The sequence below is a fragment of the Pipistrellus hanaki genome (assembly GCF_964339955.1).
Source record: "Pipistrellus hanaki genome assembly, chromosome: 1".
NCBI classification, from domain to species: Eukaryota; Metazoa; Chordata; class Mammalia; order Chiroptera; family Vespertilionidae; genus Pipistrellus; species Pipistrellus hanaki.
The window spans coordinates 87,950,976-88,239,333 of NC_140503.1; the positions used below are offsets into that span (position 1 = coordinate 87,950,976).

The 288,358-nt window shown below is 39.5% G+C and overlaps 1 protein-coding gene across 1 annotated transcript; it reads left to right on the forward strand.

Annotated features, from left to right (window-relative positions):
* The first annotated feature begins 44,070 nt into the window (after positions 1-44,070).
* On the forward strand, positions 44,071-232,933 carry ITGA8 (integrin subunit alpha 8). Its single transcript, XM_084875768.1, has 30 exons — positions 44,071-44,510; positions 45,136-45,269; positions 82,405-82,505; positions 85,475-85,598; positions 98,747-98,808; positions 99,833-99,878; positions 102,647-102,772; positions 103,692-103,736; positions 106,054-106,097; positions 107,248-107,304; positions 109,403-109,455; positions 133,030-133,235; positions 136,228-136,419; positions 160,916-160,961; positions 165,093-165,200; positions 170,146-170,201; positions 170,874-171,028; positions 172,281-172,418; positions 172,903-172,970; positions 174,316-174,463; positions 180,075-180,167; positions 185,750-185,829; positions 192,013-192,093; positions 200,947-201,052; positions 203,074-203,232; positions 213,727-213,861; positions 217,379-217,492; positions 219,668-219,769; positions 227,877-227,999; positions 230,111-232,933. The coding sequence occupies exons 1-30, from the start codon at positions 44,302-44,304 to the stop codon at positions 230,195-230,197; spliced, it is 3,198 nt and encodes a 1,065-aa protein (XP_084731894.1). The 5' UTR covers positions 44,071-44,301; the 3' UTR covers positions 230,198-232,933.
* The last annotated feature ends 55,425 nt before the right edge of the window (positions 232,934-288,358 follow it).

The following is a 288,358-nucleotide window of genomic DNA, read 5'->3' on the forward strand; positions in this document are numbered from 1 at the left end:
AACCTAAAAAATAGCAATATTTTCTTACTGTTGCTACGATAACAAACCATCCCAAAACTCCATGGCATAAAACAATTATAAGTTATGTGGCTCACGAGTTAGAACAGAGCACAGTGAGTATGGCCTGTCAGTTTCTAATCTGGAGGCTCAGCTGGAGACTCGAAGTATCTTTACTCATATGAGTGGCATTAGCCAAGATGGACCAGTCAAAAATACTACCTTTTACCGAAACCAGTTTAGCTCAGTGGATAGAGCGTCGGTCTGTGGATTGAAAGGTCCCAGGTTCGATTCTGGTCAAGGGCATGTACTTTGGTTTCAGGCACATCCCCAATAGGGGGTATGCAGGAGGCAACTGGTTGATGTTTCTCTCTCATCGATGTTTCTGGCTCTCTATCCCTCTCTCTTCCTCTCTGTAAAAAATCAATAAAATATATATTTTTTTTAAAAACACACAAAAATAAAAAACAAAAATACTATCTTTCTAAAGGATTTGGTCCACAAACCTAATAGAAATGGACAGAAGAATATAACGATATTTAAGATAATTAAGCTCTCAAACAATTTAACATTTTATGAATGGGCTATGATTTTTAGCAGGTTCCCTAAGTGGGTTTTTGTGATGTCACTTACAATGTTAAAAATTACTGCAATTAAATTTTGAGCTTTCACAGGCAGCAACATATCTTATTCACATTTGTAGTTCTAATAACAGTTTATAGATTAAAATTTGGACTTAATAGTGGTGTGTTGAATTGTTATTTAACATAATACCGATGTGTAATCCATTATAATCTTCACGGAAATTTCATGAATTCATTTTTCTTTTAAACTTCTGGGGTTACAAATTTCCCCAGTTGTCCTCAGTAAATGTAATACCTAGTCCAAATATGATAAGAGGTAACTAGAATAAAAAATCCTATTAAGATTCAACTGACTAGAGTTCCCATACTCAAAAAAAAAAAAAAAAATTAAAAATGAGGATATTGGGTGACCCAAATGCATTTTGATGGATGAAATTTGAAGCAGGGTTGGTTACAAAATTAGGTAAAAACCGTAGGCAATGGGATAGGAAAGACTACTTTAGGAAGAAAGCATCCTCTCTCCTAACATAGAGCCAAACTGTGAGGGCCCAGCTTTGGTTTGGCTGCAGAGGAGTCCTCAGGTTTAAGCAGGAGCAGTGGGACTGGGGTAGGTTCCTGTACTGATGAGTTCAGGCCTGGTACCTAGATATCTAAGAGGAAGCTGTGGAGGGTGTCTTGAGTTTTGGCAGAAAGTGAGGTGAGAGAAGGCCAAATGCAGACAACCTGACTCAATTCTTTTTAAAGGTGTCATACTAGGATGTGAGCATTTAGGTGCCAGAATCAGGCATTCCCAAAAGGTGGGATCCAAGATGGTCAGGAGGGGCTGTCCAGAAGGATAAGTTGAATTCATGTTATATCCCCACTACACAGATGAGAAAAGGGAAACCTAGAGATTAAGGTCCAAGGTCAGACATTGGTAAATGGAAGAGCAGGGACCCAAAGATAAATTTTCAAGTAAAACTTATCTGCCCCTGAGCCTAGGCAAGACTAGACTGTCAAGTAGGAAGTCCTTGGTCTCCAGGACAGGGAGCCAAGCAGATTACTACCCCTTCCTCCTGCAAGCAGTTCCTGGCCGCCTGGACCTAACACAGTCTAATGTTAGTGCTTCTAGCTCAGCTCTGCTGCACTAGTTCACCAGCCACTGTCCACCCTCAATCCACTGTGTAAGAAAGGAAGAGGAAAAAGTGGAGGAGCAGACAGGCTCGCTTGGGTGTTCATCTTCGGAGTGTAATGGTCAGAGAGCATCCCCTCATGTTGGAGTTGGGAGAGGGGATGTGGTCTCCCTTCCATGAACCCGAGTGGGAGAGGCATCAAGAGTCAGTGAGCACCTGCAAGAAAGAAGCACCTCTTAGGACAGCAGACATGGGGACATATCAATGTGCCATTCTGAACAAGAAGGAAGAAAAATGGGAGAAGGGATGAGATGAGTGCAGGCTGGGCTGAGGGACACCCCCCCCAGTGCGTGAATTTGTGCACTGGGCCTCTAGTTAGAGTATAATTGCCAAAAGTATTACAAGAAGGGAAAACTGTGTCAGGGATGGGACACTGGGATAAAGGGAAGTTCCTTCCAAGTGGCATTGCTCATTGTGACTGAGAGTTGGTGTCAGCTAATGGCTGGGAGTTCATCTGGGATTGTATCAGGGTCCTCTTTTCTTAAAAAAAAAAAAAAAAAAAAATATATATATATATATATATATATATATATATATATATATATATATATATATTTTTTTTTTTTTTTTTTTTTTTTTTTTTTTACAGAGAGAAAGAGAGAGGGATATAGAGTTAGAAATATCGATGAGAGAGAAACACCGATTAGCTGCCTCCTGCACGTCCCCTACTGGGGATGTGCCTGCAACCAAGGTACACGTCCTTGACCAGGATTGAACCTGGGACCTTTCTATCCACTGAGCCAAACTGGTTTTAGCAGGGTCCTCTTTCTTTTCTGTGTGACCTCTCCACATAGCTGCTTAGGCTTCTGCACAGAAGCTGGATTCTAAAAGGGGGTACTCCATGAAGACAAGTTCCGAGTTAAATGCAAAGCAAGCCTGCACTCATGTTTTGTCTGCTGATGTTCCACCGGCTAAGGTTAAACACATGGTCAAACTCAGAGGCAATGAGGGCTGCAATTACACCAGAATGTGAGCACCAGGGAGTATGAATCACTGGGGGTGATCAAAGGAACAGCCTATCACAGCCTTCTCAGGACCCATCTGCAACAAATACAGACTGAGCATCCAGCATCTCACATTTGTCACTTGATTTGAGAATGAACTAATTTGGGAGATCATTTCACACAAACCAACTTTGCAAGAGCCTGATTTATACTAGTAAGTGATAATGTCAACAGCTTCATTTTTCTTGGGAAAGCTGCCTATAATAGAATTTGGTACCATACATGTGTAGGCAGCAAGTTCTCTCAAAGGAAAGGATTGACAGGAAACCAAATTGTAGTTCTCTCGGTGAAAAAGAATCAGGAAAAAGGAATCTTTCCATTTTCTTAATTAAATTTATTGGGATGACATTGATTAATAAGATTATGTAGGCTTCAAGTATACAATTCTATGATATATAATCTGTATATTGCATTGTATGTTCACCCAAAGTTAAATAATAATCTGTCATCCTATATTTGGCCTCCTTTATCCCCCTCTCTGGTAACCACTATTCTGTTGTCTGTTTATGAGTTTCAGTTTTATATTGCATATATGAGTGAAATCACATGGTTTTTAGCTTTTAAAATATTATGTTAAGTGAAATAAGTTCAGTCAGAAAAGCTATAAGAGAAATTATTCTTTTTTGTTGTTGTTAATCCTCACTGGAGGGTTATTCCCTCCTCCTCTCCACCCCATTGATTTCTTCAGAGAGAGTGGAAGGAGGCTGGGAAGGTGAGAGAAAATGAGAAAGAGAAACATTAATGTGAGAAAGACATAGCGATTGGTTGCTTCCCATACCAGAGCCAGGGATCGAACCTGCAACCCTGGTACTTGCCCTTGACCTGGAATTGAACCCACAACCCTTTGGTGCACAGGCTGTCACTCTAACCACTGAGCACACTAGCCATGGCAAAACTCTGTTTTCAAAGGATATTTATACTATGCTAACAATACCTAGTGTATTATCAATCTCCGGGTGAAAAAGATTGCATCTCAATCACTTCAAATGGCCACTAGAGCTAACGTGGTGAGTCCCCCGCACAATGCTAGGGTCAGACCTCATCTCTCAAATTCTTTAAAGGCTTAACATGGACTGATGCAATTAATATTTCAGAATTAAATACCACCAGATGACCAAGGTCACATCTTCAACTAGTTTATATTTAAATTAGTGATTTCTGGATGAAATTCAAGGATACAGGTTTCAACAGCAACACACATAAGACCTCACTGTTGATTAGTAACTAACAGCTAGTCAGATTCACTTCTTGATGCTTCTACTTAGCATCAATTGTACATAGCGATATTTCTATACTTGTCAGTCCCTAAAAGGAATGTACCCTTTTGGGGCATAAAATTTGAAAACAAGTGTTTAGAAACATAGTCTGGCATCACTTTCTAGTATGTTAGGAAAACATAGAAAGATCAAAGGTGCAAAATAGACCAATGATGTGGGCCATGACTAAGGAAGAGAAGAAGCAGCTGAAAAATCACAGGGACAAAAGATCAACAGGACTTGATTGGAAGGGTGGACTGGATCTGGGGCACAAAAAGTGGGAGTAAAATAAAGATACTCCTAAATTTTTGTTTAGGTGTTTGAGATATGAAACTAGAGAAAAAAATCATTTAGAACTGGAGGATGAGTTGTTTGAGGGGATGGGTTGAGTTTCAAATATATTCATTTATTCCTCAAATTTTGTTGAGCTTCCACTGTGTGCCAGGCATTGTTTTGAACTCTAGGCATGATGGGAAACAAGAGTAGTTTCTGTCCCCAGGGAGCTTATATTCCATGAGAGAGAGGCAGACTGCAAACATGTAGGCTATTAAGACAACTTCTGACAATAATTCATAAATACTATGAAGCAATAAAACAGGTTTGGCTCAGTGGATAGAGCGTCGGTCTGTGGACTGAAAGGTCCTAGGTTCAATTACGGTCTAGGGCATGTACATTGGTTGCAGGCATGTCCCCAGTAGGGGGTGTGCAGGAGGCAGCTGGTCAATGTTTCTCTCTCATCGATGTTTCTGGCTCTCTATCCCTCTCCCTTTCTCTCTGTAAAAAATTAATAAATATATTTCAAACAAACAAACAACAAAAACAGGAAGTGGGATAGAAAGTGAATGTGAGTTACAGGGAGGGTGGTGACCACATTACCTCAGGAAAACCTGGACCTGGATGTTGACAATGAGCTAGTGAGGGAGCATGTGGGGAAGGCATTCTAGGCAGAGGGAACAGCAGGTGGTACGGCCTTTAGGAGAGAATGGGCTTTAAATGTTTGAAAGTTGGAAATGAGAGAGTGTGGGAATTCCTTTCATGTCCTGCGTGGTTCAGGGTTCCAATTCAGGGTTTGGGTTCTGGAGAAGGCTGCACACAAATGAAAAGAGACTAGAAAAGTATTAATTTGGGGACATTGGGGACCAGGCGGGAGCCCACATCTAGTGGGAGGACTACTATAGCACTCTGGCCTTGCTATCCCTTTTATTGAGACTATGGGATACACCCATAGCCCTTGGGTAGGAGTCTCCAATAACAGAAATTTACATAAGACAATAGAGGTGGAGGCTGCTTCAGCTAACAATGTTTCAACTAAGCAGTGGGCGAACTAGCTCTGACCTTTTAGAGCAGACTGGTGCAATCACTGTGGAGAACAATATGGAGTTTCTTCAAAAAACTGAAAATGGAACTCCCATTTGACCCAGTAATCCCACTCCTAGGAATATATCCCAAGAAACTAGAAACACCAATCAGAAAGGATATGTTCATAGCAGCACAATCTACAATAGCTATTCTATTTCCCCGAAAATAAGACAGGGTCTTATATTAGTTTTTTCTCCCAAAGTTGTGCCACGTCTTATTTTTAGGGGATGTCTTATCTTTCCATGTGCTAGGTCTTATTTTCGGAGGATGTCTTATTTTCGGGGAAACACGGTAGAATTTGGAAACAGCAATGAAGGTTGTTGACAATGATTAGCTTCTGGCAAGTGTGACCTGGTCAGAGATTAGTTTGGGGACAGTCAGCAGAGGTCAGATGATATAGTGTTTTGGGCCCCAGTGAGAAGTTTGGATTTTATTATGATAGTGATAGGGCATCATTGGAAAACGTTAAATAAGAAAGAGATAGCATCTGATTTAAAATATCACTTATTTGCCTTGGCCAGTTTGACTCAGTGGATAGGACTGAAGAGTCCCAGGTTTGATTCCAGTCAAGTTCATGTACCTGGTTACAGGTTCCCTGGTCCTGGTCAGGTGCGTGTAGGAGGCAACCAATCAATGTTTCTCTCTCACATAGATGTTTCTCGCTGTCTCTCCCTCTTCCTTCCACTCTCTCTAAAAATCCATTGAAGAGTGATCTTGGGTGAGGATTAACAAAACAAACAAAAAAATCACTTATTTGCAATATGTAAATGTATGAAATCAACATGTTCTATACCTTACACTTACACAATATTGTGTCAATTATATCTGAATAAGGCTGGGAGGAAAAATCACTCTGGTTTCTCTGTGGAGGTGAGAGGCCAGTTAGGAAGACATTGCAGGATTCCAGGTAAGAAAGGCTGGTCTGGATTAGGGTGCCAGCAGCATAGGAGTTGAGAACTGCCCTATCAGTTGGTTATTTTGATGGAAGACCAGCTGATGGATTCAGGGTGAGATGTCAGGAAAAGGGAGTCATCATGCAATACTAGTACCTACAGACCCTAGAGAAAGACAAGATGAGAGACACTGAGAGGGAAGCAGAGAGAGACACACATGAATTTGAGAGACAGCGAAAGAAGAGATATTCAAGATGTAGTTCCTAGGTATTTAGAAATATATGCTAGAATTTAGGTAAAAGGTTAGGTAGGACTAGAGCTGTAATACTGATACTTATTGGCCTAAATATGATGGTTAAAATCTTCATGCACTCCAGAGACTAAACATAGAGTGGGAATAGCAAGTCCCACCAAAGGGAATATTCTTTAGAAGCTAGCAGGAGGAACAGAAGCCACAGGGCCATTCAGAGAGACAAATGGCAGAGTTGGGAGAGAGCCAAGTGTACTGACGCTGCATGAAGGCAGGTTCTGACTCTTAGATGACTTTGTTCACTAGCACAGGGTCTTAGATGTTGTTCTGTCTAATCTAAGATCCAAGAAGAAGGTTTAAAGGCCTTAATGTTCCAGGAAGAGGAAATCTTAGAAAAGGCCAATTTATTTTTTTTAAAAGTGATTCTTGGCAATCATTGAAAACGAATCAATTAAAACAGCAATGAGCTATGATATGTAACCATATTTTGCTGGAATGCCAAAATGCAATACACTGACAACACAAGATGCTGACCAGATTGTGAAGCAACGGGAACTCTCATTCATGGTTAGTAGGAATGCAAACTGGTTCATCCACTTTGGAAGACAGTTTGAAGCTTCTTACAAAACTAAACACATTCTTATAATCCTTGGTATTAACCTAAAGAAAGCAAAAACTTATGTCCACCCCAAGCCCTGCACATGTAGGTTTATAGCGGCTTTATTCATAATAACCCAAACTTAGAAGCGGCCAAGATGTCTTTTAGTAGGTGAATGGATAAATATTTTGAGAGACATCCAGGCTATAACATATTATTCAGCACTGATAATGGATGAGCTGTTGCCCTGCCGGTATTTCTCAGTGGTTAGAGCATCGGCCCACAAGCATAAGGTTCGCAGATTTAATCCCTGGTCAAGTGTACTTACCTGAGCTGCAGGTTCGATCCCCAGCCTGGTCGGGGCATGTGTGGGAGCAACCAATCTCTCTCACATTGGTATTTCTCTCTCTCTCTCTTTCTCCTCTCCCTCCCTTCCACTCTCTCTAAAATTCAATGGAAAAAATATCCTCAGATAAGCATTAACAAACAAAACAAACAAACAAATAAACAAGCTGTCAAGCCATGAAAAGCCATGGAGAAATCTTAAGTGCACATTACTAAAGCCAATCTGAGAAAGCTATACACTGTGCAATTCCAATTATATGACATTCTGGAAGAGGCAAACTATGGAGACAGTAAAAAGATCAGTGGTTTCCAGGAGTTGGGGGAAGAGATAAATAAATGGAGCACAGAGGGTTGGGGCAGTGAAACTGTTCTGTATGACACTATACTGGTGGATCCATGTCATCATACATTTGTCAAGACTCATATAATGTGTAACACCAAGGGTGAACCCTAATGTGAACTATGGGCTATGGGTGGTTATGATGTGTCAGTATAGGTTCGTCAGTTGTAACAAACATACCACCTTAATGAAAACTATTGACAATGGGGAGGTTGTGCGTGGGGTGGGGAGGGTACATGGGAGATCTCTACTTTCTGCTCAATTTTTCTGTTAACCTAAACCTGCTCTTTTTAGTTTATTAACTTTAAAAAATAGAACCATTAGGGTGGCGTGGCCTAAGTAAAAGGCAAGGGACTCAGAACCGCAGCCCAGCAGTGAGATGAGCATGGCTTGTTGCTTTGTTAGCTGAACTCCGTGCTTCCAGTTTCCCAAACCACAGGGCCTCTTCATCCCCTTTTCTCCCATAACCCTCATCCAGTCCGTGAGCACACACTGTTGGCTGTGCCTTCAAAATATAACGAGAAGCTAATCACCTCACCCCATTTCCATGATCTTCTTCCTAAATTATTGTAATAGCCTCTGGACCAGACCCAGGGCCCCACCTTGTCTCCTCAGGGTTTTTTCAATAGAGAAGCTGAGGGAGCCATTAAAGACAGAGATGAAAGTCAAGCCTCCACAAAGGCTTCCCACCTCACTCAGGACAAGGCCCAAATCCTTTCATGGCCTGAGAGGCCCCATACTGTGCAGCCCCTCTCATCCTCTCCCTCAGCCTCCCCTCTGCTCCTGGCCTTCTTCCCGAGCCCCACCCACACACCTTCCTGTGCTCTGGAGTTCACTGGGGTCGCTTCTTGCCCTTTCTGCCCTCAGTGCTTTTCCCAGGACCCCCACACGGCTCACCCCTCAGTTCCTCTGGTTCTTTACAGAATGCTGTCTCACTGACAACTCAGAAGAGAGCAGACCTCGCTGCCAGATGCCAGCCAGGCGTTCTTCTCCATAGTTCCTTTTCCTAGTTGGTACACTATGTCTTTACTAGTTTTATGTCATTGTTTGTTTTTTCTCACTAGAAAGTAAGCCACAGGAGGACAAGGACTTTTATTTGGCCTGCTGTGTCTGTCTACCACATGTCAGTCACATCTCGTATTTGCTGGATGGGGATTATTGTAAGGTGCATGGGAAAAAGAAATTGGAACGTGAGAGACTGAGGCTACTGGAAGGTCTCTGTCTCTGTTTGGGACGCTACAACAAAGCACCACAGGTTGTGTGGCTTATAAACAACAGCCATTTATTTCTCAGGGTCTGGAGGTGAAGAAGTCCACTATCCAGAGGCTGTCAGATTTGGTGAGTCTGCTCCTGGGTTATAGACAGCCTCTTTGCTCCCACGGTGGAAAGAGCAGGGGAGCCCTTTGGAGTCTCGTTCCTAAGAGCACTAATCCCATTCGTGGTGGCTGCTCCCTCAGGACCCTCATCTCCCAAAGCTCCGCCCTCCCCCTAACACCACCACATTTGAGGATTAAGCTTCAACATATGATTTCAGTGGGACATAAATAGTCAGTCTATAGTAGAGTGTTGCCACATAATTTTAGAACAAATGCATATTGCTCTATTTTATTGATTATTGAAGTTTTGCCACTTTGATTATTCTGCACCAACTGACCAACCTGATATGTGTTTTATATTTTTACTTATATTTTACTTCTAACGCTCATTTGCTTAATGCAGTTTTTATGAACTAAGTTAAGTTTTTGGATGCACGGAGTTGATTATAAACTCCAACAAAGCCTCAATTAGAGGTCTTTTGGTTGGCTGTTTTTGGGTGCCTGTGCTTGAACACTGCAACTGAAGAGAAAAACAAACAACTCTACACAGTCTCAGGGACTTGACCACAACACAATTGTCATGTTTACTAAAACTTGATAAGTGATTCAAACTACATTTATTATTAGTTTACAACCAAAGCAAATTATAAACAGATCAAGCATGTTTTTGGTAAGATGTCAATTGGCTACAACTAAGAAGTTATAACAAGATAAGAACTCACTTGTCTCTTTTCTTAGTGCTTTAAACAAATGTGAAATAATTAAATTACACTTACGGAGCAAACAGATAAAACTAGCTTAAGGCATTTAATGACACCACTAAACAAGGAAGAACATTTACTGCTGCAATTGCATAGTGCGGCTGACATTTCCATTTTTATCTTTAATTGTTATTAACATAATAGTTAAGGATAAAAAAGGAAAACTTGGACTATGCCACTGAGCCACTTGAGAATAGAATTAAAATTCTGCATTTTGTGATACCCTTTAAACTGCAGCTATTTTTTTAAACAGTTTTTTTTTTTTTTTTTTTAACTGTGGTCCTTGTCCTCATCATTTCTCTAAACTTCTCTGTTTAGCCAGAAAATTCGTGGAACCAAGTATTCAGTACTCTCAGTGTGAGAGAACACTAAAAGTTCAAACCCTGTGTTGTGCTTTGTAGCAATAAAACAGACATGAAGCTAAAAATGGTCCATTGCTACTAAGACCTTTACAAGGTGAAATCTCATTGTAGGTCTCCACAGCGTGTCTCTATGAGAGCTGCAAAACATCAACATGTGACCTTGAAATACACAGTATTCCTCCTATTAAACACAGCAAACCACAGTTGAGTGGGGAGAAATCATTCATTACTAAGTTGTTATCTACAGCTCCATTTACTCTCACAATTCCTAAATTAGTATTTGGGTTACTAAAACTTCTCAGCTCATCTGTCCTCATACTCCTATATAATAAAAGCCCAATATGCAAATCAACTGAATAGCAGAACGACCAGTGGGATGACCAATCACTAGGATGCATACTGACCACCAGAGGGCAGACACTCAACGCAGAAGGTCCACAGGCACCAAGCCAGCCAAGGCAGGTGCCAGCAGGCTCCCCCCCCACCCCCCCCCCCCAGCCAATCACACTGCCAGTCGCCCCACAGATTGGCCCTGATCATCGGCCAGCCAGGCCTAGGGACCCTACCCAAGCATGAATTTTGTGCATTGAGCATCTAGTACGTTAGAACTATAATAATTAACATAGTGCTATAAAAACCTAGGGACAGAGAGATGAATGGAACAGAATAGAACATCCAGAAATGAGCCCATATACATACACACACACACACACACACACACACACACACACTCATCACATGTGTTCAATATGTGGTATTTCAAGTCAAAGGAGAAATAATGGATTATTTGTGTGTAAATTTGCATAATTTCAAGAAGATTAATTATATACCTACTTCATTAACCCTGTAATAAAATATATTCTAAATGGGGTTGACAACATAAAAGTACTAGCAAGGCTCCCAGTTCAAGATGGTGACCGAGGAGGGTCCTGAACTCAACTCCTCACACAGATACAATGTACCTGCAATGAAACAGGTAAGAAAGGATGAGTCACAAACTTGCCATAAATCCCACTCCTGACACAGCAAGGTAGCAAATAGGAGAGAACACACCACCCCTAGCTTCATCCATCTTGTCTCAGAGGGTAAGAGCTCCTTTTTTTTTTTTTTTTTTTTTTTTTTTTTTTTTTTTTTTTTTGCAGCTGCATAGTATTCCAGAGTATAAATGTACTTCAGCTTTCTTATCCACTCCTCTGCTGATGGGCAGTTGGGCTGTTTCCAGATCTCAGCTATTGTTCTAGTAAATAATGCTACTAGGCACATAGGGTAAATATATAATTTCGAATTGGTGATTCAGGATTCTTAGGACATATTCTCAGAAGTGGGATAGCTGGGTCAGATGACAGTTCTATTTTTGATTTTTTGAGAAAACTCCATAATGTTTTTCACAGTGGCTGTACCAGTCTGCCTTCCCACCAGCAATGTCCTGGGATTCCCCTTTCTCCTCATCCTTGCCAGCAATTGTTGTTTGTTAATTTATGACCATAGTATTCCATTCAGACAGGTGTAAGATGATACCTTATTGTAGTTTTGTTTGCATTTTTGTATATGTCTATTTGACATCTGTATTTCTGTGATGTCAGTTGTTACTTCGTCTCTTTCATTTCTGATTTTATTTATTTAGGTCCTCTCTCTTTTTCTTTTCTCAATAAGTTTGTCTAAAGGACCATAACTCTTGTTTATGTTTTTAAAGAATAAGCTCTTGATTTCATTGATTTTTTTTTTTTTTGCCTCTATGTCATGTATTTCTGCTCTGATCTTTATTATTTTCTTCCTCCTATTTATTCTGGGCTTTTCTTGTTATTCTCTTTTTATTTCTTTTCGTTGTAGGGTTGGATTATTTATTTGAGCTTTTTCGTGTTTGTTGAGTTAGGCTTGTAATGCTATGGAATTCCCTCCTAGAACTGTTTTTGCTGTGTCTTATAGATTTTGTGTTGTTGTGTGTTCATTTTCATTTGTTTCCAAGAAAATTTTGATTTCTGCTTTGATCTTGTTGGTAATCCATTCATTGTTTAATAACAAGCTATTTAGTCTCTATGTATCTGAATGTTTTTGAGAGTTTTTTTTTTAATTATAGTTGATTTCTAGTTTTATGCCATTGTGATTGGAAAAGATACTTGATATGATTTCAATATTCTTGAATTTTTAGGACATTTTTGTGTCCTAACATGTGGTCAATCTTTAGGAATGTTCTATGTGCACTTGAGAAGAATGTATTTTCTGCTGCTTTGGGATGAAATATTCTGTAAATGTCATTTAAATCCATATGACCTAGTACATCGTTTAAAGCTGCTGTTTCCTGCTGATTCTTTTCTGGAAGATCTATCCAGTGGTGTTGGTGGGCCATTAAAGTCACCTATTATAAATGTTGTTATCAATCTCTCCCGTAAAGTCTTCAAAGAGTTTTTTATATTTAGGTGCTCCTATATTGGGTGCATATATGTTTACCAGAGTTATATCCTCTTGTTGAAGTGATCTTTTTATTATTATGTAGTATCCTTCTTTGTCTCTTGGTATGGCCTTTGTTTTGACATCTATTTTACTAGATATTATTATTGCAACCCCAACATGTTATATTTTTTCTCTATCTCTTCACTTTCGGTTTGTGTGAACCTTTTGTTCTGAGGTGTGTCTTTTGTGGATGGCATATATAAGGGTAATATTTTTCTAATCTATTCAGCTACCCTAGGTCTTTTAAAAATATTTTTATTGATTTCAGAGAGGAATGATGATTTAAAAAGAATCATCAGGATGCAAAGATACTAAAACTAAGGTTTTAAAAGTAGGATACAGTTGTCATAAACAATAGGTTTGTTTATTTGCTTTTTGCAAAATAAATTTAAAAATATTTTTATTGATTTAAGAGAGGAAGAGGGAGAGAGAGATAGAAACATCAGTGATGAGAGAGGATCTTTGGTTGGCTGCCTCCTGCAAATTCCATACTGAGGATCAAATTCATAACCCGGGCATGTGCCCTGACCAGTAATTGAACCATGACCTCCTGGCTCATAGGTTGATGCTCAGCCACTGGACTACACTGGCTGGGCATGTTTAGACCATTTACATTCAATATTATTATTGACAGGAACTTATTTGTTGCTTTTTTTTTTTTTTTTTTTTTAACTATGTTCCTCTCTCTATATATACAATATATTTCTTCTTCTTACAGAACTCCCTTTAATATTTCTTGCAACGTTGGTTTGGTGGAAATGTATTCTTTTAGTCTTTATTTTTCTTTTCTGGGAAGCTCCTTATTTCACCTTCAATTTTTTTAAATGACAGCCTTCTACATAGAGTAGTCTTGGGTTTAGATCATTGCTTTTCATTACTTTGAATACTTTATGCCACTCCCATTTGGCTTGAAGTGTTTCTGTTGAGAAATCAGCCCACATCCTAAGAGGTACTCCCTTGTAGGTAACTATCTGTCTCTCTCTTGCTGCCTTTAAGAGTCTTTCTTTGTATTCAATGTTTGCCATTTTGATTATGATGTGTCTTGGAGTGGGTCCCTTTGGGTTCATCTGGATTAGAATTCTCTGTGCTTCCTGAACTTGTATAACTTTTTCCTTCTCCATGTTAGGGGATGTTTCTGTCATTATTTCTTTAAACAGTTTTGTATTCCTTGAACCCCTCTTCTCTTTCAGGTACTCCTATGATGTGGATATTGTTACATTTCATGTTGTCCCCAAATTTCCTTAAACTATCCTGCATTTTCATTATCTTTTCCTAAAGCTACTCTAATTGGGTGGTTGTTTTTTTTTTTTGTTTTTCTTTTTTTGTTTGTTTGTTTTTACCTTGTCTTTCAAATCACTGATTCTATCTTCTACCACATTCAATCAAGTTTTGATTCCTTTCAGTGTATTCTTGATATCAAATATGTAATTCTTCATTTTTGTCTAATTCTTATTTATGATTTCTTTATTTTTTTGTTTCATGCTGTTATACTTCCAACTAAGTTCTTTGTAATTCTCACTAAGTTCCTTGACCATCATTATAACCATTTCTTTGAACTCTCTATCTGATAAATTGCTTGTCTTCATTTCATTTCTCTCTCTCTCTCTCTCTCTCTCTCTCTCTCTCTCTCTTTAGTTTCCTCTTTTTCTTTCATTTGGGATTTTTCAGTCCTTTTGTAATTATTTCTATGTATTTGATAAAACTGCTATGCCTCCCAGTCTTTGTGGGATGGCCTTATGTATTAAGTATACTGTGGAACCCAGTAGTGCAGTCTCTTTGATCTCCTACCCTTTTGAGTTTTTTTTGGCTCTCCTGTAAATGGGTCTTAATTGTTATTGCCCATTAATGGGTTGGATCTCCTCTCAGAACAAAGCAAAACATAACAAGAAACAAAATAAAAAACAGACATAGGATCCCCACAACAGCACGGAAAGCAACCACAAAAGGAAATGACAGCCTTCCTAGATAGAGTAGATAGAATTAGGAAAGAAGAAATAGATCAAGATAATAGAAGAAAAAAACAAAAACAAAACAAACCAGGAAGATAAGAAAGTGGGAATAAAAAGGAATATGAAAGGGCAGAGGTAAAAGAAAGAAAATAAGAATAAAGAATAGGGGAAGCAAAATGGTATAAAAGAAAAGAGGAAGAAAAAATAGAATGAAAAGGAAAAAAGAGGAGAAAGTAGAAAGACATAAAATAAGAAAAGGAAGAAAGAAGTGAAAGCAGGAGGAAAAAAGAAAAACAAACAAAAAGAAAGAGAAAATTAGAGATATGAAAGAAAAAAAAGAGAAATTAGAGATAAGAAAGAGAAAATTAGAGATATGAAAAAAAAGAGAGACTAAAATAATAAACAAGCAATGAAAAAAGAAAATAATGAAAAACTAGTGAGGTGGAGTTGGTCCCATTGGACAGTTTAATGCCTCTTGGGAGCCCCCTTTGAATCTTGTTCTTCTGTTGACTAAGGCTGATGTTTTTTCTGCTGATTCTGGGCTTCCCAGAAGGTACTTTGGTGCTAGCCACTGTCAAAAACAGTCCTCATTTGGCTCTCAGCAACCAATTCAGAGCTTCAAGAAATTCAGTTTGTGTCTCTCTCCACAGGACTTGGTTGTGTGTGAGAGGTACCCAGCTGCATTCTAAGGCCAGTTTGTTAGCAGCATGGGGCCCAGGATGGGTCAGCAAACTTCCCCAGGTTTCCGGGGCTCTGCCTCTGCCTGCCTTTGCCTACCTGCCAGCTGTCAGTTTTAATTGCTGAAAGGTCTGTTTCTAATCTTTACTTATCTTAACACTTTCAGCCTGATGCCACGGACAGTGCACCAAAAGATTACAGGTTCAAATTGTAGTGCAGTGCACCTACCGGGTGCAGGTTCAATCCCTGGCCCAGGTCGCAGCTACATGCAGAAGACAACCAATCTATGTGTCTCTTTCATATTTCTCTCTCTCTCTCTCTCTCTCTCTCTCTCTCTCTCTCTCTCTCTCTCTCTCTCTCTCTCTCTCTCTCTCTCTCATTCTGAGAGTCAGACTCATAAAATAACCAAATATAGAAGTCCACTACAATCTTCTGTAGAGACTGGCGAGGCTGGTGGGTGTCATCCTTTATCTCTCTTCCCCTCCCTCTCTCTCTGCCCTGCCTGCTCCAGATCGCCAATAGCTACATGACGGAGCTTTTCCAGCTGCCACCAGGGGACACACCCTTGATCACCTGGTTCTGGTGGTCAGCAGAGGTTACTTTCAATAGTCCCACAGGATTGTAACCAAGAAACAGTTCTTAATTCTTTTAGTGAACAGGGAGCAGACAGAAACACCCTTCTCCCAGTCCTTTCCTGGAACAGGTCTTTTGCATGCTTTAAAAACTGCAGCTTCCAATCACCTGCATCCAGGAGCTGACTGACATCCTCCCCTTTGGGGTGCAGAAAGGCTTTGGCCCACCCTCAACCACGGACTCACTAAACCAAAGAAGGTGGCTTGGACGATCACAAAGGTTAGAGAGACAACCAAGACTGGCAGTGCTGAATCATGTTTAATCGCATACAGGAGACCACTCTCTTAAGACTAGGAGAGTTGGCTCTTTAAATTAATGCACAGAGAGCCAAGGAAAATTAAAAATGAAAAAACAGAGGAATATGTTCTAAACAACAACAAAAGGAGTTAACAGTTAAGAAACAGACTTTAATAAAATAAAAATGAGATTTGCTTGATTAAAAATTCAGAGCTCGGGAGAATAATACATGAATAAAGTGAGGACTTCAACAAAGAAATAGAAAACATAAGAAAGTACTGAACAAATTACAGAGCTGAAGAATACAATAACAGAACTTAAATTCACTAAAGGGGTTCAACAGTAGAATAAATAAAGTGAAAAAACGGGATAAACAAACTCAAAGACAGGTCAGTGAGATTCACTCAAATAGAAGAGAGTAAAAAAAAAAAAAGGATTAAAAAAATAGTAAGAGCAGATTAAGGTACTTATGGAACAACATCAAACAGACTGTTATTTGTACGATGGAGGTCACAGAAGCAGGGAGGGGGAGAGAGCAAATTTACCTGAAGAAATAATGGCTGAAACACTCACCTGATCTGGGAATAACAATAACAGACCTCCAAATCCAAGTGCCCAGAATGTTCCATATAAGATGATTCCAAAGAGACAAACACTGATACATACGATAATTAAATGTCAAAAGTTGAAGATAAGAAGAGAATCTTTAAAGCAGAAAGCAACTTGTTCTGTACAAGGGAACATCCATAAAAATATCAGCAGATTTTTTTTTTTTAGCACATTACAGGCCAAAGGGAGTGCCAGTAGATATTCAAAGTGCTCAAAACAACAATCACAGCAACAACAACAAACAAAAAAAAGTACCTGCTGAACCAAAAATACTCTACTCAGACAGAAAATTTATCCTTTAGAATTAAGGCGATCTAAAGAGTTTCCCAGACAAGCAAAACTGAAGGAGTTCATCAGCACTAAACTGGTCTTATAAGAAATTTCCAAGAACCCTTTAAGATGAAACAAAAGAATGCTAATTAGTAACAGGAAAACATGTAAAAAAAGAAGTATAAATTGTTCTAGTAAAGATGAATATAAATTCAGAATACTCTAATATGTTGTCATGGTGACTAAATCACATATAAATCTAGCATGAAGGCTAAAAGACAAAAGTATTAAGAATAATTATAATTACAAAATTGGTAACAGGTAAAAATATATAAAGTGTGACATTAAAACATAAAAATGAGGGAGTCTTACAAATGTAGTTTTAGTATGCATTCTAGATTAAGTTGTCATCAGCTTAAAACTAGGCTGTTATAAATATGAGGTATTTTACATGAGCTGCATGGTAACCATTGCAAATGGGGATGGCTGTGTACATACATACATACATGCATACATACATACATACATACTCAGCAGAGGACCTGGGAGAATGGGCACCAAAGCTTTAACAGGACTTAATTCTCAGAAGGAATCTGTTAGGTTCCTTTTATTTTCTTTGTTATACTTAGTTGTATAATCTAATATTGTTCCATAAGTGTGTGTGTGTGTGTGTGTGTGTGTGTTGATAGAATGATCAGAAAACACACCCATTTATTCCAATTTGACATTTTAAAAAACTTGAATACAGCCTCTAGAACTCTTAATAGCTGTGAAATAGTTTCCAAAATATAGACCGAGTCAAATATTAGCAGACCTCACAATATGAGAAAATCTTCTGGCCCCAGACACAACATGGTATCAATTTACCAGCACGAAGCAAATGTGCCCTGTGCATGTTTTCTGCACTTTAATGCCCTGACAGCAAACATGGAAAACACAATATAAGTGGTTTAATGAAAGGCAAGTTCTGCAGTTATATTAGCATGCAATGTTTTTAGTGCTCAGTAAGAAATGGAGATTGTCCTTGTTTCTGTTCCATTTAATACAATGACATTTGTGATATAATCATTTCAAAGACTATGACTTTGTGTTAAAACTTTGTCATTGGTTGATAGGCTTATGTAATTACATAATGAACTTGATAGCATAAAGATATATTTTGTGATTTGTACTTAAATTCAGTGATTTTATTCCTATTAATTTAATTTACTTAAAATTTGAAGTGTTCTTAAGTTAAATACACGCTTTGAAGTATCTTGGGATGGGGGGAGGAGGCCCCGGGGCCGGGGGATCCAAGAGGCAGGGCAGACAGATGTGGCAGGAAGGCCAAACTGTGGCGCATCCTTTAATGGGACAGGAACAGCTCAGCAATCTACACAGAGGTTCTTGAGCCCCAGTGGGACCATCTCCATTTCCTTATTTAGTATTAGCAAGTTGTTAATAGCTTGACTAAAATCTTTCCAGTTACTGTATTTTTGAATACTTCCACATGAGATTTAGAATGTCTGACTTATTAAGAGTAAAAACAATTTTTTTTTTTTAAACTGGGAAGCACACACAATAGTCTCTGATTCCCTAAGTCAGTTTCTTAGAGCTAAACTAAAACACACACACACACACACACACACACACACACACACACAAACACACACACACATACACATACACACACACACACACACAGAGCTGTGGGCCAGGACCTCATGAAAGCAGAGACGTAACCCTGTACCTCAGCCCGTTTCAGAAACCCAGTGCTTCTGATTTAAACAGCTCACTTGCATTACTAGAGTCAACTTGGCCATAATTCCAGATGCGTCTGAAATCCTGTCTTTTAAATCTAGCACAATTTTCAGCCTGTTATACTTATTGCCTCAGCTCTCTCTATGAGATTTTGTGCTTGTCACTCTTAGCCTGAATTACGGAGCCCAAATCAAGTACCTGGGATAATATTACTGCTGTATAAACTCCGCTCTGGCTTTGCCCAAGACAAAAGGTCTTTTTCAACAATTATACATAATCAAAAGCAAGTTGTGCTTTGGGCTTTACTACTCTCAAAAACAAAACAAAAACAAAAGCCAAGCTGCACCAGAAAATACTCCTCCTATCTGGCCCAAAATGCATCTCTTGCTTGTCGCTGCTTTCTCACTGCCTCACAACCCCCAGACTCCACCACATGCAAAGTGAAAAGGGTTGATTTTTTTTAAGGATTTATGAAAAACTTAACTGTGTCCACTATTTTAAAATTTAGAGGAGCTGTATGAGATGTCCATGGAGTATCCCCTCAGGGAAGATGCAGCCTTACTGTCACAGAAGTGCAGCACAGAGAAAATCATAAGCATTGGCTGGCAGCAAGCAGAGGTCTAGGAACTGGTAGTAGGAAGTTTATAGGGAAAATAAGCAGGCGAGTGAGCAGTCAGCCTGAAAATAGTACCCCAAGTGAAGTGCTTGGGCTCAGGCACACTCAGGGGCCCAGCTGGAGTAACAGATGAGCCACTGAGTGTGGGAAGTTGACATCACTTGAAAAGGGCTGTCACAAAGGCCGCTCATTAACTCACACTGAGCCCCTTTCCACATTCTCCCATAGTCATCTCCTCACCAACCCTCCTGCCTTCTGTTTTATCTCACACTTAGAAACCCAAATCATATTTCCTAACATGCTTTTGTTATGCTCCCCTCACCCACAGAATCTATCACTGGCTTTAAATTGTGTGCTTTCTGACTAATTTTTTTTTGTGTGACATTGGTTAATAAAATTATATAGGTTTCATGTGTACAATTCCACAATATATCATCTATATATTGTATTGTGTGTTTACCATCCCAAGTCAAATCTCCTTGCATCGCCATTTCTCCCTCATTTACCTTCTTCTACCTCCCCCCATACCCTCTTCCCTCTGGCAATCACCATACTGTTGCTGGAGTCCATGAGCCTTTATTTTCTTTGTTTAACCCCTTCACCCTTCTCACCCAAGACCTGCACCCTCTCACAGTCCAGAAGTCTGACGGTTGGAGCGGGCCTAAGCCGGCAGTAGAACCTCCTTAAGCACTGCACTCAACCGCCTTGAACCCAGTTCTGGCAGAATAGTGCTCCCCCTGTGGGAGCACACTGACCACGAGGGGGAAGATCCTACGTGGAGCGTGGGCCCCCGGGTGATCAGTGCCCATCATAGCAACCTGTCATTCCACCATTTGGTCGATTTGCATATTAGCCTTTTATTTTATGGGATTATCCATAAGTAGATTTGCTGGGTCATAAGACAGTTCCATCTTTAATTTTTTGAGATAACTTCATATTGCTTTCCACAGTGACCACACTAGTATGTTTTCCCACCATCAGTGCACAAGGGTTCCCTTTCCTCCACTCCTTGCCAACAACACTTGTTGTTTGTCAATTTGTTGATAATAGCCATTTTGACAGGTGTGAGGTGATATTTCATTATGGTTTTAATTTGTATTTATCTGATGATTAGTGATGTTGGGCATTCTTTTATATGTCTATTGGCCATCTATATGTCCTCTGGAGAAGTGTCTATTCAGATCCTTGGCCCATTTCTTAATTGGATTATTTGTTTTTTTGGTGTTGCGTTTTATAAATTCCTTACAAATTTATGACATTAAGCCCTTATCAGATATATCATTGGTGAATATGTTCTCCCATTCAGTGGGTTTTCTTTTTACTTGTTGATTAGTGTCTTGGTGCATGAATTCATGCACCAGTGGGGTCCCTCAGCCTGCAGGATTGGGCCAAAACCGGCTCTCCAACATCACCCAGGGGTCCTTGATTGCAAGAGGGTGCATCCTCTGGCAGTCCAGGACCCCTCAGGGGATGACTGACAGACAGGTTAGGCCCCCAGTTGGACATCCTTAGTGCTGCCAGGAAGGAAGGGATGGTGCTAACTTAGAAGGGTTTACCCAGGGCAGACCCTAAGGTTCCCTAAAACATTTCTAGGGGAAGGGTTCCCTCACCTACCTCTCTGACCCAGATACTTCCCAGTGGCTAATTTTAATACCATTGGTTACCCAAAACCTATTCCAGCACACACTTAGGTGTCTGAGCTGGAGAAGGGAGGCTGGAGTCTTGGTGTCTTGGTGACCTAAATGAGCATTAATAAAATGCATGTGTGTGAATACCTCGAAGATAAGATTTTCTGTTTCCTTGGCAGGTCAGAAGTTGTGGCTCCAGAAGCTGGCTTGGGCAGGATGTGCATTGTGTCTAGAAGTGAGCCCAAATTCACAAATCTCCCCTGGCTCCCTCCCCCATGGCCTAGTACTAGTTACTGAACTCCTTATATGCATATGCTGATAGCTTCCTTAATCCTGACTTGCTGTTATGGTAACAGTGGTGCCAGGGAAGGCAGGGGACCAGCAGGAACAGAACAATGATTGATATTATAGGGAGTGTTCTGGCCAGTCAGCTATGGTGAGTCATTACAACTGAATTCTCTTGTGAGTACATAGAGCTTTTATTTTATTTTATTTTATTTTATTTTATTTTATTTTATTTTATTTTATTAGCAATAGGTGCTATTCTTGAGTTCTCATTTGAGTATCAATTGATACAATCTATGTTGCTGATAGTCTGTATTCAGTAAACTGTGGAAACTAGACTTGGAAGGTCAAGAACAGTCAACTCTTTGCTCTGACAACAGAATCACCTGTGAAGTTAAAACTACAGGTTGTTGGGTCTCATTATAGATCTACTGAATCATAATACAATACATACATTTTTAGGATTCCACAAGTGATTCTGAGACATAGTCTAGGTCTGTGGTCGGCAAACTGCGGCTCTCGAGCCATATGAGGCTCTTTGGCCCCTTGAAGGTGGCTCTTCCACAAAATATCACGGCCTGGGCAAGTCTATTTTGAAGAAGTGGTGTTAGAAGAAGTTGAAGTTTAAAAAAATTGGCTCTCAAAAGAAATTTCAATCGTTGTACTGTTGATATTTGGCTCTGTTGACTAATGAGTTTGCCAACCACTGGTCTAGGTGATAAACTACTGTTCTGAGACAATGTTCTACAAGTTTGAGGTCCAAAATGATGAGTGAATTCTGCTATCATGTGGTCAGTTAAACTGTGGAGCTGTATGGGGCCAGGTAATCTGGGGAGATGCTTAGATTATCTGAGTAGGCAAAGGTCTTCTTGACAAACAGGGTGACAGTTACTGATTTAGTGATTAGCAAAAGATAAATGTACCTTCACTATAGGGCTGATAGGCAATTACTTCAAAATGCTCAACTTGTTTAAGAAAAAAATGGGTTCCAAATTTTAGCTAAATCAGTCAGTCCACGGACATGTCAACTAGTTGGCAGCATAGCGTCATAGCAGATATAAGGCCACTAACAGTCTTGTTGGATCACATTTAATGTCTTAAATGGATCCAATGGTCAGCTGGGGTGTTGCCACAGCACAAAGTACATGGCTCAGTTCCATGGTTGCTATGTCGAGCCACCCTCCCTCCATGTTCTCTTTTCTGCCTCCAGCTTCTAAGACTGCTTCTTCATTTCAGGGAAGGGTCTCTCTGGTAGTCAGAGCTATAGCATCATGAAGTTTGAGGGGCAATAATTCCCCAAAAAGGGATCTTGGTAGCATAGTTATTTGTTGACCAAGAGTTCTCTAGAGAACAGAACCAATAGGCTGTGTGTGTGTGTGTGTGTGTGTGTGTGTGTGTGTGTGAGAGAGAGAGAGAGAGAGAGAGGAATAATAGAGTGATAGATTATTTTAAAAAGTGGTTCACACAATTGTGGAGACTGTCAAAACTAAAACCTGCAGGGTGGGTAGGCAATTTGGAGACCCCAAATATTTCAGGACAAGTCCAAAGGCTGCTGGCAGAATTTACTGTTGCTGTTTTTTCATCTGTTCAGGCCTTCAACTGATTAGATGAAGCCCACCCACATGGGAGCAAGCTGCTTTACTAACAGTCCACCCATTTAAGTTTTAATCTCATCCAAAATATTATGCTAAGTGAAATAAGTCATATAGATGAAAACAAATACTATATAATTTTGCTTATATAGGGAATCTAGAAAAAAAATAAAAGAACAGACAAAACAGAAACAAACATAGAGATATAGAGAACAAACTGATAGTTGTCAGATGGAAAGGGGATTGGTGGGCTGGGTATTAAAGGTAAAGGGATTAAGAAGTACAAAGAGGCAGTTACAAAATAGTCACAGGAATATGAATTACAGTGTAGAGATTATGGTCAATAATCCTATACAATAAAAGGCTGATATGCAAATTGTCCCCTTGGGAATTTGAACGACTGGGAGTTTGACCACTCAGTATGACGTGTGCTGACCACCAGGGGGTGGCGAGGAACAAAGGAAGGCCCCAGCCAGCAGCTGGCAGCTGAGGGAAGGAAGGCCCCAGACAGTAGCTAGAAGGCCCTGATCAGCCCTAATTGCTGGCCAGATCTAGAGACCATGCATGAATTTCGTGCACCGGGCCTCTAGTACTGTAATAACTATGTATAGTTCAGGTGGGTACTAGACTTATCATTGTGATCACTTTGTAAGTTATATAAATGTCTGATTACTATGTTGAAATGACATAAATATGTCATTTATTTGACATAAATAATGACACCTGAAATAAATATAATATTATGTGTCAACTATAATTAAAAAATATTTTTTTAAAACATGAAAAAGAAAACATCCTAACACATATCCAGAATAATGTTTGAACAAATACTTGGGCAGTACAACCCAGCCAAGCTGACACATAAAACTAACAATCAGTGCTGGGTGGGCATCCTAATCAGCCTAGACCACACATCAGAGAATAGCAGGTATAGGTAGTTAGCAACAGGGTGTCCTCCCCCCAGGTTGTAGATGGGTGGATAAAAGAACTAAGTATGAATGAACCTCAAACCAATAAGAGCACCTGTCGGGACAGGTTATACATTCCTCCTGAAAAATCAGTGTTGAAAAGAATGAGAAAGATCAATAGTTCTATTTGAAGAACATCCTTGAGTCCATTGTATGTTGGTATAAGGTCTTTAATGAGAATAGACAGACATGTGTCATGTTCTCAACTCATTGGAGCAAAGTATTTATAATCTCTTTAGAGTGAGGGGAGGAGTGGAATCTCACGTAGTTCATACCTCATTCTGCTGGGATATTTACTTCTAAATGCTTTGCAGGCTGTATTTCAGGCTTTTATTTTCCATTTGTTTCCCAGAAATCAAATTAAAATATCCCTGGAAAAACTCTTAGTAACGTTAGGATCATGTTCATCTTATGAGTTTCACAGGAGTTCACGCAAATTAGACATCTATCCTATAGAAGAATTTGGCCAAAGAATACTCTTGTGACTCCATTCAGTGTTGTTAAGGTTACCACTGTGTGTTGAAAAGCAATTCATGCATAGCCAGTAAAATCACCACAAAGCCAGAGAAGCCATTGTTACTGCTGCTGAGTGAGCCATTGTGAGGAACTTTATCACACCCCGGAAAATCTGCAGTTAGGGTTCCAAATTTGGGTTAACTCAGTGAACCAAAGCAGCTATGTACAGGACCTATATGAATTGGGCAGGGAATTAGAGCAGGTCTGAGAGAAATGAGGGAACCGGCAGTGTAACAGATCCCTATCCCCTCTCTCTCCAGTAGCTTGCAAACTCCAGAAGAGTCTTCGTCTGAATGTGTCCCCAGAATCTGGCATATATCTACCTGTGCTCAGTGAATTTATGTTAACTGATTGGCTGATCAAAGAAAAATCCAAAGCAATCTTCCTCAAAGTACTGATACATAATCATAGCAGTCAAGAAGGAATGGGGCTCTTTTTGGCTAGTGATTAATTTTTAATTAATTTAGGTATATAATAACCATCATCTCTGCCTGTCTGCTTGCCCCTCTGTAAAACAAGGCTGGGGAATGGCCTTACCACCCATACAATGCCCAGGGACACATTCCATGGGTAAATATGCCAGGGTGGGTAGCACCCAAACTATTAATTCACAACAGCCCCATGGCAGAGGGATAGAAGGTCCTGGAAGATTTTCCAGGCTATTTAATTCTTTGAGGCATAGACTGCCTATCTTATCCTCAGCACCGAACATATTACCTAATATCCATAGAATGTTCTCAGGCAATGCTGAGGCAATGCTTATGTTCATTTTACCATTCTATGGTTCCATTCTTGCCAAGAAGAGAGATTGGAACATGAAGGAAGCCTGTGATGAACAGAAAGCTGGTAAAATGAGCAAATATTATTACAATGGAATACCAGAAAGACTTAAAGGAGTAGCAGACAATATTGACAAAGAGAATAATTCCTGAAGAAAACAACTAGAACATTGAGTAGGTGGAGGTGGTTAGAAGACAAAAGGGAAGAAAGGTAACTAGACCCCAGTGAGTACTTATGCTGCCAGGATGTGGAATAGATGGTGACATATATAAAAATATGGAGATTAAGAAAGCGGGTGTCTAGGGAGAATCAAAGAACATCGGAAGTAGAGTTCCCAGTCTTAAAGAGTTCACACATTATACTCTTTCATTAACAGCAACCTGGACTTCCATTCTTGTAGAGCAGTGAATCTTAACCAGCTTTGAGGACCCCTCTCCCAAGAAAAAAGTTTATAAGATTCATTTCGTTGTAGGTGGGTTTTGTTCATATAGAAAAACTATATAAAAGATGTGTACTTAAGTTTTCATGGAAGAATGAACATGTGTTTCCTGAAATAAAAGGGAACTAAATTAAAATTTAAATCTATACTAATACTAATTAGACCGAGAGACCAGATGTCTTCTGGATCTCATTCTGGATGTCCTTCCTGAAAAAGCCAGGTGCATGGATGGTCTGCAAACTACCCATGGCCTTTCGCCCAGGCCAGCCCCACCCTTCAGCAGGAACCCCCACCCCAATGGGGGTGTGGCTGGCCTGTAAACCTCTGGCCCCACCCCTAGCAGGGACCCCCACTTCAACTGGGGGCATGGCCGGTCTGCAAACTGCCGATAGCCCCTTGCCCAGGCTGGCCCTGTCCCCCAGCAGAGATCCCAATTGGGGGTGTGGCCAGCCTGCAAACCCCATGGGTCCTTGCCCCAGCTGGCCCGCTACCCAGCATGGACCCTCTACCCTGATCCAGGGCCCCCTTCAGGGCAGACCAGCTGCCCCCCACCCATGCACCAGGCCTTTATCCTATATAATTAAAAGGTAATATGAAAATTGACCCTAATAGCAGAATGACCAGAATGACTTGAACAACTTTCAATAAGAAGTCAAATTTTGTTTGCCTTGAATAGAAAGAAAATAAAATGAGGCCTTTGTTACAGTGATATTCATATCAGGGTAATGTTTGACATTTATTCAATTTTGACCTTCCTCTCTGCTGGCCATAAGTGCTGAACATTCCAATACACAAAACTCAGAAGAGGTATTCAGCAATGCCGAAGTTCTAAAGCTCAGAGTTCTAAGAGCCTGGCTGTGTCAAGATTCACTGGAACCGTCCCAGTTATTTGAATTGAATTAATGCCCCCATAATTTCCTTTGTCTATGAAGTTACCTTAAACAAAATCTGATGTTGTCCTCAAAGAGAAGAGGCTTTAAAAAGAAATGAATTACCAGCAGGACTGAGGAGCCATGTACTTTCTCATCCTCGGGCTCTAAATGCTCTCGCCTCCTCTCTCATGCCGCTCAGTCCCATTCCCTTCCATAGGCGAGTCCTTGCCTCTTCCCACCCATCAATAGCCTTCTTCTCACTATACGCATCTCCATGGGACAGTCAAGGAGGACCCCACCCCATGCGTGGCCTGAACCACATCCCCCAGAAGCACATTAATATCGTGGCTAGCTTTTACCGTAACTGTTCCATTATGAGTGCACCATGTGCTGGCCTTTGGACAATTACATTTGTTCCTATCAGAAAATATGTTCCAAGTTCCATACAACCCGTAGAATCTGGTTTCTGGGGCACAATCTGTTCAGATCCCAGCCATTGCTTGCATATGATGCTACACTTGCATGAGTATACTTGATGCTCTATCTACGTACACGAGTTTCTCCCTCATTAGTTTTAATAGAGCAGTGATCCAGATGTATTTTATTCCTATGAGAATATATGGGTTATGTCTGTCCATGTCCCAGTTCTCAGATACAGTATTTAATGATACCTGTATCATTAAGGTAAATCTTCTAACCACTTCTGTTTCCACCACTGCCAGGCAGACTTTTCTTAATATTTTGTTCTAAGAGCAGAGTGGAAAGCTGTCATTTTCTGTACAATTCTACAGAGTCCTCTTGGGCCAATAAAGCTAATAGGGAGGCTGAAAACACCCTGGGATGTCTCGATTACAGAGCTAACTTCCCTCTCCAGACTGATCTTCCCAATTTGGTAAAAGTTGAGCTTTATTGTGCTGCATCTCCACTGACTCTGAATCATCTCTGGCCTGTTGCTCAGAGAACAAGATCTCCACGGAACATTAAATTGGACACGGAGGGAATGTCCTTGGAAGAATACCCGCTTCCCATGCATTTTGAAGTCCTAATCAAATCACTGTTATCTTCGCTCATTATTTAACACAACGAAGCCGTGCTTTTAAATCTAACGTGTGAGTAATTGAACACATAAGCAGCCTGATGTCTAGCCTCTCACTTTGTTATAACCGAGTGGTGTCTCTTGCTCCCACCAAAAACACAAATCATCACAGCAAGCTCTCTGTGTTTGTGATGGCAATCCTCCAAAACAGTGTTGTTTGGCAAAAACAGGAGTGTTTTTAGTAACAGAATCCAAGACACTACATTCTCAAACCAGCCTATCCTGGGCTAATTAACTAACCATCTGTTACATCTGGCCCCAAACTGTTAACTCAGAAACTTGATTATCTTCATGTGTGAAACAGATCTAGGTGAATTCTGTTTTACTGTACCCTACCTTTCTGTCAGATAAGTGAGAAATCCAAATTTATTTGCAAATGTTCTCTGGATGTTTGAAGCCCTCTGGATAACTTACTTTTTTTTTTTTTTTTTTTTTTTCAGTTTCTTATGGAATTTAAAAACAAACAGCAAACAAACACCCAAAATGTACTTAAGCGTTTAGGGTTCATCTACCGAAATATAAGAAGTTACTTGTGTCAAATGGCATGATGTGGGATGAAATGAAAAGAAACTCCAACTCAAAATGATGTAAACAATAAAGCCTACTTCTGGCTCACATCACTGACAAGTCAAGTGGCAAAGCAGATGGCAGGGTGGCTCACTAAGAACTCCAGTCCCTTTTATTTTATTATATTATTTTATTTTATTTCCTCACAAAAAGCATGTGTTTACTGATTTTTAGATAGAGGAAGGAGAGAGAAACATCAATCAGCTGTCTCCCACATGTGCCCCTGCTCCAGGATGGAATCCCCAACCTGGGTATGTGCTGCCTGGGAATCATGCCATCATACCCGCACCGCTTAGTGTAGGGGACAACACTCCGGTGAGCCAAGGGGCCTGGCCAGGGCTTTGGTTCCACTTACTTGTGCTGCTCTCAGTTTATTCTCCCTGATGGCTGCAGCAGCAGTTAGGGTTATGTACGTCCTCTCTCCTAACTGGGCGGACAGAGAGCCCCACCTCTCAGCTCTACTTATACAAACCTGAACCAATCACCGTGGCTGTTAGAATGCCAGACACTGATCTCATCCCTACCAGTCATGTGGCCACAAAGATGGCACAGGCTGTTTGGTTCATGCAAATTAGTACCGACCTGTGGTGGTGGCCACATCCAACCTGAGCCACCTGGATGCTCTGCAATGGGGGAGGGGAGGAAAGAGGGGCAGAGAGGCTCACTGTAGTGGGAAAGAGGTGATAGGTGCTACTTAACTGACTATTGAATGCGACCTGAACTATTTTCCTTAAAAAGGAACTGCTTTTTTCTGTTTAGTATTGCAATAATGAGATGTTACTGATATTGTTTAGAAACAGCATACAATCCCTGGCTGGTGTGCTCAGTGGATAGAACATCGGACTTTCCTCACACACCAAAGGGTCTTGGGTTTGATTCTGGCCAAGGGCAGGTACCTGGGTTGCAGGTTCAATTGTGCGGGTGTGTTTAGGAAGCAACCAATTGATGTGTGATCTCTCTCCCTCTCTCCCTCTCTCCCTCTCTCCCTCTCTCCCTCTCTCCCTCTCTCCCTCTCTCCCTCTCTCCCTCTCTCCCTCTCTCCCTCTCTCCCTCTCTCTCTCTCTTTCCCCTTCTCCTCTTCCTTCCAGAACTCTCTAAAAATCCTCAGATGACGATTAACCAAAAAGCAAACAACAAACAAGCAAACAGCATACATCTTTTTTTTTTTTCTTTTTTTTTTTTAACAGCAGAAAGAGAAAGATAGAATTAGGGTAGTATTTATCTATCCAAAAGAACAATTTTGCCAATATTATAGTGGTTAGGAATCCAAGGATAGGAATCTGATCCTTGGATTTCAATTGTATCTCCATCACTTACCAGCTGCATGACCTCAGTTAGCATCTGCGTCTCAGTAAATGAGGATAACATTAGTGCCACCATCATCAGGACAAAATGAAATCGCACATGCAGATACATCTTGTAGCAGTAATGAGTGCTCTATAGTTGTTACCCATCCGACTGAATGTGGCTTCTCTGTGGACAGGGACCTCGCCTGCCTTATTCCCTGTTGTAACCTCGGTGACTGGCACAGGATAGATGGTTGATAAACACTTGCATGAAGAATGAATGACTCTCCTTTCTCCCATCTCTAACTCCCAAAACCAGAGTAAAGAACAGAAAGAGTTAAGGAAATTAGAGGCCAGTTGCAGCTGGAGCAAGTTCTTGGCTTGGTTGCAGGCCAGCACTAAAATCCAGGAGGAATGGGGATCAGAGTTGTAGATCTACTCTGAGTGCCATTGGAGCAGTGCAGCTGACAGGGTCTGGAATGGAAGACGGAGAAGTGTTTGTTAAATCCCACAGCCTGAGCATTTTTTTTTTTTTTTTGAGCCCAAGAAGCAAAGGATGAAGCTGAATCATCTGGTTCAGTAACATAATCTTAAAATAAAATGAAAAGGCTGGGAGGATCTCTGTGGGAAAAGAGAGAACAAGAATATTCAAAGGGAATAGACAATAGAGGATTTAATCCAAAACATCTAAAAGCAAATCTGTCTTCAGGGATTTTCAGAGATTCTCTATAAAGGGAGAAAGAAATTGGTGACTAAAGAAGAGGATAAAACTGTGGGGATGTTTCAAACATAGGGACTGCACATGCTGTCTTAGCGTATACCTACAGGAAGTCCTCAATCAGGCAGATAGACATGCTCAGTTCTGAGCTGGCCCTCCCCACCCTCCAGCCTTCCTTATCTTCTGGGCTTCTGCCAAGAAGTGGCAGAACATTGACACAAAAATAGGCCCTGCTCAGTGAGAAGAAACCCAACCAAACTAAACTCTCCTCCTAAGATAAAGCTAAGGAATATTCACTTTGGAATATTCAGAGGGACAATACAGAAGAGAAGTTATATGGAAGATTCAACAAATGCACAACTTTGCATTTGTTTTAAAGATGAATTTTTGGAGAGTTTGTTCTAGACCTTTGAAATATGCCATTGGTATTTTAATAGGAATTGCATTGAATCTATAGATTGCTTTAGGTAGTATGGACATTTTAATGATGTTGATTCTACCAGTCCATGAACATGGTATGTTCTTCCATTTGTTTATGTCTTCCTCTATCTCTCTTTTTTTTTTTTAATGTCCTATAGTTTTCCGAGTAAAGGTCCTTAGTTAAGTTTATTCCTAGGTATTTTAATTTTTTTGTTGCAATGGAAATGGGATTGCTTTTTTCATTTCTCTTTCTCTGAGTTCATTATTGGTGTACAAAAAAGCCATAGATTTCTGGGCATTAATTTTGTATCCTGCTACATTGCCAAATTCATTTATTAGGTCGAGTAGTTTTTTGATGGAGTCTAGGGTTTTCTATGATCTGCAAACAAGGACAGCTTTACTTCTTCTTTTCCTATTTGAATGCCTTTTATTTCTTCTTCTTGTTTGATCACTATGGCTAGTACTTCTATGTCAAACAGGAGTGGTGAAAGTAGGCATCCTTGTCTTGTTCCTGTTCTTAGGTGAAATTGATTTAGTTTTTGTGCATTGACAATGATGGTGGCTGTAGGTTTTTCATATAGGGCTTTATGATGTTGAGATATGATCCCTCTAGTCCCACTTTGCTGAGAGTTTTTATCAAGAAAGGGTGTTGGATTTTGTCAAATGCTTTATCTGCATCAATTTATATGATTATTTTTATATATGATAATTTTTGTCTCTCAGTTTGTTTATGTGATGTATCACATTTATTGATTTGCAGATGTTGTATCGTCTTTGAATGGTTGGAATAAATCCCACTTGGTCATGGTATATGATCTTTCTACTGTATTGCTCAGTCCAAATTGCTAGAATTTTGTTGAGGATTTTAGCATATATGTTCATCGAGGAATATTGGCCTGTAGTTCTCTTTTTTTGTGGTGTCTTTATCTGGTTTTGGGATTAGGTTAATGCTGGCTTCATAGAAAGAGATTGGAAGTGTGCCTTCCTCTTGAATCTTTTGGAATAGTTTGAGGAGGATAGATTTAATTATTCTTTGAATGCTTGGTAGAAGTTCCTATAAAGCTATACGGATCAGGGCTTTTGTTTACTGGAAGATTTTTTTATCACTCTTTCAATTTCTTTGGTAGTTATCGGCTTATTCAGGTTTTCTAATTCTTCTTGGTTGAGTTTTGGGAGCTTGGATTTTTCTAAAAACATGTCCATTTCATCTAGGTTGTTCATTTTGTTGGAATAGAGTTGTTCATAGTATTTTTTCATAATTGTTTTTATTTCTCTGGGATTGGTTGTTACTTCACCTCTTTCATTTCTGATTTTATTTGGGTCCTCTGTCTTTGCTTCTTGGTGAGCCTGGCTAGATGTTAATCAGTCTTGTTTATCCTTTCAAAGAACCAGATCTTGGTTTTGTTGATCTTTTGTATTGTGTTTTTTTTTTTGTTTTTTTTTGTTTTGTTTTTTTTGTCTTTATGTCATTTATCTCCATTCCGATCCTTATTATTTCCTTCTTTCTGCTTATGCTGGGCTTTTCATGTTGCTCTTTTTCTAACTCTGAGTTGTAGGTTAGATAATTTATTACTGTTGTTTCTTGTTTTTTGAGGTAGACCTGTAGAGCTATGGACTTGCCTCTCAGGACTGCTTTCACTGTGTCCCATAGATTTTGGATTGTTGTGTTTTCATTGTTGTTTGTTGACATAATGCTTTTTATTTCTTTGTTGATCTCTTTGGCAACCCAGTCATTGTTTAATAGCATGCTACTTAGCCTCCAGGTATTTGATTTTTAAAAAAAATTATTCTTATTGTAGTTGATTTCTAGTTTTATGCTATTGTGATCTGAGAAGATGCTTGATATGATTTTTATCTTCTTGAATTTATAGAGTCTTTGCTGTGACCCAATATATGGTCTATCTTTGAAAATGACCCATGTGGCCAAAACCGATTTGGCTCAGTGGATAGAGCATTGGCCTGTGGACTGAAAGGTCCCAGGTTTGATTCCAGTTAAAGGCATATTCCATTGTTGCAGGTATATCCCCAGTAGGGGGTGTGCAAGAGGTAGCTGATCGATGTTTCTCATTGATGTTTCTAACTCTCTATCTTTCTCTCTTCCTCTCTGTAAAAAATCAATAAAATATATTAAAAAAAGAAAAGAAAATGACCCATGAGAAGAATGTTTATTCTGTGGCTTTGGGGTGAAATGTTCTGAAGATGTTAATTATTTCCATCTTACCTAGTGATTCATTTAGGATTGATGTTTCTTTACTGATTTTTTGTTTAGAGGATTCGTCCAGTGGTGTTAGTGGGGCATTAAAGTCCCCTACTATGACTGTATTGCTGTCATTCTCTCCCTTGATATTCTCTAGAAGATGTTTTATGTATTTGGGTGCTCCTGTATTGGGTGCATATATGTTTACCAGAGTTATATCTTCTTGTTGGATTGTTCTCTTTAGTATTATGAAATGACCTTCATTATTTTTTGTTATGTTCTTTACTTTGAGATCTAATTTATCATATTTAAGTACTGCTACCCCAGATTTTTTTTTCACTTCCATTTGCCTAAAAGACCTTTTTCCATCCTTTCACCATCAGTCTGTGTGTGTCCATTTTTCTGAGGTGGGTTTCCTGCAGACAGCAGAGATATGGTTCATGTTTTCAGCTTCTCTGGCTTGGGGCACTCAATCCATTTACATTTAAAGTTATTATTGATAGTACTAATTTGTCACCATTTTTATTCTTTCTTCGCTTCCTATTTCTTCTTTTTACAGCAGACCCTTCAGCATTTCTTGCGTTGCTGGTTTGGTGGTAATAAACTCCCTTAGTCCTTTTTTTGTCTGTGAAGCTCCTGATTCCCCTCTCAATTTTGATTTATGACCTTTCTGGGTACAGAATTCTTAGATTCAGACCCTTCTTTTGCATAACTTTGTATATTTCATTCCATTCCTTTCAGGCCTGAAGTGTTTTTGTTGAGAAATAGTCTCTAGTCTTATTGGGGGATCCTTTGTGGGTAACTTTCTGTCTCTCTCTGGCTGCTTTTAAGATTCTTACTTTGTCATTGGTATTTGTCAATTTAATTATAATATGCCTGGGCATCGGTTATTTGGGGTTCATTTTGTTTGGGACTCTGGGCTTCTTGGATTTGTGTGAGTTTTTTCTTCCCTACATCAGGGAATTTTTCTGTCATTATTTCTTCAAACAGGTTTTCTATTCTTTGTTCAATTTCCTCTCCTTCTGGCATTCTTATTACACCCTATCTCTGAGTGGCCATGTAAGGACACAAGAAAGTAGCAGTCTGCAAACCAGAGGAGGGTGCCCACCAGAATCCAGCGATAGGGGCACCCTGCCTGATCTTGGAGTTACAGCCTCCAGAAATGTGAGAAATAATTTTTCCCCCCAATAAGCCACCCCATTTTTTTCTTTGGCAGCCTGAATGGACCAAGGCACCTGGCATGTGCATGGGTGGGCAGAATGCTTGCTTCCCATTTTAAGTAAGCCTTTTCCCCAAAGACCAAAGTGGTGCTGCCCCAAACTCTAGCACCTCATGAAAATGTAATGATGATAAAAGCACCCCTGAAAAACATTCTCCCAGCCTCCTTTGGCAATGGACTCAAACATGAGTATTCGGGGAACTGGTTGACCCAATTGTCAGACTCCAAATTCACAAGATGCGTGTTTCCCTCCCGGAAGTTTGCGTTAGTCACTTTGGCCAATAGCTATCTAAAAGCCCATCCTTCCAACACATCAGACATGGGTAGTTTTAGGATTCTGGAGTGAACTGGCCCTAATTTAAATCTGTAAATCATTCAAGATCCTGAGTCAAAGCTCAGGTGCCCCTGGCGTTTTGCCTCTCAAGATTTATTCCCAAATGTCAGGGCCTTGGAAGAGCATAGTTTTCCTCAGTTACCTTTCCTTTAGAGGAAGAAGTGTTTTATTTATCCATATTTTTGTTTAAAGAAGAGCTCTGTTTAAGAGGTTCATTCTAAAAAGAGATCAAGTCAGAGTCTGGTTTTGACTAGTGGGAATTTTCCTTCAGCTAAAATAACTTATGATTGTGCTTGAATGTCAGCCAACCCGGGGCTGCTGGGCAGCACTTTAACTTAAAAGTTGCTAATAAAGTCATGAAGGAAAGTCATAAAAGAGAATTGCAAACAAAATCATCAAAAAGGAAAAAATGATTTTACTATGATGAAATTCACGCTCCCGGGAGCAGAATAGGAAATTCCCAAGCATAAGCTATGTTTAGGATCATTTGATGGATTTTAAATTTCTCTTCCTCTGGTAGGTTTTACTTGCCAGGCTCAACTAATCAGTTATTGTTTATATTGCAGAAAACCTCAGGACTGCTGGCCAAAAGAAAAACCCGAGATCACCGAAATTCTGCAACAGTGGGTAATTGTAACCCACCCCACCATTCTGTTTGATATTATTTCTGTAAATGCTGACTCTAATATGTAGTTTGTAGATAAACAACATCCTATATATAAAGAGGTAATACACTAATTGACTGTCACGCCCTTGCACAAGATGGCCACCCCCATGTAATCACAAGATGGTTGCCACAAGATGGCTGGCAGGGGAGGGCAGTTGTGGGCAATCAAGCCAGCAGGAGAGAGCAGTTAGGGGAAACCAGGTCAGCAGGGGAGGGCAGTTGGGGGTGACCAGGACTGCAGGGGAGGGTAGTTGGGGGCAAACAAGCTGCTGGGGAGGGAGGACAGTTGTGGGAAACCAGGCCAGCAGGGGAGGGCAGTTGTGGGCAATCAAGCCAGCAGGAGAGAGCAGTTAGGGGCAACCAGGTCAGCAGGGAAGGGCAGTTGGGGGAGATCAGGTTGACAGGGGAGCAGTTAGACATCAATCAGGTGCGCATGGGAGTGGTTAGCGGGTGATCAGTCAGGCAGATGAGTGGTTGGGAGCCAGCAGTCCTGGATTGTGAGAGAGCGCTGTCCCATATTGGAGAGAGTGCAGGCTGGGCTGAGGGACACCCCCTCCCTAGTGCACAAATTTCATGCACTGGGCTTCTAGTGTTTGTATAAGAAGCCTAGGAACTATCTTCAGAAGATGCCAACTCCAACCTTCAGTCATCCCAGTTCTGGGAGATTTGCTGACCTTCAACCCTAGAACCAGCACGACTTAGAACCAGGATGATGAAGACCAGGATGATGCACACCAGACCATCACTTGAACAGTTTCAAGATCCTTATCAGAACAGACTGTGCTGGCCTGCATGTAGAGAACGTTTCAACCCCTCCCTTGATCTTGGCTCTGCTTTCCCTCTCCCTCCTTATAAAACTCTCTGCCTGCACCAAAATAGGGAGATGGGCTTTGCAACCCATCTTCTAAGGTGTCCAGCGCTTGAACTAACCACTATTATTTTTCACCAGGATTTGTCTCATGAGTTTGGCATTCGTGGTGACATACAATGAACTTGGGTTCTGGTTACAGTTTGGGCAAGTTAGCCAGGAGCAAGCAGGAGTCCCCTACCCTGCCCCTTCCTGGTAAGACCCTAGACTTTGGAGGGGGTTCCCCAGGCTGCCTGGGCCTGACCTACCCTGCAAGAGAACGTGGGAGACCCTAGCAGCTGCTAAGTGATTTTTCTCGGGGACTGTCCTCTGCTCTCTCTCGGTGCTGGTCTCGTGTGCACAACCAGGAGTCCCTGCCCCACCACTTGGGGCTTTTTGAACCATTTGGAATTCCATGGGCATCAATAGGTGCTGCCTGGTGGTAGGCACAGCTTAGTAACTAAAGAAAACCCAGCTCCCTGTTGTGGGATGTAGTTGGAGTGCTCTTTTGGTTTTGATACTTGGATTTTGAGGTACTGTTTGCTTTTCTTGTTGCCTACATCTGTGGGGTATCTTAATAATTGTGTTCTTGATTTGGGATGTTATTACTTGGGAGGAATTTGCATAGGAATCTTAATGCTATATAGTTACTTGCTCCTTCCTTTTATCTAACTGTTATTTTGTGTGTAACTCTTGACTCTTAAGCATGGTGGTCTTGGCATCAGCACCCAGTGGAAACGTCCTGGGTTATATTCTGGATTATTGGTCCATGTGTGGTTATGAGTCAATGACCAAGAAAAAGATGACCTTTTGTTGTAACATAGCTTGGCCCGCCTGTATGTGCTGGGGTTGGAAGAGCGAGGGCCCCTAAATTGTTCTTTGAACTACTATACTATTTTGTGATTGGAGTTGTCTCTCATGTTGTTATATCATAAGAATTCTACTCAAGAAGATCTAAATTGATGGTTCAAATATAGGAGAAAGGTCTCACACTTCCAGACAATAAAACTCAAAAAGAAAAATGTGAGTAAATAAGTCTTTTAAACACTACAAATCCTACTCCCAGAAGGCCAGGAGCTGTTGTGCTCCCAGGAACAATGGAGAAATTAATTCCACCCCAAACCCTGTGCTGGCTGTGGGAGCTGCAGGGTCAAGGACCCCACCTCAAAGTGAAAAAGGAAAGTGGTATTTTTAAATTAAAGCCACTGGAGGTACAGGAACTGCTTCAGTCCCAGGAACAAGCCCAAGCCTGCTATCCCCAGCCTTATCTCCAGCCTCCTAGGAGTTATCAACATCATTGCTGTTATGCTTCTTTATTTTCTTTTTCCTCTCTTCCCCCCCCCCCACTCCCTATTATGCCTTTTTAGAAATGTGAGCATATGTGTTAATGGAAAAACCTGTTTCTGAAAGTTATGGAATATGTTCATAAATTTGCTAATTTAAAGAACACTAATTACTTATGTTTAATTGTCACTAAAAATTAAGAATTCTAATTACATTGAAAAAAAGTATGTAGTTTTGATAATATGTAGTTGAAAGTAGGTTGTTCTAAAGTTAGTTGTTTCTGAATGAGTTAAAAAGAAGCAAATAAGAGGAGTAGGAACGGTGCGGAAAGATTGTGTAAATCGCAGAGGGTTTGTGCAAGATTTTTTTTGTCATTTGGAGGCAGTTACTGTTTTACTCTGATGCCTTTGCAAAAACTTTACATCCCCAGCAAGATGCACGGAAAGGACATTGACTTACACTGAAATAATGAATTTCTGAGAATAAAATTTCAGTTTATACTTTTAAAATAGATAAAGATCACACCTGTCAGAATGACTATCATTACAAATCAACAAACAACAAGTGCTGGTGAAGCTGTGGAGAAAAAGGAACACTAGTTCACTGCTGGTGGGAATGCAGACTGGTGCAGCCACTGTGGAAAACAGTGAGGAATTATAATCACCCTGCCATTCTTTAGACATTGTTTCTGTAAATCAGGGTTGGGGAACCTTTTTCCTGCTGAGGGCCATTTGGATATTTATAACATAATTCACTGGCCATACAAAATTGTCAACTTAAAAGTTAGAGTGCTGTATTTGTTCAAACATTTCATTAACTCACCCCTAAGGCCTTGACAGGGCCAGACCAAATGATTTTGTGGGCCTTTGTGGCCCATGGGGCCAGATGTTCCCCACCTCTGCTGTAAATGCTGACTCTAATATGTTACTTGTAGATAAACAACATCCTATCTTATAAAAGAGTAATATGCAAATTAACCATCACTCTGCTCAAGCCACACCCACCAGCCATGTTCACTAGCCAATCAGAGTAAGCATGCAAATTAACCCCAACCAAGATGGCTGCAGCCACAGAGGGCAGTTGAGAGGCTTGAGCTTCCATGGCAATAGAGGAAGCCAAGATTTCCACACATCCTGGCCAGCCTAGGCCTCCACTCATGGATACAAAGTTTCAATTATAGAATGTAAACAAATTCAAACAGAAATGGCAGCAGCCATGGAGCAAGCAGGAGGCTTGGCTCTTCTCCAGGCTACAAAGTTACCGTTGTAGATGGTAAATAAATTCCAGATACCAGGGCCTCTGCTTGGGTAGCCAGGGGGCATGGCTGGCCTGCAAACCACCACAGGCCCCTTGCCCAGGCCACCCCATGCCCCAAGGGAACCTTTACCCTGATCCAGAACACCCTTCAGGGAAAACCAGCTGGCCCCCATCCATACACCAGGCCTTTATCCTATCTAATAAAAGAGTAATATGCAGATTGACCATCACTCCAACACACAAGATAGCTGCCCCTATGCTGTCAAAGATCCTGCCCCTATTTGGACACAAGATGGCCAGCAGGGGAGGGCTTATGGGAAGGACCAGGCCTGCAAGGGTAGGCAGTTGAGAAGGACCAGGTCTGCAAGGGAGGGCAGTTGGAGGCGATCAACCCTGTAGGAGAGGGCAGTTAGGGGTGGCCAGGCTGGCAGAGGAGGGAAGCAGGCTGGCAGGGGAGCAGTTAGACATCAATCAGGCTGGCAGCAGAGTGGTTAGGGGGTGATCAGGCTGGCAGGCAGAAGTGGTTAGGAGCAATCAGCAAGGCAGGCAGGTGAGCAATTGGGAGCCAGCAGTCCTGGATTGTGAGAGGGATGTCTGACTGCCCATTTAGACCCAATACCACTGGGTCTAAACAGGAAGTTTAACATCCCTCAAGGGGCCCCAGATTGGAGAGGGTGCAGGCTGGGCTTAGGGACAACCCTCCACCAGGCCTCTAGTGTATGCATAAGAATCCTAGGAACTATCTTCAGAGGATGCAGACTCTGTCCTTCAGTCATCCCAGTTCTGGGAGATTTGCTGACCTTCAACCATAGAATGAGCATGACTTAGAACCAGAGTGATGAAGACTAGGGTGACACACAGGGCCATCACTTGATCAGCTTCAAGATCCTTATCAGAACGGACTGTGCTAGACTGCATGTAGAATACTTTACAACTCCTCCCCTTGATTTCTTTGTTCTGCTTTCCCTCTCCCTCCTTATAAAAACCTCAGCCTACACTGAGGTATTGAGAGGGGCTTTTCAACAAGAGTGCCCCTTCTTCTCAGGTGTCTCACAGGTAAATAAACCACTTTCCCTTTTCTCCAGCACCTGTCTTATGAGTCCAGCTTTTGTAGAGGCAGGCAGTTGAACCTTGGTTTCAGTTACAGTTCCACAAAATACAAGAAGAGATTGAAACACTACCTTTCATTTATGGTGCATTTTTAAAACTGATGAAACCTTAAGAACACATTGTTTTTACATTGGCTTTTTTGGTAAATAGTTTAACATATTGATAATGTGGTTGTATTAATGAAATAATCATGTTGGGATTCATATTTCTTGATTTGAAGGTGATATCACATTTTATCATATAAAGAAATAGACTTAGTCCTGGCCTGTTTAGCTCAATGGATAGAATGTTGGCCTGTGGACTGAAAGGTTTGATTCTGATTAAGAGCATGTACCTCAGTTGCAGGCTCAATCCCTGGCATATTTGGGAAGCAACCAATCGATGTATTTCCCACACATCAATGTTTCTCTCTCTGTCTCTTCAACTCTCTAAAAATCAATGGAAGAATATCCTTGGGTAAATATTAACAACAACAATAACAACAAAAGAAATAGACTTAGACATAGTTAGAAATAAAAATTGGTTGAGTTACAAGTATATTTGGTCTTCTGTTAAAAAGTGGGCACTATTTTTAATTTTTTGAGGAAACTCCGTACTGTTTGAAATCAGAAATACCAATCAAAAATAATATATGCATCCCTATGTTCATATCAATGCAATTTACAATAGCTACGTTTTTGGAAACAAACTAAGTGCCCATCAGCAGATGAGTGGATTAAAAAACTGTGGAACATCTACACAATAGTAAAAAAAAAAAAAATAACTTACCATTTTCAATAGCATGGAGTGACCAGGAGAGCAGAGAAAGCCAGTCAGAAAAAGGTAAGTATCACATGATCTCACTCATATGTGAAATATAATGAATGGCATAAACTGATGAACGAAAATAGATCCAGAGACATAGAAGCATTGAACAGACCATCAAACCTCAGAGGGAAGGCAGAGGAGGGTAGGAGGAGGGTAAGAGATCAAAGAACTTGTACGCACAGAAGCATAACCAATGGGCACAGACAATGGGTGAAGGTCTGGGCTGGGGGTTAGGGTAGGCTGGGAGAGGTCAGTGGGGGTGAGGGGAAGGAAGACATATGTAATACTTTCAACAATAAATAATCATAAAAGAAAAAAGTAAGCACTAATGGTTAAATGCTACAACATCTCTATTTGTAAGTACTTTGTACCTGGCTACAACCCAGAGATCTTCCCCTGCCTGCCCCCCCCCCCCCTCCCCACCACCATTGTGCTCTTTACTTATTTATTTTTGGAAAATTTGGGCCAAATCTGTTCCATTTTTGACTTCAGGGATTTTTTCTTTTCTTTTTAGAGAAGCAACTATGTATACCTTTCCCAGTATTAAACATACACATGTATTCACATGCATGGTAATTCCCAGACTTGCTTTTCTGACAAATAAATCAGTGCTAGTAGATCTTTAAAATGTCAAACTTCTCTTTTAGTGTGAGACCTGGCCACATGTTTCCTTGACAGCACCCCAAATCTCACTGATTGGCATGCTTCCCATGTGTCAGATTGTAAAATGTGCTACCCCGTCCCTGCGGTTATTACAACCCCCCCACCCTCTCCAACCCCCGCGTCCTGGCTTCCGGGGAGATTTACTGCTCTCTCGAAAGCTCCATGTTAGTTTGCTTTCCTTCCACTCTTTGAATGCCAAGGTATAGTATCTCCCCAACATGTATCCTCAGGAAATGCGTTCTAAGATCCCCCCTAGCGGATGTCTGAAAGCACAGATAGGACTGAATTCTATATACTAGTATGCTATGTGTCTTCCTATACATACATAACTTTTCACTTAAATGAAACACTCGTTGGCTTCTCCCTGGCATACCCAAATTGTTAGCATCACAATTCTTACACTTTGGGGCCATGATTAAGTAAAATAGGGGTTACTTGACCACAAACACTACAATATCATGACAGTCAATCTGATAAGCAAGGTGGCTACTAAGTGGCCTGTGGTTCGGGAGTGTCTACAGTGTGGAGGTGCTGTATGAAAGGGTGACTCACATCTTGGGGTGGGGGCCTAGATGGGGCAGGATGGCATAAGATTTCATCACAAGACTCAGAACAACACCCAATTTAAAACTTGAGAATTGTTTATTTCTGGAATTTTCCATTTAATATTTTCAGACCACGGTTTACTGAAGCCACAGAAAGTGAAACTGCGGATAAGGGGGAAACTACTGTACCATCAAACCCTTTTCTAAGCACTCTTGAAAGGGTACACAGCTGCTTTATGCCACTTCTCCTCACCACCCACAGGTACACACAAAGGGTTAGCCCAGAATAACTCACTAACTGTAAAAATATTTATTCTTACTATTATGACTTAAAAGGATATTTTTATAGACCTAATAGCATGAGGAACTGATGTTGGTACCTGACAGTCTTGGGTCCAAATTGTACCATCTACTTGCTCTATGAATATGCATATTACTGTACCTCTGTGAACTGTAATGCCCTCATCTGTAAAGTGGAAAGTGATACTATTAAGAATACAGTATAGGCTTGTGTAAGTCAAGAACAAATACATTTTTTAAAAAAATGTATTTTTATTGATTTCAGTGAGAAAGGGAGAGAGAGAGATAGAAACATCAATGATGAGGGAGAATCATTGATTAGCTGCCACCTGTACTCCCCCTATTGGGGATTGAGCCACAACCTGGGCATGTGCCCCCGACTGGAATCAAACCTGGGACCTTTCAGTCTGCAGGCTGACGCTCTATCTACTGAGCCAAACCAGCTACGGCAAGAACAAGCATATTTTTGAAGAAAGGAACAAGTTTATGTATCCAACTATGTAGCAATAAGTAGAATTTTCTTTTCCTACCGACCTTAGTTTAAATAAAAAGATAAGGATCATGGCAGAAGTATCACAGAACAAGGGAGTAATGAAGGGGATACCCTGGTCATGTGCTGCCCCACACAAACTGAAGCATTGTTTAATATATTGTTACTCTGCCCAGGGAGACGGTACCTGGGCCACGAGCATATCTAGGACTATGCTATTACTTTCTATCTACTTACATGTTCCATTTCTGAGGCTTGCATGTCATAAATGAATTTCTGAATTTCAACATACCAGTGTCAGGAAATGATAACTATGAGTTTATTCCCGAGCCTTTATGTCTTGCACAGCTCTGAACATCCCATGCTAATGCTGCATGTGAATTACTCACTGAAATTTACTACAGGGAATATCACATTTATTAACAATAAAAACTTGACTAGAGAAGCAGACTCTATGTCTCGCACAAATGGACTTTTGAATTGAGAAAAAAGCCTTCTACCATCTCCTCTTAAATCCTTGTCTGGGAAAGGACTATCCAGTTAGGACAGTGGTCAGCAAACTCATTAGTCAACAGAGCCAAATAGCAACAGTACAACAACTGAAATTTCTTTTGAGAGCCAAATTTTTTAAACTTAAACTTCTTCTAACGCCACTTCTTCAAAATAGACTCGCCCAGGCCGTGGTATTTTGTGGAAGAGCCACACTCAAGGAGCCAAAGAGCCACATGTGGCTCGTGAGCCACAGTTTGCCGACCACTGAGTTAGGAAATTATCCAGACCTGGCGACATACCAGGTAATAATATAGCTTATTAGTTTTTACTACTTTTATAGGGACAAGATAAGCATAGACAAATAAAATTCAAATCTGTCTACCACGTGGGTTTTGATCTGAGAGATGAAAGAGTCAGCTTTTCCGTGGGCTCAGAGCGTTTCTGTGGGCAGGCCCCAAATGTGTTCCGCCAGACTGACCACTGCTCTGAGTTGCATCTTATGCTTCCAGAGTCATTGAGGCTCCCACACTCGTAACTCAGATTAAACAAGTCCATCAACGGGCTCACTGTTTACCTCCTGTCCTGCTCTTTCTGCCCCCTCCTCACTGTTTGTTATTCTTCAGAGCCCCCCTGGGCTCTCTTCCACATTCATTCTATACCTTGTACTCTTGCTGAGGGCAAACTGTAAGTTCCAGCATTAAAAACTTTGCCAGTCTTCCTCACACTTACACAGGTCACGAAGATTTGGTACCAGGAAGTTTCACATGCTCGGCATGCCCTAGAAAGTTCTAAATAAAATCTCGAGACTTCCTTTATTTCTTAGTTTCCTCTGCAGTGAGCTGGGGTGGAGTTGGGTGAGAAGATTGTTGGATTTAGATGTTCTCAGTCACAGGCGGGTGGTGGTGGTGGTGGGGGGAACGTATCCACCCTAAGGTTCTTCAGGCTGCAGGGATGATGCAAAGAGGGCGCTTTATCTTGCCTCGTGGTGGGGCACCTTTCCACCTTCTTCCATTTGGGGACAAACTGGAGAAACCCCTCACCCTGCGCGTGGAGCATTCCTTCCGAAAGCAAAGGCTCACACTAACACGTCCAAGACTCAGATCGTCCTTGAGATGCAGCTGTAATAGAAAACCAGGAGCCCAAACAGGCGCCTGGCGCCGGCTGCCAGCGGGGACTGCGAAGGCCCCGGAGTCGCTGGCTCCCGCGCGCAGCCCGCGGACCCGCCGCTAGGGGGCGCCGCGAGCGCGCCCGCCCCGCCCGCCCGCCAGCGGCCGCGGAGGGCAGGAGGCGCTGGGCCAGCCCCCCTGCCGCCGCCTGCGGGCCGGGAGCCGAGGGAGCAGATCGTGGGGGACGCGCGGCGGAGCGCAGGGGCTGTCACCGCCGACGCTCAACCGCGCGCACCGAGCCGGGACGCGGGCATCTGGGGGCTGCCAGCCGCCACCCCGCAGTCTCCCACCTGGGTCCCCTCCCCGGTGCGGTGAGCGGCCGCCGGGGCGGAGGCGATGTCTGCCGGGCGCCGCCGCGGTCCCCGGGGCAGCCGGGCGCAGCCGCTCGCGCCCCGCTGCTGCTGCCTCTGGGCCGCGCTGGGGATGCTGTGGTCCCCCGGCTCCCAGGCGTTCAACTTGGACGAGGACAAGGTAACGGTGTACAGCGGCCCGGAGGGCAGCTACTTCGGATACGCGGTGGACTTCCACCTCCCCGCCGCTCGCACGTAAGTCGCCGGGGCCGGGAGATCGCGCGCGGGTCCGGGGGCCGCGCCTGTCCCGCAGCCCGAGGGGAGGTCCCTCCCGGGGTCCACGGCGTCCCGTCCCGTCCCGTCCCGCCCCGCCACCAGCCTCTTCTCCGCGCGGGGCGCTCTGAACTGAACCTGCCCTGGCGGAGCCACGCCGGGCTTGGGGACTTGCAGGTACAAAGGCGAGCGTGGCACGGCGCGGGGAGCGGGACGCAGACGCGGGCCAGCTAGACCCGGCCACCGGCCACCGCACCGTCTGGTGACGCGGAGCCTCCGGCAGCGCAGTGTCTGGGCGCAAGTGCCGTCTGCTCGCCACCAGCCGCTGGCCCCTGGGCTCTGCTTTTTTAACCGCCCGCTTCCCGTACCTCCCTGTCCACACAGCTCCACTTAGAGCAGCACTGGGACTGTTCGCAGCCTTTTGCAGACCAGGTTCAGGAGCCCGCAGGGTCCCAAAGGGAGCGAAAGTGTGGCCCTGGGCTCCCTCCTGAACACGTTTCTGCCGCCATCCCCACCCCGGCAGCCTCGGTGGGCGTGTGGCCGGAGCCGCAGCTCCTGGGCGCAGGTTCGGGTTGCACAGAGCAGTTTTCCGCGCCCCTTTTCGCAGAGCCAGCGTCTTGGTGGGAGCGCCCAAAGCCAACACCAGCCAGCCAGACATCGTGGAGGGGGGAGCCGTCTATTACTGCCCCTGGCCCGCCGAGGGGGCTGCGCCCTGCAAGCAGATACCTTTCGACACCACCAGTAAGTGATACTAGTCATTCTCCACGGTGGGCCCTGGTTTCCAAGAACCAGAGCCATCCTAGCGTCAACCCCCAGTCTTTTTCCTACTCATCTGGGCCCTCTGATGGGTCTGTGTTGTGGGCTGTGCAGGTTTCTAGGGAAATCAGCTTTTTAAAGCCTGAGCAGGAGGAAACTGCCAGTGACTCCCAGAAAGGGAGCATTATTTCGACCTGGAGTATTTGCATACATCCTCATAACTTCTGTTTTCTCTCCACCCGGAGTTGAGCATTTTCAGGGTGAGTGGATGCTTTGGAGAAGTACAGATAGTTACATCCTAACCTTGATTGTGGAGAGAATTTCGTTACTTCCCAAAGACAGATCTGGGAAAAGACAACCCTTAGCATTTCCAGTACCCAAACTTCTGAGGCAAGACCCAGACATCGCTCCATGTTGCTGTTTAATTCTTTACAGAAAGAAAGAATTTTCTTTCAAAATATTGGACATTGGAGGCAAACTAGTACAGGCAGAGTGTGGATGGATTACATTCATTTCCAAAATCCCTAGACAGATGTTTCTTATTTAATTAAAGGGAAAATACATTTTAAACAATTCAGGCTGGTTATGTTTCCTCTGGTGTTTTCTCTTTGGTTCCTGAGAAAACAATTTAAATGTAATACTTTCAAGAACATTAACACTGCATGTTCTAATTTGTACCTCCAAAACTTTATGAATTCAAAAGATAAATAAGAAAGCAAATATCTTTTCAGAAAAATATGTGAATAGGTCAACTCAGTGTTTTTCAATGAACAATCATTTAAAATACCTTTTGCATCACACAACTATTTTATAACATCATTATTGTTATATTAGGTTGAAAATCCATTTTCACAGAATTTTGGTAAAATTGAATGGGTGGTATTTACCTGCTACCTTAATTAATTTGCATTGTTTATTTTAAAGGAGAAAATAGTTGCAATTCTATGAATGTGGATATCATTTCAAAGGAAAGAAATATTATACAAGAATTACCTTGAGTTATGACCAAGTTAGGAAAATATTTACATTTGTAATGAAACAGTAGGGGACAAACTAGTACAATTGTGGCCATTAAATAAATAGGAAAATAATAAATAAATAGGAAAATAATAAATAAATAGGAAAACAATAAAATGTCAAGAAAAGTTCACTGTTAATTAGAGAAAGAGCAGAGGGTAGATAGCATATTTTGTCCAGATTCTGAAAAACCCCTCTTAATTCTCAAAAGACTTTTGAGATGTCTGATTTTACTTTTAAATGTAGAAGGTTTTTCTTGATAGCCATATGCACTCATCCTATATTCTTAGCAACCATAACCACAGTAACTTGAGGATTCATAAATAGAAGAAAGGTGGGGGGGGGGGGAACCAGGAAGGGAGGTAGATGTTTCTAAAATAATTGAGCAAAAAAGAAAAATTGCAAGTAGAGGCCACAGAACGTTTCTGAGAAGTGAATGGCTCCTGATGGAATGAACATAGCCTGGGGGAGTCTCACTAAAAGATAAGTTAGTGAGAGAAGAAAGTTCCCCTTGTCAGCCATCAGGGGGTACTGTGGGCCCAGGAACCTCGGTTGCTGTTGGGAATGGCCTGAGAACAGAACAGGTGGGGGAAAGGAGTCAGAGGCTCAGGTGTTTACAACTGAGCGGCTGCCAGCACTCCACACATCTTTCTACCACTTTATCCATGCATCCCCCCAGAGGATGGGAGTGCCAGTGGCTGTCATTTGCTGTGAAGCTGTGAAAAAGAGGAAGGGACAGTAGGAGCTAGTAGAGCTATTTCTAGCTTTAGCATCTGTTCTGTGTGTTGGTATGACCTTGGAACCAAAGTTAAAAAGGCAGAACAAAGACATTGCTGGGTCTGGTAGTCAACGTTATCAGATGCATTACGTTTATCGACCACCTGCTAGTAACAGTCACTTATGTATGTTATTTCTAAGGCATAAAAGAAAACAGCCATGTGAAATTCACTGTATGCATAAGGAAACCGACACAAAAAGTGTTAAAATACATGTATGTCGAAGACCACACTATGGTGAGAGTGGATGCAGGGTTGGGAAAGAGGTCTGTGCTCCAAAACCTGCCTGTGCAGCCTGCCTCCCTTCCTCATGGAACTGCACCTGAGGCTCCGCTCACCTTCCCGCCCCCCACACCCTGTCACCCCAACCTTAGCCTCAGAAATATGTATTTAAATCCTATAGAGAAGATCTGAAAGGGAATGAACTTTGGTGGAGGGTTGTGGGAACCAGAGTGTAGAAGCAGCCTTTGTCTTGGTGGGAATAATGGGTTGCATATGCCTCTGGTTTGCTGCAGCTCCTGCCAACAGCCCTGTTAGTGTCCCCCTCATCTGCCTCCTGTCTTCCCTTTGCCCTCCGGCAGCAACAGAGTTTCCCCACAGTGAGGAAGCAAAGCTCTGCTTGACAAAGCTCTGAGTGCTGGACACCCACAAACTCACATTCATGTAATAGTGTGATATTTTAGGTATATATACATATATATTACATATATACACATACAAAATATATATACACACACAAAACACACACATGAATACACACACACACACACACACACACACACACACATATTCCTCTGTAAAGATAGTCGTTACTTTCCCCTGTCTGCTTTTACTATTACATCTGAATTCAGGACATTCTATACTAATTTGACCTTTTAATGACATTGTTTCAACTTGTTCAGGCCCCTTGGGTGTCAACAATTTAGTGTTTGCTGTGGTAACCTACTAAATTCTCTCAGCCTAGACACTAAAGGAGACTGGCCTATATTTAGCCTCTGAATCTGGTTGTGATCTTGAACCTCAGTTTATTTAAGGTCAGATGCCTTTAAAAAAAACTATCTTTTATTTAAATTTTTTTATTAAAAATCACTTTTTTATGTTATCATATAACTTGGATTTTTTTTTTTATTATTTCTCATCATAAATGCAACAACAGAGGAAGCTGGGAATAGACTAGCACTTCAAATGCATGAATACTATTAAAGTCTGTGGTCCTTTCAAGTATGGTAAAGGAAACTCTAGGGAAGCATATGGCGGTGGGGGAGGTGCAAAGTGCAAAGAGTAGACAATTTTCCTGCTCTGTACTAAATCAAGTGGTTCCAAAAAAGCACTTCTCTCATCTCCCTTCTCTCTTCCCCTTACTTCACTAGAATAAAATTCCCCCCATCACCAAGCTGAGTTCTTTCACTTTTGCCTCAGGAACTCTCTAAACCATGCCCTGTCCTAGCTTAAATCATCACATCTGCCAAATTCATGCCTCCCGTTTCTAAGTCTACTCCGAGGTTCATCTCTTCATTTTCCTACATTTTCCAAACCCATGTGTGGATTAAATAAACACTGAGATTACAGCCCTCCGGCTAAAGGGGGGTAGAGAAGCAGAACCACAGACACTTTATCTGAGGAAGGAGGAAAGGGCAAATTGCAACAACAGTAACAAAACATAGTACACAGATACCTACCTGGCTGTTTTAAATGCTCAAATGAAACATTTTGAAGAGAAAGATGAGGCATGTGCTTATTAATGATGATAATCATCACAGCCCTAACAATGGAGAGGCAGTGCAGCTGGGAACCACTCACACAGGGCCCCTCATAAGGAGTGAACAGAAGAGGTGGAGGTGCCACTGAGATTTGGAAGCCACTTGGAAAAGACTACTAGGATTGGCTGGCCTTAATGTAGGGTTAAAATAAAATTGCAATAAATCCACCATCTTAAAATTTGGTTAAGATATTCAAAGCTCTGGAATGGAAAGGTTTTTGTGAGAATTGTTGTTGGGCGTGGAGGCGGGAAGCCTTTGTTTTGGGAGATCTGTTTTATTTTGTGTTGAGCGAGCCCACAATAAGGCGCAGCGCAGAGCATCTGGCGCTGGGACTGGTATAGGGTGTTTTTGATAGTCTTGGGTGTGCCCTTTTTCTCATGTGAGGGTTGGGAAACATATTGGGCACATAAGTCGAGCTTTTCCAACTTCCTCAGAAAGAAATCAGCTTTTGTTCAGGAACAAAGAAAAGAAAAATGTAGGTCAGAGCAAGTCAAGTAAATGGCAGAGGAAATAAAATAAATGTGCCAGAGCTCAGTGAGAACAGAAATCTGGGCTCTGGAAAATTCAATTGAAAATGGAGAGAGAGAGAGAGAGAGAGAGAGAGAGAGAGAGAGAGAGAGAGAGAGAGAGAGAGAGAGAGAGAGAGAGAAGCCAAAAGATAACCTGCTCCTTTTAAGAATGAATAAACCCATGTATTAGGGCAGGAAGCTTACTCTGTAAGGACTGATCCCATTGAGTCATCAGGGGTGGTTAGCAGGATGGCTTACCATTCTAGAAACAATTCAGGATGGCAACCGCCCCTGATAAGCTGTCCTGACAGATGCAGCCCACATCCCCAAACTTCTCCCAGTTGGCTCAGAGTTCCCACGTGACAGAATGAAGTCAAGTCCAGATCTGAAAAGGGAGGCGGCGGTGGTCCCTACATCACATAGCAACCGAGGAAGCAATTAGAAAAAGGAAGTCCTTGAAACTCCAACTAGAAATGGGAAACAGATCTGCTCTACGGCTGGTTGAGTTGTATGAGCGTTAGGCGCCTGTTGCTTAATTTGCAAAATTCTTTCAAGAAGTTGGAAGTCTGTGTGACGGAACAGGCTTCCAGGCTTTTGGCAGGAATGGTCAGTGCTGCTTTCTGGGAGAAATGTAGGAAACTGTCTTGGAATTATTCTGAAAGCAGAAAAATGCACTCTGCCATGTAAGCTGGCCGGTTGAGGTGTGTGCACTCAGACTTCACCTGTGCTGTGTAAAGAACCCTGCAGCTGGTTGTGTGGAGGAGAGTTTGCCAGCGCCTCTAAAAGCTCAGAGTGCCCGGATGGTCACCATGCAGATATGCAAACGTGGATGTTTAAGGAGGGGAGTTGAAAGAATAATTATTGGTCTTATTAAAAGCACTCTCTTAAAAAATTAATTTTCCAAATTCAGTTTAAATACACCTTTACAAAACCATATTTAGTGCCTTGAGATAGGTGTACCTCTACAATGAAATCCTAATATATATATTTAAAATCATTTTAATTTTGGGGTGTGCTATATGGAGACTTGAGCTAGATAAGCAAATTATAATTCACAAATAAGCAGTTTGTACTTAAAACACTCTAGTTTCCACAGTGGTGTTATTCTGCATGGGCGTTCTTCAGTTTGGGAGGAAAGGCAATCAGGCCTGCCAAACTGAGGAACTCTTCCAGATCCATAAGCACTGCTCACAGCGATTCAGTTCCCTTTTAGTAGAATGAAGATGTGGATTACAGAAACTCCTCTTTAGAGGAGTGGGGGGCCGGCGTGGGGACTAGGAAGGAGCAGAACAAGGGTGCCTGGGAGGTGATGGAACTTTCTGTGTCTTGTCTGTGGTGGGTTCCATTGAATGCACTTGCCAAACCCACAGGGGATTTTACTGCATGTAAATGGAAATGAGAAAAAAAAGGCCTTTCAGACAATGCTAGAGAGCTATATATTAGATCTGATGATTAAATGTGGTTTTGTGGCCACTGCTATGAACATGTGGACACTAAAGGAAGGTCTGAGTGATAGTAACGAAGTTTAAGGACATATGCCCTCTGAATGCTCAGGCTACTGCTTAAGAGAGAGCGAATCACTAGGACCTTTAAATAAAGGATATTATATTCAGAATGTGTTTAGTAAGAAAGCTATGAATGAACACATGTTGAGTAAGCATGAATATTTGCAATGAACAGCCACACTTATGTAATTCTCACATCCTTACTGAAATTTAGGCCTGGGACCCCTTGTTGATAGTCATTAAATCAAGAAGATCTAGCTTCAAACACATTATTGTAGTTATCAGAATTAGTACACTTGCACTGCAATAATTTTCTTATTGACATCAGGCCAGTTTTATTGTCCTGTCTGATATTGAACATATGAACACAGATTTGTATGTGACATTGAAAAGCCTCCATAGCAATCTGCCCTGATTTCCAGGACACGGAGATCAGGGAGCAGGGCACACCCACTGCTGTGGGAATAGGCGGACCCAGCCCCATTACACAGTATCTCACCCAGGTGTAGTCGTGGCAAGAAAACTCCCTCAGCCAGACATGGCTCCCTTTCAGATTTCAGTTATCCTCCCCTATGATTTGCCCAGATGTCTCCAACTAAACCACCTTCCTCTTGCCATAATGCTACACCTTATCTTTGTAGCACAACACATCATAGCACAGCTTACTTTTCATATGTGTATTTTGTACACACGTGTTCCCACTCATTCTGGGTCCATGTTCTGGTACCTCTTCACCTCTTAGAACATCTCTCTCTCTCTCTCTCTCTTTCTCTCTCTCTCTCTCTCTCTCTCTCTCTCTCTCTCTCTCTCTCTCTCTCTCTCTCTCTCTCTCTCTCTCTCTTAAATATATATAGTTACTGATTTTAGAAAGAGAGCAAGGGAGAGAGAGGGAGAGGGAGAAATATCAATTGGCTGCCTCCTGCACACTCCTTACTGGGGATCAAGCCTGCAATGTGGGCCTGTGCCCTAATCTAGAATCGAACCAGTGACCTCCCCGTGCATGGGATGATGCTCAATTCTCTGAGCCACACTGGCTGGCCACCACCTAGAACATCTTATTCTCTAGAAATGATTTTCTGGGGCATCAGGCTTTTCTCTTTCTACAATTCTGAGCAGGACATATGTCTCAGAAATGAGTAAAGTTGCTGCAAATCCCTTTTTTTGGTTTATCCTCACCAGAGGGTATTTTTTCCATTGATTTTCAGAGAGAATAGAAAGCAGGGAGTGAGGGAGAGATAGAAAAAGAGAAAGAGAGAGAGAAACATTTATGTGAGAGAGACACATAGATTGGTTGCCTCTCAAACATGCCTTGACAGGCAACCCAGGAGTCAAACCAGAGACCCTTTGGTGCACAGATGACACTCTAACCACTTAGCAACACTGGCCAGGGCTGCAAATCCTTTTTAGAAGAAAGGGGGCATAACACTAAAAAATAATATTTTCAAATATCCTCAGTATAAATAGTCAAGTAAATTATGACATAATCACAAAATTAAGTATTATATAACAATAAAAATTGTCTACCACAAATCAATATAAAATGGGAAAATGCTTTGTTTTATTGCTAAGTGAAAACATAAAATTCAAAATTGTATCTACAATCTTAGAAGAGTATAAGAAGGAATATGCAATGAGAAACTTCTGGGAGATATAGATTATTTTTTTTTCCAAATACATTTCTTTCTTATTTTCCAAACTATTATGCCTAGGGACAGTAATGACAAAAACCATTTTGCAGAAATTTTTTTCATGAAATTATCATGTTCGGTGATGTTATGAAGATTAACAATAAAAGTTTATAATTAAGCCCTTGCTGGTTTGGCTCAATGGATAGAGGTCAGCCTGTGGATTGAAATGTCCCAGGTTCAGTGCCTGCCAAGGGCACATGCCTGGGTTGTGGGCTCAATCCCCAGTAGGGGGTGTGCAAGAGGCAGACAATCAATGATTCTCTCTCAGCATTGATGTTTCTACCTCTCTTTTCTTCTCCCTTCCTCAATAAAATATGTTAATAAAAAAGCTTATAATTAAGGTTTTGTATTGGCTGATGACAGTCTTAGTTGCTCTGTCATGTATAGAAGATTTAGAAATATTTACATAGAGGTACTTAGGTTTCAAACTACAAAAACCTTAAGGTATTTTTAGTAACAATTATATGCTTAAAAATAAGAATATGCAGTGTATCACCTGTGTTCATTATAGATTAAACCAGGAGAGCCCTGGCTAGTGTGGCTCAGTGGTAGAGTGTCCCAGTTCACCAAGGGGTCATAGGTTCAATTCCCAATTAAGGGTTCATACCTGGGTTGTAGGTTCAATCCCCAGCCCCGCCTTCTGGGGAGGCAACCAATTGATGTGTCTCTCTCACATCCATGCTTCTCTCTCTCTCTCTCTCTCTCTCTCTCTCTCTCTCTCTCTCTCTCTCTCTCTCTCCACTCCCGCCCTCCTTCCCTCTCTCCCTCCCTCCCTCCCTCCTTTCCATTCTCTCTAATAATCAGTGGAGAAAATATTCTCGGGAGAGCATTACCAACAGCCACAACAAAAACAATAGAAATATAGATTTGACATGGCAGTTTCTAGAGCCTTTTAGAATAAGAGGGATGTTTGTGAGTAAAACTGCTTCTCAGTGTACCTGAGTATGATAAGCAGGTCAGGGGAAATCAATTCACAAACTTCTTATAATGCAGTCAGTTCACAGAACTTGTAAGAAGAGGCCATTGGCAAAAGTCAGAGTGGCTACAGGTCCAGATAATTCAGAATGTGGATGGCATTTTACAGAGTCAGAATGTCCAGGCAAACCTACGAAGCAGCATGAAATTTTACAATATGATTTGGTGCTTAGTTCGTGATCTGCTTGTGCAATAATCAGGTATTTCTTTTCTTTAAAACATAACATATGTGCCAGTGATGAGTTAAAACATCTATTTAGAGTATTTCTTCTGGGGAACGCCATTCTACTCATTTCCAAGTGAGGTTTGTAAATATTCTGTAGAGCTAAGATATATCTGTTTACATAAGTTAAGAGTATGTCAACATACTTGTCAACAATATTGGTTGGACAGGAAAGAGTGAAAGATGGTGGGGGACATGAAATGACTGGCTGAGTGAAGGCTGCAGCAGCATTTCCCAAGATCTCTTTTATACTGAGCATGAAAAAAAGGTTTCCATGTCAGATAAATTTGGAAATGGCTGCATTCACTCCCTTACTGTGTTAGTCAAGTTTCTCTAGAGGAAGATAACCTATAGAATGTATACAGGGTGGGAAAAAAGTAGGTTTACAGTTGTTCATATGGAAAATAATACAATCCTACATAATAAAAGCATAGTATGCAAATTGTTCCCTTGACCGGGAATTTGTAGGGAGTTTGACCATGGGGCAGGGCCAGCCAGGGGATAGAAGGGAGTACCTGGCCTGCAGCCAGCAGCTGCTAGGGACCCTACCAGTGCACAAATTTCATGCACTGGGTCTCTAGTAAGGAATAAATAATAACACAAGAATAAACTTGTGTATCACGTACTCAAAACTATAAACCTACTTTTACATATAAACTCCTGTGTGTAAAGGAAGGGACTTATTCTAAGGAATTGGCTCACACAACGTTAGAAGCTAAATCCCATGATCTACCATTTGCAAGCAGGAGGCCCAGGAAAGCCAGTGTTATGATTGCATCTGAGTCCAAAGGCCTAAGAACTAGGAGCACTGAGGGCAAGAGAAGATCAGTGTCTCAGATCAGGCAGAGAGGCCAGATTCTTTTTTCCTCCTCCTTTTTGTTCTTCCCAGGCCATCAACAAATCGGATGGTGCCTACCCACTTGGGGAGGGCAAACCACTTTAGTTTGTCCACCAAGTCAACTGCTAATTTCATCTGGAAACACTCCGACAGAAACATCCAGAAATAATGTTTAGTCAAATATCTGCCCACCCCATCATCAGGGATCAAGGTCAAGTGAACACAAAATTGACCATCACACTCTCTATGAGACTTACAATGCATATTTTCCTAGAAAAGGCATTGAGAATTTACAAATGAAAGAAACCCATTGGATACATACAATAGGACATTAATTCTCCTCACATTTATTAGGCCAAGGCATGCCCAGGTATTTCCGAAGTAACAATGGCCCCAAATCTCTGGCTTAAAACAACAAAGGCTTATTGCTTATTCTGTGCTTAATATGAGTTGGTAGGGAGGCTCTGCTAACTTGAATCACCCAAGGACTGGAAAATGAAGGTTTCTATTGACATGTGTTTTCAGGATCACCCTAATGGAAAGGGGATGTGGCAAATTACATGCTGTCTGTTAAAGCTTCCACCAGGAATTGACATTTATTTCTTCTCCTCACCTTGGGTAGTCCAAAGAATGCCTAGAAAGCTATCCATGTCAACTTATTAGAATATCTAACACATTATTTATCCATAACTATAAAAATTGTATCTACAATGTTTAAGAGAATACTAGGGAGGGAATACAATAAAAGAAGTTGTCTTTGAAACTCAATTAAAACAGTTGTTCTTTTATTTGTAATGAACATATTTTGTAAGACATGTGTTTGGGTGATGGTAATAAAGTAGTTCTTTGGGGATACAGTCACAATCCCCACACTTATGGTAGAGAACAGACACGTGACAAGGAAATGGAAGGCTTTCAACGGAAGTGAAGTGAGACTTTTGTATCAGTGCCAATCCTCAACCTGTTCCATCTGGCCCCCTCTCTCTACCACAAATACCGTTGTCTTGGAAGACTGAATGGCCTTCATTCGTTCAGCCAGGCTCCTTGAGAGACTTCCTAGTAAGTCATAATGTCTTTTCCCCTCAAAGCACCAGAGGTTAATTTTAACCCATTTTTACTTATAAAAATGTTATCTAAAGGGAGCAGTGAAGTTGAAAGTAAAGATCAGTATTAGCAAACAGTAAAATTAAATTTCAGTGACTGGAAGAATGTTAGTGACTTTCTACAAGCAAACACTGTCTCAGACGCCGGAAGAATGACCATGAACAGAGCACCGCGCCATACTTTTGTGGGGTTTACAATGAATAGCCAGGGACAAAATGAAAAAAAGTAAGGTAAGCACAAGAGGACAGAGAGTGGTGAGTGTGTTTGTGTGTGTGTGTGTGTGTGTGTACACCTTTATTTTAGATTGAGTGGGATACTAGTTTCCTGTTGCCACTGTGGAAAATTACCACACACTTAGTGGCTTTAAACAACACAATTTGGTTTTCTTACATATTTGGAGGCCAAGTCTAAAACAGGCCCCCCTGAGCAAAAATCAAGGTGTTGGCAGAGCTGTGTTCCTTTCTAGAGACTCTCAGGAAGAATCTGTTTCCTTGCATTTTCCAGCTTCTATGGCTGTCTTCTGTTTTCAAAGCCAGCAATGTCAGCTTAGCCTTTCCCACACTCCCATATCGCTGGTTCTCCTTTTCTGCCTCCTTCTTTCACCTTAAATTATCTTTATTATTACCTTAGGCCTACCCAGACAATATAGCACAATCTCCCCTGTAGAAAAGTGATAGAAAATGAGGCCAGAGAGCCAGATACAGGCAAGATTATAGTACCTTACAGGCCAACGCATGGACTTGGGATTTTATGCCAACAGTGATATGCAGCCAATGATGCTTTTAAGTAGGCAGGTAACATAATTTGAATTGTTTTTTTTAGAAGGATCTGTTTAATAGACTGTAGTCAAGCAAGAGCAGAAGCAAGGAGACCATTGTCCAGTGATAGAGAAGTATGATTTATTATAGGTTGAGAGATAGCAGTTAGAATTGAAAAGTGGTTGGATTTGGGATTTGTTTGAAAGTGCAGTTGGTGAGGTTTCTTTGTGGATCAGAGGAAGAGTATAGAAGAAAGAGGACATTTTGACCGGAGTGACTGGAGGAATGGGATTGAGACAGGAAACAGAAGTGAAGGAGCAAGTCTTGGGGAAGGTCAGGAGCTGAGTCCAGATATGTAAAATTTGAGATGCTTGTTGATATCCAAGTGATGTCATATGGGCAGTCAGATAAATAAATCCAGAGTTCAGGCAAGAAGTTGGAGATTTAAATTGGAAGTTATAAAAATGTAGATAATATTTAAGATCACGACTTAGGGAGTGAGTGTCAATGGAGAGGAGATGAGAAGCAAAAGGAAAAGAGAAGGGAAGAGGAGGAAAGGGAAGATGTAAGATCCAAGTTAAGATTGAGTCATGGAGCAAACTGACATTTAGAGAAATATTGGAGAATTGAAAAGGATGTATAAAAGACATTAAATAGTGAATATTAAATATGATGAAGTAAAGTTAAATGATTATTGAGTTTTGGGGTATGAGAACTTGGAAAAAGGCTACAATGTTAGCAGATAACATATATCTTGTTGGAAATATTTCAGTTTGAGATGCAATGGGAAATCCAAATGGACAGAAAATTTAGCCCAGAATCTTTTATGCTCTATTTCCTGTGGTTCAATTGCATCATGAAATAATTTGCCTCTGCAACTTTACTTATGTGATACACCCTCCTAGAATAACCCTACTTTTTCATCTCGTTTTATCTTTTTCTAAAGTCCCATTTGTCCTTCAAATCCATTCCCAGTTCTGCCCAATAACATGCATTCTTTCCTCATCTGGATTATTTTACATTTCAAATAGGTCTTTAAATAAGTCCTTAATACAGTCCATCCTGTATTATGTTTACTTGTACATGTGCTATCAACTGCAGTATTTTTGAGGCTGTGAAAAGTAGGGATACATTTTTATTTCTATTTACAATTTCTAGGCTGTTTTATACAAATAAAGTATGCCTTACATATATATATATACATATATACATACACACACACACACACACACACACACACACACACATATATATATATATATATATATATATATATATATATATATATCTATAATAATAAAAAAGTAATACGATAATTAGATCAGATGTCCTTCAGGACAAAGCTCGGGTTGTAGGGAAGCCAGCCTGGGTACCTGGTGCCTGCAGGCAGCTGGAGGGAAGCCAGTTTGGGTCCCCAGTACCTGCCAGCAGCTGGAGGGAAGCCAGCAAGGGTCCTGGGTGCCAGAGGGAAGCCAGGGAAGAAAGATCTACTCTTGCATGAATTTTGTGCATTGGGCCTCTAGTGAAATATGTAATCTTAATGGTGGCTAGAAATGTAAGACATATATCTACACTAATAAAAGAGAAACATGCAAATTGACCATCCCTCTGCTACACCCACCAGCCAATCAGAGCAAGCATGCAAATTAACCCAACAAAGAGGGAGGTTAATTTGCATACACAGGCATGGAGTGAAGCTGTGGAGAAGCAAGCAGGGCAACGGAAACAGGAGGGAAGCAGGCAGAAGCAGGCAGAGCAGCAGAGAACCCCTATTCCTCTGGCTGCAGGAAGCCCTATTCTTGCAGGAATCTTCCTGCAGTGGGCCTCTACTATATATATTCCACCGTAATGGTTGCTTAGGCATTTATATATATGCCTAAGCAACCATTACGGTGGTATGACTGGAATGACCAGTTGCTATGATGTGCACTTAGCAGGCAGGCAGGTGAGCAGTTAGGATCAAGGAGACAGGCAGGCGAGTGGTTAGGAGCGAGTGGTCCCAGATTGCTAGAGGGATTTCTGACTGTTGGATGTCCTACTGCAGTTATCGGGCCTAAACCGGCAGGGACTCCCCCCTTCCCATGCATGAATTTCATGGACTGAGCCTCTAGTATTATATAAAAGCTCAGCAACATAGGTACATAGGTGCATGAGTATGTCAGACATAATGTAGAAGATAGATGTGTATGGAAGCATTCAACTTAGGGAAGTGGCCTTAGTATCACACCAAAATTAGCAACTGTGTTGGGAGTCAGAACTGGTACCACAGGTACTGTAAGTTTTAGATTATACTCATTTTTAAGGTTTATATAGTCAAACTTATTTTTTTTCTCTTTTAGCTCAGATTATATCTATCTATATCTATATCTATATCTATATCTATATCTATATCTATATCTATATCTATATCTATATCTATCTATCTATCTATCTATCTATATATATATATATATATACTGACCAGAATAGGATATCAGAGAAATACAAGGTTTTAAAATGCCATATATTCATGGGGTTGCATGAATTACTTTCTAGGCTTTCCCCCCTTTTTTTGTTCCCAGATGGTTTATCAAGCTTGGGAGAAAATATTATGCATAATTGATACACCTTAGATTAAATTATACTATACCAAATGAACCATAGATACTTACAGCCCACAAACATAAACTTTGCCCATTCAGGGCAAACATTTAATAAAGATAGTTCATCTGGAAAGGAAGTTAAGTGAATGTGATGCATATTCACAAAAAATGTGTTGTTTAGAATGAGCTAACAAAAAGGAAGTCAGGCCCTAGCAAAGATGGACAAGCAGAAATTAGGCCTTCTTACTACCTTTTGTGTTCATTCTTTTGAGACATTGTGTCTTGGTCCCTTATTATTAATCCTTCTAAAATCTAATATAGGCTGGGGAAAACTGTATTTGCATGGGAAATAATACAATAATTAGTAAGTAATAATATAAGAATAAACTCTGTTTTTTGTACTCACAACTATAAACCTACTTTTGCTTCACCCTGCATGTATCTATTGTATACTGCATAGATATTATAAAGGATTATCTTCTGGTTGCTATATATAAGTCAAAAGACTATATAATATATTTAAATCAAATTTTCAAGGTAGATTTTACTTCCTTAACATGAGAGCAAAATTAATTTAAGTAAAATGTGCAATAAAGCTAAGGGAAGAATGGTAAAGTAAATTCTGGTAATTTTGAGGAATAATCACACTATGGTCTAGGAAAAGGGAAAGATCTGGAGCATTCAACTGAATATAATTTTCCACCATCACACAAACTAAAGAAAAACTTAGCAGCAAATAGCAAAAGTAGGCAAAGCTATTTTGGCTCATGAACAGGCTACGAGGCCATGGTACAGATCCATAGTGTCTTATCTGAAAATTAATATCCAATTAGCCCTAAATATAAAAAAGGTTTTTGTGAATCATTTGGTATAAAAACTTTCTTGATCTGACCTGATAGAAAGTAGCACATAGTAGCTTTCTTTTTGTATGAATAGTTGTGCATTTTGTTAATGATATATTAATGGTTGTGTGATATTATAGGTGCTTTCTTTATAAAAAAAAAAAATTTAAAAGGACATTAGAAAGAAGTCATACAGCTTAACAAAAGCAAGACAAACAACCCAAATAAAAAATGAGCAGAGGACCTAAATAAACATTTCTCCAAAGCGGACGTACTGATGGCCAAGAGACATATGAAAAAATATTCAAAGTCACTAATAGGTAGAGAAATGTAAATTAAAATGATAATGAGGTACCACCTCACACCTGTCAGAATAGCTACCATAAATAAATCAACAAATGATAAGTGCTAGTGAGGATGTGAAGAAAAGGGAACCTTAATACACTGCTGGTGGGAATGCAGACTGGTATAGCCATTATGGAAAACAGTATGGAGTTTCATCAAAAAACTAAAAATGGAACTGCCATTTGACCCAGTAATCCTACTTCTAGGAATATATCCTAAGAATCTTGAAACACCAATCAGAAATAATATATGCACCCTTATGTTCATAGCAGTGCAATTTATAATAGCTAAGATTTGGAAACAGCCTAAGTGCCCATAAATGCATGAGTGGGTAAAAATGCTGTGGTACATTTATACCATGGAATACTATGCAGAACTAAAAAAGAATCTCTTGCCATTTGAGACAGCATGGAAGGACCTGGGGAGTATTATGCTAAGTGAAATAAGCCAGTCAGAAGAAGACAAGTGTCACAAGATTTCACTTATATGTGGAAGCTAATGAGCAAAATAAACTGATGAACAAACCAGAGCCAGAGACATGGAAGCATGGAACAGACTGAAGAATCTCAGAGGGAAGGGGGGGCCATCAGGAGGAGAAAGAGATTACCCAAAGAACTTATATGCGTAACCCATGGACACAGACAATAGTGCGGTAGATTTGGTGTGTGTGTGTGTATGGTGTTGACAGGGGTCAATGTGGGGGAAAAGGGAACATATGTAACAATGAATATAATCTTTTTTTAAAAGAAGGAGTGTCCAATTAGGTAAAAGAAGTCATGAGGCCAATTAAGAGTCTTGTGAGATGGAGTGAAATGAAGACTGAAATTTAACCATTTGACTTGGCAAAGGAAAGTTCTTAATAAGTGAAGGAAGCAGTCCAGTGGAGAGTGTCAAGAGAAAGGGAGGCCAACAGGAGGCAGCACATCTTACAGCCATTTTCCCCCCAAGGAGTTTTGCTGAGTAGATAGGACCACAGAAATGTAACACCCAAAAGCTATTATAACATGCTTACAGTCTAATAGGAATTATTCAGTTGAGAGGGAAACAGTGATGATTAAAAGAGAAGGGGAATAGGAAGGAAAAAATCCCTAAAAAAATAAAAAAGGATGGGTGGAATTCTTATACAGATGGAGGGATTGGCCTTAGAGGTGAATAAATTCATCCTTAGTAACAAAAGAAGGCAAAGTGAGGAGACAACTCAGAGTAGGTTGGTGCATTTGTTGATAGAACAAAGAAACGATTTTTTATAATTTCTTGCATTTTTTTTCAGTGAAATAAGAAGCAAGATTATCAGCTGAGAGAGAGGAGGCAGAGAAGGTTGGGAGAAGGAGAGCATGTGAATAGTCGCAGTATAAATTGATAAGTAGCAGGATCTCAGGCAGTGCATAGCAACCATGTGAATTATAAGTCTGAATTTATGTGCAGAAGGAATATATTTTGCCTCTCCTCACCATATAGTATGGTCCCGCCTGATTTGGGTGGAATTTAAGATCTCCCAGATTACAGTTCCATCTTGGGTGTTAAACTTCCATAAAAATACATTGCAGACACAGAAAGTTTGAATTCTGAATTTTCTATTTTGTGTAACATTGGGAATGGTGATTTTTCTAACCACAAAATGAACCATTTTGATAGATGATTTGGACCCTTTTTATTGCAACATGGTCTGGCAACAGAGTGAGAACCTGAGGAAAATGCAAGCATACAACAGGAGCTAATGTAAATCCATTTTAAGCACTATTGGGAGGCAAGTTTATAGAACCTTCATCCTGAAACCCAATCATATCCTGTATTTAAAGGCATTGCTTTGAGGTCATATTGAAGAGATTTATGTCATTTAGTCTGCGTCCTGAGCTTCCCATGCTGAGAGGTTTTCGTTACTTCTTCAAGTAAATAAATTATCGGGCACTAAACAGAAGCATGCTGTCCTCCTGCCCATTGGAAGGTGACATATAAGCCATATTGAGATTTCTCATTTCCCCAGCTACATCTATAGCAAGATATTCGATCCCAGGTCATTGTTCCAAGTGTGAGAAAAACCTAGGGATGAGAGATGCTATAAAAATTCAAGAAGCTGAAAGAAAATCACTGTGGCTGGGAATGACAAGAGATGCTGCTGTCAAGGTCAAGGTGGTCTAAACCTGGTTTTAAGAATTCTTTCATTTTAGAAAGAACTCTGGTTTCAGGATAGACAATGCATTTGAAGGTCACAAGCCTGGAGGAAGGGAAATCAGTTAGGAGGCCATGGCAGAAACGGAGGCTTCAAGAAATGGTGGTCACAACCAAGGAAGTGGCAACATGGATGGGTAGAAGTAAATGGACTTGAGAGATCTTTAGAAGGGAGAATAAATAGGCATTGACTTCTGAATGGAATTTGGGACAATAGGATTGGCGATTGTCGAGGATGTGTTCCAACCTACTGGCTTGGTTAATGGGACTGCCATAAAGCAGACACACTCTTTGAACCCACAACATTCAAGTCCAATGGATGAGGAGATTAGTGTCTGCCAGTTGTAACCCAGGGGTGGGTGCTGTGACAGAGAACATGAAGAAGTTTTAGATGTGCAGAAGAAAAGCAGCTGTCCAGGACTAAAGTAGAGGTGTGTGTGGAGGTGCTCTTTGTGTATCAGGGACAGCTTTGCAGAGAGCATATCATTCAAGGTCAGAGCTAAAGAGTGATATATATGTGCATGCGTGAGGGTGAATGTGTGTCTGAGCTTATGCCTGACTTCGGGTGTCTGAGTGTGTGTATGTGTGTGTGAACATATGTCTGTCTCAAGGGTGAGTGAGATGAGAAAGAAAACTTTCTTATCCAGTGTAGATGAGCTACAGTGCCTTGTAGCAGATGAGGTCTAAGTTGATGTCTGAATCTATACAATCAGATTAAAACCAGCTCTGCCTTTCAGATTTTTGTGTCATACTATGGGAGTTCTTGTTTTGTTATGTTTGTTTTGTTTTTAATCTGATCTGTAATAGATGGCTTGTCATTTCCGAGAGATGATTTTTTCATTTCATAAAATTTGCTTCTCTAGAATCAGCATATGAGCAAGCAGAACATCCACCCAAAAACTCACTTGTATCTTAACAACAAAAATCCATAGATATTTCCAGAACAAGCCTTACATACAACCTGTACCAACTTACATATGAAAAATATTTAAAATAATATTTATTATATGATATAGAAAACTCATTCATAGTTATTACTGAGCAAAGATCTGAATAATACTGGTAGGCACAATTTGTTATTAAATACAGGAAGTTGGAAATGTGCTCTCTCTTCTTGGGAAGATGATATAGTTGTGGAAATAATTGGGACAAAATTTATATTCTCATTTATTATTGTAAAATCCTATGTAATAAAAGGCAAATATGCAAATCAACCAAACAGTCTCTATGACACACACTGACCACCAGGGGGCAGATGCTTAATGCAGGAGATGCCCCCTTTTGGTCAGTGCACTCTCACAGGGGGCACACTGCTGTGCTCATGGCTGGGGAGTGCAGTGGCAGTGGGCAGTGGCAGGAGCCTCTCCTGCCTCCACAGTAGCCCTAAGGACCCCTTGGGAGTCCTGGACTACAAGAGGGTGCAGGCCGGGCTGAGGACTGCCTCCCCCAACCCCTGGCCAATGCATGAATGTTGTGCACAAGATCTCTAGTTATTTAATTAAAGTATATATTATTGACTATTGCTATCCCAAAACCATATTTATGAATATTATTATTAGAACTCTAAAACATACATTCAGCTAATTTAATGTTATTAGTTATTTGCTTATATATGGAACCTAACATATAGATAGTGATATGCAAAATTTAAAATAGTGATTATTTTAAATTTAAAATAAAAGTTTCATGATTTTCAGAAATGATCTTGAATCCTCTTAAACTCTAAATGGCTAGATGGTTTTACCAAACTCAACAGTGACTGTGTCCATGGAGTAGGATTCCAGTGGGCATTCACTTACTATCTCATATAATCATTTTTAATATAATTCTTTTTTTAAAAAAATATATTTTATTGATTTTTTCAGAGAGGAGGAGAGAGGGATAGAGAGCTAGAAATGTTGATGAGAGAGAAACATCGACCAGCTGCCTCTTGCACAGCCCCTACAGGGGATGTGCCCGCAACCAATGTACATGCCCTTGACCGGAATCGAACCTGGGACTTTTCAGTCCTCAGACTGACGCTCTACCACTGAGCCAAACCAGTTTCGGCTTTAATATAATTCTTTATCCAAGTTTTTTTTTACTTGTTTGAATTTTTAAAAATGTTTTTATTGATTTTAGAGAGAAATTAAGGGAGAGGGAGAGGAAGAGAGAGAGAAACATCAATGTGAGAGAGAAACATTGAACAATTGCCTCCTGCATGCACCCCAAATGGGGAGTAAACTCACAACCTGGGCATGCACCCCGACCAGGAATTCAACGAGGGACCTTTTGGTGTATGAGACAATGCTCAACCAATGGAGCCACACCAGCAAGGGTTTGTTTGAATTTTTAAAAACAATAATCTGAATGATTTTTAATTTGAAAAGAAAATAGTTTTGGACTCTACATTTTAAAACAGGTTTTTAAGAAAGTGGTTTGGATTAGCTGGGAAACAACTAATGGAATTCCAAGGAAATGGAATTTTACATGAGAACTGTCATATATGAAGTCTGGGAGGAAGACTCAATAAAGAACAGAGAGGAAGTTGCCTAGATGGAAGGAAACGCTATACCTGAAGATCAAATGTGGGGTCTTGAATCTACATTGTGGAGGCAGAGTATTTAGATTTGATCTACTAGGTATTTATTTATGTCTATATATATGTCTCTCTATATAAATTCTTAATTTGCAAATAGACCAAATGGCAGAACAAACGAACAACCGGTTGCTATAACATGTGTTGACCACCAAGGGCACACACATGGAACATGCTGGGCATTGGCAGCAGGTGGCAAAGAGTGGAACATGGCAGGCATTGGCCATGGCGGGATGATGGAGCAGGTGAGCAGGGGCGCCAGACCAAAGCAGGACACTGGTCACTCATTGGGGCGAGCCTCTGGTGGTTACTGAAAATTCTTTGTTCCTGCACACCGGGGATGCCTGGCACTGGTCTTGATTGCTCGCAGCTCGGCACCATCAGTGGGAGTGAGCTGCGGCTGCTGGACTCGATCACCTCTGAGGGCTTCTTCACTTCCCTCTGCTCCTCAGGGGCAATTGAGGCAGCAGCCACTTCTTGCACCTGCTGACAGCACCAGCCTGCTGGCACCCACTGCTGGCACCAGCCCCATTCATTTCACACTGTCAGTGGGTGTGAGTGGGGCCGGTGCTGTCAGCATGTGGGAGTGGTGGGCGGGAGTGGGGCTGCCGGCAGACAGGGGACTGGGTGCCGTGGCAGGAGGGGTCAGGTGGGGGTGTGGAGGATGGGCCAAGACCAGCCCTTGTGCCCAACACAACCTTACGGCTCACAGTTCCTTTCAAGGTGCACAAATTTGTGCACTGGGTTCCTAGTGCCGTGGTCAACAAACTGCAGCTCATGAGCCACATACAGCTCTTTGGCCTCTTGAGTGTGGCTCTTCCACAAAATACCATGGCCTGGGCGAATGTATTTTGAAGAAGTGGCATTAGAAAAAGTTTAAGTTTAAAAAATTTTGGCTCCCAAAAGAAATTTCAATTGTTGTAGTGTTGATATCTGTATTTACCAGAGGCAGGGATTGGGAGTGGGAAGAGGGGGAATTGATGAAGTGGTGAAAAGGTACAGAGTTCCAGTTATAAGATAAATAAATTTTAGGAGGGTAATATACAGCCTGATAACTCTAACACTGCTGTATGGTGTATAAAAAGTTGTTAAGAGAGATACTAAGAGTGTCATCATCAGGAAAATATTTTTTCTCTTATTTTGGTATTGATATGAGATCATGGATGTTAACTAAATTTATAGTGGCAATCATTTTATGATAATATAAGTAAAATAATTATATATATACTGTACATCTTCAATGCGTACAATGCTGTATGTCAATTATATCTCAATAAACTGAAAAATTACATATTTCTGAACATTATATGGAAAAATGAATTTATGGTATTTCCTTAAATACTTGATAATTCACAATAAAATGATCAAGAACATCAAGGCTAGAAGTGTTATTTAATGGTTTTTAGTAGTGGTTTTAGGGTGTTGAGGGTCAGACATTTGGAAGTTTAATATTCTGGGAAACAAAGATCAACTTCTTTTCTTGGTTTTGTTTCTTTTAGACAAGCAGTTCTCCGGTCACAGCTATTTTATTTTGAATTTTAAATGCCAGTATTCCCTATTCTCAGATACAGAGTTTCAATTTAAATGAAACTTTTACAGCATAAGTTGACCATAGAAAGATTATAAACAAAAGTTTAAAGATTTCTTTTCCCGTTTTTTCTGATTAAAAATGTCTGGACAGCTTCTGCCAGGGCTTTGAGAACAGCGCTAAGGAGACACACTTGAAGTGATGTGATGACTGAAGGATATAGGGAAACTTACTGTGTTCCAGTGTGAGGTCGAGGACTTTATAAATAGTTTTCAAAAACCTTTCCGTCTGCCAAAAAGCTTGGTCACCCTGTGTCAGTTTCAGCTTTTCTCTTTTCTCTCCCAGGGTGATCTATCTTCACTTCTTGTAATTCCTCCCATTTTACTGAGCTAAAAGGTTAGAAAGATTTCCTTGCTGCCCATATGTGCACCACATTCTACATTCCCTCACTTCTGCTAGGAAATGAGCATTCCCATGAAAAAAGAACCCAAAGTTAATAGCTTCGTACCCTGTTTGCCCAGAGACCAAAGCTGCCAATTTACCAGAGGTGCCTTCAAAGCCAAGAAATTCAGGATAAGCTGAATCCATTTTATTGCTGCCACCCATCTCCATTTTTCAGGTTGGCCTACAAGTTTTGATTTTATCATAGATTTTTCTCTTTTCAGATCGTAGATGCAATTATACTCCTTGTAAAAACTCAAACAAAACAGAAATATATGAAAAGGAAATTTTATAAACCATTGAAGCATGGACACTCCCTGCCTTCAAGATAACTGTCATTAACAGTATAGTGTCTAGGCATGTGCACACATCCACACACAGAACATTTGATTTCTAAGGAAAAGTGGGATCATATTGAACAATGTCACGAACAAACTTCTGAATGAATAGGTGGGAGCTTGGTTGTTCATTCAATAAACACTTGTGGAGAGCCTGCTGTGGGAGAGGCACTAATCTAGGAATGGGAAAGGCAGAAGTGAAGCAGAGAGTGTTGCTGGATTTGTGTGTATTCTGAAGGGAAGAGATAGGCAATAAGCACACCGACTAAGAAATAAGATAATCTTAAATAGGATAGGTGCTATGAAGGGAAGAAGCATATGCTGTGCTGTATACCTGAAACTAATATAAAAAAGTGTTGAATGCTAAAAAAAAAAGTTGAACAATTTAATGTAATGCCATTGTTGTATAATAAAGCATTTGGCTGAAAGAAATAAAAAGAAAGATGGGAGACTAAATGCCAAAGGCAGGGAAGGTGTCTCTGAGGAAGTGGCATTTGAGCTGAAACCTGAGTTTGAAAATGAAAGGAACCAGAAACCATGGAAAGAGTATTTCAGTCAGTGGGAAGAATAAATTCAAAGAGGAGACAGAAACCCTGAGTGTTCAAGAAGGTCCGTGTTTCTGAAGCTTAATGAGCATAAGAGAGTGGGAGGCAGGCAGGGGCCAGATCATGTTGGGCCCCTTGGGCTGTGTTGGGATATTTTTTTAAAATTTATCTTTATTGTTGAAAGTATTACAGATGTGTGTTGAGAGGTATTATTATAAGAGTGGAATTGGAATTACAACTCTCTGAGAAAAAAAGGTTGATTGTTCAATAAATGATGTTGGGACTATTGGCCTTTCATTTTGAAAGTGAGGTATCTATGCCACATTATATGTAAAATTAATGTTAGATGGACAGCAATCCCCATAAAGAAGTTAAAAGATTAACAAACATTGGGAGAAGATATTGGCAACATGTATGTGGGAAAAATAATCAATACAATATGTTGAATTCTTACTTATTGATAAAACTAATAACTAAACAAGAAGATGAACAAAGGCTGTGAACTAGCAATTAACATAAGAAAAAAGTGTATGGTCCTTAATTAAGCACAAAAAATAATCAGGCCAGGGAGTAGCTTAAGATTAGAAGACTTCTACACACACACACACACACACACACACACACACACACACACACTCAGTCATACTAATAACCAGGGAAATGCAAATGAAAACAGAACAAAATGAGGTACCATTTGATAGTCATCTGGATTGGCAAAAACTTAGAAATCCTACAACAATGAGATGAGGACTCTTCTTGTGCACTGCTAGTACTCACGGAGAGTGCAGCTACTTTGAAGATCAGTTGGCATATATGACAAAATGCATATGATAATTCTTCATGGCCCAGCAATGTTATTGCTAGTCCCCTGTTAGAAGAAAACTTGTGTTTCTATAGATAGAAGGGGATATAAAGGCACATGTTTGTTTTAGTAGAAAAAATAAAAAACCCTAAATGTTCATATGTAAATGGAATGGATAAATAAAATGTAGGTGGCTATTCAGTGAGATACAATTCTATATAGAGGTTAAAAAGAATGAGCTAGATCTATCTATCTATCTATCTATCTATCTATCTATCTATCTATCTATCTATAATATCTATCATCTACCATCTACTTACCTTTCTATTTTATCTACAGAAACATGTATATCTTGCAACAAACATAAAATTAAGTGTCAAATCCACGTATAAACTGCTACATACAAATAGCATAATACCATTTCTTAGGTTACAAAGAACACACAAAAGAATCCTATATAATAAATATGAAATATGCTAATTTTGACTGATTGGTCAACTGTTCGGTTGACCCTTCAACCAGTCACTGTGACGAGCACTGACCACCAAGAGGCAGATGCTCCCACCTGTAGGCTAGTTTGCTGTTGCTTTCCAGCCAATTGGGACTGGGTGAGAGGGCCGGATATGTCCTGAGCCCTCCTGTGGTCTCTTCCCAGCTGGCCCCTCATTGGCCCCAATTGGGACTGGGCAAGATGGCCCTGATCACCTCTGATCACCGGTGAGGCCGAGGAACCCCACCAGTGCACGAATTCGTGCACTGGGCCTCTAGTACTCAATAATAATCAATTGTTGGCAAACTACAACTAAAATCTAATCCACCACCTATTTTTGTATGGCCTATAAGCTAAGAGTAGTTTTTACATTTTTAAATGCATGGAAAACATTTTTAAATGAGTAATATTTAATGACACATGGAAATTATATGAAACTCACATTTCTGTGTTTGCAAATAAAGTTTTCTTTGAACACAGCCAAGCCCTTTCTTCTACATGCTATCTGTGAGCTGTGTTTTTGTTTTGTTTTTTTTTAACAGTGGCATAAGTGAGCTGAGTTAACAAAGACCATAGAGACTGCAAAGCTTAAGACATTTATTACCAATTATTTGCAGAAAAACTTGCAGACCCTTGCTCTATATTGTTCATAGACATTATTTTGTAAATGATCAGAAGTATACACATCTAATTCATGATGGTAGCTATGACTGGAGGAGGAGAAGAGATGATTCAAACTAAGGATAGATGTCAGGGGTTCTGTACTGTTTATAAATGTGAAAAAGCTTAATAATTTTCAATTCTTGTTTGTCATATTAAATCCTTGTACCCTTCCATACTTAAAATTTTTTAATTGAATGTATTGGGGTGACATTGATTAACAAAATGTACATGTTTCAGATATACAATTCTACAATACAACATCTGTATATTGTATTGTGTGTTTACCACCCCAAGTCAAGTGTCCTTCCATCACCTTTTATCTCCCCTTTACCTCCATCTCCCTCCCCACACACCCATTTCCTTCTGGCAATCACCTGTTGTCTGTGTCCATGAATCTTTCTTTTATTTGCTTAATCCCTTCACCCTTTTCACCCAGCCCCAAGGCCTCCTCCCCCACCCCGACAGCTGTCAGTCTGTTCACTGTACCCATGAGTCTGTTTCCACTTTGTTAGTGTATTTTGTTCATTAGATTCTACATACAAGTGAAATCATATGGTACTTGTCTTTCTCTGATTGGCTTATTTCACTTAGCATAATACTCTCCAGGTTCATGAATGCTGACACAAAAGGTAAAATTTCCTTCTTTTGTGGCCAAGTTATATTCCATTGTGTAAATGTACCATTGCTTTTTTTTTTTTTTAATCCACTCATCTACTGATGGGCACTTGAGCTGCTTCCAAATATTGGCTATTGTAAATAATGCTGAAATGAATATAGAGGTGCATATATTCTTTCAAATGAGTCAGGTTTCTTTTGATATATTCTCAGAACTGGGACAACTGAGTCAAATGGCAATTCCATTTTTAATTTTTTGAGGAAACTCCATACTGTTTTCCATAGAATATGCCCCAATCTGCATTTCCACTAGCAGTGGATGAGGGTTTCTTTTTTTTAAAATTTAATTTTTTAAATTAAATTATTATCTGTGTACATATTTTACCATTGCCCCCCCCCCATACATACCCACCCTTCCCAGAGTTTTGTCTCCATTGGTTGTACTTATATGCATATATACAAGTCCTTCGTTGATCTCTTATCTCCCCCAGATCTCCCTCCCCTCCCCAATATAATTTGACAGTCTGCTTGTTGCTTTACTATCTCTATATCTATCTTTTGGTTCACAAGTTTATAATGTTCTTTATTATCGATAAATGAGTGAGGTCATATGGTGTTTCTCTTTCATTGACTGGCTTATTTCACTCAGCATAATGTTCTCCAATTCCATCCAGGTTGCTGCAAATGATGAGAATTCCTTCTTTTTTATGGTAGCATAGTATTCCATTGTGTAGATGTACCATAGTTTTTGGATCCAATCATCTGCTGACGGGCACCTAGGCGGTTTCCAAATTCTAGCTATTGTACATTGTGCTGCTATGAACATAGGGGTGTATATATCCTTTCTGATTGGTGTTTCTAGTTTCTTGGGATATAATCCTAGGAGTGGGATTACTGGGTCAAATGGGAGGGTTTCTTTTTATCCACATCCTCGCCAGCATTTCTAGTTTGTTGATTTGTTGATGGTAGCCATTCTGACAGGTGTGAGGGGTACCTCATTATCAATTTGATTTGCATCTCTTAGATGATTAGTGATATTGAGATTTTTTTTTTCATATGCCTCTAGGCCATCTGTATGTCCACTTTGGACAAGTCCCTATTTAGGTCTTTTGACCATTTTTAAGTTAGATTGTTTATCTTCCTTTTGTTAAGTTGTATGTGTACCCTATACATTTTGAAGATTAATTACTTATTGGATGTATCATTGGTGAATATATTCTCCCGTACAGTGGGCTCTCTTGTTATTTTGATGATGGTTTCTTTTGCTGTGCAGAAGCTTTTTATTTTGATGTAATCCCATTTGTTTATTTTCTCCATTTCCATTGTCCTAGGAAATGTATCAGTAAACATATTGCTATGAGAGATGTCTGAGATTTTTTTTTAATATATATTTTATTGATATTTTATTGATTTTTTTACAGAGAGGAAGAGAGAGGGATAGAGAGCTAGAAACATCGATGAGAGAGAATCATCGATCAGCTGCCTCCTGCACACCCCCTACCGGGGATGTGCCCACAACCAAGGTACATGCCCTTGCCCGGAATCGAACCCGGGACCTTTCAGTCCGCAGGCCGACGCTCTATCCACTGAGCCAAACCGGTCCCGGCGAGATGTCTGAGATTTTGCTGCCAATGGTTTCTTCTAGGATTTTTATGGTTTTTGTGTCTTATTATACATTTAAATCTTTTACCCATTTTGAGTTCATTCTTGTGTGTAGTGGTCTACTTTCATTTTTTTTTGCATGTATCTGTCCAATTTTCCCGTTTATTGAAGAGTCTGTCTTGACTCCATTGTATGCTCTTGCCTTCTTTGTCAAATATTAATTGAGCATAGTGGCTTAGGTTGATTTCTGGGTTTCTGTTTTGTTCCATTGATCTATATTCATATTCTTGTGCCAGCACCAAACTGTTTTGAGTACAGTATACTACAGGCTGCTTTGTAGTATAATTTGATATCTTATATTGTTATCCCTCCAACTTTGTTCTTCTTTCTCAAGATTGCTACAGCTATTCAGAGTCTTCATTTTCTTATCCCATATGGATTTTTTGAGAGTTTGTCTAGGTCTGTGAAATGTGTCATTGGTATTTTAATTGGAATTGAATTGAACCTATAGATTGCTTTGGGTAGTATGGACATTTTAATGATGTTGATTCTACCAGTCCATGAACACAGTATATTCTTCCATTTGTTTATATCTTCCTCTATCTCTTTTTTCAATGTCCTGTAGTTTTCTGAGTACAGGTCTTTTACCTCCTTAGTTAAGTTTATTCCTAGGTATCTTAATTTTTGTTGTTGTAATGATAAATGTGATTTTTTTTTTTTTTTTTTTTTTTTTTTTTTTTTTTTTTTTAGTTTCTCTTTCTGTAAGTTCATTATTGGTGTATAAAAAAGCCATAGATTTCTGGGTGTTAATTTTGTATCCTGGCAAATTGCCAAAGTCATTTATTAGGTCTAGTACTTTTTTGATGGAGTCTTTAGGATTTACTATGTACAATATTATGTCATCTCTAAATAATGACAGTTTTAGTACTTCTTTTCCAATTTGGATGCCTTTTTTCTTCTTCTTGTCTGATCACTATGGCTAGCACTTCCAGTATTGTGTTGAACAGGAGTGGTGAATGTGGGAATCCTTGTCTTATTCCTATTTTTAGGGGAAATGGTTTTATTTTTTGCCCATTGAGTATGATGGTGGCTGTAGGTTTGTCATATAAGGCTTTTAATATGCTGATGTATGACCCCTCTATTGCCATTTTGTTTAGAGTTTTTATCAAGAGAGGGTATTGGATTTTTTCAAATGCTTTTTCTGCATCAATTGATACGATTATGAGATTTTTGTCACTCAGTTTGTTTATGTGAGGTATAGCATTTATTGAATTGCAGATATTGTACCATCCTTGCCTCCCAGAATAAATCTCTCTTGGTCATGGTTATGATCTTTCTAATGTAATGCTGGATCCAATTTGCTATAATTTTGTTGAGGATTTTAGCATCCACATTCATCAGGGATATTGGCCTGTAGTTCTCCTTTGTAGTGTCTTTATCTGGTTTTGGGATTAGGGTAAAACTTGCTTCATAGAAAGAGCTTGGAAGTGTGCCTTCCTCTTGAATTATTTTTGAATAGTCTGAGGAGAATAGGATTTAGTTCTTTTAATGTCTGGTAAAACACCCCTATTAAACTGTCAAAACTAGGGCTTTTGTTTGCTGGAAGTCTTTTGATTACTGTTTCAATTTCATTGGTTGTTATTGGCCTATCCAGGTTTTTATTTTTTATTTTTTTATTCTTCCTGATTGAATTTCAGAAGATTGTATTTTTCTAGTAATATGCCAATTTCATCAAGCTTTTCCGGTTTATTAGAGAGGAGTTTTTCTTAGTTTTTTTTTTTTTTTTTTTTTTTTTTTTTTACAATCCTTTGTATCTGTGGGGGTCAGTTGTTACTTCATCTTTTTCATTTCTGATTTTGTTTATTTGGGTCCTCTCCATTTCTTAGTGAGCCTGGCTAGAGGGTCATCAATCTTATTTATTCTTTCAAAGAACCAGCTTTTGGTTTTATTGATCTTTTGTAGTTTTTTGTCTCTGCGTCATTTATTTCCTCTCTGACCTTTATTATTTCCTTCCTTCTGTCTACTTTGGGCTTTTATTGTTGCTTTCTTTCTAATTCTTTAAGTTATAGGATTAGATAATTTATTATCATCCCCCCCCCCTTTTTTTTTTTTTGAGGTAAGCCTGTAAAACTATGAACTTCCCTCTCAGGTCTGCTTTCACTGTGTCCCATAAATTTTGGATGGTTGTGTTTTCATTGTCATTTGCTTCCAGGATTTTTTTTTTTAATTTCTTCTTTGATCTCTTTGGCAACCCAATCATTGTGTAACAGCATGCTATTAAGCCTCCTAGTGTTTGATTTTTTTTCATTGTAGTTGATTTTTAATTTTATGCCATTGTGATCTGAGAAGATGCTTGATATGATTTTTATCTTTTTGAATTTGAAGAGACTTTGCCTGTGTCCCAATATGTGATCTATCTTTGAAAATGTCCCATGTGCACTTGAGAAGAATGTATATTCTGTAGCTTTGGGTTGAAATGTCCTGATGATGTCAGTTCTATCTGATCTAGTGAGTCATTTAGGATTGCTATTTCTTTGATTATTTTTTGTTTAGACCATTTATTCAGAGGTATCAATGGGTTATTAAAGTCCACTACTATGATTATGTTGTAGTCAATCTCTCTCTTGATATCTTCCAGAGTTTTGTTTTTTTTAAAAATGTATTTGGGTGCTCCTGTATTGGGTGTATATTTGTTTACCAGAGTTCTATCCTTTAATTGAATTGCTCTATTTAGTATTATGAAGTGGCCCTCTTTCTTTCTTGTTATGGCCTTCATTTTGAGGTTTATTTTGTCAGATATAAGTATTGATACTCCAGCTTTTTTATTCCCATTTGCCTGAAAAAATTTTCCATCCCTTCACTATTAGTCTGTGCGAATCTTTTGTTCTGAGGTGGGTCTATTGTATACAGCATATATATGGGTTATCCTTTCTTAACCATTCAGCTACCTATGTCTTTTGATTAGAGCATTTAATCCATTTACATTTAAGGTTATTATTGATGATACTTGTTTGTTGCCATTTTTATTATTTATGCCCATATGCCTTCCTCTTTTACTATTTCTTCTTTCTTCAACACTCCCTTTAGCATTTCTTGCATTGCTGGTTTGGTAGTGGTAAAGTACCTTAGCCTTTTTTGTCTGTGAAGCTCCTGATATCACCTTCAATTTTGAATGATAGCCTTGCTGGATAGAGTATTCTTGGAGTTATTGGGTCGGCAACTAAGTAATTGCGGATTTTTTAAAGAAAAAGACATTTTTTTCATGGAACTAAATAACTTTATTCTGTAATGTATTGCCCATTTTGATCAATGACCTTTTGCCATCTTTCAGGCAGCATCATAATCCCACGTTCAAAAAACTTCTGGTTTTTATTAGCAAAAAACTGAATCAGGTACGATTTGACATCATCATCATTATTGAAATTTTTACCATTCAAGGAGTTTTGTAAAGATCGAAACAAAAAGTAATCAGATGGTGCAAGGTCAGGACTATATGGTAGATGTGGCAAAACATCCCAACCAAGCTCCATTAATTTTTGCCGAGTGACCAAAGATGTGTGTGGCCTTGCATTGTCATGATGGAATACAACACCTTTTCGATTTGTCAATTCGGGCCGCTTTTCTTCAACTGCATTGTTTAATTTCGTTAGTTGTTCAATGTAGACATCAGAATTGATCGTTCGGTTGGGTGGTAAGAGTTCAAAGTAGACAATTCCTTTGTAATCCCACCAAACTGATAACAAAACCTTCTTTTGATGAATATCAGCTTTTGATGTTGTTTGAGTTGGTTCACCTGGCCTGCTCCACGATCTTTTCCGCTTGATATTGTTGTAAACAACCCATTTTTCATCGCCAGTTATCAGTCGTTTTAAAAATGGATCATTTTCATTACGTTTCTTTAGCAAATCGCAGCTGCTAATGCGTTGCGTTAACTGTGATTCTTTCAGTTCGTGAGGAACCCATGTATCGAGTTTTTGAACATAGCCAAGTTGTTTTAAGTGATTTTCAATGCATGTATGTGTTACATGAAGCTTCTCTGCAATCTCACGTGTTGTACTGTGACAGTCTGAATTGATTATTGCTTTGATTAGGGCGTCATCAACTGGACGACCAGAGCGTTTTTCATCTTTGAGTGAAAAATCACCAGAACGAAATTTGGCAAACCAATTTTGACACTGCCGTTCTTTTAAGGCTTCGTCACCATAAACAGCACATAACTTTTTATGAGCTTGCGATGCGTTTTCCCTTTGCGGAAATAAAAAAGCAAAATATGACGAAAATGTTCCTTTTGATTTTCCATTTTTCAACGAACGCCAAACGAAAACTACAAAACAGATCAAAAAACTTTTTTTTTACTGATTAATAGCTGAATAGCCAACTATCAAATAACAAAATGTGTTTTACATTTGTACTACGTCTGCAAACCTAAAAATTCAACTGAAGCCATATATGTGTGAAACCCGCAATTACTTAGCTGCCGACCCAATAGTTCCTTGATTTTCATCACTTTGTATACTTCATGCTCTTCCCTTGTGCCATGATGTGTTTTTGTTGAGAAATTATTCGGTAACCTAATAGAAGATCCCTTGTAGGTCACTTTTTCTCTCTCTCGCAGCTTTTTAAAAAATTTAATAAATCTTTATTGCTCAGATTATTATAATTGTTTCTCCTTTTCCTCCCCATAGCTCCTTTCCACCCAGTTCCCACCCTACCCTCTGCCCTTACTTCCACACACTGTCCTCATCCATAGGTGTAGAATTTTTATCCCTTCTCTTCCTGCACCCCCCACTCCCCTTTTCCCCCTGATAATTATCAATCCACTCCCTTTCTTTGCCCTGATTCTATTATATTCACCAGTTTATTCTGTTCCTCAGATTTTTAATTCACTTGATTTTTAGATTCAGTTGTTGATATATATGTATTTGTTGATCATAATTTTTACCTTTATTTTTTTCTTCTTCTTCTTCCTCTTCTTAAAGAATAGCTTTCAGCATTTCATATAATACTGGTTTGGGCCAAAACCGGTTTGGCTCAGTGGATAGAGCGTCGGCCTGTGGACTGAAAGGTCCCAGGTTCGATTCCGGTCCAGGGCATGTACCTTGGTTGTGGGCACATCCCCAGTAGGGGGTGTGCAAGAGGCAGCTGATTGATGATTCTTTCTCATCAGTGTTTCTAACTCTCTATCCCTCTCTCTTCCTCTCTGTGAAAAATCAATAAAATGTATTAAAAAAAAATACTGGTTTAGTGGTGATGAACTCCTTTAACTTTTTCTTATCTGTGAAGCTCTTTATCCGCCCTTCAGTTCTGAATGATAACTTTTCTGGGTAGAGTAATCTTGGTTGTAGGTTCTTGCTATTCATCACTTTGAATATTTCTTGCCACTCCATTCTGGCCTGCATAGTTTTGGTTGAGAAATCAGCTGATAATTGTATGGGTGCTCCCTTATAGGTAACTGTTTTTCTCTTGCTGCTTGTAAGATTCTCTCTTTGTTTTTTGCCCTTGCATTTTAATTATGATGTGTCTTGGTGTGGTCCTCTTGATTCCTTTTGTTTAGGCTTCTGTGTGCTTCTTGGACTCATAAGTCTATTTCTTTCACCAGGTGGGGGAAGTTTTCTGTCATTATTTCTTCAAATAGGTTTTCAGGATCTTGCTCTCTCTCTTCTTCTGGTACCCCCATAATTCTGATGTTGGTATGCTTGAAGTTGTCCCAGAAGCTTCTTACACTATCTTCAACTTTTTAGATTCTCTTCTCTTCTTGCTTCTCCAGAGGAGTGTCCTTTGCCTCTTTGTATTCCAAATCTTTGACTTGATTCTTGCATTCCCGTAGTCTGCTGTTGGGTCTCTGTATAATATTTTTTATTTCAGTCAGTGTATGTTTAATTTCTAGTTGGTCCTTTTTCATATCCTCGAAGGTCTCATTAAATTTATCAGCCTTTTCTAGGAAATTCTTGAAAAACCTAACAACTGTGGTTTTGAACTCCATATCCAGTCATTTGTTCTCCTCCATTTCTTTCATTTGTGATCTGTTTCCTTATCTCTTCATTTTCGCTGCTTCCCTGAGTTGGTAGGATGGCTTTGTGTGCTTGGTGTCCTATATGGCCTGGTGGGTCAGCCTCCCCAATTACCTGAGGTAGACCCTTTTGGTGAACCCCTTTGTGGACTGTGTACACAGTCTTGTTATAGTTAAGTCTTGATTGTTGTTAGTATCACTGGGAGGAATTGACCTCCAGGCCAATTGGATTTGAGTACCAGCTGTGTCTATGCTGGGATGCCTTCTGTATTGGAGACAGTCTTATAGGACAAGATTTGCAAAATTGCAAAAGCCTCTGTACCCAGCTTGGATGGGGCAGAGTCTCAGGGCTGAGCAGACAGTCTTGGTTTCCCGTCAGCCCTGACTTTGTGCATGTGTCTCAGACCTCTGCCTTCTGTGTTTCCGCCTGACAGTCCAGATTCCCCCTCTAAGAGCGTGGTTCCCCCAGGGGCTTGCCCTGAACTGGGTTTCAGAGCAGTTGGAACTGAGATTCAGTGTAATCAGGAGCTTCTGACACCTTCTGCTAGGGAGAGGATGTGGCAACCTCCACAGTCAGACCTCTCTGCGTGTACTTATGCACGCATGTGCATGCCTCTAGACCCTGCCTGCTGTGGCTGCCCTGAGCCTCCAAGTTTCTGAGTCTCCGTGTGCTTTTCTCTACAGTTCAGACTCCACCCGTATGAGCCTGGGTCTATGGGGTTTCAGCCGGGGCTGGGATTCAGTGCAATCGGAATTGGTGTTCAGTGCAGTCAGGGGCTTCCTTTCCCCTCCCACTAGCCAGGCACTCAGCTGCCCTTCCTCTCTACGTGTGCACATCTCCTCTCTTCAGCGCTTTGTGGCTCCTCTGATCCCTGAGGTTTTCTTCTTTCTAGTTGTAGAATTTCCACTCAGCCAGCTTTCCTGTGTTTTTGGATGATGCCCTTTCAGTCTTTTAGTTGTTTTGAAATTGTTGTGCGAGGTGGCAGTTTAGATGCTTACCTAGGCCACCATCTTGGTTTTCCTTTCTCTTGCAGCTTTTAAGATTCTTTGTCTTTTACGTTTGACAATTTAATTATGTTGTGTCTTGGTGTAGGTCTTTTTGGGTTCATCTTGATTGGGACTCTGCTTGTTGGATTTGTGTGACTTTTTTCTTTCCCAAATTAGGGAAGTTTTCTGTCAGTATTTCTTCAATCAGGTTTTCTATTTTTTGCTCAGCTTCCTCTCCTTCTGGCACCCCTATTATGTGTATTATTTCGTTTTATGTTGTCACAAAGCTCCCTTAGACTCTCCTCCTGATTTTTAATTTTTTCCCCCAGTTGCTGCTCTACTTGGGGTTTTTCTTTATTTTTTTAAAAAAGTATATATTTTATTGATTTTCCACAGAGAGGAAGTCAGAGGGATAGAAAGCTAGAAACGTCAATGAGAGAGAAACATCGACCAGCCGCCTCCTGTACATCCCCTACCAGATGTGCCCGCAACCAATGTACATGCCCTTGACCGGAATCGAACCTGGGACCTTTCAGCCCACAGACCAATGCTCTATCCACTGAGCCAAACCGGCTTCGGCTACTTGAGGTTTTTCTATCTTATCTTCTAACCCGCTGATTCATTCCTCAGCTTATTCTAGTCTACGGTTGAAACCTTCCATTGTTTTCCCTATTGCAGCTATGTCATTCTTCATTTTTTTTTCTTAATTCTTACTCATATATTTCTCAGCTCCTTATAATTCTCATTGAATTGTTAGTAATTCTCATTCAGAGGTTTGAGCATCCTTGTAACTATTACTCTGAATTTTTTATTTTACAAATTATTTACCTCCATTTCATTTAGTTCCTTTCCTGGTGATTCCTCTTCTCTCCTTTCAGGATTGTTTCTTTGTCTCCCATTTTTTTTCTGTCCCTTTGTATTTATTTCTATGTCTTAGATCAAACTGCTACGCCACCCAGATTTTTTGGGGATGGTCCTATGTGGTAGGTACTTTCTGGGACCAGGTGGCATAGTCTCTTAGATTTCCTGAGCTGAGTGCTTGAGTTATTTAGGTTTTACTGATGTTATTTTCCCCTTTGTAGAGGGAGTCTCCTCACAGGTCGTCTGACTAAGTGGCTCACCTCCGACCTCATTATGTAAGCTGTTGTGGATTTGCTCAGGGTCCTAGTTCTCATGGTAAGGGTTGCCTGCAAGGTCCCACTGGTGTGCAAGTCACTGAGGGTCACAGAGCCCACAGTGGGGTGGCATGGAACTCTGTCACTCACTACAGGGTCTGAAGCCGGTGATGAGCACTCTGCAACTCTCTGTGGGGATCCAGGATCCCTCTGCCAGGGTGGTGTGCACTTTGGGATTCACAACGAGGGTCTGGGAGTCTGCATCCTGGCTGGAAGGAGTCCCAGGGCCTACAGCCTGGGTGACACAACTCTGGCTGTGTGGCATGCACTCTGTGACTTACTGCGAAGGTCCCAGAGCATGCAGCTACATTTATGTTTTTGATGTATGTTGCCAAATGGTCCTTCCAAAGTGCTGCATCAAGTTATTATCTTGAAAACAATGAATATTATTATTTGCCAACTAGTTGGTAATAAATGTCAATTGTTTTACTTTGAGGATGAAAATTTCTTTATGAAATAACAGGCTATTTGATTTCTGCTTCCCTGCAATGCATGTTCAGGGCCATAGGTCCAGAAGAAGTTTGTTGCTAAAAAATAACCCCAAATTTATATTTTGAATCAAATTTTACATTTTAACTTTATAATAGCAGAAAAGATGCCTCAAATTCCTAAGGGATTTCTTTCCCTAGCAAAATTAGGCCTGATTTAGAATTGGCTTCTTGTCTTTCCCTGCAATCCATTTTCTTCCTCCCAGCATCCTACTTTCCTTAAATCCTTTTGGGATCTCCTGCAAGTATATTTGAATTTCTGAGGTTCTGGTTTTCTTTACATTTATTTTTAGTAGTTTCAAAAGCCCCTGTTAGCATGTTTGCCCTGGGCTTAGTTTAAGTCACATTGACTATCTTCTGAGGTGTTACTACTTTCATTGCTAAGAACCACCAATCACAAATAATAACACATTATATTTGCATGTCTGTGAGGTCCTTTCCAATTCTTGGACCTAGATTGAGCTTCAAGGTTTCAAATTATATGACTTTTCAGCTTGTATAACACTTTCGTGTTCCTTTATCTCATGTGATCTTTATGACTCTCTGGTCACTTGTGAAAGAGGAAATGGGAAAGGTATTCTCTGCCTCTTTTTATAGCAGAAATAAAAACTCCAAAAGGTTAAATGAATTGACCAGGATCATCCAGTTAATGGCGACAAGACCCTTTGACTCTGAGTTCCACAGTCTTTTAAGATTCCTGATGGAAATAGAAATGTTTATATTTTTAATTTGATCTGTAATCTGTAAGATACCCTAATTCTTTGCCAATTGTGGGCAAGTATTTCCAGAACTTGCATACCATTTTAAAGAAGGAAATTCATGATTTTCTACTAACATGTCAAAATGCAAAATTTAGGTTGAAATTGAGTTTATATGATTTATTCTTTTTTTTTTAAAGTCTGTAATTATATGTAAACTCCATAGAAGGTTAATTGTGTGTATATTTTGGCCTCATTTGATAGGAATTTAAAATTCATTTTGTATTGCATTTGTTATAAAGTCAAGGAAGAAAAGCATACCTAAGGAAATACATACCAATAAGGTATCCTAGTACAGATGTCTTTCAAAATTCATTAGCTTTACTGATGATGCTCTAGTTAGAACCATGCAGTTAGAACCATGTGGGAAATATGTTAGCAGGGTAGAGTAGAAAAATATATCTGCTTTTTATTAAGACTTGAAGTGTGTTATAACTGGGCTGAGTTTCTACCCAGGCAGCCCCCTTCATGCTGACATCTGTAAAGGGTATATAAAACTGTGTTGAGGTGTTATTTTCTGTGGCTGCATGGACACATGTTAATCAGTTAAAAACCAAGTTTTTGGGAGTCTTTCATGTTGATTCTTGCTAACCCATGCTGAGAAAGCCTGTGCTTCCCCTATTAGGGGCATTCCCATGTGTTTCACTATTGGAAAAAAATAGAAATTCTTTAGAGCAGATATAAATGTTTGGTCTTTGATCTGATACAAATAAATGACAATAGTATAGATTGGAGAATGTCAGAATCCGCATCAGATTTATAGTACTATGAAAATATGTTGTAAAATGCTCCCTTTAAGTTAAGTGGTAAAATGTCATGTTCAAATACATCTTTTTATTTGATTGGTAATGTTCTAAATGGAAAGTCAAACTTAGACTTAGTCAAAGAGAAATGCTCCTACCTATAAAAACTATTTTTCAAGTATTTTCAATGGTTGAATTTATTATTACATATTTGAATTGGCTTCCATATTTTACAAGTTATTAATAATTGATGTACTGCTTGCCAGACAACAGAAATATCAGAGTTAATGGAACCAAGGAACCCATAGAGTTTAAATCGAAGCAATGGTTTGGAGCAGCAGTGAAAGCTCACAGAGGGAAAGTGGTGGTGAGTATGAATCGTGGGCTGTGGGGCGGCTCTGGGACGAAGTGTACATGGAAATGCTTTAAAGATCATATTTACAAAAATCCCTTCATGCAAGAACATGTCAGACTTTTAGTGAAAAGCTTATCAACATTTTGAAACAGAAATTGAGTTCTTAATATTCAATAATCTATTTTTCATTTTAAAACCATAGGTAATAAAGCTTTTTTTTTTCCTGAAGATAATTGAGATATTTTCAAAAACAACTAAGGAAGGTAGGAAAATAATAGCTTCACCTTAAAGAGGTACATTTAAGAGCTGATTAAAAATAGACCAGAAAAATAGGTCTATTATTATTAGGATTCATTAAAAGTTAATCTATGGTGTGTCATTGATCCTTTTTATGACTATAGGAAAGTTTTATTTAAAAATATAACTACTGCTGAAGCCAGTTTGGCTCAGTAGATAGAACATCAGCCTGCGGACTGAAGGGTCCTGGGTTCGATTCCAGTCAAAGGCATGTGCTTTGGTTGCAGGCACATCCCCAGTGGGGGGTGTGCAGGCGGCAGCTGATTGATGATTCTCTCTCATCGATGTTTCTAACTCTCTATCCTTCTCTCTTCCTCTCTGTAAAAAAATCAATAAAAAATATTAAAAAATATATAAGTACTACTTATATGGTTCTCTGAGTACATTATTATTTTTTAAAACATAAAATATCTCACTCTCAAATAGATAGCTTTAAACTTTAAAATGCTATGACTTTATGATTCTATTCTCTTATTATTCTGAGCAATGATATATGTCTAAATTATTGAGAAATAAATGAATGCATTAAGCTAATATTAATTTTTTTGCTTTGTTGGAGGACTTTTTAAAACTGTTGGCTTTAATTCCTCACAATAATCAAGCAGTAACTTTGGCTTTTAGGACTTTTTTTAAAAAAAGCTATTTACATCATGATTTAATAAGAATAAGTATATAAAGAAAATGCTTTGCTTTATTTGGTATGTGGTTAACCCCCCAAAAGATTTTGACATAAAACAGGTAACATATAAAATATACATAGCCCTCTCTAGTTACAAACCCAGCTTTTACAATATGCTCACATATTGTATTTGCACTAATATGATTCTCACATTCCAGAATTGGTAAAAAAAAAATTATTATCCGTTAGTGGTGTATGACTTATGTGAATTATTATTGAAAAGCTAGTCTGTCTAATAAACTATTTGAGGTTAAACATGTTTGGTGTTCTGTATTGATTCTTTAAGTCTTAAAAATATCTGTAACGATTTTTGAGCTTTTATTCAATATTTGTAGAAGGCTTCAGAATCACTGAAAAGAAAACCATATGCCATGTTTATAATAAAAGTGGTTAATTATGGGGCATGCTTACATTTTTAAGAAAAATGCATAGGAAATAGGATAATTAGAATTTTTCAAGTTCATTTTTTTTATTTGAGCACTGAAACTTAACAGAATCAAGAATTAAATTCTACTCTACCTGACAATTATTAGAACATCAAATTTTTGCAAATAAAAGTATCATTTTGAAAATTCCAGGTATGAAGTTGTACATATTAAATTTGGGTTGAAGCCCAAATATATCACATCAGTTTATTTAACACTAGAAGCCTGGTGCACGAAAATCATGCACTGGGGGTGTGTGTATATCCCTCAGCCTGGCCTGCACCCTCTTGCAGTTTGGGACCCATCAGGGGATATCCACCTGTTGGCTTAGGCCTGCTCCCTCCAGGGATTGGGCCTAAGCCAGCAGTCAGACATCCCGTCTCATAGTCTGAGGCTCTTGTAGTCTGGGACCCATTGCTCCTTACCGTCAGCCTGCAACAGAGGCAGTATAGGTTCCTGTCTCTGTGGCTGCATTCCCCTAGCCATGAACCCTGCTTCTGGAGATCAGTGCGCGTCACAGCGACTGGTCATTCCGCCGTTTGGTCGATTTGCAATTAAGCTTTTATTTTATAGGATCAGTGTGAAACTGTGCAGATATAAAAAGAATAACATTTTAGAGCTGACAGCAAGCAAGCACTGGAAAGAACTGTCAAGATATTTAAATACCCTATGGTGACAGGGAAGGTGAGGCCAGCTGTCACAGTATAGAATCACATAGGTGAATGCTTGCACTGCTCAAACCTCACCATTCGCACGCACCTTATGTTAAATGTATTAGCCACAGACCCTGTCAGTTCACTCAGAGGGCCCTAAGACAAGGGATCTTAAGAGGATTTCATATATCCTCTTTCACATTTGATATCCTTTCAAATACTATGCTCCTTAGAACCTAAGCTTCTGAAGAAGAACCAGAATGTTCCACACATGAATCATGTTTTCCTTACTGTTGTTTAAATTAATTGTTGGTTTAGCATGAAAAAAAGCCAGTAAATGAAAAATAAAGCCAAGAACACTGTGATTAGAGCTTAGTGTATCCAAAAGAAAGTCATTGCTTTTAAAGGTCATTAGATATACCTTCAATGATAAATTAGGGGAATCCACAAAACAGAGGTTTACAAACTTGTCTGCATCCTTTGATCTGAGGGTAGTTTTATTTAAAGCAACAGACAAAGAACAGAACTTGTTCTCATTTTAAGGCATCACACTGATTAATTCACTGTTTAAATAACCATTTGCTTTTATGTAGATCCAATTTTTAAGAAGTGTGAGTTCTTTGCTTTAATGAAATATTTACTTTTGCCAGGTTATTTTTATTTAACTTAAAGTCCTCTGGGAAAACCGCATTTCTTTCTATATATTTGATTTGCTGCAATTCCATGGTGCATTAATGTTAACAATTGGCTTTGTAAGTTTAATAAACTGTGACTACTGAAGTACTTATTAGCATGCTGGAGGCCAATTAATTCACCTGATAATTAACATAGTTTTTCACAGATTTAGCATATTAATCAACAAGTCAAATCAAATCATAGTACGGGAAACCTATATAAAAAATATTGCTTATCTTTGATGTTCCACAGGCTTGTGCTCCATTATATCACTGGAGAACTCTGAAATCCACACCAGAAAAGGACCCAGTTGGCACTTGCTATGTAGCAATTCAGAATTTCAGTGCATATGCTGAGTACTCCCCTTGTCGGAACAGTAAGTTATTTTTATTCCTTGAAACTGAAATTTAGCTCAAGAGCTTTTCTGTGGTAGACTGTGCAGGTAATGTCAAAGAGAGAGGAAATGAGACGGGGGTAAAGATCACTACGGTCTTACAAGATACCTTGCTGTGATAGGAGGGCCAAGACATGGGATTCTGCTGATCCTCTTCCGTGTTTCAGAGAATTTCTGGGTTTTAGATATTTTGCGGTAGAATTGATTGTATCCTTATCTTAGGCTTAAACTCTCACTTGGTATTCAAAAGTCACACAACAATCTAAGGAATGTTGACTGATCACTTGTTAACCACAAGAATGGTGTGAGTGAATAATATAATAATAATAATATAAATATAAATGGAGCCGCTTTAAAATGGAGCCGGAGCTGCCATCCCAGAGGAACTGCCTTACACATCTATGTATGCCTCAACCCTTTGGAATGTTAAAATGGCAAAATACCCTGTGGACTGGGCCTAGAGCAACATTGTGTCCCAAAGAACTGTTTGCAAAGATAACAAGAAAGCAGATCTTATGACTACCTGACTGATGGCTACTCGACTGAAAATTAAAAACATTGCTTAGAATTAGCGTCACTCTGTTAGCTTTGCTGTGCCATTTATGCTTTCCTTCTATTTATGTAATTGCTCCCCTTCCTTTTCTCAAAAATATCCCTTGCCTTTGTTTCCTAATCAGAACAATATTTGGACTTTTGCCTGAACCAGTAATTCCCAAATAGCTATTACTTTTAATCTTAAGTAAATGCTTATTGCCTCTCACTTTGTAAGGCCTTGTATTTTTCCATAAACATTCATGCTTGGACCTGGGGACACATTGCATGTCAGTGGTCTGTCCAGCCTGTGCTCTCAATGGCTGTTCTTTCTTTAGCAGCTGTGTACTCAGGTTATCTGCACGATACAACATTCTCTCTAGGTATCTAGCCCCCTCTTTTTAAAAAAGATTTTCTGCATGTGGGGTCCTCGTCTCATTTGGTAGTTCTAGGAATCGTCCAGGGAAGCATTCTGTAAAACGAGTCCATCTGTAAAACTGAGTGTCATCTTCGGGGCACTGGTGTTCAATCACTTCATCTTGGCGGCATACCCAACGATGTTGGGACATTATTAATGATTGTTTAATGCACTCAGAGTCCTCTCACACTCTTCCATTTTTCTATGTATCCTGAGGGTCATTGGATTTTATCAAGAAGCAAGCACAGGATTTTCACCCCTTTTCTTGGTAATTCGCAAGACCACATTGAGGAAAATGGCATTAGGAAGATAATTCTAGTGGATGATTTCAGGGTATTTATTTTTTAAAACTCAATCCTAAATTAGATTTCCAAAACTATAAGTAAACTTTCCCTATTTCAGTTATTATTTTTAAAATTTGAGATTGCTTTAGCAAGTATCAGAAATAAATCAGTGAAGATAAAGAATAGGCAGTGATGTCCGGAAACCAAGATGGCGGCATAGGGTAGACACCCGAATGCAGCCTACTACAACAAATTTGAATTTAGAACTGGAAAAGAAGGGAGGCATTGCCCTGAAGCTAGCTGAGAGGAGGCTCTGTTATCCGGCGCGGAAAGGAAGGGCCGGACTGAGATTGCTGCTGGCAGACTCCCAGACTCCCGGTGCACCGAGAGGGTGGGCTGGGCTGAGTTAGCTACTGGCTTACTCTCGGCGCGCGGACAGGGAAGACAGCTAATGCTCGGCTGGCTTTCTTGTTCGAGAGGAAAAAAGAATCACCCTATTGCTCTGATAGACGGCCCCAGACAGGGAGAGGCCAGACTGTCAGTCCGTGGGCAGAGATATCTCGGAGGTGTGTGAAGCCACAGGCCATTACTGCGGGCCTTGGGGAGGAGCCGAAGGGAAAACAAAGCTGCACCAACCCAAGACTCCGCCCCATCCAAGCTGAGCACAGAAGCTCTCCCAGAGGCTGGCTTTCTCTAAGGAGGGACTGGCCGGAATCCAAAGCTTGTCTGCGCCTTTATCAAAGAGGTGCTTGTGCCTGCAACCAATCTTCCGAAACTCACTGCAAACAGGACTTTTCTAAGGCGAGACTGACAGGGAACCAAAGATTGTCTATGCCATCTCGAGACCCCTCCCCATCCAAGCGGAGTACAGAAGCCCTCCCAGCTGAGACACTGCTAATCCTCACAGCCAATTGGCTTGGAGATCAACGCTTCCCAGTGATACCAACAATAAGCAAGGCTTAACAACAAGACTGAAAACTCTGGGACAACTTCAAGTGAACCAACATCAGAATTATGGGCGTCCCAGAAGATGAGAGAGAGCAAGATACCAAAAGAATACTGGAAGAAATAGTGACAGAAAACTTCCCCCACCTGGGGAAAGAAATAAACTTACAAGTCCAGGAAGCCCACAGAACCCCAAACAAAAGGAATCCAAAGAGGACCACACCAAGACACATCATAATTAAAATTCCAAGAGCAAAAGACAAAGAGAGAATATTAAAAGCAGCAAGAGAAAAGCAGGTAGTTACCAATAAAGGAGCACCCATACGATTGTCAGCTGATTTCTCAACAGAAACCATGCAGGCCAGACAGGAATGGCAAGAAATATTCAAGGTGATGAATAGCAAGAACCTACAGTCAAAAATACTCTACCCAGCAAAGGTATCACTCAGAATCGAAGGCCAGATAAAGAGCTTCACAAATAAAAAAAAGCTAAAAGAGTTCATCACCGCCAAACCAGAATTATATGAATTGCTGAAGGGGGTTATTTAGGAAGAGGAAGAAGATAAAGATAAAAATTATGAACAACAAATATGTAACTATCAACAAGTGAATCTAAAAACCAAGGGAATTTAAAAATCTGATGAACAATATTAACTGGTGAATATAATAGAATCAAAGGTATGGAAGGGGAGTGGACTGACGATTCTTGGGAAAAAGGAGAGTGGGGGTGCGGGAAGAACCTGAACAAAAACTGTGCACCTATGAATGAAGACAATGAGGGGTGGGGAAAGGGCAGAGGGTGGGGTGGGAACCTGGTGGAGGGGAGAAATGGAGGGGGGTGGAGAGGAACACACATGTAATAATCTGAACAAAAAAGATTTATTTTAAAAAATAATAAAATAAAACAAAATTTAAAAAAAAAAGAATGGGCAGTGACAAAAGAAGATTAATAAAGGGACTGTTGAGAGTTAGAGATCTAAGTGAATGGGAGTGGAACAGCTAACTTGGATGGTTTTGGGTGAGGATTTTGACACAAAGAAGATTATGACTTCATGTTTTAAAATAAATTATCCACTTTCTTATATCTTGACAAATGTCAGCTGAATGAATATCAGTGAAGTAGGATTTCTCTGCCCTGTAGAGAAATGGCTCAGTGGTTATGAATGCCGGCCTGCAAACGAAGGGGTTGAGGGCTAGGTTCCAATCAATGGCATGTACAGGCTTCGTTCTATGGTGTGAAGGGTGAGTCCAGGAGCAACCATTCAATATGTCTCTCTCGGATAGATGTTTATTTCTTTCTCTCTCTCTCTCTTTCTTCCCCTCCCTCCCTTCACTGTCTCTAAAAAAACAATGGGAAAAAAGTGTCCTCTGGTGAGGATTAACAAAAATAAATTAAGATTTCACTTTAAATGACTTTAAAAGAGGAGTTTCTTATAGATAATGAGAATCAATTATGTAACATTCAACACATGTTTACAGAAACCATTGAGCACTAGTTATTTATGTTCAGGGAATAAAGCACACAAAAAGAGAGAACAAACCCCTGTCTTTAAGAAACTTACATTGGGGGGCGCGAGGGGACAATAGAAAAAATTATGCAAATAAATAAGTTCAGACTCCACAATTCTACTTCTGGGTATTTATCTGAAGGAAATTAAATCACAATATTGAAAAGATATCTGCACCCCAATGTTCATTACAGCATTGTTTATATTATTTAAGACATGGAAATAAACTAAGTGGTAATCAACAGATGAATGGATAAAGAAAATATGGTTTACATACATAATGGAATTTATTCAGCCATAAAAAGAAGAAAATTCTGCCATTTGTGACAATGTGGGTGGACCTTGAAGCCATTATGTTAAGTGAAATAAGCCGAGAAAGACGATACTGTATGGTCTCATTTATATGCAAAATCTTAAAAAATAGAAACCAGACTCATAGATACAGAAAACAGATTGGTGGTTGCCAATGGTGATGCTGGTGGAGGGAGCAAAATGGGCGAAGGAAGTGAAGAGCTTAAACTTCCAGTTATAAGATAAATCCTAAGGATGCAATGTATAGCATACTTTGTAACTATAGTTAAAAATACATACTATATCATATATTTGAAAGTTGCTAAGATGACATATCTTAAAAGCTCTCATCACAAGGAAAACGGAAAACCATACTATGTGTGGTGATAGCTATAAACTAACCTTATTGTGGTGATCATTTCACAGCATATACATATATCAAATTATGTTGTACACCTTGGACTATTACAATGTTATTTATCAAGTTTTTCTCAACAAAAAAAATTTAAAGAGTAAATACGTTTCTAATATAATGTCAGGTAGTGAAGAGTGCTGCCAAGAAAAATATAGCAAATCAAGAGAGGGGAGTGACATGGCCTGGGTGGAGAGAGGAACTTTTAACGGGACCATGGGAAGGGCTCTCTTCGCAAATGCCTGTGGGAGTAGGGAAGTGGGGAGCGTTCCAGGCACAGGCTACAGCAAGAAGTGTACTCTGTGTCCTGTTCTACCGAAGGTACTGTGCTCCTGCGTTCAGTAAGAAGTTGTTGTTATTAGCTATAAAAGTCAGGGAGAAAGACAAATCCCTAACCCACCCAGAAAATTCATGGCAGAGCTGAAATTCAATACGGAACTTCTCTCATCAATTTGTACACCTCTCCATTTCAAGCTTCTCATGATTTACTAAAGATACTGTGAGCAGCAGGCGCAGGAACAGCACCAGCTATTAAACTGATGGGGTCAGACCACACTTGGTTCAGCAACTTCAGTACTTGAGTTCTGGCTAGGAAAGAATTAGAGCCAAGACTCAAACTGTAAGAGAACATTTACTTAGAAAGTCACAGAGGTGGAAGAAATGGCACAGGAAACAAGTTACAGAGGCAAAAGAAGGGCCCTTGGAGTTGGGGGTTCCGGAGTGAGGAAGGTAAAGATGACTCCTGTTGGGAAGGAGAGAGAAAGGAAGAGGGGGAAGGTGCTGTTGGGCTTCTAGGAATGAGAGCCTATGGGTCCTCTGTCCTAAGGGTGGAGATTTCAGGTCAGGCCCCAGGGGAAGGATTCAATAGAATATTCAGTTTTCCAGGCCTGTCCTTTCAGGGCAAGGTGTCCTTATTCAATGCAGCTGGTCCTGAGGTCAGCCTGTTTGCTTGTCTGGCTTTGCTTCTTTTCTGGGTCTGGGGTGGAAATACAACGGAGGCCTAGATGTTATGTCTAGAGAGGGAAGGTCAGGGGGCCTAAACTGCCTCCAGTGTTATGCTAGGGAAGGAAAGGTTACCCTGGGTCGAGGTCCAAACCTCTAATTGTCCGGTGCTAGGCCCTGGGGGCTTTCTGCCCTGGTGACTTCCTGTACCTGGGCATGCTCTGCTCATGTCTGTCTAATTGCCAACTACAATGCTTCCCCATAAGACTAAACTATCCTAGCGAAAATGCTGAGCCCATCCTTCATAGGTGTGTTGCCTTGATGATATATTCTTCTAACTAATGTATAGGTTAATCATTTGTAAAATTGGTCACTGCTTTTTTTCCTGCCATTTCCCCCCTCATATTATAATATGTCTATTGATTTTAGAGAGAAGGAAAGAAAGGAAGGGAGAGAGAGAGAAAGAGAGACATTGATTCATTGTCTATTGTAGGAACCCGACTGGGACTGGACTGCAACCCCAGCATATACCCAAACTGGGTATTGAACCCTTGACCTTTCAGTATACAGGATAACCCTCCAACCAAATGAGGCACACCAGCCAGGGCCATTCTGCCTTTTTATCTGACTGCCTGTATGATGGGAGAGCTCAGATTAAAATACAACATGTGGCATCTAGATGTGTGGGGAATTCTTTCAACTCCCATATGGTTTCACATCCTCCTAGTCTCTCTCTAACCACGAGTATTTCTTCTCCCACCAATCCACCTAAGGAGCAGACTTCCTGTCCTCCGGAGTTCACAGTTTATTAACACAAAGCCAGCTTGTTCATGAGCATCTGGTCAATCTCACAGAACAGGAACATCAGCAATATTATTTTCAAAATAGAATTTAAAGAGTGCTCTCATGTTCATTCTATACCACAAACCCCCTCCACTGTTACTGTGAGCAATGTGGGTGCTAATGGGCTCATTCATATTAATGGAAGGCTGATAGCTCCTACTTTACTCATTCATAATCAGGTGGAGATGGTTTACACACATCCTTCATTCTACTTTGAAAGCCAACAAAGAATAGTGAACAGTCAGCATAATCCCCTTGACCTGAGTTCACTCTGCAATATAACTGCAAAGTTTACAGATGTTCTGAAGTTCCAGGATGAAAGATTCCTTCAGCCATCATGAACTATAATTCTAAGACAGAAACTTACTTTATAAAAGAAGGAACCCACATTCTATTATAATAACCACTTAAACATTTGAAGTTGGCTATTTTCTTAATGAATTTTAAGAAAAATTACTATTTTCTCTTATTTTTTCAGTTTCCTGTTTAAAGCATGATCATATATTTTCTCTTTTGAATAATTTACACTGTTAAAAATAAAAACATCAGAGTTGATTTTAAAAAAAGATTTTTAAAAAGGTTTATGCATTAAAAAATATGTTTGAAATATACTCAAGATTGCAAATATATGTTTACATAAGTATATACCATGTATTCACATATATTACTTGATGCATTCAAGTATTTATACACAGAATTTTTAATGAGACATAGATATTTGATGTTATAGAGATGAGCATTTAAGGAGCTTTGTAGCCTTCATTACTAATAAGCACAAGATATAGTTATAAAGAACATATTTTGTCACCCTGGCTGGTGTGGTTCAGTTGGTTGGAGTGTTATCCCATACACTGAAAAGTTTGGGTTCCATTCATAGTCAGGGCACATAACTAAGTTGCAGGTTCAATCCCCAGTTGCACATATGCACATACAGGAAGGCAACCAATCAGTATTTCTCTCTCACATTGATGTCTCTCTCTCTCTCTCTCTCTTTCCCCTCCCTCTTTTGCCCTTTCTATAAAAAAAAATGAATAGATCATGGGTCAACTTTTGGTCGGGGCAAGTGCCCGGGTTTCAGGCTCAATCCTCAATGGGGGGAATGCAGGAGGCAGCTGATTGATTATTCTCTCTCATCATTGATGTTTCTATCTCTCCCTCTCCCTTTCTGAAATCAATTAAAATATATATATTTTTTAAAAGAAAAAAAGAACAAAAGAAAGAAAAAAAAAAAAGAAAAAAAAAAGAACAAATTTTGTTAAAATACACTGTAAGGTGACATACACTTAAAAATTTGTTAAGAGCTCTGGCTGTTGTGGCTTAGTTGGTTGGGCATTGTTCCATCTACCAAAAAATTGCCAGTTTGATTACTAGTTGGGGCACACATTCAAGTTGTGGGCTTGAACCCTGGTGGAGGGCATGTGGGAGATAGCTGATCAATGTTTCACTCTCACATTGATGTTTATCTCTTTCCCTCTCCCCCCCTCTCTAAAAATCAATATAAAATATTTTTAAAAAATTGTTAAGAGGGTAGGATCAAGATGGCAGAGTAGGTAAATGCAGTACTCACATCCTCCCAAAACAACATCAAAATTAAAACTAAATTACAGAACAACCATCATTCAGAAGTGCCTGAAATCTAGCTTAGTAGCAAGGGCAGAGATGCGAGCTGGTCCCAGCCCCTCTTCCCAGGCCAGGGTTCCAGTGCCAGGAAGAGAAGTCCCTATAACTTCTAGCTGTGAAAATCAGCAGGAATTGTTGCTGAGATGGAGAGCTGCTAGAGCCCCAGGCAGTTCCTCTTAATGGGCCTGCACACAGACTCATTTCCTCTGAGCTCCAGTGCTGGGACAGCAGCTTGAAAGGCACCAGGGAAATATGGGGAGGAAGTAGAGTGGCATCTTTTTCTTAGACAGAAGTGCTGGAGAGGCCATTTTTCCTTTTCTGAAACTTTCCTCCATAGAGCCAGCAGATGGGCACCATATCAACTAGGCCATCACTGCCCCCACCTATGATTCCCTGAGACTGCCCTTTCCACACAATCCTCCCCCCTCCAAGAATTTGTGGGCCCACCTAAGGCTGTTTCCAGAGCTTTTCCATACGAATAGCCTTTCTTGCCTCATGCTTTAGACCAGTGGTCACCAATTGGTGGTCCATGGACCACTGGTGGTCCATGAAGTCCAAAAGGTTGGAGACTGCTGCTTTAGACTTTTCTAAAATCTCTCAAACAAGCAGCATCTGGCTCTAGCATGCCCCATACCCCTCACTAAATGGCTCTAAGCCTGGCACTAAGGGAAGACTTGGTTCACAGCTTGGCCCCTTTTAGGCACCTCAAAGGCCAGTACAAGTAGCAGCTATCTGCAGATGGCTTTGTAGTTCATGCAGGGTGGCCCTGGGCAGAACAGAGGCAGTAGGTGATCATGGCCTGTACCTCCCTAGAGCCAGAATACCCAGTGGACAGCTTCAGACCAAGTTGAAACAGCACCCAACCACCTCCACAAGTGACATATTTAAGAGGTGGACTCGGTGGGACCAGAGTCCTGCTGAAGTGAGTCTTGCTTGTGGGGTGGGCCCCTGCACAGCTGATCCTCTGTGTTGATCACAATCAGTCCTTGCAGCTGACTGGCCTGATGGTAAATCCCCCTCCCCCCCCCATTGAGATACCATCAGCAATCAAAGCTCAATTACAACAGGAGAATGCACATAGCCCACAGAGAGGAGGGGAGGGACATATCTTAGTGCCCATCTTACGTGAATAGTGAGGCTGTGACACTGTATCCTACAGGACACCTCCTATATTAGGCCATTCTACCAAGCCCAAAAGATGTATCAGTTCATTCTAATACATAAATACACAGGGAGGCTGGCAAAATGAGAAGACAAAGAAACATGGCCCAAATAAAATAACCGAACAACAATTCAGAAGAAGAACTAAACAAAATGGAAATAAGCAATCTACTGGATGCAGAGTTCACTGGTTACAAGAATGCTAAGTGAACTTAGGGGAAGAGTAGATATACTTAGTAAAAACTTAAACAGCATATAATTGGGAATAGAAACCATAGAAAAGAACTAGTGAGAAATGAAGGATACACTAACTGAAATAAAGAATAATTTACAGGGAATCAGCAGTAGAATGGATGAAGCTGAGAATCAAATAAATGATTTGGAATATAAAAAAGCAAAGCAAAGCAAAACAAAACAAAACAAAACAAAACAAACCCCAATCAGACCAGAAAAAAGAAAAAAAGAATTAAAAAAAAAATGAGGATAGCATATAGAGCCTCTGGGACAACTTCAGGTGTACAAATATTCACTTCATGGGGGTACTAGAAGGAAAAGAGGAAGAGCAAGGAATTGAAAACCTATTTGAAGAAATTATGACAGAAAGCTTCACTAACTTGGTGAAAGAAATAAACATATAACTACAGGATGTACAGAGAGTCCCAAACAAGAAGAACCCAAAGAGGCCCACAAAAACACACATCATGATTAAGATGCAAAAGGTTAAAGACAAAGAGGGAATTTTAAAAGCAGCAAGAGAAAAGCAGTTAGTTACCTACAAAGAAGCTCCCATAAGAATGTCAGCTGATTTCTCAACAGAAACTTTTCAGGCCAGAAGGAATTGGCAAGAAATATTCAAAGAGATGAAAAGCAAGGACCTACAACCAAGATTACTCTACCTAGCAAAGCTATCATCTAGGATTGAAGAACATATAGTTTCCCAGATAAGAAAAAGCTAAAGGAGTTCATCACCACCAAAATAGTATTACATGAAATGTTGAAGGTTGTCTTTAAGCAGAAGAAGAAAAAAGAATAAAAATATGGCAATAAATACATGCCTATCAACAATCTAAAAAACAAAATAAAGAAATAAGCAGCCGAAGCCGGTTTGGCTCAGTGGTAGAGCATCGGTCTGCGGACTGAAAGGTCCAGGGTTCGATTCCGGTCAAGGGCATGTACATTGGTTGCGGGCACATCCCAGGTGGGGGGTATGCAGGAGGCAGCTGGTCGATGTTTCTCTCTCATCGACGTTTCTGGCTCTCTCTCCCTCTCCCTTCCTCTCTGTAAAAAATCAATAAAATATATTTAAAAAAAAAAAGAAAAAAAAAGAAAAAAAAAAAGAAATAAGCAGTACAGAAACAAATCACAGATAAAGAAAATAATTTTATGGTTTCCAGATAGGAAGGATTTGGGAAGGATGGGTGAAAAAGATGAAGGGTTTAAGAAGTACTAATTTGTTGTTGCAAATATTCATGAGGATGTAAAGTACAGCATAGGGAATACAGTTAATATTCTAAGAACTATGTACAGTGTCAGACAAGTATGAGATTTATTGCGATGATCACATAGCAAGTTATACAATGACTAACCACTGGGGTGTACACCTGAAACTAATATAATATGGCATGTCAACTGTAATTGAAAAATTAAAAAATATTTTAAAAAGAAAATGTAAAAATTTGTTAAGAGAGTAAACTCATGTCAACTGTTTTTACCACACACACAGAAAAATAACAACAAAAAGCAAGGGACACAATTCTTTAGAAAGTGACGCATATGTTATTTCCTTGACTGTGCTGGTGGTATCATGGATATATGCATATGTCCAAACTCACCAAGCTGTATACATCAGAATGTATACTTTTTTTGTATATTGAGTATACCTTAATAAAGCTTAAAAAAGACAGCTTAAAAATACACAAAGCATTAATTGACATTTGAATTAAAAACAGATCTTATAAAAAATCTACAATGTATGAGGTAGAAAACTATTTTAAAATATAAAAGCAGCATCTGGAAAGAATGGATGATGACAATGCTAAAATTAGCTAAGTAATGACAAAAGAAACCCAAAACAAAACCTAAAACATTCTAGGAAGAGCTGGGAAGACCAAATCCATTTTTAAAAGTTTCTGCAAGATGCATATGCCCAGCCTATACATTTATCCTGTGATGGTGTGCATTTCCTTTCCTGCCTGCTTATTTTAGTTTCCATTCAGGCATATGCTATCTAATAAAAGAATAATATGCAAATTGACTGTCACTCCAACACACAAGATGGCTGACCCCATGTGGACGCAAGATGGCCACCACAAGATGGTCAGCAGGGGAGGACAGTTGAGAGGGACCAGGCCTGCAAGGAAGGGCAGTTGTGGATAATCAGACTAACAGGGGAGGGCAGTTGGGGGCAATCAAGCCTGCAGGAGAGAGCAGTTAGAGATGACCAGGCCAGCAGAGGAGAGAAGTTGGGGGGGGAGGGGACCCAGGCCTGCAGGGGAGGGCAGTTAGGGAAAATTGCACTGGCAGGGGAGCAGTTAGACAGCAATCAGGCTGGCAGGGGAGTGGTTAGGGGTGATCAGGCTGGCAGGCAGAAGCAGTTAGGGGCAATCAGGAAGGCAGGCAGGTGATCAATTGGGAGCCAGCAGTCCTGGATTGTGAGAGGGTTGTCCAACTTCCCAGTATATTCACTCTACTGCTGATTTAGGCCAGTAGGATCAGGGCAGTTGGACATCCCTTGCGGGGTCCCAGAATGGAGAGTGTGCAGACTGGGCTGAAGGACCCCTACTCCCACCCCTGTGCACAAATTTCATGCACCAGGCCTCTAGTCCTTGATAAGAGAGAAGTATTAATAATATTATTTACATATTCCTATTCAACCATATTATGATTAAGATCATCCCAACTGAACTACATTTTGGTTTTATTTATTTATTTATTTTATTATTTTTTTTTTTTTAGAGTGAAACTTTATTTATTTATTTATTTTTTTTGTGTGTGTGTTTATACATTTAAATTTATATAAATTATCATACACAAACATACACATACTACATTTAGGTAGAGGTAGCAATAGAGGTAGAGAGATTGATTTATTACTGTGGGAGCTGGCAAGTTCAAAATCTGTATCACAGGCTGGAAATTCAGGTGGGAGTTGATATTGCAGTCTTGGGTCTGAAGGCTTTCTAAGTTGCAGTCAGAAGGCAGAATTCCTTCTTGTCTTGAAAGCTTCAGTCTTTGCTGTTAAGATCTTTAATTGATTGGATGAGGTTCACCCACATATGGATGACAATCTGTTGATTTAAAGTCTATTGATTATAAATGTTGATCACATCTTTATTTGTTTTGTTTTTCCATTTTTTATTAAGATATTATATGTGTACATATCTTACCATTGCCTCCCCCCCCCCCCAACCCACTACATTTTGGTTTTAATTTCAGCACTTTAGACATTGAAGGGAACTCTTTTAAAGTATAAGTGACAAGGAATAAATTCCTGATCCAAATGTCCTACAGATTTTTTATAACAATATCTAGGGAATCCACATGTTGGCCACTCTATAAGATTCTATTGGACATTCAGTTAGTAAATTGGATAGAGTACAAAATAAACCATTACTAGAGAGTTTTCTCTATGTGAACACTAGCATTGCAGTGTTCATGTGAGATTCATTGTAACCAGAAACACAATTTCCAAATTGACTTTACTAATGACAATAGAATATTTCAAAGTTAATTTCCTGTTAGAGATGATCAAAATTGAAATCTGATTGGTGACCCTAGCAGAAAGCATCTACCCAGGTGACCACACTCAGCTCCCCCTTCTGAGGACATTGCCTTTAGGAATGACATGTCCAGCTTCACTAGGAACATGTGGGCAACCCAGAAACATTACTGCCACTTGGAAAGTAGTTGAGAGATGGAGATTTTATTTCTTCAAACAAACTGGGTTCTAAAATCCAATATAATAACTCCAAGGAACATTATTCCTGTGAATATTAGTCTAGAATCACAATGGTATTTGGGACAGGAAAACAGATTGAAATATGTTTAACAAATTACTTGGAATGAATTTAGAAATAAATATAAACCACATATGGACAATTTTGCATTTAGAAGCCTATAGAGAAAGCAACAGAATATCCTGAATTGATTATTAAAACATATTTTGATTATTCTAGGTAATGCTGATCCTGAAGGCCAGGGTTACTGCCAAGCAGGATTTAGTCTGGATTTTTATAAGGTGAATTTCTTTGGTCTTTTAGCTTCTAATATTTATCTTATCTGTTTGATTTTTATTTTACCTCTGCCTCTCACTCCCACTCCCAACCCCTACCCCACCCCCCCCAGAAACCATCACCACCAAAAGAAACTGTATTTAGCTTCTTTTGACAACTTTAATTTTTGTTTACTTTTTATGTCAATTAAAGTAATCTATGCACATGACAACCTATTAAAATTGTACAAAAGTACATATGATGAAAAATAACAGTCTTTCTTCCTACTCCTTGAGGTTATCATTTTTAAATGAAAAATAAATCTCAAAAACTCAATAGAGAAATATGCTTCTGAAAAGTTAACAAGCATCTATAAATTATTTTATTTTTTCACTGTAATTGGTTTAACATGTGTTAAAATTCACATAATTCTCTCACCAAATTAAAAACAGTTGTCGAGCGAGAATATAGGAGGCAAATATTCCATGGTTTTAAAAATAGTATAAATTTTTATCAATATCTCTTTTTTTCTTTCCCGCTAAAAGTTACGGGTGCAGAGGATAGAAGGTGGGGTTGAAAATAAGGGAGAAAATCTGCATTTGCTAGTTTGGGGATTTTGCTCTCTCTCTTGTGAAAGGAGGGTTTGCAAGTGAATGGAAAAATTAGGCATTACTGTGGCCTTGAGATAAATAGAAACTGAATTTTCATTTTATTGCCAAGGCTCAAAAGGCCATGTCTGCTAATTGTACATAAATATGTAGATAATTTTCTTACCTGAGGCAGTGCCAAATAACTGAAATTATATATTCTCAAGGGAGAGAATTCAGCTCATTTAGTTAAGTCAAATTAAAAGTATATAATATAGTACACTAAATAATTGAAAGCAAAAATGGAAAATAAAATGACCCATATGACTCAGATATAAAAGCCTCTTAAAAAATTTTTTTTATGTCCAAGAAATTATTAGAACAAAGCTTATTAACAGTGATTTATCACCCTTAAAAAAAAATCTGTTTTTCTTTTCCAATTATTGCTGTTTCTGTTTTATAGAATGGAGACCTCATAGTGGGAGGACCTGGGAGTTTTTACTGGCAAGGTATGTCCTGTCAACGGAGAAGACGTGCCTGTTTGTTGTTACTAACAAGCGGATGAAGCCGAGGAACATCAAACGTTGACTTTTTATTATGCTAATTTCGTATTTATGTTCATAGTTTCTCAAATTCAGTGAAATATTTCAGTTTGTACTTTGTTACACTGTTGCAACTTAATTCATTTATTTACCAACTATTTATTGAGGCTATGCCAGGCTTTGGGACAAAACAATGAGTAAAATCAGACATTGTTCCTGCCCCCACAGAAGCTACAACCTGGGGAAAGACAAAGGCATTAAAGGAATATTCATACAGGCATTAAGAAACCCCAGGTATGCTACTCTCTGTGAAGGAAGGGTATGTCAAGATGGTGGCATGAGGGTTAGGAGGCTCCCTCCAGGCTGGCTGTATGTAGGTGTGTTACGTCCTCTGAACACTGGCTGGCAGGGAGCTGGACTACAACCTGCGTTCTGCTTAATAGGGAAACCTGAATTCAGGTGCAGGATAGCATCTGCACAGAGGGGATGAGTTACTTTGATTGTTAATGTTTTTAAATTTATTGATTGATTGATTGAGAGAGAGAGAGAGAGAGAGAGAGAGAGAGAGAGAGAGAGAGAGAGATCCTATGGGGGGTCAAGCCGGCATGTGCCCTGACCATGCACTGACTGGGAATCGAACCAGCAACCTCTTGGAGCTACACAGGCCAAGCCCAGTTGATTCTTGATAAATATTCCAACTGGGGACCAAATCTACAACCTTGGCATATCAGGGCAATGCTCTAACCATCTGAGCTACCTGGCTAAGGCCCTCTGACTCACAGGTTAATTAATTTGGAAGCAGACAATCCTGAACTGAGATCTGAACCCTGAGTGGGAAGTGACTAGATGAAGAGAGGAGGGAGTGTGTAAAAATGGTCTTGCAGGATATTTGGTTTGGTCCAAAATGTCTGGTCCATGAAGACATTTGGTCCACACTAACCTATTTAGCCAACCCCATATAGCTAAAATAACCCAACAAACTTTCATAAGGTGATAACTAAAGCCATGGCTGTGGACAGGATGCCTAATGAGAGGTTATAGAGAATATACACTGAATTTTGGCTGTAAAGTTTAATATAAAGTTAGAGTAAAATATGAGAAAAATGAATAATTGACTGAGGGTATTTTTTTTAATTGCAAGAGACCTGATCATGTTTAAAAAGCAATGGGAAAGGTATAAGAGAGATGAATTTATTATAAAAGTTTATATGAAGTTACTGTTAAGCTTAATTCACACATATACAACTATGAAATCAAATAATTAACATTTCAGCCTTGAAAAATTATTTTGCAAATGAAAAACAATATAATTTATACAGTGGATGGATATAAAATTAAAATTGTATTTAAAAATTGTGTTTAAAAAGATTGCCTTGTAATTCACTTGATTAATTTAATTTTTCTCTTTCCTTAAATTGGAAAATGCCTGATACAGATGATTTGCCAAAAATTAGTCATATCAAGGATGTATAGAAGCGTTTCTCTGAAACAGATAATTTAAAATTTTATTCAGTTTTAAGATTGTAATGTTTATAGAAGCAGCTAGAGGAAACAAGAAAAGGCAGAAGTGGTTATTTAGCTTTATTTATTAACCTAGAGAAAATTGGCAAATTCAACAGACATTGTTCAGAATTCCATGTGTAAATACATTGTCTTAATATAAGAACAGTCATTTTAGGCACAGTTATTTGGATATATTTATGGCCTACGTTGACAGTTTTATTATTTTTGGACTTTAAGCAAGACTGTGGGAATTATGTGTGAGTTCTCAAAGAATAACTTGGCTTTAACATTAATATTAAATGTTAGTTTCGTGAAAGCATTCCTCTATTTTCCTCCCAAAGAGCATGAGATCACACATTTTCCTTAGATGTCCATAATAGATATCGGAAGGCATGAAAATTGTGGGAAATTGCTGGCCATCTTTTTTGACTTCTGTTCATCCCAACACAAGCTTATTTTAAGACTTCTGATAGTGGCCTTATATGAGAGAGATTAACCAAAGTTCTGATCATATCAATGTTGGTGGCCATGGATTCCTCTTTTTGCTAAAATTCTGGATCTCACTATATACCTAGCTATTTCCCACTTTCATAATATTATGCTCCATGAGTACATTTTAGCATAAAAAGTAAATGGCTCAAAGATTTTGTAATTTTTCCCTTTAACAAAGCTATGTTTCACAATTTTTAATTAAATGATTTAGATTTAAACCATCTGTATTATGTGAGAACAAAAAAAGTCTAATTAGAAAGAATGCCAAAGGAGACCTTCGTTGTAATGCCAAATACCTAATAGCAAAACCAAAGGAGACCTTGGTTGTAATGCCAAAGACCTTAGCGAATGCACTGAAGCTCTTTAGATCTCGTTTCCCCACGAGTAAGAAGTTATAACTTGGCTAGATGGTATCAAAGCTGGATCATGTTTTTCTACGTAGAATGTCCTAGAATAAAAGTTTAATCACATAAAATTTGCCTACAGATGTCTTCACTCTTAGATATGCTTGTCATTTGAAGGCAGGGGGCTGTGCATGGAGAAGGGAGACACATAAAATGTCTAGTTCATCCTTGGTTCTGCCATTAGAATGGAAAGCTCTCCCAACTTCAACTTGCAGTTCTGGTGGCTGGAAGAAAATCTATCATTGAAAATGCAAGCAATGTCATGATCACTTTTAAAGGAGAGTGTTGTTCAGAGGTTCAGACATGCAGTTAATGTAATAATTTGTTTGAATGCAGGTCAGGTGATCACAGCCAATATTGCAGACATCATTGAAAATTACTCATTCAAGGATATTCTAAGGAAACTGGCTCGAGAAAAACAGACGCAAGTGGCCCCAACTTCCAACGATGATAGTTACCTTGGTGAGATAATTCACTTCTGTTTCCTCAAAAGACAAACATATTAAATGTGTGGACACAGTTTATTCCTCAGTTACCTGATATTATGTTGGCATCTTATAAATGCTTTCTTTTCTTAGTAGCTTAGATGGACTCTTAACTTTCCTTTCCTTGGATTCAGCCATGATGTATAACCTACATGATTTGACAGCTATTTTATAGGCTCTGTGATAGCCTCTGGCACATAAAACATGCTGCCAGTAATAGGACCGTGTATTGGTGGGGCTGCCCAGGACTACGATGCAGGCAACATGACAGTGGCCTTTCCAGTTTCTACAGCAGCAAGAGACTTCCCAGTTGCTAGAATGTTTGAAAATCCATCATGTGCAAACCACACAATGCCACTTCACCACTATGGTTTCCCACCTGTGGTATGCTAATAGGCATTTTGATTGATCAATGCATTTAAAAAATAGTTACGTTTTGTGATCGTACCTCACTTTAGAGTTAAGTGAAATTTGTGGAAAACCATTTTTACATAAGTTAGAAAATAGGCCGTGGTGGTGATCAGAAGTAGCAAAACCTGAGCACAAGCCATACCTTTCTGAGTGACATGTCTGATCATGATGAATCAGTAACTAAAATGCACTGGTCGCCATTGATACTTCAAGGTGGGTTATGACGCACTCCTGCTTTAAAAAGTGATCTCAGACTCTGTTGCCACAGTCAGAAATATTATGCTTCCAGGATTTAGCACAAAGTGTTCATATTGGTGTGATTAATTTTTCCTTTTATAGAACTTTAATCTTTTATGCTACATTATTTGTTGAGATTTCTGTACAAAGTAGAAGACCTTTCATTTTTTTCTAGATATATAGCTCATTTATTTATAAAGCTTTGAACATGTAATTATTCGTTTTTGCTTTTGTTTTCTTTAAAACAGGATATTCAGTTGCTGCTGGGGAATTTACAGGAGATGCTCAGCAAGGTGAGAGACATTGTGGACTGTAAGTTACTTAGGAAACATGGGATAAAGGTAAAAATGACCCCAAAATACCTTTTATGAGGTAATTTTCTTTCTTATACAAAATGTATATAAATGGAATCCCAGAATGCATGTGAAATTTTGTAGAAAAACAACAAAAAATACATAGATTTTTAAGTCTTGAAGAATTGCATACAAATGAATGTCAATCTTTCTGCAATCTAGTTAAGCAATGAAATATTAGCCCAGTGGTCCTATGTTATGGTTAAAAATATAGATGATTAAATAACTTAGTCAAAAGCCATGCTTTTGGTGATTGTCAGGAGCATTTGACAGAGTTAATCTCTCCCTCCTCATTTCTTTCCTTGGCTTCTCAGACAGTGGCAGCTTCTTCTCTATCTCTTCCTGATTGCCCTCTAATTTCCCCACCTCATCTACATGACCTAGGTTTAAATACGCAACTCTTTTACTCATTGAACTCCCTCTAGTAATCTCATCCCATGTCAATTCTCCAGCGTACACTGAATTCCAAGTTCGTGTCCAATACTCAACATCTCTATCTTAATAGCTGTCCTAAACTTGATGTGCTCAGATCGGAACTCCTGACCTTCCCCACTGATGTGCTCTCCCCTCCATCATCTCCATTTCAGTAAGTGGCAATGCCAACCTCCCAAGTGCTCAAACAAGATTCCTTGAAGTCAGCCATGAACTGTGTTCTTTCTTTCACACCCCTTAACCTTGACCAAATCCTGTTAACTAAACTCTCAAATTAAGACCAGAATCTGACCACTTCTCACCTCCTTCTCAGCATCTACTCTGATCCACTGACATAATAATAATAAAATATCCCTCTATTTTTTAAATTGATAGCCTCTTACAACTAGAGTATCAGCAATAGCTGCCTAGATGGCCTCCCTGCATTCCCCTTTGCCCTCCTGGAGTCTACCCTGAACCCAGAAGCCAAAGTGGCCCTGTAGAAACAGAAATCAGACTGTAACTTTGCTTACAATGATGTTCTGAATAATTGAGGGTAAAATCCAAATTTTCACAATGACCTAAAAAACCTTAATCATGAAACCACTAATTGCTTTGATTTCATCTCCTATCCCTTTACCCTTCTCTCCTTCTACTCCAGCCACCATGGCCTCTTTGCTTCCCTCTGAATATCCAGACACACCTGTACCTCAGGACCTTTGCACTTCTTCCCTCTGATTAGAACATAGTTCTGCCAGATTTCCTTATTTACTTCCCCACTTTCTTCAGTCTTTGCTCAAGTGTCACCTTTTAAGTCATTCCCTGACTAACCTAATACATCACAAGTCCTTCCTCCTCCAAACACTGCACTTCCCATACCATTGCAGTTTAGTTTTCTCCGCTGTACTCTTCTGCTTCTAACATCCCATTTAATTAGCTCTATTTTTAAAATTGATGGCCTCTTCCAACTAGGTTATTAGCTCCATGAGAGCAGGGGATTTTGTGTTTTGTTCACACTGTATTCAATGTGTGCCTATAAATATTTATTGATTAAATGAGTTAATATACTACTGAAAAGTCCAACATCTAGCCCCAATTAATCTCCTCTATTAATGCTAACAGCATGACCCCCAATTAATCAAATAATAGTTTGATTTATAGAAATTAGAGCTGCAAAGATCTTTGATAATCAGAGATTCTAACTTGCACCTATTGTAGGAGAGTGAACAAAAAAAAAAGTCTCAATGACTCATCCCAAGTATATGACAGTGCAAAGAACCAAAACCATTTCTTTCTGCAACAGCCAGATCTGTGTGCCTTGGCATCCTGCCTGCTTTCGGCCAGAGTTGTTTCCTGTATATATACCATTGAACCTTTCTTTCTTGGCTGGCAGGTTGGCCCCTAATTCTTCTGCCAACAAACAGCTCCAAGGGACAGACTCGTATCATGTTCAAAAACCAAAATTATTTTAACATTTTAGTGTGACAGGAACTGTCAACTTTTTACAATAGTACCAAGTTGTCACTTCTGTGAAAGCTAAAGAAATCAGGGTCAGAGGTTTAACCCAGATATCACACACAGACCTGAGAGAAGCGAGGCTTATGGTCTGGAGGCAGAAACATGGAGGCTGGTGACAGAGACGGTTAAATCTCAAAGCACAGCTTTGGACTTCTGTTTTCTACTGTCTGCAGCAGAAACAAAATCTAATGCATGCAAAGAGTATGACTACAAACTCCCAGCTCTCTGCATGATGTGCTCATTTAAAAACTATCTTTAACTGATTTGTTGTGTAGCTGTAAAGTGGGTATGGGTAACTTACCTTCTAAATGACCATTTTTGTCACCAGAATTGGTTGCTGGAATTCCAAGAGGAGCACAGAATTTTGGATATGTGAGTACTAATGATTCATTACAGGATATTTTCTTATGTATGCACAGACATGTTTTGTTTCATACAACTTTTAACTCCTTTAAAATGCCCTTTATACAGCAAGCCCCTATTAAGTTGTACTTGTTTGCTAATTAAAAGGGAGGCTAGTTCTTTTTTTTTTTTCTGATCTGACTGCAAGACCAGCCACATTGGTGGGACCCAGTACAAGAAAATGCAGGGCCCCTTGTTCAAAAGTGTTAAGAGTTTCAGGACAGTGATGGTTGGGCAATAATGCAAGGATGGGCACAGGTCACTGACCTATGAAGGCAGCCAGATCCTTGTGCATAATCTAGCAATAATATAAGAGGACCCCACTGTTGATATGACCAACATTTTAATAGGTCTCCTATGGTGGAAATAGTAAAATCAATAGTTATCTCACAGCTTTCTTCTATCTGTATCTATGCATATCTAGTCCTTTTCCTATAAGGACTGCAGGCATTAGATATAGGGCCTACTCTAAATCCAGGATAATTTTTTCTCAAGATCCTTAACTTATTGAATCTACAAAGACCCTACTTACAAATGGCAACATGGATTTTGGAGAGATACTATTCAAATCCATTATAACTAGTTGCTCCCAAAATAGGAAAAGGAAATAAACAGACCTTAGAAAAGGAAAAACTTTTTAAATAAAAATATTTTACATAGTGTTTGATTTTTAGAAGTCTAGTACACTTTTAATATTTCTAGATTTGGAGTTAGCTGAATAGAATGAAAAGGAATAATTTGCTTCATGAATAATATATTTTCTCATAATAAAATGAATCTATACAAAATTAAGCTATACAAAAAAAATCAATCTATATAAAAATCCTGGTTAGATCAGTTAACTGACCATGAGATTGATTTGTCTCAGCATGCTTGAATTCAAATTTTATTTCTCTACTTCAGAGTAATAAGCATGTATTTTGTCTGAAAGGATCCCCAGACTTAACCATAAACAAAAAGTTCAATAGGATTTTTAAAAGATCATTCTTATGAGTTTACATTTTAATTTTACATATAGCTAAACATTTATCACTCTTTTCAAAAAATGATTTGTTAAAATTAATTTTTCTCTCAAATTCTATATCAAGTGATGTAACCTATCTAATTTCAATGCTTTCAGGTTTCAATCATTAACTCTACAGATATGACCTTTATCCAGAATTTCACTGGTGAACAGGTAAAGACATTTTAGTTTTTTAAAAAATTTAATATATTTTATTGAGTTTTTACAGAGAGGAAGGGAGAAAAATAGTTAGAAACATCGATGAGTGAGAAACATTGATCAGCTGCCTCCTGCATACCTCCTACTGGGGATGTGCCTGCAACCCAGGTATATGCCTTTGATCAGAATCGAACCTGGGACCTTTCAGTCTGCAGGCCAATGTTCTATCCACTGAATCAAACTGGTTAGGGCTGTAAAGACATTTTAATATAAAGTAATGTTACTTGGTTCTAATAGCATATAGTAATATTTATATAATTTATTCTTTTATAAAATATTTTCTGAGCACCTACTATGTTCGTTCCGAAAGCTGTTCCAGGCACTGTTAATATATAACCATGCATCTGACAGATAAGAATCCAACTCTCATGCAGCAGTATCAGGGTGGCAGTTGAGAAAGATGACAATTAACAAATAAATAAATGCCCATTATAATTTCAGACAGTGATAAGTTATATAAAACTTATGGCTCTAACAGTCAAAATGGCACTAACTGCTGGGATTTGAGAGCAACCCTATTATACTGCTGCCCTGGTTGTATAGAGTGTCTGGTGGTGAGTTCTGGGCTCCCATATTCCATCTGAGAAGACTGAGGCTTCTCATATGTCCCACTGTATTGGCCAGGGTTAGTGATCCTGAGATTTTTTTCAATGAACACAGAGCATTTTTGTCATCTCCCCTCAAAAATTGTGGCTGTAGTTTATCCATTACTCTGCAATTTTCAACAAAGCATTTAATGATAGCTCTCATGATACTCCTGTGGTAAATGTGGAGAAATAAGGTGGAGATGATAGTGAAGTTGGCTGATTTGTTAATTTAAACAACTATTCCCAAGTAGTGATAATGGTTTAGTGAAAATCTGGCAAGTCTTTTCCTATGCCCAGATTTGTTTTACATTATAAGCTCCTTAAACATTATTAAATTTGGCCTTTCTATAAGTTATCCTTAATACCACCTAGTTTTGCAATCTTGAACCTGAGAACCTAAGTGATGAAATTCCTCTGGGTGAAGGCTACACAATGCCATACCAAGAATAAGAATGTTACTGTATTTGGAATAGAGAAAAGAGGTGGGAGAATTGAATTGCTGTGACACTTGTTCACTACTGAATTCATTCTTTTTGCGAAGAGTATCTTCCACCTGGCACCTACCTTGAGTTAATCCTGGTCAGGCAGTGTGGACAGAAGGGTGAACAACACAGACCAACATCTTCGCCTTATGTGGAGCACAGCCAACGTTTAGTGGGCTGTATGCTGATGGGAGGCTAATTTGGCTGAAGCACTGGATGGCAGGATATGGAAACAAAAAAAATCCTGGAAAGCTGAAACAATGGGCCAAATCTGAAAAGGTTATAAATCTTGAAAGCATAGGTTGAGAAACAAAAACTTAAGAGCTTGAACATGTGGAGATTGTGGCACACTGGTTACATTCATAAAAGATGTAGGAACCTTACTAGACAATAAACTCGATATGAATTGATACTGAAATGCAGTTTTCCCCAATTTAAATCCCCTTTTATTCTTCAATGAATTAAAGGGGCCAAAGCTTTACAAGGAGAGTATAAATCCTACTTAAGAGGAGTGTCAGTGTGCTCTTGGGTTATCACCTTCTCTTTGGTGTCACATGTAGTATCTCTAGGAAGAAGGGGTCAGGATGGTGTTCCAGCTAAAAATATTTCCATATGAGATTTCATAAAGCAGTGGAATTGTATTTATTCTGTGAGGTTCAAAGCTGTAGAACTTATGGACTAGAAGTTACAGAATAGTCAATTTTAGTAAAGAACATTCTAGTAACTGAGTCCACAAATTGAATGGGCTGATTGTTAAGCATCTTCTCAGGGTGTCCAAGTGGAAGTCAGGGGAATAGAGGGGGAAATTATGCATTGGGTCAGGGGTTAGGTTAGATGACTCCAAGACTCTCTGTATTCAAGAGTCTATGAATTTAAATGCAAAAATGTGCTGCAAAGAGATTAATATTTCAGGGAAAATTGAGACATGACTGTAAAAATGACTTTGAACACAAAATATGTCATCTTATGTTTTGTCCTTTGTAGATGGCATCTTATTTTGGATATACAGTTGCAGTATCAGATGTTAACAATGATGGGTAAGTTAATAAGAATCACCTCACTCACCACGTATTTTACTCATCCATAAAAATGTTATATTTTCCCCTTAATGAAATACACCCTTCCATATTTCCTTGACAAGATTGAAACTCTCGTGTTTTAACTTGTTTTGTGTGTGTGTGGGGGGGGGGGGGGGGGGGGGGGGCGCGGGGGGAGGAGATCAGAGCAAGAGGCTAAATTCCCTAAAGAATTCTTTGTCATCCTAGTTTATGTCTTAATGGAGATTTCGCACATCTGCTATTTCTAGAAAAGGACTCTTTTAGTTCGTTTTATCTTAATTTTATGAATTGAATAGTCTTTGATAATTCAAATTCCACAGCCAATGAAGAATTTGTTAATGTGTCTCTTTTAATCATTTAGCAAGTGATACATTCATAAAACATTTGCACATAAATATTTTTTCTCTTTAAAAAATATTTTTCTCTTCACATTGCTTTTAAAAAATATATTTATCATTGAGAGTATTACAGATGTCCCCCAACCCTCCCCTCCACATAACCCTCCTCCACCCAGATCCTGCCCCACCACAGGCCTTCACCACCCTATTGTCTGTGTCCATGGGTAATGCATAACCTATACAATAAAGACATAATATGCAAATGGTCCTTATGCTGTGAAGTGTAATGACTGACCGTGTAACGACCAAATCATGGATCAGCAGGAGGGTGGGGCAGAGAGCTACAGGAGGGGGCAGGGCAGCAAGCTATGAGGGGGGATAGGGAGTGGAGAGGGTGGGGGGAGCTACAGGAGGGTGGCAGCGAGTTACTGGTGCACAGATTTGTGTGCAGGGCTAGTAGCATGCATGTTGATCTCTTCCCTATTCCTTCTTCTCTTTCCCTCTGAGATTTGTCAGTTTGTTCCATGTTTCCATGCCTCTGGTTCTATTTTATTAATCAGTTTATTTTGTTCATTAGATTCTTTGTTTGTTTATTTTTATTTTCAATTATTGATAGACTAGAAGCTTGGTGCACAAAATCTGTGCACTCAAGTTGGGGCTGGGGGGTGTCCCTCAGCCTGGCCTGAACACTCTTACAGTCCAGAAGCCCTTGGGAGTGGGCCTAAGTCATCAGTTGGTTATCCCTAGTGCTGCCACAGAGGTGGGAGAGGCTCCTGCCACCACCGCTGTGCTTGCCAGCCGTGAGCCTGGCGTCTGGTTGAGTGGTGCTCCCCTTGTGGGAGCACATTGACCACCAGGGGGCAGCTCCTGCTTTGAGTGTCTGCCCCTAGAGGTCAGTGCTGGTCATAGCAACTGGTCATTCCACAGTTTGGTCTATTTGCATATTACCCTTTTATTATATAGGACTAGAGGCCCAGTGCATGAAATTCATGCCCGGGGGTCCCCCAGCCCAACCTGCATCCTCTACAATTCAGGAGCTCTCAGGGGATGTCCTACTGATGGCTCAGGCCCACTCCCCATGGTTCTCTGCTCTCTGTGGGGCCTGGGGGTTTCGCTGCAGCCATGGAGATGAAGCCCCCGTGCCCTGCTGTCTGCTCTCTGCCTGCCTCTACCATGCGCCATGTGAAGAAAGCCCCAATGCCCTGCAGTGTGCTCTGTCTGCCAGGCCTGGGGGCTTCGTTGACACTAACACACTAAGAAAGTCCCATGCCCTGTTGTCCTGGCTCTGTCTGTGGGGTCTGGGGGTGTTCCCGTCACTGCCGTGCTAAGGAAGCCTCCATGCCCTGCTGTCCGGTCTCTGTCTGCTGCGCCTGGGGCTTCCCTGCTGCAATCGCATTAAGGAAGCCTTCATGCTCTGCTGTCCTGGCTCTGTCTGCCATGTCTGGGGGCAAATCAAGCCTTACTGCTTGGTCCCCTCCAACCCCTGGGGGGCTGACAGACCCAGACACTGAAGTTGTGGTGGAGCTGGGAGGCTGGATATGCACCCTCTGGAGGCAGATCCAGCCTTGCTGCTCCTGCGGACAGGCCGGACACTCCAGCAGTGGGGCTGAGGGCACTGGGCACCATTATCTTGTGGCTATGGGGGCTGCCATTTTTGTCACGGAGTGATGGTTAATTTGCATATTACTCTATTATTAGATAAGATATGTATTTATTGCCATTTCATTGTTCATATTTTTAGTCTTTTCCCCCTTCTTCTTAAAGAAGACTCTAACATTTCATGTAATGCTGGTTTGGTGGTGATGAACTCCTTTATTTTTTTTAATCTGTGAAGCTCTTCATCTGACCTTCAATTCTAAATGATAGCTTTGCTGGGTAGAGTAATCTTGGATGTAGGTCCTTGCTTTTCATCACTTTGACTATTTCTTGCCACTCCCTTCTGGCTTACAAAATTTCAATTGAGAAATCAGGTGACAATCATATTGGTGCTCCCTTGTAAGTAACTAACTGGTTTTCTCTTGCTGCTTTTAAGATTCTCTCTTTGTCTTTAACCTTTGGCATTTTAAATATGCTGTGCATTGGTGTGGGCCTATTTGGGTTCCTCTTGTTTGGGACTCTGTGCTTCCTGGACTTGTAAGTCTATTTCTTTAACCAGGTAGGGAAGTTTTCTGTCATTTTTTCAATTTCTTGTTGCTACTCTTTTCCTTCTGGCATCCCATGATGTGAATGTTGGTATCCTTGAAGTTGTCCCAGAGGCTCCTTACACTCTATTTATATTTTTGGATTCTTTTTTCTTTTCTGTATGGGTGTTTTCTTGCTTCCTTATATTCAAAACCACTAATTTGATTCTCAGTGTCCTCTATTATTGAATCCTTGTAAATTATTCTTTGTTTTAGTTAGTGTATCCTTAATTTCTAACTGGTCCTTTTTCATGTCTTTTATTTTCTCACCAATTTCCTTGAAATTCTCACTAAGTTTTTTGAAGCTCTCCTTAAGTTCCTTTAGCATCTTTATAACCATTGTTTTGAATTCTATATATAGTAGTTTGCTTGCTTTCATTTCATTTAGTTATTTTTCTGGAGATATCTTCTGTTCTTTCATTTGTTTCATGTTTTTTTGTCTTTGCACTTTAGCTACTTCCATGTGTTTGCTTCTATGTATTAGGTAGAGCTTCTATGTCTCTTGGAATTGATAGAGTGGCCTTGTGTAGTAGGTGTCCTGTAGGGTCCGGTGGCTGAGCCTCTCCACTCACCTGAGATGGGCATTCTAGGAGTGCTCCAGTTTAAGCTGTATGCACTGTCCCCTTGAAGTTGAGTCTTAATTACTTTTGGTGTCACTGGGAGGAATCAACCCCCAGTTCAATTGGCTGTGAGGACCAACTGTGACTGCAGCAAAAGAGGTGCTGTGCAGGAGATACCCCTATGGAGCAGGACTTGCCTCAGTGGGCTTTAGTATTCACTTTTCCCTTGAGCGTGCTATTTGTGGATATGTTAGCCTTGTAAACTGGTATTGCCTGAAACTGTCCACTGGGTGCACTGGCTCTAGGGCCTTTCAGGAGATACAAAGTTAGTCAATGCCTCAGCTCTGCCTGGGGCAATCTGTCAGGAGCTACAGAGTGGTCTGCTGATGCCTGATACTTGTGTTGGGCTTATAGGTGCCCAGAAGAGGCAAAGTTGTGAATCTTGTCAAGCTGCTGCTAGTACCAGGCCTACGGCCACTTATTGAGAGTCATGGGCACACTTAATCCTGCTGCTGCTTGTTTGAGAGATTTTAGGAGAGTCTAAAACCTGAGCCAGAACAGACCATTCATATGGGAAAGAACACTGAAAACAACTTGGGTGGTACTGCAAATTAGGTGGGGTGTAATATCAGGGAATCATCAGGGTGGGGTGAATAGTGTGGGGCAGGTTATGGAGACTCAGATATAGCACCAGTCAGTCAGCTCTGTTGAGGGAAGTCCCAGCATTTTGTCTGGAAGAAAGCTACCCTGAGTTGTTTCCCTGATGCCAGACAATTTAGTTCCTCCCCATATGTTCCTGGATCCTTTCAAGCTACTGTCACTGTGCTGGAACTCAGAGGGAGTGAGTCCAGGTAAGTCAGTGCACTAGCCCTTTAAGAGGAACTGCCAGGGACTCCTGCAGCCTCCGTGTCACTCAACCATAACCCCTGCTAGTTTACAGCCAAAAGTTATGAGGATTTATTTTCCTAGGACTTGAAGCCTGGGCTGAAGGGTGTGGTGTGGGGTTGGGATCCCTTGCTCCTCACATGGTACCTCTGAAGCCCCAAGATATCTCAGCCATTTAAAAAAAAAAAAAAAACCAACAAAAAAAAAAACACACACATGTGAGTGTTGGACCAGCTTGTTCTGGGCCTCTGTGTGCTTCTTCTTTACTTCTCTAGTTGCAGAACTTGCGTTCAGCCAGATTGCATGTGGTTCTGAATGATGGTTGTTCTTTATTTTAGTTGTAATTTTGATGTGTTTGTGGGAGGATTAGATTATTGAGTGTACCTACACTGCCATCTTGGTTCCTGGAACAAGTCAGGATTCTTCTTCTATTTTCTTTCTATGACTGGAGATACATTTAGTAACTTTTGTACCTTTTGGAAAATAGCTCTTTATTTTCTTTCAATGAACATATATTTCTTGACCATCTACTATATATTAGCACTGTTATGCATGCTGGGTTATAATAGAGAACAAAATAGAAACCTTTGTCCTCAACAAGATTATATGAGAGTTGGGGGGTGGTGTGGAAGCTACAGACAAAAATAAACAAGTCAAGTGAAGAGTATGTTAGCTTGTGATGAGCACTATGTAGGAAATAAATAGAAGGACTGAAAGCGACCAAGATGTCCTTCAGTTGGCAAAAGTATAAACAAACTGTGTTACATCCAGACAATGGAATATTATTCAGTGCTAAAAAGAAATGAGCTATCAAGCTATGAAAAAATATAAAGAAACTTAAATACATATTATTAAGTAAAAGAGGACCATCTGAAAGGCTACATAGTATATGATTCCAACTATATGAAATTCTGGAAGAGGCAAAACTATGAGGCATTAATAAGATTCGTGGTTACCAGGAGTTACCAAGGGAAGGAGGGGTGGATAGTTGGAACACAGAGGGTGCTTAGAACAGTGAAACTGTTGTTCTGCATGGCACTACACTGATGGATCCATGTCAGCATACCTTTGTCAAGACTCAAATAATATGTAACACCAAGGGTGAACCTATTGTGAACTTTGGACTTGGGCAATTATGATGTGTCAGTGTAGGTGTCATTGATTGTAACACCTGCCCCATTCTGGTGGGGGAGGCTGTGCCTGTGCGGGTGGGAAGAGGGTATATGGAAATTCTCTTTGAAATGCTAAATTTTGCTTTGAACCTAAACCTGTTCTAGAAAATAAACTCCATTAATTAAACTTATATGGGGAAGAGTGTTCAAATTCCTGAAGATGCAGGGGAGAAGTATCAGCAGGAAGTGGGGTCACAAAAGTGTGTGAGCACTGCATTCACTCTAAGCGGCTGTACACAGTGCCACACGGACTCTGTCATGAATAGATTGAGTCCATTTCCAAGAAGGGCACCAATCTTGTGAGCCACGGATGCTTCTAAGTGAGGCAGTGGCTTGCTCCAGCTTCTGTTTTGGCAGGCATGCACTGCCTGCTGGGTCTCAATGGCCAGAGGCCTCTGGAAGCTCATTGCCATAAGCCAGGTGAGACAGCATGGAGTGCGGGCCAGAGCCGTAGCGGCAGTAGAAGTAGAAGTGGCTGCACTCTGGATAGATTTGATAAGGTATATTTGAATGCCAATCTTATCCTGGAAGCAAGTGATGTAAAATTAACTTACTTTAATCTTCAGTTGTCTGCATTGTGGAAAGAAAGTAACAGCTAGGACCTCCTTTCACAAGTTCCCACCTGGATGAACTACATTTGTTATTAGAGCCTTTTAGTGTATCATTTAGAAGGGAAAAAATGGCTGAAGAACTTGAGTCTAAAACATGGCATGTTGTCGTCCAGATTTAGGAAGCCAATTCTTTAAGGAAAACAAAACAAAACCAAAAAGCCCCCAGTGGCCTGTGGGATATGTGTAAATGCATTTCTCTCAACAGATGGTGACACAGCAAGACAGGGCTTCCCCTGGGAGCCACACAGCATTTGATAGGACACAGATGAGCTCCGTATGGACTCTTCACACTGCATTTAAAAACACACTTATCTTACTATTGCTATTTTAAAAAATAAAGTGCCCTAGATTCTCGGTTTGTATGTGATTTGCTGTTTTTAATTATTTAGATGCTATGTAAATTTGAGGTCCTGTTAAAAAGGAGCATGCCGTAGAAGCCACTGAGAACCTCTTATCTCAAATAGAGTTAGCTAACGCGTGCGAAGCCTGAGGTTATAATGAAGGTGTAATTTGCCATCCCCTCTGCAGCGCCTATATTTCTAAAATAATCATGTGTGTTATTGGCTTTCAGATAGACACAGATAAGAAAAGTATGCCACCTTGTGTGTCTGGGCTTATACTTGATCCCAGATCGCGGGTCTGAAAACCACTAGGAACAGTATCAGCCAGTGTCCCCACCTTCCTGGATGTACTCACCCACAGGGAAGGTACAGAATAACCCATCTGGACAGAGTCATGAACTTGCAGTCCCGCAGAAATCTCAGTGGAACGAGAAAAGAACAGCAGAAAATCATGTGTGGCAGTGACTTTTCCTAAGTCCCGTGATGGCTCCAGGTCAGACACATGTGGCCTTGCTTTGAGAAAGAGTGCTTTTGTCTTTCTCAATTTCTGACCAGATTTCTGGCAGAGATCCTAAGGCTGCATGAGAGTTACAGCAAACAAATCCTTACCACCCTTTTCCTGGATATTATATATCTGGTCTCCCCAGTCTTCCAGTTTCAAATGCAGCAAACTCATTCTCCACAGAAGCTACTATAGAACCTAATACTATCAATACTATTAAACAATAAAATGTTTTTGATTAGCAAACAACTTTTTCTTCTCAGCGTGCCTTCATGTATCTAAAAACATACAACCATTCAATACTGCAAGCCAGTGAAACAATCTAAAATTTACTCATGAGGAAACTGAGGCACAGAATAAGTGAATTGCCCAAGATCGACTAGTTCCTAAACCTTCTGCTATTTTCCCAACAAGTGTTTTTTTTTTTTTTTTTTTTTTTTTTTTACTGTGTACAGAGAACACTTTATTAAGCTCTATAAAAATATATAATTTCAGTCTTCAAGGTTTTATAATCTGTATTTGGAACTTTTTTCTTCCTTAAAAATATGTTTTTATTGATTTTAGAGAAAGAGGCATGGAGAGGAGTTAAAGAGAGAGAAGCATTGATCAGCTGCCTCCTGCACACCCCACCCTGGGGATCGAGCCTGAAACCCAGCATGTGCCCTGACTGAGAATTGAACCAGTGACCCTTTGGTGCAACTGAGCCACACTGGCTAGGGCTGTATTAGGAATTTTCAATCAGATAAATGAGTAAAATAATGGCATACTCCCATTTTTAAAAGCTGGGGAATTGGAAAAATTAGTATACTTATCACTGAAGAAATCCAATAGCCTCTTATTTTTATATTTTAAAATAAAAATTATATATTAAAGGTGTACAACATGGTGTTTTGATATAAATATACATAGCAAAATGATCGATGTGTTCCATCCAATTATCTTTAGCTAATAACCAACTATGTGATCCATGTGTGGGGTAGCAGGGAGGTGAGAGCACCTGAGATCTACTCTCAGCAAATTTCCACGATACAATACAGTAACAGTAACTATAGTCCTCATGCTGCTTTAGACTTATTCACCCTACATAACTGCAACTTAGTACCCTTTGACCAACATCTCATATCTCATTTCCTTTACCTCCTCACTCCTGGGAACCACCATTCTACTTTCTATGAATTCAATATATGTGTGTGTGTTTGTTTGTACATATATTTAAAGACATGTAGAAATAATTTATATAGATTCCAGTAACCTTAAATAAAAGTTATGGTAGAAGAATAAAATATATCTATGTTTTAAATGTTTTACTCTATTTTGGCTGTTGATTAAAAAAAACAACAACTACATTTTTATTTATTAAGCATGCATTTGAATAATTTACATTATTTTTATATGTATGGTCCTTACATTATAAAAATATTAGAGGTCCAGTGCATGAAATTTGTGTGGGGGGTGGGGTGGGGTGGGAAGTGTTTGTCCCTCAACTCAGCCTGCACCCTCTCTAATCCAGGATCCCTCTCACAATCTGGAACAACTGGCTCCTAATCACTCACCTATCTGCCTGCCTAATACCCTTAACTGCTCCTCTGATGGCCCTAATTGCTTTCCCCTCCTGGCCTGATCCCCTAACTGCCTATCTGCTCTCCCTTCCTCTTAGCGCCCTTCGGACCCCTGGCCCAGGCATGCTGAGAGCTCTCCTCTGCAGCCCTACCCCCATCCTGATTGGTCATTATGTGATGGCATTCTGGCCAATTTGCATATTCCTCTATTATTAGTATAGATAAAATCATAATTTCAAAGTTATTTCACCCAAAAAACTTTAAGATTGTCTTTATGCTAAAAATAACTGACTGGTGATTTTTGCTATTAATAATCCTTATCCTAGGATATTTTTTTTCCATTGATTTTTAGAAAGAGAATGGGAGGGAGGGGGAGAAGGAGAGAGACACACAGACAGAGACAGAAAAAAAACATTGATGTGAGAGAGACACATCAATTGGCTGTTTCCTGCACACATCTTGACTGGGCCAGGGATTGAACCTGTATCCTAGGTACATGCTCTTGACTGGGAATAGAATTTGAGACCCATGGGCCAACAATATAAACACTGAGCCATACCAGCCAGGGACTGACTGATGATTTTTTAAAATTCAGTTGTAAATGGTTTTTATAAGAAAATCAGTTTGTTTGATTATATGAAAAATAGTCACAGCTACATTTTACTGAGACCAGGGTTATTATTCATAGATAATTTTACAGATCAATGACTTCTACATTTTTTTTAAAATTTACAAATCCCTTTCTAGATTTCCAAGCATTTATTAGTTATTAAGGAAGTACTAGTGAGCATTCATCATCACCCAGCAGAATTCAGTACTAGATTTGAGATCTAATTTTTTATTTTGCCCAAATTTATATAATATGTATAGATAGGGTGAGTAGAAGTAGGCTCACAGTTGTTTGTATGGAAAATAATACAACAATTAATAAATAATAACACAAGAATAAGTTCTGTTTCATTTACTCACAACTGTACTGGTAAACCCGCTTTCCTCCCACTCTCTATCTTGTCCGTTAAACCCAGGACCTGAGTGGATGTTGTGCACTGACTCAGAATAGGATTAAGAACGTCACTCAGCTGGTTGGTTGTTCAGTGCTCAGAAGCTAGGACTAGCCACGTTTTGTGTGATTGAACCAAACTCTCTCCAGCCAAGAGATAATGAAGAACTATTGTGAATGAGGTTACCTAGTGAACATTCTTTTCTATCCATTATACAACAAAAGCAAAGTCCCTACAAATGCTCCAAAATCTCAACATCAGGAAAAAAAAAAAAAGAAAATCCATTATGTAATGTGATCAAATAAGGAAATTTTTGAGAATTTCTCCTCCTCCTCAATTTTTTATTGAAATAATCTCCAGATATTATGGTTGGACTCCAAAAGTTTAGACCAAACAGTTGTGTGCATGCTGGTTGGTGGCTGATATTGTCAAGCCAGTGATTATTTTGGAAATGTAAACAAAGCTGGTGAAATTAACTTCAGTTTAGTTATCTTAAAATAGCCAGAGCTACAAACCCAGTCAATGTAAACTCTGTTTGGAATTTCTGGACAAACTTAGCAACAAATGGAGATGGTATTTTCATCTTGAGCCCAAGCAAGCAAATCTTTTTTCTTCTTCTAATGGCTTTTGAAAATTACAGTATTTATACTATTTCAGAAATTCACAGAATTACAATTTTAACCATTGTATTGTTTCTAGCCTCTGAAGGGCCAAAGGGAATAAGTTTAAAGGGTTTCCCAGCAGTTAGTCAACTTGAGAGTATTTAGAGAATATTTATTTTAAAGGAAGCAGCTTTGGGAAACTATGTTTTGGTGCTAGATTTAGTTCAAGTATGTTCTCTCATATAAGAGAGATCATTATGATATTGGGTCGGCAGCTAAGTAATTGCGGATTTTTTAAAGAAAATCAAAGACAATTTTTTCATGGAACTAAATAACTTTATTCTGTAATGTATTGCCCATTTTGATCAATGACCTTTTGCCATCTTTCAGGCAGCATCATAATCCCACATTCAAAAAACTTCTGGTTTTTATTAGCAAAAAACTGAATCAGGTACGATTTGACATCATCATCATTATTGAAATTTTTACCATTCAAGGAGTTTTGTAAAGATCGAAACAAAAAGTAATCAGATGGTGCAAGGTCAGGACTATATGGTGGATGTGGCAAAACATCCCAACCAAGCTCCATTAATTTTTGCCGAGTGACCAAAGATGTGTGTGGCCTTGCATTGTCATGATGGAATACAACACCTTTTCGATTTGTCAATTCGGGCCGCTTTTCTTCAACTGCATTGTTTAATTTCGTTAGTTGTTCAATGTAGACATCAGAATTGATCGTTCGGTTGGGTGGTAAGAGTTCAAAGTAGACAATTCCTTTGTAATCCCACCAAACTGATAACAAAACCTTCTTTTGATGAATATCAGCTTTTGATGTTGTTTGAGTTGGTTCACCTGGCCTGCTCCACTATCTTTTCCGCTTGATATTGTTGTAAACAACCCATTTTTCATCGCCAGTTATCAGTCGTTTTAAAAATGGATCATTTTCATTACGTTTCTTTAGCAAATTGCAGCTGCTAATGCGTTGCGTTAACTGTGATTCTTTCAGTTCGTGAGGAACCCATGTATCGAGTTTTTGAACATAGCTAAGTTGTTTTAAGTGATTTTCAATGCATGTATGTGATACATGAAGCTTCTCTGCAATCTCACGTGTTGTACTGTGACAGTCTGAATTGATTATTGCTTTGATTAGGGCGTCATCAACTTCAACTGGACGACCAGAGCGTTTTTCATCTTTGAGTGAAAAATCACCAGAACGAAATTTGGCAAACCAATTTTGACACTGCCGTTCTTTTAAGGCTTCGTCACCATAAACAGCACATAACTTTTTATGAGCTTGCGATGCGTTTTCCCTTTGCGGAAATAAAAAAGCAAAATATGACGAAAATGTTCCTTTTGATTTTCCATTTTTCAACGAACGCCAAACGAAAACTACAAAACAGATCAAAAAACTTTTTTTACTGATTAACAGCTGAATAGCCAACTATCAAATAACAAAATGTGTTTTACATTTGTACTACGTCTTCAAACTAAAAATTCAACTGAAGCCATATATGTGTGAAACCCGCAATTACTTAGCTGCCGACCCAATAGAAATAAGTAGATAATCTAGAAGACTAAAACAAAGAGATTATAAATTAAATTGATCTGTAATATAATTGATAAGCCATTTTATTTTTTTATTTTTTTAAATAAATCTTTATTGTTCATATTATTACAAATGTTCCTCTTTTCCCCCCTCTCCATTGCTCCTCTCCACCAGGTTCCCACTCAACCCTCTTCCCTTTCCCCACCCCTCATTGTCCTCATTCATAGGTGCACAGTTTATGTTCAATCTCTTCCCCACAGCCCCCTTTCCCCTTTTCCCCGAGAATCATCAGTTCACTCCCCTTCCATACCTCTGATTCAATTATATTCAACAGTTAATATTGTTCATCAGATTTTTTTTTAAATTTCCTTGGTTTTTAGATTCATTTATTGATAGTTATGTATTTGTTGTTCATAGTTTTTATCTTTATTTACTTTCTCTTCCAAAAGAACCCCCTTCAGCAATTCATATAATTCTGGTTTGGTGGTGATGAACTCCTTTAGCTTTTTTTTTTTTATTTTTTTTATTTTTTTATTGTTGAAGCTCTTTTTCTGGCCTTCGATTCTGAGTGATAGCTTTGCTGGGTAGATTATCTTTGACTGTAGGTTCTTACTATTCATCACCTTGAATATTTCTTGCCATTCCCGTCTGGCCTGCATGGTTTCTGTTGAGAAATCAGCTGACAATCGTATAGGTGCTTCTTTATAGGTAACTATCTGCTTTGCTCTTGCTGCTTTTAATATTCTCACTTTGTCTTTTGCTCTTGGAATTTTAATTATGATTTGTCTTGGTGTGGTCTTCTTTGGATTCCTTTTGTTTGGAGTTCTGTGCGCTTCCTGGACTTGTAAGTCTAATTCTTTCACTAGGTGGGGGAAGTTTTCTCTCACTATTTCTTCTAGTATTCTTTTGGTATCTTGCTCTCTCTCATCTTCTGGGACCCCCATAATTCTGATGTTGGTTCACTTGAAGTTGTCCCAGAGTTTTCTTACATTATCTTCAACTTTCTGGATTCTCTTGCCTTCTTGCTTCTGTGGAGGAGTGTCTTCTGGCTCTTTATGTTCCAAATCTTTGACTTGATTCTTGCGATCTTCCATTCTGTTTTTAGGACTCTGTATAATATTTTTTATTTCAGACAATGTATTCTTTATTTCTTGTTGATCCCTTATTATTTCTTGTTGATTCCTTATTATTTCCAGTTGATCCCTTTTCATATCCTCATAGGTCTTATCGATCTTTTCTAGGAAATTCTTGAAAAACCTTATAAGTGTGGTTTTGAACTCTATATCCAGTCTCTTTTTGTCCTCCATTTCTTTCATTTGTGATCTATTGCCTTGTCTCGGCATTTTTGCAGCTTCCCTGAGTTGGTAGCCTTAAAAGTCTCTGTGTTCTGCTTGGATGGGGTGGAGCCTACAACCTTGGCTTCCGTCAGCCACGTCAGCCCCGCTCTATGCGGCTCCTGAGTCTCAGTGTTTCTCAGGATCCTTCGGTACTCGCTGCAAGCACTTCTGAGAGTGAGGTTCCCTCGAGTTTCGCCTGCTACCAAACAGTCTAGTCTCTCCTCCAATGAGCCCGGAACTGGGGTTCAATTCAGTTGGAAGTGGAGTTGGAAGTGGGGTTCAAAGCAGTCTGGAGCTTTTGTCTCTTTCCCGCCAGGGCAATCCCTCGGCACAGCCAACAGTCCATTCTCTGCGTGCAATGTGCGCGCCTCCAGGGGCTCTGTCTTTCGCCGCTCCCCTGGGTTTCCACCTTACAGCCCAGCCTCCCTCTGTATGAGCCTGGGTCCCCGGGGTCTGGCCTAGAACTGGTGTTCAGAGCAATCGGAACTGGGGCTCAGCACAGTCCGGAGCTTTTGTCTCCTTCCCGCTAGGGCAATCTGGCAGCAGAGTCAACAGTCCGTCCTCTGCGCGCAATGTGCGTGCCTACAGGGGCTCTGCCTTTCACCGCTCCCCTGGGATTCCACCTCATAGCCCAGGCTCCCTCTGTTTGAGCCTGGGTTCCCAGGGTCTGGCCTAGAACTGGGGTTCAGTGCTTTCGGGTCTGGGGTTCAGCACAATAGGAGCTTTTATCTCCTTCCTGCTAGGGCACACCAGCCAGGCACTCAGCCTCCCCCTCTTCTCCAGCTCCGTCCTCTCCACGCGTGCTGCTTATCTTCGTACCTTAGGCTTTTACAGCTCCTCTGATTTTCCTTCTGGTTTTCTCTTTCCTTCTTGTTGTAGAATTTCCAGTCAGTTGACTTTCCTGTAGTTCTGGGCAATGCCCATTTTTATATTTTAGTTGTATTTTATTGAAATTGTTGTATGAGGCTGCAGTTAGGTGTTTGCCTGTGCAGCCATCTTGGATCCTCCCCGATAAGCTATTTTAGTTCTTGCATATCATAAAAGATTAATTATACTGTCTTCTAATCTGAATTCTTTTAATAAATAACTACATTTTGAAAATGAGTCAGGGGCATTAGCATATAATATGTATTATTGGAAAAAATGAAAAAAAATGTATATGTTAAATTAACACATTAATACCATTTGGTTGCAGAAAACCTGAATCCAGATTTTTCATACTGAATGTTCTCATTGGTGGGTTCTCTCACTGTCTCTTTTTAATTGTTTTTATGCTCTGCTTTTCAGGAATATATTTATATTGTTTCTATATCAAACATCATAAAAAGAATGAGAAATTGAGTTTTGCATAGACGTATACATAAAAAAGAGACATAAATGAAACCTGTGTGAAAGCTACAGAGATTTAAAGATAACAGCTTAAACATTAGACATCTCAGATAAAATGAAATTTAGCACATATATCCTACTTTTATAAAATACCTTTACATAATATCTTAGATCTCATCCAAAGCACCAACATGACCCAAACAGACAGAGAAAATATCTTTTAGTAAAAATCTGATCACTTTTATTTATCATTGTTTTATATATAGGAGATATATATATATATATAATGTATCCTACATAATAATCCTACATAATAAAAGGCTAATATGCAAATTGACCAAATCTACAGAGTGACTGGTGGCTATGACGTGCTCAATGCAGGAGCTGCCCTCTGGTGGTCAGTGCACTCTCTCAGGAAAGCACTGCTGAGCCGGAAGCCATGCTCATGGCTGGTGAGCACAGCGGTGGTGGTGGGAGCCTCTCCTGCCTCTGCAGCAGTGCTAAAGATGTCCGACTACCAGCTTAGGCCTGCTCCCCATGAGAAGCAGGCCTAAGCCTTTAGTTGGACATCCCCCGAGGGCTCCTGGACTGCAAGAGGGCACAGGCTGGGCTGAGGAACCCCCCTTCCAATGTACTAATTTCATGCACCAGTCCTCTACTACATATCTATACTAATAAAAGGGTAATATGCTAATTAGACTGAATAGACCAGACATCCTTCCTGACAAAGCCAGGTGTGTGGCCGGCCTGCAAACCAACCCCGATCCCTCTCCCCAGCTGGCCCTGCCCCTCAGCAGGGACCCTCCCATCCCAATCTGGGGCCCCATTAGGGCAGGCCAGCCAGTCCCCACCTATGAACCAGGCCTCTATCCTATATAACAAAAGGGCAATATGCAAATTGACCCTAATGGCAGAAAGACCACTGGACCAGTCACTCTGAGGCGCACTGACCACTTCTTGGTCTCTTTCCCTGGCTGTCAGGCTCTGATCACCTGATGGCCACCCAGAGTGGGGGCAGGGCTGGCAAGTGGGCATAAACAGCCAACCTCTCAGTCCCTGGCTGTAAGGCACTGATCACCCGATGGTGAATGGGGAACCTGGAGGTGTCAGGAGGCAGAGTCAGCTGTGTGCAGTTGGAGAAGATGGTCCTGATTGTAGGCCTGGCCTAGGGACTGTATCCACACACGAATTTTATGTGCTGGGCCTCTAGTATATTTTTATATGTACTAGAGGCCCAGCACATGAAATTCAGGCATGGGGGGTATCCCTCAGTCCGCCTACACCCTCTTGCAATCCAAAACTCTTCAGGAGATGTCTGACTGCCGATTTAGATCCGAGACCTGTGGGATTTGGCCTAAACTGGCAGTTGGACATCCCTCTCCCAATCCAGTCTAATTAGCATATTATGATTTTATTATTATAGATAAATATAATATATATACAGGGTGTCCTTCAAAATATATATACACACTTTTTTTTGATAGCTCATTTGATGTTTCTTTTTTTCAGATTTAACCCATTGGATTTAGTAATTATTCAAATGCAGATTTAATAATTATACATTTTTTAAGGTACACTATATATATCACCCAGACTGTTACTATCAATATATATAGTCTCTTAAGATTGAACATAGTCTATTATATAACTACTTTATCAGCAGGTCAATGGAAAATACCTTTACCAATAGATATTTTAAATGTTTTAAACTTGAATTGGATATATTAAAAATATATATATTTGAGCCCTGGCCAGTGCGGTTCAGTTGGTTGGCTATTGTCCCATGCACTAAAAGATTACTGGTTGATCCCCAGTAGGGGGCATGCAGGATGTAGCTGATCAGTTTCACTTTCATATTGATGTTTCTCTGTCTCCCCTTCTCTTCCTTTCTCTCTAAAAATATATATATTGAATTAAAAAAAAAAGATTTCACAAACAAAATTTGAGATAGCCTAATAACTCACATAAACATACTGTAGTGTTTTCAATGATTTTTTATTTTTTTTGCCTTGTGGTCTATAGAAGGAAATGTATTTGACTTTGAAACCCAGTACACACATGTACAATTGAAACAAAAGCTGTATGGAACAATATTTACCCTTATTATGTAATTCATTCACTCTAATATTTTCTATTATATTATTTTTCACTTAAAAAATTGCTTGTCAAGACCAATTAAATTGATTTCACAATCCACTAATGAACTGCAAATTGAGTTTTAACAACACCAGCCTAAACAATAATATATGCTTTGACTCTTAAGTGGTATTGCTAATAGAAAAAATATTGACACTAAGTACAAAATATTCCACAAAGCACATTGTACCAATTGAATACAAGACAGTTATTGTCTCACAACCTTATGAGAACACAATTATAAATTAAGAACAAATGTCTTCCTCCTTTTTTGGCATTTAGAACATTTAGAAGACTTACCATTAAATATCTAGGAAAACGTATTCCTAAGACAATAAATCAGTGCTGTTATAATATTTTAAGAATCCAAAGATTCCTTGGATTTGCTGGTCTTTCACAATGATAGGTCAAATAATTTCTCATTTCTAGAACTCGGTGTTGGCAGTGATAATGAAGTGAGCCAATTGTGTCAGTCCTATGTCATGTTCATACCCTCAGGGACCAATTATTATTTTTTCTCTTCTTTACAGAATGAGAAAATGGCCCCACACAGCCTCTGTAATTGGGAACTGATGATTTTTTATGTCTTTTAACTATAAGACAGCAATAAACACAATTCAGTTTTTAATAAATTCTTCTTCATACCAGCCAAAAAAAAAAAAAACACAACCAACCAACCAACCAACCAAACAACAACAACAACAAAGCACAGAAAGAGAGGCAGCTAGGTTCCTGCAAGGGAATGCCAGAGGCTAGATTGGCTCAATTTCTGCTATCCTCTCTGCCTGGAGCAAAATAGGATTGTAAGCAATGGTAATTTTTTTTTTTTTAAATAATGTCTCGGAACATTAAAAAATGTTTTATATTATACAAGTATAGCAATCCAACTGATGTTTTGGAATCTGACACCAAAATAATAGCCATTCCATGAGCCTGTCTTTCACAGCCTCCCACAATTCCCTTCCTTCTTACAGGTCTGTGAAGTCACTGTTCAAGGTGCGTTTCCATCCATGTGTTATTTCCCCTGATGTGGAGAAATAATGAAAGCCTATTCTAGTTGTCCCTAAAGCCCCAGGCCCCAAAGTTATGTTTCACTTCTTTCTGGCTCCTCCAAGATAGGAGATGGAAAAGGAGAATGCATTTTACATTTTATAAATTTATTTGAGAGAGAAAGGGGGAGAGAGAAAGAAACATTGATAGAGATGGCCTCTTTATGTGCCCCCAACTAGGATCAAACCCAAAACCTGGGTATGTTCCTTGACTGTGAATTGAACCCACCACCTACTGGTGTACAGGACGATGTTCCAACTATCCGAGCCACACAAGTCAGGGCACATTTTGCATTTTTAACAGAAACCCCTTCTGTGTGCATTGTTATAATGTAAAATATTGTGTATTTCCATAAATGACTAGCCCAATGCCTTTATAATACTTATGTATTAAAAACTATTGTATAATCAGTGTGTATATGCACTCATTGGAGGGAGAGAGAGAGACAAACAGAGAAATCTTATATGATGTACCTAATAAAGTACCCTATTTCTATCTTATCCACATTTTAGAGGTAATGTGACTTGTTCAGTATGACACAGCTAGTTACTAAACCAGATTTTAAATCTAGATCAGCATGATGTCAAAACTCATGCTATTCTTGGGATTAAAAATGGTAGCAGAGTAAGTGGAAGTTACACTGGCACTCTCCCAGGACCAAATTTGAAATATAACTAAAATATAGAAAAAACCCCTGAAAAATCAACTGAAAACTAGCTAGAGAGGACTCTGATAATCCAGGACAGAAAATGGAGACTACATAGAGACTGGTAGGAAGTGCAGAGCCACAAAAGGGGCTCCCACAGACAGCAGCTGAAGGTCTGGAGGGATATCTCAGTTGTAGGGGGTTCCTTTTGAGAACTCTGTGGTCTAAACCCCAAGCTGGGTGCCCCAGCCCAGAGAACCAGAACTGAGAAAGGTGCCCACATAACACCTGGCTGTGAAAAGAAGCAAGGCTGCTGTCTACCAGCAAGAGATAGCTGGAAATGCAGGCACCCTCTTAAAGGGCCAATGCACAAAATTTCGTGTACAGCCACAACCTTGGGATCCAGCAGAGGGAGGGCAGAGTCGCCCAGAGTGTGTGAGGGGAGTTCAGGATTAGGGATTGGAGCTTGAAGGGCCGTCACCCTGGTTTCCTGTGCTGAGACATTCCCTCACCTGGCTGTGGATGACATCTTTCTCTGATGGACCTTTGCTATCCAGGAGGTTTTTTGCCTGGAAGGAAAGCAGTGGTCACACCCTGTTGGAAAACCTCTCAGTCCAGTGGTCAATAGTCTGAGGACAACCAAGGCTGATAACAACCAGAGTTGTCCACTATCACCACTCTTATTTAACATAGTGCTGGAAGTCCTAACCACAGTAATCTGACAAGAAGAAGAAATAAAAGACATCCAAATTGGAAAGGAGGAAATAAAACTGTCATTATTCTTAGATGACATGATAGTGAACATACAAAACCCTAAAGACTTCACTGAAAAACTTCTGTATTTAATAAATGAATTTGACAAGATAGCAGGATACAAAATTAACACCCAGAAATCAATATTATTTTTATACACAAATAATGAAATCTCAGAAAGAGGAACTAAACAAATAACCCCATTAACCATTGCATCAAAAAATTAAGATACTTAAAAATAAACTTAACTAAGGAGAGATAAAAGACTTGTACTTGGAAAACTACAGGATGTTGAAAAAAGAGATAGAAGAAGATATACAGGGGTGGAAGAATATACCATGTTCATGGATTGGTAGAATTAACATCATTAAAATTTCCATAGTACCCAAAGCAATATACAGATTCAATGCAATTCTTATTGAAACACCAACAGCATATTTCACATATCTAGAACAAATACTCCAAAAATTTATATGGAAGCAACAAAGACCCTGAATAGCTGCAACAATCTTGAGAAAGAAGAACAAAGTTGGAGGTATCACAATACTGGATATAAAGTTATACTACAGAGCCACTGTAATAAAAACAGCTTGGTACTGGCATATAGGTCAATTGAAAAGAACAGATTTTTCAGAGATCAACCCATACCATTATACTCAATTAATATTTGACAAAGGAGGCAAGAATATACAATAGAGTCAAGACAGTCTATCCAGTAAATGGTGTTGGGAAAATTGGACAGATATATGCAAAACTAGGCAACCAACTTACACTATACACAAGGAAAAACTCAAAGTGTATAAAATATTTAAATATAATTCATGAAACCATAAAAATCCTAGAAGAAACCATACGCAGCAAAATCTCTGACTTGGTAGCCAGAGTTTTTAATATTAAGCTGAATGCTCTTTTAAATGATATATGTAAATTTCATTTATTTGGCAAAGTAATTGCTAAAATTTCTGTCATTGAATTTCAGAAATGTGGATTGCCTCACACTCACATATTACTGAAATTAGATAGTGAATCCAAATTACAAACAGAAGATGACATTGACCGTATAGTTAAGGCAGAAATTCCAGATGAAGGCCAGTGTCCTCGATTTTTTCAAATTGTAAAATCAAATATGGTACATGGACCATGTGGAATACAAAATCCAAATAGTCCATGTATGGAAAATGGAAAATGTTCAAAGGGATATCCGAAAGAATTTCAAAATGTGACCATTGGAAATATTGATGTATATCCCAAATACAAACGAAGATCGGTAGCACCATGTCTGTTGGAAATAAAGTTGTTGATAACACTTGGATTGTCTCTTATAACTCATATTTGTGCCTTAAATATGTCATATAAACGTTGAAGTCTGCTCATTGATTAAATGTGTCAAATACCTATTTAAATATATCTATAAAGGATATGATTGTACAAATATTCAAATTTCTGAAAAAAATATTATCAATCATGAAGAAATACAAGACTTTATTGACTCCAGGTATGTGAGCACTCCTGAGGCTGTTTGGAAACTTTTTGCAATTCGAATGCATGACCAATTTCATGAAATCACAAGATTGCCTATTTATTTGCCAAATGAATAAAATTTGTATTTTCATACTGATGATTCTGCTGAAGTTAAAGATAGGGCTAAAAGGCATAACTGAACTTTGCTTGGTTCTTATTGAATAGAGAAGATTCTGACACGCATAATAACTATTATTGGGAGATTTCACAGCATTATGTGTTTAATAATTCTTTGTGGACAAAATGCCAAAAGGGTGGGAATAAAGTATTAGGTAGACTGTTCACTTTGAGCTTTAGAGAACAAGAACAATGTTACCTTAGACTTTTGCTTCTGCATGTAAAAGGTGCAATAAGTTTTGATGATCTGCGAACTGTAAGAGCTGTAACTTATGTTACATTTCATGAAGCTGCTAAACACCAAGGATTATTAATCGGTGACACTATCTGGAAAGATACGATTGACAATGCAATCATCCTTGACACGCCCAAACAACTAGGGCAACTTTTTGCATTCATATGTGTGTTTGGATGTCCTTCTGATGCAGACAAATTATGGGATGAGAATAAATCTCATCTTATTGAAGATTTCTGTTGGAAATTATACCAAAGAGAAGGTGCCTGTGTAAACTGTGAAATGCATGCTCTAAACAAAATTCAAGAGGTATTCACATTGCATTGAATGAAATGTTCACATTTCAAACTTCCAGATTATCCTTTATTAACAAATACAAATACATGTGTTGAATCATATGAACGACAGCAGGCAGATGTTTTGATAAATTCTCTAAATGATGAACAGTTGGCAGCCTTTCAGACTATAACTTCAGTCATTGAAGATCAAACTGTACACCCCAAATGCTTTTTCTTGGATGGTCCAGGAAGAAAACATACCTGTATAAAGTTTTAATACATTATATTAACGGTCATGGTGGTACTGTTTTACCCACAATGTCTACAGGAATTGCTTTAAATTCACTTCTCAGTGGAAGAACCTTTTAGTCCCAATATAAATTACCAATTCCATTAAATGAAACTTCCATTTCTAGTCTTGATGTAAAGAGTGAAGTTGCTAGAACAAGGGAGGGCAGTAGGTGTGACTGGGCCAGCAAGGGAGGCAATTAGGGCAACCAGGCTGGCAAGGGAGAGAAGTTAGGGGTGACTGGGCCAACAGGGGAGGACAGTTGGGGGCGACCAGTTCAGCAGGGGAGGACAGTTAGGGGAAATCTGGCCGGCAGGGGAGCAGTTAGGCACCAAACAGGCTGGCAGGGGAGTGATTAGGGGGTGATCAGGCTGGCAGGCAGGTTAGGGGCAATCAGGCATGTAGGCAGGCGAGTGGTTGGAGTTAGCAGTCCTGGATTGTGAGAGAGACTAAACGGGCAGTCAGACATCCCTCAAGGGGTCCCAGATTGTAGAGGGTGCTGACGAGGCTGAGGGACACCTTCCCACCCGTGTATAAATTTTGTGCACTGGGCCTCTAGTTTTATATAAAATTAATATATAGGCATCCTTCTAGCAAGGAACTTTCTTGGACTACTAAGGATTCCCTAACTTCACTCAGGGACACTTGCCTTGGCTTACAGCACCACCATCTGGAAAGCCTGCCTGTAGATCTACTATCAGAATCCCACCCACGTTCAATGCTATCTCCCATTGGGAACCCCCAGCATTTAGTTTGAATCACTCATACTTTTTTATCTTTTTTTTTTAATATTTGTATTGATTTCAGAGATGAAGGGAGAGGGAGAGTTAGAAATATCAATAATGAGAGAGAATCTTCGATCAGCTGCCTCCTGCATGCCCTCTACTGGGGATTGAGCCCACAACCCCGGGTATGTGCCTTGACTGGGAATCAAACAAGTGACCTTTTGGGGCATGGATTGATGTTCAACCAATGAGCAACATCGCTGGACACTCATACTTTTCTTGCGCTGCCTTGTTTATAGTTATATGAGTGGCAGTTTGACCTCACTTGTAAGTTAATTAAGAACAGGATTGATCTAATAGTCATTGTATTTGTTAAATCACTTATCACAGTATCTTAAACACAGTCAGTACACAGGCTGTCTATTGAATCATACTGAGAAACAGACAGTGGATGAACACCACATGGAAGGCAAGAAGTTGGAGAGAGGGGTAGTCTTGCAGATTGCTTTAAAGTGGTGTCTTGCTCTCAGTAACTGTTCCCACCTCAGCCCTACCTTTTAGATCAATGCTAATATTTTAGTAGTTTACTTGACAAACTTCTACATCTCATCTAATCTACATAGACATAAAAGTCAAATGCAAATTTGTATTTCTGTCAGAAGTAATTTTCATATTATTGCACTTCCTAGGACAGGGTGTCTGCAGACAAATTTCAGTGGAGGTCATTAGTACAGATCAAATTACAAATTTTGGTTGATGTGACTTTTTAAAAATTTTTTTAATTAAAAATAATACATGTTTTTGTTTTTAAAACCCTGTACAGCTTAGAAGACTGGTATTTTGTTTTTTTTTTGTTCATCCTTATCTGAGAACATTCTTTTTCATTGATTTTTTTTTTTTTTTTTTTTTTTACAGAAAGTGGAAGGGATGGGGAGAGACATAGAGAGAGAAATATTGATGTGAGAGAGACACATCTATTGGTTGCCTTCCGGCATTCACCTCTACCAGGGCCAGGGATCTAGTCTGAAACTGAGATATGTGCCCTTGATGGGAATTGAACCCGAGATCCTTCAGTCTGTGGGCTGATCTCTATCCACTGAGCAAAACTGGCTAGGGCAAAAGGCTCTGTTTTATTCTTTTGTTTGCTATCTGACTCTGTGAAGGAAACACCTTTAACCATTTTTGTTTTTTATTCTCTTGGTGGTTATGTTTTTATTTCTAAATAATTTGGTTAGGTGTCTGCTTCTGGAATTTTTTCAACCTTGAGAATTATCTATTAGTTTATTGTTATATCTTCATTTAAAAAATAATTGTAAATTCTCTTTTGGTATGAAATTTTATCTTTCTAGCCAGTGCTATCACCCTCTATGGTCTATGTTTTATTTAAATGAAGGTAACAATAGGAAATAGGAGGACAAATTTCTTTTTAAGCCTTATTACTGCAAGAAAACTTCATAATTTAAGTGTATAGGTATATAAATTCTGGGAACCTGTAATCCACTTTTAGATAAGCCTAATTTGGTCCTTTTGATGTTTTACTTGTGTATCTATAGTTTCTGGAAATGCACTCAAAGTGAAAAAGGTGAAATATCTGTGGTTTTCTTAAAGCAGCCACTTTTAACATAATTTAAGAGTTTGATGGGATCACTTAATAACCTTATTTTCTTGCAGCATTCTACTTTATAGACAAAATAAATTAATGAGAGAAAGATGATGATTGTAAAATGTCCCTTGCGAAAGGAAAAATACCAGTGGAAATATACTAATCCAGTTAATTTAAAATATTCCAAAAAGAATCTCATCTATGCCAGCGTGCTAACCTCTCTCTTGTTCCCTACAGGATGGATGACATACTGGTTGGGGCACCTCTCTTTATGGAACGTGAATTTGAGAGTAACCCCAGGGAAGTGGGTCAAGTTTACCTGTATATGCAAGTGAGCGCTCTTATCTTTGAAGACCCACAGGTGCTCGCAGGCACGGAGGTTTTCGGGAGATTTGGTAGTGCTGTGGCTCCCTTAGGAGACCTGAATCAAGATGGATACAATGGTAATTTACACCAATGTGTGGAAATTGTGGGTGTGTCATAATTCATGGCTATGGTGGCATGGACATTTTGAAGTATTGACAGTGGTGTGTATGATGCAGTTGATGCTTAATATGCTATCAAAAATCTCAAGGCAAGTTAAAATTTATATGTTTTGATTAATATAGGTGTTACATGGAAATTTTCTCATGTTGATTTTGTGTGTCATACAACAGATCTAAATAAAGGCAGTGACAGTTTTAAAGAGATTAGCCAAAGAACATAGATGTATAATCTATAGACTCAGATGAGAGTGAGGTGATGGCCAGAGGGAAAAGGGGTGGAGCTGGGTGGAGATGGGCAAAAGGGGGAAATTGGGGATATCCGTGATAGTGTCAACAATAAAAATAAAGTTAAAAAATTGATATTTGGATTTAGTGTCTCAAAGAGAACTAGGGAATCTTTGATATGAACCAAGTCAAAAACAGATAAGTATATGTCCGTATGTTAGTAAATAAGTATATGTCCAGTATGTTATGGCCTTCTGATTAAACTTGGTGGCCTATATATGGGTGTTGCTAAATTAAAAAAAAATTTTTATTAAAAACTTTCAATGTTTACATTATTGCAGGTGTTTGGTCTGTAAACTTCAGCTGAAAGGCAGCTTCAACATTTGTAATAAAGTAGGGTTAAATAATTAGTTTAGGATTGTGGTTCTTTAAGTTAGGAATTTATAAATGTCTTGTAAGTACCCTGTTCTCAGAAAACATGCATGCTCATGTAAAATCTTGCATATATTTTCAGGGCCTTTAAATTAAGAACCAACATATAGTGGGTTTCTTAATTGAAGTTGGTGGAATGATTAGGAATTTGCTCTAACAAAATAGCCTCAGCTATTGCATCAGCTCAGTATTCCTTAGTACTTTTGGCAGGTATTAGTATTAAGTATCTGGTATAGTAAAACCTCGATTTTTCAGACTTCAATTTAGCAGACTTCATATTTAATGGACAGATTTCTGGTCCATATGTCATATGTGAAAACTAATATCCTATTAATTTTAAAATGCCTCTAAAATTTGCTTATAATTAAACTAGGGGCCCAGTGCAAGAATTCGTGCACCTTGAAAAAAACTTTGGGCTATGCACCCCTACCCCCCCCCCCCACACACACACAAACCCTGGTCCCCTATCTGCTGGCAGCCCTGCTCCCACCACTGCCGCTCCCACATGCTGACTGCACCAGCTCTGCTCACACCCATTGATGGCACGAAGCAATTGGGGCTGTTGCCAGCAGTGGATGTGAGCAAGGCTGACACCATCAGCCCCTGCGAATAGCAGCTGCTGCCCCTATCATCCCTCAGGAGCAGGGGGAGGTGGAGAAGCCCTCAGGGGTGATCAGGGCCAACAGCCCCCCCCCCCCTCCGCTCCTTACACCCACTGATGGCGCGGAGCAAACAGGACAGCAGCAGGTGCAAATGGCAGCTCCAGTGCCAGCTGGGAGCTTGAGCAGCAGCTGCTGCCCTGATCACCCCCAGGAGCTAGGAAAGGTGGAGAAGCCCTGAGGGGCAATTGGGGCTCGCACATGCTGCCAGTGCTGAGCAATCAGGGCTGGCGCCAGGAACAGGCAGCGGGTGTGAGCAGGGCCAGCGCCCGCAGCAGGTGCAAGCACTGGGTGGGACTATAGCATGTGGGAGCAAAAAATTTTCAGTAACCACCAGAGGCTTGCCCCACCTTGGTCTGGTGCTCCTGCTCACCTGCTCCACAATCCCGCTGTGGCTGATGCCTGCCATGTTCCATGCTCTGCCACTTATTGCCTGCCATGACTCCCTGGTGGTCAGCGCATGTCATAGTTCAGCTGTTCAGTTTATTTGCATGTTAGCATTTTATATATATAGATTAACAGGTTACTTTTTGTTATTAATTCACTGTTATTTTTAACAAATTTTATTAAATAGGGCAATGTTGGAAAAACTCTGTAGTAATTTCACTGATATAAATAAATATTACATATCTACAACTATGGTCTACAGATTTAAATCCAAGTGTCACTGTTCATAAAGTGTTCCGTGAATGATTAGCACTTGATTACACCACAGCAAGAGTGGTGACTGGTTCTGTTGTCACGTGATTTTCTGCAGCAGTTTGAAAGTGTGCTGGCAGATGCTTGGAGTTGTGCTAAGCTATGCCCCAACTGTGTGCCTTTGTTTAATCGTCGTGACTGGTGCATACAAGCATTTACTAGACCTATTCAGTAGAAATTTAAAATTACTGTAATACATATGGAAAACTTTTCTGTGAAATTAAACTTTTCATGTCTATGTATGTAAAACAGGTAAAATAACTAGTTTGTCAATTTTTTAACATACACCTTAGAAAAATCTTTATTATATAATTAGAGGCCCAGTGCATGGATTCTTGCACATTGAAAGGAAATTAATTAGAAGATGGCCAGCAGGGTGGGACTGGGTGAGATGACCCAGACACACCCTGGAGCCAACCTCCTGTAATCCCTCCCCAGCTGGCCACGTCTGGGGCAGCACTGGAGCTTGAAGGGCATCTGTGGAGTGAGTGGGGCCCTCTGGCAGGTGGGGCCCCTCAGCCTGGCCTGTGGGGATGGGGCTGAAACTGGCAGACTGACATCCCCCAAGGCTTCCCAGAGTGTGAGAGGGCACTCTGCAAAGTTGCTGTCGCTTGGTAGCTCCTACATGAGCATCTGTTTCCTGGTGGTCACTATGTGTTGGCCAGTCGCTTAGACTTTTATATATATTGATGGACTTTTGGCTTTAATGGACATCCCCTCGCTTGAATTAGTCTTTTATATCGAGATTTTATTGTATTCTACCTTTTATGTTGAATGGAGAAAAGACAACAAATAACTTACTCTTGCTGCACTACAGCAAATTTCATGGGAAACAATAAGCCCTTTAGACTGTATGGCACTGCTCTTTGAGTGCACTTACTTCTATTTCAAAACATTCTTCTTTATTTAAAAAATACGCTTATGTGTCTCTGTAGATGTTGCCATTGGCGCGCCCTTTGCAGGCCAGGATCAAAGAGGCAAAGTGTTCATTTACAATGGGAACAAACATGGCTTGAACACCAAGGCTTCCCAAATTTTGCAAGGAGCGTGGGCATCACAGGCTATCCCTTCTGGCTTCGGCTACACTTTACGAGGAGACTCGGACATAGACAAGAACGATTACCCAGGTGAGATTTTCTTTCTTTTCCCATGGTAGAGTTCACCTCCTAGATAGAGCCCATTCTCTGGGAAAGGCCTCCTGTGTAAGCAGCTCTCTCAGACCGCGGAGGCTAAGCTTCCCCACTGCACAGGTTCTTGGTGTAGGATTCCAGAGTGACTTCCATGAGAATTTGAAGGAAGACAAAACAAACACTCCCTTTCCTGTCAAGAAAAGCAAGATGGCTTTTAAAAAACTGCATTGGACATAAAACTTGTTGACTTTGCAACAGAAGTTTTTCTTCGAAACCCCTCAGCAATTTGGTCTCCATTGACAAAGACAGATACCTTTCTATCATTGACAAAGACAGATAATTTATTTTAATCCCATAATTCCTTTCTGATCTCATATTAATTAACTTATGAACCTCAATGTTTCTATCATAAAGCTCACGTTTTTAGAGCATAAGTATTTTCCAGGTATATTTTGGGCTTTCCAAAGATAGATCAAATATTTTAAAGTGAAGCAAAATTAACTGGTTTGTAACAGAAATAATAAACTATCTTTTTTATTTTTAAATTAGAATTGACATACATCATTACATTATTAACCAGCTTTGATTATCCAATTTATACTGAGGACTAATGGAAATCCATAAAGCAGAGAGCTACCATTCATGTTTTGGGCATGTCATATGAAAATATGGATTGGTCTTAAAGAATTGTTTCTGTAATCGGGATTTTTAGCAGAGAACATTGGACTTCTTGGTTTTATGGTTCAATTTTCGCTTTTATGTTGGTTATGTTAAGATGGTTTCAATAAATACTTAGAAGTCATTAATAGTTAACTGACAGTTTCAACTATTCATTAAAGCCTTTCTCTTTCCACCACCCCTCCCCTAATTGAGTATTTTCCATATGTAGTAGAGCTTTTTCTGATTTGGGGCAGTGTTCCAATCACTGACTCGGCTTTCTCTTCCCCTCTGGGATCAGGCAAAAAGGATCCTGCAACATGTTCTTATAAACTTGCCAGAAATATTTCATAGCACTAGCATAGACATTATAGTGGGCTCAACATGGATTAGTATTACATTTTATACAAATTTGTTTATGAATGCATGCTTCCTACACCAATTTTAAGAGCATCTTGTTAGATTTATATTTGCAGGTCATACTATACTAATCTAATCAATGATGGTTTTTTGTATTTGAGGGGAGGGTCTGAGATGTATTATGTTCTATTTTAAATGATCCAAAATTTAGATCCTCTATGTAATTTCTTCCCAAAATATGTCAGGGTAATTAATGAAATTCAACTCCTGGGTTGCAATTTTAGACAGTAAATTTAGAAAGTTATTGCTATTCATTAAGCAGTGCCTTATACTAGGCAAAGAAATAAAGGGAGTATCCATTAAAGAGCCAGCCCACTGACTTCCTTTGAAGTCTTCTAAAAAAAATACCTTGGAGGAGAGAAATAGGAAACAACTTATCTCTCAAAGGAATATTCCCTTCAGTGAAGAGGGGACAAAAAGGAGTAGCACAGGGAACAGAGAAGCAATTTATTAATTATGTCTTTTTCATCCCATTTTCACAATTATAAAAGGTCATTTGAGGCCATTTGCTAGATAACACCTTTATCTCCTGAGGCTGATTCAATTTAGAGTGACTTATGATGTAAATGCTGTGTTACAGCCATCTGTATGTCAAGTAAATGTTCTTCACTAAGGCAAGACCAAAGGCGATTAAGTTGAATTTTTATTCCTCCAGATAGGCTTGAGGTTTTCAGAGTTCCTATTAATTAGTAGACTGGTTCTGGTCCAGATTCTGCCTCTTAAAGGGGGCTATAGGTGTTTTGTGATTTATGATCCTATACAATTTTCCCTGCTACTCATCTTCTCACAGAAAGAATGCCACTCAAAAAAGCCTTTTTATGTTGACACCAAGTACCCGGGGCCTTATCAAGAGAAAAACTGGCTAATAGGCAGGCAACTAGATTCTGTTAACTAGCAGAACAGATTTGAAATTTACAGGCATAACTCAGGAATCAGACATGTCACTTCCCTCATTTTTATGTCTATGAATTCCATTTAGCACTCAAGCCTCCATTTCCACAAAGGCGGAAAACCGTAATCTTGCAGTCACGTCTAGATTCAGACTTAATCTCAGTTAGCAGAGTGGCTGTGAGCAAGGGAAGGGGCGTCTCCCCAGTCCTCACTGATGAGCTGTGGCAGCGGGCAAGTTATTTGATTTCTCGGAGCTTCTATTTTCTTTTCTGGTTTTATGGGGCCAATAATACCCACTTCCCTGGGTTGTGTGCTTGCACTTTCTAGGTATAGAAGGTTTTTATAAAATGTTGTGAAATGGCTTACAATAGGAAAGAGTATCAATCTGATTAATATGAACAGAATCAAAGCTGCTTAACTTTACAGGTATGTTAGGCTGCCAAAGATTTTGAGGAAAACATGCATTCTAGGATGCTGGAGATAAACAACATAGGTTTAAAACTTGACTTCACTGTTTTCCAGCTGTGTACGAGTGAGACAATTTCTTAACCTCTCGGAACATCAATTTCCTACTCTGTAAAATAAGATAATAATATGTTGGTATAAAGATGAAATTTAATTTTTATATAATGAAATGATGTCTTTAGTTAAAATGAGATTATATAGAACATAGTTCAATAAATGGTGGCTCTTCAAACATATTTTAAAACAGACTATTTTGGAGGTATTCTTTTCCTTAAGCACACTGATTTATATGATTTTATTTTGTTTATTCAATTTTCATAGTCCCCAAGCTTACTTTATAATATGATATTTACTTTTCCTGTCCCAGACCCATAAGAACATAGATATAGAGACTGTACCGGCTGAAGACCACTCATAATATTCCTGTGGCTGGACCCTCACTAGAGAATTCCCCTAATCATTTCATGCTGCCTAGCTATGAAATGATTCCACCACTCACCCTCCTTAAGTGGGAGATGAGCATAAGGGCTTCTCCCATATCTCACTACTGTGATTTACTGGGTACCAGAAACGAAAAATGCTCTTTCCTTTCCCTTAGCCATTTAGGGGTATTTAATTTCTTATAAATTAGGCCCACATTAAGAAGATAACAATGGCAATTTAAAGGAAGGAACTGACAAAATAGCGTAAGTGGAAAATTGCTAATGTCTGGCTGTGATGGAAAATAGAGGAGTTAGGGTGGAAAGAAGGGATGTTAAAGATGACTCTGGACTTTTGATCTGGTGCCCTGAGAAGAGTATGGTATAACGGAAAGACATGAGAGATTTAGTATTAGAAATGTAGAGATTCTAATGTAGAAAAAATATTTGGAATAATTTTGCCTAACCTCTCAGTGTTTTTAGACTTCTAAACAATAAACATTGTCATCAGTACGCATACATAAATAAGAATCATAAATATTTTCATTTCTGGTACCAAAATTCTTTTTCCTATAAAAAAAAAATAGATGTGTTCAGATTTCTACACTGGTGCTCACTGGGAAATTATGGTTGACCAGAGGAGTATCTTGTATACATTAATAGAGTTAAAACTTTTCAGAGAAGAAACAGCTGTGATTGTCAGGAATCCCTAAAATGCAATGATATAGTCTAATCCTGTTAAACATGATTGTATAACAAGGTCATCTGCTAAATGCACAGTCCAGACATTGGGGGGAGGGCTGGAGGAGGGAATTGCTGGTTTTATTGAGGAACAGAAATCATACAGGCAATAAAAAGCAGAGGGAAACATGGGCTGAATGCCAAGACTATCATTGTCTTGTTCAAGCCTCTAATAGACAATGGTGATATCATGAAGCCATCTCAGACAATTATACCAAATGTAATAAATGACCCATTTTATGTTTTAATGAGTGGTTGTGTGTGTGTGCGTGTGTGTGTAAACAACCCAGCTAGAGAGAGGCTGCACATGAGAAGAAATAAAAGGGTGGCTTTAACCAAGAGAACAATGCATTTTAATCAAACTTTGAGCTCATTGAATTGATATGAAGTTTAGTTGAACTAAGTTTAAATCTTATAGTCAAAATTTATTTTAGCTTCTCAAACTGCTACCAAATGTTTTATGAAAAGCAAAACATTCTGTTCTTTTTGAGCAAGATTTTCATTATAAACACATTAGAAATTTGAATATACATTTCTTGTAAAAAAGACTTTATAAATTTAGATTAAATTGAATAAATTAAGTCAACTGAAGGAGTTTTCGGACTTGAGTCCAGCAGTGTCATAAAGATAAGTAAAAATAAATGGAGAGATAAAAAAAAAAAAAAACAGGTTCTAAATCCAGTTTGCCCAAGACACTTCTCTGGGCCTTACTTTTTTCACCTGAGAGTGATGTGGATGTATGGGACACTTCTCCAAGGGTCTTTTTAAACTCTAACTTAGATTCTGTAAACCAAGATCTAAACTTACTGCCTCCTCAGATTTCTCTGTAATATTGGATAAATTATTAAGGCTCTATCTTGGGGGTTGGGGGGCATTTAATAAAACATGTAAGACCTTTTTTCTTAACTTTTTCTAAAAAATAATTTTAGGCTGACAGAAAAGTTGCAAAAATAGAGTCCCATAAACCCTCCTGTCAGATTCCCCTAATATTAATATACTAGAGGCCCAGTACATGAAATTTGTGCATTGGGGGGGGGGGGGACCTGGGGGGCTGTCCCTCAGCTCGGCCTGCACCCTCTCCAATCTGGGACCCCCTCAGGGGATGGCTGACTGCCAGTTTAGGCCCGATCCTGGCACAATCTGGGACCACTGGCTCCTAACTGCTTGCCTGCCTGCCTGCCTGATTGCCCCTAACCACCTCAGCCTGCCTGTCTGATCCCCTGTAACTGACTCTCCTGACGGCCTGATCACCCCCTAACTGGTCCTCTGCTGGCCTGATTGGTGCCTAACTGATCCCCTGTTGACCTGATTGCTCCCAACTGCCTTCCCCTGCTGGCCTGATTGTCCCCAATGGCCCTCCCCTGCCAGCCTGATCACCCCCAACTGCCCTCCCCTGCTGGCCTGATTATCCTCAACTGTCCTCCCAGCAGACCTGATTGCCCCCTAAGTGCTTGCTCCCCTGGGTCAGCCTGATCTTGCCCCTAACTACTTGCTCTCCTGTCGGTCTGATCACCCCTAGCCACCTCTGCCTTGGCCCAAGCCACTGTGGCTTTGTCCAGAAGGAAGTCAGATGTCCAGAAGATGTCCGGTCAACCTGGTCTAATTGACATATTACCCTTTTATTAGTATAGATTATATAATAAGAGTATACTTAGTTATTAGCTAATGTATAAACCTATTAGAAATGCTAATAGAATTTCACCATCTGTCCCACTTGTGTTCTTTTTATAGTGTAGAATCCAGTCCAGGATCTCACATTACATATAGTTGTCATTTGTCCTTAGTCTCCTCCAATCTGTGATAGTCCCATCAAAGAAAGATCAACTTTCCTTGCTGTCATGACTTTGAAGCTTTTGAAAAGTATGGCTAGACATTTGAAGCATGTCCCTGAATTTAGATTTGTCTGATATTTGTTCATGATTATATTCCTATTTCTTCTCATTATGCTTTTACACACCAATCTTAGCATCCACTGATAACTCTTCCCTGCAACAATTATTACTGCTTAATTGCCATATTCTATTTAAATTATTCCTTCTACATTCATTAATTGCATTTGTAATGTACAAAAAAGATGTCTCAAAAAATTTATTCAATTTATTATATCTTTATGGAGCCATGGATATTTATTTCATGAGCTACCATCCATTATTTTTTGTTGTTGTTGCATAAATTGTCCTATACCTGGCCAGTGGGAATTCCTTTCATTTGGTTCCTATATTCTTTTAGCATTTCCATCCTCATAGAAGCATGTCCTTACTTTCTTACATGACAGGATATTTTGGGCTCATCTTGTATTTTCCTTGCTCAGTGTTGGAAATCAACCATTCTTCAAAGACCTCTAGTTCCTTTTCGAAAAGAATGGCAACTAGAAATCAAGATCTCGATACTGGGAGTCCTCATGCCTGATAGGGTGTGAAGATAACATTTGTAAATGCACTGAATTCTACAGATTACCATGTTCCCTTATATTATGGTTATATTTCAAGCCATCAATATTACTCTAAATCAATAAATTACATTTTTAATATTCAACATATATTTTACATTTTAGTTGTCAGTAACAGGTGTTAAGTCAATTTTAATATTATTTAGCTAATGTTGAGAACAGCCACTAATATTCTTCATTTTTAAAGATGATAATGATAGTAGAATATTTACTGATTATATAATGTTGAAGAGATTGTGCTTTGGAAACACAATATACTAAATTACTCTGGCACTTTTCTAAGTTTTGAGGATACATCACTGAATTAAATAAAGATCCTGCCTCAGGGGCCTGAGTTCAAATTCTAGCTGTGACAATGGCTGATTATATAACCTCACTCAGCCTCCTTAGGCCAAGTCCTCTGGTGAAATTGGTATATAGTGCCTAATAACATTCCCCTCTTCAAGGGGTGTTGTAGATGTTTGAATTGAATTTCCTTGATTACTTATAATGTGGAGCTTCTTTCCATGTGCTTATTTAACATTTGTAGATATTCTTTGCTGATGTGTCTGTTAAGGTCTTTAGCCAATTTTAATGGGGTTGTTTTCTCATTCTTGAACTTTAAGAGTTCTTTGTATATTTTGGATAACATCTTTTGTCAAATGTATTTTTTGCAAATACTTTCTCCTAGTCTGTGGCTTGTCTTCTCATTCTCTTGACATTGTCTTTCACAGAAAATAAATTTTATATTTTAATGTAGTCCAGCTTATTAATTTGTTTTCATGGACCATGCCTTGGTGTTGTGTTTAAAAAGTCACAGCCATATCCAAGGTCATCCAGGGTATGACTTTTTCTCTTATCTTATTTTCTAGGAATTTTATGGTTCTGTGTTTTACATTTACATCAATAAACCAGTTATTTGTAAAGGTTGTAAGGTCTGTGTCTAGCTTTATTTATGTGTATGTCTTGTAATATTTTTTGATAGCCAGGCATGATGTACTAGGTCAGTCAAACCGTGGCTCCCGAGCCACATGTGGCTCTTTGGCCCCTTGACTGTGGCTCTTCCACAAAATACCACGGTCTGGGCAAGTTTATTTTGAAATGGTGTTAGAAGAAGTTTAAGTTTAAAAAAATTGGCTCTCAAAAGAAATTTCAATTGTTGTACTGTTGATATTTGGCTCTGTTGACTAATGAGTTTGCCAACCACTGTACCAGGTGAAAGGAACTACTGTAATTAGGCTTGGGTGATGTGGTTGTAGGCTTTAGGGGAGGAGGGGTGTTTTAGAGCCCTTGGTTAGGTCTCAGTCCTTAGTGAACCTGTCCTCCAAACTGTTCCTTCTTAGTAACCCTGCCCAGACCCTGGATGGGGTAGGATGGCTAGAATGGGCTGGAGTTGGGTATTTCCATTCTCTGGGTCAGTTAAGCTCTGTTTGAATAGTTTCTCCTGAGGGCAGACCTTGTTGAAAAGAGCACAGTGTTCTGGAATATTTCAAAATAGTTCCTTTTCTGCTCCACCTGCCAGGGAACTTTCCTGATATTCATTGTGAGAACCTGGTAGATATCTAGGAGATAAACTCACAAAAGTATGTCCCCCATCCCTGGTGACTTGATACCCCTGGAGTTTTTAACTGAGAGTTGTCCACATGGAGCCTATTGCAGTATTCACCAATTATAGTCCAGATCCCCACCAGCACTGGTTCCTATGGAGATTGCTGCCTTGCTAAGTGTGATTCTCTGCATTTGCCTGTCAGTGTCTTCAATTTAGGGGACAGCAGCTGCCTTGTGACCGCACTTCTCTTATGGATCTACAGTTTGTTCAACTTTTTACTTGTTAGGATAGAGTGACAATTTCCAAGCTTCATACATGCTGGACCAGAAACTGGAAGTTAGTCGGTTTAAGTTTGAAACCACTACCTTCCAAACACTCACTCCTAGAAGCTGGCTTCTTTCTGAAACCCAAGGTACCAGTAAACATGGCAGGATATCATTTATACTTGATCCTGCTTGTAAAGATATAGTTAATAAAAACGGGCTGCCTTGCCCCAGGGGAGGGGAGGATGTGGAGGAGTTGGCGTAAGTTCCTGTTTTGGAGCCTCCACATTATTTCTGACTTCCCACTGCATGTTCTTTCTATAAGTCATTTTAATTTATTAATGCACAATTTAAAAGCCATATTTGAGTGTAATTCACTTGAAGCTTCCCTTCCGTCTTTGCACACCCTGGATGTTTTCCCAGAGTTCACTTCCCATTTAGGAACTCAGGTCAAATGTTGTTTCCTCCGGAAGCTTTCCCTGACTGTTGTCCTTCCTCTAAAATATCAGATTGAAATGATACATTTGATAAATGTCTCCTTTTCCCCATTAGACCGGATGCTTTATTAGTGGATGGCAAGCACTGGCTTTGGTTTTGCTCACTGTGAGCTCCCTAGTACCCAAAGCAATGGCCAACACTGAGGCACCTACTAAATATTTGTTCAGTGAATACGAGTAAATGAATGAAAGAATTCATTAATCAGTTTTTTCACAGCCACATACCTTACCATATAAACTGTTGCTCTTCTGTCTCTTTACCTGGCCACCATCTTTCAACTCTATAAACCTAGTAAAGTATTGTATTCCTGTGCAGACTAAGATTGCAAATGTAAGTGGAGATGATACCTTTAAAATAAACTTGGACATCCCCTCCTGGGATCATGGGAGGCACCACTCAAGGTGGTGCACTCATTCTTGACAAGCAGAACCTTGATCCTAGCTCTGTATTCACTGGACAATTAAATGCCAACTGCTATTCAAACTGCTAGACCAGGAGAAACAGTAGCCAGCATTATAGAAACAGCACCCAACTGGGAGTGAGGGGGCCCATATTCTCATTTCTTCACCCATCATTTACCAGCCTGTAGCCTTAGACATATTACTCACATCTCTGAACCTTAGCTTCTCCAGCCATAAAAAGAAGGTCATCAGACCATCCTTTACCCTCAGAGTTGCTGGGAAGGTGATGTGCAAACTGAAAAGTCCAATGTTGTTATTTCTTAATACAGCCCACCAAATGGGTGTGGGAGAGACTGTGGGAAATTTCTAATGTTGTAGTCCAGGCTTTTTGCACACACCTAGGCCTGTGCCTTAAAATGATGACTTGAGTAGTTTATGCCTAAATCTTCCTAGGAGATGAGGAAGGAGAGATTTTCAAAATAACTGACGGCAGCAGGATTCTCTTCAGTTCTTTCTATTTGCAAACATTGTTCATGTTGCTCTTCTTTCTATGTGACCGTAATTTTGAATTTCTTACTGACATTTTTCTGTGAGACAGTATTAATCTGCTTTCTTAAAAACTACCAACCCTACCAACAGAGCAGCCCTCAGTCTAGATTGTGGAGTAGGTGAAGCTGAGCCCCTCTCATCCCTGGCTTCCTCTTTCTGTCCCAAGGGACCTCCACACCAGCTACAGAAGCTTACACTGTTTATTTCCTTTTCTCTAATGTGCAGTGAGGAAGGATCTAATATCCTTAATTCTCATTAGGATAGAAGTGACCCAGGGAAGTGGGTGGCACCCACTGGGAATGAGCAGACCCAGTGGGTGCTGGTCTGCATTTTTAACAAGATCCCTGGGAGAGTTGACTGATAGTCTAAGTGCCTGGAGGGCAGGGATGTGTGCGTTCAGTGCAGCTGGGGCAGGACTTGGCTCATTGTGGTGGGTGTTAAAGGAGCTGCTGAACGAAGGTGCCCGGTATAGGGAACCACTGCACAGATGTCTTCCCTTCCTCTCCTACCTCCCTTGAAACTCTATAAACTTGTTCAGTGTGTCTTTACATAACGTCTTCAATAAGTTCTTTGAACTGCAGAGAAGAGTAGCAGAAGCAGTTTTACCACAGGCTAACTGACACAGACAAGAGTCTAGTTCTTATGGCATCTCATCAACGCTCTAATGAAATGACATTGAACAAAATGACATTATTTGAGGATCTCCTTCATCTTGCTGGGGCTGCCATAATTAAGCACCACACACTGGCTGGCTCAAATAACAGAAACTTATTTCCTAACAGTTCTAGAGGCTACAAATCCAAGATCAAGGAGTGGGCTGGGTGGGTTTCTTCTGAGGCCTCTCTCCCTGGCTTGTAGATGACTGTCTCCTCCCGGTGTCTTCCCATGGTCTTCCCTCTGTGTGCGTCTGTGTCCTAATCTCCTCTTCTCTTGGGGACACCAGTCAGCTTAGATCAGAGCCCACCTTAATTTTAACTGAATTATCTCTTTAAAGTCCTTATCCAAATAGTCACATTCGGAGGTACTGGGAGGTTAGGACTTCAGTGTACAAACTTTTGGGAGATACCATTCAGTTCATAACACTTAGCAAACTCATAAAGTCCCACGAGGTTTTAGCCATATGATTTTAGGATTTTATCTGTCAGCCTGGATGTAAGGGGAGTGTCTTGTGAGATCCCAGGCTTTTCTGGTATCTTCTGTGCAGTCATCCCCAATAGACAGCCACTTTCAAATCAGACTGGTCTTAAAGAAACACATTTTTCTCCAGGACTTTGAACAACTGATTGGACAGCACACATATTGTAATTATGGCCACAGCTAGGGGAAAGTGAAATGCCTTAGAGTGATAAGGACTGCAATAAGTGAGCATCAGGCTGTAGGACAGGGAAAAGTAACTATTGCAGCCACAGGATGCTAATAATGTATAAAAAACACTTTTCTTAAGTCAGACTCATTGCTTCATATTTCACTCTTTTTTTTTTTTAAAGAAAAATAAACCCTGAGTAAGTTTGAATGTTGCAACCTAATACCTTGTTCCAATGCATAAATGTTTTTCTTCAGAATTCATTTGGAAGCATTTCAGACAGATTGTTAGGATTATTACTTTTTGGGATAAAATCATGCATTTTTTTTCAAACATTTCTTCCTCAACTCATAACCTTCCTCTCAGTAATATTTTGCATGTTGCAATAAAAACACAAGGAAGACAGGCTGCCTCGGTCTATTTTTAGCAGAACACATTTGCCAAAATCTGGAGATTTGTTGAAGAGACTTGTCTCAATGCCTGCTTCCCACGGACATGAACTCTTTTTCCAGTGCCAAACACTTAAGCCAACTTTATAACCCACTTGCAGGTCAACATTGCCATATTTACACACCATCTTTAGCCCCATAATTTTACATATTATCTTTAATCCCACTCTTTCTCTTACCATGATTCTTGTATGCAAGTGAGCAGACCATGGGTGTGTCCAGGTAAACAACTATACTTGATAATCCTCATTCATGTGAGAAGGGCCTTAGCAGATGAGAAGTGCCTAGAAGAAATGCTATGAGCTGTGAGCACAAACAGTGCCAAGACAGGAGTCAGAAATTTTGAGGCCACGAGCTCAGGCAGCTGAGTCATAGAAGTGAGCAGGCCAATGTCCAGGTCTGGTTAAGCCAGGGATAGAGCCAGAAAGTGGCTATCCCACCACAGAGACAAGAGAAAAGCCAAACTCTGCAGGAGCAAAGCTGGCTCAAGAGGCAAAGGAGAGGCCGGGACTGTAAATAAGAGCAGATAATGCAGTCGTGGAACTCCATCCAATTCTATTGGATGCTTGGCTCTCTCATCTGGAGAACCCTGAGGTCTTCACCAGAGATTTGACAATGAATGGCCACTTGTCCAGAATCATTAGGAAGCCAGAATCATTAGGAAGTCAATGGCAAAGTGAACTGAGATTTAGAATTCCTAATTTTCTGCCCTCTATTCAGTAATTTTCCACTTGAAATAAAAACATTTCATTGTAAAGAGGGCTTCAAAGATGTTAGAGAGGTTCAACAAAAGACAATTTACATATCAAAATCACAAAAACCTGAAAACAAATGCTCATAGGGACTTTCCAAAAATTGGAAACAACTTCTGTGCCTTAGCCAGATAAACAGACTGTGGGCCAGACACACTGTGGAATACTATTAAGCAATAAAAAGGGACACACTTCTGACACATACATCACAGAAACAGCACAAATGCATTAAGCCGAGGGAAAAAAGCCCTCACTAAAAGGCTATGTACTGTATGCCTCCATTTATACGACATTTTCCAGATGAGTAGATGTAGAGGCTGGGTGTAGGGCTGGGCTTCACTGAAAATGCTCTGGGGCATGGGGAACACTGATGGATGATGGGACTGTTCTATTCTGTTGATAAGGTTTGTTTGTTTACTTATGTTAGTAAATTTATTTGGCTGTATATCTATGTTACAAGATCTGTATAGTGCACTGTGTGCCCACCACCCAGAGTCAAATCATCTTCTGTCACCACATGTTAGCTCTCCATCTCCCACCCACCCACCCCCTTCTCTCTGGCAACCATCATATCGCTGTTTGTGTCCAAAATTTCAGTTTATATCCCACATATGAGTGAAATCATATGGTTGTTAGCTTTTTCTGCCTGATTTATTTCACTTATTGTAAAATTCTCAAGGTCCATCCATGTTGTCGAAAATGGCAATATTTCATTTCTTCTTTCTTATGACTAAGTAGTATTCCATTGTGTATATGCACCACATCTTTATCAGATCTTCTGTCGAAGGACACCTTTATTATCTACATGTCTTGGCCACTGTATATATTACAATGAATGTAGGGGTGCATATATCTTTGCCAATACATGTTTTCAAGTTTTTAGGGTGTATAACCAGAAGAGGGATTGCTGGGTCATGTGGTAACTCTAATCTTAATGTTTAGAGGAATTGCTAGACTGCTTTCCATAGTGGCTGTACCAGTCTACTTTCAGCAGTGAATGAAGGATCCCTTTTCTCCACAGCCTCTCTAACATGTGTTATTACTTGTCTTGTTGATAAAGCCATTCTAACAGGTGTAAGGTAGTATCTCATTGTAGTTTGAATTGCATTTCCCTAATTGCTAGTGAGGTTGAACATCTTTATATATTTGTTGGCTGTTTGTATGTCTCCTTGGGAGAGGTATCTGTTCAGGCCCTTTGCCAATTTTTTAACTGGGTTGTTTGTTTGGTGTTGAGTTTTATGAGTTCTTTATGCATTTTGGATATTAAACAATTATCAAAGCTATTGTTTGCAAATATCATCTCACATTCAGTCAGCTGCTTCTTCGCTTTGTTGTCGGTTTCTTTGGCTGTGCAGAAGCTTTTTAGTTTGATACTAGAGGCCCAGGCATGACATTTGTGCAAGGCTAAGCCCTTGCAGCCCCGGCTGCATCAAGCCTCTGTGGCCCCACCCCCTGCCCACTACTGGTTCTAGAAGGTCATTCCGCAGTTTGATCTAATTAGCATATCAGCTCTTTATTACATAGAATAATCTAATTACTTTAGTTTTAGCTTTACTTTCCTTACCTTTGGAGTCAAGTTCATAAAATCATCTCTACAACCAAGATCCATAAGTTTAGTACCAACGCTTTCTTATATGTAACTTCTTGTTCCAGATCTTATATTTAGGTCTTTGAGCCATTTTATTTTATTTTATTTATTTATTTATTTATTTATATTTTATTGATTTTTTACAGAGAGGAAGAGAGAGGGATAGAGAGTTAGAAACATTGATGAGAGAGAATCATTGATCAGCTGCCTCTTGCACACCCCCTACTGGGGATGTGCCCGCAACCAAGGTACATGCCCTTGACCAGAATCGAACCTGGGAACTTTCAGTCCACAAGCCGATGCTCTATCCACTGAGCCAAACCAGTTTCGGCAAGCCATTTTATAATTAATTTTTTACATGGAGACAAATTGTAATCCAGTTTTATTTGTTTGCATGTTGCTTTCTAGTTTTCCCAGCACAGTTTATGAAGAAGTTTTCTTTACTCCATTATATGTTCTGGCTTCTTTGTTGAAAATTACCTGCCCATATACATGTGGTTTTATAGTTGGGATCTCAATTCTGTTTCATTGATCTATGTCTGTTTTTATGCTAATACCATGTTGTTTTGATTATCATAGCTCTGTAGTATAATTTGAAGTCAGGTAGCATAATACCTTCAACTTTGTTCCTTTTTCTTATGATTGTTTTGGCTATTCAGTTTTTTTTTGTGGTTCCATACAAATCTGATTATTTGTTTAGTTCTATTTCTTTAAAGAATTACATTGGGATTTGGATGGGGATTGCTTTAAATCTGTATATTTTTTTGGGTAACATGGCCATTTTAACTATGTTGGTTCTTCCAATCCATGAAGACGCCCAAATTATTTTATCTTTTTCAAACTCTTTTAATAATGTTTTGTAGTTTTCATTATATAGGTCTTTCATGTTCTTTGTTAAGTTTATTCCTAGGTGATTTTATTCTTTTGGTTGTAATTGTAAAAGGAATTGTTTTTTATTTTATTTCTTCTTCTAAAGTTCCATTATTAGTATACAGGAAGACAGTGGATTTTTGAACATTGATTTTGTATCGTGCAAATTCATGTATTTGTTTATTGTTTTTTGGTAGAGTCACTAGGATTTTCTATGTACAGAATCATTTTATCTGCAAAAAGTGACACTTTTACTTCTTCCTTCCCAGTTTCGAAGCCTTTTATTTCTTTCTCATGCTTTATTGCTCTGGCTAGGACTTCCAGAACTATGCAGAATAAGAGTGGTGAGAGCAGGTATCCTTGTCTTGCCCCCAATTTTAGAGGAAAAGGTTTCAGTTTTTCACCATTGACTATAATATTAACTGAGGGTTTATCATATATGGTCTTCATTATGTTGAGGTTCTTTCCTTCTATCCCTATTTTACTTAGCATTTTAATCATAAATGGATGTTGTTTCATCATGGATCATTGTAACAAAGGAATTAGTATATTTAACATGTTTAAAAGATATATGCTTGACATATCTTTGTCCAATATAGCCTCAGGTCAAATACCTGGGAAGTGAAAATGCCTAAGGTTTGCATTGTCATACATAGCGTCAAATTACCTTATAAGAAAGAAGGCATACAAATGGCCAACAGACATGAAAAGATACTCAAGCTTAGTAACTATAATGGAAATGCAAATCAAAACTACAATAAGATACTATCTTATACCTGTAAGAAAAAGACTATCTATCTATCTATCTATCTATCTATCTATCTATCATCTTTAAGCCTAATATGCAAATTATCCCCTTGGGAGTTTGACCTGGAGTCTGGAGTTTGATAGCTCGCTAAGATATGTGCTAACCACCAGGGGGCAGCATGGAACGAAAGAAGGCCCTGGCTGGCAGCCAGCAAGCCCTGATCAGCCCTGATCACTGGCCATGTCTAAAGACCCTACCCATGCACAAATTTCATGCACTGGGCCTCTAGTAAGCAATACAAATGTTGGAGATAATGTGGAGAAAAGGGAACCCTTGTATACTGATGGTGGGAATGTAAATTGGTATAGGCTTTATGCAAAACAGTATGAAGTTTCCTCAAAAAAAAAAAAAAAAAAAAGATAGAGTTACCATGTGATCCAGCAATTCCTCTTCAGAAAAATTTGAAAACATTTATTCATAAAGAAATGTATACCGCTATGTTCATTTCAGTATTAATCACAATAGCCAAGACACAGAAACAACTAAGTGTTCTTCTACAGATGATTGGATAAAGAAAATGTGGTACATGTATATAATGGCATACTACTCACCATAAAAATGATGAAATATTGCTATGTGTGATAACATGGGTGGATCTCGAGAGTATCAGGCTAAGTGAGATAAGTCAGAAGGAAAAGGATAAGAACCATATGATATACTCATATCGGGGATATAAAACAGAAAGCAACAAAGAAACAAATACAACAAACTCATTGACACAGATAACAGTATGGTAGATACCAGAAGGGAGAGGAGGGAGGATGAAAAGGGAGAAGGGTATCAAATACATGATGATGTAAGGAGACTGGACTTTAGGTAGTGAGCACACAAGACAATATACAGATGATATATTATAGAATTGTACACTTTAAACTTATATAATATTACTAACTAATGTTGCCCCAATAACTTTAATTACATTTTTAAAAAATTGTTCAAATTCATACTCATACAAACAGAGCATATGAGTTCTTGGTCGTTGGCTCTCTATCCAACAGTGCCCAGTACTAATCTTTGTATCTTTTCCAATTTGAAAGGTCAAAAGTGATAGCCATGTGTTCCTTTTATTTGTATTTCTTATGACTAATAAGATTGAAGATATTTTCATATATTTATTGATCATAGCTATTTATTTTATGTGAATTGACTATTTGTAGTCTTTGCATTAGAATGCTTATCGTTTTATTTATTATTAACTCATGAGTTTTTGTTATGAACTAGAGGCCAGATGCACAAAACCCATGCAAGAGCAGGCTTTCTTTCCCCTGGCTGCTAGCGCCAGCTTCCCTCTGACACCCGGGACCCGGGCTTCCCTCACAGCCCCACTTGGTCCAGGTCCTCTGGTTTAATTAGCATATTCTGCTTTTATTATTATAGATTAGAGGCCTGGTGCATGAAAGTCGTGTACGGGGGTGGGGTGTCCTTCAGCCCATCTGCACCCTCTTCAATATAGGATCCCTCAAGGGATTGGGCCTAAACAGGCAGTTGGATATTCCTCTCACAATCCAGGACTGCTGGTTCCCAACTGCTCAACTGCCTGCCTTCCTGATTGCCCCTAACCACTTCTCCCTGCCAGCCTGATAATCCCCTAACCACTCCCCTGTTAGCCTGATTGATGCCTATTTGTTTCCCTGCCAGCCTGTTTACCCCTAACTGCCCTCCCCTGCAGGCCTGGTCTCCCCCCAACTCCCCTTCCCTCCAGGCTTGGTCCCCCCTAACTTCTCTCCCCTGCAGTCCTGGATCCCCTTCAACTGTCCTTTCCTGCAGGCCCTGTTGCCCCCAACTTCCCTCCTCTGCTGGTCTGGTCACCCCTAACTGCCCTCCCCTGTAGGCTTGATTGCCCCCAACTGCCCTCCCTTGCAGGCCTGGTCCTTCCGAACTGCCCTCCCTGCTGGCTATCTTGTGGTGGCCATCTCGTGTCCACAAGGGGGCAGGATCTTTGATCACATAGGGGGAGCCACCTTGTGTATTGGAGTGATGGTCAATTTACATATTGCTCTTTTATTAGATAGGATAGAGGCCTGTTGCATGGGTGGGGGCCAGCTGGTTTGCCCTGAATGGTGTCCTGGATCAGGGTCAGGGTTCACCTGGGGCGGCCTGGGCAAGGGGCTTGTGGTGGTTTGCAGGCGGCCATGCCCCCCCACCCCACCCCCACCCCCAGTGACCCAAGTGGAGGCCCTGGGGTCTGGGATTTATTTACCTTCTACAATTGAAACTTTGTAGCCTTGAGTGGAGGTCTGGGCCCACCAGGATGTATGGAAAGTTTGGCTTTCTCCATTGCCAAGGAAACCCAAGCCTCCTGCTCGCTTCGTGGCTGAAGCCATCTTGGATGGGTTAATTTGCATTCTCGCTCCTGATTGGCTGGTGAGCATGGCTTGTGGGTGTAGTGGAGTGATGGTTAATTTGCATATTGCTCTTTTGTTAGATAGGATTAGGGTTGATAATAATAATTAATGTTTATTTTTTACTAGATGCCCGACATTCTTATAAACATCCTATATAATAAAAGGCTAATATGCAAATCAACTGCTCAGCAGAATGACTGTTCACTATAATATGCACTGACCACCAGAGGGCAGATGCTCAATGCAGGAGCTGCCCTATGGTGGCCAGTGTGCTCCCACAGGTGTCAGTTGGACATCACCTAAGGGCTCCTGGACTCAAGAGGATGTAATCCAGGCTGAGGTACCCCCTCTCCCCTGAGTGCATAAGTTTCATTCACCTGGCCTCTAGTTGAAAAATATTCACATTTGATAAGGCATCCTATATAATGAAGAGGAAATATGCAAATTGACCCTCATGCCCTCACATCACAAGATGACTGCCCCCATGTCATCACAAGATGGCCACCTCCACATTGTCACAAGATGGCTGGCAGGGGAGGGTAGTTGGGGGCGACCAGGCCTGCAGGGGAGGAAGGGCAGTTGGGGGGGAACCAGGCCTGCAGGGGGAGCAGTTGGGGATCCAGGCTGGTAGGGGAGGGCAGTTGGGGGTCACTGGACCAGCAGGGAAGAGCAGTTAGGGGTGACCAGGCCTGCAGGGGAGTACAGTTGGGGGCAACCAGGCCTGTAAAGGAGGGCAGTTGGGGGTTATCAGGCTGGGAGAGGAGCAGTTAGGTGTCAATAAGGTCAGCAGAGGAGCGGTTAGGGAACTATCAGGCTGGTAGGCAGAGTGGTTAGGAGCCAGCAGTCCCAGATTGTGAGAGGGGTGTCCAAGGGGTCCCAGATTGGAAAGGGTGCAGTCTAGGCTGAGGGACAACCCCCCAGTGCACAAATTTCATGCCTCTAGTATACATTACACACATCTTTCACAATTCCTTTATTGCTCATTTGACCTTGCTTGGATTTTTGCCAAAGTTTTAATTCTACAATTTCTTTGTGACCTCTACTTTTTTTGGCCATGTTTAAGGAAACCTTCCTTTTTGATTAATTATAATCTTTTCATATAGTTATTAAATTTACATTTCCATGTTTCTCATATATTTGGAGGTTCTTTGTGGCAATTCTCATTGTCCATAATTATTTTAAAATATTAGTTTTTTTAAATTTCAGAATAAATATGGTGGTCCCTAATGGCATTTTCAGCAACAGACTTTAGCATTAATATATAGGGATTGGCAAAGTAGGTTTACAATTGTTTGCATGGAAAACAATATAATCATCTATCTATATAATAGAGGAATATGAAAATTAGCCAAACAGCAGGGACCTGAGGCTGCATGGTACTTGGCCCAGGTGAGGGACCTCAAGCCATACCCCTTGCCTGACAGGGCTTGATGGGGACCTTCAGGCCATGGCCCCAGCTCAGCAGGGCTTGATGGGGACCTTCAGGCCATGGCCCCCACCATGATGCTGGGCTGAGAGACCTCATGCTGTGCCCCCTGCCCCAGCTCCAGGCTTGAGGACTCAGGCTATGCCCCCTGCCCACGGGGCTTGATGGGGAACCTCAGGCCATGCCCTTCCCCAATCCAGTGCTGGGCTGGGGGACCTGAGGCTGCAATTCCTGCCCAGTGGGGCTTGACGGGATATCTGAGACTGTACCCCCAACTTGGCATCAGGTCAGGGACCTGAGGCTGTGCCTCCCACCCAATGCTGGGATGAGGGACCTGAGTCTGGGCCCCCCCTCAGGAGGGCTTGATTAGGGTGGGGCCGGCCAGGTCTTGGTCTCATCCAATGGGGGTGGGGCCAGCCAGACTGGGTCTCATCCAATGGGGATGGGGCTGGCCAAGTCTGGGTCTCCTGCACTTTCAAAGTGCATACAGGTGGTAGGTTGCGACTTGATTCTAGGTCTTGTGGTGTGCCCCAGACTCTGACAGGAGGGAGATTTTCCTATACATTTTATTAATTTTCTTTCATCTCTGACACTTCTATTATAGAGAAAGGGCAAATAGCAATATTAAAATATTTCCTCTAATTAATTCCCTGTTAATGTGCATGAATTTTGTGTACTGGGCCACTAGTCTATATAATAAAAGCTTAAGCTACCATTACAGTGGAATGACCAGAATGACCATCACTATGATGCGCACTGACCACCAACAAGCAGATGCTCATCGCAGGAGCTGACCCCTGGTGGTCAGTGAGCTCTCACAGGGGGAGCACCACTCAGCCAGAAGCCAAGCTCATGGCTGGCGAGCACAGTGGTGGTGGGAGTCTATCCCCTGTCCTGGGCAGCACTAAAGAGTGGCAAGCTGAGTGTTAAGGAGCAATGAGCAGATGGGCAGTAAGGAGCGAGGGGTCCCAGACTGTGAGAGGGCACAGGCTCGGCTGAGGGACCCACCCCCAGTGCAAGAATTTTGTGCACAGGAATCCTAGTTAATAAATAATAATCAAGAATAAACTGTTTCACATGCTTACAACTATAAGCCTACTTTTGCCCACCCCTGTATTTCTCAACAAGATGAGAGAGTAAGAAGGCCCATGACTGAACTGTAGACACTCGGGGGACATGGTGATTTCCAGGAAACAACACTGAGTGATTTTTTAATACGGCCACTGCTCCTCATGCTGGCTTCCCCTCCATCTGCTCCCCTTCTCCTAGGAAGTTTTTATTCTCTCTTCCCTGCACCCTGCCCACAACCCAAACATCAAATCTACACTCAAAACAAGGCTGATGTTTTCAAATAGAACTTCACATTTTTCTTCATAGTTTAATGAAATCTGACTTTATGCTCCAACTACACTTTAAAAGCTCGGCTCTTTTCTTCTTCCTCATTTAAAAATAACAATTTTGTAGAAATGAAATACAAAATGGAGGTGTTACACATCTCCTATGACCTTGCATTTTTAGGGTTATTTTTTCTTGTCAGCTGATCCTGTGTTCATGCTAATGTCCTCTTTTTGTGTCCTTAAAAGTACTCAGTTGTTCCATCAAAAGCCAAAAGGAAAATAAACTGTGTTTCTCAGGCTATGTGAGGTGCTAAAAAAGGACTTCAGTATTCTGAGAACAGTTTTTGATTAAGGGGAAAAACCAATTTTGGTTGCCAGTTTTTCTTCAAGAAAAAAAATGGGTAAGAATCTTTGTTTAAAGTAAGGCACCATTTTGAATGTGTTTGTTTTTAGAATCTGCCTTTAAGGAATTTCTATAAGAAAGTAAACATTAGGTAATGGCATAAGGCCTGTTGTCTCAAAGTGAAGGAGAAAGTTTGCAGAGTTATGGATCTGAATATCAGTACCAAAATGTCTTTGTTTTCTGACTACCATTAAATTCCTAAACATGACAGAGTTCTGTAAGATTAAAAATAAATTGGGTATAGGTGTTTGTGTGTATATGTGTATATGTCTTTATGCTTAAAGACAAATTGGTGATCATAAAAGTTGTATTACTTCATACAAAGTTAAATTGGAGGGCAAGTATGTTTAGTGTCTACTATTCAGAAACCACAAAATAAGAGAAGTTTGATATGAAAAGAAATTCCTTTCCCTTCTTTAATGTACATAGTTCAAATATTTTTTATTAATTTCTTTTTTTTTATTGTTCATAGTTCAAATATTTCTTTGTTACATTAAAACTACATCCATGTACCACAGTGCGTGTGTTTTGGACCGCTCTGCTGGTGTTAAAGATGGAAATAAAACAATTCATTTGAACCAAAAAAAAATGTGTTTATGTGTGCATGTACACATATATGTGTGTATGCATATAAGATGGAGCAAAAGTAAGCTTACAGTTGCAAGTACAGGAAACACAGTTTATTCTTGTATTATTACTTATTAATTATTATGATAAGTAATAACACAAGAACTATAAATCTACTTTTGCCCCACCCGGTTTATATACACAAATATAAATATATGTATATGGAACATACATATAGCACATTAAATACATAGATACAGAAACTACATACTACTTATCAAAACAAATCACCTACTTTGGAAGGACAAACTGGTGATGAACACAGATCAGCAGATCAATCCTCCTCCCTTTGGGAGATCTGAGAACTTTAAGGTTCTGAGCATAAACGCTTCTAGCCTTTTCCAGCAGGCACAACACCAAGGTGGTGTCTCAAAAGACAAACATACTTTTGTGGTAGATAATTGTTTTCTTGGTCTAGGAAGGACTGTGGCCACATTCTCATGAAGAAAATTGTGGCCTATTTTGCCAGTTATTTTATTTTTCCAGAGTAGGAAAATTCCCACCCTAAGGCACTGGAACCAACATTCCTTAACAAAAAGGCCTCTTGCTCATGACCATTAGGAGGGTGTTTGTCAACTTCTCAGCTACAATGACAATCTAATCATGATGCAGCCACTATATTACTTTCTAGAATTTTCTAGAATTTGGACTGTGTGTGTGTGTGTGTGTGTGTGTGTGTGTGTGTGTGTGTGTGTTCCCTGATACCTACAAGTGCACATGCGAAAATACAATGAAATTTAGCTATAGTTTACATTAGCCTGTCTTAATAACTGTCTTATTCCTTCATCTTTCTCATCTTTAGGATAGTATCTCATTACTACTTATCCCCCTATTTCATAGAAATTTATAAACCCCTGCTCTGAATTTGGCTCTGTAACTGGTACTGTGGATGCAAAGATCATTTTAGTTCAATCCATACCATTCTATAAACACTTTGCGATATGCAAGCCTGAAGAAATAGTCCTTCTTTGGATGAGCTTATGGTCCTGTTTTCTTCGCCATTTCCAGAAAGTCCGTTCTTATAATTCATGCTATTTATGAAATGTCTAATCTTGGTATATACTTATTTGGAACCAAAAGTAAAGCACATAGTTCCTCTTGATGAGTTTCCATAATGGAGCTCTCCTGTCTGGTATCATGTCAACAGATATGGATCCGGCCAGGGGCCACCTGTGTTGCACTTGTCTAAATATTGGAGCCCATGATCACACAGGAAGAATAGTTCAGGTTTCTTCAAGACAGTAGCTCTTTTTTCTCTGACATAGTAAAGAGAAAGGCACTGCCACAGTGGAAGAAATGAATATAACAGAAAATTTTGAAACTGTTGCAGTTCTGATATGATTTTTAAAAATTGTAGACTTAGAAACTTTGGCTTTGGCTTCAAAGATTTGAACCCTTGGAAAAGAATATTTTATTCCATGAACTCTCATTGGGCAAGTTGTAGCCCTTTTCTTAATGTGCTCTTTAATCTCACAGATACAGAGGTCCTTAGATCACCTTAATTTGACTTATTTGAACATTAGCACCCACATCTCTTGAAATATGGAGATTTGGAATCTAGTTTTGGGCTATTATCTGAATTGGATTCTGTGTTGATAAAAACAAGAGACATTCTGACCATGGTTTTAACCCTGAAGATGTTCAAGGCCATTAAAAACAACAACGCACACATTTTAAACAAGGATTATTGTTTTAGGTTGACTTCTTCCAGAGTAGACTTTAAGACAAGGATTAAAAAGAAACAATTTGAGAAATAATCCAAAGAAAACATTGCTAAGGGAGTAGGGAAGAGAGACATGGAAAGGAAGGATATAATAAGAGATTATTATAAAAATGTTGACACTGTAGGCAACTAGGGCTGGGGAAATCTGGGAGACAGGGAAGTACATGTTCAGAGTCATCCCTCCTGAGGGGTAAAGAAGTAATGTCCCACTTCATTGGTAATACCATTTGCCTCATAGAGTGGAGCCATTAGCTTTCCAATTCCTATCCACGTTGGCACAGCCAAGGGAAGCATCCAGAAGAGAATCATAGTTGCTTGAGTCTGATACCATTCTATGCTCCGGAAAAATGAGTGTTGAGGGAATATGACTACAAATCATTTTCCTGTGCAAACTCCATCAATCCGATTTAATTCCTTGATTGCTTTTCCATATGCAGTGGTGAAATATAGTTCCCCTCTTCTTTTTTTTTTTCATTTTTACTTCAGTTTTACTAGAATTAACCAATTATAGTGTTTACTTTTGTAAGTTTTCTCCTACTGCAACTATTTCTACCACATCCAGTTCTCACCTCTACATTTAAACTTTATTCTACACAATTAGCCGTTCTCATTTTGTTTGACTATATCCACCAAAAATAACCATTATAAATTAGAATAAGAAAAATAGGATTGTGCCTGTTTATTAGCCAATCGCTGAGATCACTGAGCATTGCCCCTCAAATCATCTAGGACTGCTGTCCCCCAGCTCTATCTCTGCCAGAGCTGTGTGAGCTTATAGGTTAGCCCCCTTAAGCTCCAATGTACTCTTTGGCAAAGTTGTGCTAATAATAGAGACTCCTAACTTCTTTCTAGGAATCAGGGTAAATATTTTGGAAAATTTTCTAGCCTATAGTAGATATTCAATATGTGTTATTATCATTGTTGTCATTATTTGAGATCATTATAATGATATGCTAATTGTCTTATATACTACTGATCACTTTACCAAAAGTGTATATTTGTAAAGAGGTTGTGTCAAGATTACAGTCAAAATATCCACTTCATTGGTAATACTACTTACCTCACAGGGTTGTTGTTATATAGGGAATAATAAAACAATATACAAGGTGTCCCCCAAAATGGCTCAATTTTGAAAATGAAATGTATTTTAATAAGCACTGCCTTGATAATTATTCAAAGTGTGTGTATACACTTTTTAGGAACACCCTACTTAAGAGCCTGGTACGCAGTAGGCACTGTACACATGCTGTTCCCCTTTTGCTCTCCTTAAGGATATGTACCTTAAGTCTGGAGGATGGGAGACGTGGTGTTATCATGAGTTTCTTAAGCATTTCTAGGAAGCTGGCCTTCCTGAGTCCAGAAGGATTTGAAATCTATTGGCTCATGTGTCATATTGAACAATTACAGTGAAGTTCCAATATCCTTTCTAAAATGTGGTGAGGAAGGCCAGCTTTCTAGAATTTGCTATGCTTATTTCTATGGCTCTCATCTTACAATCAGCATTTCAGGATGCTATTTATTTTGATAAGCTTAGATTAATTGTTTCTCTAAAATTTGTGCATGTGTTTTTGTCTTTTTTAGATTTAATTGTGGGTGCATTCGGAACAGGAAAAGTAGCTGTTTATAGGTATGTGTTTGGTGATATGATAGTATTATTAACTATAGTCACTGTACATTGCCAATATTATTTAATCTTATAACTGGAAGTCTGTACTTTTGACCACCTTTACCTATTTTTTCCTGCCCCACACAACCCCTGGTACCTCTGGCAACCATCTGTCTGTTCTCTGTATCTATGTTCGTTTTTTGTTTTTTCTTACTTTTTTTCATAGATTCCATATGTAAATGAACCCATATGGTATTTTTCTATATCTGAATTTTTTTTTCACTTATCATAATGCATTCAAGGTCCTTCCATGTTGTTGCAATGGCAATATTTCCCTTTTTATGGCTGAATAATATTTTATTGTTTACACTGAGTGGCCAGATTATTATGACCACCTGACATTTGTAGGACAATTAGCTGTACACTGCATCTTATGAGATATAAAAGCAGAAGGCCTGTTTGACACCTTTGCTGTCTGTAGTTACCAAGATAAAACATCTCCATTTGCACAGGAACACAAGGATTGGATAGTTGAACATTAGAAAAAAAGTCATGTGGTCCAATGAATCACGTTTCCAAATGGTAGAGTGAGAATCTGGCAGAAACAGCATGAAAGCATGCACTCCCACATGCATGAGTACAACCCTTCAAGCTGGTGAGGGCAGTGTTATGGTTTGGGGCATGTTTTCCTGGCATGATCTGGGCCCTTTAATTCATGTAGAACAATGTCTGAATAACACAATATACCTAAGTATCATTGCTGTTCAAGTTCATCCTATCATGTTGATGGAGTATCCCAATGGAGATGGCTTCTTCCAACAAGACATTGCGCCATGCCACGGTGCTCGTATTGTGCAGGAGTGGTTTCAAGACCATGAGGGAGACTTTTTCTTGCTTAGGTGGCCCCCACAATCTCCAGATCTCAATCCAATTGAGCATTTGTGGGACAAAGTTAAAAGAGCCATCAGGCAGCTGGTTCCGCAACCATCAAATCTCATAGAACTGGACAGTGCTATTCATCAGGCATGGTGTCAGATTCCTCACATCACCTTTCAACATCTCATGGAGTCTATGCCAATAAGAATCACAGTATTAAAGGCAAAAGGTGGCCCAATGAAGTACTGATGGGGTGGTTATAATAGTCTGGCCACTTGATGTATATACTCCACATTTTCTTTTTTCACCTACTAAAGGATGTTTTTCTAATTGTTTCAAATGCACTTCCTTTATGCTATTGGTTTTGTATTAAAGAGTGTATCCCAACTATTTATTTTGGAGAACATTTAGATGCTCTATTTAAAATTCGGAGACATTTCTGCTCTCATTTTTTTGTTCATTTATCCTACTACCTTTTTATTCTCATACTTCATGACAAGACTTCCAGCCCCTACTAACATAATGTTAGTCTATGAGTCCTGGCTGGTATTGCTCAGTTGGTTGGAACATTGCACATACATCAAAAGATGTCAGGTTCGATTCCTGTCAGGGCACATGCCTGGGTTGTGGGTTCAATCACCCATCAGAGTATTCAGGGGAGGCAACCAATCTCGATGTTTCTTTCTCGCATTGATGTTTGTGTTTCTTCTTCCTCTTTCTCTCTCAAATCAATGGAAACCTATCCTCAGGCGAGGATTTAAAAAAATAAGAAGATAAGAATCTTAGTAGCACTTAACAAAGAGGAACATATTTTGTTGTTACTATATTTACATGCGTCCCTTAGCTTTATAAATGCATTAAAATGTGCTGATAAAAAAGGAATGTGTGGTGGGAGAATGTAACTATGTCCTCTAAAGAAAAGTGAGGACACTAAATTAGGGAATAGAAAATATCAGGAATTCGTAGCCTCCAATAGCAAGCATTGAACATCAGTTCAAATGTGACCAGTCGGTCAGGATTCAAAAACCTGGCCATTCCCACACACTCACAATTTGTAATATTGGCCAAGTTCCCATCTTTCTGAGCCACTCATTTTTCATCCATAAAATGGGAATAACAATATTTACTTTATAAGTCTATTTTTGTCAAAAGCATTAATTGGGAATCTGCATGCAAAGTACAAGAACAGTAACTGGAAGACAATTGGTGCTCAACATTTTTAGATTCTTTTTCTTCTTAAAACATAAAGTATATGGGAATAGGAGACACTAGGTCAGGATATCAAAGACAGAGGCAGAGAGCTGCTCCGGGTGTCCTAGGCACATACTGCTAACCTAGCTCAATTCCTAGAGAGAGTCTAAGGGTAGGTTTCCTCTGCAGGCAAGATTTTCTTCATCAGTCCCAGCACCCTCAGGGCCAGTTTATGCCAGCCACTCCCCACTTCAGGTTACGGATAATCAGATGAGTGCACTGCTCAGAGCACCGGAGGATGAGGCTGTGTTTGTGTGGCCACGAGGAAGCACTCCACAGAGCTTACGGAGAGAAACTGACTGGCAGGCAGGCGCTGTGCTCCGAATCCACCACCACATTCGCCAAGGTCAGGTGTTCCATGAGCTGCCTCAAGCCAATCAATGGACACAGCAGGGATAGAGACGCAGGCCTTTCCCTGAGAGACCTGGAGCTCCTCTAACCGCAGCGTTGGCTCCTGGTGCCCTGGCTGGAACTCCTTTCTTGGATATCCTTTCTTCCCTCGCTTCTTCACAGGGATCAGCCCGCATCACAGTCTGGCCACTGGCTCCCAGTCTCCTCCTCTCTCTCCCATTTTTTTTCTCATAATGTTTGCCTCCTAAATGTCTTGCATGTCTCATCCTGTCTTATCATCTACTTTCCCAAGAACTGGAGCTCACAACACAATATTAAAAACAGCCCTGGCTGGTGTTTCTCAGTGGTTAAAGCATCAGCTCTCACACCAAAGGGTAGTGGGTTCAATTCCTAGCCAAGGGCACATGTCTGGGTTTCAGGTTCACTCCCAGACGTCTGGTTGGGGTATGTGTGGGAGGCAACCAGGCAATGTGTCAATCTCACATTGATGTTTCTCTCTCTCTCCTTCCATTCCTCTTTGGCTTCCACTCTCTCTGAAAAAGCAATGGAAAAAAATATCCTTATGTGAAGATTAACAAAAAAAGACCAAAAATATATTGAAAGCAAAATTATGTAACAGAGTACAGATAAATAAGGTAACAGAGTTTAGGAAAATTCCAGTGCACCCCATCATTGTAATCCTGAAATTGTTTAAAGTAGCATCCTAAACAATACTCTGTCCAAGCACAGCCTCCGACCTGTCAGAGAAAAACGCATGTGATGCAACAGCAGTTCATGTCATCTGAAGACATGGAACCAAGGTTTAAAAATTGTCCTGTCCCCTTCCCCTGTGACTTTTATTCTCATCTGGTTATGACTTTAATTGAGTTTATATTAGCCTCTCTCCTCGAACTTGGCAGCACAATAGAATCATCTGGAAAGTTTTTTAACCTTCTAGTGCCTGATCCTGACCCAGTGACCAGTGACCCTAGTGATTTGCCTGTGTGTGTGTGTGTGGTGGGGGGGAGTGGGGGCTCCCGAGGGTGGGGCATATTACCTGTTTGAAAGCTCCTGGATGCTTATATCATACAGTCAGGAGAATCACTGTCCTATATGAAGTTAAATCTGTAAAGCATGGCTAGAAAATGCTTTGATCAAACTAAAAAATAATCAGCCAGTAAGGTGGGTATAGATATAGTGGCAGATGCCAGAGCAGTATTTCATAACAACCTTGCCAAAATGCTAGGAACTCACTCCATAAACCCATGGTCGGCAAACGGCGGCTCGCGAGCCACATGCGGCTCTTTGGCCCCTTGAGTGTGGCTCTTCCACAAAATACCACGGCCTGGGCGAGTCTATTTTGAAGAAGTGGCGTTAGAAGAAGTTTAAGTTTAAAAAATTTGGCTCTCAAAAGAAATTTCAATCATTGTACTGTTGATATTTGGCTCTGTTGACTAATGAGTTTGCTGACCACTGTGCAGGTATGGAGGGCAGTTTTCCTTGCCGGGCCAGAACATCCTTTATTCGTGTCTGCCAGCTCCCGGGTGCCATTAGTTGAGTCTGGTGCCCACCTGCTGAAGCAGTGAGACAATTCTAGACACAAAGGAGGGGTGTTGGCGGTGGCCTCTAGAAGTGAGGTGGGCTTCTGCCAGTGGCTCCTGGGGCTCGTTTACATCTTGTGTTTCCTCTCTGCAGAGCGAGACCAGTGGTGACAGTGGATGCCCAGCTTCTGCTGCACCCAGTGATAATCAACCTGGAAAATAAAACTTGCCAGATTCCAGAGTTTATGACTTCTGTGGCCTGGTGAGTTAGTCCATTCAAATCATGCAGGGATTTTATGAAGGAATTAGATTGGATTGATGGATTTTGTGAAGGTGCAGCTTCTGGATCCATCCATCCATCTGGGCAGGCCTGAGAATCTGCATTTCTTAAAAACAAAACTCCAGGAGGTGCTGATGCTGCAGGTCTGTGCACCAAATAGGAGTAGCGAGCAGTATGTCTTTAAAACAAAAGCCGAGATCTATGACATGGCCCCGATCCTTTGCTGTCAGTTTACCACCTAAAGGTGACTTCTCCAGCCTACAGGCTCCAGGTGAGGTGAGAAGTACAGGTGTGAACTGTGCAGGTCCACTTATAAGCAGATTTGTTTTAAATAAATACAGTTGGCCTTTTATAGCTGCAGGTTTCACATCTTCAGATTCAACTACCCACGATAATGCATCCCCAACCACAGATTCCCAACTACGGTTCTAAAACAGTTTCCGTAAGGGGATGGTTGAATCTGCAGATGTAAAGGGCCAATTGTAGAATCAAAAGTTAAGCTGCATGGGGGTGAGCAACCCTGATCCCCACCTCATTCCAAGGTCAGCAGTATAAAAACATTTGGGAATGATCCTAAAGAAACAAATCTTGGAGAGCTCTTTCAGATTCTTGGCATTTTAAAAGAAACATTAACCAAACTGAAAAGATAATAAAGTACCTCAGCTTTTAGATTTGCATATAGTATGGATACCACTTTTCAGACATATATAATGTCCTTTTTTTCCTTTAAAAGCCAAGCTCGGGTTAAATTACTTGGTTTCTTATGCTAAAAACAGATGTCAGTCTTCTAATTTATCATGTACCGTTAGACAGAAGGTAAACATGATAAAAATAGTGATTTTTGTGTCCTAAACTATATTTTTTTGTGGCCAAGATCTCATCATCAGGAACAGCAGGAAAATTGTGGTTCCTGTGCCTGGGCCATATAGAGTATGGCTTATCCAAGTTCTGAAAGTGCTGTTTTTGAATCTTGCCAGTTATCCAGCTATCCACAGGGACTACAAAATGGAACTTGATTGTTGCACAGCCGGAGAAAATGCCGCTTTGTTTGTAATATGTAGGTTCTCGAGGGTAAAGGTCTGTCCTACTGGGCAATGCCAGCAAGGTACATCCTCTGAAAACTCAACCGATACTTGGTGTGATTGAGATTTGCCCTCCTTTTCCAGAGATCTGGTCTAACTCAGTACGTTTGGCTCCTAAGAATGTCAGAATGCAGTCTTGACCCAAAGAAGTTACAGTATTTCCAGCCATGCTGGTGATGGATGGCCTTTGGGTAGGAATTCATTCGGAAGTCAAGCCTTTGAGGGTGGAGGGTGGGGGTGAGGAGGGCCCTGAAGGATTCTTTGAAAAACATCCTTTGCTGGGAGCTCCCCATTCTTGGAGGCCTGTCCACTCCTTAATCAGCTTTAGAAAGTAGCTGGGAAATGCCCAGAGCACATTTTAAAAGGGTTTCAAACCATAAAATATAATGAAAACCTGATCTGAGAAAATATGTGAAGGAACTTGGACAAGCTATGCTCTATATGGCCCAGGCACAGGAACCATAATTCTCTTGCTAGTCCTTAGCCTGTAATCATTAAATAAGCATGAAATGAGCTGTGCCAGCTACATAGGCATGAGTATTAGAAATTCAGTATTTCCCTTAATAGTCCTGTGTATTTACATTCATAGCTGAATGAACTATATAGGCTGAATTTTTAAGCATATCTGTGTGGCACACTCTGATATAAAGTGTTTTGTGTGTGTGTGTGGGTTTTTTTTTTTTTTTTTTTTTTTTTTTTTTTTTTTTGTGTGTGTGTGTGTGTGTGTGTGTGTGTGTGTGTGTGTTTTCCAAACGAGATAATTTTTTCTAAGGGGTTTTCAATATATTTTTTAAAAATAATTTTATTGATTTTTTACAGAGAGGAAGAGAGAGGGATAGAGAGTTAGAAACATCGATGAGAGAGAATCACTGATCAGCTGCCTCTTGCACCACCCCCTACTGGGGATGTGCCCGCAACCAAGGTACATGCTTTTGACTGGAATCGAACCCAGGACTTTTCAGTCCACAGGCGGATGGTCTATCCACTGAGCCAAACTGGTCTTGGCAGGTTTTCAATATTTTTATAAAATTTAAGTAGCTTTAACAGATTATGAGATCTATTTGGTTTTATGGAAAGAATATTATTCTGTAACAAGAAAATGTCTTTTCATGAACCATTTTCCTGGTTGCATTAAATTATTATTAAGATAAAATGCAATTTGTTATGTGGGCAAATATAAAATATATGCCTTTATATAATTATTTATTTTATTCTATTGTATACATTTTCTGAAAGATGTTTCATCTTCATATTTAGAATGTTGAATAGTGGCTCAGAGCATGAAAAGATGAAAAATTAATAACTGGTTCAGTCTAGAATGTGTTTCTCTGATACCTTTTAAATTTGTTCTAAGAATTTAGCTCAGTCTTTCTAAAATTATTGAAAAAAATTTATTGATTTTTCTTTCCATAATTTTGGTATGTATTTAATATAACCTTGTATTGCACATCTGAAACTATTAAGTAAACTAACTCAGATATAGTTCATCACTTCCATTGATTTGAATTTCTGTGTCTTTCAAACAGCTGGGTAGTTTTATAAAGTATCTGCTACTAGAATTTCTAAATTACAAATAAAAACATAAAGCCAGCTCAATCTTAATTGTTAACAAATCAGAAAAGTTAAAACTATTTAGTAAAAATGTTTCATATTATAAATGTAAACGTTTATAACTATTCACTTTTCAAATCTGAAAAGAACTTTAAATATGCTTAACTTTATATAAAATCTTAAGTTTGCTATCAATGAAATAGGATTGAATTGGTTAAAGTGAAAAATGAATTGCTATTTAAATCCTGTTCCACATTTCTCTCATTCTTTCCCCATCACCCATGGCTATTGGCACTATTGTATCACAGAGCATTTTCAACCATACTGCATTGGGTTAAGACTAGTATTAGAAGATTTGTAGTGGATCGTCCTGCCTCTGATATATCGGAAGCACTATAGACAGTTTCATTTTGAATTTATGTAATGAGAGTGCTAAGCTGATTTGTTGTTGGTTTTTGTTCCCATCAGATCTATTCAAGCTATAATGCACCATATTGACTATGACCATAAATCTTAGTTTGAAACTTTAACTCAGTTAATATTCCTATATAATAAAAGGCTAATATGCAAATTGACTGAACAATGGAACCACTCATTGCTGTGACGCACACTGACCACCAGGGGGTAGACGCTCAATGCAGGAGCTGCCCCTTGGTGGTCACTGCGCTCTCACAGTGGGAGTGTTGCTTAGCCAGAAGCCGGGCTCACGGCTGGTGAGTGTAGCAGCGGTGGTGGGAGCCTCTCCTGCCTCCATGGCAGCACTAAGCATGTGCAGTGGGGAGCGGGCCAAAGCCAGCAGTCAGACTTCCCCCAAGGGCTCCTGGACTGGGCTGAGGGACACCCCCCTGAGTGCACGACTTTCATGCACCAGGCCTCTAGTGAATAATAGTTTGCAGCTTTCTTTGATAACCAAGACTTCCAAAAATGTTAGACACAGAAAGATGTTCCAATTTTGAAAGGTAGACCTGCTAAGAAATTTGAAGATGCGATTATTCCTCTTCCCTGAATATATCTAACTGAAGTAGAAGTGGGCTGGAATTTGTTATTTCTCTGGGGAAGTGGTGAAAATGCTGTAATAATGGAGAAATCTCAGGAAACTCTTGGCTTAATGGCATATGGCAAATTATTTACCCTGAAGGGAAACATTGACTGAGGTCACGGGAGATAGATGAATCCCAGATGTGACACATTTTCATTAGGTTTGACACAGGAAGCTGACACATAATTAAAGTATGATTGGGGATTATTTATTCCTTTTGGGTTCTGCAGAAATATTCTAATTATACTATGTATTTTACTCGCAAAAATGTTATAGCTGTCATTAAATCATACTTAAGTATTTTCTTATATTTTCACTTTCTTAGAAATGTGAAAAAGCCCCATCTCAGAGCCTGGCTGTCAGGGCTTGACATTTGTCAGGAGGGAGGTGAGCCCATTCAGCCAAGGCAGGCAGAGTCCACTGGCTGCTTCCTTTTCCTTCCACAGCCACAGAACAGGCCCACATGCAGGTCATCCTACAAACCGTGGCAGACACCTCTCTGGATTATGTTCAGGAAAAACTACAAAGTGTCTCTTTTGCACATATACCCTCTTTTTAGCATCTTTATATGCCATATAACTGTACCTATCTAGCTTGACCCAGCTGCTCTATACTCATTATGTTCTTTCTCTCGCCATTCCCTCTCCTAGTGTATCTGCCTCAAATTGTGCCCCTCCCCCAGCAAGTTACCACTGCGTTTTCCTCTTCTTCCAAGCAGAGTGGGGGTGTGGGTTAATCGCACCGTGGTGATCCATGCCTTTTAGGATTAAATCCAAGTTCTTTAACATGAATTTCGGAGCCTTGTTCCTTCCCAATCTTTCCCATCTTGCTCTAATGCACCGATTTTTTCAGAAATGCCACATTTCTTCAAGTTCTTCAAATGGGATCATGGTCTTGCTCATCTCCAGGCTCTACCACTAGCTGTTGCCCCGATGTACTGCTCAATTCTTCACTCTCTGGCACATGGAGATACTCATTTATTGAATACAGGCAGCAAGCAGTTGATTAAACAATCCATTGATTAAATCGGATAACCTCACCAGTCTTAATTATATTAAATTGGAGGCCAACTGGTACAACTGGTAGGATATGTGTATGTTCTAAATGCATATTTATTTTTCAGTTGTATGTGTATAATAAGTGAAGTATAGAGGAAAATAGTGTAATCATCTATCTAGGGTGAGCTAAGGGGAGAGTTCTACTTCAGATTCAAAACTTTATTAACCAATAAATAATTGACTATTATTTCCCATAGCTTTTCCTTAAGAGTATGTGCATCTGTAGAAGGCCAGAGCATTCCGAACACAATAGGTGAGAGTGTTTTCTTTTTTCTATTTCCATAGTATACTAAGAAAAGTCAACCATAAGCATTTCTCTGTGCAGACCACATAGAACTTTTAATGAGCCCTTTGTTAATACCAAGACTCCTAGTGTATATATATGAAACCTTCTTTATAAATATTACTCAAATAATAGGTATTAATATTATCTAGAAAAACAGAAATAATTGTCTGGGGGTGTTCCCTGGGCTCAGGGATGATGTTGCTCACCCATTTCCTCACCTCGTGGAAGTTCTATTTCTTTTTCTGAAGGAACTTTAAATGTGCTGAAGGTGTTTTGAAATTCATGCAAGTGAGGGCTTATAGAGATGATAAGATGTTTTCTTCCTATGAGCCCAAGAGAACTCATAGATTCTGCCAACCTCATGAAAAAACATGATTTATGTAAAAAAAAAAAAAAAATATATATATATATATATATATATATATATATATATATATATATATATATATATATATTTAGCTTGGGGAGTATTTCCTAAATTTTTTCTCAGCTCCTCTATTGTTTTTGATCCCAATTATGAAAAAAGAAATGTTTTCTAAGTAAGCAAGTTGAACTAGGAATTCAGACCTCTGCTAAAGCACTACATTCACCGAATACTTTTCCTTTCCTGATTATATTTACTTTATTTCTTTCCTGTAGCCCTGACTGCCGAGGTGCAGTTAGATTCCCTGAAGCAAAAAGGCGCCATTAAACGCACACTCTTCCTTGACAACCATCAATCACATTTCATCTTCCCTCTCGTGATAAAGCAGCAGAAATCCCGCCAGTGCCAGGACTTTGTGGTTTACCTGCGAGTAAGTGTTCCAGAATCACCTTTCTGGCCTATCACATTCAGAACACATTCCAACCACTTTTTTTTTTTTTTTTCCATTTAACCATCAACCTTGTCCACATCATTTTCATTTTATTGGAGGAAACTTTATTTTAAGGCTGTACTCTCCGGTCTTGAGGCTCACTTCCTCCCACTGACTAACCCAATGATATGTTGCTATTAATTCTCATGGTTTCTTTTTGTTTTGCTCACAATCTTGATAATAGCACTAACTCAGGTGGTTTTCATTTGTAACTGCCTCCCCCGCAAAATAACATAATTTATTTGAATTTTTCTCCTACATGACTATGTTTAGCCAGATTTTATCAATATGCATTTAAGAGCCAACTCAGGAAAACATTTAGGCATTCAAAGCCTTTATTAAAAGTCATTTATAATTATATTTTTATAGCAGTGGATTTTTACCAATAACTCCAAACCTACTGTGAAATTAACAAAGCCAAAATATTTATCATACACTTATTTCATCTTCTCACCAGTTGTGAGGTTATTATTCTTTCTTATTTCATCTCCTCCTTTAATGGACTTAGTGAGGGGAAATATGGTGAAGGCAAAGTTTACAAACATGTCTGGAAAGCAGGGCACGTGACCCTGGAGTCTCATTATGACCTTGACTGGCACACAATTGAAGGGTGGGATGTTCACCACATGGAGTAAGGTGTTCCGTGTGTTTAGGCTTGGTGCTACTCACTCACTTCTTCACCTCGAGGGCATTCTATTTCTTTTTCGGAAGGAACTGTAAATGTGCTGAAAGTGTTTTGAAGTTCATACAAGTGAGGGCTTAGAGAGATGATAAGAGATGAAGAGAATCAAGATGTTTTCTTCCTGTGAGCCCAACAGAACTCATAGATTGTGCCAACCTCATGGAAATATAAATCCCAATTAGTGAAACTTTAAATATGTATTACATATATAGATTGGTTTCGTGTTGACAATTTTTTAACTTTGCAATTTAGCCAACCTATGTGAGTTTTGAAGATCTGGAGACCTTGAAGCTTACCTCTAGAAGAGTATATTTCAATGAAACCACAGCTCTAAATGAATCATCTCTGAACATGTATTAATTAAGCTGCATGAATAGTCAGTGAGTGCTTAAGCTCGTGATGGTGATGATTACTTCTTACTCACTTTCGCTAAATCCAGTGCCTTTCACAGACTAACATCCTGCAGCTGATTCACAGAGCCTTCCTTGACTCTGTCATTATTTTTCCCAGGATGAAACTGAATTTCGAGATAAATTATCTCCAATCAACATTAGTTTGAATTACAGTTTGGATGAGTCCACCTTTAAAGAAGGCCTGGAAGTGAAACCAATGTTGAACCACTACAGGGAAAATGTTGTTACTGAACAGGTAGGTCCTTGACGGTCTTCGTATTCTCAGTCAGGCCCTGGGCACAGCTCCGGTGACCTTACGATGGAACGTAGCCCCTTTTGTCTCATTCCTGCGCACAAATATGTAACATTTGGGAGATTTTTCTAACAGGTTTCCTGAAACACTGCATCATTGTGTTTTCAGAAGCCCATCCCCTTGTGCAACCAAGATTTAATATGTTCAAAATGTGGCTGTAATGGAAGCAATGCAGTCTGTAATTCTCAAAACATTGCCAGACTCACATTCTTTACAGACATTTCAGAATGAGTTGGAATCGGGCTGTTATGTAAACTGGCCTCTATTGGGAGGTCACTGCTGAACGTGGGGCTTCTAGCTGGGTAGAATCATGCCTAGTGAAACAAGAGCTTTGCTTTAGTTTATGGAATCGTTCATAATTTTCAAGAAAAAGGATGTGATTCCAGTTTTCCCAGATTATTTCTGATTTGTTCTTTGCACAACACAGGCTCACATCCTGGTGGACTGTGGAGAAGACAACATGTGCATTCCTGACTTGAAGCTGTCAGCCAGATCGTAAGTTTAAATAAATAAACTTGTACATTTACCTAATGGAATACAGGTGTTTACTTAAAGCTTTTCTGGAGAAAGTATACACTTTCAACTCTTACAAAAAATACACTGCATGGAAGTCTTGATCGTGGCTACACTTTGTGTTAGCCTGTGGTTTGGGTCAGTTCTTCATCGTTGGTGTCAAGTGGCCACCCTAAGGTTTTGCCTGAGCTGTTTCATCTTTAATCAGAAGTTTTTGTTCAAAGTAAATTCATATATGGGGTGGGTCAGGTTGTATTTACTTGTCTCCGTTCTGTGGGCAAAGAATTCAGAGACAGGCTGGTTCCATCAACACCTTAGCCAAAACTTCGTATGCACACCCCATGACTCAAAGGCATCCTCAAAACTGTCAACACAAACCAACTTTAATTTGCTGGGGAAATGGAATGGCACTCTAAAGCAGAAGGTGTCACAAAATCCTATCAGAATCAGGGGACTTCCCAGTTGCCTATAGTAGCGAGTCACCATCCCATAATGATGTTACATTATAATATGTAAAGAAATGAAATGAAGATGTGAGCTATCTATGATGGGACAAAACAGATGCATGCTCCTTCACCTGACACCCCACCCCTCAGGGCCTGTCTCACTGCCAATGTTTGGAATCCACTTGATATCTCTCAAGGAGACTTTCTCCAAACTTCACAAGTTAGCCAGGGTCAAAAGTGAAGTAGGCATTTCCAGATGTTGGTTCAATTTAAAGTTTGGAGTGAATTACATTTCTTCAAAATACTTCACAATCTTAATCAGTCACTTGTGATCTTTTATCTGCTACTTTCTTCCCTCTTCTTGTACATTTTGCATTGCACGTCTCCCACTCAGAGTTTTTAAACTGTGTCTCTCTCTTCCCTCCCTCCCCCCCCCCCCCCCAACGGCTCATCTTACTTCCTGCTGGTTGTTTTCAGGGATGTGTGAAAGCTGCTCATTCTGGCTTCTGAGCAATTGTTAAATTTACTAGAATTTTTGCTGGCAGATTATTAGGTATGTCAGTACCTTGACATTGACTATAGTGGGTGGATTCATACCACTGGAATCAGCAAATGTTGCGAATGGTGTGGGGTGTGCTTTTTGAGACCTGGTTGTTAACCATTGACCAGCACATCATTGGATGTTTTCCGGTCCTTCCCAGCCAGACCTGGTTCTCTTGATTCTTCTCAACACATCTTCATGGCCATCCATCTTCTTTTTGCCTCAGTCTTGCATTTCCACATCTTTCGTCTTTTCCTTAGGTAAGGAAAGGTAAGTCCTTAACTAAAATACCCATGAATCCAGCGAGTATCTAACGATCCCTGTTAAACTGCATTTCTAGAGATAAGCATCAGGTCATCATTGGAGATGAAAATCACCTTATGCTCATCATCAATGCAAGAAATGAAGGCGAAGGAGCCTATGAAGCAGAGCTCTTGGTGACGATACCAGAAGAGGCAGATTATGTCGGGATTGAGCGCAGCAGCAAGGTAATGCCTACAAATTATTCGAAGTTAAAGTGCTAGGTATATTTTGGAAGTCAAACCAATGTTAAGTAGAACCATCTTAGCTAAGAGTGTCTTTCTTAAAAGAAGAAAAGAAAATGGCACTTTACTTGTTAATCATGATTGCAGTCAGCCAGGAAGGGGGATGGTCTTTCTTCGCCACACATGCAAACGTACATTGGCCAAAGTTTGAAAGCCGAAGCAAGGAAGAGAATATAATTGCTGAAAGAAGCAGCTTACGCATGGATGGATTTCTCTGCTAAATTCACAAGCTCACGCCTACTCTCACTGGCTGTTTTCAGGCCTTTGTTTTGAGTTCTTTTAAGTATCAAGCGGGTCCCAGGAGGTCTGGTTCTCATTACAACTTATGGAGGAAGGTCCAGCCAATCCCGACTGAGCACTGATAACGACCCAGACAGGCACTGGGAAGGAAACATGGTCATTTTTCTTTCTCCATGGTCCACCTTTTCGGGACTGGGTCCAAGAAAAGCCATGTCTTCATCATTTGCCAGGCCCCGCAATGCCACTATTTATTAAACTGACGTGGATGCTTTTTATAGTCTTTCCTTCCTTGTCAGAACATGAATCTTCCCACTCAGAGTATCCAAAGGTTCTGTTGTGTTTATGATTGCTTGGTTTAAAATACATTGTAGAATAATGGAGAGAGTTCCTCATTTTTAGAAATATTTGGACTCACAATTTAGGGCAGAGACCAAGGTGAATATTCTTTCATACTCACCCCTCATTCAGAGCTCGGCACAGTGGATGCTCCTTAGCAACTTGCTGGTGGATTTGTTCTCTTAAACTCTAACTTATTTAATTCATCTGAGTTTCCAAATGCTGAATATTCTGAGGAGTTTGAAGATGCTAATGCTTAAATAATTTAATGAAAAATAATTCCTCTAAAGAGAGCTTAACAAACTGTTGTGATATTGGTATTTTATAGGCATTGAAAAACATTGAGAATATAAAATTCTCTATTCACACCTCTAGTCTCATGTTTTATATTTTGGTTAAACTATCTTATTAGTAAAAAGTAAATCCAGGAGGGTAATAATCATGTATCTTTAACAGTCATAAGGTCATTATAAGTTTCTGAGAAAACTTTCATAGAAAAATATCTGATATTTGATTGCAATCAGCCAGGAAGGGGCTCTACCACTGAGCCAAACTGGTTTTGGCTAAATTCAAATATTTTTAAAACAATTTTTTATCAGGAGGAAAAGTATTGGGATTATCTGATTGTAAGTTTTGCTGTCTTTTATTGAAAACACCGACCTTTTAAAAAATGTAGACAGTGACCCGGCTGCTGTGGCTCAGTGATTGAGCATCAACCCATGAAGTCAAGGTTTGATTCCAGTCAGGGCACATGCCTAGGTTGCAGGCTTGATCTCCAGTAGGGGGAGTGCAGGAGGCAGCCAATCAATTAATCTCACTCATCATTTATATTTCTGTCTCTCTCCCTCTCCCTTCCTCTCTGAAATCAATAAAAACATATTTTTTTAAATGTAGATGGTGATCATCTCTTTCTCTGGACACCTTAACTGAGTCAACCTTTAGCCTTCCCTTTGGTGACCTTCCTTCTAAATTTTTCTAGAAATAAAGACCTATGTCAGTAGTTCCCAACGTGGGGCCCACACCCCACAGGGGGCAATTTGATTTTTTTGGAAGGAAATTTGAGAATGAGTTATTAACAGTGAATTTTTTGCATTTCTTATGGTCCTAGGGGCCTCATATACACTATATAAATATATATTGTGATATATTTATGCATTTCAGTTCTTTGCTATATGTTTTGAAACTTATTTGCTATTTCTTCATATCACTTCATATTATTATTTTAACAATTTCTTAGTGATTTCTTACTCAGTACTTCAACAGTCCTTTCATTCTTTAATTTTTCTCTTTCATGGTTGCCATGTTCTTCGGAAGCTTGTTTAGACCAAGATAATGGCCTTTTGGATTCCTCCATGTGAATAGTTCACTTTTTGAATAATAAGGATTATATGTTGGGGGGGGGGGCACATCAGGATTTTATTTATTTATTTATTTATTTTTAAAATTTTATTATTTAAAGTAGTACATATATATCTAATTTTTTCCCCATTGACCTTCCCCCAGACTCCCCTACCCCCTGTCGCATGCCCTCATCTCCCCACCCCCCCCAGCCCTGCCCAATGTCTTGTATCCATTGGTTGTGTTTATATGAATGATCTCTTACTCCCACAACCCTCCCCTACCTTAGGCCTCAGTTTACTAATGACTGAGACTGCTAAAATTTATTTTGCAATTGTTGTGGGCTGGGCACTGCCCTAAGCTCCGCATATTTTATTTATTTTTAATAATGCTTTAAGTTACAGCATAATTTTTCTCTGGTTCTAGAACTACCTTTAATATTTTTAGGTAAATATTTATCAACCAATGTGAGTTATAATTAAATTATGATTATGAATATCCAAAATTTTCATTAGTGAAAAATTGTTCATATATATTCATCTAGATTTCTCCAATGTACAATAATTCTTAGTTAAAAGGCCAAATTTGTTGTAGTTTTAATAAATCTCACATTATTACAATTCAAATGGGCTTAACATTATCAAATATATTCGTAATGAGGAGTAAAAAGATAAAAATTATGAATGTGTAGGCTTTTGAAATGAATATGGTATGCTATTGGTCTGGTGTGGAAATGGGTCAAAATACATTTACTTAATCCTCATGACAGCTTTATTGAGAAATGGCAAGGCTATCATCACCTTCATTGTATACTAGTAGGCAAGGAGAAGTTCAGTAACATGCAGAAAGTTACATAGCTATGCTGTAGTGGAGCCAAGATCGAAACCTCTGCTGTTAGGTCCAGGCCCTGTGCTTAATCACTGCTCCCTTTTCTGGTTGCTTAAATCTATGTGCATGTCCTCCTCTGTCACTACCAATTTCTTCTACCATAAACTTAGCACACTGTATTGTGTTTCCATTGCTCGTTGCAATTGCTTGTGATCACTTACTCCATTTGTAATAATAGGAAGTTTAGTGAGGGAAAGTGTCTAGTAAATAACAGTAAATATTTTCAGTGAATGAATAAATGCATGAATGATACCCTTAGAGCTATAAATGGATTAGAACAAAAGTGTTCCTGGAACAGCAGAGGAAAATAATCTAGAAATATCTAGAAAAACAATTATTGTTTCTCTCACTCAGAGGAAACAAAGGTTAAAAAAAGAAAAAGGGTGATGGTCTGTGGAGAGGAAATAACTTTGATTGATGTGGAAAAGCTATTTCTAGAAAGCTGGAAAAATGTATATATAACTTTTAACCTTAAGATAAGATAAAAATATTTACTATAGGAACTGAATCCTTGAATTATATTCAGGGGATACATGGGCATTTTTTATAAGCTTTTGCTGTGTTTCTTTTTTGTTTTGTTTTCAGGACTGAGTTAATAATTTCAACACAAAACATATCTGTATGACTTGAATTAGTTATAAAGTCTTAAGGATGAATAGATACTAATGGAATATTTCAGGATAGAGATTATTACCAGCTTTTTAAAAATATGTTTTGACGAAGGGATTAAGAGGGGAAAAACCTCACAAATGACAGTATGGTGAATATCTGAGGGAAAGTGTGGTGGGGGAACAAGGGGGTGAAGGGGGGTAAATCGTGATGAAAGGAGACTTGACTTGGGGTGGTGAGCACACAGTACAATATACAGATGATATATTATAGAATTGTACCCCTCAAACTTGTATAATTTTATTACCCAATGTCACGCCAATAAATTCAATTAAAAAAAGAAAATGTTTCTTGCCTCCATCAGAAACTGACATTTCATTCATTCATATTTAGAGCGAACATGTTTTAAATCATGCCTCTAAATATGAGTGATTCACACCTTTCTCATTACTTGGGACAGACTTTCAATGGATGCTATAGGAAGAGAATTACCAGGGTGATTAAGGAGGAGGACTTTATAGTTAGTGTGTGTTTGTCTATTTCATTGAAGCTCCTCCTTAGCAAAGAGTGTGAGCTACTTTCACTGTTATCTCCCGACACCATCGCCTTTCCCTGAACACTGTTCTGGGCCCTGGGAATAGGACAGACACAAAGCCCCTTCCTCCGGATGCTTGTTTTCTCAGAGCAAAGACCTACCTACAGAATTCTTTATCTAGATGTCTGGGGTTTGTTTGTCTTTTCTTTGTTTTGGTTTTAAATCTTTTTCTCTCTCAATAAAGTGGAAAAGGTGGAATGGAGGGTAGTTTCTGAAACTTTTACTTAGAAATTCACATTACTTCTTTACATGAAATTCCAATACAGCTAAAAGATGGATAAACGGCCCTCATATTCAGAACGCTCTTCCATGGACTTCTCAGGGGGCACAAATCCCCAAAAGGCTGCTCCTTTGTAAGTGTCCTCATCTTGAAAGCTTATCTTTGGGAATGAGGGTTACAGGCTTTTTGTGAGTTTTTTTTTTTTTTTTTTTTTTTTTTACAAGTTTAATTTTTATTTTCCAATTACAGTTCACTTTCAATATTATTTTGTACTGGCTTCAGGTGTACAGTATAGTGGTTAGATAATCATATACTTTTCATTGTGTTCCCCCTCGATATTTCCAGTACCAAACTGGCACCATACTTAGCTACTGAAATATTAATGACTCTATTACCTATGCTGTACTTCACATCCCTTTGTAACTATCAATGTGTACTTCTTAATCCCTTCACCTCTTTCTCACAGGGGATATATTAAAAGCACTTACCAAGTTTGATGGAATTATGGGTGAACACATTGGTCGCTACCACCAATGGCAGAGCATGGCCATAGGGACATTAGGTTTTGAAATAAGATAAGGGCTCAGGGTAGCGAACAAGGTGTGAATTCTAGGCAGCTGGGAGTAACATGAGGAATCAGGTGGAGCTGTGAGCAGACAGCACAAGTTCAAAGATAAACCTTTTCTTTCTTCTCTTCCCTGGTGTAACCTTGAGACCTTCTCCAACATAGCTCTAAGCATCTCTTCAAAACTGAGTTTTTGTATATTCTAATCAGAATAGGATGCATGGGGAAGAAGGGAGACAGGAAGCACTGGGTCAACATCTTTCCATCTTAAGTGTTTAGGATTGAACTAAGATTGATTGTGTAATTTCAAAAATGGGACCATGATGTGTAGAAATTTGTGTTCAAAGCAGTCCTCCTGCAAATGGTCATTGAGTCATATGGTCACGTATACTGCCATTTCATTTTTGCAAGAATAAATTAGCTGTGTTGAATTATCTGTGATATTCACGGGCCTAATTTAATATTAACAGTGAAAATAATTTCTAGAATATTTGTATTCATACTATAAAAAGCTTTTTTATTTATTTATTTTTTTGGCAAGGAAACACAATAGTTGGGTTTATCAATCTAAAAACTTTCTAAAATTAAACTTCAATCTTTTTTCTCAAGTTTTTCTTCTGAGTTGGTCACAAATTAATTCTTGGGCACAGCTGCCCCCACAGGTGTTTGAAATCAAGAGGAGCTTCCCACCCCAGTGCTGCTTTTGTGACAGGATGTAATTTATACTGCCCCTGAATCCACCCCGTGTTCTCTCTCGTTGTAGGGATTCCGACCACTGAGCTGTGAGTACAAGATGGAAAATGTAACCAGAATGGTGGTGTGCGACCTTGGGAACCCGATGGTAGCTGGAACAAATGTAAGAGAAAGCCAGAAGCACTGACTGATTTCTGTCTAATTGAATTTTAAAAGGAACTAATGGAAAGCTCCCCAATTAGCACTTAGCAATTTAGTACATAGCAATTAAAACAAATTAGGCAGGAAATTTCCAGACCAGGGTGGTGGGATTTAGCATTATAACTAACACAGAGTGGATAATCTAAGGTTAAAAACACAAAAGATTAATATTAGGTCTAGTAATAATTAATGTCGTTTTCTAATACTTTTAAAAATCAAATTTATTTAAACAATACAACAAAATTTAATCAACAATATAGTTGCCGTTGTTTTCTACTACTTGTGCCCAACGCTCAGGAAGCATTTTAATCCCTCTGTTGTAAAATTCTTGTGATTTTGATGCAAAAAATTTGGTCAATGCATTTTTGAGGCATTCTTCATTATTAAATTTTTTTCCAAGAAGAAAGTTTTGCAAAGAACGAAACAAATGGTAATCGGAAGGGGCAATATCAGGAGAATATGCAGGTTGAGGGAGAACTTCCCATTCCAACTGGCGCAGTTTTTCAGCAGTGATTCTTGCAGTATGCGGTCGTGCGTTATCGTGGTGAAGAATTACGCCCTTCCGATTAATCAGCGCGGGTTCTTTTTCTCTTAAAGCTTGGGCTAACCTTTCCAATTGGGCACTATACACTGCACTTGTAATGGTTTGGTTAGATGGTAAAAGTTCATAATGAAGAATTCCTTTAAAATTCCACCAAACACACAACATCACTTTTTTCGCATGCAAGTCAGGTTTTGGCGTGGGCTGTGGAGCCTCATTTTTGTCCAACCATTGAGGCCGCCTTTTCAAATTAACATACAGCACCCATTCTTCATCTCCGGTAACAATTTGCTCTAAAAACGGCAAACGGTTTTGACGAGAGAGGAGCGAACTGCAAATTGTGACTTTTTGATTACGGTTGTTGTCGGTCAACTCATGAGGAACCCATTTTTCAAACTTTTGGACTTTGCCAAGTGCACGCAATTGATTGGAAATTGTTTTTTGTGAACAATTTAAAGTTGTCGCAAGCTCTTGTTGGGTAATTTGAGGATTTTGCACCAAAAGAGCTTGAAGAGTTTCTTGATCAAAATTGGACACACGGCCTCGACCACTCTTGTCATCTAACGAAAAATTTCCCTCGCGAAATTTCTCAAACCAAGGCTGGCATTTTCTGGCGCTAACTGCATCTTGACCAAGAGCACTACAGATGTTTTTTGCAGCCTCACTTGCTTTTCTTCCTAATTGGAACTCGTAAAGCATGCAGTGCCGAATATGCTCTTCATCCGCCATCTTCTTAGCCCTAGTTTTGCAACAAAAACCAAACCAAACACAAACTTTTTCAAGCAAAACTTGTTAATTGCACTTCACACGTTCTGTAGATACCACGTGTTTGAAGGTTATGTCAATACAAGTCAACGCCAAGCAAGATTTTAAACGAATGTTTAAAAACGACATTAATTATTACTAGACCCGATACTTTTGTGTGCTTTCTCTTTGGACATCACTCTTACACATCTTTTAGTCACAAGTCTATAAATACTACTTTTTTTTTTTACTACAGATTTTTGTTGACTTTTTTTTATTTACTACAACTTTTTCTTGAATTAAAAAACAAGTACAATATAATTATTTAAGAATAACAATTAAAATTTTTAGCAAAGATGATTAACTTTTTTATTTCTAATATACCTCCTATATGATTATAATTCACAGTACTTTCATATTAAAATATTATAATAATTCAGCTTTTAAATCAGCTTTACCAGGTATGACTTGAAGAACTAGTATCTTACTTGAAGAATAATATATTTTAGCTGAAGAATAATACGGAAAATTATAGCAAGAAAAAGAAAGGGTGAATAATGATCTGTAACATGCTCATGAAATAATGAGTTGGTTTATTTCTTCTTCTCTTCCTACTCCCCTGGCCCTCACCACTCCTCCTCCTCCCCTTCTTCTTTCTTCTCTTCCTTCACTAGCTTCTCTTCATTATTTTTTCTTCTTCTTTGTTTCCAGATTTAGGAACTTTTCATTCAGTATTACTTTTGGACAAAACTTTTATTTTATGCAATTACTGTTTACATGTACACATAGGAACTTCTTGTAATAAATATCACAGAGGAAATAATTATTTTTGAAGTCATATATCAGAAAAATATTCTGAAATCTGCAAATATTGTGTAATTAATTGTTACATAAACTAAACCTATACATTCCTCTATTTTAAATTTGATGTTTATGATGATTAATGGAATGGTTTGTTTGAAAAAAAAATTACAATTACATAGATTTGTATTAGAACAACTTCCAGAATTATATTCCAAAGAGACCTAATCTCTTGAGGTAAGCCTTTAAAGAAGAGTTCTGTGGTCACTGCTGAATGTCAGATCCTCTGGGACACTCAGGTGCATGTTTGCATTTTAAAGCTACTGAGAAGCGCTGCAGTAAATAAACCTCTCAGCCCAGAGTTTCACACATGCCTTTGAGCCTTTGAAACTTTCTATCAAGAAATACCTATTCCCGCCCTGGCTGGTGTGGCTCAGTAATTTGGAGAATTGTCCTGTACACCAAGAGAGTCACAGACTCGATTCCCAGGCAGGGCACACACCCAGGTTTCTGGTTTGATCCTGGTCAGGGTTTCTAAGGGAGGCAACTGATTTATGTTTCTCTCTCACATCACTGTTTCCTCTCTCTCCCTCTCTCTTCCTCTCTCTCTAAAATCAGTTAGAAAAACATATCCTCAGGTAAGGATTAAAAAAAAATTTTTTTTTAAGAAATCACTCAAAAAAGCAAATACCTATTTTCCCAATTTATACTTTAGGATATTGTGCAAAAAAGTACTTTTGCTTTTTTTACATTATAATAAACACTGTACCATTGATACTAGGTAATTTTTAAAAGGGTACTAAGCTATATAGTCTAGTAAGCTCACTTCTTGGTTAAAAAGAAAGTAAATATTTAAATGAAAAATCAACTTTTATAAGATAACATAATTGGATGACCCTCTTGTTATAAACCCATTACTGGGTGGTTTTTCAACGTTGTTGCATTTAATTTTCACAACAACCAACTACTTTTTGAGTCAGGTATTTCTCCCATGTTATGGATGAGAAAACTTAGACTCAAGTCAAATGAATTGCCCAAAGTCACACAGGTAATGGAGGACAGACCCAAGATTTGAACCAGGCCTGTCTGCAAAATTGTGATGAGTACTTGGGTGAAAACTAATGGGTAACAGATGAGATACTTAAACGAGGCCATGGAAGACAGAATGGAAATTTAAGCTGCAACATTAGAACATTTTTCTTTAGAATTCTTTTCTCTGGAAGCTAATAAATCCTTTTGCTAATTTTCAACCACAATCCAACCACCTAATTTGATATGAAGAGTTCTCCCTAAGGCCAAAGAGAAATGAATTGGCGTAACGGCAATGGTGTTAGCATCTGTAGATGACTGGGCACTAATTCAATTTTTCATTATTAAAGGTGTTAAATCTAAACCAGAGGTAATCTAAACTCATCAATAACTAAGAATAACCATGGAACAGAAACTGGCTACCAGTGACATTCAAAGTGGAGGGTAAAATGACAGTGTGGTCTTAACCACAAATGTGTTTATGTAAAACCATGTCAATCTATTTTATCAGGAAGTAATCTTTAGAAGTCAAGGAAGTAAATTGTTTCTATTCATTTATCTCTGAGGTCTATAGTATAAGTCACCTAATAGCTTTCTTATCTCACTTTATAATGCCCATCCAATTTTATTGCATTCTGCTTTGTTATAAAACACTTTGATTTATTTACCTCATTTTGTACTTTAAAAAGAATACTCTCGTGGGCTCTAATAAAATTCCAAAGGTAAAAGCAGTCCTAAATATTAAAAAACATCATAATAGTTTTCAAGCATCTTTATGTTTTAATTTAACAAACTATTCAAGGCAGTATTCAGAAGTGTAACTTCTGATTTGTAAGTAGTAATGTCATTTTCATAGAATAGCTACAGTAATAGAAAATATTTACATACCAATGAGATTCATAAAAATTTGCAAAATCTTTTAAACAAGTCTTCAACAAAGACTTCTTAGAATCAATGGCCAGAGACCTGGTGTTAGATTCCACTTAAGAACACACGTATCTTTTGCTAATATGAGTTTGTCACACCTTTATCTTCACCCTGCACTGAGTTCTATAATGAAGACCAATATTAGGTATACTTCATCACAATATAGTAAGATCCCCATCACTGGAAGTGTACAAACTATGGCACACTCTTTCTCGTCATTCTTTTTTTATGAGAGACTAGAGGCCCAATGCACGAAATGCGTGCAAGAGTAGACCTTCACAGCCCTGGCTTTGTCTGAAAAAATGTCTGGACGGTCGTTTGGCTGTACAACAGTTTGGTCAATTTGCACATTATGCTTTTATTATTATAGATAACCAGTTTTGTTGCCACTCCTTGTAGATGCCTGACTAAGCTAGAATCTGACAATATCAAGATGAAAATATACAACCCCATTCAATAAGAAACTCAAAAGTGACAGTTTATTATTAGTTCATGTTATTACTGCATCATATTAACCTGAGTTTTTAATGGTTTGATTCTCATAGTGGAGTGGAGTGGAGACAGATTCTGGAGTCAGCTTGAAGGGATTTTAATTCCAATTCTGCAGTTTATTTGCTTTGCTCCTGGAGCAAGTCACTTAATCTCTCTCCTCCTCAGATTGCTGCTTGATTGCAAAATGTAAACAACCACAGTCCCTACCTCACGGACTAGTTGCTGTGATTTCATGAAACAATGCATGTTAGGGTTGGTATAGTTCACGGGAGAGGCATTACTATCATCCTATGTCTTAGCTATTGTTTTTACCTCATCCATATTATTATTGGACTTACTTTTTTCCCAAGTTTAGAAATCTGTTTTCAAATTATAAAAATTACAAGAGCTTTTGAAAATTACAAAAGCTTTTGAAAATAAAGGTGGAAAAAATCACCCACACATTTATAACTTTAACGTAGCAGAGTATATTGTTTGGTATGTCTTCCTACAATATATCCTTACTCCTATACAATGACTTTTCCACTGATAGACTTTTAAAATCATAGCTGAAACACATCACACCTACAACATTGTAATCTTTTTTATTTATTGATCATCATGATGCCATAAGTACTTTTCACATTGTTGCATAGGCTTCATAGCCATGATTTCAAAGACTACATAAATGTCCATCATAAAATGGAATCACAGCTTTCTAAATTACTCACCTCGTATATTTAGTTGTTTCCAATTTGGCACACAGCAAGGTATTAGGAGAAGAGTCAGTATGAGGCTAAGTGAAAAGACGGAACCCAAATGTGTAAGGACTGGCATTGTCTGGGCCCTACTGCCTCAACTGCATGGCTTCCTCTCAGCTCTCAGCCATCCAAGATAAAAGCAGGAAAAGGGACAGCAATCCAGAATGGTTTTTGCAGGATAACTTTAAAATATTTTATGCTGTGTATAAGGTTCCTCCCATGTAATAACATAGTGTGTTGTATGTGTGTATGTTTGTTTTTTTAATTTAGTATTCTCTGGGCCTCCGATTTGCAGTTCCACGTCTTGAGAAAACAAACGTGAGCATTAACTTCGATCTTCAAATCAGAAGGTTAGACCTTTAAATGCCTAACACTCAATATTAAAATAATACACAGTGAAATGAATGCTACTTGTCAAGCTCCTTCATCTTAAAAGTTTATCTGAGCCCTAACGGGCTTGGCTCAGTGGATAGAGCAACGGCCTGTGTCCTAAAGTGTCCCAGGTGTGATTCCAGTCAAGGGCATGTACCTTGGTTGTGGGCACATCCCCAGTAGGGGGGCATGCAGAAGGCAGCTGAATCAATGTTTCTCTCTCATTGATGTTTCTAACTTTCTGTCCCTCTCCCTTCCTCTCTGTAAAAAAATCAATACATAAAAGTTCATCTGAAATTTGAACTCAGATTTTCACAGCCCATTTTTCCTTTGTTTATCTCAGTTTTTTCAATGTTTTTGGTTCTGAAAGAGATTGCAAGTTATGAGAGAAAAATTTTGTCCTGGGCACTTTCCACCTCCCTTCACCTCCAGTTTTCCTCATTCTGATGCACATGCCTTCTACCACCTCCACCCCCTCACATCCCTACCATGCTCTCATGTGGGGGTTAACTAATCCCTAAGAACAAAATTTCTGCAAAAAAACATAGATTTTGCATTAGAAATATTGAAATATTCTAACTTTTCAAGAATGAATGAGTCTCTTTCCGATGGTTTAATATGAGCACCAAGGCAAGATGCAGATAAGATCATACATAGGGTGGGGCAAAAATAGGTTTACATTTGTGAATACATGAAACACGGAGTTTTTTTATTGAATTATTATTTATGAATTCTTGTGCTGTATTATTTTCCATACAAACTATTATAAAACTACTCTTGCTGTGCCCCTCCTCCCTGCCCCCCAATTCGAAGGGCATAGCCTTCTCTGGCAACTATGAGCTGAGTCACCCATAACTCCCCCCTTTTTCTAAGACTAATCCTGCTCAGGAATTCAAGTGTGACTGTACCATCTGTTCTGTTTGCTTCTTCATGGCCGAATATATTTCATGAGTAGGAGGACCCACAGAGAGCATGTTCATGAGGGCCAGGAGTCCCAACTGTGGACTGCAACCCATTATCCAGCAATGGAATCCATTTATTGACTATAGACTTGTAGCAAAAGAAAAGGCAATTGATGAAATATAATACATCAGAGTCCTATTCATGAAACATCCCTTCAGATAAATATAAATATATAGTAAGATATCCTGGGAGATGTGTATATATATATATATATATATATATATATATATATACACACACACACACACACACACACACATATATACACACACACATATATATGTGTATATATATATATATATATATATATATATATACACACACATATATATATGTATATAATGTTGTGATCTGCAATTTTAAAAGTTTGAAAGACACTGATGTGAAAGCACATACAGGCCTTTCATAGTTATTTATAACTTGCCCAGCACATTCTAATATGAACACCATTGTTTACAATTTCATTCTCAAATACTAGTGTGCATCATGGTGAATCTCTAAACATACCTTCTGTCCTGCAAAAGGGTGTCATTGAAGTGTGAGGATTTTTAGAAAAATTATTTTGCACAAAGGATTATTTTTAATACTTACTTAATTAGAAGTTTAAGACTAAAGAAAAAGATAAACTCTATAAGAATATAGGCAATTTCAAAAATTTGCAACCTGTCACAGACCATATTCCCTGAGTTTTGTGCTACATTTACAGGGAAAAGGGTTTTTTATATCATTTTCTGACCTTAATTGGGTCTTTTAAATTTTAACTGAAATATTTTTTGCTGAATCTTAATTAAAAAAATTTTTAATCCAAATTAGTGATGGGATATATAGATAGAATGAATTATTCTTCATTGTATCAAAAGCTTATTGAATCATTTTAAAAAACATATAAATATATATTTCCCAAGAGGCTTAGCTATTCATCAATATTTTCCCTTGGGTAATTGGTTAATATTTGTAAGTTTTCAGGGGAAAAAACAACAACAACAAAGAAAGAGTGCTCCATAGTGGAGGACCACCATCACTCCAGGCAGCAGGCCAGTTTTCAGTTCTCACCATCATTGTCTGTGACATTGATTCTGTGGTGGCATGTAGCTTTGTCACTTGGGGGAAAGTTACACCTTTCATAAAATATGCAGCCTTTATTAAACAAAAAAAACAAAACAAAACAAAACAAAACAAAAAAGTCTGTTACAAAGACGCAAAGCAAATTCCTTGACCTTCCCCATGACCTTTGACTGCAGTTATGGATAATAGAAGAGATACAATTTGCAATTCAGACGGAAAGCAGAGGGCACTGGGAATGTTCTATGCCTTCCCCAGTTCCACCCTGTAGATCAGAGGTGGGGAACCTTTTTTCTGCCAAGGGCCATTTGGATATTTATAACATCATTCACGGGCTACACAAAATTATCAACTTAAAAATTAGCCTGCTATATTTGGTCAAACATTTAATTAACTCACCCCTGATGCCTTGTCAGGACCAGACTGAATGAGATCACACACCTTAAATGGCCTGCAGGCCAACGTTCCCACCCTGTGTAGATCATCGTTGAAATACTGAATTAGATGATAAAGTGCTGAATTTGATGGAAAGTAGAAATATTTGCATTCTTAACATCCCCTTCATCTAATATCATGACTATTCCATCCTTATGTGCTATAAAACTTACCAATATTTTAACATTATTTTGAAAAATGTGAAAATGCGGAAAGAACTGGGGAGCCTACATAAAGCATCAATTCCAAAAACATACGTTACAGTGATAAAAGCATTTGAGAACACTTTTAGTTCTCAATTACAAAAGCATTTGAGAAGTGCGCCTTTATCTGCATGCTTTTCTGGCAGACTCCAAAGATGTAAGTAAGTATTTAATGGATGGTTTGTGTCCAGTTTAAATGTGTTTAAACCAAAACTAAACTAAACCAAATGCTCTGAACTCTAAAGCTTTGGTCCATATTGACCACTGTTACCCACATTTAATGCCCCTTTTCACAAATAGAACCCAAAAGAAAACTGGGATTTACAAATTAACAAACTTAAAATATTTTGTGTCACCAATGTTTGCATTAAATGGTGTCTCCGTGCCCTGGCAGTGTGTGACATGTAAACATTTTCCTCCCTGTGTAGCGTGGGTCTCAGAGAGCAATTCCCATGCACGAACACATCTTTGTGATCATTGTTGTTGTTGCTCCCTCAGTAATGGTGACATGAACATTGTATTGCCTTTGCTGATATTCCAAAGACCACAGAAAGCATAGAGGGATTGCTAGAAAATAGAAAGTAGGCCACAGTAAAGAAAAAGAAAATTGCATTGGAGTAAAAGGTAAAAAAACATGTTTATCCTTGATGCATGTCAGAAGGTGCAGCCATGGAGAGGAAATTCAGTGTTCCTTACGTAGAACTACCATGTTTTCCCAAAAATAAGATATCCTCCCAAAATAAGACCTACTTACAGGTTTCCTTCTGAGTGAAATATAAGGCATCCCCCAAAAATAAGCACCCCTCCCCTCCCCCGGCTAAACATGAGAGATTTGGTCCACTGATTCTGAAAGAAATGGAGTCACAAGAAATACACCAGGAAATTCAGGAATTGGATTGTTATGATGATGTTCCAGAAGATGATGACATGATTGTCATTGAATAAATGAGTAAATTCTTGATACTGTAGGATTCACAGTTTGTCTGGTTTGTGTTGACAACTACCGTACCGTATACAGGTAATAAATTTCCTTTATTTTCATTTAACAATAAATGTGTACCATATTCTTCTTCATGAAAAAATAAGACATCCCCTGAAAATAAGACCTAGCGCATCTTTGGTAGCAAAAATTAAGACACTGTCTTATTTTCGGGGAAACAGGGTAGCACTGACAGTTTAAGTAGCTCAGCATCCAGGGCTGTGGCAAATTGCTTGTTTGAATACAGCATTTATATTAGTGAGGCGGGTTTCCTTCCAGGAAAGAGGTCAAAGAAGTTTCCAAGTTATATGTCAAGTCTGGTACCTTTCTCTCCGGGAGCTTTGTTGACATCACTGGTTGCAGTACCAAGTGTCCTGTGAAGCTTGTGTGGCAGGATGAACCTGATCAGCCAACCAGGTCTAGCCTCAGGGTCTGCCTTTGCTTTTGTTAAATTTCAAAACTGCCTCTGTAAGCCTCATATTGGATTCCTGTCCCAAGATGATTTCAGTGCTTACCATATATTTATATTTTCAGGGTTTTGTGAATAATGGAAATTGTGTTATTTGAACCTCTTAGAAAAAAAATACAATAGAATTATGGAATAACTTAAATGACACTCCCCCCCCCCCCCACACCCAATTCTAATTTCCACTTCCACAAAATGGTAATGAACTAGAAAATAGAACAAAGTCTAGTTAATCCATGGAACAAGTAGACTTACATTTCCAAACTACTGCATTCCTGTAATGGGTTTGGAACCACGAAGTCTGCAACAAGTGGAGTTTACTTAATGACTTCTTATTGGTTAATAATTCAGAATCCTGCCCTTAAAAAAAGCAAGCAAGAAAGAAATGTTTTAGTTGACTGATCCTCCCCAGATGGGATAATAATAAAATGGCCTGGAGACGGGTGTTCAGACTTTGGTGAACAAGTCCCCCTAGGCTCATCACAAGCTTAGCAGTGATCCCCATTACAGGAAATGAGCCTGACATTTGCCTGTTTATGTCTTTTATGTGTGTTTGTCGTTTAAGTTGCCTTATCAGTATATACAATCGAACGGGACTTTTACAAAGCAATGTGGGAACAATTCTAACTCCTCCTTTGAAAGCAGTCTTTTATCCTGTCTTCTCCAGCTCCCACATTTAGAAAGCTTCCAAAGCTAAACAGAACATACCCATTACCACCACTGCAGGTTAGAGCCTGTCCGATGAATCTGTGAGATTCTGTGGGAAGAAGAGGTGCTTACTCTGCCTAATGAGACCTGAATATAATCATGGCCTGTTAGTGGGGGTGTGGCCACGTCTCAGTTTGCTACAAGCTGCATAGTCTTTGGGATATGAGGGTGACTTCAATGAAAGCACAGAAGGACAATAAATGCATCCAAAAGCTCAGCTACTGGGTCAAGCCTCTTGAGACACATTTCATCTTCCTTACAGTACTGGCTGCTTAACACAAGTTTCTTTGGGGGAAAGTCTCACTTCTCCAGTAATTATTTTGGCATAGTTAAATTTATGTCTACTTATATTTGCTGGAGAGAAAGAAACAGCAAACTTGAAAATCATTTTGCCGCTGTACAAAGAAATATTATTAAGCATGTACCTTCGATCTTGAGACTTTTTTTTTTTTTAAATTATTGATTGACTTTAAGAAAGAGAGAAACATCCATTTGTTGTTCTACTTATTTATGCATTCATTGGTTGATTCTTGTATGTGTGCTGACCTGGGATCAAACCCACAACCTTGGTGTATCAGGACAATGCTCTAACCAACTGAGCTACCTGGCCAGGGTCCCAGCTTGAGATTCCTGATGCACGTGACAAACATTGATGCCATCTGCTCATTGCCTCTGCATGAACTGCCCAACTTTCTCTGATCTCCCTTCTTCACCCTACTAGCCAGGCCTCCCCAACCCCACCCTTGAGGGTCAGTGAGCAGGCAGTGAATGCCAACTTATTTTAATATTACTTAAGAAATAAACCCATACAGAAGATAAATTTGCTGCCCAAACAATACATGGTATGATGCATTCCAGAGCCAAATGCAAATGCTTTTTCCATTATGTGTAGCTTTTGGATTATTCTTGCCAGTCCTCCTTTTTATGAGCATGGAAAACAGAAGTTGACTGTGCTGTCCTATTTCATTTGATGGGCAATGAATATGATGCTCAGAGAAGTTAAGGAATGTGTCCAAGTTAGATGCTGGAAAATGAACTCAGCTCTCTGCCTTTTGGGTGGAGCCATCGAATCAGAAAAAGGATTAGCTTCTCTAGATATCAACTGTGCTTTCTGATAAGATGTCTCCTCATGAAAAGTTATATTCATTACTTCTGATCATAATGGATCTTAGCATTTCCATATATAAATGGTTATGATTTTGTAGAATGGATATGCCATTGTTTTCTGAATTAGCATGTTGGTAATGTGTGTTGCTCAAGTGATATACAGAATATATTTTATGATCATATGTTATAGTAACATGTCTGAGAAAATATATTTAAATTATATGTCGTTTTGTTTTAGTTCCAACAAGGACAATCCAGACAGCAATCTTGTGAGCCTGCAAATCAACATCACTGCTGTAGCTCAAGTAGAAATAAGAGGGTAAGTAATAAACAAAGCATTGTAGTAGTTACACTACATGTAATAATAGCTTTCTGTATATGAGAGTGATGATAAAATGCCAGTAAAAATTGTATGGAATTTTCCTAATGCATTCAAGATCACAGTTCACTTTGGTATAAATTTTCATTCTTTTCTGCCCATTATTAGCTTTCCATTGCAAAGTAGAGTAAATCCTGTATGGTAATTAAGTCTGTAGACATCAAAACAAGGGCTCACTTTATTCCTCAAACTGACAGTTTAATAATCAAACTATAAAAGCTGGTGGCAAGAAGACAGATAAAATGGACATCCGTGTGACTGCCTGAAAGTCTCACTTCTCGAGTATGTCTATTATTTTCGCAGAGGGAAAATTCAGCCTCGCCATACCACATCTTGAGTTTAAGAAATGGCTAAGTCTGCGATGTGAGGGCTGATGGGATCTACATTTTAAAGCTTTTTCATTCTGTCCTATTCTTTGAAGAAGGTGCCAATAAGCCATCAATTGGGAGACAGGCGGAAAGTGGTCAAGTAAAAGGCTTGAAATAACTACCATCTGGGAAATTCATCCTGTGTGTGTGTGTGGGGGGGGGGAATCAGAAATGGACTGCATGTAGTTCTTATCTTGTGCAAGCAAGGATGTCATTACTTTTATTTTAATTCTTATTGTTTCTTCAGAACAACTAGTTGGCTAAAAAATATCAACTGGGTTAGGGCTGAATAGTGACTGGGACTCCAGCAATCCCAGCTCCCTTTTCCTTTTCCTTAGGTCTGAGTGGTTCACATTCCCCCACAATGGCAACTATAGATTTCTGCTCTCAGAGCCTTTGTCACCTGGCATTTTCTTCCTCTGCCCCCTGCTGCTGCTCTCAGGAAGTGGGTGTGTACCTGCTATCCTGGCACCTCTGAGGCTCCACCTAGTGGGTCAGAGAATAATAATAATGCCTAACGTTTATTGATACTTCCATGTGTTACCCACCATGTTAGGACATCTGAATGTGAACTAGTGTCCTTGCTGTACAACTTTGGGCACACAGTTAAAGGCTACACAGCTAGGAAGTGGGGGCTGGGATGTAAGCACAGGCAGCTTGGCCTAAGTGCATGTTATAAATGTCAGCTATGCAACCTACGAATGGAGTTTCTTGAACATTATCTACACAAAATCTCATTTTATGTTCTCTTTTGTGTGTTTTTTTTCCATTAAATTAATGTTTTGACATTCATCCCCTGTAGTCCATGTGCCTATAGTTCATTCATCTTGATTGCAGAAGACAATAACTTAAAAATTATTTATCCATTCTACTCTTGATGAATATTTGGGAGTTTTCTTGTATTTATTTATTTATTTATTTATTTATTTATTTTTACAAACTTTCTTATATGTATTTTCTGACTATCAGAATAGTATATGCTCAGATGTGGAATTTTAGGACCAGAGAATATACAATGTTTCCATTACTCCACATCATTACTATTATTGTTGTTATTATTTTCTCACCCCTTGATCTGTTTATTGATTTTTAGAGAGAGGTAGGGAAAAGGAGAGAGAAAAATATTGAGGTGAGGGAGAAACACTGTTCGGCTGTCTCCCATAGGCACCCAGATGGGGATTGAACCTGCTTGGTTTCTGGTTACCATAAGGTTCATATATAACAAGCGATGTTTGCAGCAATCCATTATAAGTTGATAGCTGTTTAAGTTCAAACACATTCTGAAACTACTATAGTTTTTACTCCTCCACATTTATTTTTTTAATTTATCTTTATTGTTGAAAGTATTACAAACGTCCCCCTTTTTCCCCATTGACCCCATTCATCCTGCCCCCACCCATCCCCAGGCCTTTACATATGCATAACATTAATGTTTCTGACATCATATTTTAGTGTGTGTGTGTGTGTGTGTGTGTGTGTGTGTGTGTGTGTTTGAATTTTAAACCAAACTTTTTGGGGAAGAAGTACACTTAGTCATGATTATTGTTCTCTTTATATATTATGGGACTCAACTTAGAATTTTGTTAGTGACTTTGGCATATATGTTCATGAGAAATATAGATCTGTAGTTTTCTTTGCTTACAATATCTTTTTCTGACTTTGGTATCAGGGGGATGCCAGCTTTGTAAAATGAGTTGGAATGATTTCTCCATCTGCTCTATTTTTTGAAAGAGTTTGTGTAAAATTTGTATTTTTTTCCCCATAAATATTTGGTAAAAATTACCAGGCATGCCATGTGAGTCGAGTATTTTGCTTTTTGTTTGTTTGTTCATTTGGCTTTTTGTTTTTGCAGGAAGGTTTTAACAGTTCAATTGCATTCTTTGATATAAAGCTATTTATATTCTCTGTTTCTATTTGAGTGAAGTTTGGTAGTCTTTCAAGGAACTTGCCTATTTCATTTAAGTTGTTACATGTTTTCACATGAAGTTGTTCATAGTCTCTCATTTTCCTTTTTTTATCTGTAGGAAGGATTTCTAACGATGTCCCCTCATCATTCCCAGTATTGGTGATTTGTATCTTTTACCTTTTACCCTGGATCAGTCTGGCTAGCGTTTAGTGGTCTTTTCAAAGCACCAATTTTTTTGTTCATTGATTTTTTAAAAAAAATTTTTTGCTTTTGTTTTCTATTCCATTTGTTTCTGCTTTTATTGTTATTATTTCCTTCCTTCAGCTCATTTTGGGTTGGGGTTTCTCTTTTTTTTCTCTCCTTCCTCTCTGTAGAAATTAGGTCATTGATGGGAGACTTGTCTTCTTTTCTTACATAGCATTTTGTGATGTAAATTTCCCTGCTTTAGTAGCATGCATAAGTATTGATATGTTGGTTTTTCTTTGTGAATTCACTTCTAAGTATTTTCTAATTTCCTTTGTGATTTCCTCTAACTTATGAGTTGACTCATAGGAAGTGACCTGTTTGATTTACAGATATTTGGAGCTAATCTATTTAATTTTTGTGAATTTCTAGTTTAATTCCCCCATTCTACTCTTGATAAGAAAAAAAACTATCTTTTAAATCAGAAAAGAAAACAGAAACATTATTATCTATGATCTTAAAAAAAAAGCATAACTGGTATATAGTTAATTTTTTCTCCTTTAAATTGAGCTTATCTTTGTTTTGCTAACCAAAAAATAAATTGAAACTGTTTATTACAAAATAAGTTTTAAATTTGGAACTGCTTTTATTTCTTTTTTTATTTTTTATTGATTATGGTCTCACATAATTGTCCTTATTACCCCATTCCCATCCCAAACCCCTCCCTAGATATGCTCCCCCCCCCCCCCATTAAGTCCAAGGAAGCTAAGGGATTAGTGTAACTATTTATTTTTACATATTCATTTTCTGAGATTAATATTTTTAAATGTATTTCTGTCATCACTTATTGCATTAATGTTTCTAAGTAAAAAAAGGTGGAAATGTTTCTATTTATTTTGCCAATAATCAAGACAGATAATTAAAATTGGGTTTTTCATATGGGTGCCAATTATTTTAATTGCTTAATGTTCAACAATTGACCAAATTTTTTTCTCTAAGTTAGTGTTAAAGTTCTTTTTTAGTTATTTTACAAAATGAAACTCTTTCCTCCAAATACTCAGCAAAAAACATTAGTTTGCACGTTTAATTCTTAAAAATAGTCACTGTGTTGAAAATCTTCTATGTTTAGTCCTCAGGAAAATCTCATTTTCTTTTTGGCCAATTATATTTATTCCAGTGTACATTATCATGCACTGTCTCTAAATGTTCTCTTAAAAAAATTTGTATTGTTTTGTAATTTTAAAATAAACTCATGAATTTATTTTGGGGGATGGGAAAAATATTGAGACTTGTTTCATAATTTTCAAAGCTAGGTAATTTCAACACTGTCTTTAAGCAGAGGTACATGTCACCTATTGGGACAAAGGATTAATTTAGCATAGTTATGTAAGAAGTAAACTTGGTCACAAGAAGCAGCACCACATATATTAAGATCTCGAAGAATAATAAAATTATGCCTTTTATAAAATAATCAGGATTGAATGGGTTTGTGTTGAGAGAGCCTACAGTCATGAATAATTATTTTCTGCATAGATATGTCTACAGCAGGTAGAGCCAACTTTGTTCCACAAATGATTGTCTTTGCTATTTTGGACTAATACTGCTGAAAACAGGCATACAAAAATTGGGTCATTGCATACTACTACATTATTAGATTTTAACTTCCTAATAGCATATAGATTTTAAATTATCAAAAATTTAATTCAGGAGCAGGATCTAGTTACAATGTAGCTGCGAGGTGCTGCATTGTCTTTGCACTCTGCTCAAAATAAAACTGTTTCCTTCCAAGCCCTGTGGCCGTGGTGCTGTGGCCGCCAGGGATGTGTGATCTCACACATGTAAAAAAAAATAAAATAAAAAAATCTAATTCATTGCTTTCCCTCAAACCTCTTCCCAATGTCCAGTGTTACCACTGACTACCCTAATTTCCTTATTGCTCGAGGGTGTCTGTGAGTAAAGGACTATCCTGCATCTTAGAATGTGAGGCTATTAAGTAAGGGTTGTTGGATTACTGCACTGGCTGTTCTCCTAGGTTAATTAGTTAATGGTATTCTTTCTCTCTTCCTTCTAAAAAATAGTAACTTTGAAAACATTGAGCAATGCTTCCCTTATTTAGTGGAGATCTTTGGAGAACCATCCTTTGCCATTGTTTCCCAGGTTTGGAAAGGTCTTCAGAGGGTGGATATGTGAATTTTGTGAGACATACTTTTTAAATGATTTTGCTACACCCTGCCTGTGATAGTTTTCTTTAGAGATTTTTATTTAATTTTGTTATAGAAATGGGCGGGGAACTTTCTATTTAAGTTGTGCTTACTAAACCGCTGCGCCCAGTGGCCCCTGGGGTGCACTGTATATTGGAAATAGAGTGGATGGTGCTGAGCAAACCTGAGCTCTAATCTTCACCTGCAATTAAGTCCCTACTTCTCTGGCCCATCAGTTTTTATTTTGTTTATAAAGTGAGGGATTTTGATTGCAGTATCTCCATAATACTGGCCCCAGATCTAACTGTATGATTCTGTGGTCCTAGAGAATTCACAACCAGTCCTTTAGGACTAATGGTTATAAAAACAAAGCAAAACCAAAGTTTTCCTAGAGCCTTACAACGGATGTAGACACGATGGAATCAACTCTGTTGCTGCCAAGCTAAGACGCCTAAGAGTGAAATAAAGCTTTGGGTGGTGAGGCCATCAAGACCACGTGGGAATGGGAGCCCAAGCGCTCCGGACTTCCCTCTAGTGAAAGAAACCTGTCATCTCCTAGACTCCTTTCTTTACCAAGTTCCCTATGTTTGATCGAAACAGGATTTAATCAAATTAAGTGGGTAAAGGACGCCTGGCATAACAACAAACCACTCTAAGAGCGGAGAATGTTGAGGTATCTGCCCAGCAAGGCTGTGCCCTGCACTTTTTATTTAATAATTACACCTTAAGAACGAATGCAAAATACTTTACAATTTAGTACATTTCTGTGGTTTTCAGTTTTAAAAACATACTTATACCCTCCCCTAGAAGACGGTACCCCCAAATTAGCTTTGACCAAAAGCATTTGAGATGTTTTCCAATTACTTGTGGTGTGCAACCCAAAAAGTTTATCATCACAATTTTCCAGATGAGGAAATAGAGACCCACAGACGTTAAATTATTTGCTCTTGGTTCAGAATTTAACTCAATAAAGTGTACCTTCTGCTTTAGAAAGAGGTTGCCAGAGGGAGGGAAAAAAGATAAAGTTCAAAATTGCTGGAGGCTGTGTTAATGACCAGATACCCTTAAAAGGGCATTTAAGACATCTGATTGCCAAAAGACAAGATGAAGTTACTTTCAGCTGAAAGTCGGGAAAGTCTTAAATAAATCTTTAGCTGAAAATTATTTGAAAGCATTGTGGGTTTTCTAAGAATTATCTTTTGTGGGATTGTGTGAAAATAATCATTTGGTTTATAATCAACTTTTAATAAAGAATAGCACCATGTACTGCATTTCATTCATCCAGTGCTCACTCTCAAGGTGTAAATTGCAGGCAATAATCCCTAGCTATCGAGTTAATATCCTACTTACATGATTTACACCATTTAAGTTCCCCTTGAGTAATCTATAAAACAACTTTAGAACATGAACAGGCCTTATTTTGTTTTGGCTCCAAGCCTGGCCTTTTGAGAGGTATGACTGAATTAAACAGGAAGCTAAAGAAATCTAAGAAAGAGGAATGTACAAGTGGTTATTTTTCTACCATGAAGTATTTCACTGGGCGTTTAACACCCACACAAAATTCTAGATTTTTATTCACACAAAACAGTCCTGTTTCTTTATATGGCTGAAAGTAGGAATTGTATATCCCATACACATGCACACAAGCACCACACACACTTACACAGGATCTAATATATATGTATGCATATGTTAAATTATCCATCTCAAGAGATGAGATGAGATGCTGTAAAATAGCCAATCTCTGAGCTAGAGACTGGTAAGTTAGAGTGTATGGTGGATGTTTCAGACCCTTCACCATTCTGATAGTATTTTGCTGAACATCTCTTTCAGTACTGTTTTCCTTATAGGCAATGTCTATTCAAAAAATTGAGAGCCACTTTCTCCTAGTACTGTGGTACTGACACTAGTGAAGCGTTCTTCTTCTTCTTCTTCTTCTTTTTTTTAAATAAATCTTTATTGTTCATATTATTACAAATGTTCCTCATTTTTCCCCCCTCCATTGCTCCCCTCCACCAGGTTCCCACCCCACCCTCTGCCCTTTCCCCACTCCCCATTGTCCTCATCCATAAGTGCACAGTTTTTGTTCAGGCTCTTCCCACACCCCCATACTCCCCTTTTCCCATAAGAATCATCAGTCCACTCCCCTTCCATACCTCTGATTCTATTATATTCACTAGTTAATATTGTTCATCAGGTTTTTTAATTCCCTTGGCTTTTAGTTTCACTTGTTGATAGTTATGTATTTGTTGATCATAACTTTTATCTATATCTTCTTCCTCTTCCTAAAGAACCCCTTTCAGCAATTCATATAATTCTGGTTTGGCAGTGATGAACTCCTTTACCTTTTTTTTATTTGTGAAGCTCTTTATCTGGCCTTCGATTCTGAGTGATAGCTTTTCTGGGTAGAGTGTTTTTGGCTGTATGTTCTTGCTATTCATCACCTTGAATATTTCTTGCCATTCCCGTCTGGCCTGCATGGTTTCTGTTGAGAAATCAGCTGACATTCATATGGGTGCTTCTTTATAGGTAACTAACTGCTTTGCTCTTGCTGCTTTTAATATTGTCTTTGTCTTTTGCTCTTGGCATTTTAATGATGATGTGCCTTGGTGTGGTCCTCTTTGGATTCCTTTTGTTTGGGGTTCTGTGTGCTTCCTGGATTTGTAAGTCTATTTCTTTCCCCAGGTGGGGGAAGTTTTCTGTCACAATTTCTTTCAGTATTCTTTTGGTATCTTGCTCTTTCTCTTCTTCTGGGACCCCCATAATTCTGATGTTGGTTCATTTGAAATTGTCCCAGAGGTTTCTTACACTATCTTCAACTTTCTGGATTCTCTTATCTTCTTGCTTCTGCAGAGGAGTGTCCTCTGGCTCTTAGTGTTCCAAAACTTTGACTTGATTCTTAGGACTCTGTATAATCTTTTTTTAGGACTCTGTATAATCTTTTTTTTTTAATTTCAGACAATGTATTCTTTATTTCTAGTTGATCACTTTTCATATCCTCATAGGTCTCATTTATTTTATCAGCCTTTTCTAGGAAATTCTTGAAAAACCTTATAAGCGTGGTTTTGAACTCTACATCCAGTCGCTTCTTGTCCTCCATTTCCTTTGTTTGTGATCTGTTTCCTTGTCTTGGCATTTTCACAGCTTCCCTGAGTTGGTAGGTTGGCTTTGTGTGCTAAGTTGTCCTATATGGTTGAGTGGGTCAGCTTCCCAGTTACCTAGGTAGACAGTCTTAGTGTAGCCCTTTGTGGGCTGTGTGTGCAGTCTTGTTAAGCCTTGCTTGTTGTTGGTATCACTGGTAAGCATTGATCTCCAAGCCAATTGGCTAAGAGGATCAGAAGTGTCTCAGCTAGGAGGGTTTCTGTATTCCGCTTGAATGGGGCGGGGTCTAGGGGTGGCACAGCCAAGCTTTGGTGAATCCCGAAAGATTGGTTGCAGGCGCATACACCTCTTTGGTATAGGCGCAGACAAGCTTTGGATTCCTGTCTGTCCCTCCCTAGAAGAGTCAAAAACTAGCCACTGGAAGGGCTTCTGTGCTCCACTTGGATGGGGAGGAGTCTCGGGTGGTGCAGACAAGCTTTATTCAGCCCCTCCCTATGAGGGTCTGGTTTCTGAGTCCTGTAGTAATGGCCGCTGGCTTCACAAACCTCTGAGAGATCTATGCCCACTGCCTTACAGTCTGGCCTCTCCCTGCCTGGGACTGTCTATCAGAGCAAGAGGGTGGTTCTGTTTTCCTCCCGAACAAGAAAGCTAGCTGCTGCGCATTAGCTGTCCGCCCTCTGCGCAAGCAGGGAGTAAGCCAACAGCGAACTTGGCCTGCCCTCTCCGCACTCCGCAAGCAAGCCAGCAGCGAAGTTCAGCGGCTGCCTTTTCGTGCGGACAGTTCTCCGCACCTTCACAGTTCCTGAGGTTCAGCGTGCCTTCTTTCTCCTTCCCAGATGGTAGAGCCTCCTCTCAGCCAGCCATCTGGCGTTTCAGGGCGATTCTTCCCCTGTTTTCTAGTTCTAAGTTCAAATTTGTTGTGGTAGGCTGCATTCAGGTGTCTACCCTATGCCGCCATCTTGGTTTTTCCCTCTAGTGAAGCGTTCTATACATGTGCCATCATCAGCAGTTAATGTAACATTCCATGTTTCAGAGTCTCCCACCCGCTGCAGATTGTTCTGCCCATTCATAACTGGGAACCGGAAGAGGAACCCCGCAAAGAGGAAGGAGTTGGACCATTGGTGGAACATATTTATGAGGTAGCTGTTGTCTGGTGAAGCTGTGTTTGGAGTTTATTCATATGCTCTTGACTAATAAATGCTTCATAGACTTTTAAAAGACAACAAATCTGAGCTTCATATACTGCCCAGATTTGTGCTATTCTGCTATCATATTTCAATAGAGGGTGTGGGAGGAGTGTCCTAAGACACTTGCTTATAGTTATAAGAGTTATTATATAAGGGAAAACATCTTATCTTGTTACTGTTCTTCTTTGTTAATTGATCTTTATTTTTAATGTTTAGACAGCTTAAGCATAAAACTAGCTCCCTAGACTTTATTTCACTCACTCTTACATTTTCAGATATCCTGAAAACCCACCCACATCCTAAACTGAAAGTCAACAACCAAAGGTACCAGACAGAGGAATTTTTATGTATTATTCACTATTATACCAAAAAGATGTGTAAATAATATAGTATATTATGGATGGATGGTGGATAGATAAGAATAATTTTACTGTTCATTGCTAAGATCAATTAGACATGAATAACTTGGGAGAGAATCATTGATCAGCTGCCTCCTGCAAGCCCCCAGCTGGGGACCAAGCCCGCAACCCAAGCGTGTGTCCTGACCTGGAACCGAACTTCGGCCTCCTGGTTCATAGGTCGGCTCTCAGAGATTTCTGCTTGATTAATGCCCCCTTTCCTACGTAATGTATGCCACTGGTCTAACAATTCTGACTATGACTTTCATTTCAAATTCCACTCTTTACACTTAACAATAAAGCCATTTCAAACCTGATGAGCTGTTTACATAGATGGGAAGAGGCATCGACTCCTGTTCAGTGTGGACAGGAACGGCTCTGTCATCTGCCCAGCCTGTGGTTCAGAAGCAGGAGCCCTGTCTGAAGCTGTACCTTAAGCTCTTTGATAGCAAAAGGATAACACGGTTCCCAAGGCCACTTGGATTAACAACTTCACTGGGGGTCAAGGAGTGGCTGGATGGGGGAAGCTGTCAAATAATTTATTAAACCTTCTATGCACCAGTTTCTGCTTACAAGTGGTGGAACTATAAAGTTTGAAAACATATTCAAATTCAATCAATTATGTTCTAATCTTAACATAAATGGATCATAAAATTTTAGGGTAATAATCAGTTAGCGCCAAAAGAAATCATCAAATGTTTCTTACATGTCTCAAAATACTAGTATACTGTTGTCAATGCATGCCATATTGTTTTGATAACACAAACTAAATGGGCCACCTAATAAAGAAAACCAATTATAAATTATTTTATTGACCACAACAATTGTCAGAACTGTGAAAAACAAACAAATAAACAAAACACACACACACACACACACACACACACACACACACACAAAGGTCCCTGCTAACTTTGGATTTTTAAGACCACAATAAATGTGAATATACTTAGTGTTTTTGGTAAGCTGTTTTGTGTCCTGTGAGTACAGAATTCTTTTGCTTAAAATGTTCATCTCTTTAGGAGATGTGGCCTTCGTTCCCTGAGATTTGCTTATTAAAACAGAAGGAGCTCAGCTTTGAAATGCGCACTTGAAGTGAACTGTGGTGAGCTGGGTCTCTGGCATTTGATGGATAGCCATGTTTCCAGAAGGTGAAAGAGAGTGCATCACATATGGTTGCAATCGACAAGTCAGTAGTCAGGAAAGAAGCGATTTCAGTGTAAAGAAAGAATAACTGGGTTTTGAAAGCATATAATTCAAACTGCATTTCTAACACTGCGATTAAATTAATATAAATTTAAGGTAAGCATCACAATGATCGGACATGGTTAATGTGGTCTCTGCAGAGGAAATCTGCTCTGAGAGCCTCACAGGTTGAAGAGTCTGCTCTAAGCACCAGCACATCTTACTTCCAGAGCTCCTCTTGCTTTTAGAGACCCTATTTCCTATTTTTCACAGAGTCCAGATGACGTAAAACCAAAAGTCATGCTTTCCAGAATGGGTGCAGACTGTGTGGAGTTTGAGCTCCTCTTCCTGCCTGTGTTGTACCGTAACATATGTGTTCCTTGCTTGCAGTTGCACAATATTGGACCGAGTACCATCAGTGACACCCTTCTGGAGGTGGGCTGGCCATTCTCGGCCCGGGATGAGTTTCTTCTTTATATTTTTCATATTCAAACTCTGGGACCTCTACGATGTCAAACAAACCCAGATATCAACCCACAGGATATAAAGGTAGGAGCCTGGTCTAATCTACAGATTTGTTTACTTTTTGTTTGTTTATCCTCAGCTGAGGATATCTTCCCGGAAAGTGGTAGGGATGGGGAGAGACAGAGAGAAACATCAATGTGAGACACATCGATTGGTTGCCTTTCACACGTGTCCCGACCAGGGCCAGGGATTGAACCTGCAACCGAGGTATGTGCTCTTGACCGGAATCGAACCCCAGGCCCTTCAATCCTCGGGCTGGCACTCTATCCACCAAGCCAAACCAATTAGGACAGATTTGTTTACTTTTTATGGTAAGGAATAAACCAAAAACAGTGGCTTATAAAAAGAAATAAAAGCAAAGTAATCCTGTTTTTTTCCATGGTAATTGATAGACCTTTTCTTTTAGTTTTATAGTTAAAATGTCAGACCTAGCCGAAGCCGGTTTGGCTCAGTGGTAGAGCGTTGGTCTGCGGACTGAAAGGTCCCAGGTTCGATTCCGGTCAAGGGCATGTACCTTGGTTGCGGGCACATCCCCAGTAGGAGGTGTGCAAGAGGCAGCTGGTCGATGTTTCTCTCTCATCGATGTTTCTAGCTCTCTATCTCTCTCCCTTCCTCTCTGCAAGAAATCAATAAAATATATTTAAAAAAAAAATGTCAGACCTAACTTAAAATATCACACCTAGAAAACTTAAATTTCTCTTAGTGCTATGGTGGCCTGTTATTTATTTAGCCTATTTCTATATGTACTTTTTATATATTGTTTGGCTAGCAGCACAACCAAACCCAAATCATAAATAGACATGTCATGGTTTGGAGAATTTGTACAAAATGCTATTTTTGTAGTCTTTTTTGGTATATTGCCAAAGGACATGAGGATTTTTGCTAAAACTACTTTTCCAGCCGTTGCCAATAGCGAGTGTTGAAGTGCAATAATTTGCCAAGGGCCATCTCTGTGCCCTTAGAACCCCCAGACTGGAATTACCAGGACCCCATTCTCTAGTGAAGCCCAGTAAAGTGCTTCTCAAGCTGTTAAACATATCTCTATCACCTGGGGGTTTAGAATGCAGGGTCTTGGGTGAGGTCTGAGACTCAGCCTCTCTGTAAACACTCCTCCCCTCCTCACCCTTCCCCGCTCCCCCCACCCCCCACCCCAACCTGGTAATAGCCACAGATCTGGTTTGCTGGTCACACTTCACCCAATGAGGACTTCAAGCATCCATGGAGCTGATCCTATCCAGATTAAGATTCAAATTTGGCTTTAGGTTCCTTCTGGAAAGGAAAGAAATTAATTAGCATAAGTCCTTGAAAATGTCACATTTGAATGAAAGGGGGAAAAACCCACTTGTTAATCAGATGTCCTCACATGGCATTCTCTAGGCTCTGCAGGGACAGTGTCTCTGTGAGAAACGGGTGGAGGGCAGCTCTGAACACTCACTCGGCCTCCAGGACCGGGTCTCCCTCTGCGCTCAGGGCACGGGGACACCGCTTGTAATAAAAGCCTTCCTTTTTCAGCCCAATGTGCCTTCTGTTCAAAGAGAGGAAGACTGAAAGAGAGCTCAGTTTTAAAGGACTTTGGGGGCATCAAGCTTCCTTCCTTATGGGGAAGTAATAAAGAAGACTACTTGTATTCCACAGAATTATTTAAAATACTTCCTCCCAGGAATTTTATTTTCCATTTCCTCTCTGCTTTTCATTGACATCTCAATGTCTTCAGAGACAGTAGCTTATATTACAAAATTAACATCTTCAAATGTTAATGTAGAACATCCAAGTAATTAAAACATTCATATGTTCTGTTCTGCAATTCACACATACTCTATTTTAGTCAAACCTTCTTAGAGCTCATGCAGAAGGTTTCTAACTCTCTTTGAGTGTAATGTTTAGTTTATGTCTGACACTATTTATATATGTTTGTATATATTATGTAACTTGTTTAATGTGCACCATGTTGGTTGTGAGTTATTTTTTCTTCCTTGCAATTAACAATCATTTACAGTGACTGGAGTAGTACAAATACATAACTTTTTTTGACAGATTCATGCAAACTGAGTGGTGGTATATACTAAACACCTGTATTTCCTGCTACCCAGTTAGTGTTTAACATATAGACTTTGACTTAAAATCTGTCCAAGGTTAGTAATTTTTTTTAAAATAGCAACTTAATTATGTTTATTTTATAAATTTTTTTCAGTCTATGGAAAGTGAATATAAGAGCATTGACTACAATATAAAGTAGTAGTTCCCTAAAATAACTAATTATTACAATTATTGAATTCTTGAAATTCTGAATTCATGGGACACTTGAAATATTATTACTTTCAGGTTCTCAGTGCTTTGACCTATATACTCAATAGGCATGACCCAGAAAGTCCAAAAAAGCTCTTATCAATAATTATATTTTTAAAATTAATAACCAGTATATTTTATATAGTAACTATAAACAATTGAATACTTGATTATTTTTCTCTTAAGATATTAAATAACTTATTGGTTATTAATTTACTTGGCAATTTATTTCTTCCTAGATAACTCAAAGTTAAAATCTGTTCTCTGTCCTTAAAAGTAGTTGGAAATTAGTAAGGAACAATTTATTTATTATATTTTGTTATCTTCAAAAAATTGGTCTGGGAAATTTTAAAATTTAATATCAATTTTAGTTTCTTACATCAAATCTAATTTCTGCTTTTTAAAAATTAGGGCATAAATGGTTTGATTTTTAACTACATAAAGTTATTTTTTAAACTTGGTTCTTAAAGAAGTACAGAGAAGGTTTGTAGGTTTAGTAAAAGGAGCAGGGAAGCAGAAATATATTGTATAGTCAAAAACTAAGTCCCAGTATTAAATCTGGGTGGATGAAGGTAAAATTTCTTACTATTTGGCTCTACAGTTTCTTTATAAGTTGAGTGATAAGTGGTAAGTGACTTTGAAAATGTCTGCCTCTGTGAGCAATCCCTGTTCTGTGAATTCCTTCTGAGCACGCCCCAGTTCCCACTGGACTAGCCACCAAAGTACTCCAACTGTGGACCTGCCAAGGTTGAAACTACCACCCCATCTTTCAAACACTTCCTCTGGAGGATTTGCAAAGTCCTCAACCATGTCTTCCTCTTCCTCTTCAACCATTCCATTAATTTCATTTCAGCAAAATCTCTTTCTCTCTTGTTCACATACATCTCTTTAGTTAATGTCTCCCTCCTGTATATATTCTCATTTTTAACTACTGACCACTGAAAGTAGCTACCTTCTCCACTGCCTCTTTCCAACTCTGACAAATTCCTAAGGAAACTTGTTTATGATTTCCTCAGAAGCAGTTTCTAGGCCACCCACTCTAAGGAACCAGTGCCACCAACTCTGAAAACTTTGCAGCCAACCCCCCTCCCTCATATAGATTCAGCAAAATCTCCACATTTCTCTCTAATTAAAGGTATCAGCATTTAATATACTGCATTTAACACAATGATTTTTTTAAGTTATTCACATAGCAACTATCCCAGCTTTATTTTTTATTCAAATACATAGTTTTATGTACCAAAGACATATTGTGCATAAAGTAGATTTGGCCTAATGTCCTCAGAGTTTGAAGTGCAAACACTGACAGCCTTTGAAAGCCACCACCATGATCATTCTGTAACCTGTGGCTGTTTTATGAGACAATAGGCCAAAGATCTCACTCACATACACCTCCCTTGTTGCCCAAATACAGAGCATCAGCAACTAAATTAAGGTGATGGTGGTGGGCAGGGGTGGGCAGACAGCATGGACATAGTCAGATGCTACTAGAATTCAGTGATTTTCATTGAAATATTTGCCTCATATCAAGCTTCAAGGAGATTCATTTAGCCTGCTTTGTTGACACTGTTGAAATAAGTGAGTAGGAGGATCAGTGGAATCCTGGGTAGATGGTGGGCTCAGGAAAAGCTAGGTGCACTGCACAGCCCAAGTAAATGTGAGGGCGTGGCAGTGCCGTGGGCACATTCACTGCTACTTTCACTTCTGCCTCCAGTGAAAAGGTTCTAGTTTTGGTTGCCGGTTTCTCCCATGATGGTTTCACTTCACCGAGTGTCTCTGTCTTCTATAGACGTAGCTGCATACGCAGACGGCTTGAAGGTTCTGACTCCAGGCTTCATGGTCCAGCTCAAAAAATAGGACTTTAATGTGGCCATTTCTCCATATTCTACCATCTAAAACATTTTGTAACATTCCGCTCTCTGCAGCATTCAGACCAATCTACTAAATCTAAATCCATCCTAGATCCAACTTGGCATGAAATGTTAGAGTTGAGTGAAGTATTTCTCAACTCTTCTTAAGGCAGCCAAACAATGATTTCAAAACTACCAATTTTCTTATTTTGGTGGAATCTTTCCTGAGGTTTGGAGAGTCCTGCAAACAGGCTATGATTTCTAGATCAGGTGAAGTTGAAAAAGTGAGCACTATTAAGGAACCAACACTGCATAAAGAATAATGGATTTTTTTAATTGGCAAGATTTCATAGTGAACCGTCACGTGTGAGATGCTAGGAGAAAGGGCTATGGAAGGTAAAACTGTACCCAGAGAGGAAGACAAATGAGATGCTTACATTCCACCTGCACTAAGATCACAACACAACATTCTGGGCTTAAGTACAAGAAAGGAGAATCCTGAGCTAGAAATGGTGTGATTGAGACCAGGTTAGGACAACCCGCACAAGACAGAAAGCCAGTGTTGTATACAGAGCTGTCATTGGAGCCTGGAGAGCAGGAGGTCATGACTGAGGACTCATCTCTTGAACAAGACCATTCCCAGAGGAAGCCCAAATTACAACCAGAGAGCACAAACATGGAAAGCAGAGACACAGAAACTGTTTGTCAGAGATTATAGCCCTGCAAATAGCTTTTTATTTGGTAAATCATTGAGCCTACAGACAATGGTTTAGCTTGGCAAATTTGCATAATTTTGTCTTATCCTTGGGAGAATTTTTCTCCTTCATAACTGCCTCCATTTACTTACCGCTTCTTATTAGTTCAGAATGCAGGGACAGTTGTTACTTCCTAGAACAACATCTTCCAACCAGTTCGCACCTCTCACTCTCTGGTGTCATTCACCCTTTGCTTTTTAATAGTATCTGTAGGTCCAATTTTTAGCCACCAAAAAGAATATGCTCTCCAAGGTCAATTTCTCTTTGCCTTATCTACTTTGTAAGATTGTTTTCAGGTTCTCATGTATATTCTGAAATGTAAAACACATGTCCAACAATTAAGAAAAGCTTCAAAATCACCAATGGGATGAATTGATTCTTTTAGTTATGCTTTGCATGAACCTTTCAGGATGTTAAAAAAAATGTGGGTTTCTTTCTTCCAAACAAATTCTTAACAATTACGTCTTAAAGAAAATTACATGGAAGTCTGATCCCCTGGGCTTGTCTCTTCTTCTCTTTAATTATAGCAGAGAATTACATGACAGAAGTCTGCCATCTCTTGCTTACTAGGAATACCTGAAGTCCAAAAGCAAATGACAAACAAGAAAAAGGCAGTACACATTGCACTTGTTTGGGTTCACAGAGCCCTTAATCTCATTTTATCCATTTCTCTTCTTCAAAGGCTGTTTTCCAAATTATTGCAACATTCCAGCTACACGGTATTCCATTAACTTAATCTTATACCAGAGCAAAGAGTTTGGTGACGAACAATGAAAATAGAAAACTCCAGTTGGGGTCAAAATCTGAGTGGCAGCTGGGGGAAGAGCCATATTAACTAACAATTGTTTCCTTATTGCAGAAAGGAGCAATTTTCATATTTGTTCTGAAGAAGATAGTTTAGTGGTTACCACCGGCTTCTCTCAGCACTTAGCAAATGTTACTCGGAACTGAATGTCTGCCTAACATGAGTGCTGAGAGCCCAGCCTCCCTCACCTCTTAGGATTTCAGATTAAGGAAAAACATGACCTGTGGGCTTACACTCTGTTGTGAAACAGACTCCCAAAGTTCATCTGGAAAATAGGCTTTCACTGTTGTTTACATTTCTTGGATAACTTCTTGTTTTTGTTTTTTTGTTTTGGGGTTTTGTTTTGTTTTCTGTATTTTGAAATAATTTCTGGAATGTCATTTGAGAAAACTGGATTGCAAGCCATTTGAAGGCTTTCTGACTATGGTGTTTGAGAGTGCCATTCCTCTATCTGTAAAATAATGATGTCAAAAAGAGAAATATGTTTTATCAACTTCCACTGTGTGATATATTCATGCTATAGCTCAGAGTAAGTCCTATGTTTTGCTAAAATACCTTACAAATATTTGATAATTATATACTGGACCCACCACAATAGGATGTGTTCTTTGTACACACGCTGCTGCATCCAGTGAAACTGCACAGGAATTTGAAGAGTTTTCTTCTCTTTGGACTATTATTTTACTATCACTACTACTACTACTACTACTACTACTACTACTACTAGGCTGTAACTCAGGGAAAAAGAAACACTCCCTAATTCTTTCCAAAACCTCTTCTCTGTAGTTTGGTTACCTACAGAGTTAACTCTGTAAGAGATCTCCCAAAGTCCTATTAAAAAAAGAAAAGAAATTATACATGATAAATTTCAAAGCAGCCCAGCCAGCATGGCTCAGTAGTTGAACAGCAACCTATGAACCAGGTTGCAGTTAGATTCCCGGTCAGGGTACCTGCCAGGGCTGCAGGCTCAATCCCCAGCAAGGGGCGTGAAGAGGGCAGCTGATTAATGATTCTCATCATGGATGTTTCTATCTCTCTCTCCCTCTCCCTTCTTCTCTGAAATCAATAAAAAATATATTTTTTAAATCTCAAAGTAAAAGCCACACACACACACACACACACACACATACACACACACAAACACAGAATATGATAGAAAAATATATAATGTAATTTTAGAGGCTCTCACAATTTTCTATCTAAACTCAAATTTTAATCTTATGATCTAAAGGTTTTTCTATCACACTCTCCATCATTGGGTATCCTTGGGCCACTCATGCCTTACACTCCTCACTGTGCCAGACCCTGCCATTATTCTGGAGTATTCCAGTGTCCATGTGCTGACCCTTCCCTCAGTTCTAAGTCTCAGATATTTAACTTAACATCCAAGCCTCAAATTCAACCTTCTGTTTTTATAATTTTTCACTTCCTTGATATGAAAACTTCTCCTAGTCAGTTAACCCATTCTACTCTCAAGACTGCCTGGACTCCTTGATCAGTTGGTTGAAACACTCTTTTTATTTTTATTTTTAAAAAATATATTTTATTGATTTTCTTACAGAGAGGAAGGGAGAGAGATAGAGAGCTAGAAACATCGATGAGAGAGAAACATTGACCAGCTGCCTCTTGCACACCCCCTACCAGGAATGTGCCCGCAACCAATGTACATGCTCTTGGCCGGAATCGAACCTGGGACCTTTCAGTCCGGAGACCTGTGCTCTTCTGCTGAGCCAAACCGATTCGATGAAACACTCTTTTTACAAAATCCCTTCACCTCCATCCTTCCAAATCCCTTTCATGAAAACCTTGACCATACCCAGTCCCACATTTAGGCTTCTCTACCCCTTAACCTGAGGGCACCATTGCTGATTGATGGGAGGAAGTGCTCACGGGGCAGCCGGCTCCCGAGAAGACCTCCCTGCCATTCTGATGATCTCTACCTCCCATTCCCTTTTTTGGCTTCTCCAAACCTTCACTACTCTCCTCCTATTCAGCTTCTTTAGCATAACTATTAGCCCGTGACCTTAGAACAAGAGAATCTCTAATGATCCATTTTTCCCACTCCCTCCACCCCATACATACAACTAATCATCTCTCCCTCATCTTCAGCTGTTTTTTACAAACTTACAGGGAAAGTAGAATTTTTCCCTTTACTTCCAAATTCAACTTTGCTACATAAAGTGTCCTCTCTGGGGAAGGAGAGTTTTTCTTTTGCTTCCAAATTTAACCTTGATACCTAAAGTATCCCCTCTGTGACCTGCACCTTCGACCTCTTCCTCTCTACTAGTTCCCCTCCTGGGTCCTACAAACATAGGCACATCTCCTCCATCTTCAAAAAGAACAGTCAGCAAATACAATAACTGACTCTGCATCCTCTTCCAAGAACTGGGCCCTTTTCATATCCATTTTAAAATACTTTTATTGATTTTTAAAGCAAGAGAGGAAGAGAGAGAGAGAGAGAGAGAGAGAGAGAGAGAGAGAGAGAGAGAGACAAACATTGACATTTTGTTCCTTTCCCTTTATGCGCTCATTGTTTGATTCCTGTAAGTGCCCTGATGAGGGATGAAACCTCAACCTTGGCATATCGGGACAACTGAGCTCCCCTGCCAGGGCTTCCTTTCCATCTTATAGCCAAACTTGCTATTCCTACTTTCTTATTTCTTTTTTACTCTTCATACAATCAAAAAATGTTTTGCTTTCATAAAAAAATACTAAATGTCCATCATAAGAATGTCAGGTAACATGTAAAAAAAATAAAGAAAAAAAATAAATTTCTACTATTGTCACCATCTAACTACTGTTACGTTTCCTACTTATTTATGCATTGATTTATCACTCCATCTCACTGCACATTGCCAGAATTGAGAATACTTTTTATGAGTCTATAATATCATTATCATACCTTTAGAGAAATTAACAACACTTCCTTAATATCATCAAATCTCTATCACTGGCAATACTTAGATGACTATTCTTCTAGGTTATTTTTCTATTTCTAGATATACAAGGTAAGTGTACATTCATTTTTTATTAAAATATATAATCTTATTACATATGTCATCTTGTAATCTGCCTTTTCCCCTTATATCTTTTATATCTTTCTAAATTATATGTAGCTCTACATAATTTTTTTTAAAATATATTTTATTGATTTTACACAGAGAGGAATTGAGAGGAACAGAGAGCTAGAAACGTCGATGAGAGAGAAACATCAACCAGCTGCCTCTTGCACACCCCCCACTGGGGATGTGCCCGCAACCAAGGTACATGCCCTTGACCGGAATCAAACCCAGGACCCTTCAGTCCGCAGACCGACGCTCTATCCACTGAGCCAAACCGGTCCTGGCTAATTTTTAAAAAGCTGTTCTAGCCAAAACCAGTTTGGCTCAGTGAATAGAGCATCGGTCTGTAGACTGAGGGGTCCCAAGTTCGATTCCCGTCAAGGGCATGTACGTTGGTTGCGGGTACATCGCTGGTGGGGGGTGTGCAGGAGGCAGCTGGTCGATGATTCTCTCTCATCGATGTTTCTGACTCTCTATCCCTCTCCTTTCCTCTCTGTAAAAAATCAATAAAATATATTTTTTTTAAAAAAAGGTGTTCTATCTTTGTTTGTCTAGTAGATTTTTCTAGGTTCTTAGGATGTATTGGGCACTATATCTTCATCTTTTGTGGTGCATCCTACATCTGCATGTGAGGATGCCTTTTCTCATCCCACAGATATGAGCATACCATTATTGTTTCTGTGACTACAAAAAAACCACACAAAACAAACCTGCATAAAAGAAGATGTGTTTGTCTGGAGGGAATGTGAGCAGAAAATTAGGGTTCTGTACTTAGTCTAAAAACAAAGAATGTTAATGGGACTCTGGCTAGTATGGCTCAGTTGGTAGAGTATCATTTCATTCCATTGGTTGGGTTTGATTACAGGTCAAGGCACATGTCTGGGTTTTGGGCTTGATCCCCAGTAAGGGGTGTGCAGGAGACAGCGGGTTAATGTTTCTCTCTCACATTGATGTTTCTCTCTCTCTCCCTTCCTCTCTCTTTAAAATCAATAAAAACATATATTTTAAACAATAATGTTAATGAGATATTATGTGTAATTTATTGGAACTCTAAATATGGATTGAGCCATCAGATGAGCTGGCCTGGAGCCTGAGATAAAGTCATAAATTCTAGAACACTTGCAACACCAATTTGGGGCTGAAAACAAACTTTATTATGGCATCATGTTCATTGGAAGTGGTTAGGAAAAATCACTTCACTAGAGCCTGGTTCTTTCCTGAGGGAGCACTTCTTACAATAGGAGTTTGGGGCTCAGGCATGCTGAAGTCAGGTCCTAGACCACATCAGCGCCCCTTGGTCAGCGCCTCACTTTTCTGCCACCTCAAGATCCATCTCTCCACATGGAAACTTACTCAGTTTTATATATTCATACAAAAATGATGGAGAGAGAGAGAGAGAGAGAGAGAGAGAGAGAGAGAGAGAGAGAGAGAGAGAGAGAGGAAAGTAAGGAGAGAACAATGATTCATGCCTGAAAAGCCACGCCACATTTTCTATCCTTGTGGGAAAGTCACTTTTGCTTCAAGTCTTATCTTCATAAGATAAACTTTCCAGGTGTACTCCCATGCCTCATGATTCCTGTAACTGGAGAATGGAAAGTTGCTCCTGAAGAACAAGGTTCATTTTGCTGCTGCTGGTAAAAGCAAGCATGTCTGAATTCTAATGCGAATCACATTTAGTTGTGAAAAAAAATTGCCTAGAGTTCAAGGCTAGTTAACAGTGTTAATGTGATTGTACGTGATCTCCTGCTTTCTGTTTACAGCTTGCTGCTCCCCCAAAGGACACCCCTGAACTGAGCGCATTTTTGCAAAACTCAACCATCCCTCATCTTGTCCGGAAAAGGGACGTGCGGGTGCCGGTGCCCGAGCTCCGCAGACAGAGCCCCGCAAAAATCCTGGTGAGTCCCATCAGGGCACCACCAGGGAAGGCTGGGCTGGACAGAATTCCCAGCACAGACGGCTTTCACTTCAAGTACTGGTTTTCTTCCTCTAATGCTCAGCTATGCCTAACGTTTTTTGTCAGTATGTATTGCGAGAAATGAAATGAAAGTGACTTTTCTGTGAGGCCTAATGAGTATTTGCAATGTAGCATTTTCATTCTTCTAAACCTGCCATGGAGGCCACATTGGAGAAGTAGCGATGAAAACATAAAATGTGACTATTAATGTATTTCAAGAACATAAAGATTTGGTTGTTAGCCTGTCCCCACACACTGCACTGGTGAGAGTTTTAAGTGAGCCCCTGCCCCTGGATCTCAGCTGAGAATGGTGGGCTTTGGCCCAATTTCCTGGGCCAAAAACTGTATCTTAGCACTGAGGTCTGTGGTTGATCTAGTCTGAGCTGAGTCAGCACTTAATAAAACTATGGACAGCATTCCTGAATCAGCATTTTTGATTCAATTCTTCCACTTGTTCCAATGTGAATGTTAATGCCACTGACCTATACACTTAAAAGGGGATAAATGGGTGCTTTTTAAAATGTATGTCTTGGAATATGGTCTGGCATTCATTTATTTCATCTTAACAGTGTAAAAAGTTTCAAACATGGAAATGGAGTGAAAGTACAATGAGCAAGTTTAACTTGATTAGTTAAACTTAAGTCAAGAGAAGAATGTTTATTATAATAGAAGAACCTGAAATTACATGGCAAAAGCTACATGGCAGTTGGCAGATTATATGATTTGATTCCCTGTACATTTTTATGACACTGTAACATTTAAAAAGACATAAGAATAGGAAATTGATATGCTAAAGAGTTTAAAATAATTTAATAAAATTCTAAATAGTATCATTTTTAAAAGACTTTTAAAAGGAGTAGAACACAACGCAATGATTTAAGTACTGAGAATGTAATTACAGCATGGTGACTATAGTTAATAATACCACATGGTATATTTGAAAGCTGTAAGCAAGTAAATCTTACAAGTTCTCATCACAAGAAAAAATGTGTAATTTTGTATGGAAACAGATGTTAACAAGACTTATTGTGGTGATTATTTTGCAATATATACAAATATCAAATCATTATGTTGTACATCTGAAGCTAATATGTAACATATCAGTCATTCCTCATTAATTTTTTTTAAATAAACAAAAAAGAAAATGATTGACGTCTGTAGAATTCTAATGTGCAGTCCCAAGGGGAAGCCCTCTGGCAAATCAATGTTCAAATCTCTGGGGACCAAGAATTTGGAAAATCAAGATTAACCTATATTTTTGAGTTTCCACTTCGGCGTGTGTCTCATGAGTATATAAAGGCAGTGGGGATCAATAACTAATATTCTTTTGAAAAATTATATGCTCTTTTGTTGTGGGATCAGATTTTTTTTCTTCTTTCTCTTTAAAGATTTTTAATGTAAGATGATTTCTAACCTCTAAATATCATAGAAGCATGTTTCTTGCAGACGAAGGCAAGGCAATCCTTGACTTCCACCTCTGATTTTGTTAAACTGCTTTATTCCTGTTCTCTCTTATTGGTTCAAAACTTGCGAATGATATGCTTGCCCATGTCCTCGAGTCAAAATAATTCTGGATAGAAAGTGATTATGCAAAGTTTATTCTGAAATCAAAAGCTAAATAAGACCTCCTACAGTTTTTGTTTAGTTAAAAACAACTTACTGAATCACGTTTCTGATTAGGAATTTGAAAGTGCAAAATGCCAACATCCTGTGTTGGGATCATAATTTCCAATTTGCATAGGAAAAATCTGTATCTGTAACCCTGAGATATAATTTCTCCTCTACTTAAGAATGTCCTTGCCTCTCTCATCTCGGGCTCCTGCTGCTTTTGCAGCTATCGCCCCCATCTCCTCCTCCTCCTTTTTTAACTACTCAGTTTACAGAAACTTTATCTTTCTTGGTCCTGTTTAGCACTTGATACTCTTTTATTTTAATAGGTTTTTTAAAATTTATTTTTAGAGTGAGAAGCATCATTGTGAGAGCGAAACATTGATTGGCTGCATCCTGAATGCCCCCAACAGGGAATAGAGGCTGTGACCAGGTGTGTGCCCTGACAGGAATCGAACTGGCAATCTTTCAAGGCATGGGACGATGCCTAACCAACTGAGCCACACTAGCCAGGTCAGCACTTGACACTCTTGACCACTTTCTAAAACCATCACCTTCCCTGGATTCTCTCAACCTGCCCAAGACCCAAACACCTAAGTGTCCAACTCTGGTAGAACAAGAGCAGCCCAGCAACCTGTATTTGGAAACATTATGAAGAAATCTAACCTTATTGGAGTTTATCAGATACATGTTACTTATTTCTTGGTTTTTAGAGAATTCTGAGGGTCTTAAAAAAGGTTTTCATAGTAATATGTTCCTCAGGCTACTCTGTATTTTGTTAATTTCATTAATGTGAAATGTCTTAATCAACTACTTCACACAGTATCCAATATTGAACATCCATAGGCTAGTGCCCAGTGCTTGAGACATAAAAAATAAACCATAGCCCACACAATAAATTCAAATCAGTGAGTATAACTCAAGAAGTATAATCTGTACATGGGAACATGGAAAATGGAATCCAATCAGAAAGCATGATTTGATAGGTAGAATGTCATCATAATGAATACTTTCCAGGAACATGCATTTTATATATTAAAGGTTACCTATTAGAAGTTGGACAGCCCTACAAACTAGTTTAAAAACAACTTAATGGATGGAACTCTCAGAATATCCTGCTTTATAACCAAGAAGTAATTTAGACCGAAAGAAGAATGTTATAGAACAAATGCTTGTCAAAGGGCTAGTAACTTTGGGACTTTGAGATAATATGGACTCAGGTACCTTCCATAAGACATTTCAGGACTTTGCTTAGTCCAGGCTCAGGTGCTGTGAATGTTCATAAGAAATGTCTTCCTGCCCAACCAGCATGGCTCAGTGGTTGAGCGTTAGTCTGTGAACCAGGAAGTCATGGTTTGATTCCCGGTCAGGACACACACCCAGGTTGCAGCATGTTCCTCAGTGTGGGGCATGTAGGAGGCAGCCAATCAATGATTCTCTCTTATTATTGATCTCTCTCTCTCTCTCTCTCTCTCTCTCTCTCTCTCTCTCCCTTACTCTCTGAAATTAATAAAAATATATTTTTAAAAAAGAAATGTCTTCCTGAGTTTTGTTAAAATGAAATAGAACAATTCAGTTGCTGCTACAATAAGTTAGTTTTAAGTCTTTAGAAAAGAACTTCAATTTTATGTTGTATTTATGTTCCATTTTATCTCTACATTACCACTGAAGTTGATGCATCATGGCTACCAAACTGTGTTTTTTCTTGGTTGTTTTAATGCATTTGTTCTTCATTTAGATTAATAATTTGTGGATTAGGTGATTACTTCTGAGGAAATTCACTTCAATGTTGTCTCTCCACCACAATTTTAAAGATGCTGATTTGCTAAAGTTGCTGTTGTTTTTTGCAGAATTGTACAAATATCAAGTGCTTACAGATCTCCTGTGCAGTGGGACGACTAGGAGGAGGAGAAAGCGCAGTCCTGAAAGTCAGGTCACGGTTATGGGCCAAGACATTTCTCCAGGTGACAGAAAACACTGAAGCACATACACACCACTCACAGAGAACCTCTTCTCAAAAGCTCAGCACCAAGCTTACTTTTTAAATGACTTCTAAGTTTTAAACATTTTATATGTTTATAATTTTTAGATTTAATTTCAAAATATTTTATATTTAATTTTTTTATTTTTTTCATTTCCACATTCTAACTATGTTATTTTTTGTTGAATTTTATTGGGGTGACATTGGTTAATAAAAGCATATAGGTTTCAGGTGTACAGTTCTATAATACATCATTTGTATATTGTATTATGTGTTCACTACCCTAAGTCAAGTCTCTTTCCATCACCATTTATTCCTCCCTTTACCCTCACTACTTGCCCCTGTCCCCCTTTCCTCTGGTAATCATATTGTTGTCTGTATCTATGAGATTTCCCCCCCCTCTTAATCCCTTTAACCTTCTTCACTCAGCCCCACAAGCCCCTTCCCCTCTGGCAGCTGCCAGTCTGTTGTCTATCTCTGAGTCTGTTTCTATTTTGTTTATTAGTTTATTTTTTCACTAGATTCCACATATGAGTGAAATCATATGATATTTGTCTTTCTCTGACTGGCCTATTTCACTTAGCATAGTACTCTACAAGTCCATCTATGCTGTTGTAAAGGGTAAAATTTTCTTCTTTTTTTTTAAACGAAGTAGTATCCCATTGTGTAAATGTATCACAGCTTTTCTATCCACTCATCTACTTACAGGCACTTGGGCTGCTTCCAGATCTTAGCTATTGTATCGTAAATAACACTGCAATGAACATAGGGGTGCATATACTCTTTTGAATTAGTGTTTCAGGTTTCTTTGGATAAATTCCCAGAAATAGAACCTCTGGATCATAAGGTGGTTCCATTTTTAATTTTTTGAGGTAACTCCATATTGCTTTCCACAATGACTGCACCGGTCTGCATTCACTGATTCCCATGGTGTAAATATTGTTCCCCAGGGCCAATTTCAAGCTGCTAACATGACATTGCTGAATATGTTGGGAAAAGATGCACTATAGCTCTCCATCACACAGTCTTTCCCCTTCAGATACAATAGACATAAATAATATATAGACAATAGTAAAATGTAATAAAAGAACTAAAAGTACTGAGCTTTCAGTATGTATTACCTTTAAAAATACATAATTGACAGAATTTTATGTATATATAATTTACATTTTAGTAATGGTTCTATTTAACAACTGTTCCTCACAATTCCTGAAACTTTAACAATTCCTCAAGAGCCATAGGAGCCAGCCACTGGCCACCACTGGGTAAATCTAATCACTCTCTTAAGTAGAGAAGCACAGAAGCCTAAATTCTCAGAATGTCCTTTCTTGACTTTTAAATATTTTCCTTTGACTTTAATCAGCAGTTAGTAGAGAACCAATTAAACAAAAAGGACTTTTGCTGAAAAATTCTGTCAAAAACACTATATGGCTCTAGGTCTGTGGTTCGTAGCTAGGGGGATTTTGCAATAATTAGAGACATTTTTGGTTGTCACATCTAGGGGAGGGGAAGATGCTATTGGCCTGTAGGGGGTAGAGGCCAGGGATGCTGCTAAACATCCTACATTGCACAGGACAGCCCCTCGACCAGCCTAAAATCTTAATGGTGCCCAGACTGAGTCAGTGCTCTGGGTCTTCTGTATAAGATGAAATGTGATACATTTCTTTATTCCTTAGTCTTTCCCCTAAAATATTTCCCTCTCTAACATAATTTTTTAGCCCAGTATGTTTCCTCTTAGTTTTTCTCTCACATCAGCTATGTAAATGATTGTGCTTACTCCTTTTTAGGACTCTGATTTTCTGTTTTTTTATTTTAACTTTATTGTACCAAGTCTTTTGTTAATAAAACAATTTAAAAAAAAATAAGAAGAGGATGAATGGTTGATGGATAGGCAATTGGATGATGATGGATGGATGATGGATAGATGATAGGTGGATATTTGGATGGATGATGGATGGATGGATGTCTGCATGAATGATGGGTAGATGATGGATGATGTCGGGTGAGTGATGGATGAATGGAATAGGGGGGGGGGAAGTAAAAGAAAAAGAAGAAAGGGGGAGGACATTTTGCTTTGGAAATGGAAAATACTGAAAACAATTTGGTGGCTGCCAGTAAAAGCTTTATATGATATATATTTAAATACTTTTAATTGCAGAGAAAGAATGATCCCTATTCTCTTGCATCCCTGGTGTCCTTTGAAGTTAAGAAGATGCCTTATAAAGACCAGCCAGCAAAACTCCCAGAGGGAAACATAGCAGTAAGTATCTAAAAATATACAGGCACAAATAATTTCATTTAAATATTTTTTTAAATCACTTTTCTGGCTTGTACTAGGTTTAATTGCTTATTACATCGACTTGAGGACAGTTTCCCCTCATATCATTGTTTTATTATTTCAGTCTGGAAATTACTTAGTGTTATTTGATCAAATCTTAACCTTTTAATATAACTTTCTACCACCACCACCACCACCATCACCACCCAAAAAAAATCACAGGGCAGGACTAATGTCATTTTCAATCAAGCCATTTTTTTTTTTTTACAAAGTCCAGACAGCAATACCATTATAATGACATTGTACTAATTGCTTAACTTTAACATGAGTGAGAAGGGAGGGACGCGTCTCTTCCTTAGGGACGGTTGCCAAAGACCAGCTGCCTGACAGGAGACAGAAATCTTTCCTTTCTTCGTAGAGAACCTCGATTTTCACATAGTAAAAGGTATACTATGAACTTAATTTGGACAAAATTTTATTTTTTTAAAAATTGAGGCTATTAAACATAACTGACCCCCAAATATCTGTCAGAGCACAACAGCTGACACCCTCAGCATCCTGGCAGGCCCTGAGGAGCGGAGGGGAGACGGAGTGGGAGGCTGAGCAGACAGGATCTGCAAAGCTTTGCCTTCACGGTGAGAGTGCTCACAGCCAGGGCTGCAGGAAGCAGTACTGAGATTTTAACCTTCATCTCTTGGTCACCCATAGACACTCCTCAGCCCCCACTTGAACGCTGGTCCCCAAATCCTTGTTATTCAAAGTGCGGCGTACAAACCAACAGACCCAACATCACCTAGGAAATTGTTAGAAATTCAGAAACAGGCCTCTCTGCAGACCTGCATTTCACCAAAAGCATCAGGGTATCATGTTCAAGGTAAAAGTTGAGAAGCACTGCTTTGGATGATATAGAAATTGATACTACCACAATTTCTTAGGTCTTCCAAGATAATTGTAATACTTAAACTTTCTAGCCTAACTACTTTTAGTAATTTAAATTAAATTAACCCATTGATTAGGGATTTTCAACCCCAAGTATTCAAAAGAATCATCACTCATGTGACTTTAAATAAATATATGCGTGCTAAGTCTTTAAGGATTAAGTGTGTCTGAAGCGGGGCTTGGACACTGTGCTTTAAAAGATTGACAAGTGGTGATTCTGTAGTGAAACTGGGATCGAGAACCTCCAGCACAGGCAGGCACACGGGGGAAAATGCAGTCTCCTGGGCTTTCTCCTAGTTAGCAAACCATCAGGAGGAAGTCACTCTACTTTGCTGAGGCTGTTACCCACATTCAGAAAGAATTTTGAGACAATTAATAAAATTATGTGTATAAAACTCCCGCATAGTACCCAGAACAAGCTCAGTCTCCATTCTCAATAATAGTAACTTCCCCGCACCCCTCCCAATATTGGAAATGTCAATAGATTTTCAGAGTCAAACTATTTCAGTAAACTTTGGTGGCATTTTAAAGCAAGCACTGCCACATCTTTCTTCATTTAGTTCACCTCTCTTTCATGAGAAGTCTGTTATAGTCTGGATTTATGTTCAACTTAGAAAATAGAGGCTTTGGGTTTTTAATATAAAATGTTCATCCAGAGAGGTTCAAAGGCTTGTAGCTCTAAGGGAGATAAATCTGGGCCTTTTTGTTGTCTCTGAGCACATGTTCATTAACAGAAACACATGTTACAGTTGATTCCATCAACAGTATTGAGTCTTTCTGTGCTGGCACAGGTGACAGCCTGCTGTTCTCAACTCATCTCAGAAGATCCACAAAACGATCAGATACATGCTTCCTCCACCCCCACCACCCTCGTCACTGTGTTTAAAAACCAGTCTTGTTATCTGATGTGGATGATTTACTACACCGTTTAGGTAAAGGCACCAGCAGGTCCTAGAATAACATCATTTTGTTCACCATAATTTAGTTACGATGTTGATGAGATGCCCTAGGAAGTTAACAGTTATGTTGATTAGCCTATGGTAACATTGGTTTCATTATGTCAGTTTACTTAAAGTCACAGAATCTGTCCATGATGTTAAGTGACAGCTTAACTGTAATTGGAAAAACATTCAGACATATTTTATAGTGCGTTCCTGTTATTCTTATCTTAAAAAGATCCCAGAGGGAGAGAATTGCTTTAAGGTGGTAGAACTCATTGCGGTCAGTAGCTTGAAAATCATCAGAGCTCCGATCCCAGCTCTGCCACTGGGGAGAGTCTCTCTGCTTCTCCTTCTGTCAAGACACCAGAGAATATTCGACTGTTTTGCTAGGCCAGTGTGTGGGGTGACTAGCGTGTTTATACTCCCTTTCAACATGGTCATAATTCAAACATTTCTTGAGGCTTCTACAAGCTTTACATATTGAAGAAATGGCAGTCCCCATCTGCTGCTTGCATGGTGTTGGTAAAAATGAACTCCACACACGACGTCATACTTGTCGCGTCCCGAGGGGGAGGAAAGGTTGCATGAAGCAGAGGGAGAGGACTGAGTGCTGGCTCATTACAGCATGCACAAAACAGTTCCTGCTATTTGAACACTTTTTTGTTTGTTTACCAATTAATTTTAATACTTGTGTTCCATGTGACTAAAGCCAAATTCCAAAGGTGGCTATTATAAAGTATATAAAATTCTTACTTAAAAACTCAACCATGAACTGTGAATACACTTAATTTTCAGAATTGTTCGCAAAGCTTCAGCAGCTTAAAGTGGAATTCTTATGTTAGAAAATTGTTTGGAGTTTGAACTTATGCTAGGCACTACTTGGCACAGGGGCTATTTAAATGTTGTTAAAATGTGTGTTCAGCTGGTCCACCTTATGGTAAAATGGCACTGTAGGTAGGGTGTCTTGGTACATGTATTTAAAACATCCTTGTGACCTCACTGCAGTATGTTTACACAAGATTTTGTGATACATAAATACAGATGTCAACATTAATTACAGTTGCATAATGCAAGGGAGTCCTTTTCCTTCTACCTTGCTATTTTTGTCAAAATTTGCACAAAAAACAAACAAACAAAAAACATCATATGTCAGTGAGAAAATGTAGGCATATTAAAGATTTATTTATGGTCTTCCAACCATAATAAAGAACAACAAGATTTACGACATGATGAAGGTACGATTAGATGTTCCCTACTTAGCATCATTTGAAGAAAATCTAAACCACTTACAATTTATGAGTCCCACTTCCTAAAATTGCAGATAATTATAATAAGTGAATTGTTAAAACGGTATACTGTTTCCTTAAATAGCTACAGGTTCTTGGTACATAAAAATTAATTAAAATGGTTTGCGGATTAGCTGGCATGCAATGCAATTTTCCTCCCTAAATTTTAAGTACTTTGGTTACTCAGTATTACTTTCTTTCTTTCTTAAAGCACTTAAGGTAAGTAACCACAAGCCCAGGTCCTTAAGGAAAACCTTTGGTCCTAAGTACACCCCATCTCCTGCCCGGGGAGCATCTTCCTGGTGAGAGCATCCCGGGCTTGGGGAAAGTGCATCGCAGCTTGTGTGAGACTGTGCAGGATGCCCCAGAGCCGCGCAGTCTGTGTGGTAGCTACTAGCCACACGTGGATACTGAGGACCTGAAACGTGGCTAGTGTGACTGAGGGCCTGAACTGTTTCTTTTTAACTCATTTAAATGTAAGTTTAAAACTGCAGTTGCATTAGATATTTTTTCCATTAAACACAGCTTTCTTGTTTGAGTAAGACTGTATTTCACTTTAATTATTGAAAATTATTATGTGTTACAATTATTTAATATACACATACACGGGATTTTGCAGTTAGTAAAAACAAAAAAAGAATATAAAAATCTCATGAATATTTTTATATTAACTGCACATTGAAATAATAGTTTTGATATTTAGGGTTAAATAAAGCATATATTAAGATTAATGCCTCATCTTTCTTTTTAACCTGTATATTTTTTTTTTTTTTTAGAAAGGAAAGGAGAGGGGGAGAGAGAGAAACATCCATGTACTAGGAAGAGAGAAACATTGATTGGTTGCCTCCCTGCATACCCCCATACCGGGGATCGAACTTGCAACCTGGTTATGTGCCCTAACCAAGAATCCAACTGGTGATCCATCGATGTGTGGGACGACATCCAACCAACTGAGCCACATTGGCCAGGGCTCTTTTCTCTTGTTTTACTTTTTTAATGTGGCTACTAGAAAATTTTTAATTTAAAAATTTTACATGAGGCTTGCATTATACTTCTATTGGACAGCAGGATTATAGAAGGTTCAGCTTGGAGCTGATGAGAAGACTCACATAGCTTCAGAGAACATGGGGTGTTTAATAAATCTACTTTCAAATGAATGAAAAATTATTACTACAAATCAGGGATTAGTCATTAGAAGCTCTAAAAACTATGACCTATTTTTCTCATTCTTTATTATCCAATGGACAATGTAAGCTTCTGGTGGGCTTGTCAAAAGAAGCTGCAAGAAAAACATCAATAATAGAACTAACAAATGTTTGGTGTTTTGTCAACATTTATATAGAGGCCAAGCTTTCCCAAAACCCTTCTATAATTTCCACAGCAGTTAAATAAATGCCGGCCCCATAAATATGATCAATTAAGTCTTTTCCTTTTTAGCTTGCCTGGCAGCTCAAGTTTCTAGTTTATTTTTACAGAACATCAAGTTTCAGGAAAAGCTTTGCTTTACCTGTCTCCACATGCAAATGGAATGCCCCCTTGCCATTTGCAGATGTGACATGTCACATGAGCCCCGAAGCAATGTGTTCTCTGAAGGACCTCTCCTTTCGAGACATGTGACTCTCCCAGTGGTGAGCCACGTGGGACTCTCATTCACCTCTTTCCAGCAGCGTCGTCTGCTCCTCTGCACTGGAAACCTGAAGAAAGCTCTGAGCACTATTGCTGATTTTCTGTTTTTCTCTCTCCATAGTGTAGGGATGTCTTGATTATGAAAGTGAAAATCCTGGATAAATTTAGAAAAACAGCTAGGGCCAAGGAAGGTCCCTGAAGCTGCAGCAATTTATTTGTTTGTTTGTTTATTAAATACATTTGTATTGATTTTTAGAGGGAGGGAAAGGTAGATTGATAGAGACATAGAAACATCAATGAGAATCATTAATTGACCGCCCCCTGCACGCCCCCTACTGGGGATGGAGCCAGCAATGCAGGCATGTGCCCTGAGCAGGAATGGAACCTTGATCTCCTGGTTCATAAGTTGATGCTCAGCCACTGAGCCGCACCTGGCCACACCGAAGCTGCACCCATTTACACGGAGAAGTTGGGGCAGCCTCAGTGCCACGTGGATGTCATAAAGGCAGCCTGCAAGGGGAGCAGGGTGCAAGTTCAGGGAAAAGTCCAGTTCACCTGGTTAAAAATTCTTTATGTCCTTTCCTCATAGTCAATGACATATAGGAAATATATACAACATATGTAAACCTAACATTTAAAGTGTTCAGAGAAAGATTGATATTTGTTACTGGCAGCAGGCTGACAACAGTGTGGTGCTGATAATTTCAGAATTTTGGAACTGAAAGGGACACTAGCGTTCCTCCACGTGGACTTTTTAAAGACGCTGCTGTCAGAATTTTAAGAAGTGAATGCAAACAACAGTAGATTTTGTAATGACCCTGTAAAACTGTTTTCTTCAAGAGACCCTACTAAACATATCTTGTTCAACTTAATGTTTTACTCCTACTTTTCAATCACTTCAGGGGTAGGGGGGGAAACCCTTCAGATATCATTATTAGTTCTTTGTAAGTGACCTCCCTGCTCCTTTCTACAGGCAGACAAAATTTAAAGACAATACATAGCAACCTGCGATAATCAACTGGCCCAAAACCCCAGCAAAGTAGTTGGTGGCTATTCTTTATTCCATTTAAAAATCTGAACAGTCTCTAGCCTTTATTTCAATTCTTTTAGCTTTCTTCTTCTTTTATTTCAAAACTAGGACTGTTTCCTATGTTTAATATGAAACAGTGGGAGGTGACTTAGAAAATTAGGTAAATTGGGATGGAAAATTGAGAAGCATTGTTGCTTATCTTAGTGTAAATTAAATAAAGGCAATCTCTAGCACACGCACAAAGTATAGACTGAAACTGTATTTCCTCCATGGACTTAGAACTTATGGAGGAAAGGAACCTAAGAAACCTCAGACTTTTACATGGCTCCAGATTTTCTCTCTCCCGGGGCAATGTAACAGGCTTGGGAACTCACAATCACTACCGTCCTTTTCAGTTCCAAAATTCTGACATTCTCATTACCAAAACACAGTTAGTCTGCTCCCAGTGGCATCGGGGTCATTTTAAAATATGCATGCCCTTTCTCTGAGCACCTCATATGTTAGGACTGTATGCTGATTTCATATATGTCATCAGATGGAATGCATAAGGGAGCAGGATATAAAAATAATTAAGAAGTAATCTAGTCCCTGATTCGCTCATGCAGGACACATGAAAGGATAGTTTTTAAATAAATTACTTAGGCTGCAGAAACCAGGGACATGGTGATGCTTTGAGCCCTTGTAATGCATTTCTTCAGTACCATATGCCCTGTCCTTAAACTATGGCAAGCCAAGTATGGCTAATGCCATCGTGATCACAGAATGTTGCACTTCCACTGATGTGCTCAATGAAATCGAGACAATACTGGCAAGGACAGCTAGCAGTCAAAGGCAGAAAGGTCATGAGTAACCGTGAGTAGGCCCTGGCCAGCCTGGTCCTTGGCACCATCGTCCATGTGGAATGACTGGCAGTTTCACTCCAGTCGATCCTGTTCTGCTCTAAATATAAATGACATTTGGTTCGGAGAACTCAATGAATTAAGTCATCAGTATGTCTGATGCACAGAGGAAGTGAGCCAAGATGAAAGGAGCAATAAAACCCTGACAAGCTGAGAAGAGCAGAGACGGGATGCTCAGACCTAGTTAAGAAGCAGAAGCAAAGAAGTGAGCAGAGTCAGGGCCCGATACCAGAGTGCAGGCTATGAAGACATCCATATGTTTCCAGCCAGGAAAAGTGTGAGAGCCCAGCAACCTTCACCATGAATTCATCCTCTCCTGACTGGTGGATCAGGGAATTGTGGCCTAGAGTTCTTGAGCGTGTATCAGGACTGGACTCATGAGCCTTCCAACCAACTTGACAGCAAGTTGCCTGAGATCACTTCAACCAGTTTAGCTGAGGCAATGCTTACTTCTATCTGTAGCCAGATAAGTCTCCTTGGTGAAGAACGTTTTGGATCCAAGAATATATTTATTCTTTTTTCCTTGACGAAAGGTGTTAGCAGGTGGTGGTTTTGTTTGGGGGTCTGCTGCTGCTCCTGCCAGTATTGGGAGGCAAGGGTCATTCACAGACACTGAGCATGCAGGCCTGCTGAGAAGGCCTCATTTAATCCCAAGTTTCCTTGCAACACTGGGAACGAAATGAGTTCTAATAGTATCTGAAAATTGGAGATAGGATTGAAGGCAGCTCCACAGCATACTGTAGTTACTTCCGTCAAATGCAAGATGGCTAGCCTCCCACTCTGGGCTGTCCTTTGACAGAGCACAGAACCTAGAGGCACTGACATTGCTGCACTCTATGAATCAGCCCTGTGGGACTCATTTATTTCTCGTTTGTAAAATGAGGAGTTGGATGAGATGATTGCTAACCTTCCTGTACATACAACAGTCTGTGGTTGTGCACAAGCTCACCTCTTGGAGAGGTTAGCTCAGTTTGGTGGAGAAACACAAGTGAACAGACTTGATCTTTTGTAGGGTCTACTTTTAGCCATTGTTTTTATAAAAGTTCCATCCCAGTTAAAGTTCATTCCTTTCCACCTTGTTGGTTCCTGGTCCACCTCAATTCTATTTTAGGGTTTCTGTGCTGTTATAAGCCAAACATCTACAATATAATTATAATTGGCTTTTCACCCAACCTGGGAGACATGAGAAATTATGAGTTTTTAAGATCCATGTTCAAGTGCAATAACCCCTTCAGCCTCTCCTAGGATGATTTCAATTACTGTATGGATTTTTTTCAGAACTACTCCCAATATTATATTGCTCACTACTGCTTTATTTCACCAAAGAGTTTTCAAAGTAAAGCTCATATGCTTTGTTTTTCACTTCAGATTAAGACGTCAGTTATTTGGGCAACACCAAATGTTTCCTTCTCAATCCCATTGTGGGTGATAATACTGGCGATACTTCTTGGATTATTGGTTCTGGCCATTTTGACTTTGGCTTTATGGAAGGTAAGTTTCTTTATTTTATTTTCCTTTTTGAGTAGAGAGGCCACTGAGGAGATTTAGAAGGCTACATCTAGGGATTTAAAAAGATTATGCTAGAGGTGTGATTTGGGAGTTTTTAACAGTCTAAAAAACATAAAAGAAACCTTGTATCTTGTTTGCTTTGGCAAACAGTCCCCTTGTGTAACTGACATTTAAGAAGACTTGGGGGTGTTGAATGTTGCTTTTATCTTGAGATCTCTTATAAATAAATATAGAGGGTATTAGACCTTATTAACTTTTTCCAATATGCTTGGAATGAAAATGTTATTATGAAGACTTCTTTTTCTTGTTTAATTAACCAAGATCTTAAGCTTTTTATTTAAATGGTCCTATCAACAATCCTTTGAGATTTTTCTTTATAAGCACTACACAGATGTAATTAATATAGTAATTAATTGGTACTTGGACTATCAAGTAGGACAAATAGATCATTCATGTTATAATATTCTTGGACTTGTTTTTTTTTTTTTTTAATCTTGCCAATTAGTTTGTCTTCATTAGGAAGCCTTAACTTACTCTTTCATGTGTTATACTAAAGTTTGTTCTAAAAATCTACAATAGGGATTAATTTCTGGCCCCAAAACAAACATGATTATCAAGTTTCACAGAGCTTTCCATTCCAAAAGAGAAACAATGTCAGGATTACATGACTGTCAGAATAATTAACCCAGTCACATCTTACTTTTTAAAAATATATATATTTTATTGATTTTTTACAGAGAGGAAGGGAGAGCGATAGAGAGCTAGAAACATCGATAAGAGAGAAACATTGACCAGGCGCCTCCTGCATACCCCCCACTGGGGATGAGCCCGCAACCAATGTATTGATACATGCCCTTGACCTGCATCGGACCTGGGACCTTTCAGTCCGCAGACTGATGCTCTACCACTGAGCCAAACCGGTTTCGGCCAGTCACATCTTACTAAACCGCTATTGTTGTGTTTCTCCAAAAATCATAGTGTGTTTTTATTTAAAAACAATATGAAGCATGCTTAAGAGACCTTTAAACTGGGAAAAACTTGCTGTTTAAGTGAAAAAATGGCGTTTCTGATCTGTATCAGTTTTTTTGTGCCATCCTGAGCCCATTTAGTCTTGCACACCTTTACAAACAGGCTTTTGTGTTATTCTATTATTTATAGTAACTGTATTTCCATAATGTTATAGTTATACGTGCCAATTGACAGAACATTGTGTTAATCCTACAAAAGAAAGATGACTTAATAGTTGGGTTTCTAATGAAGAAACACTAAACACAAACTGAGGTTCCAAGTTTGTAGGCAGTTTCGCCTAGACCCATGGTCGGCAAACTGTGGCTTGCAAGCCACATGCGGCTCTTTGGCTCCTTGAATGTGGCTCTTCCACAAAATACCATGGCCTATTTTGAAGAAGTGGCATTAGAAGAAGTTTAAGTTTAAAAAATTTGGCTCTCAAAGAAATTTCAATCGTTGTACTGTTGATATTTGGCTCTGTTGGCTAATGAGTTTGCCGACCACTGGCCTAGACCAAATACTAATTGGAAATTCAGGAGGATGAACATTCTACAATCACCTCTTTCCGAAGTTCCTGGTTAATCTTTGTAAAGGGCCTAAGATTAAAATAGATCTTCTTCTGTATACTATATGTCCCATCAAGTGCAGAAGGATACACAGAACCTAGAGGCACTGACAGTCTGTGATCCATCCTGAGAAAGCTATATTTCAGGAGCGACTCTCCCTTCCCTGGTCAGCAGTTATTGCTGCTGCAGACTCCAGAAACCACGCAGGAAAGCAGAGAGGACATCCTTGAAACCCCAGGGAAAGATGCAAGATCCATAACTGGTTTGTATAAAACAGGGACATCCTCCCATTATCAGGGCAAGGCAGCAGGAAGGCACAAACACTGCCCCATGCAATGCATTCCTCTCCAGGTTAAACATACTCTTTTTTCACCTCCTCATTTGGAGAATCAGGAAGATTACCTCCAAAGAGCTCTAAGTTCCTTCCTTAGCCAATACATAAAGTGAACATTATTGGCACGAGGGTTTCACAAATTCCCAGAAGGCCTTGCTTTTATAGCCCATTTTTCTTTTCTGTAGTGTGGATTCTTTGACAGATCAAGACCCCCCCAAGATGATATGAATGACAGGGAACAGCTGACAAATGAGAAAACCCCTGGTGCTTGAAAAGGAAAAACCAAAGACCAAAAACTGACACGATCCTGTTCAAAGAAAAGAAGGAACATGAAGGTTAAACGAAGGTTTTCCTGGACCTGCCAGCGTCCTGGGAAATGGAAAGGCCTGGGAACTATCACCTCATGGTCACCATCCTGTGGAGACATTGCCACGGAGCCCGCCAGCCTTGGGAAGGAAACATGCTCACCACTGTAGAAACAGCCACCAGGCAAGGTTCTTTCCCTCGAGTCACTCTGTATTTGGCAGACACGTTGAAGAGGGTGTGGAAACCAAGGCTGCTTTCCAGGTAAATCCAACTTAAGTCACAAAAGACAAAAGGACTGAGTTATGAAAGAATTTAGAAGGCGAACTAGGACCAAACCTTCCGACACTACTGTATCCTACAGAATATTTGACACCTCCCTATGGAAAAGAGATATTTCTAATGATGTCACAGCTCAGGGAGACAAGTATATGTTGTTGTTGGTACTGTGAAAGTACTTTTGAAACAACAAAGATAATCTTGTAAGCAAGGATAACAATTTATTTATTTATTTTCTGTTTCCCTGGCCATGTAGAGGCTTTGGAAATTAAGATTTGGTCAGCTGGTTTTCTAAATAGCTCTCTTAATTCCTTCTAAGTTAACCATTGTGTGCAGATAGTAATTTAATAGAGCTTTTTAGGTCATGTTAAGGAAAAGCAAATTGGTGTTAGAAGATAGCTTCACTTAATATTCTACTGCCTTCCACCTGAAATTACTTATATTCACATTTTCTAGGGACTCACATCTGCTTAATGTAGCTTTGTAAAGTTACATTTATAGTTCTTTTTATTTAAGAAAATAATCGTTCCACTTAATTAGCAATACACACATTTCAAGGTACTCTCAACCCTGTGTGGTGTTTAAAAGTTATGGTGATTATAAAAAATGTCTAGAGTTTGTTAATTGAAAAGCAATTTAACAATATGGGTAAACATTTTTAATATCTATAAGAAGCAACACCAATATTTAACTTCAGATTAAATGCCTACTTTTTCTACTATATCTCAAACTTATTATGTACACAGAGAAGATAGGTTACACATAAATAAAAAGGAAATGCAAAGTTATGCAGGTGTGAGATGAAAACAGATTCCCAAGGATTTTATTTAAAACTGCCTATTTCAACTTTACTACTCATTTTTACTGATAATCTTTATAGTATACAACTTTGGAAAAGTATCTTTATGTAAGCTATTTTCCCATCATCTTGAATTTAACCATCACAAAAACTTGATGTTTAAAACTTGTAAATAAGCCATAATTATGTGTACGATTAACATTTTTGAAGCAAAATTGACCAAGCAAATTCATATAGTCTGCACAACTTTGTATCCTTTTTATAATAATGAAAAATTACTAGGAAGAAATGCTGAACAAAGTTTATATTTATGTGCAATATTTTATAGACCTATGTATCTAAAGCATGTTTACACTGGCACTAGTTATTTTTAAATTAATATCCTGAATTTTAAGAATGGTAGAACAAGCAGACCCAAAACCTTAAGTTTACAGAGCCATTGGAAAACTTGTATCCCAGTTTCAACATCACACTTTGTTTGAAAGAAGAGCCAGACTCACAGACATTAAATTTCTGCCGTGCCTTAACCTGGAGACAAGCCATTTGGCTGTAGCTGCAGAATGTCTTTGGACACCAAATGAAAGACACATGGAAGAAGACACGGATGCAGTTCATATTCTTCCCGCTTATGAATTAAATCCTGTCATGGTAGCAGCTTCAAGTCTATCAGGAATGAAGTCTGGCTTGCAGTGTATGCGGCTGACTGTGGGTGAGAACCGCACGTGCCTCAGACTATTTGTGGGCCCCACACCAGCCTCTGGTCCTGGGTGTCGGTTGTCTAGAATTGACTTTACACTAGGGAAGTAGCCATCTACGGGATATGATTGGAGGGATTTCAGGCAGGACTCTATGCCCCCAAATAATGCCTTAACTCTTGTCTCCATTTTAGCCAATAGAAATGAGCACCTCAGGATTTTTGGTCCCAAGAGAAAAACCCACCCGTTGCCTTTTAAGCTAACAACCTTAGTGAAGGAACTCAGAACTTTTAGGGTTCGATAAATGTAGGACCCCGTGAGAGCACTCAGACAGCCACCTGGGGAAACTGACGGTCCTACGAAGACTGGGGCCCGAACAGAGCAAGGTCTGAGGGCTTCAAAGGCAAACTCTGCCTTCCACACGGTCCCAGCCAAGAGTAGTCTCTTCGAGTAGGGTGAGCACCGGTACCTACAGGCAGTTCTCGGAGGCCAGGCTGGCAAGCACACACCACCCTCTCGCCCATTTAGAAAGTGGAAGCAAATGGAGGAGAGGACACTGAGGTCAGGGACGTTCCTGGCTCCCCTCCACATGCAGAGTCCTCTTACCACGCACTGAGCACATCTGCTTCTGCTCACAGGATTGCCAGTCACTTGCATAACTGAGAATGTGCCGTGCTTGTCGTAGAGTCTCTCCATGTGTTAGATACCCCCTTGACAATTCTTGCAGCTGGTTTTTAAGACATGGAAAATGGGCAAGTGAAGTTTTATAAACTTGGAGGTTTTTATACAGTAAGTACACAATATGGACTAGTCATCACTAAAATTCTATTTCAACTATTTTTCCTGTTTTATTTAAATACATTTGTAGATACCTGTGAAGATTTTCATGTACCTATTTACCTTCTCACTAATAAAATTAAAAATGAAAGACACTTGGATGTACTTGTGGTTTGTTTCACAAGTGAAGGAAAGCTTTCCCACAGTGGCAGACAGCAAAGTTTGTCTTTACACCTTGATTATTTATTATAAAAATAACATTGGAAGAAATTTGAAAGAGCAAAAATGCTTTACTCCTTTGGGATGATAAAAATGTTATCAATTTATACTGTGGTAATAATTGCCCAACTTTGAAAATACTAAAAAACACAGAACTTTTTTTTTTTTTTTTTTTTTTTTAAACTAGGCCAGTTTTATGGCATGTGAATTAAATTACAATAAAAATGTTTAAAATTTTGTTAGGTCATTTCTGACACCCCCCACCCTATACAACTGGTTTCTCTATGTTGTCTTTCAAATTTTGGCCAAATATAAATCGCTTATGAAGCCTTCCTTTGCATCTTTAGCCAACTCAAAGGCTCTTCCTGTCCTTCATGGCACTTTGGTCTGTGTATCCCAGATGGGAAAAAATTCAGCCAAATCTAAGATTCAGTGATATTGGTGCTGAAGATCAAAGTCACATCTCAGTAAAACTAGTCTGAGTGGGGCGAGACTTCCCTGAAGCACATGGAAGGATCCACACTGGGCCAGCCCCCTGGTTAAAGCTACCTGTGCTCAAGTGAGGGGGAAAGTAGTGACGTGCTTGATTGGTTAATGTGAGCAGTGAGAGCTGCCTTCTCAACAAACGCTGCTGCTATCTTTGTCACTTCCAGACATTTTTTTATGGAGACCGTTAACTGTGGCAGTACTTTCTAAACATTAAGTTGCGATTTGGGTGCCTGGATTGGACAAATGAGATAAGTATCACGGCTTGCAGAATTTGTGGCAAAGTAGGATTTTCTTGCAAGTTACACACGTCCTCTGTGAGATTTGCTCCATTCTCACAGGTTACCTCTCTGGCACCCAGCACCCTGGCACCCTCATGAAGACCAAAACATGAAAGCCTTTTGTGGATACCCATGAATGTTGAGATAGTATCTACCTCCCTGGAGTCTAAAGTTTCCCCCCCAAATCTACTATATATAGAAGGTTTTCTCCTGCAGAACTTTGATGCCATTAAAAGGTTAATTTCTTTAGCATAGAAGTTTAAAGCATTAAAACTTTGGACTCATGTGAGAGCTGAGTAAAACCATAACCCCCAGTGATGCTTCAGTTAATGGTGAGTTCAGGATGGCCAGCGTACTTAAGGCACAACAATGCTTCTCATGTTCAACTCCCCCTCCCCACCCCCCCAAATACCATCTGCCTGACATGCTGCCTTTTGGAATTGTTTATGAGCAAGTTCTCTATTATTTATGATTGTTGGCTAAAATCCACATGGAAATGTAGCCTGATACTAGTGCCCCTTAACAAAAACGTCTTGAATTTAACTTCCATCAGCACCATGAGATGACACAGTAGGAATGTTCTTAAAAATCTCTGTGCTGTTGTTTATTTTGGTTATGCATTATGTTGTAGAAATAACCAAGTGATCAGCAAACTAGCCAACCTTTAGGTGGGATTTATTTTTAAGCAATGAAGTGGACCTCCCTGGTTTTAAAATTTTAGATTTCAACTTTTTAGGATACCAGCACATTTAACATTTTTTTTTCTGTCAGAATTTTCAATTTTTTAAAATTCCATATATATCCTCTAGTTTAGCTTCCTAGGGCTGGAAGTACCACAAATTGGGTGGCTTAAGACAGCAGAAATTTATTGTGACACAATTCTTGAACCAAGCAGTTTATAATTAAACTAGAGGCCTGGTGCACAAAATTCGTGCACAGGTTTGGTTCCTAGGCCTGGTGAGTGATTGAATTGCAAGTGTCTGGCATGGAAGGGCAGGTACAAGCTGACCTTGGACCCCGAGACCTCCGTGTGCCCCCTTCGCTGGAGTCACAGCACCTGAGTCCCCACACAGAGACACTGTGAGTAGGGGCACAGCGTGGGCCTGTGGGCTGCCCGGCAGTGCTGCACAGAAGCCAGGCAGACAGTGCACTCTCTCCTGACCGGCCTTGTAGACCGGTTCCTGCATGAACCCATGGGGAGCCCGACTGGCCTCTGCAGTCCCAGTGGCTGCAGCCTGGCTCACTTGGAAAATGTCCCCTGGGTGTGGGAAGGGTTTGGGGGGGGGGGGGTGGCACCTGAGCGTGGGGGCTTCCCTGGCAAGCAAGCCCTGGTGTCTCAGGGGAGGGTAACAGGGGGAGTGAGAGCAAGCTTGGTGGATACCCCACATTCTAACTGCACTCTCGTCCTGTTCACCTCACTCCCAGGTAGCCTGCAAGAGGTTGAAGCATGTCGCTAACACACGCCATGTTCTGCACCACTGCCCCCTGGTGATCAGCATATGTCATAGCAAGTGGTCAAATTCCCGGTCTCTCAGTCGAGCCCCCAGTCGAACCACAACTTGAGGAAACAATTTGCATATTAGGCTTTTATTATATAGGATTGTCACCAGGGCATGTTCCCTTTAAAGGCTCTATGGAAGCAATTGTTTCTACACCTCTGTCATAGCTTTTGTAGTCCCAGGTGTTCCTTAGCTAATAAATGCATTACTCCAATCCTTCACACCGTGTTCTCTCTGTGAGTCTCACATTACCTCTCCTCTGTGGATAACCAAAATGTCTCTTCCTTTTTTTTAATGCATAACCAAAATGTCTCTTCCTTTTTTTTGTATTAATCCTCACCCAATGACATGTTTTTTATTGGTCTGAGGGAGCGAGAGAGGGAGAGAGAAACATCAATAGGTTGCTTTCCATACGTGCCCCAACCAGGGATTGAACCTGCAACCTAGGTATGTACCCTGACTGGGAATTGAACCCACAACTTTTCTGGTGTACAGGGCAATGCTCCAACCAAATGAGCCACTGGCCAGGACCATGTTTCCCCTTTTCATAAGAACAACAGGTGTTTTGAATTATGGTCCACCCTAATGATTTTGTTTTAACTTCGTTATCTCTATAAAGAACTTATCTCAACTACGGTCACATCCTGAAATAGGGGGGTTGGGACTCAACGTAACTTTTTGGGAGAACACAATTCAACTCATATCATCCTCCTTCAAAAGTGTTATCATATAAGATAGTTTGACAAGTGAGCCAAAGATGACAAAGCACATATGAAGAGTTTAACAAGAGTATCAGTCTTTTGGTTTATACTCATTAAGGTAATAGACTAGTGTTGCCCAGTATATAATAGATTTATAAATATTTATGTTTTCTCTCATTTATTGCCTTCACGCACATACTAGAAGATTAAGATAATTGCATTATTTGTATAATTTACTCATCTGCTCTGCTCTGAAATGTCCTACCATCACAGTTCATGTTATCATTCTCTTCTTTTCTCTTGAAATAATTATCTTATTCTCATGAACAATATAAATAAATGTCAGTTTTGTGATATAGCAGAGTAAATTCCTCACTGATTGGAAACTGAAGATTGTTGGTCACTTAGTGAGAAGTCCCTGTCTTTGGGCTCAAGGCTTGATGCTCAGCCCCACTATTCAACACAAAGAAGGCATTGCTTAAATCTGCAATGACCTAGCCCTAGCCAGTATAGTTCAGTTGGTTGGGTATTGTTTCATGCACTGAGAAGTCACTGGTTCAATTCCTGGTCAGGACACTTACCCAGTTTTGAGGTTCATTCCTGGGTTGTGTGCATATGGGAGGCAACCAATCTATGTTTCTCTCACATCAATGTTTCTCTCTCTCTTTCTCTCTCTCTCTCTCTCTCTCTCTCTCTCTCTCTCTCTCTCTCTCCCCTTTCTTTCTTTCAATCCCCTTCTCCCTTTCACTCTCTCTAAAATCAATAAAAGCATGTCTTTGGGTGAGAATTTAAAAAACACACATAGCAATGATTCAGAGCAGGAAAAAGCAGCTACCATATTGATGATGGAACCAAGGAAATAAGAAAAAGATAAGTAGCATTTACTGGGTATAAGTGTGTGGCACTGACCACAGGCTAGATGGTAGAAGGGGGGTCACAAAACAAAAGATCAGTCTGGTCTCACCGGTCAGAGCACAGCATACTGAGCAAACCTCTCATCTTCACTTCACCTTTCTGCTCTTTCCACCATGGTCTTTCCCAGTCCTTACTGGGAAATGTCTATCCATTCACATGGGAGGGAGGTCCCACTCCAGGAAGAGGGTATTGTTTCCCTTTGGCCAGTGGCCTCTCACCCTATATTCAGCTTCAGAAGTTTGTCCAAGCCACAAGCTCCAGACATCAGCTGCTCTGTATTTCATTACTGAGAAAAAATCAACAAAAACAGAAAAAGTCTCAAGCACGTAAGGAATCCTTAAAAAACCCAGGTCATTTAACCTTGAGAAGAGAATGTCCTGGGGGGAAATATTAGCCATCATAAGTATCCGAAGGACCATTATGAGAAAGAGGAAGGAGATGAGGCTGAAATAATGTCATAATAACAACAAGAAAACCTGAAATGCATTAAGCATTCACTCCATGTCAAGCCCCTTGCTAAGTGCTTTACATGCATTTTTCATTGAATCCTCACAACCATATGAAGCAGATTCTAGAATTATCCTTATTTTACACATGAATTGAGGTCTAGAGAAAGAAAGTAGCTTGACAGTTTACACCATAGTTGATGGCAGAACTGAGATTCAAACCCAGGTCTGCTTAACTCCAAAGGCTAGGATTATCCAACCTGCCATTTTCAACTAATTGAGAGTATCTACTATCCTCCATGCTGAAAGTAGAGAGGCAGCCATTTAAGAAAGTGGGGTGAGCCCTAGCTGGTTTTGCTCAGTGAATAGAACATCGGCCTAAGGACCAAAGGATCCCAGGTTTCATTTGGCAAGGGCATGTACCTCGGTAGTAGGCTCCTCCCTGGTCTGGGCCATGCTCAGGGCTCATGCAGGAAGCAACCAGTCAATGTGTTTCTCTCACACTGATCTTTCTCTCTCTTTCTCTCTCTTTCTCTCTCTCTTTTACTATCCCCAAAAATCAATGAAAAATATCCTTGGGTGAGGATTAACAACAACAAAAAGTGGGGTTAGAATGGATTTTCATGACCTTGATGATCCCTTTTAAAATCCTCCCAGAACAAGAAAACAAAAATAATAAGGACTTCTAGATATAAGAATACAAAGCTGAAGCTTTCATTTAGTTTACAGAGTTGGGAATTAGTACTTTTGTCCTCTTCTACTTTCCAAACTCTATTATATTCACACACACAATGAAAGATTCTCAACATCCTCAACACATAAATAGTTAGACTCTATTTCAATTTTCAGAATATATGAATAAAGAAATTCATTCTTTGGGTCATTGCCAAAATTAAAGCCATAGGGATTTCAGAACTTGAAAACAGTGCATTTTAAGTAGTTTTTCTTATACCACAAAGCTGCTGACTAGAAGCCTGAATGATAGAAGAAACTTAACTTGTCAGATAAAAAAAATCCAGACTTTTTAAATTTCATTTTAAGAAACAGCAACCTCATATAATATTCTGCCTCAAACCATAGCTGTCTACTGATCTCATTGCTTAGGAAACTAAATCTGATATTTTGCTTTCATCTTTTGGAACCCAAAGGTAATGAGGGATTAACCCCTGACAAATAGAATTCTAATTTAGTTCTTGACCTAGGAGGTCTGCTAACACACATATAACATCAGTGTCTGTTCATATGTAACTCAGGTTATGTGATGTTAAAATGCTATATATTATTTTTTAATCAAGATGCACTCTGTACAATTAGAAGAATCAATCCATCTGAACTCACTCCCCTGTTTGACAGAGATAGGGGAAGACCATGGTCCTTATTGGCTTGAACTCTAGGTCAAGGAAAAGTAACAATCTCTTTGCCTGCCATTATGTGATGCCATTGTAGGGCAGGCAGGAAGCATTTCATTCAGGATGGGTAGGAAGGGAGGGAAATACACTCTCTAAGTGTTTGAATCACACACTATCTTCAAGAATTAATATTTATCCTTAGGAATTGGAATGTGGAGAGAAAGAGAGAGAGAGAAAAGGAGAGGAGAGGAGAGGAGAGGAGAGGAGAGGAGAGGAGAGGAGAGGAGAGGAGAGAAGAGGAGAAGAGAGGAAGGAGAGGAGAGGAGAGGAGAGGAGAGGAGAGGAGAGGAGAGGAGAGGAGAGGAGAGGAGAGGAGAGGAGAGGAAGGAGAGGAGAGGAGAGGAGAGGAGAGGAGAGGAGAGGAGAGGAGAGGAGAGGAGAGGAGAGGAGAGGAGAGAGAGGAGAGGAGAGGATAATGGTCTGCAATCTCCATGCTGATAGAGAAACCTTAAAGGGAGAGGCAGATGTACCTGAGCATCCTAAGGAACATCCCTCCACCCTAAATGCTCAGAAATGGAGAGTGCTAAGAGGGATGGATTTGAGGGACTGTCTGGGTGAGTGAAAAGGGGAAGTTGCCCTGAGGCTGAGAGTTGCAGCACACAGATTAGAAGACAGAAGTTTTGTATAGTGACAGAACTGAGGACAAGAGAGCAAGGAAGGAGACAGGAGAGTAACAAACTTAATTTCATGGGTACTCTTCCCGTGGACAATGGGAAAGTAATGTTTAGCATGAAGTTTATAACTCCTTTTCCTCCTCTGTTGCAGTGCTTTTCAGTGATCCCATCTGGCACAATTTGACCTGTCAGTAGTAGACTACATTAATGGCCCTAGTTCTTCTTTCTTCCCTGTATCAATGCCCTTTCCCATGTGGCTTTGAGCAGGGCCAGTGCCGGCAGTGGATGCAAGAGGCAGCTGCAAGCCCTGATTACTTCTCAGGAGCAGGGGGAGGTGGAGAAGCCCTGAGGGGCAATCAGGGCTGGCAGCCACTGCTCACACTTTCTGATAGCACTGAGCAATCAGAGCCAGCACTGGGTGCCAACAGCTGTTTCTGTGCCAGCAGCGGGCATGAGCAAGACCAAGGCTGGCAGCAGGTGTGAGCACTGGGTGGGACCGTGGCATGCGGGAGCAAAGAATTTTCAGTAACTACCAGAGGCTCGCCCCATGACAGTGACCAGCACCCCACCTTGGTCTGGCGTCCCCGGTCACCTGCTTCACCATCTTGCCACAGCCGATGCCCACCATGTTATGTGCTCTGTCACCTGCTGCTGATGCCTGCCATGTTTTGTGTGTGCCCCCTGGTGGTCAATACATGTCATAGCAACTGGTTGTTGGCCATTTGGTCTATTTACATTAGGTAACATTGGAGATCCGTTCCTACAGCACAATGTAATGTGAATTTTGCCTTAAGTCAGAACCCACCTACATAAGCTCCTATGTCACTCACATGGAGCACATACACAGCAGTAATGAAGTGAAACAGTAAAAAAAAAAAAAAAAAAAAAAAAAAAAAAAAAAAAAAAAATTAAAAGGAAGATAATAATTCCTGACCTTTACTGGTGGTAAATAAATAATAAAAAAAACATAAAGCACATATGTACATACGTTGAAATGATGCACCTTTTTTAAAAAAAATAAATAAATGAGAGATGGCAACATAACCACAAAACAACGTAGGTCAAGTCCGACGTAACCCGAGGACTGCCTGTATGTAGATACCATTCACAGATACATGACATTTTGTTTGTAAACACATACTTTCTCTCTATCCTTAATATTATTGTCTGTGAGAGTTGTTAAGTTGTCCTTTTTAGTTCAGAACCAAAATTCCCCATTGATACAAATAATATATTTTTTAAATCTAGTCCTTCTGACCCAACTTAAATATTCTTTTTTCCCTTATACTATCATTACCCTTATATGTATATCCGAGGGCAGGAGAATCATCCTCTACCAAGTATTTATTACTGAATTCGCAATTCCATGTCTCCTGCTTCTGAGTTCACATGCAAGGAAAAAATATTTTAGTTGAGTTTTGCTCAAGACAACACTTATGAGGAGGGAGTTGGAGTGAGGGGTTACATCTGGAGAGAGTTACCCTCTGGAGCTGGAGCAGCAGCTGGGACTCTCCAGATGTAGATGTAAGGGGGCAGCTTTCCTCCTCCAGCCGTTTTACTTGAGCATGAAATGCGTGGGTTTTTCAGTGGTGTGGGTTTTATTTAAAGAGAAAGGATACAGTGTTTTTAGAGGGGATTTAAGTTTACTCATGCTCTTAAACCACTGTTGGCCCAAAATTTATTGACTAGGAAAATACTATTAACTAAAATTGGGAAATTCTAACTCTTGCACAGCAGTTAATCATTGAACACTATTATTAAGATTTTGTGGAGTGCTTTTTTGAAATGGTTCAGAACTTACTGTCTTTATTTATCTGTTCCACTTTGATGCTTGTGCTGCTCTTACTTTACTTACTTCTGGACTACCAACCTGATCATCCAAGTTGAAGCCATTAAGGGATGGTCACTAATGGCCTTGATTGTTGCCAGCATCATGCCTTTGTTGGAATCATCTGAGAATTTGTTATCCTTATCTTCTTCTGTCATATCTACCTACACTATTTGATTAATAATAAATAATAATTCTGGCACATTTTGAAATGGAAAAGTTTCCATCAGAGTATAAAACATGATTTTATCTAACATAAAACATGACCTACTATGCAAGTTGCTGCCGTAAGTTGCTTAGAGAACAAACAACTGCCAACATATTTTATGTTTTTAAATTTTTTAATACATTTTATTGATTTTACAGAGAGGAAGGGAGAGGGATAGAGAGTTAGAAACATCCATGAGAGAAAGACATCCATCAGCTGCCTCCTGCATGCCAGCCACCAACTGGGGATGGAGCCCAAAACCAAGGTACATGTCCTTGACCAGAATCAAACCCAGAACCCTTCAGTCCACAGCCATTACTCAATCCACTGAGCCAAAACTGGCTAAGGGCTACCAACATGTTTTAAATTCTCCTTTAGGTATGATGAGAGAAAATTATTTACGGAAGCTCTTATTTACAAATAAGTTAGGTTTCAACAGGCAGCTCATATGTAGATTTGTTAATAAGTTCAAAAGCAGCATTTCTGAGGCATGTCCTTCAAAATAGAGGGAAAAGGCTCTCTGAACCTTGAAAGCTGAGCATAAACTTCTGCCATCTAATGAGAAATACTCTTTCAGGAACCGTATCTTAGTCCATGACTTTCCCTCATGACATACGCTCTCAAAAGAACTGTCCACAGTGGCCATCTCCATTTCACTCACTTCCCTGGTCCCACATGGTCCCCCAGAGACCTCCTTGATGCCAAATCCTGTGGCCACTTCTTGTCCTTCATCTACAGTTCTCAGCAGTATTCAGCTCAGCTGACCACTTCACTTTTTGGAAATATTTTCTTTTGGCTTTAGAATCACCATATCCACCTATCTTCTTTCTCACTGTTCATTCTTTCTTGGTCTCCTATGCAAGCTCCTTCTCCACTGCTCAACTTCTAAATCTTGGAGCTTGTGGAGCTCAATATTCACATTCTTTCTAGACGATCTTCGCCAGCTGGTGGATTTTAATACCAGCTTTAGACAATGACTTCAACTCTTCATCTCCATCATGCCAGGTAGAATCATCTACTATCTAACTGCCCACTCCACATCTCCACTTGGGCATCTAACATTCAGTCTACTTTTTAAAATTATATTGTTTGTGTATTTCTTTATTATCTGGCTTCTGCCACTCACCCAAATAGCAAGGAACAAGTCTATTGTTTCACAACTGTAGCACATAGATCCATTTTTAGCACATACTAAGGGTTCAAAAATATTTGTTAACTTAATGAATAAATCTCCTTTTTAATTTAAAAAAAAGAGCTTTAAAAGAAAAATGTTGAATTATTCCACTTATATGAAGTACCTGGAGTAGTCAAATTCATAGGGACAGTAAGTAGAATAGTGGTTGCCAGTGGCTGGGGGAGAAGAAGATGGGAAGTTAGTGTTTAATGGGTGCAGAATTTCAGCTGGAGATGATGAAAAAGTTCTGGAAATGGATGGTGGTGATGATTGTGCCATAATATGAATGCACTGAACTGCACATTTAAAAAATGGTTAAAATGGTAAATTGTGTGTTATATACATAGGGCACCCCTCCCCCCCAAATGTGTATATACTTTAAATAATTATTAATTCCAGTGGGTTAAATCTGAAAATAAAGAAAATCAATTGAGCTAGCTGTTAAGTGTGTATACATGTTTTGGAATACCCTATATTTTATCATAATAAAAAAGAGCAAGCAGTCCATCAATATCAAAATTCAGTTGAGGCACATAAATATCTTCACTGATGACACCCATAAATATTACAACAAAATCCTGAAAACTATAATATTCACAATTTGGCCACCTCATTATAAGATAGAACTTGATCCAAAGGACATACAAAAGTTATATCCATGGGACTTTGACCATGTATAATCTTTAAGTTCTTCATCCAATTGCTAGCATCCTTTTGAAAAGTGTTAGGTTAATAGACATTTACTAGTATTTTGTATGCTGAATATTGCCACCACTCAAAATTTTTCCTGTTTTTTAAATTACTATTCTTCTTTTCTTTCATATCATGGACTTTTCACATGTAAGATTTCCCTCTACTTATAATCCCTACTCCCAAATAATGTGTCCCTTACCAGTGTGCAACTTCTGTTTCTCACCATAATAATAATTTTAAAAAGTTATGGGGAGGGCATTACAGAAAACAAAACACAAGAATATGGTGAGAAACAAAAGTTGCAACAACTAAAATAAATGCCCATGTGCCTTCCCAGGCGGCCCTCTACACTTTGGAGCTGCACATAAAAATCCAGATTTATAGTCTCTTTTGAAAAACTAGAATTATCAGCAATTGGGTCTGTATTTTGTAGCAGCAAGTAGCTGGACCTTCAAATCAACATGGGCTCTCTAGTCAACTAGAATCACCAAGTTGCTCACTTCACTCATGACCCTCCTGTTTCCAGCAGGCACTTGAGTTGATGAGCCTTCCCATGTGATGGAAGGGCAGCCTCACGTCTAAGACAGAGCCTCACAAGAAAGGCTCCCACGTAGAGGGAACATTTTGTTGTTGTTTTTTTTTTATGGTGAATCACCCAATGACAAATATGTCTCAACAAATAAAACTGGTGATGTATGTAAAATCAAGTTGCTAAGGTTTTAGGAAACAGATTCATTAAATAGGGCTAAATCACAAGAAAATCAAACAAGATTATTTAGTGACAAATCATTTAAAAATTTTGTGGCATTTTTAAAAATGACTTTTTGTTAATATTTAGAATTCTAATAACTTATGTTTTTGAATAATGAAAAGAAGAATTTCAATATGCTAGGCAACATCACAATGTGGAATCTTAAGATAGAAGGAAGACTTGTTACAGCAAAATTGCATAATTAGGCATCATCTTCCTGATATAATCTTGACATTAACAGTCAGATAGACTCAAGTATTGTAGATCATATGCCTATACAGATCTACAACCAGCAGTGTTGGGATGAGGATTCCTTAACTTATGTGGCTGGTTGAGGATGGATGAACACAAATACATAGGCTCAATTATATATATATAATGCTAAGTGTCCAACCATCCAGGTAATGATATCACATAGCAATGCCCAGCTTCCTCTTCCTAGTGACTAAGCTTCTTGCAGTTTCTTCAGCCTAAGAACACAACTTGCTTTATAGCCAGGTGGAAATATTTTACACTTTAACCAAATGTCTGTGAAGCGTTTTTCCATGCCTAATCTCATTTGATCCTCACAGAAGTCCTGGAGTAGATAGATAGGAGACTCAATGGAATCTTATTTTCTTTTCATTAGCTAGAAAATTGAGATTTAGAAAGCTTAGAAACTTGACCCGACTGAAAAGAAGTAAGAAATGGTGAACCTTGAATATGACTTCATGTTTTCTCACTGCGCAGAATATAGTCAAATACTGCTGCAGTTAAATATTTTACCCTTTGATCTACAATTTTACCCTGTGTGATCTTCAATAATAATCTGCTTTGTGTTGATATTTACTGCTATGTTGCTGACAAGTGAAAGAGAAGTTGGGGTGTTTCACTGGGCTGGAACAAGTTTAGCTAAATAAGAAAGCAGGTCTAATTAAGCAAGTTTATTCTAAACATATAAAAGGCTAAGTTGACTGGACATGCACAATATATATATAAAGTTCTCACTGATGCCAATCACACATGTGTGTTTCAATCTGTCACTGTCCATTGTGAATTTGGTTGACATTTCTATTATAAAGAAAGGGCAAATAGCGATATTAAAATATTTCTTCTAATTAATTTCCTTTCAATGTGCACAAATTCATGCATTGGGCCACTAGTGAACTATAAGAGACATATAGAATTAAGTCTATCACTTTTTTGTGCTTCCTCACTAAAAACTCAGTGACAGATTTATAAAACCTAATTTAGAGTGGCTTATGCAAAAAAGGAATTTATTGGCTTGTGTACTAGAAAAAATTGAGAGCAGCTTAATCCAATGATCCAATTTGTCTCCCTCTCTTGGCCCTGAGCTCCTCTTATTGCCTTCAGTTTGCAGCTCTCCATGATAGAAAGATGGCTGCCCACATCTCAGGGTTTAAACTTATAAACCTTTCTCCAAAAGGTTCTCCACGAAGTCTTTTACTTTTAATTGGCTTAAATATGTCCAACTCTTAACTAATAACTATGACCAGGCAAGTACAACATTTCAGTTGGCCAGAGCAGAAACCCACAAACACACCTGACATGAATCCAATTCTGCAGGCAGAAATCTGAAATGGTTTCACTAGGCTAAAACCAGTGTAAGGAGGACTGTGTTCCTTTTGGAAGATCCATACAAGAGCCTGTTACTTTGCCTTTTCCAGTTTATAGAAGTTTCCTGTATTCCTTGGCTTGTTGTCCCTTCCTTCACTTTTAAAGCCAGCAGTACAGCATCTTCAAATGTCTCTGACTTTGACCTCTCTTCTACCTCTCTCTGTTACTTTAAAGAATTATTGTGATTACATTGGGCCCATCAGGATAACATCCTTACTTTAAAAAATCACTTGATTGGCGTTTTTAGTTCCATCTGCATTCTTAATTCCCCCTTGACATGTAACATAGAGTATTCACCGTTTCCATGGATTCGAACAAGGACATGTTGGGAAAGGGATGGGGTATTATTTTATCTGCCATAAAGTCCAAACTGAATTTTCTTCTGTAATCTCATGCTGATCTAACTCTACACTATCTGCTCAGGATTTCTTCATTCGTCAGAGTTCTTTCTGCTAAGTCCTTGTTCATAAATTTATTCATTCATTAAATAAATAGGCATTGGATAGCTACCATAGGCACAGTTAGGCACTGAATATACAATAATAAGCAAGATTTTCCCTTTCCTCATGGGGTTTACAGTCTTATGGGCAAACAGACCATAAGTCAGCTGACTCATAAGTAATATTTAAATACTTAATTATAATCTATCTATTTTTATGGAGGCTTTCTTTTTCTCCAAATTTGTTTGAAAAATACTTGCTGTGTCTTCAGATTTCTACTGCTCTCTGTTTTTCTAACTGGACTGTGTCTACACTGCCTCTGGGTGGTCAGAACACTGGAGAAAGGAGATGGCCTTGGCTAAAACATGGTGAATAGGAAATGCCACTTCCTGCCAAGAGTTCCAGGTAAAATAGATGTTTTATATAACATATTAAATGGTAATACCTCCCAAATTCATGCTCCTGATCCCAAGGAGCAGCAATTTGAGGGTCTTTACATTTTAATCACTTCATGTCTAATATCATGTTGGTTAAAGTAGTGGGAAGTATAAAACTGCTCAGAACAAATAAATGGGGAGAAAAGGAACAGTTTAAATGAGTCGTGTGAAAGAGAAATAAGGAGATAATCATAATTATGTTGAATGGATTTAGCTCTTTAAATATTATTTCTCTTTAATGAATATACCATTACATAAGGAATTTTAAGTTTTTTATTCAATCTTTCTGCTGTATCATCCTGACCAAATCAATGCCATGGTGTCCTTATTTATAAGAGGCAAGTAAAAATGTGGCAATCCTTCACATAGCTATAATGAGGTTGTTTTTAAAGGAGTTTAAGTGTGGAATAAGTCTTAGTTCACAGGTCAAAGGGTTTTGTATACAATTACTAAAAATTCTTTCAATGCTTCTGTAGCTCAAGCCACATTTTATCCTTGTTATCTCACAAGAATCAAGGTCCCTTAAAAACATGACCTTGAAAAAATTCTCTTAATTATGTGTTGACAGCAGCGCTATCTACTCCCTCTTTTTCCAGTTCACTTTCCTCCCCCAGAAATAACACAAATATTCACCCTGGAAGATAGTTTTGTGCCACAGTACGTGACCACAAACTTTAAAGCTCAACTGAGCACTTCATATTGCTGAAATAATTAGTTATTTTGCCCAAAATGACTAATACAATGAGTGGCCATCAACTATAGATTTTATTCAATATGTTTTCATATAATCCACAAACTTTGGGCTGGATTACTAACAAATCTTGTTACATATGTCAGCTTTAAGTGCCTTCCTCCTATCTAAACCTTCATGGTTTCACATTTTCATTACCTCATTTCCATTGCTATGGTAATCAAAATCCCAGCGGGACACTTTTAGAACATTCAAAGGATTGAATGGAAGAGCATTAAGATAATTATTTACAAAGAGCATATATATGGCTGGACGGGGAAAGAATAAAAGGAATAAATACTCTGACTTCTCTTTCATCCCATCTTCTGATCTCCCACCAATACCTCTCAACAGCCAGCCCCAGATGGATGTCAGAGGGCAGGCAATCCTGGCAATGTAGACATTAGCTGTCAGCCTCCTGGGGCACAGACAGAGTATGTATCAAGGGTCACAAGAGAGGCCATCCACAGCCCAACAATACTGATTATCCCTCTTTACCGCTCTGCCCACCCAGCCCACAGCAGAGCTCCTGAGATGGCAACATCTCCCCAGAGAGACGGGCCTGATGAAATCACTTATATCAACTGTGTCTTTCATAGAGTGGGTAGATTTTTATCTTACACTATGCACAAAATAAATTCCAAATCTACTAAAAAGAAAATAATGTTATATTGGCAATAAAATAAACAGAAGTTATTAACAACCCTAGGGTAGAAAAGGTTTTCTTCAGAAAAGACACAAAATGCAGAAGCTCTGAAGAAATTAATGCATTTTTCAAAAATGTTAATACTGTTCTATTCTAGAGAAATATATGCCTTTGTGTACTAAAATATTGCTGTGATATTATCTTATCTAATAAAAGAGTAATATGCCGATTGACCATCACTCCAACACACAATATGGCTGTCCCCGTGTGGTCAAAGATCCTGCCCCCATATCAACACAAGATGGCCACCACAAGATGGTCAGCAGGGGAGGGCAGTTAGGGGTGACCAGGCTGGCAGAGGAGGGAAGTTGGGGGCAAACAGGCTGGCAGGAGTAGTTAGGCATCAATCAGGTTGGCATGAGAGTGGTTAAGGGGTGATCAGGCTGGCAGGCAAAAGTGGTTAGGGGCAATCAGGAAGGCAGGCAGGTGAGTAGTTGGGAGCCAGTAGTCCTGGATTGTGAGAGGGATGTCTGGTGGGATAGGGCCTAAACGGGCAGTTGGACATCCCTCAAGGAGTCCCAGATTGGAAAGGGTGCAGGATGGGGAGACAATACCCCCCCCCCCATACATTTCGTGCACTGGGCCCCTAGTCCTATATAATAAAAGGCTAATGTGCAAATTGATCAAATGGCAAAACGACTGGTCACTATGATGCACACTAACCATGAGAGGGCAGATACTCAATGTAGGACCTGCCCCCTGGTGGTCATTGTGCTCCCTCAGGGGGAGCGCCGCTCAACCAGAAGCCAGGCTCATAGCTGGTGAGCACAGTGGCAGTGGTGGGAGTCCCTCCTCCCTCCGTGGCAGCATTAAGGACATCCCCTGAGGGCTTCCAGGACTGTGAGAGGGTACAAGATGGGCTGAGGGACCCCCTCCGCTGCCAGTGCACAAATTTCATGCTTCAGGCCTCTAGTTGGTAATATAAAATTGTAGAAAGCACCTAAATGTCAATTGATATTTATAGTTTAATAAACTATTGTACAGTCTATGAAATACTACCCAATAGCTATGAAGTGTGAGAGGCAGTACTGCATGGTGGTGAAGCTTTCAGACTCTCGAATCAAACTACTGGATATCATGTCCCAATCATATCACTTAATATTCACATGTACAGAAAGCTCTATGCCCCAAGATCTTCTTCTGAAAGTGGGACTTAACAACACTACCAACTTTACTGTGAGAATTAATAAGGCAACACATGTTATGTTATCAGAACAGCATCTGACACATACAAACTACTCAATAAATTGGAAGCTGTTGTTACAAATAATAACATAGGAAAATCTCTGAGGCTCATGGCTTAAAAAATATACACACATGCACTCATGCACACATACAAAGTGATTGTAATACGTAACACACACACACATATATATTTGTATATATCTGCATAAATATGGAGGAATATAAGCAACCACTTAAAAGTGACTTTTATAGTTGTCTTTAATATTTTTTAGAACAAAGTAAAGTTAAAAAATAAATTATTTTTCTAACTACATAGAAAAAAGATTGGGAGAATATGAAAAATGTTCACAGTGATTATTTTTGGATAGAGAAATGAGATCATTTCATTTCTTTTCCAAGTTTTCCTTCAGGTGTATCTATTACCTTAGTCAAGCTATACTACAAAGCCATTGTTCTCAAAACTGCCTGGTACTGGCACAAGAACAGACATATAGACCAGTGGAACAGAACAGAGAACCCAGAAATTGACACAAGCCATTATGCTCAATTAATATTTGACAAAGGAGGCAAGAGCATACAATGAAGTCAAAACAGTCTCTTCAATAAACAGTGTTGGGAAAACTATACAGATACTTGCAAAAAAAAAAAAAATGAAACTAGACCACCAACTTACACCATACACAAAAATAAACTCAAAATGGATAAAGGACAAACATAAGATGGGAAACCATAAAAATCTTAGAAGAAGCCATTGACAGCAAAATAGCAGACATTGTTGTAGCAATATATTTAATACAGCTCCTAGGGCAATGGAAATGAAGGAGAAAATAAACAAATGGGGACTACATCAAAATAAAAAGTTTCTACACAGCAAGAGAAACCATCAACAAAACAACAAGAAAGACCACTGCATGGGAGAACATATTTGCCAATGTTATCTCTGATAAGGGTTTAATCTCCAACATTTACAAGGAACTCATACAACTTTACAAAAGAAAGATAAACAACTCAATCAAAAAATGGGCAAAGGACCTAAATAGACACTTTTTGAAAGAGGACATTCAGAAAGCCAAAAGATACATGAAAACATGCTCAAAGTCACTAATCATCCAAGAGATGCAAATCAAAACAACAATGAGGTACCACCTCACACCTGTCAGAATGGCTATCGTCAACATATCAACAAATGACAAGTGCTGGAAAGGATGTGGAGAAAAAGGAACCCTCCTTCACTGCTGGTGGGAATGCAGACTGGTGCAGCCACTGTGGAAAACAGTATGGCATTTTGTCAAAAAAAATTAAAAATCAAACTGCCATTTGCCCCAGTAATACCACTTTTAGAAATATATACCAAGAAATCAGAAACACCAATCAGAAAGGATATATGTACACCCCTATGTTCATAGCAGCATAATTCACCATAGCTAAGATTTAAAAACAGCCTAAATGCCCATCAGCAGATGAGTGGATTAGAAAACTGTGGTACATCTACACAATGGAATACTATGCTGCTATAAAAAAAGAAGGAATTCTTACCATTTGCAGCAGCATGGATGGAATTGGAGAGCATTATGCTAAGTGAAATAAGTCAGTCAGTGAAAGAAAAATACCACATGATCTCACTAATTTATGGGCAATAAAGAACATTTTAAACTGATGAACAAAAATAGATACAGAGGCAGAAAAGCATCAAATAGACTTTCAAGTGACAGTGAGAAGGCTGGAGAGGGTTGGAGGTCAGGGGAGGGAAGAGATCAACTGAAGGACTCGTATGCATGCATATAAGCATAAGCAATGGACACAAGACACTGGGAAGGGGGTGAGGGAATGTGCCAGGGGGATAGGAATGGCTGGGGGAAAGTCAATTGTGGGGGAAAAATATTATTTAATGTATTACTACTATTTGTGATACTTTAAATAATAAAAAAAGAAAAGAAAAAAAAACAAAATTTAAACAGCCATGATTTTAAACAAACACAGTGATAACATATATTAATAGAAATGATGACATTTGAAAACAGAGACCTTTTCTCATCTTATAAATGAAAACTATCAGTGCTAAGATTCTATTGTGTTAAGTCACTGAAGTTTGGGGATGTTTGTTATAGTTGTTACAGTGTAAGATTTCATGATCTCTCAATTTTGTTTTCTTAGCATTGCTGCTTCATTTCCATAAATGATGCATTGCTGCTTCATTTCATGTTGTAAGATGAACTTGGGTAGAATTTCCTTCTCTACCACTTTTTAAAAAGTGATGTGTGTCTGAAAACAAGTAGTAAAAAGACTCCTTGTAAAGATGAAGGATTTAGAATGATTTGATTTGGAAGAAAGAAGGGATTACTTAACAAAGGTACCAAACACACAGCCTCTCTTACTCAGTATAACCTTGAGGCATGTTTTGTTTGACCATGGCTGTCAGCACAGTTGTGAATATGGAAGCCTCTACCGGGCACACAGGCTCCATTTTTTCACAGGCCCCATCATTTCTAATTGACTTACTAGTAAATCCTTCTGCAGCTTTTACTTATGATCACTGCCAGCCCCTAAAAGCTCTTTAGTTTGTAATGCCCAGTTATACCTTTAGTACACAACTAAATAGGCACTGCAAGCACCCCAAGAAACTTTGGTTAAATATGAAGAAATACTATACAGTTCTAAATAAAAGAGAACTTTCACAGGCCATCTCTTGTGACCTTTAACATGGGATTTTTAACAATCTGTCTCAGGTAATTTTTGCATAAACATCCATCAAGATCAGGCATTCAAATACAATTGTAAGTCCTAGAATGTGGTGGTTCCCCAAGAACGATGAGCATGGACATCACCTGCAGAGCCTGTCAAATGCAAATTTCTGGAGCCAAAGTACCAATCTGAAACCATGTTGCCTGCCCTCCACCCCACTTCTTTGCCCGCTTCTCAGAAGCCTCTCAAGATGATGGCATGTGAATTTCTTCACCGAATCCACCTCTGAAATTCTAATTCATTGGATGAAACTAAATCAGGGAAGCCTTAGACCACATTTCAAGAAACGATATTGTGGCAGGTGCCTTTATGGGTACCCACTACTTTCTTCCCCACAGAGTGGGCCTACAGCAGCTACGAGATTGTACACAGTGGCCCTGCCATCTGGCCATAGTAGTCTGAGACATGGAAGGATATTTTCCTCCAATGGGACATGTCGGATTCTCAATCGTGAGGACTTGGACTTGAAGTTCAGCAATGCTAATAAGCTCTACTAATTATCCAAGTAGAAGGATGAGGGGACATGCAAACTGAAGGATGACAGTCTTCTGCCTCATGCATTTAGAAGCTGATTCTTTAAGGAAATGAAGCAGCAATGCTAAGAAAACGAAATTGAGAGATCATGCAATCTTGCACAGTAAGTGCTATAACAAACATCCCCAAACTTTAGTGACTTAACACAATAAAATTTTATTTTTTGCTCTTATAACAGTCTACCATGGGAAAGTTTTTCAGTGTGTGATCAACATCATGCTCTTTCTGCCTTCCCCTGAGTCCCTGGAGTATTTTACATTTAGTTAGTGGATAAGAAACATAAGAAATTTTTATGGGCCATACCTGGGAGCAGCAGATATGATCTGTTAGCCAGAAGTCAGCCACCTGGCCCTACGGAAATGCAAGGGATGCTGGGAAATGTAGTTTAGCTATGCACCCCAAAGAAAAAGTGAAATGGCATTTGATAAACACAGAGCAATCTGCCACAAATTCCAAAGAGAGAAAAGTTAAGAGAACAGTTGCCGAGCTACTAGCAAAATAGTACATTTTAAAATAAGTGTTGGTGAGGATGTGGAGAAATTACAACTTTTGTGGCTATGTAAATGGTGCAACCACCGTTGAAAACAATATGGCGGTTTCACAAAAAGTTCAACATAGAATTCCATGTAACCCAGGAATCCCATATATCCAAAAGAACTGAAAGCAGAGAATCAAACAGATACTTGCACATTAATGATCACAGCAGCATTATTTGCAAGAGCCAAAAGTTGAAAACATCCCAAATATTCATCAACAAATAAATGGATAAATACAATGTATTATATTCATACAGTGGAATACTATCCTGACTTATAAAGGAAGGACATTCTGAAACTTGCTACAATAGTACAATATGGTCTGATTTCCCTAATATGAAATTTCTAGAGTAGTCAAATTCATAGATAGAAAGTGGAATAATGGTTATCAGGGGCTGGAGGGAGGGATCAGTGTTGCTGGGCCAGAGTTTGTTTCTGAGCTACAGGCACGACTATGAAAAATTTATACTTAGACTCCAACTTGAACACATCATCACCCTTCCCTCTACAGAACCCACTTGCCCTTGCTCCTCCTTCTCTATTCTCTATCTCAGCCAGTAGTTTTGCTCTCACTTGTTCAAATATCTAAGGAGTCATTCTAGACTGCTCTCTCTCAATTCTCAGCATAAAAAACAACAACAAAAACAACAACCACCACCACCACCACCACCACCACCAACAACAACAAAAAACATCTGTTAAATCAGAAGCAACTTATCCATCTCTCTTTCACTGCTCTGATCCATTCCTACTTTATTTTTCACATTCATTTATACAACAACTTGCTAATCACCTTTACCACCGGCAATCCCTTGTCATCCATTTTCCATCCCTTTGCCAAAGTATTAATCTGATCATCAATTGCCTGCCCTCCACCACATCTTCTGGTCCACTTCTTAGAAGCTCTGCCTCATTTTCAAGATGATGGCCTATGACGTTCTTCACAACACCAGCATTGCCCATTTTACTCTCACATATCTCCCTTTCCATAAGCACCCAACTTTCTCCCCAAAATGGCCGACTTATCATGCTTTTTTGACTTTGCAATATTATTCCCCTTCCTGCAGCACCTCTCTCATCCCTCTCCTTCACTGACTGACTTCTCTGTGGAGTCATCCCCTACTGAAAACCTTTTGTGACTCTTCATCCCTATCCCTAATCGGGGTCATTGGCCCTCCTATGTTTCCCCACATCATCATAGATGGCTATTCTACATTTATTTCTCCACCTGCCCAGTGTCAGCTCTTAGGTCAGAGACTCTGTCTTTGCTTCTCGGCACCAGAGCACACCTATGTGACTGGAATATCTAGACAATCAACAAATGTCTGTGGTCACCACTAAAGGGGCTCGTTGCCTCCTGGTATATGTAACAAAGACAAGCTGCCAGCCAAAAAACAAAACAAAATGAACTAAACACCAGATATACATTGATGCACTCATTGCGTAGTCAATTGCATTTCAAATTGCTTTTTGTTTTTTTTGGGGGGGGTTTTTGTTTTTTTTACTATTGATTGTCATGCATGGAATTTTTCTATAACAGAAGAGTTAAGTGAAAAATATAAATTTTTTTCTGTTTCTGAGGACTGATTGTATTCAAGAATTCAAACATAGATAAAAATAAAACACAATCAGAAGCTAATGAATTACTCATTTATACTCACCCTGATCATGCTTCTACATGGGAATAATTCCATTTATATATCTAGAAGGAAAATCTGGGTTTCATTTTGTAAATTCAGAGCAGAAATAAGGTGCCTATACTCTAGCAGCATTTTAGAGAAATTCCAATGTATTGCACATTTCCTGATGACAGCACCACTAAGAAATGTGTAGTTTTCTAATGAAGGAGAAACTATTCTCCATCCATAATCTAATAAGTCACCTCTGAAAGCTGAGTTTAGGACTGATTTGCTCCTAATTCCCAGGAGAACATCCTCATGCTACTTCTATTTATAGGCTACATTGAGTCACCACAAAAATGCACAGTAACCAAAGATCACTACACCCCAAGGGGATGGCCTACCTACAGGAACACCATTGATCACTGGAAAAATACAGACCACAGATGATTGAACCCAAGTGTTACTTCAGTGGAATTTGACCTGTATAACCATTTCCCTTCCTCACATAACAGTTCTACAGCAGGGCTTCTCCACAGGCTTAATCCAAACCTTGCTTGCTGCTTTTCCCGATCGGTTTCTGGCAGATGGTATTTTGTGGGACTGGATTGAGTTAAGAGAGCTGGACAGTTTCAGTGGCGAGGTGTATGAATGTATGAATGAAGGCATGGTAAATTCAAGTGCTCTCACTTCATTAAAGATAGGCATGAGACCATATAAGGTACTGGGATAAAAATCCCTCCCCTCATGGCCTTAAAAATATTAAGAGATTTTCATGGTATGAATAAATAATATTTAATTTCTTCTGTAGATGAACATTTCACACAGTGTTCTAGTCACCACTGTTCATGTTTGCAATCCATCGTGTTCCACATTCTTATTTTAAGAATAATAGATCAGCTTAGGCATCACGATTTTATAAATGTGGAAATTGCCTTTTTCAGGGATCACTTTAGTACTGAGTATAAATCAGAATGACAACAGAGTTCAAAATCATATAATTCTTTTTCTGGCCCTCCCTCAACCCTTTCTTTGCCTTCCGTGACCATCCATCTCCAAAAGGTACATCTCTAATTTCTAAAACCTCCACTGTTACAGAAATAGCCCAAACTTGCCATGCATTCCTGCAAGTTCTGGCCAGCACCAAGACCCCAGATTTTGTAAACTACTTCAAATCTGTGACCATCCCCAATCTTGAGGATTTCTAAAAGAACACACCAATCTCAGCATTCAGATCTTCTCAGGTCACTGGCATCCCAGCAATCTCCTGGGACTGCAGAAGTCCATGATTCCTTTCCTCTTTCCACCATGACAAGGTCTGGGCCATAGAACAATTACAGCAAGTACAATTGTTGAGGGTTGCCAGATATCAAAACATACTGTCATGTCACATTCACTAAATTAGTATAGAACTCTTACAGGAATAGAAAGATAGACCAATGAAAAGGAATGAAGAGTCCAGGAACTAGACACACACACACACACACACACACACACACACACACACGAATTTTTTACATGATGAAAATATTTTAAATTGGTGGTTCATGAAGAAAATACTGTTACTTAATACTGTTGAAACAATGGACTATCAATTTGGGGGAAATGAAGATTGATCCTTACCTTTTATTTTATATCCAAATAAATTATCTTAAGATTTAAATGTAAAACACACACACACACACACACACACACACACACACACATAAAAGTACTCTAAGAAAATTAGGCAGAATATTTTTATAATCCTACCATTAGAATTTTTTTTCTAAGTGTGAAAAAAACAAAAACAAACAAACAAAAAAACCCAGCAACTCAGAAATTACAAAGGAAAAGACTGATGGATTTAAAACTTCCATATGTTTTTTTTTTTTTTTTTTTTTTTTAAAGGAATAAAATAAGTTTATAGGTGAATAACAAGTTAGGGGAAATATTTGCAATTTATCTTTTTAGAGATGAATATAAAAAGACATTTCATAAGTCAATAAGAGAAAGAGGAATTCTTCACTAGAAAAATGGGCAAACCACAAAAAGACAATTCACAAAAATATAAATACATATGCCATGAAATGCTGTTAGAGAACAAAAAAAGTCCTATTAAACAACAATGATAATCATATTTCACCTATCAGATTGGCAAAGAATAAAAAGAGTGAGCCTGCCCAGGGTTAGGTAGGAAAAGGGAAATAAGACTCTTTGATCCACTGCTTTTGGAAACAGAAGCTGATAACCCTTTCAAGAGAACATTCTGGCACTGGATATCTAAGTTCAAAATATGCATATCATTTCACCAGCAATTCCACTCCTGGGAATCTATTCTGGAGAAAAAGCCAGGTATGGGAAGAAGGAGGCACACAGCAGTGAGCTATGTACTAGAGGGTGAGGATGGGAACTCAGAAAAGAAATGCACCATGGGCTCTGGGACCAGGAAGATTCCAGCAAATTTCCACAAGGAAAGACAAGAAGGAGGAACAGAGAGGAGGAGAAGTCAGAAAAAAAAGCAAGTAACAAGAATATGGATAATGGCTAACAGTGATATTCACTTTCTAGGTGAGAAAATTGTGGTTTGGCTATACAGTTCCCGTTAACACAGTTGGTCACACAATTTGTTAAAAAAGAGCAAAATGTGAACTCAAGTCTGTCTGACTATGGAACTCAGGCCATAGTCAGGGATGTGGATACTATCCTGACGGCCATGGGCCACTGTGGAAGGCATGTGGAAGAATTAGGTTCACCTTTCAGGATGTTTTCTCTGGAGGCAATGTGGAGAGTAGATCAGAGGCAGCCTGGGAGGAAAGGGGGAAACCAGTTAGGGATCTATCACAAGAAGATAGGCTAGGAAAGATGACGTGGGAATGGAGCAGTGAGGGATTTAAAAGATGCTGAGAAGATAAAATTCACAGGACTTGGAAACCTGTTGAAGAAAGATATTGAAAGGCAGAGAAAGAGTCAAGAATGACCTCTGATTTCTAGCTCACACTACAGGATGAGCGGGAGCCATTATCCAAACACAGCTTACTGCTTCTTGAACATACTTTATGTCCTCACCTTTGTTCTCATTCTTCTTTTCAACCCCAATTGTCTCTGGGGTGAAACCCCATTCATCCTTCAAAGCCTATCTCCAAAACCACCTTTCTCATGAAGTTGTCACAGAAAACTCTCCCTTCACCCTTCTCAGAGTAGTCTTGGCACATTTTGTTATCTCCTATTTGCTTGCCTGATAGTTAATCAATTATGCAGCTATCTTGTTTTCTTGTCAGCCTTCTGATGGCAATGGCCACATGGCCACCTCATGCCCCTTTCCACATTATTTGCAGCATTCAGCACAGCCTCTTGTGCATGGTTGACATTTAAGTAGTTGAAATTAAACAAATCGGTCTTTCCCTCTTTCTTCTCTTAGATTTTGCCTTTTCAGCTGTTAGCAAAGAAATAGCTTAAACATTTCTTGTTCCAGAAAAAAAACAAAAGAGTTGGAAGGAAGTTTCAGAATGCCTGCAGGAGATTTTCTTAATCCTTAACTGGCTGATAACACCACAGGAAACTATCTTAAGAAAAACACAGTGATGAAACAGTGGGTCCTATTACCACTTCCCTGCTATACTAAACAGAACATTTTGAGAGTAATATCCAGTGGAATGTCTTCCAAATGTATATAAATAGTCATGGTCAGCTTGGTGAAAGTGTGTGTTTCCAAGATGAACAGATAAGCTAAGCAAGATAAAATAGGTCAAGTGGCCAAGATGGATTACGTGGGACATTTACAGACGTAGTTAGAGCATTTTTCTGGGAAGCAAGTACATAAGAGTTCAGACACTTTAGGAGTCTGCCCATTTTAGAGCACACAGTACATAACTTTAATATAAAAAACCATATAAATAAACAAATAAATAAGGGGAGAATTGTTTATAAAACTAAAATATTCTAAACTCTATAGTAGATCAGGCACAAACAGTTACTTATGCAAGAAAAAGGCTGATTCTTGGTTTAAAAAAAAATGAGTCAACCCAATACCCTCCATCATGTAACGCTTTGACCATTGCAGTGGCATGATGTGGTCTCTTTCTGCCGCTTCATACACCAAACCAGAATTATTATTTTTTCTTTTTTTAATCCTCACCCAAGTACATGCTAAGAGAAAGTGAGAGAGAGAGAGAGAGAAACATCCATATACTTCCCAACTGGGGATCCAACTCAGATATGTGCCCTGACCGGGAATCAAATCAGCAACTTTTAGGTATACAGGACTGTACTGAGCCACTCTAGCTGGGCCAGAATGTCTTAAAGTGTGAAGCCTGGAACAATAATCTCAGAATATTTTCTACCAAACTGGTACCAGGGTCAAATGCATTTAGAAAATTTTAATGTAATAACATCTCAGAGAACCACAATGCATCTTGGCATCATGGAGGCTCTGAAAAGTCCTTTTACAAATTAACTTTTCCTTTCTTTAAGCATGAGTTTTCCCAACTTATTCATGGGGCCTCTGAGAGGAGTAAAGTCAGATCTACTAACTCCAGGTTGAAATAATGCTCCCCAAAAATTCCCTACCAATACCTTACCATCTCTGATTTTCCTTCCTTCTTCTGAACCTCACCTCATCCCTTCAAAATTCAATATCCTTATTGCTCATTTTCTCAGAGCCCAGAGAGGTGATTGGAACTCATGAAGAGATCACTTTAGTACTTCATTTAAAGTTGCTAGTAGGTAATGAGATTTTTATTATCTTTCCCTAGGAGAGTTCACATTTTTATTGAGGCCTCCTGAAATATAAGGGCTCAATTCAAAGGAATAGTGCAAATGCCAAGAATCTTATGCCTATATGTCATGCATAGGGTCACCACTAAGAAAGGGAAGGTAAATGACTCCTTCTTTCTCTGCCATTAAAGCAACTGCAGTGACAATAAAATATCATGCTTGGCTCCTTTATAAACTGAACTAAGATTCACCCAGCACCTTTACCTGGCTCACTCCTTCTCATGCTTTAGGAATCAAAATAAGTATTGTTTCCTCCTCTATGACCCTAACCTGGAATTAAAAATGGGCTACCCTCTTTCATAAAAGCCAGTACAACCCTCCTTCCCTGCCCCTGTAGCATTTATCACTCTGTATGCAACAGCTGCTTACTTCTCTGTCTCAACCCCCAGATTTTCAAGTGGGAGGAGCCAAAATTCTGTCTGTCTGATCTATTTCTGTATGCCCAAAACTTGACTTAAGATAGGGTACATAGCCGAAACCAGTTTGGCTCAGTGGATAGAACGTTGGCCTGGGGACTGAAAGGTCCCGGGTTTGATTCCTGTCTAAGGCATGTACCTTGGTTGCAGGCACATAGGGGATGTGCAAGAGGCAGCTGATCGATGATTCTCTCACATCAATGTTTCTAACTGTCTATCCCTCTCCCTTTCTCTCTGTGAAAAATCAATAAAATATATTTTTTTAAAAAGATAGGGTACATAATAGGAAACCCATAATCTGAAGAACAGAAAAATGTATTTGTTTGTTTTTACTCCTATGAGACTAATAGCCCCATTTTCAAGAAGGAATTTAAAAGGAGAAGATGAATGTAAAAAGGAGGAAGTTGGTGAAAGTCCAGTGTCCCGTTCAGTCATGCACATTAGCTGGACATTGCTATATAAGGCACTATAGGAGAAACTGTTGGAAAATAAATGTCATATAAAATTCAGTTCTTACCATCAAGGAATGAAAAATAATAAAGTGACAGTCCTAACTTTTCCATTGGTCTTTAAACATGGCTGTTGCAGGAGAGCATTTCTGAGATCTAACAGTGTCCTGTACACTGTGGGTTGGCCATTCCCTCTTGATCTGCTAATGAAGAACACAAATGCTTATTAGATGAAAGTTTTACCCTGGTCCCAGTGCCAACAGCTGGCAATAGGGTAGCTTTCTGTTCCAAAGAAATTGCCCACAGAATACCTGACTGACTTAGTGTGTTTCTGCTACTAAATACTGTGTAGACACGAGGACAGCAGGCCAAAGTGCAAGGGACCAGGCTTGGGGGAGGGGGACTAAGGAAGTCGGGGGTGGAGCTGTGAAGCTTGCTGGTGTGTGTGATAGCAGCCAAATGGAGAACATCTGGGTCCTGTCAGAGCTTCCCAGAGATCTTCTCTGTCTAACTGCAGCGCGAGCAAATTAAGATTGATAAATTGTATGGCTCTTTCTGGCTTTAAAGATCCCAGATGCTCTGTAAAATTAATGAATGCTCTATCTCCACTCAATCTGACACCAAAACAGAACCTTGAAAACATTCCAGACCCCCACTCCTCCAACCATCCAAGCACACCCAGGGTAGCACTGCTTCCTCAGTCTGGATTCCAGGGCACAAACTCATGTATTCAGTTGGTGTGTGTGTGTGTGTGTGTGTGTGTGTGTGAGTGCACGCGCGTGTGAGTGCACTTACACTTTTTCAGACTAGAATTTACCTTCACTATAGGGTATACGTGCACAGTCTTGACCAACAAATGCACATCTGGAAACACAAATTACTCCACCCACCCAGAGTTCCTTAAACACCAAACTGCCCACTACAGAATAATTCCAAGAAAGATGAGGTCATTTGTGTCATTTGGAAACTCTCGTTTTACACAAATATAACACGTTGCTAATAATAACACCTAGGATTGTTCTGTTCTTTATTCTCCAGTGCTCAGTTCACTCACCCAGTTGTCTACATGGCTGACAGCATGTTTTACTTATATCAGTAGAAAAGAAACCATCAACTGTAGTTAGAGGGTAATGAGTTGGGGCCCACAGCTAAAGCTATTCTGTTTACGATTCTTAGAGATCAAATACAATTGGAGAATGACTTCCTGGTGCCCACTGAGATATCTGTAAGCGTGCAACTCCAAATGAAGTACCTCTTATAATGATACATCCTTTACAACGGAAAAATCTCTAACAAAGGAAAAGATCTGAGGAAGACATCAAACCCAAAAAGGGAGAAAGATCTTATAAATTCAGATAAATTCAGTTCAGATAAAAACCACTAAATCAGCTACTTCTATATTCTCTTTCTGATAAGGGCACTCAATGGGATTAGATAAGATTTATCCTTCCTGTCACTGCCAGAAGTTTAAAGTGTTCCTAAACATCCTACATTCCTTGTTAAGAGTTGGTCAGAGTTAATTAAAACAAGGAGTCTGAGTGTCCATGCTCTTTATATAAAGTATGACTAGACACTATCCCTAAGTCAGAAGTCTCCAACATAGGAACCACACAGTTATTTATTATTTGGTTTTCAAATTTCTCCCATTTCCAGAGCCCCATGACCATATCAGCAAGTCAGCATGCATCCATTCATTAATTCATTTGTTCATCCCTTCATCCCTTCATTTGGCAAGTGTTTGTGGAGCTTGTACTATTCCACATGCTAGGATGGATGCCTTGGTAAATAATAGACCCATGGTTCTCAAAATGTGGTGCTGGGACCGGGAACACCAGTATTACCTGGGAACTTGTTAGAAATGCAAATTCTTGGCTTCCCTCTCAGACCCACTAAGTCACAAACTCTGGAGGTGGGGCCCCAACATCTGTTTTTTAACAAGCCATCCAGGAGACCGGTGCATTTGCAAATTGGAGAACTACTGGCGTAGAGCAAGGCCCCACCCTCCCTGAGTGTGTCTTCACTTGGTGGCAATAAACAAGAAACAAATGTGTAATGTAATGTCAGGCAATGATCAATGTTATTTAAAAAAACAAACAAAAAAAAAAAACACACATAAACGAAAGAAACAGGGATATAGTAATGGGTTGCTATTTCAGACAGGGAGTCAGAGAAGGAAAGGCCGCACTTTGGAGCAGTGAATGAAGTGAGGGACTGGGACATGTGTAGAGCCGGCTCTGCTCAGCATCGTCCTGCTGCATTCTGTTTCCCTTGAGAGGTTCTGGATAGATATCAGACCACACTGTAAAGAAGCTTGTCCCACCAGCCATTCAAGAATGCCTATGGAATTTGAATCTTGAAGAAAAGTAAAAATCTAGCACCTGCTCCAAATCTCCAGTGAACTTTGGAAATGGGAAGACACCCAAACAGCCAAGAACCTCAATGATTGCAGTTACCGTTTGGAACAGACAAGAAAGAACTTCTTAACAGCAAAAACAGAACAGGCTGTCAAAGAAGACAGGGGAATGCTTTCTTGAAGGAAAGATTATTTTCCAACACTCATGGTTCAAGTGCACTTCGGTGGGAGGCAAGCCCAAAACAGATGACCCTGGGGGATCACATTTATCCCCACAATCATAACCATCTGCTATATGACTTTTTCCGATGCTTTTGATGAAAATTCTCAAATGTACTGAAGAATAAGACAGTTATTATACATAGACATCTAGAAGCCAAAATTGTTAACATTTTGTCATATTTGTTTTAGGCAAAAAGCTGGGTAGATAGATAATAGATATTGCAAGTCATTTGAAAGTAAATCGCAGATATGACACTTCACCCCTAGATATACATGGTATCCCAAAAATGTATACATACTTTGAAGATTATAAAGTCAGTGTTTATTAACATACAGTTCATTTTCAAAATTTAAAATAATCTACAGAAATGAATAATTTTTAAATCACTGCCTGTTTTCAAACTGATGACCTTTGTGGGCCAGGCACTGCTGATACTGTGAAGCAATGGAATTGCAAACATCAATAATTATTTCATTTGGTATCTGTGTGCCTTCAGTTCATCGACTGTTGCCATTTTTATATTGTAAAATTTATCTTTTATGTATGCCCACAAAAAAAAAATGTCTAGTGGCACTTTAGGATAAATTTTCTTTGTTCAAAGCTTAGTCTAACTTCACCCATTATGTCAAATCAGTTAAAGCTGAAAAGGAGTGAAAAATTAAGAGTTATATTTTTGGGGACACCCTATATACACAGAATGGGGCAAAAGTAGGTTTACTAGTACGGTTGTAAGTACATGAAACAGAGTTTATTCTTGTATTGTTACTTATTACTTATTATTTATTTTCCATATGAACAACTGTAAACCTACTTTTGCCCCACCCAGTATATAATCATTCAACTCCTAAAAATAAAGACATTTATATTGTGATTATCACTTCTAAGAAAATTACCAATGGTGTGCAAGATAGACACTATCCCTATATTTAGGGGAGGAATCAGTTCAGCCAATAGAGGCCGAATCAGAAGTGAGGAGACATGGCTACCGAGTAATGGGAATCCTTTCATTGACTGAAGGCATACCAATCATCTGCCTCTTTCGTCTTGCTGCCATCCTTGAAAGCTTCTTCTACTGATTACTAATATGAGATTTTACCTACATTGTTTACAGGGGCCATTTGCCTCAGGGAGGTAACCTAGGCTGCTGGGATTAAGGGTTGGGGGCTAGATAACCCTAGTCAATAAACCAATAAGAAGAGGTGCTAGACAACCAGCCAAGGTCATTTTGGATAGAGGCACTAATAGAAGAGCCACACACACATACACATCAGTGAACACATGTGCAATATGTCTGGCACATAATAGGTACACCAAACATAGGTACACCAGGTCAAAGAGTGCCTGGGCCATGGTGAATGATTCTTGGGCTTCTATAGCATGTGTGTGGAGAAGGGAAGGAGGGATATCATTTCTGAAAAAAAAAAAAAAATTAAGGGCTTTGTCTAAAAGCTGACATATGAGAGACACTTGATTCTTAGTGACAAAAGTAATCTGTAATACCATAATCTTTTAATAGAATCCTAGAAATGTAAGAGAATATAAGATTTATTCATTAGAAGTCATTTGTGGAGCCGAAACCGGTTTGGCTCAGTGGATAGAGCGTCAGCCTGCGGACTGGAAGGTCCCAGGTTCAGTTCCGGTCAAGGGCATGTATCTTGGTTGTGGGCACATCCCCAGTAGGGAGTGTGCAAGAGGCAGCTGATCGATGATTCTTTCTCATCGATGTTTCTAACTCTCTATCCCTCTCTCTTCCTCTCTGTAAAAAAATAAATAAAATATATTTTTTTTAAAAAGAAATCATTTGTGGAGCATCTATTAGACGAAGTATGTTGGACAATCTAGGAAATTTGGACAGTCAATGCTGGCTTTCTGCTGTCAGAGGACTGCAGAGCAGAGGGAGGACAGTAGCAGTGACTTTCCTGAGGACAGAAAGCTACTGTGATGGCAGAGTTACTGTTAAAACATTTGTTTCTTAATTTCACCTTTAAGGCTGTCTCCACCAAGCCATACTGGCCTTGGTAAGATGCAATAATGCAGGAGTTCTTTGTTAAAGTTATCACATGCAAGTGTCAGGAAGGCAGAAACTTAGATCTGTGTTCTTCTACTGTCCCCCCAACCCCCAACACACACACCCACATCAGTGAACACATGTGCAATATGTCTGGCACATAATAGGTACACCAAACATTTTTAACTAAGTGGACATGTTATGCTAGCCCCTCACATCTTGCACCAAACCCTTTTAATTTGTGTTTAACTTGCCTTACATCCCACATTTGACAAAAGGGGTGATGATGTGATTTAAATATCCAAGAATATTTGTTTTTCTCATATCTGATCTTACTTTTCAGAACTGACTTTATTCTAAGTTTAGTCTTCAATAATGAAAGCCATACAGGCAGAAACTATTTGATACTACTCTTCTTTTTTTAGTGGGTGGGGGAGGGCACAGGGGGGAATACCACTATTGCAACACTTTTCAACTCTTGAAAATTATTAGCATAACTTTGACACTAATCTATTGATTCTCTTCCCACTTTATTGAAGCAAGAACCACTTCAGAGATTTTTCCATTTGACAAGGAACTGAAGCTACATCTAAATAATGTAAACAGTTTGTTTGACTTGGGCAGTAGTCTACTTGGCATTTGACCCAAAGCAGTGTTCTCAATAGCAAATACAATTTAGAGATATTTCCATTGTTGCTCAAAGCCTTTGGCAACTTCTCTAGCTAACTGTTCCTCAACAGGAAGTGGGTTTCATTTTTAACCGATTGCATTTCTCATGACACTGAATGGTTTTTCAGTCTTCTTTCAGTTAGAAATTTGGGATAAACAGTAATTATCAAGACTTTGGAACTCCTCACAGTCTGTAATTTTTATAATAAATTTAATTACCATTCAGACACCTCCTAGTAATGTTCTCAGTTCTTCACAGTTATTGGAGTCATTTTCCAAACCTCACTATCTATTTTTTTATTCTACTTGCAATTATTGAAACACTAGGTGTATGAAATTCATGCAAGGGAGGGAGGGTCCTTCAGCCTGGCCTCTCTAGCAATCTGGGACTCCTTGGGGGATGTCTGACTGCTGGACAACCCTCTTGCAATCTGGGACTGCTGGCTCCTAACTGATCACCTCCCTGCCTGCCTGATTGCCCCTAACCACCTCTACCTGCCTGCCTGATCACCTCTAACCCATTTGCCTGCCTGCCTGATGACCCCTAACCACTCACTTGCCTGCCTGATCACCCCAAACCATTTGCCTGCCTGCCTGATCATTCTAACCCCTCTGCCTGTCTGCCTGATCATCCCTAACCATTCACCTGCCTGACTGATTGCCCCTAACTGCCTCTGCCTCAGCCCCCGCCACCAAACTCAACAGTAACTCTGTCACCACAGTAGCTTTCTGGCCTCAGGAAAGTCACAGCTTCATCCAGAATGATGTCAGGAAGGTCACGCTGCTGTCCAGGCTAGTTAGTATATTATGCTTTTAATATTATAGAGTCTGTAAAGAAGTTATAGCATCTTTCTGTGGAGGTATGAGATCTACCCAAAATGGCCAACCACAAGCCTAGTGTTTCTCAGGCTCAGAAACACCAGAGCTCCTGCTCCTGGTTGAGTCCGAAGAAACCCCTAACCCCACCATAGTGCCATTTTGTTGAGTCTTCCAGGAGATGGTGTGGTGAACAAGTGTCTGCAGATCAGCTGTGATGTGGAGGCAATGATCCCTCAGCTTTAGCTCCACTGGGCTTCAATCTTTTCTCAACCTGTTCACACAGGTCATCACATATAATGTTTCTATTTACTTTTGTGAAAAGTGTCAAAGGATCGGAAGAGACTGGTGGGATCCCAGACTCTCCGTTGCTACATGGACCCATGAAGGCCTGGTTCTCTCTCCACACTGTGCTCCTCACCTGCCAAGCTCAGCCATGGCTCTGCTGTCCCAGGGTCCAAGGTCCCACAGATCGTTACCTCTCAGTCACAGGTTTTTAAGAAGGAGCACAAGACGGGACAGCGTTTGGGAAAGACACTATCTGAGAGGTGTAGAAGAGTCTCATTTTCCATCCTTTCTTCACTTCTAACTTCCACCTATACCACCAGCCCCTCCTGACTTAAGAGGCATTTTTGCCCAAACTCTGAACTTCATCCCTTCTCCCTTCTGAAATGGCTACAAAGGCCAGCCTGGCTCCTGCCTCAGGAGGAAGGGGCCCTCACGGAAAATTGCCAGTGCCCTTTCTCACTAAGTCTCTCTGCATGATTGCCATTGAGGCTGATAGCCCCCTTTTCACCCCAAAGGAAGTAGCAAACCTGCATTCCCGGGGCCGTGCACTCGCTGGCCTGCTGGGTCCTGGATCAGTAAGAAGAGAAGCTGCAAGGAAGAAAACTCACTGCCCCAAGACCCACTTCCATGTGTCCCACAGCAATGCCCCTGTGGGTCATACCCAAGAACTTCTGAATTGATTTGTACCGAATGACGGAAAATTTTGCATAGAATAGACACCAAAAAAAGTGGTCTCACACTCTGGTACTTATCTGGGGAAGCTTCCTAAAACCAATCAAAGGTTTCTAATCTGGCAAACATGGCCTCTGCCTCACTCTCAGCCTGTGCTCACAGCCTTCACTCCTTGTTCCAGAAACTCTGAACTGTTTGCAGTTCCTTGTAACACTCTGGGCCAGGTGTCAGCAAACGTTACCTGTAAAGGTCCAAATAGTAACTATTTTAGGTTTGGCAGGCCATACAGACACAGTCAAAACTACACAACTCTGCCATTGTAGCATGAAAACAGCTCAGATGATACACAAAGGAGTGAGTGTAGCCATGTTACAGTGAAATCTTATCTATAAACCAAGTTTGCCCTGATTTGGTAACACCTGCTCCAGGCCATGCCTTTAGCCCTGAACCTTTCTTCTCACAGTTCCCTTTGGTTGGAATATCCTTCCCTCTCAGCTGTTTCCTTTACAGTCATCTGTCATGCATAACAGATCCATATATGATAGAGCTGAAAATTCCTATCACCTAGTCACTGTAGCCATGGTAACCTCCAGGCAGTCCCTACTTTATAGCCGAAGTTACTTACATTATAGCAGAAGTTATGTCTTAAAGTCTCAGCTGTGGTAAAGTCACAGCATAAGGCATTAGTCACAGATATCAACATAGAATAAGGATGTAAAAAAAGAAATTTCTCTATAGCTAGACAATGTCTTTATATTTTAAACTAAATGAGTCAAAAGGTGTTTTTCTTTTTAGTGTATAAAATATAAACCTTACAATAAGCGATAGTTAATTTATTATCAAAGAAAAAATTTTAGCCTGGCCATTGATGCTCAGTGGTTAAGCATTGACCTATGAACCGCGAGGTCACAATTCGATCCTGGTCAGAGCACATGCCTAGATTGTGGTCTCAATTCCCAGGGTGGAACATGAAAGAAGCAGCCTATCAATGATTCTCTCTCATCATTGATGTTTCTATCTCCCCCTCTCCCCCTCCCTTACTCATTGAGATTAATAAAAACATATCCTATATCATTGGTCAGCAAACTGATTAATCAACAGAGCCAAATATCAACAGTACGATTGAAATTTCTTTTGAGAGTCAAATTTTTTAAACTTGAACTTCTTCTAATGCCACTTCTTCAAAATAGACTTGCCCAGGCTGTGGTATTTTGTGGAAGAGCCACACTCAAAGGGCCAAAGAGCCTCATGTGGCTTGCAAGCCAGAGTTTGCCAGCCACAGTTCTATATAATAAAAGTCTAGGAGTCTGGTTGAGTCCGGAGAAACCCCTAACCCCACCAATGTTTTGACAATCGCAAAACATTGTCACAAGATGGCCTGCAGGAAAGGGCAGTTGGGGGCAACCAAGCCAGCAGGGCAGAGCAGTTGGGGGTGATCAGGCCAGCAGGGAGCAGTTAGGCATTAATCAGGCTGGCAGGGGAGTAGTTAGGGAGAGGTCAGGCAGGCAGGCAGGCAGGCAGGCAAGCAGTTAGGAGCCAGCAGTCCTAGATTGTGAGAGGGATGTCCGACTGCTGGTTTAGGCCCAATCCTTGTGGGTCCCCCAAGGGATCCCAGATTGGAGAGGGCATGAGGGACACCCCCATGTACAAATTTTATGCCATGGGCCTCTAATCTATCTACACTAATAAAAGAGAAATATGCAAATTGACCATCACTTCATGACGCCCACCAGCCAATCAGGAGTTAGTATGCAAACTAATCCAACAAAGGCAGTAGTCCCCCAGCCATTCCAGACCTCTGGGCAGCACGCATTCAGGCAAAGAACAGCTGGGCCAGACAGGGTGGAACCTGCTATGAGGGGGAAGGTGGGGGATGGAGGGAGCTATAGGAGCAGCAACCTAGCCAGAGCAAACACTGAAGACTCTGGCCAGAGTGAAGACTGAAGGTGGCAGCAAGAGCGAAGGCCTGGGTCCTAGGTGCCGGAGGAAAACTGGTGCCGGCAGCCAGGGGAAGGAAGGCCTATTGCATGAATCCTTGTGCAATGGGCCTCTAGTATGTATGTAAAGCCAGCAACCATAATGCCATAATGAGCATAATGACCAGTCGCTGTGATGCCCACTGTGGCCAGTGAACCGGCCTGATCAGCTACATATGTTTCTGTTTGTTCCCACTGACCCAAAAGCTCTCTATGTGGTTAGCTGAGACTGATCCCTGGTCAGCATTGCAGCTTTACTTATTCCTCTGCTCAAACCTGCTCTTTTCCCATTCTTCCCAGTTACTATTCACAAAAGTATCCTTTAATAAGTACTGCCCACTACCGGACTCTCCCATTCCAATCAAGGGTGGGACCAGATGACCAACTCCTGCAGCCCCTCTTCCTGGCGAGACACTCCCCCGCTAATCGCACTCCCACCAACTGGCCAACCATCCACAGCCCCTTCCATGGCCAGCCCTGCCCCTAATCAGCCCCCAACCACAATCAGGGGCAGGTCAATTGCCTGCAGCCCCTCCCCTCAGCCAACCAGCACTGATCAGCCCTGATCAGGGCAGGCTGGCCGGCCAATCTCCCACATCTCCTCCTCCTGACAGGCCCAGCCCCAATCCACCCCGATTGAGGCCAGGCCTCACCTGTGCATGAATTCATGCACTGGGCCTCTAGTATACATATGAAAAAGAAAGAAAATGACATTTGTGCACTGGGGGGAGGGTCCCTCAGCCTGGCCTGTGCTCTCTTGCAGTCCAGGACCTCCAAGGGGTACTTAGTACTGCCATAGAGGCAGGAGAGGCTCCCGCCAGCACTGCTGTGCTTATAAGCCTTGAGCCCGGCTTCTGGCTGAGCAGTGCTCCCCCTGTGGGAGCCCACTGACCACCAGAGGGCAGTTCCTGCATTGAGCGTCTTCCACCTGGTGGTCAGTGCGTGTCATAGTGACAGGTCATTCTGTCATTCGGTTTATTTGCATATTAGGGTTTTATTATATAGGACTAGAGACCTGGTGCATGAAATTCATACACTGGGGAAGGGGGAGAGGGGTTGTCCCTCATCCCAGTCTGCACTCTCTCCAATCTGGGACCCCTAGGGGGACCCACAGGGATCAGGCCTAAATTGGCAGTCGAACATCTTTCTCACAATCCAGGACTGCTGGCTCCTAACTGCTCACCTGCCTGATTGCCCCTAACCACTTCTGTTTGCCAGCCTGATCACCCCCTAACAACTCCTCTGCTGGCCTGATTGATGCCTAACTGCTCCCTTGCCAGCCCAATCACCCCTGACTGCTCTCCCCTGCCTGCACAATTGCCCTCAACTGCCTTCAACTGCTGACCTGATTGCCTTTAACTGTCCTCCCCTGCTGGCCTGATCTCGCCCCCAACTTCCCTTTCCTAATCTTGTGCCAACATGAGGGGGGGGGGGGCATCCTTTGGCAGCCATCTTGTGTCAACATGGGGGCAACCATCTTGTGATGACATAGGGTGGCCATCTTGTGATGACACGAGGGTTTTATTAGTATAGATATTGTATCCCAAGTCTCCTTCTTTCACCATTTGTCCCCTGTTTACCTTATTCTACCTTCCACCATCCCCCCTTTCCTTCTAGTAATCACCATACTGTTACTTGTGTCTATGAGTTTGGGTTTGTTTTTGTTGTATTGCTTTTTGTTTAATCCCTTAACTTTTTTCAACCATCCTCAAATCCCCTCTCCTCTAATAGCCACCATTCTGTTCTCTGTATCTCTTTATATTTTGTTAGCTTATTTTGTTCATTAATTCATAAGTGAAATCTTAAAACACAACTCACTACCACAGCTTTGTCAACTGTGTGGACAACACCTTGACCTATGTTATGGGCGACCCTTAAGAGATGACCACCAGAGATCAAAATGTATGAGCCTTTAATAAACTGGTCAGTGACTGCAGTTGCAGCTCTCTACCGCGATAAAGGCTGAACTGCAGTTTTGATCACAAGTGCTACAGCAAATTTATACTGAAAAGCCACAAAAAGGAGTTAGGACATTTACGATGACAACCCAAAGGTTACAAAAGTTATTTCAGCCATTTCCAAGGAACTCAGGGCACAGGTGCAACAACTGGGCACCCTTGGCTGGAGTTTGAACCCCTAACTCCCTCTAAACTCCAACCAACCCCATTGTTCAATGACCTACTCTGCCTTCCTCTGTCCTAGCACATCCTGTTCCAGGCAACAGAGGAGCTGTACAATGTTTGCAGCCCAGAACACTACATTGGCACCACCTAAGTTCCTCTCCAAGGCATCTACTCAAGGCCACTTGGGCACTCCTGGCACCCCAGATGTCATGGCAACCATATTTCCATGGGCATAACCCAGCAGCACCTGCCTCACACATGTAGTGGGGCCTCTCACCTCCAGACCTCTCTATTGGTTCTGGAGTGTGAGATGCCACAGAACTCCTGAGTGCCCACAGGTGCACAATCCATATGTGTGGAGAGGGGTCATTCCATGTGAAGAACTTGTGATCAGTGGTAAATGGTGGATAAACTCTTCTCTTCTTTGATGTTTAGTGTTGTTCTATTTTCAGATAATCAAACAATCCTTTATACTTGATACTAAGCAATGTCCAGCTCAGCAATGCACTCCTCAGAATGCTCTCAGTCATTCCCCACTTTACTCCTACTTCCCTGATTTGAATTACAAGTGAAACATTGGTATGGAATAATTTACCTAAGACTCTCTTTTCTAGGAAACCTGAACTAAAACAAAATTAAACATGCATGTGCATGAACACACACACATAGCTGGGTTGGGACAGGTGTTCTACCTCAGGTGTTCTCCCATTCCTTGTGTGTGTTTTTAATGTTATATTTTTATTTGTTTTTACATACATATTCCTCATCAGACTCTGATCTCCTTGCAGGCAGGGTTTATGTATCTATATATCTTTGTATCTCCAGAATCCAGCAAATACATGGTGTTTCTAGTATTGAAAAAATATTTGTTAAATGAATGAGCTAAACAACAGTAACATTTAGAATCAAGCTATAAACTACTCCTGAACTTCCTCTGGGGGGGGGGGGGAAGAAAACTGAAAGGAAGGAAGGAAGGAAGGAAGGAAGGAAGGAAGGAAGGAAGGAAGGAAAGAAAGGAAGGGAAGGGAAGGGAAGGGAAGGGAAGGGAAGGGAAGGGAAGGGAAGGGAAGGGAAGGGAAGGGAAGGGAAGGGAAGGGAAGGGAAGGGAAGGGAAAGGAAGGGAAGAAAAAAAAACAAAAGAAAAGACAAGGAAAGACAAGACCAAGACAGATAATAGCCAAATACCAGCACCTGGGAGAAATTTACACCAACTCTAAGTTCTACAGAGCTGAATGAAGAAAAACAATGAGCTGCTTACATGTGCTTTCCTATGAAAACACAGACATCACCAAGACCTGACTAGAAAGGACTGTCAACTAATCGTCTCTGCCTCAGGACTCAGAGATTCCAGATCTGCAGTATCTGGGACAGTCATTTCGTATACATGTAAATTCTGCTATGAGTTGTAATAAATTCTCCCATTCCCCTTTATTCCTACACATTCTTTCCCTAACCTATAGCCCCAAAATCTTTCTGCTCCTTCAGAGAACAGACAGAATTTCCATAAAACAATGGGCAGGAAGTGGTGAGAAGGTAGAAAGCCATGGTCTAATATCCCAGGTTGAAACAACAAGCTTCAGAAAATATTCTTTAAAAGAAAATACTCAACTTAAATGTCCTTAAATCTTATTTTGCTTTTTTAATATAGTTCATAGTAACTGGATCAAAGACAAATGTGTTATATAGTTATCTACATTAAATTTATAAAACTGCTACTGCATGAGAAATACCTATATTATAATACCATACATAAAAATCCAGGATACAATTTGTTTAAAACTTATTTTTATTGATTTCAGGGAGGAAGGGAGAGGGAGAAAGAGATAAAAACATCAATGATGAGAGAGAATCATCGATCGGCTGCCTCCTGCATGCCCCACACTGGAAATCGAGCCTGCAACTAGGCATGTGCGCTGATAAGGAATGAAACTGGTTCATAGGTCAACACTCAACCACTGAACCAAACTGGCTGGGCTAACCAGGATAAAAAAATTATATAGTATAAACTTCAATATATAAAAATGAGTAGAAAAAACTGCAAGGAAATACACCAAAATATTAAGAATTGGGATGTTTTGCTGGACAAGTTAAAAGTAATATTTTTTTCTAGAAAACTTCCTGGAAACAAATGAAAATGAACACCCAACAACCCCAAATCTATGGGACACAGCCAAAGGGGTCTTGAGATGGAAGTTCATAGCATTACAGGTTTCCCTTAAAAAAAAAAAAAAAATCTAAGAAAAACTTCTAATAAAGTATCTAACACTATAACTAAAATAATTAGAAAGAAAACAAGAAAAGCCCAGAGTAAGTAGAAGAAAGGAAATAATAGAGATCAGAGTGGAAATAAATGACAGAGAGACTAAAAACAAAAAACAAAAACAAAAAACAATAACAACAGCAACAAAAAAAGATCAATGAAACCAAGAGCTGGTTCTTTGAAAAGATAAACAAGACTGATGAACTTTTAGCCAGACTCATCAAGAAATAATGAGAGAGGACCCAAATAAATAAAAGAAGTGAAGTAATAACTGACACTACAGAAATACAAAGGATTTTAAGAAAATGCTATTAACAGCTATTCACCGACAAACTGGACAGCCTGGACAGAATGGATAAATTTCTATAAAAATACAATCTTCCAAAACTGAATAAGGAAGAAGAAGAAGAAGAAGAAGAAGAAGAAGAAGAAGAAGAAGAAGAAGAAGAAGAAGAAGAAGAAGAAAGAAGATGAGGAGGATGAGAAGGAGGAAAGAAATTTAAACACCAACTTACACTATACACAAGAATAAACTAAAAATGGATAAAAGACTAAAATGTAAGACATGAAACCATAAAAATCCTGGAAGAAAATGTAGGCAGCAAAATACCAGACATTTCTCATAGCAATATGTGTGCAGATACATCTCTGAGGGTAACAGAAACAAAACAGAAAATAAACAAATGGGACTACATCAAACTAAGAAGCCACCATCAAAATGAAAAGGGAGCTCACTGTATGGGAGAACATATTTGCCAATAATACATCTGATAAGGCATTAATTTCCAAAAAAATATAAATTAGTCATACAGCACAACAAAAGGAAGAAAAACAACCCAATTAAAAAATGGGCAGGCCGAAACTGGTTTGGCTCAATGGATAGAGTTTCAGTCTGTGGACTGAAAGGTCCCAGGTTCGATTCTGGTCAAGGTCATGTACATTGGTTGCAGGCACATCCCCAGTAGTGGGTGTGCAGGAGGCAGCTGGTCGATGTTTCTCTCTCATCGATGTTTCTATCTCTCTGTCTTCCTTCCTCTCTGTAAAAAATCAATAAAATATATTTTTTTAATAAATAAATAAATAAATAAAAAATGGGCAGATCACATGAATAAACACTTCCTCAAAAAGGACACACAAATGGCCAAGAGACATATGAAAAATGCTCAAAGTCACTAATTATCAGAGATGCAAATCAAAATGACAATGAGGTACCACCACCTTACACCTATCAGAATGGCAACCATCAGTAAATCAACCAACAACAAATGCTGGCAAGGTTGCTGAGAAAAAAAGGAACCTCTTGAACTCCTGGTGGAAATGCAGACTGATACAACCATTGTGGAAAACAGTATGGAGTTTCCTCAAAAAATTAAAAATGGAACTCCCATTTTACCCAGTGATCCCACTTCCATGAATATATCCTAAGAAGCTTGAAACACCAATTAGAAAGAATATGTGTAACCTTATGTTCATAGCAGGGTTGTTTATAATAGCTAAGATCTGGAAGCAGACCAGGTGCCCATAATAGATGAGTGGATAAGAAAGCTGTGGTACATTTACAACATGGAATACTATGCAGCAGTAAAAAAGAAAGATTTCTTATCCTTTGACACAACATGGAGGAACCAGTATTATTATGCTAAGAGAAATAAGCCAGAGAGAGATAAGTATCACCTGATCTCACTTATATGTGAAATCTAGAACAAAATAAGATGAGGAATAAAATAGAACGAACCAGAGAGCCCTAACCTGTTTGGCTCAGGGGATAGAACATAAACCTTCAGACTGAAGGGTGCCAGATTTGATTCTAGTCAAGAGCAAGTACCTAGATTTTGCAGGCTTGATTCCTGTCCCTGGTTGGGGCACTGGGTGGAGGCAACCAGTCCATGTGTCTCTCTCACATTGATGTTCCTCCCTTTCTCTGTCTCTCCTCCTCCCATTCCACTCTCTAAAACTCAGTGGAAAATGTTCTCAGGTGAGAATTAACAAAAAAAAATTAAAATAAAATAGAACCAAAAGCAGGGAATCATAGAACAGGACTGAACAATCACAAAGAAAAGGAAGTGGGGGGGGGGGCAGGGTGAGGGGGACGGGACGGCAAATTAACCAAAGAACACATGCATATATGCATAGCCCTCAGACAGACAAGGCCTCGGGAGGCAGTGGGAGCAGGGTGGGAAAATGGAGACATCTGTAATACTTTCAACAATAAAGATTTTTAAGTAATATTTTTCCTTCTTGTTATTTATCTTTATTTTCCGAATTTGTAAAAATGCATACATTTTTATCATCAGAAATATAAACTTTATTTTTTAAGAACTGTGACCACCCCGACAGCTTTGTTGATAGTACTGGCGCGGTGAAAAGGACACTAAAGTCAGAAAATCAGCTCCATCATTGAAAGTCATCCAGCCCCACATGCCCAAGTCTCTTCATGTGCAAATGAGAGGGTTGGAACAATGATTTTCAAAGTTCTTTTCAATTCCACAGAAGATAAAACTGCTATTACGAATACTCAGTTGAGTAACTGTGGGGGCCATGAGAATTTGTCATGCAGACCTTCAACCACAGAAAGTGTAATCAACCAAGTGGTCGGCTGTTGGGGAGCAAAAGAGATGTGGTTGGAAAGTAGTAAGGAGGACATTCTGAGAAGGCTGTCCTGCGGTGTTTATCGAAATTCTGACTTAGGGGAGACTTAGGGCACTGTCACAGGCAGAGCTCCTAATTATTCCTTGGCCTTTCCAAACAAGTCTGTACACGAGCAGACCCCCGGGTGTTTACTGGAATCCTTATGCTTAATCCCTGGATGCCCTTGCCTAGAGGACAATGTAAACACATTCGTCTTCCAAGATTATCCACTCTACTTCCCAAGATAAAAATTCCAATAAGAGCTTAAGGAGGCAGGCAATCTCGGCTGCCTGGTTTCTTCAGCTGGGACGTCCCTTAGCCCTCTCCCCCACAGTGAAACTGTCGGAGTAATCTGCTCATCCATCGTTCAGGGGCTGCTGATCAGCCCGGCACAAACTCTGAAATCCATCAGCACATTTGAATACAGGTCATGCTTCCCACAGGCTGCTCCCAGCCAATGACTGAGCACAGCAGGGCATATGTGGGAGACCGGTGACTAATCTGACATAGAATTGGCTTTGGCCCCAGTGGCCACACTGAGCCTTTCTTGAACTACACAGGAATCTTGGACATTTCCACCCAACCTCCCTTCCTTCTCTCCTTCACTCAGGGTCAGACTTGCACTGTGGTCTGATGGCTCTCCATCCATTCCTGTCTCCCTCTGCATGTCCTCTCACACAGGTGTTTTCCTTACAGAAATCTCTGCTCATTAATCTCATCTTGCCATCTACTTCTCAGAGAACCCAGATTAACCCAGAGTATTTGTAGATCCACAAACTACACCTGTGGATAGAAAGACTGAACAGGAAGCTTCCCAGGTGGCACAGCTCCTCAGAGGACTATACACCTCAGAGGACTATATTTATGCTGTCTGACCTGTTGTTTTTTCTTCCATTTTAAAGCAAATGTCAATTATAATCCAAAAACAATAGTATCTGTTGCTTATAAACCAGAAAAAAAAATGTTCAGTAAGTTTATTTTAAATTTGCTCTTGTTCTTCCTCCATCTCAGTCATATGTATCTTTTCAGCAACTTCTGACTCCGCACTTCCGATCAGATAATAAACTTAATTCTTCATTTCTGTCATCTACAACATTAGTGGAATCTCTCTGGGAGATTTAAAGTATAATTAATCACTTTCATCCCAGTGTGACCCCTTTTGGATGGCTTAGGGACTATTTCTTGCTAAAATCTTCTACTTTTAGTACAACGGCTTCCGCCTTTTATGGTTATTTGTCAGCCTTTGTCCATCTTAATAACTCTTTTGAAGATGTCAGCAATTCAGCCCTTGTCGGTATGCTCAGTGGTTAGAACATTGGCCTGAGCATTGAAGGGTCACAGGTTTGATCCTGGATTCAGAGCACATACCTGGGTGGCTAGTTCATTTCCTGGCCCCCGTTGAGGCGTGTGAGGGAGGCAAGCAATCCCCCCTTTCCCTTTCCCTCCCACTTTATCTAAAAGCAAATGGAAAAATACTCTCCTCATTTTTAAAGCAGCAACTAAGAATTCCTTGGCTCTTCTGCCCATCTCTCCCAGCGTGAAGATACTGGAATCCAAAGATCCTTCCTCCTGTGTTGTTTAGAATCTCCTTTGCAAGCTAAATGAGGTGACCTCACAAATTTAAATTCCAAATCAATGTCCAAATCAACATTTCAGAAAAGACACCCTTATGCTTTGGTAATTAAGAGGAAAAATAAGCAAGACTTCGGGAAGTAGAGTTCTTCCTTTGATGAGCTCTGAGTAATTGGTTACTCCTTGGCAGACATTTCTTCCTCTGGGTGCAGGCAGCAGGTCCTGGGGTGGGTCACCACCTAGGATGCTGCCAGTGCTCTCTTCTGTCCCCTGAGCGATGGGTTCTGTCTGCGGGCCTTGCACATGGTGTGTTTCATCTTCGTGATGTCAGGTTTGGCTCTGGTTCATGGATTCCTGTGGTGATTGTTGTGCCTGTGCCAGAACGCTTACAGAGCCATGCTCAGAACAATGGGGAAGGAGAGGGACTCCTGCATGTGCACAGGCACACGGTCAATCAGTTGTGACCAAAGGTCCTTTGGTTTTGACCTTTTCTCCCTTAGCCGAGGCTATAAACTGTCTCCAACTCACCCTGTACCAGGAAGCCTCAGGCTGCAGCAGATGAGATGAATGGAGAACTAGCTGATCCATCTAGTTCTTGAGAAAAAAAGAGAAGCCTTGCCCAGAGAGAAAGCTGGTCCGTCCAGTCTTGGAGGCGTGGGAGTGGGTCTCACCCTGCCAGATATAATCATCTAACTCTTGGGTCCAAAAGCACTGAATCAGCTCAGGATCAAGTGTCCCCAATTCCCTTGTTTGACCAAAATGACTAAAATAGAAGCCTTTACTCAGCAAACAAATAACAGATTTTTTTTTCTACCTCTTGTTCCTGTTTCTATTTTATCATCCTCGGAGAATGTAGATAGAAAAAGCAAATATTATCTATAGCGATTTCCTCTTCTCAGAGGCCACATACATGGGGCTTTATGTCCCCAAAGAATTTGTAGTCTGTCTCTAATATCCTTTCTTCAGTTGTTTATTATGACACTTCCAAAAACAAACAACTAGACAACCAAAACACGGCCATGAACAAAGAAGCTTGGGGACATTAGATTATTGGTTTTCAGCAGCAGGCAGGACGTCTGCCTGGGGAATGAGGATGTCTGTTGAGTTTCTTCAGTCACCCGTGAATGCATTAACAATACACATGACTCCTTTTCCCTTTCCTCCTGAGAGGAGGCCACTTTGCAACAGAGAAACTCCGATTTCTCAACATAAATCTCTTGCTAATACCCACATTCCTTGCTAATACACCATTCAGACACGATTTGGAGTTCCTTTCGTAAACTTAAACTGAAACTTAAACACTTGTTAATCAAGCTTAATCCCAGGTTACAAATAGCCTCACTAAGAAGTAAGGAATTTTATCCCCTCTGGTATGGGTGCAATTCTCTTCCTTCCCAAAGTAGTCTTCCTATATATAAACTCTATTGCAAAGCTCCTAAAATGGAAACAATCAAATGGTGGTGTCAGGGAAGGGGAAATGATAGAGTTAGTGAATTAAATGATAATGAAACAGATCAAGCTTTGGGGACTATGAATATGTCATGAATTTAGCAAAAGAATGACAAAAAAAAAAAAAAAAAAAGAAGCTGCTCCTAAACAAGTTTGGGGATTTGGGATACATCCTAATTATGGATGGTCTCTCCAAGAGAACTCTCTTTAAACACATTCACCTTAATCAAGTACATCTCCACAGAATATTCCAGAAACTATTGGCTGCTTTACAAGTGAATTAAAAGCATTCACCAGCCGAAACCAAGTTTGGCTCAGTGGATAGAGCGTCGGCCTGCAGATTGAAAGGTCCCAGGTTCGATTCCGGTCAAGGGCATGTACCTTGGTTGCGGGCACATCCCCAGTAGGGGGTGTGCAAGAGGCAGCTGATCAATGATGCTCTCTCATCGATGTTTCTAATTCTATCCCTCTCCCTTCCTCTTTGTAAAAAAATCAATAATATATATATATATTTTAAAAGCATTAACCATCTCTGACAAATTAATGATAGGTTAAATTCTTCAACTTGGAAAATACAATAAATGGTTCAGTAGTATAAGTTAGTGTGAAATTATTGCACCAATAGCTCAATTTTTTGAATCTTAATGAAACTAAATGTAAAATGAGTAGGAAAATACATCAAGTAATTTTCTTGAGAAATTGGGTTGTTGCCACAACCCAATTGAATTATGTTAGAGCTGAGCATAGGGCATTTTGTTAATGACCTAGAGGATGAAAAGTGGAGAAAGTAAACAAAATTTGGAAGGAAATACAGAGAGAAAGAAAATGGAATTAGAGGTGTGAAGTTTTAACACAGGAAAGATTCTACTTCCAGCAGAAATTACCCAAACACAGACCTGTAAAAGTATGAGTGATACTGGAATAGAGTAAAAGGCCTGAGGAGCATGGGGAAAACACCTGGTGAATACATGTTGAGGAACAGGGACACATAAGACCAGTGTTCTTTAGGGATTAATGAAACTGTCCCTCCTTTGAAAGATGATTAACCTATATCCTGCAAGTTGATTAATTTTCACCTCCAATTATGTAAAAGAGAATAATTCCAGTGACCTGAAGAAAATAGAAGTTCCCAGTTTCCATTTCAGTCAAGGGCACTTACCTCAGTTGCAGGATCCTCTCTGGCCCTAGTTGGGGCTCTTTCAGGAGGCAATCAATTGATGTGTTTTTCTCACATCTAATCTCTGTCTTTCCCTCTCTCTCCCACTCTCTCTAAATATCAATGGAAAAATATACTCAGGTGAGGATAAAAAATAAGGTACTTAGGAATAAACTTAACCAAAGAAGTAAAAGACCTATACCTGGAAAACTACAATACCTTGAAAAAAGAGATAGAGAAAAATATAAACAAGTGGAAGAATACTAGTATACACTGTTCATGGATTGGTAGAATCAACATCATCAAAATATCCATACTACCCAAAGCAATCTTTAGATTCAATGCAATCTCTACTAAAATACCAACTGCATATTGCATAGATCTACAACAAAAACTCCTAATATTTGTATGGGTCCAAAAAGACCCCCAATGGTTGAAACAATCTTGAGAAAGGAGAACAATGTTGGAAGAATCATAATACCAGATATCCAGTTTAACTACAAAGCAACTAGAATCAAAACAGCATTGCACTAGAACAAGAATAGGCATATAAATCAATGTAATAGATCAGAGAACCCAGTAATTGACTCAAGCCATTTTTTTGGTTAGGACTTTGGTGGGGGGAGGGTGGGAGTGGGCTAGAAGAGTTCAATGGGGGGAAAAGTAGGGCTTACATAGTACTTTCAACAATAAAGATTTAAAATAATAATAATAATAGTAATAATATTAATATTAATAATAATAATAATAATACATCCTCTCATTTCTCCTGTACTTTTGTAGTCAAAGTATGGTCTGATTAATTAGATATTAGTGGGGGCCCAGGAGTACTTGAATCCAAACTCAATAAATTTCATTTCTGAAAGACAAACAACAACAAATCAACAAGTGACAAGTGCTGGTGAAGATGTGGAGAAAAGGGAACCATAGAACACTTTTGGTAAGAATGCAAGCTGGTGCAGCCACCGTGGAAAACAGAATGGAGTTTCCTCAAAAAAAAAAAAATATATATATATATATATATATATATATATATATATATATATGGAATTGCTATTTGACCTAGTAATCCAACTTCTAGGATTATACCAATCAGAAAGAATATATGCACCCTTATGTTCATAGCAGCACAATTTAAAATAGTTAAGATCTGGAAACAGCCCAAGTGCCCATTAGTACAATAGATGACTGGATAAAATGCTGTAAATACCATGGAATACTATGCAGCAGTTTAAAAAAAAGATCTCTTACCATTTGAGACAGCTTGGAGGGACCTATGGAGTATTATGCTAAGCAAAATAAATCAGTCAGAGAAACATAGGCATCACATGGGATTTTACTCATATGTGAAATCTAATGAACAAAATAAACTGAAGAACAAATTGATCCAGAGACATGGAAGTATGGAACAGACCAATGAATCCCAGGGGGTAGACGGGGATGGGATGTGCCAGTAAGGAGAGGTTAACTGGGGAAGTTATGTGCATATATGCATAACCCATGGACACAGACTATATTGTGGTGAAGTCCTGATAGGGATGGGGGAAGTGTAGAGGGAGGTAAATGGGGGAAAGGGCATATCTATAACACTTTCAACAATAGAGATTTTTTTTTTAAAGCTGTGATACATTTATACAGTAGAATACTATGCAACTATAAAAAAGAAGGATCTCTTACCTTTTAAGACAGTATGGAGACACCTGGAGATTATTATACTAATTCTACATATAAATGAGATTATGTGATATAAGCCAGTCAGAGAAAAACAAATATCACATAATCTTATTTATATGTGGAATCTAATGAACAAAATAACTGATGAATAAAATAGAACCAGGACAGGGAAACATGAAGCAGACTGATGAATCTCAGAAAGAAGTGGGGGAGGGGGAGTGGGAAGAGTTTAACCAAAGAACTTATATGCATAAAATATATGCATTGTCCATGTACATAGACAATAGGGTGGTGAAGGCCAGGGGCATGGCAAGATTCGCATGGAGGGAACCCATGGGGGACATGTCTAATACTCTCAACAATAAAGATAAAAACAAAACAAAACACCCTAGTGTACTTATTTTGACTGATATGGCAGTGGGGAAGAATAGAGCGAAAGCAACTCCATAATGCAGGTAAAAAACAAAATTCATATAAAAAATCATTTTTAGCACTCCTAGAAGACAAAAGAAAGGGTGAGAAAAAAACATTTCAGTGGCATTTAGAGGGAATAAAAGAACCCTGCTCAAAGAGTAACTCTATTATGAAAATGGATTTCCAGATGAATAGCTTAAATAACTTTATCTTGCCCCTTTAATACCAAAATAATCCCCTACATATGCTATAAGTATCTCAAGTGAACAAGTACTACATTTGTGAAACTGAATATAGTCTTGTTCAGTACTGAAAAATGCAGAAATATTTATTGAGAATCAATGTGGACCAGGGACTGTTGGGGAAACTTAAAGGGCATTCAAAGAGTATATAATAGGATTATCAAGCATTTTTAAAATTGGAAAATCACTATTTGAAAACAACTATTAGATGATAGCAGTCAATACAAAGCTGTATTGAGTTATTAGGATACTCATGAAATCCAAGAGAAAATCATAGGAGAGTGAGAGCAGGAACATTCATAGAGGTTTCCTAGAAGATGAGGTTCTGAAGACTAAGAAAGATGTAAATAGGTAGAAGGGGAAAAAAAGGACTTCCATAAAATAAAATAAAATAAAATAATAAAATAATAAAATAAAATGAAATGAAATAAAAAAAAAATAAAACAGCAAACGAGGCTTCCAGAGAAATGTCCTGGAGACAGTGAGGACATTGGCCTGATCATATGAGAGGGACTGTGATGAGGAGCACTGGCATGACAGATTCTCGTAGGGCTAGTGTGGGGTCAGATGAGGAAGGACATTAGAGCAAGAGAGGCATATGTGCACTTCATAACATAAAAATAAGGAGCCACTTAGTTTTTAAGCAGGGAGTCAGGCCAACTAGCTAGTAGGGCTAATGCCAACATCCAAACATGGGTAATGAGTCTCAATTCAAAAGTGGAGGTTATGGCAACAGAGAGGGAAAAAGAAAATAAACATTCCAAGAAAAAAATGAGAAAGATGTTTCAAAGTCACAATTTAGAGCTCTTGGTAACTAACCCAAAATTTCTGAGGTGGGGGAGGGCAGTATGGAAGGGTGGGGAGGAGTCTCCGGATTCCCTGCTACCAGGAGTCAGATGAGATCATCTGAGCAGGACACCATGTGTAACTCATTTTCCCAAAATACTCTTTGCAAGGGGTAGATGGTGAGTAAAATCTGTAGTTTGTAAACTCAAAAGGCAGTGTTTGAATGTTTGAAGATCACAGTGTATGTTGCGATCATGGTCTTCAACTGTGGGTTAAACCTGAAGACCACACATTGCAAAAAAAAAGATAATATGCAATGCAATGTAGCCCCCAAATATCCACACTGAGGTCCCCCTGTTAGCAAAATCATTGATAACTAATAAAAAAGCAAGGAAAAAAATACTGCATGGGGAAGAAAGATGGCTGCAACTATCCTATTCCTATCCTTCCTCAGTCCAGCCCCAACCACCAATTCATTGGAATCTCCAGCTTTGGGGTATACAATAGCAAGCCAAGCAATAGTCTCTAACTCTACTATTCCTAAGCCTTTCTATAAGGGAGACTCTTTAAGACTCTTAACTTTGTATATTATGCTTCAGCTACACTCACATATGCAGGCTAAGGATGGAGCAGCTTAATGCTTTATATGCTGTAACTGTAATAAATTACAGCAAGTCAAGAAGGAAGACTGGTTGGGAAATCTCACTGATTTTAGACTTACACATAGTCTCCTCTTCATGGTTTCCTGGTCATCTGTTCTAAAACATTGGGCAGAAAGCAATACATGTTATTTTAACTGCAGTCAGATGACTAATAGAGAGAAGAAGCAATTACTGGAAGAATGGCAATACAGATTTTTTTCTAACACTCTGTCCCTCCTTGCTTGAGGCCAAGCTCATTTTTCAATGATTTTGAGGTCTCTTAGAGTATAATTTTTCATTTAATCAAAGTTCACCAGACAGTACAGTTTCCCACACTCCCTATTTTTATTACTTATTTTAATAATCAACTCTGACAGTAACCTTCATCTAAATGAGTAGAATAAACATATAACAATTTGGTAGGGCAAAGAAAACTAAACAATAGCAAAACAAATGGCATTCATGTAGAAATGTTAGAGAAATCATCCCTATAAATATGTGCTTAGTAGAGACTTCATAATAAAATGGCATACAAGCATCATTCAAATTATCCCTGTGAAATGTTCTTTCATAACATTACCTGTAGACATTTTTACTTTAGTCTGACTTACTTTCCCATGTAGCCTCTCTAAGAGGGGCTCTTTTTCTTGTGCTCAGTTGCTATGTGTTCAAATCTAACATAATTATCAAATTGAATTAAATAAACATAACTGTGAACATCAGCATTGAAAAGTAAGTATATAGTGAACTATTAGTTCCTTGCTACTTCTCTGCTCTTTCTGCCTGGAATGGCCTTCCCCTTGCTCTCCACCAAATGCAACAAACTCCTGATTATCCTTCAGAATCCATATTAGGTTTGACTTTCTTAGAAACACTTTTTGCTTCCAGACCACTCTCCTTTCACCAAGAAAAACACACCAGGCCTCTCTTCTGTGGTCCTTCATAGAATTTCCTGTTTACTCCCCCTGACAGCAACTTTTCCTGGATCTCTTTCATTCTGCCCTTGCCTCCCTCATTCAGAGAACAGATAAGACCCTATCTTATCCAAGGAATTTTGACAATCATCTAAATGCCCTACTTCTTTTTTTTATTTTTTTTTATTTTTTTATTTTATTTTTTTTAAAAAGAACAATATTTATTTATTTATTTATTTTACATATTTTGATTTCTTTCCTTTTGCCGACCTCCCTCCCTCCCACACATCCCCTCCCTCCCCAGAGTTTTATGTGCATTGGTTGTACTTATATGCATGTATACAAGTCCTTCGGTTGATGTATTATCTCCCCCAGATCCTCCTCCCCTCCCCGCTGAAATTTGACAATCTGCTTGTTGCTTTACTGTCTCTATATCTATCTTTTGGTTCATCAGTTTATAATGATCTTTATTATCCACAAATGAGTGAGGTCATGTGGTGTTTCTCTTTCATTGATTGGCTTATTTCACTCAGCATGATGTTCTCCAATTCCATCCAGGTTGCTGCAAATGATGAGAATTCCTTCTTTTTTATGGCAGCATAGTATTCCATTGTGCACTGCTGGTGGGAATGCAGACTGGTGCAACCACTGTGGAGAACAATGTGGAATTTCCTCAAAAAACTGAAAATGGAACTCCCATTTGATCCAGTAATCCCACTCCTAGGAATATATCCCAAGAAACTAGAAACACCAATCAGAAAGGATATATGCACCCCTATGTTCATAGCAGCACAATCTACAATAGCCAGAATTTGGAAACAGCCTAGGTGCCCGTCAGCAGATGATTGGATCCAAAAACTATGGTACATCTACACAATGGAATACTATGCTGCCATAAATGCCCTACTTCTTAACTGTGCCCTGTTAACTTCTTTTTGCCTCTCTGTTTCTGTGGAGAGCGGCTACAGTGTTTGGACAGGTTCAAGCCTCGGGCTAAGGAGAGGGTATGATCCTCTCATGGCAAAGCCGTGTGCAAGTTCCAGCACAATTATAGCCAAAGTCTATAGCTGTAAGCTTGACCTTATGGTCTGAACCTGAGGTCCCACGTGGCTGAGTGATATGGGCTGGGCAAGGTGCAAGTGAATAAAGCTTGATCAGGTGCATGTAATTGAGTAGATTCAAAACCCATGAAAACATTGTAAAATCTTGACCACGCCTTTACTTTGCCTTGTGGAATCTGGCTATAAAATTAAGACTCGGCTTGCAAGCCATGGTGCTGTCTCTTCATCAGAGAGGGCAGTATCCCACTTAGCCCCAGCTTTATTCTCTTGTCTGTTTTTTCTAATCCTTCACTGCCCTGCCTCAGGTTCACCCATGGCTATGCTGGTGCAGCACATATGGCACCATATATAACACTATAAATTCCCTGTCCCTTGCTGCATTGCTGTTGTCTCCTTCTTGAGAAAAAGGCTCCTATTGTTTGTTGAAACATTGGTTATCCTCTGAAAAGAAAAACTTCCATTTCATAACAGGGACTGAGTACTGGGAACAGAGACCTGAGTTTGGAGGAACTACAGTGGTAAGGGGAAAGGATGCTCCAATGAAGTGCACACAGAAAGTAAAAGTAGAAAAGAAAAAGTAAGGTCATAAATCAAAAGTGGAGTAGGGAGAGAGGTTTGGTAGCAGCTAGGTGTAAAACATGGGAAATTCAGGATCTCAGGAAAGGGATTTCTAAAATAATGTTCAATGAAGCACTTTTATATTTAGCAAAGGACAGAACTCCTGGTCAGTGGAATGCTTAGAGCCAGGACAGGGCATTTCAAATGAAGTCAAAGACATGACTAATAGGACTGCCAAGTCCTAACTCAAAAAAGCCTTAATTTTTTTTTCTAAATGGAAAACTTTAAAAATACCATTAAATCATAGGTGACATAAGGAGAACATAATTGTCATTTAAAGAAAATAAGAGATAGAAAATAAGATAGAAATTATAAGATAGAAGATAAGATATAAGGTAGAAAATAGGAAAAGAGGTAGAAAATAAGATACAGATTAAGTAGAAAAATAGAAGATAAGATATCCAAGCCATCGGCAGGGTTGTGGCAGACCCTGAGGCTGGAATAATACTCATAAAACAGTTATGTGGGGCTGAGGTTATGTTTGTATCTTTTTAGAGGAAGCAGCACAGCCAATTTGGGTGCCAGAGCATTGAATGCATCACCACAATGGACGCAGGAAACTCCTTGTCCCTTTGTTCAAGGAATGTGGCTATAAAATAAAGACTTGGCTTGCAGGCCATGGTGATGTCTCTCCATCAGAGAGGGCAGCATCCCACCTGGCCCCAGTTTTATTCTCTTGTCTTTCTTTTCTAATCCTTCACCGCCCCTCCTCAGATTCAACCAAGGCCATGCTGGCATAACACAGTTTCATTAATTATTCTACTAATGTCCCCATGTTAAGTTATCTTGTCTTTAGAGCAAACCTCCATTACAACCTAGATTGGTGTGATGTGAGTTTGTTTATATACCAGTGCAGAGGAGTGGGGAAGAGAAAGGTGAGGTGGAAAAAAGAGGACAATAAATTCAAAGGAAGGTGGTTTTCCTTCCTTCTATAAATATTGTACATAAATGTGCTCAAATGGATTAATGGTATCCTGCATCTAGTTATCAATCATTAATGCACTGTAAATTCCCTGTCCCCTGCTGCATTGCTATTGCCTCATTCTTAGAAAAAGGCTCCCATTGTTTGTTGAAACATTGGTTATCCTCTGAAAATAAAAACTTCCATTTTAAGACTGGATACTTGAAGCAAACATTCTAAGAGTAAAGATAATAAATAAATAAATAAATAAATAAATAAATAAATAAATAAATAAAAGTTTCAGGCACACATAGAGAAAAAAAAGTTAAAATACATTGTCAACAGTAGGAGGATCCAAGATGGCTGCTCGGGTAGACATCTAACTGCAGCAGCACACAACAATTCCAATGGAATACAACTAAAATGTAGAGTGGACATCGACCAGATAGTCCACTGACTGAAAATTCTACAATAAGAAGGAAAGAGAAAACCAGAAGGAAAATCAGAGGAGCTGAAAAAAAGCCTAAGGTACGGAGACATGCTGCGCACTCGCACGCACGCATGCACGCACGTGCGCGCGGAGAGGTCACAGCCGGAGAGGAGGAGAGGGCTGGGTGCTGCCTGGCGTTCCCTGGCAGGAAGGAAATAAAACCCCCAGCTTGGGCTGAACCCTCGAACCGGCAGCGCTGAGCCCCAGTTATGGGCGAGACCCTGGGCACCCAGGCTCCGGCAGGGAGAGATGGGGC

Excerpts from the sequence above, each read along its gene's own strand:
- ITGA8 (XM_084875768.1), top strand. The coding sequence starts at position 44,302 with ATGTCTGCCGGGCGCCGCCGCGGTCCCCGGGGCAGCCGGGCGCAGCCG. Across the intron at positions 85,599-98,746 it reads GTACTCCCCTTGTCGGAACA|GTAATGCTGATCCTGAAGGC; the intron begins GTAAGTTATTTT and ends TGATTATTCTAG. Across the intron at positions 109,456-133,029 it reads TCAGATGTTAACAATGATGG|GATGGATGACATACTGGTTG; the intron begins GTAAGTTAATAA and ends TGTTCCCTACAG.